The sequence below is a fragment of the Manis javanica genome, chromosome 15 (assembly GCF_040802235.1).
Source record: "Manis javanica isolate MJ-LG chromosome 15, MJ_LKY, whole genome shotgun sequence".
NCBI classification, from domain to species: domain Eukaryota; kingdom Metazoa; phylum Chordata; class Mammalia; order Pholidota; family Manidae; genus Manis; species Manis javanica.
The window spans coordinates 59,755,688-60,044,045 of record NC_133170.1 but is presented as its reverse complement, the minus strand read 5'-3'; the positions used below and the strand labels follow the sequence as shown (position 1 = coordinate 60,044,045).

Here is a 288,358-nt window from a genome sequence, read left to right as displayed (position 1 = left end):
GCGGGACCCGGTACGCATGCGCAACCCGCAGGCGCGAGAGTGTGAGTGCGGCTCGCGCGCGCCCCCAGGCGACCTGCCTGGAATCCCCGGGTCCCGAGCCGGGGGCGCCGCGACGGGTCCCCGTTGTCCCCGCCCTCAGCCGTTTGGGCGCGGCCACCTGAGGGTCCGGGGTGCGGTGGTCCCAGAAGAGGCCCTGCCCGTCGTTGCACCCACGGCAGTGACACAAGCCCTCAGGGCCGAGATTCCAACTCTTGTGCCACGCTGGGTGCCTTCAAGACCACTGGCTTTGAAACCGCAGGGGACACCGGAGTCCCTAGCCCAGGGCGGCGTTCCTGAGGGCGGGCGGTCCCGGGGGGCTCAGGAGCCTGCGCCGCGAGCGGGTGCGCATCTCCCTCCCCACCGGCCACGGACTGTGCTGCGCTTTCCGGGCCTCCGTGTCCTCTTCAAAATGGAAACAGCCACGACAATAACGCCGAGCCTGCCGTGCCCCGATGAAGGGGACGGGCCAGGTGCAGTCTAAGGAAGCACCTGGGCCTGTGCCTAAGTGCTCTGTAACGTCAGCCGTTTTCACTTGGGCATCCCTGCTCACCTGGACAGAATGTGAAAGCTTGCTGGCTGACGTCTGCTGACAGGGAGGGTCTGTGTTTTACACACTCCCACTCACAAATAAGTGGGCCTTACTCATTTTTTTTTCTTTCAGTAACAACACTTTTATTCCTGCCATTTTAAACATTCACGTCTCTTATTTTCTTTTCTCATTGTTCGGCACTGGGCAGACTCACCCAGTACAGTGTTGAACAGGACTGAAGATAGTGGACATCCTTGTCTTACCCTGATCGGAAATGGAACATTTCACCGTGATGTTTACTATACTTTATGTAGATACACTTTATTAGGGTAAAGTCGTTCTCTTCCTAGTTTGCTAAGACTAGTCCATCTTGAATAAATGTTGAATTTCATCAAACAGAGCATTTACTGAGATAAGATTTATTTTCTCAATTAATTGTTAATGTGGTGAATTACATTGGTAAGTTTCTATGTTTAAGCCAACTTTGCATTTGTAAGGTAAATACAATTTGGTCATGATCAATCTGTGCCCTAATAATTTGTTCAGGATTTTTGTGTATGTCCTTATGAGTGACCCTAGCCTATACATTTACGTCATGTACTCTCCTTGTTGGACTTTGGTGTCAAGGTTTTTCTAGCTTCGTAAAATGAGTTGGGGTGTAAAACATCTTTTTCTCTTTTCCTGATACTGCAAGGCTATGAGTAATGGAGGGCTGGGCTTTCCCATGTCCAACTGTTTGTGGATTGCATCTCTTTTAAGATTAGACACTATTTACAGGGCACTGACCAAAAGGGTAGCTCCAGGTTCGCAGCCCTTCAAACTTTGGGAGGCACCCATCTTCCTGCCAGTTACCCCCAATGGTGCTGTCACTCTGAAAGCTACCTGCTCCTGTTGCTATGCTGATATTCTTCTTGAAGCAGGAAATGAGAATTCACAGCTCTGTTAATTGCCTAGATAATGTTGACCTGTGCTGTGTGATCCTGCATGGCTGACCAACCCAGAGCTGTCTATGCTTAGGACAAGAACTCCAGGTATCAAGTTGTTTAATAATAACAGGAATTATAAAAACTCACGCGTACAGGGTGTGTACCATCTGTGAGCCGCTACTTTGTGTTAGGTTCCATAGTTTATGGTCTCATTTAATCCTCACATGAAAGGTAAGTCAAGAGTTTTCACAAAATTGACAACATCTGACTCCATTAAGAAGCAAAACATCCTCAGGTTGTTCGAAGTTTAATGCCCCAAAGAAAAGTCGTGTCAGAGTAAAAGCTTCTGAAAGTGTTGGCTTAAAAGGCTTTGTTCTTTCCTTGAAGGAAGGATTTCCCAGTATGTACCACACAGACCTCCCATGGTTTTCCCACTGGAATCATTGATAAGAAACATTTCAAATTAGTAACATGCTTGTCATGCTACAGAAAAATATAACGAGTACTGAGGCCACTTGGGACAGTTGACTGAGAGCAAAGAACTCAAACCACAAGCCCCATGGTAAAACGCTACAACATTCCCCTGCAAACACGCTGTTCTTCAAAGTCACTCAGAGGAGAAGAGAGAGCCATCACAAGTCTTTTCATCTACAAAACCCTCCCATTGGCCTGACAGTCACAGATCTCACTCAGAAGCCCCTACGGCTATCTGCTGAATTATCCAAATTTTATTGATGAGGTAACTGAGGATAAGAAGTATCTTATTCAAGGTCAAACCTCTAGTTCCTGGTGCAGCTAGTTTTCAACCCACACACAGAGAGAGCCCTTGTGTCCTTCTCATCAGAACCGTCTTTGTGCTTTTAATATTGTCTTCTGTCTTAACTCACGCCCACCACAGATACTTTATCTTGCTCTGCTTGTCCAATGAATGCTTTTTAATTTATTGTAGGTTTTGTTTTTTATAGCTGTAGTGCCAAACAACCAAAATGTGTTGCCACCAGCAGTATATGAAGGTTCCAGTATTCCACAACCTCACAAACACTTGGGATTGTCTTTTTAATTTAGCTATTATAAAAGGTGTGTAGCAGCATCTCCTTGCAGTTTTAATTTGCAAAGCAACATGTTGAACGTTATTTTGTGATCCATATGTGTTTCTTGTCTGTCCAAATTTCCTGTACATGTTCTTTTGAGTTTATCTGCCACCTTTTCTTTTCTTTTTTCTTGCTTTAGGATTTTAACTATTCTCTTTTTGGTATTCTGACATTTTGTAGTAGTTCATTTGCACTGAATACTCATGACCTTCCTTTTTTAGGAGCATTCCTTGTATTATTTTTTGGATAATTACTTGTCTTCTCTGTGTTGCACTGCCTTCCCCATGACCTACCTACATTGTGATTGGGAATTATAGTGCCCCTTAATTCCCTTCTCCCTCCCCAACCCCTCCTCTTTGGTACCCGCCTGCCCCTTCTCAGAGTCTTGTGAGTCTGCTGCTATTTTATTCCTCCAGTTTTGCTTTGTTTTTATACTCCAAAAATGAGTGAAGTCAGTTGGTACTGGGAGAAGGGTGGATGGTGGGCCATGGAGAGGAGGAGGCGAATAACATGGGGCAATTCTCAGTGTTGTTTTTGAGGTAACTGGATCATGGAGGCAGCAGAAATGCCCACAGAGGGCGGTGGGCAGATTTGGGAATCCCTGGAGGGGCCCGTGAGCAGGTGGGGAAGCCCTCCTGGGGCACACTAGGGATGTAGCGCACATGCCCAGTGTGGGACACCCATCAGTCTGTCATTAGTGTGGGACTCCTGCAAAGTGTCGTGGGTGCTGAGCTGCGCCATCTTGAGACCTGGATTCTTTCTATCTGAGACTGAATCGGTAGGTTTTCAGATCAGTTTTCCCAGGATATTAAGTGTGAGTGAAGGTGAGGAGGTATTTTGTGGGCTCTGATCAGGTCGAACAGTGTGGTTCCTGACCTCTGAGGAGGAAGGTTCTGGAGGTGGTCGTCCTTCTCTTTATGGGTAGCGGTGCCGCCAGGTAATTTGTAGTTGACATGGGCTGGGACAGGGAGGATGGTGTGCCCGGGGAGTGAGTGAGTGAGTGAGTGAGTGAGTGAGTGAGTGAGTGTGTGTGTGTGTGCACGCGCGCTTTTGCAGCTCGATCTTCAGCATCCCACTGGGGTTTGGTTCTCCAAGCAGGAGGTCGTTCCCAATACTGAAAAAGCGTAAACGTTGTTTTGCGGCTTTTGTGGCTCCATGACCCTTCCCCAGAAATACCTCCCTAGAAGCCATTTGGTATAAATCCCTGGGCCTCTAACCCTAACTGGTTGAGCTAGGTCAGTCAATCTTTCCAGGGATTTTGGATCTGGGACTCTCTCCAGGTAGCATAGCTGTGACATACAGGATTCTGATTGTCTACATCCTTATTTCCTGTGAAGGAGACAAAGAAACAGACTTGCTCAAATCAGCAATGGAGGAGCAGCTCAGACATTTCCTATGTCTGCGAAGGACTGCAATGCTGTGGTCCCCGGAGCCCAGACACATCCTGCCTTTACCCTATGCTCACACTGGCTGCTTGTCCCAAGAGCCTTCCTTTAAACCCCCGTTTCATGGTTTCTGTCGTTTCCATCTGCATACTGACAAGTAAAATCACATAACCCTGGAATCTGCAGGTTTCAAAACTACTTGGGCAGCTTCTACCACAATTTACTGAATACACATTAGTTCGAGTTTCTCAGGGCCCTTCCCAGTGCAGTGCATTGTGTTGAGCACCAAAGAGAGCTAACTGGAAATGCTTCTTGTCCCGATCCTGTACTTGTCAACAACAGTGAACCCCACACTTAACTCCAAGAGGCCAAAACTTGGAAGGGCTGCCTGACTTTGGGTACCATACTTCCTTCTGGTCCAGTTTGCCCATTTTTAAAATGAAGGAATTGAGCCAGTTGTTTTAAACTGTAATCAGGGAACCCTACTGTTCATAGGGGTCCTGGAGCCTTAGGGGAGGAGTGGGGGGTGGTGGCGGCAGGCTGAGTGGCTCAAGACCTCTCCTTGCCCACCTGGACAAGCCAGCTTCTGTGTTCAGTTCCTTTCAGTGAAAGAACTCCCTTTGCCTGAAGGGCAGGTTTGACAAGATGACTCCTCAGTCCAACGTCCCAGTGCCTCCCTCCCAGGTCCTCATCCAAATACATTAGCCGTTTGTCTTCCTCTCCTTTGCGCTCATTAGGGGCTCTCACTAGTAAAGGTGAACTGCTTCATAAATCTGAAAGAGCAAAATGGACCAAAAACTAGACAAGTGGTCCCTAAACAAAGGACTCCTTCCTCAAAAATTGTTCCCTAAGAGTTCCAAGTCTTTGAAACCTGCAGTTGTTTAATAAAGAATGAATAAAAAGGCATTAACCCCACCAGGATTCAAAACCAGGGTTTCTCCACCTAGGAAATATTTATCACAGGCCAAAAAAATACTTTGTGGATGCAGAAAGCACTGAGGTGATTTCTGAGGCTTTCCTGTTTTCTTTGTAAGGTAGTTTATTATTGCGTAAGTACTTTATTGTACTTACCTCCAATATTGTATTGTACCTCCAAAACATGAGACCTGGCTTGCTAACTCAGACCTGGGGTGATGCCCTTAACTACTTTTCAGTAGCTCAGCAGCTGACCCTGGTACTCAGACAGGTATGAAAACAGCAGGGCTCATATCCTGCAGCAGTCCTGAATTTAACTTATTTTCTAGGCTTCTCTGCCCACTTATGAAAATATCACTCAGGGCTATCCAGAAACAACTGGGGGTAGGCAGGGTTTGTGTGCGGGCATCTTGGAGACTTGAAAAATATACCCCTGTCCTGCAGAACTACCCAAAGGCCAGGAACAGTCTATTTGGGAGAAGCTCACAGTGTCTTCAGCTCTGTCCTGAGCTTCTGAAGGGCAGAAACTAAGACCTGTGTTTAGCTCCACCCCACAGGACAGGAGTAGACGAGGCACACAACCATGAACAGCTGTACATGTGCCAGGCAGGAACACGGAGGGGTGTTGGGAGTCAGCCCCGTAAGTGAGACAGCATTTACTTACTTCTGATTCCCATGAAAAGAAACCTCAATCCCCTACCATGTGATTAAAAGAGACAGCAGGGTTTTATTATTATTATTTTATTTTCATATACAAAAAGATAAAACTTGAAATAGTTCTAGATTTTTCCTCCTATTCAGTTGGGTGTGGCTGCTTCTTCACACAGGGGGAAAAACTACATTCACATCGGTTTATTTGAGGACCCAGTGCAGAGTTCAAGCAGCAACACCCAACTTAGCAGATCTAATTCAAACTTGACACTCATTTCTAAAATTACCACAGTAAAAAGGAACAAAGATCCACTGCAAATGAATGAATATGATACAATGTTCTTCCCAAAATGTCTTCATTTTGCAACTGTATTCATATGAATGTCTGCTTTAGGCCATTTTAGATGTGTGTGTGTATATTATATATATAAATGGGTGTGTGTGTTCCATATATATACATATATATATATATATATATATATGTATATATATATATATGTCAGCACACTTTCAAATCCAGACAGGGTAACAGCAACAAGCTTAACTCTGTAGGTATATATATTTTTTAAACATGATACTTTAGTATAACTTTTGTTAATTCAGTAGTACAAGCTATTTCTGTTCTACAAAATTTTTATTTTATAGCTACAAGGGTGAAAAGTGACCTATTACATTTACATCTCACATATCCTGGTATACAAACAGTACTTACTGAATCTGACCCAAAAACTAGAAATCTTTAGTTTTAGCACTTGAAGAGTTCCTCACTTCTACAGCCTTAAATGATATATAGTCACATTTCCAGAGTTTGCAATTACTCATAGCTTTAAACTGTGAGAAACAGGTGAATCCAAACTTTTAATTACAGTTTTTTATATACAAGTTAGATAACACAGCCCAGTAAGACTTTGCTACCCATCCTAAACCCAACACACACATTCTCCACTAAGTTAGACAAGTCTTAGGGTTTTCCTTCTTTTCCTTACAAATGTAAAAATTTAGAAGTAGCTGGTAAAACTGATATGTAAGATGGCAAATGAGAGGTGACATTTTCTGTTGGTTCCAAAATTGGTCCTGCAAATTGTGTAATCTGCTGTGTTCTTTAACTGTGTGCCTGCTACATGCAGAAGCTCTTTTCACAAGAACTGACATCAAACTCGATGTAAGTTAAATTTACAGTACTATATGAAGTTAATCAGATTCAAGGACAAATGTGGAAAAATATTAACAGGTGAAAAATTCGGCCTTTGACACTATGGTTAAGACCATGGCAAATTCATAAGCAGATTCTTTTGTACAGTTGAAAAATGGTATTGTGTGGATTTGTGTCGTGGAACTGAAATCTAGAAGTGTTTCTAATCTGCGGTAACCCTCACCCTCAATTCTCAAGTACCACTCAGTTTTCTTTGTGTTTTTACAGAATTCTAGAAAAAAATGGTGGGGGGAGCCGCTGGCATTTTAACAATTCCTCACTCAAAGGAGGCCTTAATGCTTTCAGACAAGGTCCCCTCGGAAGCTCTGCGTGATTGCTGGCTCTCAGACAGTCTTCAACAATGACCTGAACACTTTCCAAATCAAAACCCAGAGGCTGCCTAATCTTCCAACTCTCATCTCTGTCATTGCTGGTAAAATTTGGATGAGCCTATTTTTCCCTTATGGAGAAATTATTTGGCTAAACATACACTTACCTTATGGCAGTGCTCTGAGAAAACCCCACTTGGGCTAACACACTTGCAGGACTGAAGTCAACAGTCCGCTGAACAGGGCAGAGACCAAACAGTGAGGGCTGAGCCTTGACCCACTGGGAACACACTGACCTTGGGGTCCCACGGTCAGCAGGGCAGCCAGGCAGGGGGCCCGGGCTGCTCCTCTGGCTGAGTTGTCACTTTCAATCATGGCCTGCCATCTACGCCCCAGAGACAAAATTCAGATGTGGTGACTGCTGGTTAATTAAACTTTTTGAACTGGTAAAAAAGGCTCTTTAAAAAATATATATATATTTATTTAAAATACATCAAAATGACAAATAGCCATGTCTCACAAGGCCTAATTTCACAGCAACATATGCTACAGACATCTTCCCAAGTGCACTGTGGTGGACGGTGGGGTTTTAACTCTGCCATTTAAAGGAATGTTCTACATTTGAGCTTTAGCGACTGGAAATGTGTTACAAAGAGCTCATCTTTGGAACTAGTTTGTGTGCAAAACCAACCAATTGAATTATTTTGCCTATCCAGACATGAGAATACTGAAAATGGCAGAATTCAAAGAACACAGGAAGCACCATTCGATGACACGCTAGACCCATCCCACCACAGTGCCATGAAGAGCTTGCCAGAAGCCCCTTTTCAGTCTTTGGGAAGAGTTTTTACTTTAAAACAGTAAGTGCCCATACTTGGCAGGGTGCCTGCATGTGTGTTACAAGCCTGCAGGATCAAGAGGACCCAGATGGTGGCACTGTTCACATGAGGTCTGAGGTAACTGGTTCTTTAAATACCTGGAGCACAAAACTGCGTCCAGAAATTAACAGCTGGGAAAAGGGAAAGGAGGGGGTTGGGCTAGAAAAGACAGGAGAAAAAAGCTTACAGCAGTTGCTTTTGGGGGTAGGCAGGTGACAAAAACAAAGGCACAACAGAATTACATTCCAAGACACGTGGCTGGAGAGCAGAGAAATGTCCCTTTATGGGGAGCAGGGAGAGGAATGATGGGTCGGCTCCAGGAGTGCTACTAGATCTGCTGAAACGCAGTCGGTTCCAAGAGCAACAGGGGTGAAGTGTAAAACTTGAGGCCAGACTGAATAAAAAGCACAGCTGGTTTTAAATGACACCTTAGGGATTCTCTTGAGGAAACAGCCCCAGGCCGTGCACCTGAGCACAGCAGCCACAGACTCAGTAGGCGGGGCCTGGGGGACAGCCTTCCACAGGGACTCAAGACTGGCAACTACAGATACAATCAGCCTCATTATTCCCTCCCCTGTCCCCATCCACAAAGTTCTTCCAAGAGACCATTCACTTCTTCCCCAAAATAACAAGGCTGACATGAAGACCACCCTCCATCCGTGGCAGAGATGCTGACCTTTGCAGGAAGAGCAGGAAAAACTGTACAGACAGTTGAAAGGCACCTGCTGGCCCTGGGCTCTAAGCTCTCTCAACGAGCTCCTGGCTGACCCCTAGACTGAAGCCACAAGCCCACCCCAACAGCCCCAACCAAAAGGGACAGAGTGTGCCCGGCAGCCCTGTCACTGTGCTCACAGGCCACCCTCCCCCTTGCCGAATAATTCCTCAACTGGAAACTGTCCTGAAAACTGGGTAATTTGGTCCTAGATAACTCAGTTTGGTAATTATTCAAATCACCAAATCCTCATGTCACATGTCCACAGCCTGAATCTGATTCTAGTCCCAACATGCTCCGATCTGTGCCCCCAAGCAAGTTCTGTTCCCCCAAACACCCTCATGCTACTACATCCTAACACAGGAACTTATGAACTAAATTTTAACCTCAGAACCCTTTATTCCAAAGAAATCCCAGGAGGAAGCACAAATGCAGGCTCCTCTTGCCTCTCCCGGGCCCCGCTCCTCCCACTCTGCAAGGAGCTGAGCAAACGCATCACTGTCCCCAACCACAAGTGGAGTTTCGGCCATGCAAGACCCAAAAATGGACTCCAATCTGCCAGTGTATCACGAGAAGCCATGTGAGTGCTAAGTAAAGCTCCACGCCACTCATCCTCCAGTGTAAGTTTATCTTGAAAGGTAAAGCTCATTACTCAGATTACAAAATCATTCTTATTCAAACTCACTAGACTTTATAAAAATAATCTGTGGTATAAAAAAATCTCCACACTATGCAGAAGAATCTGTCAGGTGATATAACTAAATATATATGTAGAGCTATAGAACTTTTAAAGTAAAATTTCAAGGGTTGTATCTCTATGATATAACCTATTCTTTTATTTACAATGCTACCTAACAACATTCTGATGCAGACATGACCCCGAAAGTCGGGGGATGAGCCCATGCCCAACAAACAGCAGAAACTCCCAGGACTTTAGACACAACTCCATTTGCAGAAAACCTTACCTGTCCAACATTGAGTTAATGGATCATATTTTTCATCCTGTGAGCTCAAAAAATGTAAACTTTGCATGCAAATGAATGTAAAACTTTTCTGTAGATGTCCAGAAGAGCCCACATTTGTAGAGCCCACTGCATCCACACAGACCCATGTGTCCATTTCCTTAGTGTCCTGTAGTTGGCTTGTAATAGTTCTCAGAATTGCCTAGGCCCCAGATAATCCCCAAACACTCCTGGAGGAAAGGGCAATACAGGGCCCATCACCACACATGGGCATTTAGGGAATATGAGTTTTAATCCATGAGGAAAACCACTTGCGTTATCTCTACAAGCTGCCATAGGAGCAAATACAGTATCGCTGGTCTTGGCACCATGGGGGGTATGTGGTACCACAATCAAAAGGTCCTGTTTCATCATAGGAAGATACCCTCACAAAAATGTAAATGCTTGGTAGAAATTTAAGTGGTGATAAATCTTTTAAATTCAAAATCTTGTCCAAGCCAAAGTTTACAGTATACCCAAAAAGGGTATAAGACAGGAATATTCAAAATATCCCATTAGATAATTTGAAATTTTATGTGAAGATAGTTTATGAGTCTCTTGGACCCACTAACTTTTTAAAATGCAGCAGAGTAAACGGAATTAGTTTCTCAGGGGAGCATTTTAAACTTCAATTTTTTTTTGCTACAAAACTAAATCATTATCTTAAAAAACTTTTCCAAGCCTTCTAAAGGTTTGGGATACATTCATAGGTGGATTGCTGGTTACAAATCAACTACCAGGAATCTTAAAGAACTATGCATATAACCCTGAATTCATTAAACGTTTACAAGTCAAGACTGAGAAGATAAACAGTTCATCAGTGAATTACTGGGCCTGCTTCTTTATCTAAAACATAATTGTTGACAGAGAATTAAACTCATTATTACTAGCTGAACACGATAGCTGCTGAGTATTTTATTAGTTCAGCTTTTGTAAACATCCATTGACCAAGGAGAATTCATGACATCCAAATGCAGAGAAAAGCCATCTTGCCCTGTTTCCTTCCTGGCTGCTCGCCCTGGATGAGGAGAGTGAAAGAGTAAATTCACTGCGTTCTTGGAAAGGTGCAGTTTACGGCCCCTGAAATGTGAATCAGTTCTCAAACCAGGTCTGGCCGTGATAAGCCATTAAGAACTCAACAAACAACTGCAATATCTGGGACTGAGGATCAAACTGAGTTAACTCCTGGAAATGCTTCCCAATGGAGATATTTTTCTAGTGAGTCAATTTCTCAGGAATAATGCCTGGCTGTTGACTTCTAGTACCAAGTCTAAAAACTTACACACATAAGCTTACTATATAACTAAAAAAACATCAAATCCTTATACAACCAACAGGTGCTGGGAACTTCACACTGCATTGAAAGAAAGGGAAATTTTATCTGCCAAAGGGCCATTCAGTCCTCTCGCCCTGGGTGGGCCAGCCGCCTCCGCCTCCCTGCCCTCGTGGCAAGCTTTCTGGGCCACACGCAACACATGGTGGACATACCATACACAGTCGGGCTTGTCACCCAGGAAACACCACACACGGCCCAAGCACCCAGGGTAGCAGGGAGCAAGACTGTACCAGCTAGAGAGAAGGTGGGAGCAGAACAGCAGGAGCACTTGCTTTGCTGGCTAAAGCATGACGTGACAAACCATAACAAGGCTGGCCTGATCCTGGGGACAGTGGGAGAACTGTCACAGTGGCCTGGAGATGAGAGACCCTTCCCTTGGCTAAGAGTATGTAAGGAGGGCAGGGGTGGGCTTGAGCCTCTAAGATGTGCAAGGCTGGGAGAGGTCCTTTCTTGTTCTGTACACATGCCCCGAAGTCCAGACAGGATGAATCCTAGGTCAGATGCAGCTGGTGCCCCTGGGGAAGCCCTCCCCAGGCAGGACTGATCCCTTTAGACACCCACTGGCAACCAAGAGGCCAGAACAGGAAGGCCAGGCTGAACGACAGGGACTGATGTGCACCAGACCCCTCACAGCCAGGCAGTCCTTTCTCCTAAGAATGGGCCATCTGTAGCCCTCGCCTTGAGTAACTCACCCAAAGAAGGACTCCTGGTAGGACCAATGGTCTCAGGAGAAAGCCTGGCCCCTGCCAGCTGCAGGATACTCCAATGACTATGCCAAGGACTTCCCTGGCCCCTCCACCACTGAGAGTTCTCTGTATGGACCGACACAGTGGCCTCTGCCCTGCTTGCTTCCTCCTTCTCCTGCTCATTCCTAGATTTCTGTGGCTGAGGATGTCTTCCCACAGTGATTAAACAGATCTGAGTTTTCAGAAAGATCACTTTCTCCCCCTAAGCCTTTCACAAGCCAGGGGCCTGCCTGGATGGCAGTGCACTAGAAAACAGGAGCAAGGGTCTATGGCCACGCTTCTGTCCCCTCACTTGGCCACCTTCCACCCCACACGGGGCAGCCTCTTTTCATGGGCATGGAACAGGGTGCCAGACTTCATTCCCACCAGGCTTCCACAGAGCTCAGGGGGACAAAGGGGAAGTTATCTGAGCTCCCCCAAAATGGAAGTACTTTGTGGAGAAGAGCACAGGCAGAGGCCCTAAACCCAATGAACACAAACCAGAGCTGTAGAGGTTCAGGCCCCAAAGAATACATGACGGCAAACAGACCCTTCATCTGAGGTGGCGGCCCCACCCAGGCTCTCAGCCACACAGCATGCCTTGGGAAGCCGCAGCCACAGTGCTGCCTGGGTGTGTTTTCACCACAGCATGAGGGAAAAGGCAGCTGCTGAACTCTCCCCCGTTCACACAGTGCCGTCGCCTGGCACTTCATTCTGGTGCCCAGGCCCCAAAGGGATGGAGCCCACACAGAAAAAAGGCACGCAGGCCACCAGGAAGGCCTTCCCTGTCTGTGCCACGTCCTGACCAGCAGGCCCACCCCAGGGCCGCAGCTCAGCCCTCCACAACCAGGCCAACACCTGTTTTCCCGAGAATCAACTCATTACTCAAAAGAAAAATCACCTAGAGGAAATGTGAGACCACACAGAGAGGCAGGGGGTTAGTGTTCCACATGGGTAGGATCCGTGGTCTGATGGTTCCTGTCCTGAATTAGCTACATCTTATGTCCGCTAGCGGTTCATTTCCTCTGAAGGTGAAGAGTAGAGATGCCCAGCAATGCCTAAGGAGAAAGCTAAAGAAATCAGATGTGGCACTTTTCAATAAATATTTTAAAGCTTCTCAAAGAAATAAGTGGAGAAGAAAAGCAACTGCTGTAAGGCCTGTTTTGCTGTTAAAAATTATTCTGAGGGAAGAAAAACACCACAGCACAAAATACTTTAAAAAAAAGACAGTGACGATGTAGCTTACCAAAACACAGAAACAAAACCTGTCCTTGTAACCACCTTCGCCAGCTGACACCACAACCCATGCAGCACCCACTGAGTTTCCAGAGCAGGGCACACATGCCTCCTGCCACAGCCTGTGCCCAAACTGGCAGAGTGGCACCCGTGGGGAAGCCGGGCACCTGTGAGCCCAGGGACCCCGCCCCACATGCACCAGGCTGCCCAGTTGCAGTGCGGATGGGACTTCAGGTCCCTGGCTATCAATGCTGCTCATTTGCTCACGAAGTTAAGCCTCAGGTAAGGTTACCTCATGTGGTCTAAGGACCACAGTCTGACCGAGTTAAAGTGGAATCACTTGTCATTACGAGCACACACCCCTCAAGCTGAGGGAACATCTCCCAGGAGCTCAGGGTGGGATGTCCCTCTCCTCTTCTCACTGAAGTCAATTTGCCCTCAAGATTAAGAGATCCAGTTTTTGAATAAAATGGTCTGAAGAAACCAGAAGGAAAAGCCTTCACAAACAAGGACAATGAGTGCCCAGCCTGGGACCGACGGCCGACCCACGGCTGATGATGGGTATTTACAGGGGGGCATAATCAAACGAAGATGGCAGCACTCCCTAGAAGATGCAAACCGTTTTTTCTTTTTCTCTATTTCTTTTAAACTTTCCCATCATAAAAACCAACTTACACTAAAATATACTTACTACAAGACAACACAACTAATAAAATATATAATAAAACTTACACAAGTAGAAAAATTCTGAGGTATTTCTGGTTTGAGGTGGTCTGTGGTCGTGAAGTTTTAATTCTTTTACTTTTCAAAATTTAAACCTCGGAAGCCACGTAGCAAAGCATGTATGTATACGTGGATGTATGTGTGTTTTGTCTTAAAAATTTTGCATGTTTCATAAATTAAAAAAAAATTCAAATATTGAAACAGCAGCATCAGGAACATTCACCAACTGACTAGAGCAAGTATGGCATAACAGAGAAACGGGCTTGAGAATATGCACCTCTTCACGGGGTCTGGAGAAAGCTGTGTCCTCGAGCCACAGAAAGGGACAATGCCACCACACAGGGCACAGCCAGCGCTGCCAGGCCCTTGGGGTCTTCACAGAGGCAGGCCATGGCAGGCCCCCCAGAAGGCCCCTCCCCAGCTGTGCAGGGCACCCTGCGGGCACCTCCCTGAACTGCTCCAGGAGGAAGCAATCATTTAACTTTTTCCTCCGTAAAGATATTTACAGCATCATGTCTTTCAGAGAATGTATGTACTCAGTACCACATGATGATCTCCACCCTTACCTAACTTCAAAATAGGGCAGAAAAGATGTTTTGCCCTGTGCCCACGCCCACAGTAGTGGGAAACCTGGCCAGGACCCGCAGGTGGGTCGGAGCCACACCTGCTCTCAGACTTTCTCCAAACGCCGCTGTTGCCAGTAACGCTCAGCCTCCTCACGTCCTCTCCCCTCCACTCCTGGTTACCTGAGAAGTGGCCTCGCTGTGGAGGGTGTCGCGCCGACTGTGTGAATCCAGTGCAGCTCAGTCCCGAACCCCAGCCCAGCCGGTCCTCCCCTTCCCACTGCAGAGTCCAAACCAGCGGCATCCTAGTGCTGCTGGGTCAGGACAATACCACTAATCCGTGAAAGACACATCTGCTGTCTCTTAAGCTCACTGTCACAAAGGGAGAAAACACAGTGGGGGACAAGGGCAGAGGGGATCCTCTCCTGAGGAAGGCGTGTCCTTGTGTAACAGTCTTCAAAGGCTCCTCTAGGCAGAGTTTGCAGCATTAAGTTTCCTAAGACAGGAGATGGGTTTCTTTGTGTCCTTGAGACAACAAACACAGAGAAAGTGGGAAAAGCGGACCGCAGGGCCAGGGGGTGGCCAGGGTCCTTCAGCTCGGCGCTGGTTCTGCATTCCAGCTCAGCACCTCAGCACCTGCTGACGGGCTGCTGTTTCCATACAGTAGAGCAATGTGCTGGTAAAGACTGACCCAATCCAAAAATAATATTAATAATAATAATTATAATAATTATAATAATAATAAAAAGTCAAGGTAAAGTAGCAGCAGCTGCATTTTATGTGTTTGTTGGTGTTACGGGATCCCAAAAAAAAGCACAACTTTTCCTTTCCTCTGCAGATCCGCTGGGTCTGGAGATCCGCTCCAGTCTTGGGCTTAGATGCTCGACTCTTTAGGGGGCAGGTCCACATTGGTGACTGAGGTCACCAGGGAGACAAGACAGTCCGAGGTAGTGCCGTTGACTGACCTCCTGATCAGGGACACCCGCTCCTCCACGCAGCCCGCAGACAGCCGAGCCTCCGCATCATGGTCCCAGCACTCCTCAATGGTCACACAGAGCTGGGCCAGGCCCTGCACAACGGTGGAGGGGAGGAGAAGGATGCCCTTGTAGTGCCCCCAGTGACGGCGAGCACGGGGACAGCAAACCTGATCACGTCCCTGAGGATCAGGCAAAGCCCACGAGTCCTGCCCCCAACAGCAAGCCAAGGAGCAGGGGCATGGAGGAATGCAGGGACTGGGGCCTTTCTTCCCAGCGGTCACCAGCACGCGGCCACCAGCCTCCCCAGCGGCCCCAGCCTCAGCTACGAAGGGAGGTAGGGAGAAACTCAGGTGCACCCTGGGCACACAGAGCTGTCTGCCTTGGAGCAGCGACCCCCCAACAGAATCTCACTTCAAGCTCCAATCAGGTAAGGGCCTGAAGTACAGCGGTGCTGTCCCGGGGGGACCGGAGGAGGGGTCATCCCAGCCCACCCAGCAAAGCCCCCTGGACCCCTCCCTAGAGCCTGTGGAAGGTAGCATGACACTTTGCTGACTCAACTGTGTGGAGCCAGGAAGGCCAAGTGCCCACCTCCAGGAGTGCCCTGGGCTGTTTAGCACCAGGCCCTACCAGGACCTCTTGGACCTTGGGCCCTGCATTAGGGAATTGGACCCCAGCCCTGGGAGACTGAGAAAGTCTGCGGCAGGGGGAGCAGGCATCTGCCCACACCACAGCCTTCTATGTGCAGCCCTGGGGTCCAGGAAGCAGCATGGCAGCGGAACTCGGCCTCAACAGGTTGACCCCTGCTGGTAGGTTACGGTGGAGTGCTAGCCCCCAGGGGACACAGGGCTGTGCTTGTTCTGAATTCACCCTGGGATGGGCAAAGGGAGGGGCTCAGTGGAGCTAAAGGCACGCATCCTTCCAGGAGACAAAAAGTTCGGGGCTGGGGTCTTCTGCACAGTAACCCCAGATTGAAAAAGCCCAGATGCCACGCGGCTCAGCCCATGCCCAGAAAATGATGAAGGAAAAGAACAGACAGTATTTCATCAGAGTTAATCCAGATTAAGCATCTACATGGTGGGTGTCCTGCCAAGAAATTTGCATTTAACTCATTAAATCTATTAGCACGTTGAAGAGGAAAAAGGCTCAGAGAAATAAAGCAGTTTGCCAGAAGTCACTCAGCCATTGATTGGCAGATCTCCGATTCAAACCCAGAGGTTTCAGGCCCAGGGCTAGTGGGCTCCACTGCACAAGTGGAGAAACTGGAGCGACCTGGGGGTGGGATGCAACTCACTGCACACAGGGGCAACCGGGCCCTGATGGGGCCATCCCCAGGGCTACACCCCTAAGCCTCCCCAGACACTTCCCTGGTAGGAGGGAGGCAATGCACTAAGAGGCCACTGACCAGGCTGGGAAAAAGGGGGCTGTCCTGTGGCATGAGGCAAGCTGTCTGCCCCACACTCCCTTGATCTCAGGTTCCTGCTACCCATGGAAGGGCTCCTGAAGTCACCTGCCACCCAGACCCCTCACCGGGTGCTTCAGCCAGTGGTCCTTAATGGCAGGTCGCATCTTCTTGTGCACAACCACCTCCTGCAGCTCTTCCAGTGATGGGTGCTGGCCTATCTCTTCCTCAAAGGGCAGCATGTACTCATCCACAGGTCCTGGGGGTGAGAGCCAGGCGGGCTGTCCAAGGCCCATTGGTCCCCATCCTACCCCCACCCCAGGAGCTCAGGTCCCAACCCATTCACCATCTGAGCCACTTCCATCCCACCTCCAGGATCTTGGGGGCCTCTGCCCACTCACCATTTGGGCCACTCTCCATCCCTCCCCCCAGGATCTGGAGTCCCACCTGCCTTCTCTCCATCCAGAGCCGCTCCCATCCCACCCCCAGGAGCTTGGGACCCTGCCCACTCACCATCTGCAGCCCCGCAGCGGGACACGAGCTCCCACAGCACTAGCCCCATGGCGTACATGTCAATGCGCAGGAAGGCATCCCTCTGGAAGTTGATGGCTCCCTCAAGCACCTCAGGGGCCATGTACCGCCGCGTGCCCACCTAAGCCAGGACAGGAGGTCAAGGTCACTAGCTATATGCAAACACACTCATAGCTGGACACAGGAGCTACATCCTGTGCACCAGACAGAACCAGGACGGCGGGCCTGGGATGCTGAGCAAACCACTGACAACACTGGCAATCCTTGATTTGCCTACTCACAGAAAGGTCATGGGAGGCTGTGGGGCAAAGTGACCCTCAGTGGTAATTTTAAAAATACCACATACTGGAGACAGTCATCTGTCGGTGGAACTGCTGTCTGCTACCTCATCAACACCACAATGGACTATATGCCTGTGTATTTGATTAAGATTAAGACCAAAACTAAAAGGGGGAGAATGCCTAAAAATAGTAACAGCAACTGTTTTTAGGATGATTTGCTTAGGATTAACTTTTGGTTACTTTTTCTATGTTTGGGTTGAACTCTTAGTACACCACTCTGTGTGCCCTTGTTTAAATAATTACAACTGAAAAAGGAAGAGAGAGAGACAGACTGCAAGGACCAGTGGCCAGAACCCCAAGGGCGAGCCTGGCCTGGGAAGCTTCGCTGCCCTCTGGGTCCTGCTTCCCTGGGGTAACAGGACCACATTGTTCCTGGAGATGTCAGACAGCTCTGAGCTCACACGGTGACCCTCACCTTGTGCCATGCCAGCTGAGCACCACTGGGATGCAGAGCAAACCAGAGAAGGCAGTGTCTACCCTGTGCCAGCCCCCTTGCACCTATGAGGTGCATTACCTGCCCGTGAGTGTCCCCCGGGGGCTTCCCTGGCTCAAATCGGACAGCCAGACCAAAGTCAGCTAGAACGGCCGTGAGGTCATTCTTCAGCAACACATTCTTGCTTTTGAAGTCCCTGTGGAGACAAGACATCCCAGAAATGAAGCCAAACATCATGGTCCAGGCTGTCCTGCTCCTGCCTTCCCACCTTGGCTCCTAGATGCTGGAGCCTATGCCTACAGCCCCCAGAGACCCCAGACTAGCCTGTCCCACCCTGTCTGGGAGCAGGGTCTGCACCAGAGTGGGGATCCAGGAACTGCACAAGGAGGCAGCTTTAGAACACCCCCCACACACACTGGTGTGAGAAGCCCTGCAACACTCCGCCAAAGCCGGCAATGCAGCACCGGCTCAGGGGCCGGGCTGATCCCACCCCAGGCTCTACAGGGTCGAAGGCCAGGCCTGCATTCCTAGAGGGCTGGGGCAGGCACAGCAGCCTGGGATGCAAATTTTCTGGGAAGAATTTTTAATGTTTGGATGTGCATGAGAACAGAAGTCTAAAAGAATGTTCCCAGGTTTCTGTGCAGGCCCGAGGGGTGCTGGCTGGCCTGTGCACTCAGCCCCTCCTCTCACTAGCAGAACTCCTTGGGGCCTCCTCCTCCTCAGCCTGGCTCTGCCTTGCTGTGTCGATTAAACTAGGGGATTAATAGGCACAAATGCTTAGAACCACCCAGGCACACTTACTATGCATTACTGTTAGGCTGAACCACACAGCAGAGTCAACATTCAACTACTTTTGACCTATAAAAGTGACAATTGCATATAGTTGAGCTTACACATCATCAACACACTACTCAAAATGTCATCACTCTGATAGTTAATGGAACATGTGTGGGCTGATGCCGCAAATCTCAACAGACGTGACACATACAGAAGTCCTTTCTAAGAGTACAAAGGAATCCTGATCAGAAAGTTCAAAAACTGCTGAACCAGCGCTCTCGAACCCAAACAGGGCCAGCACTTCCTTGTGTGGCCACTGGAGGGCACCAGAAAACTGGTCTGCTGGCCTGCAGAATCCAGGGTGCGGGGCAGGTAGGGAATGGCCAGGTGCCAAGGCTGAGGGCTCAGCCTGACACACACCCGGAAAGCAGCTAAGCTAAGCGCAGCTAAGCACACTTATGAAATTGGGACAGCCCTGTACCGGGCCTGCTCTCACCCTCCAACCCTGCAGCACCTGGCCCAGCACAGGGAGGGCATTGCTGACCCCAGTACCTGTGGGCAATAGACGGCTTATGGCCTTCGCCACGGCACCAGGGCACGTCCTCATGGAGGTACGAGAGGCCTCTTGACATTGTCTCTGCCACGTGACACAGCTCGTTCCACGTGATGATGTTCCCCTTGAGGTGATCCGTGAGGGAGCCCTGAGGAGACACAGAACTTGGGTGTGGGCTCTGCCCAGCCCGGGAGGCTGCAGGGACGAGCCACCCCACCCTCGGAGGGCCACATGGGGACTGGGCCACCCCACGTGGGGGTCCACCACACATGGCTCACCTTGTCGTGAAAAGCCGTGATGAGCCACAGCTCTACCTCAAGGTTGGAACCCCGTTTCTCAGCGGCGATGAACTGCAGCAGATTCTCATGCTTCATGCCAGGTGTGTTGAAGATTTCCCGTTCACTCTGCCACGACTGCTTGTCCTGAGGCAAGAACGCAGCTGACCCCACTGCAGCCACCTGCCGCCCCCCAGCTTCCACTACAGAGAGAGAAGTGGAAGTCCAGACCCTGAGGTCACCAGCACCTAATTTACACCAGGCCACTGAGGGTCGGGGAAGGGAGTGAGTGGCCCAGTATCACCCAACAGAAGAGACAGCTGGGCCTAGCTTTTGCTAAGCATCCCCAAAAACTGCTTGGGTAGCCTAGTGTCCAGGGCCTCTGAGCAGAACCTGATGTCAAACACAAAACCCTGAAAACCAGAGTGGATCAAGGTTTTAGAAAGCCCTACCCTGGTCCTACCATGAAATTTCCCCACCCCAATGGGGCTCACTTCCCGCCCATCCCACCTATATGCTGCCTGGGATTACCCTGGGGTGGGAAAAAACTCAGGCCACAGCAGGGGTGGATGACCTGGAGCCCTTCAAACACGCACCTGGAGCGGGAAGATCTTGACAGCCACAAAGTCATTCATGAGCTGTGCCTTCCAGACACAGCCAAAGCGACCCCGAGCCTTGATCTCCAGCAGCTGCAGCGGTTTCAGGCCCACGAGAGGGGATGGAGGAGGAGGTCCAGGTTCCTGGGGGAGATGAAGGGCTTAACAGGGTCTGGCCTGACCTCCCACCTCTAGCCCTGCCCTGCCCACGCCAGCCGTCTCACCTCGTGGATGTCCACGTGGTCGTAGGGGGGCTTGCGGTGCCGGTATGTCCAGAAAGCCAGCAGGACGATGAGGGACAGGCCCCCAATGGGCAGCAGCGAGTAGGCCAGCACCGTGAGCAGGGTAGGGGCTGTCGGGGGTGGCTCGTACGTGACTGGGGGACACACGGAGCCCTGAGTCACACAGCCCGCCTACCCATGCACCTCCAGGACCAGACCAGAGAGCCCGGCATCCACTCCCAACCCAATCCAGGAGCTCGGAGCTCTGGGGCCAGGAGAGGCCTGTGCCTGGCCCCTGCCCTCACCTTCTGGGCCCCCAGCCTCTGGTAAGTGGGTGAAGCGCTCGTTGCAGAAGTCGCCTTCGCAGCAGCAGAAGTACACCTGGGGGTTCTCCTCGGTGGCCACACACTCCTGCCTAAAGGCACACAGTGTTCCAGACACCCCTCCACTGAGGGATGCAGGACTCTCATAGAACCCTATGGGAAACCACCTGGGGTGAACCACCTCCCCTACAGTGGGACCCAGAATTGGGAGGGGCAGTCATGGGTCAACACTCACCAGGAGCCACGTCAGGACCTGGGCAGGACAGACACAGCTCCAGAAAGGCTGGGACCCCAGCACCACCCCTACGAGTCCAAGCTGTCTCCAGAGCCCCCCACATTTCCCCTCCCTCCCTTAAACGCCAGGCTGGGCCAGTTCCAGGCACCCCGAGACCCACACGGCCCCACGGGCAGGGGCCCAGCAGATGTCACCTGTCGTAACAGTTGAAGTCGTCCAGCCAGCAGCCCTTCTTGACGAGCTCAATGGTGCCCGAGCTGTTGCGCCAGGAGGCATAGCAGTGCAGCCGCTTGTCCTGCTCAGCCTGGCAGCGCTCCAGTCCACTCTGGTTGGTGCGCTCAAGCTCCCAGTTGGCGTTGTAGTAGATACACTCCCGCGTCTCGGCCTCCCCACGCCCAGAGCCTACGCCAAGAGGGAGAGAACGTGAGTGAGCACCGTGCTGCTACCCCCACCCCAGGCCCCAGGCCACCAGAGGGAGCCAGAGGTGGACGCAAACAGCCCTGTGCCCAGAAGGGCCCTGTGCTCCTGCGTGGGAAGCAGTTAGTTCTCCACAGCAGCAGCAGTTACCTGAGGCACCCTGAAAACCCAGGACATCAGCGTCACTGCGTGTAGGGCCAGGGCGTGCTCTGCTGGAAGTACACTTCTGGGCCAGCCCAGACCCACCCCTGGAATGGAGGCACAGCCCGCTTTGGCTGTCTGTCCCAGGGCTTCTCATGCAGCCCCCAGACAACACGGCTGGAAAAGCCAGGAGGGGTGGCTTCCTGCGGCTGTGTCTCTGCCTCGTCCCACACTTGCCAGTCCCAACAGACACCTGGCCAGTATGTCCCCCACACCTTGTCCAGCCTGGATAGGAAGCAAGGGCTCTCCAGTGTCCTTTCTGCACCCAGTGCCACACCTGGTGCTCGGCAGGGCAGAAGGTCACCAAGCAGCAGGTCTGTGAGCTCAGGGTGCAGCCCCCAGGGTCACCATGGGGCATCATGCGCCCCAGGAGGCTTGGCACCCCAGGAGGAGGCTTGGCAGGTGGCTGAGCAGCACAAATGAGCCCGCTGCCGGGCTTGACCCCTGAAGACCCTATGGGTTGCCCGCCCATTGCCCATCCACCCCCATGCTTCTTCTAGCCCCGCACTAGTGCCATGCAGATGTGGGAACACCTATGCCCCCAACCACATCTCCAACAGTTCTCTCCTTCAGATGCCCTCAATGTTCTCCACATCAGACTTTCTCCGCCTCCCTCCCGAGCAGCCCCCAGTCCCAGCCCTGAAATCTGCCCTGTGACAGGAAGGAGGAAGGAGATGCTAGAGGAGGGTCCCGGGAAACAGGTTCTGACTTGCAGACCTGACACCATTTGGGAGTGCCCTGCTGTCGTTCCTGTAGGAGCACAGTGATCACCCTCGCTCCCAACCCCACACAGACACTGACAGGGACCTGGCGCCAAGTACCCAGCTCTCTTCTCCACACTCCTCAGCCTAACTGTGGGCTGGTGACCAGACAACACCCCTGGCTGGTCTCCCCTACACTCATGCCTGCCCCAGCAAGGAAGATGGAGGGGTCAGTCACCCCCACAATGGTTGGCCAGCCCACCAGCAGTAGGAGCCTCTTCACCATCAGCCTGAAAGGCCGCTGGAGCAGGGAGGAGTGAAACACCCCACCCCAGCCCCAGAGGAGGGCACGGCACCCTGAGTCCAGCACACCCAAGGCCTCCCTCACCCTCCACGCCACCCCCAGCAGTGGCCACCAAGATCAAAGAGCCTGCTATCCCACGGTACAGCCACAGGAGGACAACTATCTGTAGGTAGAAGGGGCCCCCCATGGCAGTGGCCATTGTCTGGTCACTCTGCCTTCTGCATCTCCCTGCAGTGATGGGTAGCTCCTAGAGGCCAGAGGCTACTGGAGAGTGTTTATTCTGCACTTGGCACAAATTCTGAAACCCTTATGCCATTTGGTATGAAAGGGCATCAGGTGGGGCTGGCATGAAACGTGTGCATTTACCTCCGCTGTTGCAAAATGGACAGTCAAGACTATGAAGGTTTTGAGTGAGACAGGCCCATCAGGGCTCTGTGAGCTGGATGTCCATGTGACTGAAGATGGCTATGGCTGGGGCCTCTGCAGTGCCTTGAACACTGTGCATTGGCCCAGGTGCATTGGCTAGCAGCACAGCCTGCCCAGGGCAGAAGACAATGTAGACTATAGCCTGTCAGTGGGGCCTACCTTTGACCTTTGAAGAGGTCAGCAGAACTCCATCAGAAGTGCATTGTGTGACTGAGTCCCACAACCTGGAGACTACGTGGCCTTGGACATTTTGACAGGTGGACCGACGATGGCTGGCTCTTCTGGCACCTTGGGAACAAGGCCTGAAAGCTGTTCTCCTGTGTGTTCCTGGTGTAACAGCAGAGGGACCCCCAAAGATGATGGTAGTGTAACCAAAAAGGCAGGAAGGTAAGAGCATCTTACCGGGAAGTTTTGGCTTAGCATTGTGGCCAGCCACGTGCCTCCCACAGCCCTACATATAGACCCATCAGTAACCCCCACAGGAAGAGGAGTTGAAAGTCTTGTATACTAGACCAGGACGAGGTCCCATTCCTGTCACTGTCCTATCACAGGACCACTCTTTTGCATGTATCCTACCTGACAGACAAGATTTGCCTACCCTGGTGCCATTAAAACATGTATCTAACCACCCATAAGGTTTTCTTCTACAGCCCTTGTGGCCTGGATGCACCCCCTGGCTGCAGCTGCCAGCGTGATGATTGCTCTGAACTCCCTGCCTGTTCAGCTACTTTGTGGAATGGGTGAGCTATGGACTTAACCTGCATAGGACTATGAACCTAGCTGAAGCCTCCGGCTTGAGGATTATCATGATTTTACTGCTGTTGCTATTTTGTTATTAGCCTGGTTCCAATGCTCCAGTTTTCTCACACAGGGACCATTGCAAAAGATGGGGAACGTGTACATTGTGAGGCAAGATTTCTGGAGGGGTGAGCTGTGGGTAAAATTGCAATATTTCCAGAATCTCTCTCCTGGCTTTACTGCATCTGCATATCAATAGGCGTTTAAAGGGGTGGAGAAAGGTGGTCCATCTACATATCAACCACAACGTTATGCGAGGGTTTATCTGGACCGGAGAGGTTGAGTGGATCTCTCTTCTGCTGCAGCCTGGTCAGGACAGAGATGGGATGACTACTTGTAAGAAATAAATGGGTTTATTAACTTTATTTCTCCCTTTGGCTGATTTTGGTTTCAAAACTATTTTGCCCCGAGATTTTTCTCCCGGAGTTACAGTGGGCTCCCAACTCTCCAGGCAGGGCCTTGGGATCCACAAAGGGGCTCATGCACGAGTACATGCTGGCTTACCCCAGCCAGGCCCTTCATCAAGGCTTAAGGCTTAGGGGGAGGACATGAGGAGCTGCAGGGCGAGCGCAGGAGGGAGCATGGATGACCAAAGGCTGGGCAAGCACACCAGGGCCCAGGGCCCAGGTTGGCACTGAGTGTCCACAGGCTCCTGGCCACCTGCAGCAGCAGCTGGCAGCCAGATTATGCAAAGCACCCAGTCCAGAGGACACCAAACCTCCTCTCCCAGCCTGGAGGCACCCACAGCAGCAAATATAGTGGGGGGAATCCCTGGAGACTGAGACTGGTGGGGCCAGGACCCCAAGCTGGACTACAGACAGGGTGCTGGGCACCTCCACTTCCCTCCCCCGCTGCAGTCACACCACATGGGCAGGCCCTCGAGTGCACGCAGCCTTCCCGCACATCGCCACCTCCCACCTTTCCCTTTAACTGTCAGCTCTTCTCTCACCTGGGAGACCAGACAAACTTCACTTCCACAGGCACTTGTCCTTCCTCCATCACCTGAATTTCTCACCCTTGACTGTCTGTTGCTGTTTAAATGAATATTTCAGAAATTCAATAAGTGTAAAAAATAACGTCACTCTTCTCAGCAGAAACTCTTCAGGCCAAAAGGGAGTGGCATAATATATTTAATGCACTGAAACAGAAGGACCGCCAACCAAGAATCCTCTACCCAATGAGATTATCATTTAAATTTGAAGCAAGGATTAAACAATTGCCAGATAAACAGAAGTTGAAGGAATTCACCACCACTAAGCCAGTCTTACATGATATGTTAAAGGCATTACTGTATGGAAATGACCCTAAAGCTAAACAGCTTTCACCAGTGAAAATGAACCCGCAGCAAAGGTAGTAGACCAAATAATTACGAAGCAAGTACAAAATTAAAACAAAAGAAGCAAATGAACTATACACAAAACCAGTCAAGGGATAAATTGGTGCAGATAATAAAGTGCAGCTTATGAAAATTAATACAAAAAATGTGGAGGAAAAAGAAGGGGAAAAAAGTACTGTTAGACTGTGTATGAAATGGAGTATTCAGCAATTTAAGATAGATTATTATATAATAAAGAAGCTATCCTTGAACCTCTGGTAACCACAAAACTAAACATTATAATAAATACCCACACAAAAAATTAAATTTTAAAAAGAGAGAGAAATCTAATTACAACACTAAAGAAAACCATCAATAACAAGAGAATATAAGAGAGGAAGAAAGGAACAGAGAGGAGATATTAAAAAAAAGCAAAAAACAATTATTAAAATGGCAATAAGTACATATCTATCAATAAGCACCTTAAATGTAAATGGACTGAATGCACCAATCAAAAGACACAGAGAGGCAGAAGAGATAAAGAAACAAGACCCAACTGTATGCTGCCTACAAGGGACTCCTTTCAGCCCAAAGACATATACACAGACTAGAAGTGAAGAGATGTAAAAGGTATTCCATTCAAATAATAGGGAGAAAAAAGCAGGAGCACCAGTACTTATATCAGACAAAATTAACTACAAAACTAAGAAAGTAATAAGAGGCAAAGGACATTACATAATGATAAAGGGGTCAGTCCAACAAGAGGATATACCCATTATAAATATCTATGCACCCAACACAGAAGCACCTAAATATGTAAAACAAATAGTAACAGATTTAATGGGGGAAACAGATTGCAACACATTCATTTTAGGAGACTTTAACACACCACTCCCATCAATAGACAGATCAAGCAGACAGAAATTAAATAAGGAAACAGAGGTTCTGAACAATAAATGAATACAGATGCAAAAATCCTCAACAAAATATTAGCAAACTGAATCCAGAAATACATCAAAAAGATCATCTATCATGGCCAAGTGGGATTTATTCCAGGGGTGCAACAAGGACGGTACAATATTCGTAATTCCATCGGTATCACAGACCACATTAATAAACCACACGATCATCTCAATAGATGCTGCAAAAGCATTTGACAAAATTCAACATCCAGCAATCTGGATTCAATGTAATCCCTATCAAAATTCCAACAGCATTCTTCAATGAACTAGAAAAATAGTTCTAAAATTCATATGGAGCCACAGAAGACCCTGAAGAGCCAAAGTAATCCTGAGAAAGAAGAACAAAGCTGGGGGTATCACGCTCCCTGACTTCAAGCTCTACTACAAAGCTACATTAATCAAAACAATGTGGTACTGGCACAAGAATAGACCCATAGATCAGTGGAAAGAATAGAGAGCCCAGATGTAAATCCAAGCATAGATGGTCAATTAATATACGATAAAGGAGCCATGTATATACAATGGGGAAAAGAGCCTCTTCAACAAATGGTGTTGGCAAAACTGGACAGCTACACGCAGGAGAATCAAACTAGATTGTCTTAACTCCATACACAAAAGTAAACTCAAAATGGATCAAAGACCTGAATGTAAGTCATGAAATGAAAACACTCCTAGAAGAAAACATAGGCAAAAATCTCTGGGACATAAACATGAGCAACTTTTTCCTGAACACATCTCCTCGGGCAAGGGAAGCAAAATAAAAAATGAACAAGTGAGACTGCATCAAACTAAAAACTTCTGTGCAGCAAGGACACCATAAGCAGAACAAAAAGGCATCCTACAGTATAAGAGAATGTATTGGTAAATTACTCATCCAACAAGGGGTTAACATCCAAAATATATAAAGAACTCACACGCTGCAACACCCAAGAAGCAAATAACCCAATTAAAAAATGGGCAGAGGATCTGAACAGACACTTCTCTACAGAAGAAATTCAGATGGCCAATAGGCACATGAAAAGATGCTCCACATCGCTAATTATCGGGGCAATGCAAATTAAAACCACAATGAGGTATCACCTCACACCAGTTAGGATGGCCAACATCCATAAGGTAAGGAACAACAAATGCTGGCAAAGGTGCAGAGAAATAGGAACCCACCTACACTATTGGTGGGACTGCAAATTGGTGCAACTGCTGTGGAAAACAGTTTGGAGGTTCCTCAAAAAAACTAAAAATAGAAATGCCATTTGACCCAATAATCCCAATCCTAGGAATTTACCCAAAGAAAACAAAATCCCTGATTTGAAAAGATACATGCACCCCTATGTTTATTACCACAGTGTCTGCAATAGCCACAATATGGAAGCAACCAAAGTGTCCATCAATAGATAAACAGATAAAGAAGATGTGGCACATTATATACAATGGAATATTATTCAGCCCTAAAAAGAAAAGAAATCCTGCCATTTGCAGCAACATGGATGGATCTAGAGGATATTATGCCAAATGAAATAAGGCAGGTGGAGAAAGACAAACACCATATGATTTCACTTATTTGTGGAATATAAAAACAAAGCAAAACAGAAAGAACAAAACAGCATTAGACTCAAACATTGAGAAGGGACTAGTAGTTACCAAGCGGGAAGGGAATGGGCTTGGTGGGGATATACTATTCAACCACTGTGATGTACATTTGATAAAATAGGAGAAAAAAAAAAAAGAAACTACAAAAAGATGCCACCAAAGAGAATCCCCAAGAGAAAATAACACAGAGAACACACGTGTGCAAGGGAAGACATTACAAATGTGCCCACTGATGGCTTTGTAAACGTCAGGCTTCTCTCCTCAAGGCTGTAAAGATGATTGGGGCAAAAGCCTGCACTGTGCTCAGTGCTAGAACCAGCTCCCCACACAGTAGTTAGGTGGGGAGAAGGACCAACGACAGACTGAAGGGCATGGTTCCCTCCTGGCCACAGCAGGGTTCTGGAGGAAGGGGACACCAGGAGGGTGACCGCAGCCTGCAGCCCAAGTCCCAGGGTCCTCAGAGGAGTCCCATCTTCATTCAGACCCTAGGCAGCAAGCCCCCTGTGCAAGGCTAGGGGCCTGATTAAAGGAGACCAGCAGACATGGAGAGTAGCCCAGCTTCTCTCTACAGGCCACTGACCAGCCAGGGACCCCTCTGGCCACAACCATGGGCAGGACCCAAGTAGACAGGGCTGGGAACTCCCAATCTCCAGGCTCCAAGCAGGCCCCAAGGATTCAGGATATCACCGGACCCCGTCTGAGCAGATCCTTCTAACAGACAAAAAGGGACCCTTAGGCTGGCCAGACTTCACTCAAATCCTGGCTTGAACACTTCCTGGCTGTATGTCTCTGGGCAAGTTACTGAACCACCCTATGCCTCCATTTCCCTACCTGTGAAAAGGGTAACAGCCACCTACTTCCTAGGGCTGTGAGTTCATGCATTTTAAACATGGTCAGAACAATGCTTGGCAATTAGTTGTTTGCTGTTACCTCAGAGCCATACCCCTCCCTGCTGCCCATGATCATCCTTCACGCTACAAGGTCCACTAGAAGGCCCCAGACCAAGTCATGGGTGCGCACACCCATGCCTGCAAGAGCTTTGCTTTCAGAGCCCAAGGGAGACCTGGGGAGACTGGGGGAATCCATGGCCCTCCTATACCACACCCACCCTCTGCTGCCAGCTGGAAGCCAGGGACTCCCCGCTTCCGCCCTCCTCCCTGTACACTGCTTCTGCACACACTCAGCTATTTATAGCCTCTGGCAACACTCCAAACACAAGGCCGCCTCTGCCTTTTAATAGACACAGGGCTCCTGCCCACGCTCCCATGGCCCAGGCATCCATGCACAGAAGACTCCCCCAACTCCAGCCCACTAGCCCCTCCTGGCAGGAGAGGGAGCTGTGCCCCCTCATACCTGCTGCCTCAGGGCCTGAGGGCAGCTCACCTGATGATACCCAGGCAAGCGGTTCACTGCATCCCTGAGCCACAGCCACCTGCTGGCCTCCAAAGGACCAGGCACACCAGTGGCAGTGCACCTATGTTCCAGAGGGGCCACACCTTGGTGGAAGGAAGTCCCCAAGCCCTCAGTCCAGGCAGGGCAGAGAAACCCCACTCCTGGACACACACCACCACCACCACCAAAGAAATTACATGCAGATTCCACTCTGAACCGACACTTCCAGGGAGATGGACTTAAACAGGTGAGTTGGACGCTACTGTGCAGGTGCTGGCAGGACTGCTTCCCAGTCCCCTGTGCACTGGGGAGGAAAGGGCCAAGTCCTGCTATGGTACTGCCTCTGAGAGACTCCCAGTGCAACGGGAAAGAGGAGTGTGAAGGGTGGAGAAAGCGGGCGACCAGGGCAGAGCCTTGACTGGAGGACTTGGGTGCTAGACTGGCCACGCCTGGCCTGGGCTTCCATGAGCTCTGGGCTCAGCCAACATCTCCTGGAGGACTACGGTCTCCAACAGGGTGGGGGGTGGGGGTGGCCTATGCTCTGCCCTGGGCTCCTGGAAGCCCCCACTGTCCACAGGGAGCAGGTACCCAGCCCACCTATGTGAGTATGGTAGAGAAGGGGATGCCACCCACCACTGCATCAGCACAGCAGGCACTCTCCCAGAAACCTCCATGCCTGAGAGCTGGCTGAGAAAGCCTGCCATGGTCCCCTCTGTTTTCCAGCTTCCAGGTCTGCCCAGGATGGAGAGGCAGCCTTCCGCCCTCGAAGGCCTCCGCATAGGCTCCCCAGCCCTGCCCCTCAGAAGGTGGCCCTGTAGTTAGCTGAGCACCTGCTGCCCCGGCAGGTTCCCCCAAAGGAGCCTAGAAGGGCCCAGAACCCTAAGATGGGGCTCCAGTGCAGACATGGGTGTGTGCATGACTCTCCCCCGGCCCACACAGCAGCATCTTCACCACTCTCCCCATGACCCGAGCACTGATGGGCAGGAAAAGGGCCCCGGGAGTCTTAAGTGGAGGTGGGGGCCGAGCGGAAGGCCGCAGCATGGGACAGCCACACCACACGCCCGAGTGCGCGTGCATCATGGAGTGCCACCTGTACAGCAGGGCAGCAAGAACCCAAATGCACCTACACTTTCTCTCTGAACTTCTTTTACACAAGAGTAACTTGTGATTATGAGTTTCTAGCAACCACACGCAACCTGAGCACTTCCTTTTCCCCCAGCTGTGTATTCGTGAGCCAAACAAGCTGATACGTTTATTTAACACACACATAGCAGGCCCTATGTTAAGCATTTTACAAATAATTTATTTAATCCTCGTGATAACCCTCTGAGGGGCCTTATGTTACAGGTGAGGAAACTTGAGGCACAAAGAGGTGAAGTAACTTACCCAAGTTATTTATCAAGCATCAAAGCCAGGTTTGGACCCGGGCAGCCTGGCCCTGGTGCACACACCCTGGGGCGGCTGCCTGAGTCCCCTGGACAACCTCATGGCGACTTAACTGCCACTGGTTAGCGATATTGCTGATTTAAACACTGCTACCATGAGCCCTCCTGTTCTCTTCTGCTCTCATGGTGCTACTCCAGGAGACCCAGGGGCCATGCCCACAGGCTGGAGAGGCTCTAGGCACAGGCAACACATTAGAAATGGTCCAGCCTTCTCCAAGGTGGATGCGCCACTTCACCCCAGCAGACCAATCAATTCCCCCCTCACCCCCAGCACTTGCTCACCTGGTCATTGTTAAATGGCATGTGACAGTTTGATTCCCATTTGTGAACTGAATCATCCTTTTTGTGTTTATAAGCCTCTCTGAGAACTACCGGTTCACACCCTCTCCCATTTTTCTGGTGGGTTGCTTTTCGTTAGAGTTGTAGAAATTCTTTAAATATTCCTTTTTTTTTCCAACTAATATTTTTTAAATTAAGGTGTCATTGACATACAATCTCATGAAGGTTTCACATGAGCAACATATTTAAATATTCTTGATAACTTTCCTTACTATATAATGTCTTCGTTTATTTGCTCTTTGCCAAGAGGTCTGTTTTATCTGAATCTAACATAGCTATATGACATTTCTATGGTTAATATTTTCCTAATTTATCTCTTGCCAACTTTTATTTTAAATATTTCTGTATCTTTCTTTTTCCAGTTCAATCTATGCTTTGACCTAGAACTAAGTCCCATATATTTATGATTAAAGCTATGTTTAAATTTCTCTACTGTTACCATATCAGGTTACCTTTTAATTCTGCATATGAGCCAGTTCTGGTCTGGAAGTAATACACTCTCTTTCTATTCTATTACAAGCTGACCTGTAAATCTTAATATATACATTTATGCTAAAAGCCTAAAGTTAATCAACATCTCTACCGTCCCTCACAGGAACTGTTCTAACTCCAATTATCTCTTCCCAACTTACATTTAACTAGCTTAACAGATTTGTTTAGTGGTTAATCTGTTATTGTTGTTTTTATCTGCTTCCCAAAGCAGCTATTATTTGTGTTTTATAGTCAGTATTTTATTTATCCGTGCAGCCATCAGCTTGTCTGTACACCCGCCCCTGTTCCTCCTTCTGGGACCACTGTCCGGAAACATCATCCTTCAGCAAACATCTTTTGGTGGAGAAACCTTTTGTTTGCTTTTATGAAAATATTACTTTGCCCTGTTTCCTAATTGACAGTTTAAAAGAACAAAAACTTCCAAGCTGAGTTATTTTCTCTCAAGATTCTGAAAATATTATTCTACTATCTTCTGGCTTCTACTATTTTTGCTGAAAAGGCTGCTCATAGTTTAACTTTGTAGATACTCTGTCTTTTTCCTCTTAACAGTTTTACTACAAGCTAGGTATCTAAGTGTATACTTAAACTTATACTGCTTGAAAGAATATGCTTTAAATCTAATGACTCATGTCTAGGATCAATTCTGAAAAATTATCAATTTGAGATTGCATCTCCCTAGTCTATGATTCTGAAATTCCTATTACAAGTATATTGGATCTTCCCATTCTATCCAGTCCTTAACTCTGCTTTCATATTTTCCAATTCTGTGTCTAAGAATCATTATAGAGAATTCCATATGGACTAACCTTCAATTCACTGATTCTCTTTTGCTGTGTCTAATTTGCTGTTCAGCACTTCTACTTAAATTTACAAATTCAGTAATCATTTTCATTTCTAGTTTCATTTTTGCCAATTTCAATTAATTCTGTTGTCATACTTCCAAATCCTTGTCTTATAATTCCATAATTTAAATTCCATAGTTGTTTCTGCCATTTGTTATTTCTGATTTTCATTCATTGTATCTTACTTTCTCCTGTGTTTTGGAATTTTGGATTCTAAAAAGTTTGAATTCTGTTTTGGATACAGACCTTACGTTCAGTGGAGCCTTTACTGTGGGAACACTAGGAGGTCAAGTTTGAGGGGGCAACCTTCCAAGATAATTTATATTTTTGCTTTTGCCAAATTCTCTAGAACATTATTAATCTGGAATCACCTTAATTTGTCAACTTCCCAGAGAACAGAGATGGTACAAAATCCAATTCTAAGCTCATGTATGCAAAGACCTACAATTATTTATTCTTAGGGGAAACTACCCACCCCCCACCAACCAAGGCCAAGATTTTCAATGTCTATTCCCTTTGTCAGCAAAAGGGTATTCCTCCTAGTCATACAACACTGAGGTATTGTAAGTATTATGGAAATCCTATCATGGGAAAGCCTCAGTCTCAATTCTATACTCTTTCTCCTGTCCCTCACACACCACTGCTGGACCCACATCTCTACACCATGGAGACAGGCCCACACTGCTGCTGGACCCACATGTTTACACCATGGAGACAAGTTCCACTGGGAAGTAGTTTAGCCACGGAGGTATACAACTCTAGTGTTCAGTCCCCTTTTGCTTCTTCCTCATTTTTTATACACACAGCCATGCATAGACATTTAAAAAGGATATTTATTATACTTTTTCCAGCATTTGTATGTATCGTGTATAAGGTTTTTCAGCTGTTTTGTTCACTGTCATTGTCATAAATGGAAGTCCAGTAGCATTTTCCAAAGGTGACAAGAGGAACTGAAGCCCATCTAGGAACAGGAATCAAGCCAGTCACCTCAAGGCATTTCCAGCTTCAACTCTACAAGAAGTCCCTGGCATACCCTTCCACAGAACAAAGCATGAGTCCAGGACAAGTCCCTGGAGAGTCTGCCTTTTTCCAGGCTCACCATTCCTGGAAAGCAAGCTTCCAGGCAAAGGTCAAGGACTATACACAAATATTACTTTTCCCTCTTCTGTAATCTTATTGAACCAAAGTTTTTTAAGGCATAAACCCGTAAGTACCAAGAAAGCAGGAGAGAACTACAAAAATGAAATTCTGAAGTTGCAAACAGTTACTCAGTGTGGTCAAATGACCACAGAGACTCCTAAGTTAGATGTGGAGAAAGCAGAGAAGCAACATGATTTCTACCACAGATCCCTCCAAAACTCAGGAATTAGTGGCACCGGTGTCTCTGGACAAGTGGGGTAAAGGTAAGTCCAAAGACAGAAGCGTTATTGGTAAGAGGCAACCAGATCCTCAAATCTCACTGCCACTCACCATGGCTGAGGGCTCCCCTCACCCCAACCCAACAGAGTAGAAGGCCACCTTCTGAAGAAGATAAAATAGAGAGCCTCTGGACAGGGGGGAATACTTGAGGGCATGGGCACCACACTGAAGCAAGAGTGTATTCCTATGGCCTCCAGGGTATTGGCAGCCAGGCCTGTTACCTCCACCCCCTAAACAGAAAACAGACAATACTTCTCAGGAGGATCTAACAAGGTTCAAAAACAGCCCAACTGGATCATCCTACAGTTAACGAGTCCCACTCATGAGCTCAGAGCTTTCAGTTGGTATTAAGGTCCATCCGTAAATATGAACAGGTCTAAGAAAGCCACTTAGCTGAAAGACAGGGCTAAAAACAGACAAGAAAAAATAAAATAGAGAAAACAGAGATTATGCATGGAGAAAATAACATCAAAACTTTGTATCTTCAGAGATAAAAGGTAATGTACCCATGAAAAATAAATAGGATGGCATTGTTAAAAGACCAGAGGAAAACAGAGCTCTCGGGAATTAAAAAGAAGTATATATGTTGGCAGAAATGAACATGCACAGAAAGATTAGATAATGTTGAAGAAGTCTCACAAAAAAGTAAAGTAAACACACAAAGATACAGAAAGAGGAAAGAAAAGACAAGGAATTTGGAGGCCCAATCCAGGAAGTTCAAAACCTAAATAAGAGTTCCAGAAGTGTGTGTGTGTGTGTGTGTGTGTATATGTATGTATATATATGTCCTGTGGTTTTATATATATATATATATATAAAATTATCAAATCACTGTTGTACATCTGAAACCAATATAATATTGTACATCAACCATATTCCAATTTTTTTTTTAAGTTTCAGAAAGACAAAGGAAAAAAAATCAAAGACCAGTACAATGGATAAAAACAGGCACCCCACCAAGGCACATGACTGTGAAATTTCACAGCAGTGGGCACAAGAAGAGACCCTACAATAAATGTCTAGCCAGACAGAAACATCATCTATGAAAGATGAGGATGAGGAACAGCTTTGAACTTCCAACAGCCAATACTTGGGAGCTGGAATACAATGGGGCAATGTTTCACAATTTGGAGAAAGATTTCCTATTGATGAGCCTATACCCAGTTAACTATCAGTGAAATGTAAAGGCAGAAAAGAGAAATGCTAGATCACAAAAATGTACCTCCACCCTTTCTCAAAAGGTACTAGAGGATATGCTCCACCAAATGAGAGCATAAAAAGAGAAAAGAGGATTCAAAACACAGAATACAAAAACCTAAGGATCCAACACAGGAGTTATGCAATGGGTGTCCTCAAGATGATGAGCAAGAGACACGAGGGGACAGCTGGCCCAGGACGGGAGCCACAGTCTGCCCAAAAATTCTGTTCAAAGTTCTGGCTGACCCATAACTACACAGGCACAGAACACATTCCAGGCAAACAAGTAAGCCAAAAGGAACTAAAGAGATATTTCAGCAGCTGCCCACCAGAGAAGAAAAAGTCAATAAATATAGCCCATGTAACTATCTGCTAACACAAAAGCAACACAAAAAAAAAGCAATAGGTATGAGAAACATAATCACTGAGAGGAACATAATTCAGCATCTCTACAACTATCATTCATAGCATTCAGCTATAATCCGAGATTGTATGAAAAACAGGAAAACATCTCATATTCAAGAGAAAAGACAATCAGTTGAGACTGACTTGATGATCAGATGTTAAAATTAGCAAAGTTTTTTTTAAATCACAATATCAGAAGTAGGCTCAAGGAAGCAAAGGAGAATATGCTCTAAAGAATGCATGGATAGGATATCTCAGCAGAGAAAAAATACCTATAAAAGAGAACCAAGTAGAAATTCTAAAACTGAAAATCTGAAAAACTCACAAAGACAAGCTGAAAATAAATACATAGAAATAAGTGTATCATGCCAATATAAGCTAGGGTGGCTATAAAATGAAATTTTTGTAACACCAAGATACCAAAATGATAACTTATTCCCTTGTTGAGACCCCCATCAGTGAGCACTACTTCCCAGTATTAAAACAACTTCTTGTAACTATGAAGTATCATTTCAAAAAGAATTGAGATGCTTTGACTTCTACTGGAAAAACTGTTCATTTCCCAATTTCCATCTTATTTCTCCTGTCTTCAATTAAGCATCTATCCATACATGGGTATTTCTGGGCTTTCATTCTATTCCACTGTCTATTTAGCTATCTTGCATTGAGAGTTTACCATTGTAATTACTATAGCTTTACAGTGAATCCAGAAATCCAGTAGGCACCCTTGTTCTTTTTTTTCAAGACAGCATTGGCCCTTTTCAGTCCTTTGCATTTCCAAATTGTTTTACTGTGAGGAGTAATTATAAAGTTTAATCCTATATTCTTTTTCTGCATCCAGTGAGATAATCCTTAATTTTTCTTTACTCTGTTAACATGGCAGATTAGATTCGAATTGTTATGTCAACCATGCACTTCTAGAATAAAGAGATGTGCTCTTGATTCTTATTTTTACATATTGCTGGATTCGATTTATAAATGTTTTAAGAACTTTTCTTGCTTATCTTACATTCGTTAGGGATATTAGCTCTATTTCTCTCCTTGCTCTATGCTATGTTACCATATCTTTTATTGCCTTCCTTTCAATTTGAGAATTTTCTCTTTTTCCATTTGTCCCCTTTATTAGCTTGAAAGTTATCTTTCTATCCTTTAGTAGTTACCCTAGAGATTACAGCATGACCTCTTGATTTATCAAAATCTAACATTAATTGGTAGTTTCTGGACAATGTAAGAACTTTCAGATTAAATACCATTTTCACTCTACCACATACAGCAATGTTGTCCTGTGGTTTGTTTTTATATGTATTTCAAAGTCAAGAACACATTTCTCTCATAAATATCTAAATATTTAAATTTTTCATTGTTCTTCCTTTCTGCATATTTTCCTTCTGCCTGAAGAATACCCTCTTTACTTGATACCTCCAATCCTGAAGGAGTCTCACTTGATACACAAGTTTAGGTTGACAAGTCTTTCTTTCGGCACTTAAGGCAATCAATTCTCTTGTCTTCTGGCTGCTATTTTTGAGAAGTTAGCTGTTGATACAACCATTACTCTTTTGATAGTAATGCCTTTTTCTCTGATGCTTACTAAGATGCTGTCTGGTTTTCAGAAGTCTAGCTTCTGATTGGAGCAGGTTTTTTTGATTTTTTTATCTTGAGGTTCACAAGTCTTCTTGAATCTGTGGTTTAATGTCTTGTTTTACAAGGTTTTCAGCTATTGTCTCATCTACCTCATTCTGTCCTTTATTTCTGTGGCTCTGATTACATAAATCTTCGACTTTCTCACTTCACCCTCTATTTGTCTTTCCCTGTCTTCTGTATTATACATCTTTTTCTCTCCTGGGTTTAGTCCATTATCTTCTGATCTACATTTCAGTTTACCATTCTCTCTTCATTTGTACCTAATCTTATAAAATCATTTAATAGTTCTTAATTCCTGTTAGTCTGCAGGTTTTTCATTTGGTTATGTATTTTTCTAGCTCTCTGTTAAAATTCCTGTCATATCCTTGATCACACAGTGAGCACTGCTATTTTTCAGTACGTGTGATAACTCCAGTATGGAGCTCATCCAGGTCTGCTTAAACTATGACGTTTCTGCTGACTATTCATACTAAATGATCAGTCAATTATTGTATGTGCAAAATTGTTTGTAGAAATTATGTGAGGCCTAGAGTGGTTTTATTTCTAGAATGATGTTACATGTGCTTCTGGTAGGCAGCTACAGGAACCACTAATCCCAGAACACCTTAATCCAACTTTAGAGTTTGTCTTCTTTTGGTTCCCCCTCACCCCTATGTCTCTGGGGTCCCAATCCAGGACTTCACTGTACCCCCCTTTTGTTTTGAACTATAATTCCTGTCTTCCTAGCCACAAGGCTATCAAATGCAATGCTCTGCCTTTTAGTTACCCATATGGAAGGACTGAAAACAGACTACAATGTCACAGTCACCCCCTAGGGCCTCAGTTCTCACACAGATCCTGGCCTGCTGGGTCACTATCTTCTTACCTGTACAATGCTCTCAACTAGAGATATTTTCTTAGTTTGTCTGTCTTTTCCAGGTGCTTTCAGAAACAGGTTGTCCTGATTACCAAACAGGAAGCCTTCATACCTACTTTTTACCTAACTTTTAGACATATTTTCAGGACCATGTAACACCTAAAGGGGACACCCTCTACACATACAAAGAAACCAACATCACTGATAGATAAGGCTGCCCAGGAAAAGTGCTAATCAAGAACTCAGAGACCCCAGGGCAGGGTCCTGAGAAAAGTAACTTCCTTTCCAAAGTGCAACTCAAGAGGAAAACAGAATTGATTTTTAGCCAACTTTATTATTTCACACTGTTATGGACTGAGTTGTGTTCCCCCAAAACTCATAATCCCCAATGTGACTATACTGGGAGATAAGGCCTTTAAAGAGGTAATTAAGGTTAAGTTAGGTCATATGGGTGGGGTCCCTACACCTGAAATCAATGTAATGTTGTATATCAACTATACTTGAATTAAAATATAGTTGGAAATATGAAAAGAAAGGGTGGGGCCCTAATGCAATAGGAACGGTATCCTTATTAGACACAGAAGAGATACCACGAGTGTGTACACATACAGAGAAAAGGCCATGTGGGGACACATCAGGAAGGCAGCAATCTGCAAGGCCTCACCAGAAAAACCAACCCTTCCAGCACCTTGACCTTGGACTTCCAGCCTCTAGAACTGTGAGAAAATTAATTTCTGTTACTTTAAGCCATGCAGTCTGTGATATTCTAACACAGCAGCCCCAGCAGCCAAACACACAGACAGCACACATCACAGTACTATGTTGGAAAGCTGACTGGGACACCATTCATACTAGAAGACCACAAATCCACTGGCACCTAAATCCATGAGAAGAGCCTGACAAGTGGGCTTACACAACAATCCTACTAAAAGAGTAGTGAAAGAGTAGAAAGCATGCTGAAGATGACTTGAAAAGCAGAGACTTTGGGGAACCAGTCGTCTCAAACAGTCTCCCTTAATTCTTTAGCCAATCGTGACAGGTTATGCAAGAACAAGGCACACACTCAGCCAAGAACTACATGAAGCTCAGTGAGACCCTTGTACCCTGAGAAGCTTCTCACCAGATTCTAAAATAGTTTGTCTACAGGTTTCTCCCATACCCCCTACTACCATTACCACGACATGTGAAACCAGGATTCTGCCATGCCAAGATCTTGTCCAATGCACTAGTATGCCCCGTTACCTGCAGCTCCTCACAACCTACAGCAAATGCCTCTGTCCCTCTGGTGGGTGGAAGCAGCATGGCGCACTGCTAGTGGGCACACACATGCACATCCACCCCCAAACCCAGACCAGCATCCCCAGCTAGCCCAGTGACCTGCCCTCTGTCAGCACAGAAACCACAAGGCTCAAACACAGGAAGCAGCCTCTCTGGCTCTCCTCAGACACCAGACCAGCAGAAGTGAGCACCCTTCATAAAGTGGCTATTTCCAACCTATATAATCTAGCACTTCTGGAGGGGAAGAGATGCTCACAGCTTTCCACCTAGGGCTACCTGCCATCTCACCCAGCTTCTGCCCCACTGCTGTTATCAGGGAAGCCTCAAATTTTTTTAAAAAAAATTAAAAATCCAGTATGGCCATTTCTTGGTATGTAATAAAATTTTAAAACACTTGTCCTATGACCCAGAAATTCCTCATCAATTCATCCTGAGACACAATCTGCATAAACTGTATATAATCAGAAAGCCCATCAATAAACTATATAAAATGCAGTATATATCCAAACTTCGAAATTACACACAGCTGTTAAAAAGATCAAGGTAGATCCTTACAAATTACAAAGATTGCCACAACATATCTGAGTTTAAAAAGCCATGACATGCAATAAAACGGATGCAAGTCACAAAGATGGTGGGCAAAAAATGGACACAGAACAGTTCATTCTGTAAGATTTCATTCACATAAGGCACATAAACAGGCAAAACTAGCATATGCTGCTATAAGTGAGGATAGCCGTTACCCCTAGGTTCAGGTGTGGAGACTGGAATGGATCAAAAGAGGGCGTGGGGGGGTGCTGGTAAATTTCTGATTCTTGATCTGGAGGCTCATTACATGGGTATACTCAGTTTGTGGAAAGCCATCAAGCTGTCACTTACAATTTCACTGTTCTATATGTATTTTATAATCCAATTAGATGTTTGAAAAAGAGCAATACCAGTAAGGTTGAAAAAAGAAAAACCCTATTTCTCTAGATACTTCCACAGATACAGAGGTAAAATGTCTGGAAGGATAGCTGCCCAACCTAAGAAGGCTCGCTTCTGGAGGAGGACTCAAATAGGGGCAGGAGTGGTAAAGGGCACCCTGTGTTTTTTTTTTATCTATAACATCTTAATTTCAGCAGTTGAATGTATATATTATTTGTGAAAACAAAATTAATAGAATTTGAAATCGTAAAAGACGCCATGACCAAAGTGACGGCTCTCCACCAGCAGCCATATCACAGGGCAGCTAACCAGGAGGCCCCTGGGTGAGGGGAGGTTTGGGAGCAGTTTTTCAGGGTAGGGAAGGCAGGACTGCATTACCTTGGCTTTCTTCCCCCAGGGGGCACTGCAGGACCCCTCTCAGGTTGGGGGTTCACCGGAGGGGCCAAGGCAGGTGGGAAGAAAACAAGAATTCACCTTTCTGCCCCACTATTTTCTAAGCGCCAGAGCAGAAGGACCCTGAGCCCCTGTGTCCTCAGGGCCCAGAGAAGCTGGCCCTCCTCATGAGGCCTGGTCCACAGGGCTCCTCTCTACCCCACCCCCACAGAAGCCAGCAGTTCCAGGGAGGCCCTGGTCCTCCCAGCTGGTGAGCACCTGAAGGGAATGTCGATTCTGGGGTGAAAAGTAAAAGTCCCCGAAGTACACAGAGTACAAGGGTTTCCTAGCCCATGGCTGCCGGCCAGGGCTCTGAGACTCCCCACCTTTCAGAGTCAAGGAGACAGGTGGGACGGCTGTGAAGGACGCCGCACAGCAGAAGGCGCTGTCCCTAGCATCTGACGGCCCTGGGCACCGCTGCACCAGCCAGAAGGGACATCGACGCCAGAGGCAGCGGTTCCGCTCGGGCCGAGAAGGCCGGCCCTCCTCCAGACCGACAGGCGGCAGCTGGCCTGGCCACGCCTTCCAAGAGGCCGCGGAGCCCCGGCCCCAGGGTTCCCATCCGCCTCCCTTTACTTCCAGAGCCAATTTTAGCCTCCCGGGCGTTAGAGCGCAGTTGACACTTCGGCAGAGGGACGTCTGTAAACAGGCGCAGGCGCTCGCCGCACAGGACCGCGGAGAGAAGCCCCAAGAGCGGCCTCCTTCCCGGCGCCCCACCCGCCACCCAGCCCGGCCGGGTGCGGAGCCGCGGGCAGAGGAGAGAGACCCGGGCAGACCTACCGCAGGCAGACCCGCGGAGAAGCCCTGACCCAGGCAGTGCGCGGCAGGCACCTCCAGGCCCCGAGCTGTGGACCCAGCCCGGAGAAAAAGCCCTGGAGGGCGCCAGAACCGGGTCCCCGCCCCAGCCAGGAGCCCGTGGGAACAAGCCTCCCCGCACGGTGTCTAGAGCAGCTCCGGGACTGCTCCTCCCGCCTGAGAGTCCCGGCGGTGGCCAGGTTCCGGCGGCGAGGTGCGTACCCGAGCTCAAGATGAAGGGGGCCCGGCAAACCCTCCCTGGCCGAGTTGGGGACTGCCGCTAGCACGGCCCACCCACGGCCTGTACCTTCGCGGACAGGCAGCCCCGGGGCGCCCGCAGGCCCGGACCCGCGCGCAGGAAAGGCCATGGCCCCCGCCTCCGGCAGCTCCGGGCGAGCGACGCGGCCGACCGGCCTTCCTCTCCTGCAGCGGCCGGGGGGCGGGCACCGAAACCCGAGCCGCCCTGGAAGACTCGTGGGCGCCAGGACTTGGCAGGGGCCAGCGCTCCTCCCGACCGGCGAACCCGAACCAAATTTGCTGCCGGGCAGCTGGCACCGCGGGGACGTCCGGCTGAAGACAGTCCACCCCGACGGGCGGTCGGCCGACCGGCCGGGGCGCACGCACCGCCCCATGCCCCGCTGATGCCACTCCACAAGCTCAGTACCTCCCGTAGATTACAGGTGCTCCACCTGGGGCGATTTTGCACCGGCTCTTCGGAGGACGTTTCGGTTATCACACTAGCGTTTAAGGGGCGGAGGCCGGGATGCTGCTAAACATCCCGTAGAGCCCAAGACAGCTATGCGCCCGCCTCCTACGCGCACACACACAGCGAAGAATCATCGCGTCCGCAGTGCGAAGCGCGGAGGCTGAGAAACTGTTCTAAAATAAGGTCTATCTACCCAGCCAGGACCCTGCCTGAGGGTGCTCCCCAGTCTTTCTCAGAACTTACTCTCAGGCCCAGGTTGCGTCCACAAGAACAGGCCAGTGTCTGCAAGCCCATCTGGCCCTAACCTGATGCTACTGCTCCTCACTTGCATTACCCTGAGCTCCCAGGAAGAGACTGAACGCACTGGCCCTTGAGGGTGGACTTCCTAGAGAAGGGGCAGCCCAGGGCTGTGTAATCACAACAGGCAGAAGAATCATGTCCAGTGGCTAAAACAGGTAAGCGCAGACAGCAATGTGGAAAAACGCCCAGTGTGCCTCTCTCCCAGCACAGCAAGCTGCTGCTCAGGACTGGTAGAGCGGGCATGTGCAGCAGGACAGCCAGAACTTTACGGAGTCCAATCCAGGCGGCCACCAGGTCCTTGTTTCAGTGGGAAAAAGTGGGCATGCACAATAGTGCACACACACAGTCCCTTGGGTTTGTCTGTTCATGGGGGAAGGGTCCACCGCCTTCATCAGATTCTCAGAGGGCCCTGACAGAAAGGACCAGTGTAGAATCAGGGCTTTCACTGGAATCCCTATAGTTGTTGTTCCTCCTGTGAACAGTGCCAGGGGAGAGCCAGGTGCTATTTGGGGACTCTCCATGCCCAAAAAAGATCCTGCAGGGTAGCACCTCCCAAGCTGTGGGAAGCCATGGGGTCTGTAGGGTCTGAGTTTCTTCTCACATCTCCTACCTTAGAAGAGCCTCCAAGAGCAGAGGAGGGTACCCAGTGCTCCCAAAGGGCAGCCCAGGCACACAAGGCAGAGCCTGGAGTGCCCAGCAGGTACAAGGTCAGGTAGGACAGGACACCCTTCCCCGGGCAAGGGTACCAATGGCCCAGGCTCTGTGGTTTGTCCTGCCTGCTGTGCTATCACTGTGCTGGGCCTAAGGATCACTTCACTCATCATACACACCTCTCCCTGAGAAAATGGACATCTCTGGGTAAAAGTAGCCAGCCTTTGAGGGCAGACAGGGGCACATCCTGGCGGGACACTCCAGACTCAGTTCCTCCTCCCAGCCAGCCACTCCTGACATTCCACTCAAAAGACGCTCCACCTCACCCCAATGAGAACCTGATCTGAACCCCAAGTAGAGACAGATGTCAGGAGCCCTTATGGGATACATGGTATGTCAGGGACACCTACCACAAGGCACAAGGGCCACATGACCTGCTCCCAGGGACACTGGGTCAGGCCCAGAACACAAAAGACACAGAACCAACTCAACACTGACTTAACAGTTAACACTGTATACCCTTGTTACAGCATAAATTCTGTCTTTTCTTCTAGGCCTGCACCATTCAATATGGTAGCCACTAGCAAAGTAAGGCTTTTGAGCACCTGAAATATGCAAAGTCTAAACTGAGATGTTTTCTCAGTACAAAATACACACTGGAACTTGGATGACGGTACAAAGTAAAACAAAATGTATCCTTAACTGTAACATTGATTACATGTTGAAATGAGTAATTATTTTGTATATATTAGGTTAAATAAAATATACCATTAATTTCACCTTGTTCAGGATTGAATACGTGTCCCCTCAAAACCAGTATGTTGAAACACACCCAATATGATGGCATGTGGATATGGGCCTTTGGGAGGTAATTTGACTGGTTCCTGATGGTGAACCCCCATGATAGGGTTAGTGGAAAAGGGACAAAGAGCTCCCTCCCACCTCTGTCCCTACAAGCAGGGAAAAAGGCCTCATGAGGACACAGTGAGAAAGCGGCCACCTGCACGGCAGGCAGAGGGCCCTCAGAAGAACCCCACCATGCTGGCAACCCAATTTTGGACTTCCAGCCTCCAAAACTATGAGAAATTCTGTTAGTTTAAGTCACCCAGTCTATGCTACTTTGCTATAGCAGCCACAACAGTCTAAGACACACCTTTTTTCTTTTAAAGACTAATAGAAAATTGTAAGGTATATACTGGTTCACACTATCCTTCCTGTGGCTCCTCCTCCTACAACAGCGTGTGCCATAGGGGGCAGGGTAATTCTAAGCAGCAAGCCACGAGCCTGACAGGACGCCTCCCACGAAGTCAAAGGAGCCAGAGGGCCAGCTCCGCCCTCACCTGGGCTTGGGGAAGAGGAATGATTACGGACCACAGCTCCTCAAAGGTCAGGGCAGTGGCCACCGGAATGCCTGGTTTGACCACGCGAAGCACCCAGTGACCCCCACCTCACTCCCAGGGCAGGACACAGTCCTTTGGACTCATCTCACCCCAGGCTGCCCCACCACGCAGAGTGCAGTGCTCAGCATTGCCCAAGCCAGGAAATGGGAGCCAAGGAAAAATGCAGTCTTTCGAGGGGCGCATCCCACCGTAACAAGCCTAATCAGGGGGGCCGGTGAGACTGCGAGGCCGACCGACACGAATTAGGTAGAGGGCTCCAGGTCTGAGACTGTCCTGCCCTGGAAGGCGGCCCTCCCCCCTCCAAGGCCTTCCCTTCACTGCAGAGCGCTCATTCCCGGGAAAAAGCATCTCAAAACAGCACTTACAAGACAGAGAGAGAAACAAGTTCAATACCACCAGTACTTTGCTTCCACCACAAGAAACGGCTCCAAAAAGAACCATGACGCCCCCTCCCACATTGTGCCCAGGTACTAACAAGGGGGTCTCTGTCCTGCGGTCTCTGCACTCAAGCTACTCAGCTCGAAGTCCCACGCCGAAAACTCACTTGCTTTCGGGTGTAGACCGCTAACGCCCCGCTACACTGCAAAGGAGACGGATACCGCGGGGTACGGATGGGATGGGGACTCCCGGACCCCATCAGCGGCAGCGCGGGGATCACCGGCCCGCCCTTGCGTATCCGACCCCGCCCTCCGCGGGTTTCCCAGACTCTGCGCTTCGACCCCGCGGCGGCGGGGAACCCGCGCTGCATGTGTAATGGGGGCTGGGAACAAAGACGCGCAGCGCCGGCACCGGCCGCCCGGGCTTGGCCCCGCGGCGCTGGCGCACGGCTCCCCACGCTTCTCGTGGCTGCCCGGAGCCCTGCGAACCCGAGCCCACACCGAAGTGGGCGCGCCCGCACGTCAACAAAAAAGCCGGTGTCCCGGTCTTGAGACGACGCCTTCCCGCGGAAGTCCGCGCGCACCAGCACCCGCGCCAACACTCACGCCAGCCGAAAGCCGCCCCGCGAGTCACCCGGCCCCGCCACGTGCTTCTCGGACGCCAGAGCCCGCGCAGACCCGTTGGGTGCTCTTGGGCCCCACCTCCCTCCCAGGCGCCCAAAACAAAGCGGTGCTGTGGGCGGCCGCTCCTCGCGACCTGGAGCCGCCGCAGGAAAGGAAGGGGCGTCTCGGTGGACGCTGGGCAGCCGCTAGTAGGGTGGGACGGAGGGGTCCCCGAGTGTGAAGCAGCCCCCTTCGCTTCGCGCGCGCAGCAGCAAGGGTCGCGCGATCCGGCCCCCAGCCGCCGCTGCACCTACAGTCCGGCCCTCCGAGCCACCTTCCCCACGCTTCGGTCCCCCTCTCACTCCTGGGTCGTCCGCGTAGCCTGAACCTCGGGGTCCCGGCCCCCATCCTGGGGTCGCCGCATAGACGAGACCGCGAGCGGGGCTCCCGGCGCGCCCCCAGCCCCGCCCGGGAGGTGCGAGCCGGCTGCGCGGAGGCCGGGCCCGCCCTGCGTTGGTAAACACCGCCCGCCCCCGCCGCGCCCCGTCCATACCCGCGCACAGCGATCCCCAGAGGAGGGCGAGGGCCGCCCAGGGCGCCGTCATGTTCTGCGACGCCTCCCGCGGACGCCCGGAGCCCGCGCGTAGGGCCCGGCGGCGGCCGCGCTCTCCTTCCCGCCCCTTCCTTCGGCCTCACTCCCCGCGCGCTTCCTGCGCCTCCGTCCGGCAGCTGCAGGCTCCGGCGGCCAGGCTCAGGGTCGCTGCGGGCAGCGCGGGCTGCGGCCCGGGTTCCGAGGCGACGCGGGGGCCGGGGGGCGGCGGCGGGGCGCGGGCCGGGGCGCGCCCGGCTCAGGCATAGCGCGGCGGGGCTGAGCCCGGGCCCCGGGCGCAGGGGCCGAGTCCGGAGGGGCCATGAACGGGGGAGGGGCGGGGGGAGGGGAGCTGAACCGCGTCCAAAATGGCTCCCGAGCGCGGCGCGGAGCGGCCGGCGGGGAAGCCCGGATGTTGGATACAAAGGGGCGGTGAGCTGGGCGGGGGCGGGCCCTCCGGCCGCGTGGTCCGCGCCCCCGGGGGCGGAGCCCCGAAAACAGCAACACCGAGGCTCCGCCCCGCCCAGGGACCGCGCGCCCACTGGCGCTGAAGCGCAAGGAGGGGCGTGCGCGGAATGTTGGCTCAGGCCTTGGACGCCAGGACCTGGGACTACCTGGGTGCCCGGGACCCTGGACCTCGGATACCGGGACTCCCGGGTCCCTGGGCACCCCGACCCGGGACCTTCGGACCTGGCACTCCGGACGCGGGACCCCTGGATTCTCCGTGCAGGAGCCCATGCTCCCGAACGCCTGCTGCCCTGCGGCCCGGACGTGGGCAGTCGACCCGGGACTCTGGCCTGGATTTCCCTTCGTTTCCTTCCCACACCTGTGAGGTGGGGGCCACAATGAACCATAGGAGAGTCGTGTCTTCCTTGATGGGCAAATTAATCAATAGGAAAAGACTGACTTACTCCACCCCAAACAAAGGCGTGACAGGGGACCCATCCAAGTAGGGGGGGCCTGGAGCTCCGCACAGCGAATTGCAGTGGTTATAAAGGGCCTCGGCAGCGTGCTTCCCCACTCTCACCCCAAACGATCCTCAGCACCCCACCAGTCTGCACCTTCAGAATTTTCCCAGTTGCCCCCAGCCCAGCAGCTGGCGATCCTGCTTAGCAATGACTTGCTGTCCGCCTCACCGCCAGCCACCTCCTTGGGCCGATTCTCCATCTCAGATTCCACCTTCCTTATCACCCAACCAGAGTCTGGGGTCAAGATGGGGCTCCCAGCTAAAGCTGGAGAACCCAGCACAGCTCAGGGGCGAGGTGCGGGATCCTTGCATACAGAAAGTGTTCTCTGCAGTCTCCAGACTTGCCACAGCCTTCCTGGCGCAGAGCAGGACAGGAGCAGCGAGAAAGGAGGTGGGACTGGAAGTCTGAGTTATTACACTGCTGTAGCTCAATTTCCTTATACAGAAATGAAGAGGTTAAATTCCTTCTGTGCTTTGCATTTTTTAAATAGCAGAAATCATATTCAAACAAATTTTTATGAACATATTGTCTTGATTGAAGTTGAAATGAGGGTCCCCCACCCCCCATTTCCAAATCAGGAGGAACTCCTCAGGGACCACTCTTAGGAGTCACTACCCAGAAATCTTTCTGGGTCTCTAAAGTTCTCTTCCAGCTCTGGAAAATCCTGTGTTGAAAATTACAGCGCCCCCTTGCCACAACCCCTGTATAGTAACAACTGAATTCTACCATGTGCCAAAGGAGAAGCAGTGCAAACGGGGCACCCTGGCTGTGTATTGGGAGGGCATTTGGCAATCCCACAGGAGTGCACCATTATCAGCCAGGCACACTGTCCTGCTTTCTATTCCTCAGACACATTAAGGTTGTTTCTGCCGTACAGCCCCCAAAATCCCCATTACACTGCTGGAATATTCTTCCCCTGGTCCTCTTGGGAGACTGAAATCCACGTATGGGATCAGCCTCTCTCTGCCAGCGTTTTGTTCATTAGTCTGTTGAGCACATACTAGGTTGGTGGGGAAAGGTGATGATGGATATCTGGAAAGCAAGTTTGGTTTGGGTGTTCTTTTCTTTTGAACTACAGGAATACTAAATACTACATTTGATATCAGACATGGAGTGACTGGAAACTGAAAGGCAAAAAACAAGTGCCCACTATAGAATTTATGGCAGGGAGCTCTGCCATTCAGGCATTCTCTGTGTTGGGACCACTCTTCTCCTAGTCTCTCTCCTCAATAATTAAAGTCAGAACAAGGGAACTAGGAAGAAATATTGAGCTAGTGTTTCTTCAGTATTGAGCTAAATGGAAGAAGATGAAAAACTATAGTACTATATGAGCTGGTATCTGCATCACTATAAAGCATTGCATAGTGAGGGTTTAATGCATTCACTGGGCAAGATAAACTAAAAGTAACCACAGTTTTTGTATTTTCATTTAAAAAAACAGAAGTGGCCCCAGCCTCTCTGTTTCTGAGAGGTCCCGATTAGAGATATATTGTTGTGGGTAATTATGAGAGATATGGGGTAATATATATGTTAGTATATATTAGTGGGTAATTTAGGCACAGTGGTACTGCATTAAACAATGACAGGGGGTACCATTCACACTTTATAATGGGGGTGAGTCCATGGTTTCCTTGGCAATGCAATTCCCCAGATTTAATAAGCTATTTCTAATCTGTTCTGTGTGTCATCAACAGCATCAAAAGTTATTTCCTATGTATTTTTCAAACTGTTTTGTTTCTTTTCTTCCTTGCTGCCATACTTCTTTCCCCATCCTGTCTTAATGTGGCTATCTTGAGGTCAACTAAATTAATAGCCTTTGGTGGAAGGTAACTCTCTAATTCTCAAAATAGATTAGATTTATGCTGTGCTAATGGAAAATCCCAAAATCTCAATGTCTTAGGACAACAAAATGTATTTCTTACATACCCAGCATGTCCACTATGTGTCACCAAGCAAGCTGTATTTGTTGTAATAATTCAGGGACACAGGCTAAGAGATGCTACATTTTGATACATGCTTCTATTGCAGAGAGGGGGGACGGGGCAGGAAAGGAGCATGGTAAATTATATTCCGGCTCTTAAAACGTCTACTGATTCTGGGAAGGTGGTGACTAGGATGGTGGCTGCATAGTTTTTGAATCTTCCAGAATCCTCACGGACTACATGAAAAAAAAAATCTATGTACATTTACAATAAAACTAGGTGACAAAGTTTCCCCATAACACCAAAATACAAGTACATGGCGACAAACTATAAACTACCAACAACAATAAAAGCTTCATGGACTAGCAGCTGTGCAAGAGGAAGCTGAGGAAGACAAGGCGGACGAGGCACCTGGGAACAAGCAATAGAATCCCCAAATAACTAAATGATATTCATTGGAAAACATGGCTCAATAACTTAAGAATAGTGGGTGCAACTGGGAGGGGTTCCCCCAATCCAATAGCAAGTCAATGTGAGGATACTCTGGTAAGAATAGAAGGAGCTGGAACATGGTCGCTGTAAACTCTAAAACTGACCAGCCAGGTCTCCCTTTTAGGTCAGATTCCTACATTGAGGAGAAACTGCTAGAAGTGGAACCAAAACTGAGCTGGGTAAGATTATTTACTTCCAGCCATCATGTAGTAACTGGAATGGTATTTGCACAACTGCCATAACAAGGAAACTGGAAAAAATATAGGGGGCAACCATTTTAGGACATTGGACAATGCTATAATCCTTGAGAAAAATGAAACAAATAAAGTGAGCCTCCTACCGGGCTGCCCCTACTTTCTGTCTGCAGACAAATTCCAGCCCACAATGCAGGAAGCATGTCCCAAGCAGATCCAGGCAACCTCGCAGAGTGGAGGACAGACAGAGACTGGAATCAGAAAGGCTGCAACAAATCTGAGAGGCAGGGTACTGGAAAGGAGAGAGCTGCATAGAGAAAGCTGGAGCTCTGCAGAGGATGCTCCTTGGGTCTTGGGCTGAATTCTGAGTTTCACATACACATAACAAAATTCTATGAGGTGAGGAAAAGAGAGAAGAGCCATAAACTGAATAGCTCTGAGAAATCACAGAGGAAAGAGAAGTTTTTCATTCTAACCAGCCAGAGTGGAAAGTCCTCACCGAACACCCAGGACGCTCAGAGTGGAGAGTCAGGATGATGGTTCCCCCACTTCCATTCAACGTTATCCTGGAGGTTCCAACCATGGCAATAAGGAAAAAGAAAGAAAGATTGGAAAGGGAAAAGTGAAACAGTCTTTTTCTCACAAATGATATGACATACATAGAAAATCCTAAATATCCTACTGGTACAAAATACTATTAGAACTAATAAGTGAATTTAGTAAGGCTGCAAGATATAAGATCAAACAAAAATCACTTTCTATATACTAGCAATGATACCATAGAGTATTTGTTTAAGCTAGCAATAAAAACCGACAAATGGAAAATGAAATACCCTTACATCAGCATCACAAAAAATTAAGTATATACGGTCAATGAGCACATGAAAAGATGCTCAACAGCACTAGTCACTGGGGAAACACAAATCAAACTATTCAGATACCACATCACACCCATAAAGATGGCTATAATCAAAAACAAAACCTCAAACAAAACAAAAACAAAAAATAACAAGTGCTGACAAGGACATGGAGAAATTGGATCCCTTGGGCTTACTGGTATGAATGTAAAATAGTACAGCTGCTGTGGAAAACAGCAGCAGTTTTGAGGAACAAACAGTTCGTCAAAAAGTTAAACACAGAATCACTACATGACCGAGCAGTTCCACTTCTGAGCATGTACCCGAAGGAACTGAACGCAGGGACTCACATGAGTATTTGTATGCCTGGGTTCATAGAAGTATTATTCACAATATTCAGAAGGTGGAAACAACTCAAGTGTCCATCAACAGAAGAATGAATGTGTTCTATATTTACAATTACCACATGGAGGAACCTTGAAAACATCATGTTAAGTGAAATAAACCAGACGCAAGATGATATGTGTTGTATTATTCCACTTATAGAAGGTATCTAGAATGGAAAAATTCATAAAAACAAAGTAGAATAGTGGTCATGCCGGGGAGGTAAAGGGAATGGGAGTGGTGGTTTAATGGGTAAGAAGTTTAGGTTTGGGATGGTAAAAGCACTTCTGGAAATGGATGGTGGTCATGGTGGCACAACACTGTAAATATATTTAACACCCCTGAATTGTATACTTAAAAAATGGTAAATTTTATGTATACCTATTTTACTACAATTAAGAAATGTACTTAAATGACTAGGGAAAGCTTCTGTACAGCAAACGACACCATGAGCAGAACAAAAAGACATCCTACAGTATGGGAGAATATATTTGTAAATGACATATCTGACAAGGAGTTAACATCCAAAGTATATAAAGAACTCACATGCCTCAACACCCAAAAAGCAAATAACCCTATTAAAAAATGGGTGGAGGATCTGAACAGACACTTCTCCAAAGAAGAAATTCAGATGGTCAACAGGCACATGAAAAGATGCTACACATCGCAAATTATCAGGGAAATGCAAATTAAAATCACAATGAGATATCACCTCACACCAGTTAGGAATGGCCAACATAGAAAAGATTAGGAACAACAAGTGTTGGCGAGGATGTGGAGAAAAGGGAACCCTCCTGCACTGCTGGTGGGAATGTAACTAGTTCAACCATTGTGGAAAGCAGTATGGAGGTTCCTCAAAAAACTAAAAATAGAAATACCATTTGACCCAGGAAGTCCACTCCTAGGAATTTACCCTAAGAATGCAGGAGCCCAGTCTCAAAAAGACATATGCACCCCTATGTTTATCACAGCACTATTTACAATAGCCAAGAAATGAAAGCAACCTAAGTGTCCATCCTGTAGATGAATGGATAAAGAAGATATGGTACATATACACAATGGAATATCATTCAGCCATAAGGAGGAAACAAATCCTACCATTTGCAACAACATGGATGGAGCTAGAGGGTATTATGTTCAGTGAAATAAGCCAGGAGGAGAAAGACAAGTATCAAATGATTTTACTCATCTGTGGAGTATAAGAACAAAGCAAAAACTGAAAGAACAAAACAGCAGCAGACTCACAGAACCCAAGAATGGACTGACAGTTACCAAAGGGGAAGGGACTAGGGAGGGTGGGTGGAAAGGGAGGTATAAGGGGGGAAAGGGGGCATTACAATTAGCACACATAATGTGGGAGGGGGGCACAGGGAAGGCAGTGTAGCACAAAGACAAGTAATGACTGTATAGCATCTTACTATGCTGATGGACAGTGACTGTAATGGGGTATGTGGGAGGGACTTGATAATGGGGGGAGTCTAGTAACCACAATGCTGCTCATGTAACTGTATATTAATGATACCAAAAAAAATGACTAGGGATAAGATCAATAAAATGTGTTAGACATGTATGCAAAAAACAAAACTTTGCTGAGGGGATTAAAATAGGGAAATGTCACCTGTTTGTGAAATGCGCCCCACATCAGTACATACAGATCTTCTTCATTCTTTTTTATTATGTAAATGTACCATAGCATTCAACCAGTCCTATAGTAATAATATTTGCTTCTTTCCAAATATTTTGCTGTTACTGGTAACTTCATAATAAATTACCTTCCATGGATGTTGTTTGTAGGTTGGAGTTATGTCTCGATGCAGGTTCCCAGAGGAATTGTTGGGTCACATCCGTGTCTAGTTGTTAGATGCATCACCAGCTTCACAGCCTTAGTGATAGAGCATTTGATCACATGTTAGGATTTTTGTTAATTTGATAGGTGAGAAATGGTGTTATGAGCGAGGCTGAACATTTACAAATATGCTTAAAAGTATCTGCATTTTTTCCGATAACTGTCTGTATTGTGTTGTTGCTTGTTTCTGACCACTTTTCTATTGGGCTTTGGCCTTTTTCTTTGTAATGTCTAAGAGCTTTGTATACATAAGGAGGACTGGATGTCTCCTTTAGAATCTCTCTCGAGGCTGAAATCAAGGTGTTGGCCAGGGCCAGGGTCTCATCTGATGCTAACTGGGGAAGGATTCACTCCAAGTCTCACACTTGTTGGCAGGCTTCAGTTCCTTGTGAGCTGCTGGACTGAGGGCCCCCATAATTTGCTGACTATTGGCCAGAGGCTACCCTTGGTTCCTCGCCACATGGGTCTCTCCACAAAGCAGCTTATTTTATCATGGTCAGCGATGGAGAGAATCATTAGAGTCAGCCAGGAAGATGGAAGCTGTAGTCTGAAACAATCACAAAAGTGATCGTCATATTCACCTTTGTCATATTCTATTTATTAGAAGCAAGTTATGAAGGGCATAAAAAGGCACAAAATATAAATTAGTCACAGAGATGACAGCACAGCATAAAGAATATATTCAGTAGTTCTGTGACACTTTTCTATGTTGACAGATAGTAACTACTTTATTGGGGCTGGGCATTTAACAGTGCAGGTAACTGTCAAATCACTATCTTGTATACTTGGAACCAACAAAATCTTGTTTAACAACTACACTTTAATAAAAATTTTTAAAAAGCAAGTTAGAGGGGGTGGAGCCAAGATGGCGGCATGAGTAGAGCACCAGAAATCTCCTCCCAAAACCACATATATCTATGAAAATATAACAAAGACAACTCTTCCTAAAATAGAGAACAGAGGACACAGGACAACATCCAGACCACATCCACACCTGCAAGATCCTAGCACCTTGCGAAGGGGGTAAGATACAAGCCCCAGCCCTGCGGGACCCGAGCGCCCCTCCCCTCAACTCCCAGGGGGAGGAGAGGAGTCGGAGCGGGGAGGGAGAAGGAGCCCAGGAGTGCTGAACACCCAGCCCCAGCCATCCGCACCAGAGCGCACGCACAGTGCATGTGTGGGGTCCTGGATACTAGGGAAACACGGCAGCAGGAATGGTGAGCGGGTGCCTGAGGCCGACGCCGGAGAACAAAGAAATGGGAGCAGCCATTGTTTTTTTTTCGGCAAGTGATTTTTGGAAGTCTTAAAGGGACAGGGACCCTAATACTAGGGAAACAGGACAGCAAGACCAGTGAGCGGGTGCATGAGGCCAGAGCCTGAGGACAAAGAAAATGGTGTTTTTCTTTTTTTTTTAATTTAATTTTTGTTGTTGTTGTTGTTTTGGTTTGGCGAGTGCTTTTTGGAAGTCTTAAAGGGGCAGGGCGGGACACAGTCCAGAGGCAGGGAATCTGGGGATCTCTGGGCACTCTAACCCCGTGGGCAGCAGGGAACACAGAGGCCCCTTATGGAGATAAATAGCCTCCCAGCCACTCCCCTCTCCAACGGGGCTCCACCATTTTGGAGCAGCCGCCTGAGCCAGGCCATGCCCACAGTAACAGCGGAGATAAACTCCATAGCAGTCAGGCAGGAAGCAGAAGCCCTGTCTGCGCACGGCTGCCGAGCACAAGCCAATAGAGGTCGCTGTTCTCCCAGGACAGGAAGGCCACAAACCAACAAGAAGGAAAGCTCTTCCAGCTGTCACTCGTACCAGCTCTGCAAACTATCTCTATCACCATGAAAAGGCAAAACTACATACAGAAAAAGATCACAGAGTCAACAACTGAGAAGGAAACAGACCTAACCAGTCTTCCTGAAAAAGAATTCACAATAAAAATCATGAACATGCTGACGGAGATGCAGAGAAAAATGCAAGAGCAATGAGATGAAGTCTGGAGGGAGATCACAGATGCCAGGAAGGAGATTACAGAAGTGAAACAAACCATGGAAGGATTTATAAGCAGAATGGATAAGATGCAAGAGGCAATTGAAGGAATAGGAACCAGAGAACAGGAAAGTATGGAAGCAGACATAGAGAGAGTTAAAAGGATCTCCAGGAACGAAACAATACTAAGAGAACTGTGTGACCAATCTAAAAGGAACAATATCCATATTATAGGGGTACCAGAAGAAGAAGAGAGAGGAAAAGGGATAGAAAGTCTCTTTGAAGAAATAATTGCTGAAAACTTCCCCAAACTGGCTGGAGGAAATAATTGAACAGACCACGGAAATACACAGAACCCCCAACAGAAAGGATCCAAGGAGGACAACACCAAGACACATAATAATTAAAATGGCAAGGATCAAGGACAAGGAAAGAGTTTTAAAGGCACCTAGAGAGAAAAAGGTCACCTATAAAGGAAAACCCATCAGGCTATCATCACACTTCTTGACAGAAACCCTACAGGCCAGAAGAGAATGGCATGATATATTTAATACAATGAAACAGAAGGGCCTTGAACCAAGGATACTGTATCCAGCACGACTATCATTTAAATATGATGGCAGGATTAAACAATTCCCAGACAAGCAAAAGCTGAGGGAATTTGCTTCCCACAAACCACCTCTACAAGGCATCTTACAGGGACTACTCTAGATGGGAGCACTCCTAAAAAGAGCACAGAACAAAACACCCAACATATGAAGAAAGGAGGAGGAGGAATAAGAAGGGAGAGAAGAAATGAATCTCCAGACAGCGTATACAACAGCTCAATAAGTGAGCTAAGTTAGGCAGTAAGATACTAAAGAGGCTAACCTTGAACCTTTGGTAACCACGAATTTAAAGCCTGCAATGGCAATAAGTACATATCTCTCAATAGTCACCCTAAATGTAAATGGACTTAATGCACCAATCAAAAGACACAGAGTAACAGAATGGATAAAAAAGCAAGACCCATCTATATGCTGCTTACAAGAAACTCACCTCAAACCCAAAGACAAGCACAGACTAAAAGACAAGGGATGGAAAAACATATTTCAGGCAAACAACAGTGAGAAGAAAGCAGGGGTTGCAGTACTAATATCAGACAAAATAGACTTCAAAACAAAGAAAGTAACAAGAGATAAGGAAGGACACTACATTATGATAAAGGGCTCAGTCCAACAAGAGGATATAACCATTCTAAATATACATGCACCCAACACAAGAGAACCAGCATATGTGAAACAAATACTAACAGAACTGAAGGGGGAAATAGACTGCAATGCATTCATTTTAGGAGTCTTCAACACACCACTCACTCCAAAGGATAGATTCACTGGGCAGAAAATAAGTAAGGACACAGAGGCACTGAACAACACCCTAGAACAGATGGACCTAATAGACATCTATAGAACTCTACATCCAAAAGCAACAGGATATACATTCTTCTCAAGTGCACATGGAACATTCTCCAGAATGGACTACATACTAGCCCACAAAAAGAACCTCAGTAAATTCCAAAATGTTGAAATTCTACCAACCAAATTCTCAGACCACAAAGATATAAAACTAGAAAAAAATTCTACAAAGAAAACAAAAAGGCTCACAAACACATGGAGGCTTAACAACATGCTTCTAAATGATCAGTGGATCAATGAACAAATCAAAATAGAGATCAAGGCATATATAGAAACAAATGACAACAACAACACAAAGCCCCAACTTCTGTGGGACGCAGCAAAAGCAGTCTTAAGAGGAAAGTATATAGTGATTCAGGCACACTTGAAGAAGGAAGAACAATCCCAAATGAATAGTCTAACATCACAATTATCGAAACTGGAAAAAGAAGAACAACTAAGGCCTAAAGTCAGCAGAAGGAGGGACATAATAAAGATCAGAGAAGAAATAAACAAAATTGAGAAGAATAAAACAATAGCAAAAATCAACAAAACCAAGAGCTGGGTTCTTTGAGAAAATAAACAAAATAGATAAGCCTCTAGCCAAACTTATTAAGAGAAAAAGAGAATCAACACAAATCAACAGAATCAGAAATGAGAATGGAAAAATCACGACAGACTCCACAGAAATACAAAGAATTATTAAAGACTACTATGAAAACCTATATGCCAACAAGCTGGAAAACCTAGAAGAAATGGGCAACTTCCTAGAAAAATACAACCTTCCAAGACTGACCAAGGAAGAAACACAAAAGTTAAACGAACCAATTACGAGCAAAGAAATTGAAAGAGTAATCAAAAAGCTACCCAAGAACAAAACCCCCAGGCTGGATGGATTTACCTCGGAATTATATCAGACACACAGAGAAGACATAATACCCATTCTCCTTAAAGTGTTCCAAAAAAATAGAAGAGGAGGGAATACTCCCAAGATCATTCCATGAGGCCAACATCACCCTAATACCAAAACCAGGCAAAGACCCCACCAAAAAAGAAAATTACAGACCAATATCCCTGATGAATGTAGATGCAAAAATACTCAATAAAATATTAGCAAACAGAATTCAACAGTATATCAAAAGGATCATACACCATGACCAAGTGGGATTCATCCCAGGGATTCAAGGATGGTACAACATTCGAAAATCCATCAACATCATCCACCACATCAACAAAAAGAAAGACAAAAACCACATGATCATCTCCATAGATGCTGAAAAAGCATTTGACAAAATTCAACATCCATTCATGATAAAAACTCTCAGCAAAATGGGAATAGAGGGCAAGTACCTCAACATAATAAAGGCCACATATGATAAACCCACAGCCAGCATTATACTGAACAGTGAGAAGCTGAAAGCTTTTCCTCTGAGATCGGGAACTAGACAGGGATGCCCACTCTCTCTACTGTTATTTAACATAGTACTGGAGGTCCTAGCCACGGCAATCAGACAAAACAAAGAAATACAAGGAATCCAGCTTGGTAAAGAAGTTAAACTGTCACTATTTGCAGATGATATGACATTGTAAATAAAAAACCCTAAAGACTCCACTCAAAAACTACTAGAACTGATATCAGAATACAGCAAAGTTGCAGGATACAAAATTAACACACAGAAATCGGTAGCTTTCCTATACACTAATAATGAACCCATAGAAAGAGAAATCAGGAAAACAATTCCATTCACAATTGCATCAAAAAGAATAAAATACCTAGGAATAAAACTGACCAAAGAAGTGAAAGCCCTATACCCTGAAAACTACAAGTCACTCTTAAGAGAAATTAAAGGGGACACTAACAAATGGAAACTCATCCCATGCTCATGGCTAGGAAGAATTAATATCATCAAAATGGCCATCCTGCCCAAAGCAATATACAGATTTGATGCAATCCCTATCAAATTACCAGCAATATTCTTCAATGAACTGGAACAAATAATTCAAAAATTCATATGGAAACACCAAAGACCCCGAATAGCCAAAGCAATCCTGAAAAAGAAGAATAAAGTTGGGGGGATCTCACTCCCCAACTTCAAGCTCTACTACAAAGCCATAGTAATGAAGGCAATTTGGTAATGGCACAAGAACAGAGCCACAGACCAGTGGAACAGATTAGAGACTCCAGACATTAACCCAAACATATATGGTCAATTAATATTTGATAAAGGAGCCATGGACATACAATGGTGAAATGACAGTCTCTTCAACAGATGGTGCTGGCAAAACTGGACAGCTACATGTAGGAGAATGAAACTGGACCATTGTCTAACCCCATACAGAAAAGTAAATTCAAAATGGATCAAAGACCTGAATTTAAGTCATGAAACCATAAAACTCTTAGAAGAAAACATAGGCAAAAACCTTTTGGACATAAGCATGAGTGACCTCTTCTTGAACATATCTCCCCAGGCAAGGAAAACAACAGCAAAAATGAACAAGTGGGATTATATTAAGCTGAAAAGCTTCTGTACAGCAAAAGAAACCATCAATAGAACAAAAAGGAACCCTACAGTATGGGAGAATATATTTGTAAATGACAGATCCAATAAAGGCTTGACGTCCAAAATATATAAAGAGCTCACATGCCTCAACAAACAAAAATTGTATAATCCAATTAAAAAATGGGCAGAGGAACTGAACAGACTGTTGTCCAAAAAAGAAATACAGATGGCCAACAGACACATGAAAAGATGCTCCACATCGCTAATTATCAGAGAAATGCAAATTAAAACTACAATGAGATATCACCTCACACCAGTAAGGATGGCTGCCATCTAAAAGACAAACAACAACAAATGTTGGTGAGGCTGTGGAGAAAGGGGAACCCTCCTACACTGCTGGTGGGAATGTAAATTAGTTCAGCCATTGTAGAAAGCAGTATGGAGGTTCATCAAAATGCTCAAAACAGACCTACCATTTGACCCAGGAATTCCACTCCTAGGAATTTACCCTAAGAACGCAGTAATCAAGTTTGAGAAAGACAGATGCACCCCTATGTTCATTGCAGCACTATTTACAATAGCCAAGAATTGGAAGCAACCTAAATGTCCATCGGTAGGAGAATGTATAAAGAAGATGTGGTACATATACACAATGGAATACTACTCAGCCATAAGAAGAGGGCAAATCCTACCATTTGCAGCAACATAGATGGAGCTGGAGGGTATTATGCTCAGTGAAATAAGCCAAGTGAAGAAAGAGAAATACCAAATGATTTCACTCATCTGTGGAGTATAAGAACAAAGGAAAAACTGAAGAAACAAAACAGCAGCAGAATCACAGAACCGAAGAATGGACTAACAGGTACCAAAGGGAAAGGGACTGGGGAGGATGGGTGGGTAGGGAGGGATAAGGGGGGGGAAGAAGAAGGGGTTATTAAGATTAGCATGGATGGGGGGGAGGGAGAAAGGGGAGGGCTGTACAACACAGAGAAGACAAGTAGTGATTCTACAACATTTTGCTAAGCTGATGGACAGTGACTGTAAAGTGGTTTATAGGGGGTCCTGGTAAAGGAGAGCCTAGTAAACATAATATTCTTCATTTAAGTGTAGATTAATGATAACAAAAAAAAAGCAGTTTCTGTGTGGTGACCTCCAATGAGTTCTACACAATGGTATAAAGGGCATATCAAAGTGTGGGCAAAGGGTCTGTTTGTGTTTATACAGAGGATCAAAGCCTAATTTGGCTACCCAGAAAATGAACTAAGATACAATATGAAGAACTTCCACCATCAGCACTCTCTGGAAGAGTCATACCAGAAGATGATCATCAAAAAACCTGAACGGAGATCCAGGCAATGCTGCAGTTGTAGCTGCATTCATCCCACTGGTTCCTGGACTTGCCATTGGAATGAAGAAGGAGATATCTAAGCTGGCCTGTGCGTACAGTAAAACAACAAATTTGACTGGATCTATACTGTTGGAACTCAACCAAGAATTAGGAGAAGTGCAAGTTGTAGCGCTCCAAAATCTTACGACTACAGACTATCTACTGTTAAAAGAACATATGGGATGTGAACAGTTCCCAGGAATGGGTTATTTTAATTTGTCTGATTTCTCTCAGACTGTTCAAGTTCAGTTGGACAATATCCACCATATCATAGATAAGTTTTCACAAATGCCTAGGGTGCCTAACTGGTTTTCGTGGTTTCACTGGAGATGGCTGGTAATTATAGGTCTGCTTTGGTTATGTAAGTGTATTCCTATTATGTTAATGTGTGTATGCAATTTAATTAGTAGTTTAAAACCTACACATGCTTAAGTTACTCCAGAAGAAGATATGTCAAAGAAATAATTAATCTTCCCATGTTATCTTCCGTCCTATACTCCTATAGCTTTTCTTCTTCCTTCCTAATTACAACCCTTAAATAGAATTCGTGCCTCATATCGAATTTACCGAGTATCATAATTCTTCCAAGTGGTAAAGAAACCTCAATACAAATACTGGGCATAAAAGCCACAGAGCATAAATCTTCAAAGAAGTAAAAAGCTAACCTTTTCAAACAATATTGCCTCTCTCTCACTTACCAACTTTACATTTCCTTGTATGGCCCCAGAAGATAACTGGTTAGCCAGAGACGGGTAAAATTCCTCAAGAGAGGAACAACCTAAGACAGGCACAGTCGCAGGGGGGCCATCAGGTGAGAAATTGGGGATCAACAGAGGTGAGGCTTAGAACCTCACCCCCCATTTTGAGAGAAATCTTCTGCATCTGTGGATGTTTTATTGCCCTTGTCTAGCTTGGATTAACACTTAGTCTACAGGCACACACCTGATCATCTACATTTGCTCTCTTACAACACTAAACTATGTTTTCTACCTTTATCTTGCATCTACCTACCACTTCAGCATTTTATTTAAAAAAATAATAGTAATAAGGGAGAAATGTTTGATTCACATGTAAATCAAGTATAAAAATCAAACGAATATTCATATTTGACCTGATTGTTTATAGTTCATAATATGTGATCAAAACTGAAAGTTTCTGTGATGACTGCCCTTGCACTGTTCACCATCTAAGAACTTGTTCGTTATGCTTCAGAAGACTGACGAGAATTAGGTTTGGGGTGGATTAATGATTGTACATTGAGCATTGAGTCCCCTATACAGAATTTTATTGTTATTAACAACCATTTGATCAATAAATATGAGATGCCCTCTCAAAAAAAAAAAGCAAGTTAGACATCGTACTCACTGCAAGAGGAGAATTACACAAGGGTGTGAATACCAGGTGTCAGAAATCATTACAGGCCATTTCAAAGTTTGCCTGCCTTACTGAAAGTAGCATCCTAGCCCATTGCTCTCTGTGGCTCTGGGCTTCACCCTCTATGACACCTTTCATTTGGCACTGACCTCCTTGAACTTGTGAAGACAGCATTGGACAATAGGCCTTTGAACCACTTCTTCAGCCTGCTTCCTGCCCATAGAAAGTTGGGGGACCAGTCTTTTTACATTTAGTCCCTTTAAATCTAGGATGATGTCACTTTGATTTGTATAGCATCCTAAAAAGTTCTGTGGATTTTGTGTCTGATTTGAATCTATTGTATGCACCAAAAGCCACAGCCACAATTTTTTGAGATCCTTCTCTCTCTCTGGGCTTAATCACTAGTACTTTAGGTTTATCAGACTGCTATGGGACAAGAGTCTAGTGATTTATGAAGTTGTTTAAATCAGTTGGAAGGGTCTATCAACAGTGAATTGATTCCTTCAGAGGTCTTAGCATAGTATCTTTCAGCCTTCATTCTGTTTTGACTTAAAGCCATGTCTTACATTTGATATTTTATTGGCATAAAGGGATGGAAATGAGAAAGTTATTTTTCTGTTCTAGCTCCCCTATATTCCTTCTAAATTATACTTGAAATCTGGCTAGTTCTTTTTGAAGTAAGAGTCAGATGACATTATTTATTTATTTGCTATCATTAATCTACAATTACATGAAGAACACTATGTTTACCAGGCTCTCCCCCCTCACAAAGTCCCACACACACCCCACTACAGTCACTGTCCATCAGCGGAGCAAGATGCTGTATAATCACCACCTGTCTTCTCTGTGTTGTACAGCCCTCACTGTACTCCCCCCTCCCCACAACACTATACATGCTGTCCCCTTTCTTTTTCCCCGCCCTTATCCCTCCCTTCCCACCCAACATCCACAGTCCCTTTCCCTTTGGTAACTGTTAGTCCATTCTTGGGTTCTGTGATTCTGCTGCTATTTTGTTTCTTCAGTTTTTCTTTGTTCTTATACTCCACATATGAGTGAAATCATTTGGTACTTGTCTTTCTCTGCCTGGCTTATTTCACTGAGCATAATACCCTCTAGCTCCATCCATGTTGTTGTAATTGGTAGGATTTGTTTTCTTCTTATGGCTGAATAGTATTCCGTTGTGTATATGAACATCAGATGACATTCTTAACACTCTGACTACAAATTTATTTTTTCAAGCCCAAATATTCAGTTGGTACATTTTATATCTTCCAAGTTATCAGAGGTACTCAGTCTGCCCTAGCAGTTTCTTGCATTTTTTCAGCCTCCTGTAATAATTTTCTTTCTCATTTTCCAGTCTCCACACATACCCCAGTACCAATGTCACACATACTGGTTTTTTGTTTTGGCACCAAATTCTTTATCAGTTTTCTATTACTGTATAATTAATCACTTTAAATTTCAATACCTTAGAATAAAAAAATATTTATTTAGCTCATGACTCTGTAGGCTGGTGACTTATGTTGGACTTAGATGGGCAGTTCTTCAGTCACATCTGGACCCAATTACATGTCTGGGGCAGCCGTTACCCTGTAGGCTAGTGGCTTCGGTCAGGCTAGTATAGGCACAGATTTTTCATGAAAAAGGAAGGGAGCAAAGTGAGGGCAAATCCCAATTGCATAACTGCTTGTGTGTCATGTTTGTGAAAATCAAATTGACCAAACTTGCATGACCGAGCTCAGAGTCAAGAGAGGGAGGACACAACAAAACTCCATGACAAAGTACTGGACACAGGATAAGTGTAGAATCAGGGCTACTTTTGCAAACTGGTATAGCGATCGATGTTATATTTGCTTCATAAAAATAATCTGCAAGTGTTTAATCTTTTCCAGTGTTCTGGAATACATGATGTAACAGAGAGATAACTGGTCAATGGAGGTTTAGTAGAATTCTCCTGTAAAGCCTTCAGACCTAGTGCCTTTTTCTATAATTTTTTTAACTATCTTTTCTTTTTCCTTTATGAATACCAGTCTAAATTTTCTATTTTTACTGGAGTCATTTTAGTAAATTTTATTTTCCAGCTCATTACCATTCATCTAGGCTTTCACATTTATTTTCAGTGAGTTGTACAAAATAGCCCCCAAAATTAAAAATTGTTTTAATGTTAGATTTTCACCATTATTTTTATTTTGTGCATTTCTATAGATGGGTATCAAAGAATAGCATTTAAAGATGACAAGCCAAATAGTTGAGGCTATAACATTCATGCTTAGTATATCTTCATTGTGAATTGTGGCTTTTAGCACTGTGGTGTCCTTTGTCATGTCTATTTTTTCCTGAATTCTACCTTTGTCAGCTATCAATATTACACTCTTTGACTTTTATGATTTGTATTTGCCTGGTGTCCTTTTGCCCATCCTTTTACTTTTTAGCTTTTGTGGATTACTTACCTTAGGCATGTTTCTTCTAAATAACAAACAGTAAGATGTTGGTTTATTAGCCAACCTGAACTTTTCTTTAATACATGAGTTATTTCATTTAATAAGTTGATTCATATGCTTGTTCTTATTGTATTTACTATGTATATAATGATACACTTACTGTATGTTTCTAAGTGACCTACTGCTTTTATTAGTGTTTCTTTGGGCATTGAGATTTCCATTTTTATTCCAGTGATTACCTTTATACTACTTACACTATCCTATTACCTTTATATACTGTTTTTAGTCTTCCTTTTTCCTTATTTAAGCCTCAACTGTGTGGTTTGTCAACTTTAAATATTCTTTGACTTACCCATATTAACTTTGCAGCAAAGAGTTCTTTGTATTGTCCTCTTCCTCTCTCCCTTCTTTATTTACTTAGTTGTGTTATTTCCACATTGTCAAAGTGTATACCATTTGATACTATTCTTTGACCCTATGCCCACTTTTATTTTGGTCTTAGATGTAAAACTCAAGATATTCAATGCTCGCCACTAGTCCTTTTGCTGAAGTTACCCCAATCATTTCCAGGTTGGATGAAGCTTGTCTTTTAGCAGAATTCTAAGGGGTTCAAGTATAGTATTTCCTGAGTTCTGGCATGATTAAAACTTAAAAAAAGAAAAGAAACATTGATACTTACAGTACAGTTTAGCCGGACACAAAACAGTTCATATTGTTTTTTATTTTCTTGAAAATGTTGCTCCATTTCTACTTGCTTTTTGAGAAGCCTGATATCACCTGATTTTTCCATTGGAAGAGGCTAGCTGTTTTGGCCTAAAGAGTTTTTTCCTCACCTTTGAAGTGAAATCGTTTGCTGGGATGTCTCAGTTGACTGTTATGAGTGAATTTTCCAAGGAACTAGACAGGCCTTTCAAGAAACAGATTCAGGTCTTTTGTTTTCAGAAATTGTCTTGGGATAGTTTTAAATATTAACTCTGTACCACTGCCTTATCTTTTGACTTCAAGAGCTCCAATTTTATCTATGTTCATTTTTCCTTGCCTTTCTTCTTATCGGTCATTTTTCTTCCTAGGCCCTTCAGCTTTTTAAAAGTATTGTTTTTTATTATCGTCTTAGCATTTTACATTCCTTTTTTATGCTTTACTGTATTAGCAGTCATTCCTATTTTAATTTTAATTTGCTGCAATTTAGTCTTCACATCTATGATGATTTTATTGTTTTGTTTAAATTATTTCCCTAGTTTGGTTAGTTCTTGCTTTCACATTTGCCTCTTGATTTTTCATTTTTTTGTTCTGAGCTTTTAAATTTCTGATCTGCAGTAGCTTTCATATCCACAGTAGTTTTTAAATTAAAAAATTCATATTGGAAGGATTGTTAGTTTACTGTTTTTTTTTATTTTGGAGTATTTTGTCAGCTTGAGAAGTTGATTCTTTGTTTTCTTCCTCTATTTGCATAGATGGCAAGTTTCTTTTTTTATTTGTGTTGACATGCTTGCAGTAAGAGGCAACTCTATGGGGGCAGGGATAAAATGGGAAGTTAGTTGAGGGTCTATGCTTCTTGGCTCAAGAGAGCCTTTTCTGTTGATCAATAATGTAAATTTTCTTTAGTAAGTAACATGCAGTGGTGTGTGTGGGAGGTCCATTTTCTTCTGAATCTTTGACTTGCTGCTGATAGGCCATCATTTTCAGCTTCTGGCTTCCTTTACCCACTTCATCCACCAAGCTTGCAAGGGGTACCATTCCCTTCCTAGATGACCTCATCCCTCTCAGAGGGATGCTTCTGGTCCCAGTCATTTTCTAAACCCCTTCCTTTTGATTTCCCATTAGCCACTGCTCTGATCCATGGGATGCCGACCTGTTTGTAGCACTTTTCCACTCTGGGTAAGACCACAGGTAGTTTAGCTTAACTGAAGTGCCAACTCAGGCAAGGGCTTGTGGCAGAGGGAAAATGTGGAGGATTATGCAGGAGAAGATCTGAGAGGACTTTCTAGAGAGGCTTTTACAATAATTTGAGCAAGGAATAAAGAGGCCTAAAGTAAAACACGAGGATGGAGAGAAAGGAACTTCTTTAGGAGTTACCAAAGGAAACCAAAATCACTGGGTGACTGATCTGGCGTGGAAAAGAGAGACGATGCCTGAGTTGTGGGTTTGGATTCCTGAAGGAATGGACGGATGGACAGTGGCCCAACTCACTGAAACAGGAACTCTAGACGAGAAGGTTTGGGGAAGAGCTAGGGAAGCTAAGTGGAGGCTGCAGTGCCCCTGGGAGAAGGCTGCAGACTCGAGGTGAGTTCTGGCTGGAAACATAGATCAGGGTGTCACTAGAGTATAAGCAGTACTGAAGCCCAAGAACAGATGAAATCATCCAACAAGTAAGGGCAGAATGGTAGAAAAAGGATGAGGACAGAGATCTGGGGCCCAGAAATAACTAAGGAGTAGACTGAGCGGAAGTATCAGTAAAGAATGACTGAGAGATCAGACAAGCAAAAGAGGTGGATAGAATGGCTATCAAAAAGCAGGCAGGAATTACACGGAGTAAAACACATAAAATATCTTAAATGTATCATACTGATGCTAAAAGTAAAATCAAGTATTTGCTATTAGATGGTGTTTGGGAATCAACTCATTATTGGGAAAATGGTGAATAAAGAGGAAAGAATCTACTCCGCTTCGCCTATATAAAGAGTACCACTGGATAACTGGATAGGGGATGGATGTTTCTCATAGAGAAGAATCCAAGATGACAAGTGAAGAGGAACAATAAAATTGTATTCCTAGGGAACTAATGGAACTAGGCATGCACATCACAGAAAAGAGAGAAAACCAGACATTACGTGCCTCCTGATGGAAGAACACACCATCTTAGGAAGTTGCTTTGCATAATCACAAGTGCATGGGATCAAGTCTTTACGTCAGTGGGTTGTCAACTAAGGAGATTTTGCTTCCTAACCACCATCAGGGGTATTTGGCAATGCCTGGAGACACTTTCAATTGTCATGCCTTGGGGAGGGGGTGATACAGGCATCTAATGTGTAGAATCAACAAAATACACAATTTGGGAAATTCTCCCAGACTACTGACCCAGTTTTATCAGCAAGGGAACTGCAAGAGGAGAGAGGGAGGGAGGAAGGGAGGGAAGGATGCTACGTGGTGCCGCCTGGGAGAGATTCTTCCACATGATCTGTGTACCTGGGAGTTGGCAGCCCATAGGCACAGCTGAAGGGAGGGCATGGGAAGCACATTCACCAGGCCAGCCTAGGGTTTTGGGTGGGAGGTGGTGAGTTACACTGGGTGGGCATAAGGAGGGAAGAAAGATGATCAAGGAGGGGAGGGGACAGAGGCTGAAAGGAGAAAGGTAAGAGCATAAAGGTGAACTTGGAGAAGACCAGAAAGGAAACTGGGAGGGTGCTGAAGAGGGCCAGAGGGAGGGGAAAGCGGCTGGGAAGTCAGCGATGGGAGAGAGGATGGATGGGGCTGGCTGTGGGTCAGGGCTTGGGAGGAGTGGCCAGTCAGGGTTGGAGTAGGGACTGGGCCGGGCTTAGGATGTGGGGGCTATTTGTCTCCCCAATTCTGTGGACTTAGGTCCCTGTATTAGCTTTATTTCTGCCTTTGAAAGGGGAAAAGTCCATTTTTATTGGCTATATTGCAGACTCAGTGTTATCCTACCTCCTGGGATAAAAGACAGGAAGAGATGCTTTCCTGCCCTGACCACAAGGGCACAGAACACAAGCAGCCTGTTTATGTTGAAGACGATGTGTTAAGGGGGCTTTAAGGTGGTGCCAGGCAGGGCTGGGCAGGCAGAGCCCCTGGGAACAGGCAAGAGGACCCCTGCCGTCCAGAGCTGCATCTCCAAGTGCGTCAGTGAGTTCAGGCAGGCAGGGTTAACTCTGGAATTCACGCCACAGGCCCCAGGGTCTGGGACAGGATTCTCTGCTCCAACTTGGCATACTTCGGGAGGAGGGCCTCGTAGACCTGGAGCAGAAAGAGCAGTTTAGAATGGGGAGGGCAAGTGCCTCTTACATCTCTGCAACTTGCAGTTTGAAAATGTTGTATCCCATTTACTTGCAACTTGTTTGTCTGGACAAAAGAAAGGAAGCATCAGTTCACAAAGAGGAGACACTAGTAGTCCTCAAACTCACAGTTTAACACTTTTTTAATGCAAATTATGACAAGAAACTAATTTTTGTTATCAAATTTATGAAATTTAAAAAAAACTCTGGTGAAGGGACTTGGAAGTTGGCTGTGTCATTAACACAGCTGGTGGTGCAACCCGTTTGGAAATCAACCTGTCTTTACATCTGTATGAAGGGGTTCAAATGCCAATTGCCTTTGACCCCGTTATTCTACTTCTACAAAGCTCTCCTAAGGAATAATCCTAAATATAGGGTGCCAGGCCCACCGAGGGACTCGGCACCATACAACATCTGACTCATAAGATACCATGGGCTACATCCTGGCCCTCACAACCACACCCTGGAAAAACGCGTTGGTACAGTGGCTGCAGGAGCCTCTTCAATGGGAGACCATGTAGAGAGCATGTAGTTGTCAGACAGCAGCTTGCACAAGTGTCCAGGAAAGGGTCTCTTTGCCTCCTCACCACCTCCCCTCCCTGCTCCCCAGGTTACAGCTCAGGTGCACAGAGATGGAATCCACATGGCACAGGTGCAAGAACCACGCTGGCTTTGAAACCTCATATCCCACAGGGGTATCTTTTGTAACAACTCCACAGGTAAGAGGCATGCCCATGAGAAGTCATAAACTCAGGGAAGCCCTAAGTATGACTTCCCATCAGGAATCCATGGTTTTCCCATTCCAGATGCAGTTTCCTACTTAAAAGCCATTTTTACATAAGCAATGTTGCTGGTAACATTCCATTTTTATTATGTCACAAAGGAAACAGGGCTAGAAAGTTAACCAAAGGTCAAATTCTCATGCTATCATGAGACAAGTTTTGTTAACCCCTTACCCATGTCTGGTTAATTATAATGAATGAAAAGCTGGGAGGAACTGCTCTAGGACATGGAAAATGCTCAGGTAAATTATGATTCACCAGCCTGACAGAATATTATGCAGTCATTAAAAATAATATGTATGCACATTTTTAAGAACATAAATACTTACACTATAATATAGAATTTAAAAAGAAGTGGGTTATGAAATTGTATGTAGAGCATGCTGTGCAATAAGCCAAACCACAAGACCAACTAAAGAAAAGGACCAGGAAGAAGCCCTCCACTCCTTTTTTTTTTTTGGTATCATTAATGTACTTGAACAACATTATGGTTACCAGACTCCCCCTATTATCAGTCCCCCCCACATACCCCATTACAGTCACTGTCCATCAGTGTAGTAAGATGCTATACAGTCACTACTTATCTTCTCTGTATATACTGCCTTTCCCGTGCCCCCCTCCCACATTATGTGTGCTGATTGTAATGCCCTTTTCCCCTTATCCCTCCCTCCCACCAACCCTCCCCAGTCCCTTTCCCTTTAGTAACTGTTAGTCCATTCTTGGGTTCTGTGAGTCTGTTGCTGTTTTGTTCCTTCAGTTTTTTCTTTGTTCTTATACTTCACAGATGAGTGAAATCATTTGATACCTGTCTTTCTCCACCTGGCTTATTTCACTGAGCATAATACCCTGTAGCTCCATCCATGTTGTTGCAAATGGTAGGATTTGTTTTCTTCTTATGGCTGAATAGTATTCCATTGTGTATATGTACCACATCTTCTTTATACATTCATCTACGATGGACACTGAGGTTGCTTCCATTTCTTGGCTATTGTAAATAGTGCTGTGATAAACATAGGGGTGCATATGTCTTTTTGAGACTGGGCTCCTGCGTTCTTAGGGTAAATTCCTAGGAGTGGAATTCCTGGGTCAAGTGGTATTTCTATTTTTAGTTTTTTGAGGAACCTCTGTACTGCTTTCCACAATGGTTGAACTAGTTTACATTCCCACCAGCAGTGTACCCTTTCTCCACATCCTAGCCAACATTTGTTCTTGTTCATCTTTTGGATGGTGGCCATCCTAACTGGTGTGAGGTGATACCTCATTGTGGTTTTAATTTGCATTTCTCTGATGATTAGCGATGTGGAGCATCTTTTCATGTGCCTGTTGGCCATCTGAATTTCTTCTTTGGAGAAGTATCTGTTCAGGTCCTCTGCCCATTTTTTAATTGGATTATGTGCTTTTTGTTTGTTGAGGTGCATGAGCTCTTTATATAATTTGGATGTCAACCCCTTATTGGATATGTCATTTATGAATATATTCTCCCATACTGTAGGATATCTTTTTGTTCTACTGATGGTGTCCTTTGCTGTACAGGAGCTTTTTAGTTTGATATAGTCCCACTTGTTCATTTTTGCTTTTGTTTTCCTTGCCCAGGGAAATATGTTCATGAAGAAGTTGCTCATGTTTATGTCCAAGAGATTTTTGCCTATTATTTTTTTCTAAGTTTTATGGTTTCATGACTTATATTCAGGTCTTTGATCCATTTTGAGTTTACTTTTGTGTATGGAGTTAGATAATAATTCAGTTTCATTTCTTACATGTAGCTATCCAATTTTTTCAATATCAGCTGTTGAAGAGGCTGTCATTTCCTCATTGTATATCCGGGGCTCCTTTATCATATATTAATTGACCATATATGTGTGAGTTTATATCTGGACTCTCTATTCTGTTCCACTGGTCTGTGGCTCTGTTCTTGTGCCAGTACCAAACTGTCTTGATTACTGTGGCTTTGTGGTAGAGCTTGAAGTCAGGAAGCGTAATTCCCCCTGCTTTATTCTTTCTTCTCAGGATTGCTTTGGCTATTCGAGGTCTTTTGCTGTTCCATATGAATTTTAGAACTATTTGCTCTAGTTCATTGAAGAATGCTGTAGGTATTTTGATAGGGATTGCATTGAATCCATAGATTGCTTTAAGCAGGATAGCCATTTTGACAATATTAATTCTTCCTAGCCAAGAGCAGATGAGTTTCCATTTATTAGTGTCCTCTTTAATTTCTCTTAAGAGTGTCTTGTAGCTTTCAGGTATAGGTCTTTCACTTCCTTGGTTAGGTTTATTTCTAGGTATTTTATTCTTCCTGATGTAATTGTGAATGGAATTGTTTTCCTGATTCTCTTTCTGCTAGTTCATCATTAGTGTATAGGAATGCAACAAATTTCTGTGTATTAATTTTGTATCCTGCAACTTTACTGAATTCAGATATTAGTTCTAGTAGTTTTGGAGTGATTATTTAGGGGTTTTTATGTACAATATCATGTCATCTGCAGACAGTGACAGTTTAACTTCTTCTTTACCAATCTAGATGCCTTTTATTTCTTTGTGTTGTCTGATTGCCATGGCTAGGACCTCTAGAACTATGTTGAATAAAAGTGGGGAGAGTGGGCATCCCTGTCTTATTGCTGATCTTAAAAGGAAAGGCTTTCAGCTTCTCACTGTTAAGTATAATGTTGGCTGTGGGTTTGTCATATATGGTCTTTATTATGTTGAGGTACTTGCCCTCTATACTCATTTTGTTGAGAGTTTTTATCATGAATGGATGTTGAATTTTGTCGAGTGCTTTTTCAGCATCTATGGGATGATCATATGGTTTTTGTCCTTCTCTTTGTTGATGTGGTGGATAATGTTGATAGATTTTTGAATGTTGTACCATCCTCGCATCCCTGGGATGAATCCCACTTGATCATGATGGATGATCTTTTTGATGTATTTTTGACTTTGGTTTGCTAATATTTTGTTGAGTATTTTTGCATGTATGTTCATCAGGGATATTGGTCTGTAATTTTTTTGTGTGTGGTATCTTTGCCTCGTTTTGGTATTAGAGTGATTTGGCCTCATAGAATGAGTTTGGGATTATTCCCTCGTCTTCTACTTTTTGGAAAAGTTTAAGGAGGATAGGTATCAGGTCTTCACTAAATGTTTGATAAAATTCAGCAGTGAAACCACCTGGTCCACAGGTTTTGTTCTTAGGTAGTTTTTTGATTACCAATTCAATTTCTTTGCTGGTAATTGATCTATTCAGATTTTCTGTTTCTTCCTGGGTCAGCCTTGGTAGGGTGTATTTTTTTAGAAATTTGTCCATTTCTTCTAGGTTATCTAGTTTGTTACCATATTATTTTTCATAGTATTCTCTCATAATTCTTTGTATTTCTGTGGTGTCCATAGTGATTTTTCCGTTCTCATTTGTGATTCTGTTTATGTGTGTAGACTCTTTTTTTCTTGATAAGTCTGCATAGGGGTTTATCTATTTTGTCTATTTTCTTGAAGAACCAGCTCCTGCTTTCATTGATTCTTTCTATTGTTTTATTCTTCTCAATTTTATTTATTTCTGCTCTAACCTTTCTTATGTCCCTCCTTCTACTAACTTTGGACCTCATTTGTTCTTCCTTTTCTAGTTTCATTAATTGTGAGTTTAGACTGTTCATTTGGGATTGTTCTTCTTTCCTGAAGTAGGCCTGTATTGTAATATACTTCCCTCTTAGCACAGCCTTTGCTGCGTCCCACAGATTTTGTGGTGTTGAATTATTGTTGTCATTTGTCTCCATATATTTCTTCATCTCTGTTTTTATTTGGTCATTGATCCATTGATTATTTAGGAGCATGTTATTAAGCCTCCATGTGTTTGTGGGCTTTTTTGTTTTCTTTGGGTAATTTATTTCTAGTTTCATACTTTTGTGATCTCAGAAGCTGGTTGGTACAATTTCAATCTTTTGCTTTTTTCTCACTATTAGTTACATGAAATATCTTTTTCCATCCCTTTACTTTTAGTCTGTGTATGTCTTTGGGTTTGAAGTGAGTCTCTTGTAGGCAGCATATAGATGGGTCTTGTTTTTCTATCCATTCAGTAACTCTATGTGTTTTGATTGGTGCATTCAGACCATTTACATTTAGGGTGATTATCAATAGGTATGTACTTATTGCCATTGCAGGCTTTAGATTCATGGGTACCAAAGGTTCAAGGGTAATTCCCTTACTATCTAACAGTCTAATTTATCTCATTTCATATGCTATTACAAACACATCCTAAAGGTTCTTTTTTTTTTCCTCCTTTTTCTTCCTCCTCCATTCTTTGTATGTTATGAATCATATTCTGTACTCTTTGTCTATCCCTTGCATGACATCTATTTAGCCTTAGGAATACTTCCATCTATAGGAGTCCCTCCAAAATGCACTGTGGAGGTGGTTTGTGGGAGGTAAATTCTCTCAACTTTTGCTTATCTGAAAATTGTTTAATCCCTCCTTCAAATTTAAATGATAACCTTGCTGGGTAGAGTATTCTCGGTTCAAGGCCCTTCTGCTTCATTGCATTATATATATCATGCCACTCCCTTCTGGCCTCTCAGACTGCCTGCCTTTCCTCTGACACAGAGCGGCTGGGTGTGGATCCCCTCCTCCACAAACAGCCGGAATCTCAGTCTCTCAAGCACTCTGCCTGTCCGAGCTCCCCAACGTCCAGAGCACCACACAATATAGGTTTCTGCTCCCAGAGCAGATCTCCAGAGCTGGGTGTTCAGCAGTCCCAGGCTTCCACCCCCTTCCCACTCCATTTCTCTTCCTCGTACTGGTGAGATGGGGTGGGGGATGGGCCTGGGTCCTACCAGATTAAGGCTTTCCTATGTTACCCTGTTTCGTGAGGTCTGCTCTGTTCATGAGGTCTGTATGCAGTCTGGTTCAGACTTCTTTCTTCTTGCTGTTTTAGGGTTAGTTGTATTAATTAATTATATTTTTGTACTATTTGTGGTTTTGGGAGGAGTTCTCCATCTCACCTCTCATGCTGCCATCTTGAATCTCTAAAGCTGATTTTTATATAGCCCTCCACTCCTTTTATAAGCTGTTCTCACCTGTGGCTTGGTAACCCCTGCCTCAGAAATGTAGGTGCACTTCAAATGGGCACAGCTTGTCTCACAGACAAGCAACCCTTGAGACCATGGGACCCAGATTCCCTTGGGATTCACACACACACACACACACACACACACACACACACACACACACACCAAGCAGTTCATGCCAATCCCATCCCTTCTTAATCTGGCTTAGTTAGCCTCCAAGTCAAGTACTTTAGTACTGATTATGCAAGTAGGGCCTACTTGTGGTGCAGCTGAAGCCACTCTGTCCCTGCATGCTGTCGGAGAGCCCAGAGGGGCACTGACTTCAATGTTCAGCTGAGCGCAGTAGAAATGTGGTTCCTGTTTTGAGTCTCCACTTGAGCCCAGCGGAGAATGGAGGATGCTGCCCTGCTCTCAAGGAGTTACAATCCAGGCCTCAAACAGGTCACTTAAGCCAATGATTACAGACTGTCACCACATGCGGCCTGGTGTTAAGAAGGATTCTGAGGTTATGCTCAGGTTTGGTTATGAGCTCCATGAGCTTGTAGTGACTTTGCCTGCAGGCAAGCCAGGGAGACTGGCGGCACACACTGAGTACCTGGCACCTGCACGAGGCAGGTGCAGCTACTGGCTTCCCTAAAGCTTTCCCCAACAACCATATTCCTTGCTGGCTTTTTAGAGAGGATGGAAGAGCTGGACCTCACCCAATCCTTTCTTACAGTGAAGGTTGACCAAATGACCAAATGGTAGTCTTCACGGAGTTGAAGGGACCAGACCAGTATGTCTCTCCCTGATAAGCAAGAAGCAAGGGAGGAGGGACTCTACCCAATGCCATACTCTGGCTCCTGCCTGTGAATACACCTGTGGGGGGACAGGATGCTTGGCACAGCTGCAGACATCCTGTAATTACTGGGAGCATGTCTAGGGCTACACCATCAAATATAGTGCCACAAGCCATCAATGCCTTTGAGCCCCTGAATGTGACTGGTGCTAGAATATAAAATGCACACCAGATTTCAAAAGCTTGATACAAAAAAGAATGTAACATATCACATTAGCAATTTTCCTTATTGATCATATGTGGAGATGACAGTATTTTGGACATATTGGATTAAATAAAATGTTATTAAAATTAGTCATTTATTTATTTTTACTTAAAAAAAAAAGACCACTAGAAAATCTAAGATGACGCACATGGTTCTCATGATGTTCCCGCTATCTATGGCTGGTATTATTTGGAGAACAACAGGGAACACGACCTGGAACCCTGATGCTATCAAACCTCTGAACCAATGCTGGCAACTACCTTCAGACTTCTGTTGTATCATAAAGTCATTGTAGTCAAGGGTTCTTTGTAAGCTCTACAATTAGCAGGTTAAAAGTAGGCAGGACAGAAGTCCTCACTTCACAGATGAAGAAACAGAGATTTGGAGATGAGGAATGCTGCTCAAGGTCCTGTGAGGGGCCCATAGTAACGTACAGTCTTCCTACTGCACTGAGCTGCTCTTAAGCATAAGGGCACACATCAGGAAATCACGGAAGCCTGGGCACACCTGTGTGTGGGCTAGCCAGTCCCCCGGAAGCTTCTGCTTCCACCTCTGCTGGGAGACAATCCTCCATACTGCTTCTATACATCGGTGACAGCTTTTGTTCCAGACTACCTTTTCAAGGATGTTTGTATAGCTAATAGCCTTGGGAGACAGAGATAGTGTCACCCTCAGGGCAGAGGGAAAGTTTGTTGCTGACAGGGAGAGTAAAGATGATGTCTCCTTTGGGGGCAAAGGTTGGGCAAGTTTGCTTGTGGCTCCTTTATAAGGCTGGGGGTTTCATAAGCTCGGGGTCTCTCCATTGTGACCCAGATGCATCCACCAAGCATGAAGCTGGTGCTGCCCACTGTTCTGGGGTAATAAAGGCCTCAGTCTGCATTGCCTCTGCTGCTGGCTGCAAGAAACTTCTGCATACAGGAACGGTGGTGTGGGAGGTGCTGAGATGTAGCACCCAGATTGCCCTCTGCTTTGGGGATTGCTTTGGCTGTAGAGAGCTGCCTTACCCCATCCTGGGTGGCCTGCATGCAGTGACTGATTGACATGGAGTACAAAGTTCCGGCCTCCTCACCCCAGTGGGGTAAAACTCTAAAGGGCCACCCCAGCTTCAGAAGGTCCTGTAGCTCCCCTCCTCACTCTGCCCCAGCCCTGCAACCTCCTTTCCCTCCCACAGATGTGGATCCCAAGAGCACCCCCTAATAAACTGCACCCCCTAATAAAACTTTTGCACCCTAATCAACACTGCTTCCCAGGGACCCATTGGTAACCAGTGACCCTGACTTCACAGGGATTTCTGGGTCAGAGTGACTAGACAGAGGTCTTGAATCTAGACTTTAGATTGAGGGCTGAAACCCAGTGCAGCCTATGCTAAAGACAGAGTCTTTCAGGGGCTCCTTGTAACCCCATGAATGAACAGACCCCACTTTGTTATATGGATCAATGAAGATATGCCCCACCTGACACCTGCGGCTGTAAAGTCAGCAGTACCTGTGAATCTCAGTTAATAGCCAGGCTTTTTTGCTCTGCTCCCTTGACAATTAAAAAAGAGGATTTCTCCTTTAGCTGAGCACCTCAACTTTGACGTAGGTGACACAGAAAAACTTACCTTTGGAAAAGAGAACCTAGTTGGTTTTCACAATGCAAAGGCTTTGACTGAATTCTGATAGTCTCTCACCTGAGAAGCTCCTGGGGTGGGGGTTGCAGCCAATCTGGGGTTGGGGGCTAACTTCACAACCTCTGAGAAGGGTACACCCGTCCCAGCTGCAAGGCCTAGAAGAAAAAGCTCATTTCACGACAGTGCACGCTGCAAGTGAAGATAGTAACTGGAAATAGCATTTTATCCCATGGGGATAAAGTGTTTTAAAACTGGATTATGATGGTTGAACAAGTGATTACATTTACTAAAAATCACTGAATTGTGCACTTTTAATTGGGTGATTTTTATGCTATATAAATTGTGCTTCAATAAAACCATTAAAAAAGAGAGACAGAGAAATGTCAAGTGCAGGTGCCCTCCAGCAGGGCCTCATTTGTCTTAGGCATTACAGCACCAACCAGACACCTGACCACACCTGACAGCTGATGGCGGGGTCTCTGCTTGCCTCTCCTCCCTCGCGTGGTTCCACTGTCCCCATGGCTCACAGCATCCAGCCTCCTGGGCTTCTTTCAAATCCTTCTGCCTCAGAGCCTTGCACTGCCTGGAATGTTCCTCCCTCCTCTCTTCGTGTACCTATTCCCTCTCCTCAGAGGAGCTGCAGCTACGACCAACACTGGACCGGGAGGCACGCTAACCCTCCGCCCTCAGTGTCTTCCAGCAGTTCTCACAATTACTGCCCGCAGGGTTGTTTACGGTCCCTCCCTTGCTGAGCCAGAAGCTCTGTGAGGTGAGAGACTGGGGCTCTGGGTCCTAGCACACTGCCCGCATACAGGAGGCACTCAGTAAATGCTCACTAAGCAAATGAATGGTGGGGATGGAAGAGAGGGAAGGTTGCCACAGGTGGGCAAGAAACAGTGAGGGGTTCCTCAGTGACTTAAGGAGCAGTACCAGATTGACAGGAGACGCCACACCAGCAGGAGCGAAAGAGGGCTTTGCTTTCTGACCGGACACTGGGCACCCCAGCTCACAGCTGTGGGGCCGAGGGATGAGTGTGGATGGCTGGCATAGAGGCTAATCAAGTGGTCCAGGACCCCCTGTGTGGGAGATTCACCCCCAGCCCAGCAGGGGAGAACAGATTCCAAATAAAGTGGCTGGTATGCCTTGGGGTGGGTCCTGGTGTGCTAGTACTCAGTGTGGGCCTTGGTTTTGGAGGGCAGAGCAGGGCAGTACCCCAGGTAACCCTTGGCAACTAAAGAGGCAAAAAAAGGGAAAATTTTAAAAAGGGCAGCATAGCTGTGGAGTCTCCAAAGGGTAGCTCCTTTCCTTCCTCGGGAGGGGTAGGAAGCAGACCCCAGGCTTCTCTGGGCAACACTGGAGGCTGGGAGATTACGGAACAGTGTTTCCAAAGTTCTGAGGAAAAGTATTTTGAACTTAGAGTCTTTTGCCCAGCCAGGGAAGCACTCTCTGGGAAGGTCAAGCAAAGCCATGGCTGGACATGGAAGGCCTCAGAAAATCACCACCTACTGAATTTTTCCCTCTGAAAATTTGATTCAGGTTGTATACTCCAAGAAAACTAGCATAGAAATGAAGCAGGAGAAAGATACTGCAGGGAGTTAAAAAGAAATTCATAGGTACGTGTAAATAAAAGCCAATACGCTGTAAAGTTTAATAAAAAATATGACAACCTGTAAATGAATTGCCCAGTGATCTTGACAGGGTAGGTGGCATGACATGGGGTGAGTGGGCAGGGCAGAGCGGAAGGGGAAACAGAGTAAGAGGTTAACTATTAAGGGAAGGGTATGCTCCCTGATTCAGCATCAATGCTGACAGAAAAATGTAAGTTTAAATAGGTGTTAAAAAGTTAAGAGCAAACATGGGAAGGGGGAAGAGGGCAGAGCCCAGCCTAGGAGCAGGCAGAGGACAGGCCAGCTGACCAGCTGGGAGGAAGAATGCCCAGTGGGTAGGCCGGGACCTGCCCAGGTGGGTGGTTCCCTTGGGACTTGGGTTTCAGGAAGGCCCCCTCAGAGCAATGGGCCGTGGAGCTGTCCAGGGTCCTGGACTGCTTGGCTCTGAAGCCTTTGCCTTTGCCTCAGTTTCCTGCTCTTGCTGAAGGTAAGGCTCTGGACTTCATTGCCTCTCCTGCCCACCAGCTGTCCCAACAGTAGTCTGGGCCCTACAGCTGTCCCCATGTCCCTGTGCTGAGCCTGACTCTGACCAGGCCTCATTCACTTAGGACCCTGCCTTCCCTTCCCCTCTTTAAGTAGAGAATCAAGCAATAGGTTTGGGTTGGTTATTGCACACTGGGAGGAAGAAAAAGGACGCCAATGCCCACAAGACACCAATGTCCCTAAAGATTGGGAACATGCCAATCTCCCCTTGCCACCTTCCTGGGTCCGAGCAGCACCCCAACCTCTCCCAGGGGCATCCAGCCTCCATCCATTGGCCTACCGTGGAAGGCGCGGTATGCAGAGCCCACACAGGCTGAGTTGGCAGTGTCTGTGACATACACGGGGGCGCCAAACACATCCGCAAGCACCTGGAAGGACAAAGGGGCTTACTCACTGTGCAGAGGGACAGGCGCTCGGGCGGCACTTCCCAGGCTCTCTTCTCATAGGTTCCCATGACTGCGGCCCCATCCTACAGCCGTACAGGAAGTACACGAGCCATGCCCTCAGGGCCAGACCTGGGGGAAGTCTCTAGCAGAGGACCACAGATATCCAGGTTGTCCCTGCACTGTTTCACTGTTTTATCAAAGACAAGGAGGGAGACTGAGGAAGCTTGCTGAGCAAATGGTCAAGGTGGAGATGGCTAGGTATCAGACTAACATCAACAAGCCCAAACTCACCCAAACTGACAAGGGCATGACTTACAGGGATAAAATAAAGGATCCCATTTGGGTCCCAAAAATAAATTGCACACATTTAGAATGAAGGACGTGTTCTAAAAGGAGCTCACATGGAAAGGCCTTGGGGGTTTTAGCTGACCAGAGATAACGTAATAGATGCTGCTAATGCCCCAGCTGGTTTCCGTTCCTGGACTGGCGTGCTCCCCTCCCTCAGATGCTGTGAGTATTGGCTGCTAATGGCACACAGCTACTGCTCCTGAACGGAGGAAAGCTGATTCTCACAGGAGGCTGTTCTCCCCTCCCACAGGGCAGCACTGGCCCCCTTAACCCAAGGCAGAACCAAGTCTGTGGGTTACATTATAGATCTCCCCATGGGATGGAGCTGAGGCCAGCTCCAGCCGAGCCCACATCCCTGTTCGTCCTTTCCCCTGCACCCCTCACCCCCCTTCACCTGGGAGCACTCTCTCAACAAACCACTTATAGAGGAATTCCCATTTCAGGCTCTTCTAGAAACTCTTACCTAAGATGGGTATAGTACAAATCAACTGCGGCAGTTACTCAAATGGTTAAGGCAGCCTCTACATCTAAAAATGATCAGAGTCCCAATAAGACACTGACAGCCCCATGATTTGACAGCCTAATTGTCAGACATTTGCAGGTTGATTCTACTTTTGTTCATGTATTTCAGGTATAATGGAGGACCGGAAAGGCAGTGTCAAAGTCTGGCAACTGTATTATCAGAGGGGTGGGTGTGAAAATCAGAGATGTTTAAATAGGAAGGGAGAAACCCTGAGGAAGACAAGCATACTGGCACTAGATGTCAGAAAGTTTCCCATGTGGAAGGACAGGAACTTTCTGTGTGACTCCAGAGGCTGTCCATCAGAACCACTCCATCAGAAGTGGAGTAATACAGGGCAGCACAGTTCACCTGAATACAAGACAGAATCTGCTCACAGGTGAGCATGAAGCAGCAGGGCTGGCTTCCTGGGACACCTGCAGGAGGGGCAACGAGCAGTCCTTGTTGCTGAGGGTCTGGCTCTTAGAAGTAACCTTTGAGGAAGAGGCCCTTATGCAGGGCCTGCTACCAGCACTTACCTGTAAGATGTCTCTGTTGTGAGAGGCCCCTCCAGTGGCCAAAATCTTTGTCTTGGGCACTGCAAAGAAAAAGAAAAAAGCAAATGGCTATGACAATTCCCACAAGGCAGAAAAAGAAAAGGCTGTTTTCCAGAGTTCTTCAGCCACAAAGGGCCAATGCCTATTGTTATCACACAGGATTCAGGGAGAGACCCAAAGCTGCCTCTGTCCACACAGGCTTGTCCCATGTAAACTCCTTGTGAGGCTGCTGCCCCACCCACCTCTTACTGTCTTCTTCTCTTTTTTTTTTAAATGATTAAAAAACAGAATCTTTCAACAAACCAGGAATGGAAGGGAACTTAAATTGACAAAGGCCTTTTATCTGAAATTTACAACAAACATAATTCTTCACAGAAACATTTAAAAGCATTCTCTTTAAGACTGATGTGATTTCTAGACCCCCAAAATGGCCTCCAAAGGACCCCTGCCTCCTGATATTTATGCCTTCATATAGTCTGCTCTCATGTCTAATAGGGATGACTCATGTGACTTAGAGGATACTGACGGAGTGTGAATTCTAAGACTAGGTCATAAAAGACATCAGGGCTGTTATCTTGCTCTACCACAGATCACCCTCTCCCGAATCACTAACTTTGGGGGCAGCTAATTGCCATGTCATGAAGACACTCAAGCAGTCCTGTGGAGAGGTCTACATGCTGAGGAACCGAGGCCTCATGCCAACAGCCACGTGAGCCAGCACGCTGGGAGCAGATCCTGCAGCCCCTGATGATATAATGACCTCAATCTCAGGAGAGACTCAGCCAGAACCACTGAGTTACGCTAATCTGAATTCTTGACCCACAGAAACCATGTACAATAATAATTGTTCATTACTCTTTTAAGCTACTAAGTTTAGAGGTAATTTGTTACACAGCAATAGACAACTAATACTAGGAATAAAACAAAGATTCATACTATCCAATACACTGTTACATAGTATTAGTTATAGCAGTCAATGCTATAAGATAAGAAAAATAAATAAAATGTATAAGGACTTAAAGTAGAGATTACTTAGAAAAATAAAAAATAGGCAAACTAATAAAAGCTTAAGGTTATCTGATACAGAACCAACTTATAACCATCATGGCATTTCTAGAAATAATCAACTAGCATATATGATAAAAAATAAACTACCATTCACAATGGCAACCAGAAATGGAATGTAGTCAGGAAATACCTTAGCAAAAAATTCAAAGGTCTCTGAAGAAAAAAACTGAAACTGCTATTAAAGTATACAAAAAAGAATATATAAATATTTGTTTCACATATGTTGGTGCTCCTGTATTGGGTGCATATATATTTATAATGGTTATATCCTCTTGTTGGACTGACCCCTTTATCATTATGTAATGTCCTTCTTTATCTCTTGTTACTTTCTTTGTTTCAAAGTCTATTTTGTCTGATACAAGTACTGCAACACCTGCTTTTTTCTCCCTATTGTTTGCATGAAATATCTTTTTCCATCCCTTGACTTTTAGTCTGTGTATGTCTTTGGGTTTGAGGTGAGTCTCTTGTAAGCAGCATATAGATGGGTCTTGCTTTTTTATCCATTCTGTTACTCTGTGTCTTTTGATTGGTGCATTCAATCCATTTACATTTAGGGTGATTATTGAAAGATATGTACTTATTGCCATTGCAGGCTTTAGATTCGTGGTTACCAAAGGTTCAAGGGTAGCTTCTTTACTATCTAGCCATCTAACTTAACTCTCTTATTAAGCTATTATAAACACAGTCTGATGATTCTTTATTTCTCTCCCTTCTTATTCCTCCTCCTCCATTCTTTATATGTTAGGTGTTTTATTCTGTACTCTTTTGTGTTTCCTTTGACTGCTTTTGTGAGTAGTCGATTTTATTTTTTGCCTTTAGTTAGTATTTGTTTGGTCTGATTTCTTTGGTCTTTATTTTCTCTGTTGACATCTATTTAGCCTTAGGAGTGCTTCCATCTAGAGCAATCCCTTTAAAATACCCTGTAGAGGTGGTTTGTGGGAGGCAAATTCCCTCAATTTCTGTTTGTCTGGGAATTATTTAATCCCTCCTTCATATTTAAATGATAATCATGCTGGATACAGTATTCTTGGTTCAAGGCCCTTCTGTTTCATTGCATTAAATATATCATGCCATTCTCTTCTGGCCTGTAAGGTTTCTGTTGAGAAGTCTGATGATAGCCTGATGGGTTTTCCTTTGTAAGTGACCTTTTTTCTCTCTCTGGCTGCCTTTAATACTCTGTCCTTGTCATTGATCTTTGCCATTTTAATTATTATATGTCTTGGTGTTATCCTCCTTGGGTCCCTTGTGTTGGGAGTTCTGTGGGCTTCCATGGTCTAAGAGACTATTTCCTCCCCCAGTTTGGGGAAGTTTTCAGCAATTATTTCTTCAAAGACACTTTCTATCCCTTTCTCTCTCTCTTCTTCTTCTGGTACTCCTATAATATGAATATTGTTCCTTTTGGATTGGTCACACAGTTCTCTTAATCTTCTTTCATTCCTGGAGATCCTTTTATCTCTCTCTGACTCAGCTTCTCTGTATTCTTGTTCTCTGATTTCTATTCCATTAATGGCCTCTTGCATCTCATCCAGTCTGCTCTGGAGTCCTTCCAGAGATTGTTTTATTTCTGTAATCTCCCTCCTTACTTGCTTCTTTAGCTCTTGCATATTTCTCTGCAGGTCCATCAGCATGGTTATGACCTTTATTTTGAATTCTTTTTCAGGAAGATTGGTTAAACCTATCTCCGCAGGCCCTCTCTCGGGGATTGTCTGGGTAATTCTGGACTGGACCAGATTCTTCTGCCTTTTCATGGTGATAGAGGTAGCTGCAGGCAGGTAGTGTGTGTGTCAGCTGGGAGAACAAAGTCCTTTCCTGTCTGCTGGTTGCCTTGCCCTTCTCTGCTGCCTCTGTCGGGTACCCACACTCCTGGAGCAGCTTCCAGGTTAATCCCCTAAGCTTCCATGGGCAGGGTCACGGTCAGAGTAGCCCAGAGCCCTGCTGGGAGTGGCAGGCGAGCCAGGTGTGCTCTCCTGCAAGAGCGGCACCCCTTTGCACCTTGCCCCAGTTTCTTCTGCCTGTGCCGAGCAGCTGCACACCAGCGGCGGCCTTTGGGTCTGGCCCAGGTGGCTGGGCGCAGGGGGGAGATTCTGGGTGGCTGCTGGGGGTGCGGCCGCTCCCAGGCTGCTCGGCCACCGCAGGGGAAAGAATATCTAAATAATAAAAGATATTATTCCATGGTCTTGGATGGGTTTGAATTAGCATAATTATAAATGTCAACTTTTTCAAATTAATTGATAAATTCAATACAACCTAAGGAAAAATCCCAACTGAATTTTTTAAAGGAAATGAACCAAGTTATTATAAAATGTTGATGGAAAAATAAAGGTGCATAAGTAGCTAAGACAATATTGAAGACACTAAAGAAAAGCAAAGAAGGGGTGAACTGCTACGTAGGTATTAAGACAGTGTTGGGGGCTGAATTATGTCCCCCTGAAAAATTCATATATTTAAGTCCCAACGTCCTGTACCTCAGCAGGTGACTGTATTTGGAGATAGATGCCTCTTTGGAGAGGTGATTGATTAAAATGAGGTCATTAGGGGGAGCTCTAATCCAACACGGCTGCTGTCCTCGTAAGAGAGTATTAGGACACACAAGAGAAAGCCATGTGAAGACACAGGGCAAAGACTGGCATCTATAAGCCAAGGGGGGGGTCCTCAGCAGAAACTAACTCCGCCGACACCTTGATTCAGACTCTAGCCTTCAGCATGGTCTGAAAATAAATTTCTGTTGTTAAATCCATTCAGTCTGCAGTACTTTGTTGTGCAGCCCTACTCAACTAATACAAGCACACTGCAAAGCCATAACAGTTTGTCCCAAGAACAGACAAATAAAGCAATAGACTGAGAAGAGGGTACAGAGAGAGACCCACGTATATATAGGAACTTGATAAATGATAAAAGGGCACCAAAAGTAACAGGGAAAATAGAACTGCGTCACCATGTGGAAAGAAATTAAACTGGATCCCACTTTACACCAGTCACAAAGATGGACTTCGGCTGGATCAGGGTCCTAAATGTGGAAGTTACACTAACAGCAGAAAATGTAAAACAATATTTCTCTTAAACCATATCTCAGACACATAAAATTTAGGATGAAAAATGAGTGGACTTAATTTAATCAGAATTCTGTTCACTTGCTAACACTATAAATAAGGTTCACGGGCCCATGACATAAGATGCTTGCAAACTGGAAAACTGACAAGGATCTAATATTCCAAGTGTACAATAAACTCTTGCAAATCAGTAAGAAAAAGACAGGAAATCCAAAATGGGAAAAATGGGAAAGGATATAAATAGCCAATTCACAGAGGGGAAAAAAAAATGAAAGTTACAAAGGGCTGTTCAAACTCTTTATTCATGAAAGAAACCCAAATTAAACCCACACTGAGATACCAGTTTACATCCATCAGATTAGCACACGACTCAAAGGTGCTTAATGCTAAGTGTTGGCAGGAGTGTTGGAACCCTCAGGCCTGCTGCTGCGAGGAGAGGAATGATATCAGGGTGGCCAGACTCAGCCTCGTCTCCCCAGGCCCCAACCAACCCCTCTTCGTTCCCCCAGGTTGAGCAGCAACTGCATCTGAGCTCAAGATAAAGGGCTGCCCTCCAGCAAAGGAGAGCTACTTTGGGGGAGGCTGATGCGGAGGCTGCCTGGAAGGACTAAGGGGAAGGGAACTTGGCGTAACACTTCCACCAGGGCAGATGGGAGGGATGTGGAAGCTAGCCCAGCAGAGAAAAACGCTGTATTCATCCTCCAATCAGAATGAATTCCGGCTAATTCGGTCATTTGAAACTGTTGAGAGGACTCTAGGTTAAAGCATGCACAGTGCCCAGGATAAATCTGATGTCACCACATCTACCCACACAGCCTCTCCACAGAGCCCCATGCTGGAGTGGGTGGTGGGAGACCCACTGGGAGGAGACTCAGGCTTGCGGTCTACACTGAGAGACTCAGTCACTCATTCAGTGCCACGAACCCACAGAAAAGTATCAATGGGAACAAACAGAACAGCTTAGAAGAAAAAGAGCTCAGGGTACAAAAAGCAAATTTGAAAAAAATTCTAACATTTATCCTAAGAGGTATTGGAGGGGTATAGAATAAATAAAACAAGAATATAAACCATTATGAAAAAGAACCAGGACACAAGAATGAGTTCCAGAAGTTAAAGAACAATATACGATTACAAAAAAATTAAAGGAAGAGTTACAGAAATGAAAAAGCAAAATACAATTACAAAAAAATTAAATGAAAAGGCTACGTAGCAGAATAAACATGGCAAAACCTGATCTGATGTCCTGATTTGAAGACACAATCCAGGAAATTTTCTACAACTGAAAGTGATTTAAACGAAGAGACAGAAAATAAACTTAGAAGACGAAGAATTCACTTATCCTTTTAAGATGTATTCATTCGAAAAATATTTAGGGAGAGCCCAACTATGTCCCAGAAGTGGTTTAAGCAACTGGGAATAGCTGGTTTAACAAGATAGGCGACATTTTCACTCTCAGAGAGCTCCTATTCCAGCTGGAAGCACGGACAATAAACAGCTAGATTAACAAAACAATAGTGATCAGGACAAGTTCTTTGATGAAATAAAGCAGAGTGTGAAAGAAGAGAGAGGATGCGAACTCAACAGTCCAAACAGGTTTATTTCTGAACCTGAGAGGGACCCCTCTGTCCTGGCCAGCAGAAAGTAAACAGGGTCTCTAACAGGTCAAGAGGCTTTTTATGGCCAGGGCTTTGGCAGGCTCTTTTGAGGGGAGGGGTCAGGGGAAAGGTGGGCTTGTGGCTTGCTGACGTGTCCTCTGGAGAATGCTTGTAGCTTAGGTAAGATGACACTTAGGTCTCTCTGAGATGGTGGCTGGGCTTATTCAAAAGGCAGTACTCCGGTCTGGATTCTATCAGAGTGAAATTAGGACCAGAGAGCCACATCTGGTCTAATTCAGGGTTTCTCAACTTTGGCCCTATGAACATTTTGGACTGGATAATTGTGGTGGGGCCACTCCTATGCATTGCAGGGTGTCTGACAGTGTCCTTGCCTCCACCCATAAGATGCCAGTAGCACTCCCCACTAGTGATATCAAAAGTGCCTCCAGATATTGTCAAATCGCCTCTGGGAGGCAAAACTGCCCCTGTTGAAAACAACCACTGGTCTAAGGTGAATTTTAATAAAAAGAACAGAGAAACTTGGAGGGAATGAACTAATGCACTGAACTTCCCCAAGGTAAAGACAACCAGATGCATTCCAGTGAAGGGGCCAGTGAGTGAGTCATTCAGCACAGTGAATGACTAAGGCCTAGACCTAGACACTGAGAAGTTTCAGGAGCCTAAGAAAAAAATAGGCATTTAGATGGGCATCAGGCTTCCCTGATAACACTAAAAGTCAGAAAACAATGGAACATTATTTTCAAAGTTCTGAAATAATACGATTTTTAAACTCAGAATTCCACATATTGTAAAAGTAGCGTTTAAGCGTGAAGGCAGAATAGGGATGTCTTCACAGAGACCACTCCCCCTGCCCCCGTGACCCCCACCCCTACATGAAAGAATTGTCAAGGGCGGCCTGAAGCAAAGATGAAATGTGTGAGATAATAAATGGAGGTGATCAAAGGAGCCAGCCAGATGTATAATTTAAATAATGACTGATTATAATGCACACAAATTAGCAACATTCCAGAACCAGAAAATGGAAGTTGAAAAAAGGAGGGAAGAGAGGGAACGGGGTGTCTTCTTGGGGAAAATACAGCCCCTGAGCAGAATGTAAATTCTAAATGTTGATCAAAAACTATAAACTTTAATATGAATGTTAAAACTTTAAGGGTAATTACTGGGAAAAGAGGGACAGATTTTAGGAAATGGAAATGCCTCCAGGGCCTGGAAGGGTAGTGGAACCATAAGGACTAAGCCAGGGTCTGACGCCGAAGGGCGATGTGCCCTGAGTGAGCAGCCCTCCTAAGAGAATTTGATCTGAAAATTTAAACATTACACTAGCCAAATATGACAAGCTCTAGAGATAGGTTCTGCACTCAGTTGTCAGTGCACCACCCATGCCTGTGAAGAGGAAAAGAGATGAAGTAGTGAAAAATAAGAAAAAGAACTTTCACAAGACTGTTCAGCATTGCTCCTAAAACTGAACTGGAAAGACCAAATGTATATCACAGAAGAAGGGATAAATAAATCGTGGCATAGTCTTGTGATGGACTACTACACTGCAGTAAGAGTTTACCAGGAACAGCTGCACTAATTCACCTGGATGAATTAAAAAATAACGAGTTCTAGAAGCAAGTCACATAAAAGCACTTACAGTATAATTCCATATATCATGAAGTCCAGAAGCAGGCAAAGAAGAAATGTAATTTTAGGGACGCATAGATGGCAAAACCATAAAGGAACCTCACGGGAATGATAACAAAGACAATCAGGATAGAATTACCTGGCAAGGCGGATGGGGATGCAAATGAAAGAGGGTAGACAGGACGGCTCTAAGGGTCTGGCTGTGTTCTATTCCTTAACCAAGTGCTCAATAAACAGGTGTTTATTGGCATGTTTTACAATTAGCTGTGTGATGCTTACACTCCGCTATAAGCACAATATTTTTCACAATAAAAAATAATAAACCTCAGTCTAATATAAGACATATAGTTCCACTTCCAGTTAAAATGGAGATGGTCAAGAAAGAACATCACATGTGTTGTCACAATGAGAGGACACCGAATAAACAGACAAAAACATATTTGCAGTTGTGAATGCAAACAAGGTGACATAAAAGAAATTCTGGAAATCAAATTCCTTAAGTGCTGACTCATCCCGGTGGTACACAACAGGTGCAGCAGGAAGTCTCCAGAAGCAGATAAACTTTGCCAGATAGAACCTGTCGAACATTGGCAGCTGCATGTGGTGGCCAGAGGCACCCTCTTGTAGGCCAGTCCCCCGACAACAACGCCCCAGGCCGTGTGAGCAGTGATGTGGCAGCTGGGGGCAGGGAAGGTAGAGAGGACCTGGATCTCAGTGCTTAGGTCTGTGTGTTCCTATAACGCATGGCTCTTTTACAAATACTCGTTTATTAAATGAGTATTTAAATAGAAATCATTGTTTTAAGGCCCTGCTGCCACCTGCCCTCCTGCCCCACCTTCGGCCCTGGCCACTGAAGTGTCTGGGTTCAGAAAGGCACGCCAGCTTCCTACAGAAACCATCCAGGCTCTGGGAAGATGTGCCATGTGATTCCATGCTGGGAAATCAGAACAACCCCTCATGCCTGACAGCCAGGAAAAATCTGGGGCATAAAGCGCCGTGAAGGTTTCTGACAAATGTTTAGATTTGTATATACAAAGGAAATAGGATGATTGGTGCATACAAACAAGCTCATAAAGGAGATCCGTAGGAACTCCAGGATGCTACGAGTGTTTGGAAAGAGAGTATGGGATCATAAGTAATTTTCTTTTCTTTATTTTCCAAACTTGCTACTATAGTTTTATTGCTTTTACAAATCAACCTAAACAAAGTGAAACATAAGCCTAAAGGGACCACAGCTTTAGCCCTGCTCAGCTGGTGCATATATATGTTTGATGGTGTCTAAATATTATGAGGGCAATCATTCCTTAAATAAAGCAGACAAGCCCAGTGGTTAAGAACCCAGAGTCTGTGGCCAAACTGGCTTGTTCAGAAGCTCTGCTTGGCCTGAGAACATGACTCGACACCCTGAGATTCCAGTCCTACCTCAGGCACATTGTTAATATGGATGAAGTGGTCAGGAGCCAGGCCAGACATACAGTAGGTGCTCAAGTGCTGGTGGCTATTAACGAGCATCATCGGTCCTGCCTTAAGCACCTCTTTCTCCTTCTCAGACACTATTAAAGCAAGATGGAGACTGATGGAGCAGGACATGCCAGGGGTGGGCCCATACAGCAGCCAGGGAGGCTGCCTCACACCGCACAGCCCTCTGGGGTTCCAAGCACGTTCCTTTAGGTGACCTTGCTGAGGGACCCAGCATAGCTGGCAGGCCAGGTGTGCCCTGCTGTCTCGCTTGCTAAGGGGATAAGCAGTGTTACGCTGTTTTGCACAAGAAACATGTTGGAGGCTGGAGTGATCACATCCCCCCTCCTGAGCCCAGGGCCTCCCCTCACACTGGCTGTGGGGATGGTCCCCCCAGAGCGCCCCTCCTGATGGCCAGAGGTCCTCATGCCAGACACTTGGCACCAACCTCAGCACCATCCCTGCCCTGCTCAGGAACTCTGAAGTCTTTGGTGACCCCTAAGGCATTTCCTTTTACACTTTGAGCAGGTGGGTGGAGAGGACTGGGAACGTTTACAACACTCACCTTATCATTTTTACTGAACACACATTCATCCTGAAAAGTGTACATGCACATCCTAAGCCAACAGCCTGACAAAGTTCCATGGGCTAAACACACCCATGTAACCCAGGAAACAGAGCACCCCAGAGACCCTCGCACACCTTTCTGAAAGGTTAACTGCCAGCTGTGCTGACCGCCCACAGCAGCTTTCACTGCCATCTGTTTCTGAATTTGATCCACATGGGATCCTGCCATGCATGCTTTTGCATTTGGGTTCTGTTGCTCCATTAAATTTGTGAGATTCATCTGCTCTGGCGCACGTAGTGAGGCTGGTTTATTTTCATTTCAGTGCAGCGTGGCATTGCATGACGACCCCTGTGCATCTACTCTGTCTGCTATCACTGGGCACTGCGTTGTTTCTGGTGTGGAGTTACTGCACCCGGGGCTGTGCTGCGCATCCATAGGGCACATACGCACACACTCCTGTTAAGCCTTCACAGGACTGAGGAGGTGGGACCACCAGGCAGGAGTGCAGGCAATGTTAACACATGCTGCCCAATGCTTATTTTCAAAGTATCCTTTTACTTGTTGGTTCAAAGACATAAAACATATACTAGTAGACCCTGGATGGCCCATAAAAGGATCACAGGGAGCCCCTCAAGCAAAGAGGCTTTGGGGTTCTTTATCTTCTCCAGTAATGACGGCCACTGCCCAGAAGGACACATACATCTTAGAGGCCTGGACTGCAACCTCCTTGCAGAGCCCCGACCATTCCAGCACCATCCATGAGGGGACCTCCCTGACCTCCTACAGCTCCCATTCCACAGCCCCAGTTCTCAGAAACCCCTCTCCCACCCGGGGCCTCCCCAACCCTGGTTCTGTTTTCCATTCCAGATCTCTCAGTTTTGCAGCAGTTTTGCCTCCCCACTCTCCCTGTCCAAGCTAAAATGCTCAGATCTGTGCCCCACAGGCCAGTGGGGCCTGCCCAGGCCAGAACACAGGGACCAGTCATGGCCCCAGCCCAGACCTTTCCCACCTACATTAACCATGCCCTCAGGGTCCCAGGCCTGGCCTGCAGGTTAGTGGTTAGAGTTGCAGAAAGACCTCCAAGCCCTACAGCTCTGGGCCAGAGATCAGGACCCAGGGAAGGAATGGAGAGGCAGGAGCCTGTGCCTGCCCTCTGTGTCCATCAGCTCAGTCTCACCTCCAGGGCCAGGCTCGTCTCCCTCCTGCTCAGCCATCAGGAGCCTTGACAGATGGTGCCCTGCTAGGCCTGGCCTGAAGGCCAAGAAGAAGGGTGAGACCCCCACCCCAGAGCACAGCCCAGCGGCTCACTTACTGATGCGATAGCCCAGGCCCTCGGCATGGATCCTCTTGGCCATGAACTGTCCTTCCACCAGTGCCCGGATCTCCACATCCTCGGGGAATGCTGAGACCTGTTCCAGGAGAAAGTGGGCAGAGTGAACTCTCACTGCCACCACTGTGGTTGTGTGCATGTGCGTGTGTGTGCGCGCGCGCGCGCGTGTGCATGCCATCTTCTTAGCTCAGATTCAGCACTCGTGACTCAGGCCTCCAGCACAGCTCATGCATAGCCCTGTCACACGAACTAACTCCCTGTCACATACACTCACACATGCTTGTAGCCCCTGTGTGTGACCTGGGGAGCCAGCACATCACTGAGCTCAGTCTTAGGCCACCCAGCGTTCAGGTCTACCTCTGCCCTTTGGCTCCATGACCTTGAATAGCTTAAGCACATCTTGCTGAGCCGCATTTTCTTTCTCAACACAACTGAGGTGACCATGGCACTCGTGTTTTAGGGTGGCTTTATGACCACACGGGCAGCAGTACTGGCTAGGGGAGCTGGGGCACATGCCCTTGGGCGGGGCCAGGGGCAGACCCGCCACCCTCCCAAACACCCAACCTGACTGTCTGTTTTCAGGGCCTTAATGGCCCTCCACCTGTACCCATGCCCTCTGCCCTGGTGGGATCCTCCTCCTCCAGGTCCAACTTCACAGCCACCTCCTCAGAGAGGCACACCTGGTCACCCACCCAGGGCAAGTCCCCAGCCCGGCCCAGCCTTCTCTTGTCCCTTCCTGGCCACGTCACACACCATAATCATGTGTGTCTGCTCACGTTTGCTGCCTAGCTCCCTCCCAGACCATGGGCTCTGTGGGACAGGGGCCATGTCATCTGATGTCCTGTGTGTCCCCAGTGCCTGGCACCAATCATACACATCTGGTGGTGAAATGCCTGAATGAGGAAAACTACCTTCTCCCTGTCAAATCTGGACAGATTCACACAAGAGAATGGCTATGTCCTCCCTGTGAACCACAGACACTGACCTGACCCCCAGAAGGCGAGATGAGAGCCCCACCTTTCCCTTTACAATCCAGGAAGGAACACCTTGCCCACCACATAGTCTGGTGCAAACCGCAGTGTGGCACTGCCAGCCAGACGGCCTACGAGGCTCCCAGATGGCTACTGGGCAGACACGTCTCTCAGGTCAGTGCAAGTGTGGGGGCGCGCTCTGGGAACTGCCTCACAGAAAAGTCAATTCAAAACAGCAAGCATGGACCAAGACCTCCCTGGGAAGGCTGCACAGTGGTGAGGAAATAAATCACGGTCAGAGAGGCCTGGGTTTGCCCCCTCCACCATCCGGGCCCTCGTGACCTGCGTGTTATTCAGCCTCTCTGGGCCCCCGTTTCTCCATCTGTAAAGGGGATGATAGGACCCACCTCACACAGTTGCTCTGAGAAGTAAATGAGGAAGACACAGAAAACCCTAGCACAGTGCCTGGAAGAACACAACATAACCAGTAACTGCCCCAATAAATGCTGGGAAGCGCTAGTGCCTCCCACCCCAGAGGCTCTCCTAGCTCTGGAGATCTGGGAAGTGGACATGAGCTCCCTGGGTAGATGGGCTCTGTGACCGCCAGGGACAGTGTGGCACAGGCTGACTCAGGTAGAACCCCTGGGTGATCTGCACCCCTCTTTGGGTGAAGGGGTACATCTGTCCTAGACCCTGCTGCTTCCCCAACATCTAGAAAGCACCCCAGCCAGTAGAAAATGTTTATCCATAGATGAAGAAATGAAGGAGGTCCTGAAAAGTAGCTCAATTTGGCAGATGATCGTTATAGTCAATACTCAAAAGTGGAGCCAGTGTGGCTCCAACACCAACAGGGCACGCACCTTACAGTTGTCTGCGCTAAACCTGTGACGCCCAGTAATCTCAGGGGTGATCTCCATTACGTCAAAATAAAAGCCTGAAACAAGACCAGGAAGAGATTAGCTGCCTGTGGTCAAAAACAAAACACAAGCTCCTCGAAGACTTCGGAAGAGCAGTGAAAGGGCCTGCGTCCCTGCCCCTGGGCCCAGCAAACTCCTCTTGGGCAAGCAGCCCCGCACACCCTGCACATCAGCTGGGGTTCCATCTGGGGACACGCCCCTCCCCTCCAGCCCAGCACTGGTCCTTCTTCCCAGGGACCCGGAACTGTGTGTCTGGGGCAGAAAGCTACACTGGCAGATGTACTGCCGTGGAGCATCTGTGAGGCAGCCACCTCTGGTGCCGGGGCTCTGAGGGGCCAGAGGACACAGCCACGGCCCGGTCTTCCACTCAAGAGTATGGGGCAGCAGTGCAGACAGACAGGGCTCCCCGCGCCTTCTCCACAGCCCTCCTGCCCCACCCCGACCCTGGCCCGCCCGCCAGCTGCGCTTCCCAGGTGCAGTGTCTCCCAGCAGCCTACCCAGGCTCCCGCCATTCCCCAGCTCCGTGGACCGCAGCGCCCTGGAGAACTCAGTCCAGGAACAGGCAGCGGACTCATCGCGGATCTGCTCTCTCATGAGGGAGCCGTTTTTGAAGCTGTAGAAGTGCACACAGCACTGAGGGGGCACCCAGGGCTGACAGGGCCCATGTGTTTGGGTGAAGAGTCCCAAGAGGGACTGCAGATCAGGCTGAACCACAACCCCTGCCAGTGCATGGCAGGGAGCTAAGGCTTTCCCCCGACAGCAGGCCCAGCACATGTCCCGGGGAGCACGGGGAGATGCCCTTGTCCTGGGCTGTGTATGGAGGAGGCTGCCACAACAGAGGCCCAGGGAGAGACAAGGAGCTGTGGTTTCTATATGCTGTGCCACCTGGACACTGCAGTGAGACTGGCTACACTAACTAGGCTGCCAGATTCCCCAGGGGTGCTGGGGCTTGGACTAGGGCTCAGAAACCTCCCTCAGTAGCTTCTAGCACGTCTCCAGTGCCTGTGGTCAAGATGCAGAGCCACCCCTCCCATGAGAACTGCCAGGAGGCAGGATGTCCTCAGTACCATTTGTTGAAGGTCTACACATGTCAGATGTGTGACAATACAATGAAGCAATCCTCTTATTCTTCCCATTTTATGAGCAAAGTGTGGTTCAGATATGCTGTGGGATCTGCCCCCAGCCATACAGGAAACAGTGTTGGGGTTAGGACTTGATCTGGGTTTGGGGGACGCTAGGTCCTGGATTCTTCCCCTCCCAGCTCTGCTGTCAGCAAGACCCACTGAGTCCCTGGGGCTCTGCTGCCCAAGGAGCCCACATGGTGGATGGACTCTGGGTGCTCCAGAGGGCGCCAGACCTGCCTGCACCGCCTCCCCGCCAGGCCTACCACAGGAGCGCCATGTAGTGCTGGGGGTCCACCGGGTTGCAGAAGATGTGGCCCTCCAAGGCAGGCACGGGCTCCTGCAGCCAGAGAAACAGGGTGTCGCTGGTGCCCAGGCTCACCTGGGGAGAAATGGGCAGAGGTGAGGCGCCGTGGTCTCTGCCTTGACCCCTGCGCTCCGCTCCTCCTGCTGCAGACCTCAGGTTAATGCCACTCCCTTGGAGAAACCTTCTGGCCCTTCCACACCAGGTGAATCCAGAATCCAATCCCCGGGCTCTGGCTCTCATGGATCATGCGGGCCAATTTTCTAGAACTTACTATATTTACATCTACCTAATGGTTTAGGTGATGACTGGTTCCCTGGTCACTTTCCCACTAGACCCAGCAGGACATGAGTAATGCCTTCTTCATTCGTCTGGGGAGATCCCAGTCCTCTGGCCCAAGGTCTGACCCTTCTGCCACTGTGCCCAAGACTGCCCGTCAAGACACGCAAGGGGGACCTGCCGCTCAGCAAAGGCCATGGCCTTCTAAGAGAGATGTAGGTCCTGGGGCCTGGGTCTCCCTACACCCTCCCTCAGCTGCCTCTGGGACCAGCAGACCCTGTGATAGGCAGCAAAGATGCTACCAAGACCCAGCACCCTTGTTCCCAGGGCAGAAAGCACCGGCTCCACCGTGCAGGTCACCTTACCGCAATGTCACCTTCCTCCAGCCTCATGCCTGCCAGTGATGCTAAGGATGGGAGGGGAGCTCTGGTTAGTGGGAGGTCTCATGGGAACCAAGCAAACCACATGCAGCCCCAACATCCCACCCCAATCCGCGTGCCAGGGTAGAGGCAGGGACAGGGTGAGCTGAGGGCTCAGGAGGCCCCAAGGGGAGGTCTGGGGCTTGCAGCCTCTGTGGCCAGGACCTCTGATTAGGGCTGGGAAGCTCTTCTAAAAGGGTGCAAACTCCCCACCTGCTGTCAGGACTCCCAGGAGTGTAGCATGTCAAGGGGGCTGGGTCTGTACACCAGGACACACATGGCAGAGGAAACAAAGCAGGGACAGGAGGGTTGGAAGGGACCAGGACTATGCTGACTTCCACCCTTAGATGCGAGGCCCACAGTGATCCTCCTCTGCTTTGTTCGCTGATGTTCTCTGGAACTGAGATGAGGTCTGGCATGTAGTAAGTGCTCCCTGAACGTCAAGTTAGTGAGCGAGTCGGGAAAAGGAGACTTGGGGAAGAGCAGGTGCACCCAAACCTTGCTGCTGAGGTATATCAGCAGCGTGCCAGCCTCGGATCCAGGAATCCCAGCCCTGAGCACTTATCCTAGAAGGACAAGGGACGAGATGGGATGTGCATCTCAACATTGTTTGTATCACCCAAATGCTGGAAGTCACACCAGCCCTTTCAGTGAAATAAATGCTGGGCCAACTGAACCCCCAGACAGCCATGGAAACGATGTTGCACAAAAATACTGCCAGGGTTAATTAAAGTAATGTGCTTTTTTATGAGCACAGGAAGAAAGGTGGAAGGATACCATTAAATGTTCAACTTTGATTACCTTTAGGCTAAAGGATTATGGATGATTTTCACATCCTTCCTTTGGTTTGTGTACTTAAGGGTTTTTTTCTGCAGTGAAAAGATAGTCTGGGTGCCTGGTACTGTTGTTTTAATACAGAAGTAACTAATGCCTTGTCTAAGGAAGCAGCCATCTGGGGATCAGACTCAAGGAGGGACCAGCTAGGGGCTACCTGCCTGCCCTCCAACAATCAGTATGAAACCAAAGTCCAAGAGAGGATCAGAAAGCTCCTTCTCCATCGTTCCTGCTCAAATACTCCCAGAAGCTCACACTCCTGGTTACAGTGGTTACAAGGCAGGTAGGTTATCCTGCCTGACAATCTTCTGGTTGACAGAGTAGGTCTCAAAATATACATTTTCCTAATGAGACTCAATAAAGTTATTTCCATTTTGAAAGGAAAACAGACATGATGTGTATCAACTGTACTTCAATAAAGAAATAATTTGAAAACTTTTTTCAACAGACGTGGCCCACTGAAGTGCAGAATTTTCCCAATTTGGAACTTATGCACCAACCGTCCTTTCCCGGGCCAGGCTGATCCTCCCCACCTTTGGAGCAGACAGGAACTGGGGCCTGAGCATCCCCTGGGCACGAGAACACGTGCACCTCTCAAGGGCAGGGCCGGGGATGGAGAAGGGGCTTCCTGCGCTGCTGGTGCTGAAACCCGGTCACGGTCCACCAGGCTCCCCTTCAGCTTGGGTCCAGGAGGGCCAGGGTCCTCCTCCCCAGCCTGCTCTGCATTTGCTTTTGTGCTTTGACAACAGGGCTCCATGTGACAGTCTGCAGAAATGGCTCAGGGACCAGCACGACCCTCATCCAGCTCCTGGGGGTTCCTTCCAGGTGCCAGAGCCCAGGCTGTCCCAGGAGGGAGGGGTCACAGCCAGGTCACTGATGCAACCACAAGTGTGGCACAAGTCGGAGCCAAGCCCACGGGTCCAAAAGCAGACGGGGCCAAGGCAGAGCTAGGGACACCTAGCGGTGGCAATAATAATAGCAAGTTAAAGGGTTTTTTTCTGATCACAATAGGATACATAGACATTGCAGAAAACATGGACTATCATAACAAAATGCAGTAATTGCTATTGGGGATGGACTTTAACAAAGACCATCAACTCTATTTCTAGGAATCCAATTCCACTCCAAAACATATGTCTCTCTTTGTGTTTATTTATTTTTGATGTCCGTGTCCTGCTTACATGTACAACCATCAGGAAGTAAGTATGGAGGCTAACTGGGAAATCAGCAAATAACTGAGAATAAATGTTTTTCAAAGGAGGGGGAAATATAAGAAATAGAGGCCCACACTCCTTGACGAGAGAAGCAGGAGTGGTTCTAAGAAGGAAGTCAGCCCCCTGTGCAGCAGACCCTGGCCCCCATCTGCCCAGCAGCCCAAACCCTCCTCCAGGCACCTGGGACTCACTTCCTTGGAGCAGAAATGAATGCCTTGCAGGACGGCGATTTGGGGAAGGGTTGCCAGAGAAAAGGGAGGATGCTCAGCTAAACTTGTATTCCAGAGAAATGATGTTGGGGACATACTTAGATTAGAAAGTTGTATTTATCTGAAATTCAAATATTGTATGGGACACAAACTAAATAGTCATCGTTTCTCTGGAATTCACACATCCCTGGTGTCTTGTATTTGTATGCACTACATCCAGCACCCCTAATGTGGTAGCTCATCAGGAAAGAGGCTGCAGGGGTGGGCTGAGGGGCAGCAGCCTGGTGGCACTCAGGTGAGCCACTGGCCTCTCTTTGGGGACCTGATGACCCCTCTGGGAGCAGCCTCAGGAACCCCTAGAGGAGAGAGCAGGAAGGGACAAGGTGTTCAGATGAAGAGTGAGTCACACCTGCAGGTCAGGTGCCCGGGCAGAGACTCAATCAGGCTCCCAAGTAGGGGCTGGAGGACCTGGGGTGTTTGGTTTGGATCAGGAAAGACAGTGAGGCAGGGACGACCATCCTTCCTTAATGGGGGGATCTCAGTGGCTCCCGAGGGCAGCAGCAGGGCCAGCGTGGGGGCAGGCAGGCAAAAGGAATCAGATTTCAGCCGGGCAGCGGGGTGGCCCACCACAGAGGCTTCTCCAGGTTGCTGGGCTGGAGTTCAGACATGTCCAGCGTGGAACAGTCGGGCTCCTTGGAGACTGGGACCCCCAAGGTACTCACCTGGGTTGTCCCCCGTGAAGGCCACCACTTTGCATCCTGAAGGGAATCCGTAGCGCTGGACGTAGTAGGCAGAAATGGCTCCCTGGGGAGGAACGGCACACCTGCTGAGCACCACCCTCCGCACTCCAGGCCCCGGGAAGGCACCAGCCCGGGGCACTGGGCCTGCAGTCAGACCACTCCCTGTCGCAGAGCAGGGCCACCCCTCCTGCTCACAAAAGCCAGAGGAGGCCAGCATAGGTTTGGAACCATGAACACCAGGTCATCCCACTTGACAGTGAGATTCAAGACAGCTAGAACACACTCATCTCTTCCATGTACCCATTTTGTAAGCTCCAAATTCTGAATATAGCATTAAAAATAAATACATGAATAACAAGAGGACACAAGTAAGCAAACTCATGATGGTAGAAAATGCCTCACACACACATTCCATCAGCTCAGCAAGCAGACACAATGGAGACGTCAATGTTCTAAAGAAAATACATTGAAAAAGGCAGTGCGGAGGAGGGGATTCCTCAGGAGCCACAGGCCTCAGGCCCCTCCAAGGGCAGCTGTGGGAGGGGGCAGGGCACCACCCTCTGTACAGACCCACAGTTCTTGAGAAAACACAGTCATGAAAGGAAACTTTTTTTCCCTTTTTATGACTTTATCCCCTTCACCTCTTTGCCCATTTTTCTGAGGCCAAGAAGTTTATCTCTCAGGAGGTGGCTTATTCCGATGTAAGTCCAGAATTTTGTTGGATGGAGCAAAATTTTCTTCCCAGACACCAGGAAATCCCATCAGATATTTTAAACTTTTGAAACTAAGATAAAGAGGCACAAACTTCCAATTATAAACTAAAGTAGTTATGGGAGAAAAGTGCAGCACAGGGAATCCAGTCAGCAGCGCTGTAATAACTTTGTACGGGGACGGCTGGCGACTCCACTCAGCCTGGTGAGCATTTTGTAATGCCCATAATTGTCGAATCACTGTGTTGTACACCTGAAACCAATATAATATTGTATGTCAACTATACTTTAGTTAAAACATGTTTACAAGAAAAAGAAAAAAGGAAACAGCCTGAGTCAAGGCTGGTGGGCAGGTGGCTCACCTGCAGCAGTGATCCCAGGAAGCAAGAAGGCTCCTGGGAAGGAGGGGAGGCCCACCTGCAGTCGCTGTCGGGCTGGTCACCGCTGTGGACAATGTCTGAGGGGCTGTGTGAAATGGATCTGGGGATGGGGTGTCCCCATGGGGACGGGGTGAGGAACTCTTGCAGGCTCCCTGTTGAAGCCCTGGGGTAGGGGGGCTATTAACACCCTGAATCTCCAGGATAGCACAACACAAACACAGAGTCATAGAAGCGCTGGGCGCAAAGTGGGAATGACATGCAACTCAGGCAGGGTGCTGCCAGGCAACACCTGCGTGAAGCCACAATGGCTGGTGGAAAAGGTGGGCTGGGAGGACACAGCGGGAGCCTCGAGAGGTGCTCGATACAGCACATCACCAAGCACTTCCCCGCAGGAACAAGAAAGCTCTCTGGGCACTACCTTCAAAAACAGAGCAGATGGAAAACAGGGATTTGCTTGTTTTACCCCATCACATGGGCACATATGTTACAAGTGAAAACACACTTTTCAGAACCAGTTCTTTTCTGTTCCTCAAGCTGCTAGTCTCCACACAGCCTCCCTGTTGGAGGCAAGTGTTCTCAGCATAAGGCAAACACAGCCTGCTGCCACGGACAACACACTTCTTCCATCACACATGTAACTAAAACCTGAGCATGGACTACCAGCCCCAGAGGTTCAGCTGCTTTTTCTGCCATGCATCAGTGTGCCTGGGTCCTGAGCTCTCTGCGTTGGTGGGCGGCCCTTCCTCGGGCTGTGCGTCCACCCCAGGCACCCTGGATGGTGGTGGTGTGGCTTTGAGGTTCTGTTCAGGTCACTGTTGATCTTGGAAAAGGGCTTCTGTGGCTGGGCCTCCCGCGGAAGCACCTGCTGTAGCCTGATCCGCCTCCTGCCCCCGCCACAAGCTCCATGCCTCTTCTCAGCCAACACCATCCCTCCCAGGATTTCTGTTGTTCTGGCTGTGCGGCATGTGTGCCCCGCCAAAGCGCCCCGAGGGCAGGGCCCAGGTCTTTCTCTGCTGCAATCTCTCCACAGAACAGCGAGAACTCAGCTGGCCACCTAGAGGAAAGCAGTGTTCACAGCCAGTGTCTGTTCTGAATAAGGGTGCCAACTGATGGTTAAACATTTTTAATTGGATTGCTTAGTGTTTTGTTATGGAGTTCTTCATCTGTTTTGGATGTTAGCCCCTTACCAGATACATGATCTGCAAATATCGTCTCCCATTTGGTGGCTTGCCTTTTCATTTTGTTGACAGTATCTTGTGTTATGCAGAAGCTTTTTAGTTTGAAGGAGTCCCGCTTGTTTCCTTTTACTTTTGTTGCCTTTGGGGTCAAAGCCAAAAAATCATCACCAAGACTGATGTCAAGGAGCTAACCACCTGTTTCCTTCTAAGTTTCTTGGTTTCACATCCTCCGTTCAGGCCTTTCATCTGTTCTGAGTAAGTGTAAGGCAGTGGTCCAGTCTCATTCTTTTGCATGTGTCTGTCCTGAATGTTTTAATATTACTCTTGGGACCAGGCACGCTCTCAAGCACTTCACTGTATCAGCTCATTTATTGTGCACAACAGCCAGATGAGAGAGCAATCATCAGACTTCCCACTGTTCCCGGAACAACGGGGTGATGAGGAGGCTGAAGTGCAGAGGGAAGTGGCAGAGACGGGATTCCGTACCAGGAAGTCTGACACTGGGGCCTGTGCCCCCTGCCCCCCAGCTGCGTCAGATTTCTTTCTGTTTTCTCCAAGCTGCCTGCTTCAAGCTTCAGTGGTGTCCCTAGTCCTGGAATTTCAATGTTTCCCACGGTGTGCAATCACCTGGGGGCTTCTGCCTTCAATTTTCTTTCCTATTCTAATAAATTTCCAGTGGAATCTTCCAAAGTCCCCCACCTGTCTCCGCTGCCCTACCGCAGTAATCTATACATACCCTGAGCACCTACTAAGTGCAAGGCACCGATCCAGACATTCGCTTTGACTCATGTCAAGTACTTGTCTTCCACAGATTGAAAATGTCATTGTGCACACCTATGTGTAAATGAATGAGTGTTGGGGGAGTGAGTGCGCATGCAGGTGTGAGTGTATGTGAGTCTGGGAGTGTGTGGGAGTGTGGGAGTTGTGGTGTGAGAGTGTATGTGTGCTGAGTGTGTGGTATGACTGTGTGTCTGACTTTGAGTGTGTGTGTGTGAGCATGAGTGTGTGAATATGAGAGTAGGTGTGTGTGTGTGTGTGTGTGTGTGTGTGTGTGCATGCGTGCACTGCTCCCCAGGAGCTGCCAGCTCTGAGCGGGCCCACACTGGGGAAGGGGACCTACCACACATGAGCAGGAGGGCACCAGGGGGCCGAGCTTCCCCTCCAGCTGAGGTGCACAGGCACCAAGGCAAGCCTGCGACCAGACTTTGTCCTGAATCTGCAACAGATTCATTCCAGAACCTAAGGAAACAAAAAAAAATATATCTTCATAAAGGGCCTTTAGTAAAAGTGGCCCACCCACAGGGAGTGGGCACCCTCTCACAGCACACTTGCGCCCAAGCCCTTCCCCCAAGGTTTGTATGCTGCACACAGTCATCCTGGACCAGAGAACCAGAGGCCTGCCAACCCCACTTTCTCCAAATAGTCCCCTCAGCCTGGAAATGTGCTGCTGCCAGGCCAACAGGGTATGGGGACTGCCAGCAACGTGTCCCCCAGGGGTCAAGTGCCTGCTGGCACCAGGGTAGGTCCACCCTCAGGGCCTCCCAGTCACGGCCAACCCCAAGACAGCCCTCAGACTCCTCCAAACTTCCTCCACGTCACTGGGATCAGCTCAGTTTTCTAAAACAATCTACTTCTCCCAGGGCTTTCCTGAGGATGGGGAGGGGAGAGAACCCAGAGCCCAGGGGCAGGACTCTCCTGCTCCACTGGCCTGGGCAGCTGGGAGACAGGCGGCTGGGACACTGACGGATGGCTGGGCCCCAGGAGGAGGTGGACAGCCGGTGAACTGGGAGGTAACTTCTAAGGTAAGGGTGAGGGGCGCAGCGAGGACCTGGCTGGGACGCCTCCTGAACAATGGCAATGTGACTCCCCGCGCAGCTCTCCACAGTACCAGGAGGAGTGGACATATGTGGACACAGGTTTAGGGTCTGCTGGGGGGGCTCCAGACAGCTAGTGGTAGAAACTCTTTCTTCTCCAGATTCAAGGGAGGCTTGGGGACCCCCCTTAGTCACCTTACTCTCTCTCCCTACAAACTAGAATAGCCCACACAGTCCTCAACAACTTCAGATGAGTCCCCAGGAGCCTCTGTGCAGCCCAGGTTCTCGTTCTCCGGAAGGCACTTGCATGGGTCAGGGTCTTGCTCGGCTTCTCCCCTCTCCTGTCCATCCTTTAGGCTGGCCCCGTCTATGTGCTCCCTTGCTACCTCCTCCCAGGTTCCTCTCTGCATTGGCATCACCTGCATTATTTTTTCAGGGTTCTGATTCCAGAAGCTCCCCACTCTCATGAGGTCCCCCAACATAAACAACAACTTACATAACTCCTTGTGGGAGCCAGGCTCATCCCCGAGTCCCGGTGTTGACTCCGTGGGGGCCCCTCTACTTGCCCCTGGGGAGGTGTGTGCCGCCAGCAGGACGGGCAGAAGTGCTGTATGTCACTTCCAAGATTTGGGTGTAAAGACTCTACTCGGCCTCTCTCTTCCTCTCAACCCTTGCCTGGGGGACTCCAGCCACAATGGTATTAATCATCCTACAAGAGGCCCACATTGTGGGGAACTCAGGCCTCTGGCCCACGGTCATGTGCGTAGCCCTGGAAGTGATCTAGCTCCAGTCAAGCCTTTAGATGGCTGGGTCCTGGGTGCCCACTCAAACACTGCCACATGAGAGCTCCGGAGCCGAAATCACCCCACTAAGCTGCCCCCAGAAAATTGGCTTTCAGAAACTTTGTGAGATAATAAACATTTGCGGTCTTCAGCTGCTAAGTGCTGGGGTCATTTGCTGCACAGCAAGATGACTGATACACCCCTGGCAATGGGAGAGAGGGCTGAAAGGCTGGGGCCCACCGTAGGGGCTGAGGCTCACACCCGACACCCCCACACCTGCATGCCCCGACGGGCGCTCACCCTGGACCCTGGCAGCTTACCATCGCTGTAGTCAATAGGGGAGTAAGACCCAAGGAATAAGGAAGCAGCAAAACTACTGACCAAAGAAATTCTCTGCAAAAGAAAGGAACAGTGAGATAAAATGCACTTCCCTTAGCAGCTGGGAACTTCTGACACACTCCCAAGAAGAGTCCTAAACTGGGGAGGGAATGCAACTTTGAGCAAGCTGCCCCAGTAATGGTAGCGACTGAGTGCCCCAAATAAGAGCATTTTGAGTAGCTGGGAACCAAGAACAAGCTCCTCAGGTAAGCATCCAACTCTGCAGTTAAAACTGTCAAGTTCAACAAAGACAAAAGACAACATGAAAAAGCCATGCATGCTCCGGAAAGTGGGTTTTCCACCTGGGATCCAGGGAGTGTGGGCCCTGGTTTACAGCCTCCACTTCTGTGGTCTTTGGATCTAGTCACAAGGGAAGCGGGATGTGTGACCACAGGACTCAGAACTGACAAAGACACTTAGGGGTTCAGAGTGAGTGTAAGTGAGAGCTGGACCCTGGGAAGCCACAGACCCCAGCCATGAACCAGAGGGACTGATGCTGGATTTTGGTTTGCGCTTCTATGTGGGCATCACGGGCCCTTGGACCAGGGCAGGGAATGCCAACACCACCTGTCCCCCACCTTTGTTCCACACAGAGAACATGGAGAGGGTTTTGAATCTCCACCCCTTCCCTCCAAAGCCTACAAGCCTTATGCTGCAGAGTAATCTGGAACCTTGAATCATAAAATAATAAACTGGATGTTAACTTCCAAGATTAAAGAAGTACTTAGGCTAAACACAAGCTGATCATTTTCTAATTACTCAGAGATGAAAATCACTAGCCACAGGGTTGAGCTGCTTCTCAGGCAGCATTAAGCACTGGCTTTTAGCAGCTGTGGATTGAGGGAATGGATCTGGGTTCCTGGACACAGGCTCTGGTTGAAGGGCCCAGCTGAGGGCACACTGGTCCAGGCTTACCAATTTCCTAAGAAAACAGTAACCCCATGCCAATTGAGTGCCTGGTGGCCACCCTGTACTAGCCACACTGGAAACTGAGAGGGCAGAACAGAACCTAAAGGGCACCCAGCTCCCCAGCGCTCCCTCCAGTACTCTGATGAGGCCATGACTTCTCTACCCCATGATTCCACTCTTTCCTTCCTCTTTAGAAAGAGCCTGATGATAAGAAGCACACTCATTTGCTGTCATTCATTATTATTTTTAATGTCTATTAATCAATGTTTTTAGCCAGTGCTCAAGAGATATATTTATGCTAAAGGTAAGTATTACAGAAGGAATTCAACTGTGATTTCCAACCTAATAGAAACGTTTGACCAACCTCCGTGTGTGCATAGGCCTCAGGGTTCTGCTGGTAAATCTTTGCAATCTGGTTTCCTGTAAATCGCTGGAAAAAAAGTGCAAATTCATAAAAACTCCAATCTTCTGTGGAATGACGACTCTGTAAAGTGGGGTCAGTGCAGTGTCTCTGAGTATCAGCTAGCACAACAGAAGCTTTGAGAAGGCCGTGAATCCAGGAGGTTTGCTGCCTGCAGGGGCCCCTCGCTCAGCCAGCCTTCCGGCCCCACAGAACTGTGCTGACCAACGGCTTGGGCAGGGGATGCGTGTATTCGGCCCTCCTCATGTTTTTCTTGCTTCAGGTGGGGTGCATGACCCAAGCTGGGAAAACTGCAGCCACCTGGGACTGTGGCTGAAGCCAGTGGGAAGATGCACTCTTTTTAACTTTTTTACTTCTCCAGGAGCTGCACTAAGTGTCTTACATGCACAGACTCCTTTCAGCTTCAAAACTGCCCCAACTGTGAGTGCTAGTTTAATCCCGTCACAGATGCAGGCACCGAGGTGCCACCACCAGCCCTGCACACAGCATTTGACATGAGGAGTATGGCCATGTCACTGTCAGCGGTGACCTGGAACCCAAACAGGAGGCCTGCCCCTGCTCCCAGAAGCAGGTCACCCACTGTCCTCCCAGACACCCAGGGGGAAGGGCCCTGAGCCAGCAGCTGGACCTTCCTCCCAGGACCAGCCCTAGTGCCCAGTGGCTGGCACTGCCCACCTCGTAGGCCCGAGAGCCGGTGAGGCAGCTGAGAGCCTGGGCCCCACCCACGGCAGCCTCCAGCTGGCGGCACTGGGCTGTGGTGCTGGAGTCCATCCACACCGGGCAGTCGCTGATGGAGAAACAGGCCTGGAGAGAAGGGCACACAGCTGGAGCCCCCCACTGACCTGGGCGTACCTGAGCTGGTGGACACACTGCCCCTCACAGCAGGTGGCTGCCTGTCTCCCCCGAGGGTGACCTGGGAGATCTGTGGGCAAGCCCTTCCCGCCCAGACCTCAGCCTGCCTGGGGCGGGGGTCTCCCCTGAAAGTTGGAAGCGGGAGGTTCTGGGGAGCTCTGTGGGCACCATTAGAGAGGGCAGGGAGGGCTCAGGCTATAGTAAGACAGCTTTACCAGGGCACTTGAAGCTGGGAGGCAGGGAGAAGCCAGGCCTCCCTTCCCAGCACCATCAGGAGCCATCATGTCACAGGGGGAGGTGCCTGAGAGGGACGAGCCAGAGCCACGTGGGCTGGAGGGGACCTGTGTGGTGAAGGGGACCTGGCACCTGACCCCCAGTGAAGATACCAGGTGTGGCCATAGCAGGGAGCCAGGGCAGACCATGTCATGGGACTGCTGTCCGAGCCACCTGCCTACACCCGCAACAATGCACAAAAGCCCCAGGCTCAGGGCCCCCTCCCCTCTCCAGAGTTATTCAGACCCCCACAAAATGGCCACATTACCTGCAGCTGCTCGTGTAACGGTAGGTCTGGTGACAGGTTTGTCAGCACCTGGCTGGCCCCAACCTTCCAGTACACACTTCCGTGTTGCTGTGAAGGGAAACCCATTCACACAGCCGCACACCGACCAGCATTTCAGACTCCTGGAGATGCAGAAGGACCCCGGGCCACATGCCGAGGACTGGGCTCCATGCCTGCTCTGCCCCTTAGTCACAGAGCTGCTCACCTTTACAAGATGTGGTTTCCATTTCCATAAAGTGGGGAGGAACTCTGCCCTGTCCACCCCAAAATTTGCAGGGAGGTTCAAGAGAGAATTAGTGGTCTCATTTTTGGTGCCTTTGTAAAACTGTATTTGAATATATTGCTCTTAATATTATCTGAAATTCATTCATTCATTCAACATTTATTGAGCACCTAAATCATGCCAGGATGGGACAGATGGACAGGATAACACTATCCCTCTTCTGCAGGATATTGGAGTTGACTCGGGGAGAAAAACACAAATGTACAACTCCAAAGCCCTATGGAAGTGACGTGGCAGGGAAGTGGACCCACAGAAGGGCACCTGAACAGCTGGTTACAATCGGGTAGAAGTGGACGTGATTATGAGGACAGGACGCCAGGGTTGAGTGTGTGGCTTCTTCATGCAGAATAACCACAGGTGAGAGAGCCTGACGGGTGTGGGGAAGGCAGCCTAAACAGAAGCCGAGCTGGGGTTGCAAGTGGCAGGGCCGGTGGGGAGGAGGCCTGAGCACCAACACCCTGACATCGTGCTTGGGGGTTGGGGTTTATCTTGGAGGTGGGGAGAACCCTGGGTGTATGAGAGCCAGGCTGAATATAAAGAGTTTGTGGGAGTTACGAGGGCAGGGATGCCAAAGCAGAGACCCGGAGAAAAACTGCGGGTATTAGGCCTGGGGCAACAGAGGCAGAGTAGGAGAAGAGGTGGTAGAAGCGAGTTATGTGCTAATCCATAGGACACGGGGACCCCCTGGATGGGGGAGTGGGCAGACGGAGGAGTCAGGCTGCCACTTGGGTGTGGTCTAGCTGGATAAGGAGAACTCCCCAAGAAGGGAACAGGAGGAGGAGGGGCCTGGGGTGCTCCATCCCAGACTTGAGACCTAGGTTTCTGGGACACCCAGCCACGGGGTGGGCCCTGCCTGGGAGGGAGAGGGCCCAGGCCGGCGGGTCAGGCAAGAGAGGGACTAGACCGTAAGGGCGTCTGTCCAGTTTAACAAGGACAGGAGCAGCACATTCCTGTTAGGTCTGCAGGAAGAAGAGGCAGCTGAAGAAGTTAGCCCGTGCTCTCTGCCAAGAACGTGAAAATAAGCCAGTCAGCATGAAACAAGGTGATTCAGAGGATGAAACGGGACCTGCAGCCTGACTCCTCCTGGCAGGTGTGTGACCCTGGGCAAGTCACCTCTCTGCGTCTCAGTTCCCCATGTAAATGTCAATCATAATAAAAACAGTTTCTAAAACTCAAATAGTCTTTGTGCACCGTTCCATGTATTTAACATTCACAGAGACCCTAAGGCAGATGAGAATACGAAGGCAGGAAGCTGGATGTCGTCGTGTGCAAACAGCAGAGCTGGGGACGGGACCAGGCAGAGTGGTCGGGCCCCTGTGCTAACCCTCCAGGATTCCATTGTAAAGTCGCTCTGACGGTCAGCAGACGGCATGTGAATGGCTGGGCAGGGCACCTGCACGCTGTCAGTGCTCTATCGACGGTGTTCTCATTACTACCAGTATCTCTACTCTAAACCTCCTTCGCTAATCTGCATAATTTCCCACTTTGCTTTTATTTCCAACAAAAAGCAATTTTAGTGTCCCTGGACAGTGCTAATAAACTCATGCCAAATGCTTCCTCCAGCTCCCCAGGGGATCCCAATCCAGCTCCTTGTCACCCAGTGTCCTAGTTTATATAATGCTTAATCCTAAGGACTGTCCCAGGTCCTTTAGCAGGAAGCAGGCTGCACTCCTTCCAAGGTAAAACGGCTGTGAAGGCAGTTATTAGCAGCACATGTGCAGTGGCTCTGGGCACTGAGCACATCCCCTTGGGAGCTGTCACCCCACACCACCCAGCAGCCACCACCGCCCGGTGGACAGGGCCTACGGCAAACAAACCTGGCCGGCCCCGGACATGGAGAGGACTTGAGAGAAGTCAAAGCCTGAAGCCTTCATCTTCTCCAAGAGGATGTCCAAGGCCTGAGGAGGAAAGCAGAGTGCATGCGACTGCTCTGAACCACTGAGTCAGCAAGCACAGGCCTCCCAGTAGAGATGGCAGTGCTTGTCACACCGAGGAGATCTGATGACCAGAACACCTTAATTAACAAGGGGGCACCTTAAACTTTAATTTAAGGGGTTAAATCATAAACCACTCAATTTCAAATATTGCTTTTCTGGTTTTTGACTTCCAAGCATTCAGGAATAGCAAAACCAAACTGGCTCAAATTCTGGTTTCTTTTATTTGCATTTTCAACCCACCATGTTAGTAACATGACTTCACTGCAAAGGAGAAATGAAGAGCTGACAGAGGGCTCCCACCAGGACAGGGCTCTGTGCCCAGACCCCCTGTCCAGGAGTGCAATGCTGGGGGAGTAAATGGCCATGGTGGCCATTTGTCCCAATCCCCCATTCCGCCATCCACTGTCTGTTTAGAATCATCCTTCTGGCATGACCCCATTGGTGAGATGGATGGCACAGCCCGGTAGAGCATGACACTTCCCCCAAGATTTCTCAGGAGCAATCAGAGATTCACCCCAGGCTGTGTTTCCCACTGGAGCTTTGGCCTGACCACGCCATCCCCACCCTATGCTGGGAGAGATCCTTTCACAGCACCCCCATGGCTGCTGACTTGGCCCTGCTTGCCAAACCTTGGCAGAGGATGGGGTACAGCTGTAATAGGTCCAGTCTGGGGTGAGGGTGTGTGGTTGGGAGGTATCGCTCAAGATTAGAAGTCACCCTGGCACCAGCCCCAAGCCTAGCCCTCTACCACTGATACACCTCCCCAAGTTAAGGCCGTGCCCATCAGAAGCCCTTGGCTTCATCAGTGGGACCTCACCCACCAACTCCTGCATATCACCCCCACCCCCACTGCTCCTTGGTCTGGCTCAGCCTCTGAAGAACACATCCCTTCAGCCTGTCTGGTGAAAACTCCAGGATGAGTCAGGGTCAGGCTGATAAAAGAAATCACACCAGTTATCTTAACAGAAAGAATTTAGTACAGCGGATTGGTTAAACAGCTATCAGAGAGCTGAAAAAGCTTCTGGCACCTGGCATCCAGTTCAGGGTCTCAAGTCCCCTGGGGTATCAGGCAGCCCCCAGTCCTGTCATGCCTGTCTGTGCTGCCCACAGCCCCAGTTTGGGGGTCCCACAGGCCATCCAGATTTGGCAGCAGGCCTCTTCCTTTCTTGTGGGTCCTGAGCAGGTAGGCTTGGCTTGTGGTTAATCTGATCCTGACTGGTCAGGTCATAAGCCACCATTCTGAGTGCCCCTGCTCTGGGAGCCAAGGGGACTTGGGGCTGAGCCCCAAACCTAAAGGGCTGTGTTTGGTTCTCAGGGTGCAAGGGTGGCCATAGTGCCTGACTGTAGAGTATTTGGGAAAGGTCTGCACTGTGCTATTCTAAAGCTGGTCCCTGCAGGACATCCCAGCACTATGGCTCCAGAACCTGAAAGCCAGCTGTGATTCCTCTCAGCTCAGGAACAATGACACCGGCTGAGGCTGAGTGAGGCCCTAGGAACCATTTCCCCATGAGGACCTGGTGCCAACAGATGCTCTCATAAGCTGCCACCTTTGGACTTCCGAGAAAATTGCCAAGTCTGCCGGTGAGACAGGCTGGGGACAGGAGAGGAACAGGATCCCTGTGCTCACCTGGACCCACATCAGGACTGGAGAAGTCACTGTCAGCCCATCCTCGTGAACATGAACCCCTCCCTGAGTCCTAGAAGGAGAACAGAGAGAATGTGGGACAGAACCTCAGGCAGGACCCAGCAGGAGCAGATCCTGGATACCCCCAGTGGAAAGCCACACACTGCCTCCCCCCACCTCAAGTGGGAACTCTAGACTGAACAGGACTAACAGTGCTGGGCAAGACGGAAAGGACGGCCTGGGCATTGCCCAGAGGTGGCAGTTCTCAGGAAGCCCCAGCAAAAACTACCCTTCCAAACACTCGAGCCCAGCCTGGAGGGCAGGCAGTGGCCCTGAGGGAACTGTGGGAGTGCAGGGCTGCACTGAGAGCCCTCCCAGACCCACTGGGTTTGGACAGGCGGAAAAGGCATGGTTCACAGAAGTGCTATCAGACGAGGATGTCCTTGGATTGCAAGCCTGGAGGGTTACCTGGACCCCTCTCTCTACCCTCCTCACCCTTGTAAGACCCTTGTGCAAACAGCTGATTTGACAAAATCCAACCCTTTCAATTATGAGGTTTAAAAACACAGGCTCAGAATTCACACCAAGATACTACCAGAAAACCATCCAACCATTCTATTCCTAAGTATCCAGCCCAAAGAAATGGACGCACAAGCCCACAGAAGGCTCTGGATGCAAATATCCATAGCAGCCCTATCTGTCATAATAGAAACCTGGAGTCATCCCAGGTGTCCCTAAGCAGGTGAACAGGCAAACTGTGGTATACATGTCATGCAGCGCTACAGAGCACTCTAAGACATAAAGGAACTACTGATGCAGACACCAACACGGCCGTGCCATGTGAGGGAAGCCAGACACAAAAGACCAGATGGTCCTTGATTCCGTTTATCTGACAGGCTAGAAAGCACAAGTCCACCTGCTGTGACAAAGCAGATCTGTAGTTTCCCGAGCCCAGTGGGGAGGACGGGAGGCCCTGCAAAGGGGCACACAATCTTTTGGGGGCGACATCAACACTCTGCATCCTGACTGTGGTGGTAGTTGCACGGGTAGTGATCTGCCTCTGTCGAAATGCACTGAACTGCACATTTTAATGGATGTCTCTTTTTGTACCTGAGTATTGTTACAGTATATTAGAAATTATATTAAAATTAAATTTTAACTAATAAATTATATTAAAATATAATGTTTTACAGTGTATTACATATACTGATTTTTTTTAAAGATACCATTAGGAAAAAGGTGAATAATAACCACCAGCTTTCCTCTAGACAGTAAAAACTCACCAGAAAAAATGTTACATTCACAAAACAGGTGGAAACTGCAACTGTACATTCCACCATGTATTTAACAACTAAAAATTGGCAATTCCTGCTAAGAAGGAAGACTAGAACTACACTGTACTCCTAAAGGTTCCAGGCCCAAATGTTTCACAGAGAAATTCTACCAAACCTTTAAAGGGCAAACATTTTTAATACTATTTAAATTGTTTCCAAGCACCTCAAAGAAGGAAATCTTTTCATGAAGTAAATATAAAATTAACACTAAAACCTAACAAATACTGTACCAAAAGTGCAAGCAACAGAGGAAAAAATAGACTAATCTGACTTTATCCAAATGAAAAACTTTTGTTTCAAAGGATCATCAAGAAATGAAAAGACAACCCACAGAATGGAAGAAATGTTTTGAAATTATATATCTGGTAAGAGACTTAAATACAGAATATATAAAGAAGTTTTGCAGCTCAATAATTGAAAGACCAATAGCACCTTTTAAAAATGGGCAAAGGATCCAAGTAGCCCTTTCTCCCAAGAAGATATACAAATGGCCAAAGATATTCAACATCATTAGTCACTGGAAGGATGCAAATCAAAACCACAATGAAATATCACTTCATGTCTAACAGGAAGGCTATAATCTATAAACAGAAAGACAGTAAAAAACAAATGTTGGCAAGGACTTGGGGAAATGGGAACCTTCACACCACTGGTGGATATATAAAATGGTATAGCTGCTTTGGAAAAGTTTGTCAGTTCCTCAAAATGTTGAACACAGAGTTACCATACTACCCATCAATTCCACTCCTGGGCATAGACCCAATGGGACCACATATGTGATTTTTTAGGGAGACATGTTTCTGTCTATAACACATGTGAATGTTCACAGCAGGATTATTCATAATAGCCAAAAAGTGGAACAACCAAAATATCCATTCCTGATGTGTGGATGAACAGAACGTGGGGTTAGCCATACAACAGATATTACTGAGTTTATTACAAAAAAGAATGAAGTTCTGATACAAGCTATGATATGGATAAACTTTTAAGACATGCAAATGTCAAAAAATACCACATATTACATATATTTATTTATATGAAACTTCCAGAATAGGCAAATTCATGGAGACAGAGTAGACTGGATGCCAGGGCTGGGGCATGGGGAATGGGGAGTGGCTGCTATTGGATACGGGATTTCTTTCTAAGGTGATGAAAATACTATACATTTACATAGTGATGATGGTTACACAAGAGAATATACTAAAAACCACTGACGTGTACTTTCAAAAGAGTAAATTCTTATGGTATGCAAATTATATCTCAATAGAGCTGTTTTTCTTTTTTAAAGATTCAATAGTAGGGGGAAACCCATATTAACTAAGGAAAAGCAAAATTTCCATGGCTCGACACAGTTGAATTTTATTTCTCACTCGTCTAAAGCATAATCAGTAGGGCAGTCGGGACCAGGAATGGGTGTGGGGGGCTCTGCTCCATGGAGATTTTCAGGGGCCCAGGAGGATGGTGGCTCTGTCATCTTCCAAGGGGCTTCCAAGGCTGTTCTGGACACTCACATCGAGCCACAGGACAGAGGAAGAGACAGGGCAAAGGATGGCAAGGAGGTCTGTATGGATGAGGTCTGAAAGAGGTCTGTTCACTTTCTCCCATATTCTGCTGCTTAGAACCCAGTCACATAGTTGAACAAAACCACAAGGAGGACAGCAGTGTGCCCAGGAGGGGAAAGAAATGGGTTTGGAGGACACATGGTTGGTCCCTACTACAAAACCCCCATTTATAGTAGCAAAATGATTTTTTTAAGTTAGAAATAAGCTTAAAAATAATTACATGCACCAGGTAGTTTTTGTCTTGTTACAAACCACTTCAAAACATAGAGACCTGAAATCACTAAGCTCATTTAACTCACAACTCTGTTGGTCAGTCACTGAACTGGGCTCAGCTGAGTGGTTCTTCTAGTCTCAGCCGGGCTCTCATGCATGGTGGTCTAACAGTAGGTAGAGAGCTCTGCTTCTGAGGTCTGTGTCTGCTCTCCTAGGTGGGGATACGCGGGCAAGCAGGCCACATGTCTCTCCTCCAGCAGGCTAACCTGAGGCTGGTCATGTGGTGGCTGTGCAGGGCTCCAAGAATCAGAGCGGAAGCAAGCAAGGCCTCTGGAGGATCAGGTGTAGACCTGACATGATGCTATATCCCCACTTTCTATGGGTTAAAATGAACAGGTCAGAAATGACTCCATCTCTTGATGGAGGGAGCTGCAAAGTCGCTTCGCAAAAGGCATGAGTACAGGGAGGGGTAGAGAATTACAGTCATTTAAAAAATACGCCACAATGTGCAAAATCCGTATGTCAAACATACTAAAATACAAATGTCATTCTCAAAAGAAGACTTGGAACAAATGTAAAAACATAACATATACTTTGACAGGAAGACTAATCTTATAAATTTGTCAATTTTGTCCAAGTTAATTTATAAATGTAATATGATCTCAATTAAAATATTAGCAATTGTGCTTTCTGGAATATTAAAAGCTGATTCTAAAGTACACATTGAAAAAGAACAAGAAAGAAAAAGCCATGGACACTGAAAATGAAGGACAATCAGAGAGGACTGACAATTCCAGATATTAAATCATATTATCAAGCTGGAATAATTAAAACAATGTGTTACTGGTTCATGAACAGACTCGCCAACCAATGGAACAAAAGAGAATGCCCAGAAATAGACCTAAACATACACAGAAATTTAGCATATGATAAAGCTGCCATCTCAAATCAGTGAGGTAGAGATGGACTTCTAAAAAAAATGGTGTTAAAACAATTAGAGAATCATCTGGAAAAAACTAAAGTTGGATATACATGTCATTTGTGTACCTAGGTAAGCTCCAAATATTTTTACATAAGAAATCTGAAATCCTATGAGAACTAGATGAAAACATAAGTAAATTCCTTTATAATCTTGGAGTGAAGAAGTTCCTTTAAACTATGACCCAAAAATCCAGAAGCAATAACACAAGAGACTGAGAAATTCAATGGTATAAAACATAAAACCTACCTGTGGCAACAATCGCCACCCACACACAAGTCAAAAACAAATCAACATGTGAGAAACATATTTGCAATCCATTTAACAACAGAGACAATTCCCCTAATGTATGAAGAGCTCCCAGAAATTGGTAAAAACTTGATAACCAATCCAGAAGAAAAATGGGCAAAGAACATGAAACAAAACTTCACAGAAAAAAAAAAAAAATCTAGTAGCCCTTCAACAAATGAAAAGGTAGTCAAATTTGCTTGTGGTAAGAGAAAGGAAAGTAAAATCTACAGGGAGAACATGGCCAGTGGAAACGGGCACACTCATGTACTGCTGGAGGGTGTAAGCCAACCCAGTGCCCACGGGAGGCAATTTGGCCACATCTTCCAAAATTATAAATCTATTTGCTCTTTGACCCAGCAATCCCATTTCCAAAATCTTATGCTACAGATAAACCAGCATGTGTGTATAATGGCATGGAGAAGGTAATGCACTATGTCATTTTTCATTGCAAAATCCCCTCAATAAGAGATGGTACATCTACACAATGGAATACATAAGGAATATCTAGAAAAAGAACATAGAACTCTATGCTCTGACATGGAAACATAGCCAAGTCATTGTGAAATAAAAAAGCAAAGTACAGAGTGGTGTGTACACTATGTTTTGTGTGCATAAGAAAGGGAGAACATGAGAAAACTCATGTCTGCTTATACTTTGATATAAAACACTGGAAGGATACAGAAAAAAACTAGAAAAGTTATCTGTCAAGGAGGGCAGGAGGGAAGAGATGAGATCACAGAAGGATTAAGACTTCTCACTATATGCCTTTTGTTTCTTTTGAATTATGTACCAAACACATGCAATGGCTATTAACAAAATATTTTTATTAAGGTAACTACTTTGGAAAAGAATTTGGCACTTTCTTTTAAAGTTTAAACATAACTAGCCATACAACTTAGCCATTTCTGGGTATTTCATTTCCAAGAGAAATGAAAGCTTATATCAATACCAAGATTTGTATGTGAATTTCATAGCCTCTTTATTTATCATAATAAAAAATTAGAGACAGCTCAAATGTCCCTCATCAGGTGAATGGATAAACCAACTGTGGTCCACTCACAGAATGGAATACTATTGAATAATAAAAAGAATAAATTCCTGATACATATAACAACATGGATGATTCACAAAATGATTATATCGAGTTTTAAAAAATCAGATAAAAAACAGTATATAATTATGATTCCCTTTATATAAGGTTCTAGGAAGTGTCAACTAATCTCTAATGATAGAAACATTTCAGTAGTTGCCAGAAGTTGTGGCTAGGGAAGAGGGATGCATTGCAAAGTGGCATGAGAAAACTTTTGGGGGATGGAAATGACCATTATATTGATTTTAGATTCATGAAGGAACACATATATCAAAAGTTATCAAGCTGTATACTTTATGTATGTGCAGTTTATTGCACATCAACAATAACCTCAATAAAACAGTAAAAACAAAAACAAAACCCAAACCAGGAAGTGATCTGGTGGTGGGAGAAGAAAGAACTGGATCTGTATGAATCTAGTTTAAAATATTTTTAAAATGTAACTGAGTAAAGAAGCAATACTCATGGTTATGATTATATATCTTTTTCCCAAGATCTCTCCTGGAGAGCACTGACTCACTGAAAGGAACATGGAGAAGGATTTAAAAATTTTTAAAGAACAGAAACCATATGAAATATGGTCTCAGACCACAGTGGAATTAAACCAGAGATCAACAGCAGAAAGATGGCAAGAAGAGCTGGAGATTAAGCAATATACTTCTAAATAACATATGAATCAAAGTTTAAAGAGAAACTGAAAAGTATTTTGAACTAAATGAGAATGAAAATACAACTTATCAAAATGTGTGGGATGCAGCAAAAGCAGTGCATAGAGGCAAACCTATAGCATTAAAATGCATATATTAGAACAGAAGAGCTAAAGTCAATCATCTAAGCTTCTACTTCAGGAAACTAGAGAAAGAGCACTCTAAGCTTAAAGCAAACAGAAGAAAAGAAATAATAAAACTTAGAGCCCATGTCAATGAAAATGACAAGAGGAAAATCAAAAAAATCAACAAAACCAAAAGTTGAAAAGATCAATAAAATTGATAAACCTCTCAACTACAGACCCCACAGATATCAAAGAACAATAAAGAAACGTGAACAACTTTATGCCACAAATTTGATAGCTTAGATGAAATGGACCAATTTCTTGAAAGACACAAACTACAAACCTCACATATGTGGCCTGCATAATATAAAATATGAAAGCAAGATGGCTTCCAACCTCATCTCAAAGGAGGCACATCAGCTAGGGAAAGATGGCAACATGTGATGGGCAGTGAGTGGTGACCAAGTGAAAGCTTCAAGGAGGAAGTGAAATCTAAAACAGACAATGAGGGACACCTGCATCAGGACCTCTAGGAGCCACTCAAAATCAAGAAGCCCACACTTTTATGGACTGAATTGTGTCTCCCCAGATCCATATGCTGAAGCCCACGCCCCAATACTTCAGCAAGTAACTGTTTTTGGAAACAGGGCCTTCAAAGTAGCAATTAGGTTACAACAAGGTCCTTAGTGTAGACCGCAATCCAGTATGACTGGTGTCCTTACCGAAGGAGACTAGGACACAGATAACATGACCAGGGGCACACGCGCACAGAGGGATGAACACATGAGAGGCAGCAGGAAGATGGCCATCCGCAAACCAAGGAGGCCTCAGCAGACACACCCTGCCGGCGGCTTCATCTTGGGCTTCTAGGCCCCAGAACTGGGGAAAAATACAGTCCTGTTGTTTAACTGCCCAGTCCGTGGCATTACTTCTTGCAGCCCTACCAAACTAACACAGCAGCTAAACTCATGATGTTTCTCCCCACAGTCTACCACCCATCCCAAAGGCCAGCCAGAAACCTCACATTCATGTCTTATGTTCAGTTCTGTACCAAGACCTGTCAATTTTACCACCCAGCCATCTCTACTCCAAGACACCGACATTTCTCATTCAGATGATCTTGAAAATCCTCTCCAATGGTTTCCCCACATGCCCTCTGGACAACCCCCATTTACTCTACACCAGGTAGAGTGAAGTTTAAAAACACAAACACAATCATGTCACACTTCACCCCATCCCTATGGCCCATCAGTGGCTGACCACAGCTTTTAGGATGAAGACAAACTCTGCACTATGCTTATGTGGCCCGGCCCAGCCTCTGTCTCTGCTCCTCAGCCACAGTGGCATGCTGCCACTTCCATTCCATGAATGAGCAATGCTCTTTCTTGCCACAGGGCCTTTGCATATGCTATTCCTTCTGCCTGGAAAGTTCCCTCCTTTCCATCACCTGCTAACTCCACTCACTCAGATCTTGGAGAAACTTCCTTAGAGACTCTCCCAGACCCCTCCTTCCAGTTCTGGGTCACATTCCTTTATAATGAGCACTTGGAGAAGTGAGTACCTGTCCTTCAAAGACCTTCCTGAATTTGAGATTCCTTGATTGATATCATTCTCCCCTACCCTCAACAGAAAGCTCTGGGAGAGCAAGGACCACCATGTCTCTGGTTCACCGTCAAAGCTCAGCAGCCAGCACACTGCCTGACACAAAGTAAGTGTCAATTCATACCTCCTGTGTTTATGAAAGGATGGATGGATGGATGGATGGATGGTTGGATGGATGGATGGATGGATAGATGGATGGACAGACAGAAGGAAGGAAGGAACTGGGAAGGAACAGAAGAGAGCTCACTCCAGGCACAGAAAAAAAGATGCTGAGAGCTCTACCAAGACCAGGAGTCCTGCAGTTTGATGAAGCCGGAATAGTGTGATATATGGGTGTAAAAGGTCGAGGGAGGACCCCATGCCCCCAACCCCACCACCCCAGCACGCACGCACACACACACACACACACACACACACACAGGGTACTTACCCAAATTCTGGGAGATCTCTGTCAAAGTGCACACTGTCCTCATAGAAGACAGTCAGCTCTTCATCTACAGCAACAACTTTGACCTGGAAGGCATTTGAAATGATCTTTGACTTGTCTCTGCTTCTACACTGGTCCAGGGGCACAACCATCACAAGAGGAAGCCTGGCATCCTGCAAGGGAGTGGTGCAGCCTGGAAACCTCTGGAAAGGTGGGTGTACATCACTTGAACCATGGCAACAGACACCTCCTCAGGATGTACCCAAAGATTCAGTCAAACGAAGAAGCTGAGGCTAAGAAGAAACAGCCCCTGTAACTCCTGGAAACTTTGTGCCCCAAACAGACAAAGCTAAGACCCTCAAGAAGATACTCACAGGTGACTGGCTCCTGTGCCTGCAAGGAGGCCTGAGAAAGTCCCAGAAGGGAAGGAAGGGGAGGTAGGGTTTCAGATTGCCCAGGGGTGTGGGCAGACCAGGCAAGATTGTTTACAGGGGTGTGGGAGACCAGGTAAGGCCCCCAGCCATTGCCAGAGGCCATGTTCATGGTCCAGTGTGGCACCGGGGCAGACCTCACTCTCAGAATACAGCTCCCTTCATGGACAGAAGGGCAGACTTTGGTCTAGCAAGGCAACTTGATATGTAGGGGTCCCCGAGGACTTTGTGGTCAGGCTTGGCCCAGACTGCCTCCCTGACCCATTTGAGGAGAGGGTTTGACTGTAACTGTGTTGATTTCCCAACTGAAGTAGGAAGCCCTCGGACCCAGGCCCCGGTTTGGAGGCAAGTTTTGACTCTGCTAGTCTCTCTGCGGGGCCCTGGGGGCGGCACAGCTTGTTTTCTGACCAGCAGTGCTGCACTTTGACCCGGTGTGCTGGTGCCAATCCATGGTGGACACATTCAGGGGCGCGCTGCGCCCCTTTCAGTTAAAATCAGTGTCACGTGGGGATCTGGCTCCAGGCCACTGGCTATGCCTGTGTGCTCGGCTCCCGGCGGCTGCCCCCGACCTTCGGGTCTCCAGCACCGCGGCACCTGTGCGTCCAGGACCCGCGGTGGCCCGGCTGGGGGGCGGCGCCCACCGTTTCCGGAGGCGGGACCGGCCGGTCGTGAGCAACCGCTGGCGGTCGGCCCAGCCAGGCACCCCCGGGCAGGCGCGCGAGACCCCGGCGCGCCCGAGAGCAGGCGCCCAGCCCTCCCCGTGTCCCGGGGCGGTGCACGCTGCGCAGCCCGGGCCGTACCTGCTGCGTGCTGAAGTCCCAGCCCAGGCAGCAGTGGCGCGCGCGCTCGGCCATGGCCGCGGCCCCAGCGCCGTCCGTCCTTCCCGCCCCGCCACTGTCGCCGCGCTCCGACGCCCCGGGACGCTGGGCCCGCCCCGCGCCCCGCCCCGCCCCGCCGTTCGCCGGCACCGTCATCGAGGGCTCGCGCTGCGGCGCCGCCTGCCGGGGGCCCGGGCAGGGCGGCGCGGGCCGTGGAAATGGCGCGCCCCTAGGGTCGTGGGCGGGCCTGGGGCGGGCCTGGGGCGGACACCTGGAGGATGGACGGGTGTCCCAGTGTAGCCCTCTTCCAATCCCACTAAAAAATGCCCTCTTCACAGGCCTCGTCCTGGTTTCCCTTGGAAGACTCCTGGGCCAGAGGATTCAACTTGAAGCTGGCTTGTCCCTGCCTGTGTCTCCAGCGGCTCTGGGCCTGGAGATCTCCATGGCTGTCTCTTGGGTACTGGAGCCGCTGTCCACTCATGCTGGTGACTCAGGGGTCTCAGAGAACTGCGCTCTCCAGTGGGGGGGGCACTGGGTTTCAATAGGCCCGATCCTGACCCAACAAATCCAATGGTTCCCCAGCTCTGACTTGTGCCATATCCCACCCCTGTCAGTAAAATCAGAGCTCCTGATGCCCTCAGCAGAGAGGGTGCCAGGCATGGCAAGGGGGAGGGGGATGAGAACCAAAATCAGCCCTGCTCCCTTTCTTTCTGGAGCGAGGATACAGTCTCTTCCCCTCATTCCACCTGGCTGTGTCCTTCCTGTCCCTGCTTCCTGAATGCTTTCCACAACACCCTCCTGGGGTGAGAAGCTATCCCAGGGACATCCCCAGCCCAGCAGAGCCCCTTCACACTTTTGTGATGAATTGATAACCCCTCTCTGACTGAACTTGAGTTGTTTGGAGCCCAGATCCTTCTCTTGGTCCAATGTCCCAAGTTCAGTGGCAAAGCTGGGCCCAAAGCCAGCAAGTCTGACCTGTAACTCTGCCTGTCTAACCACTAAACAAGACAATTTGCTGGGCAGCCTTGTGAGAAGGCACGAGGCAAAATACCAATGTCTTGTGAAGGTCAGGTGGCCAGCACTCTCAGGCTGCCTCACAGGGCGGCCTCGTCCTATAAGGGGGACTTTATGGGCTCTGGCACCAACCCCGTTCTGGTGACATCCTTTCTTTCCATGTAACAGCCTGTTCCCTTTGGCCACAGAGAAGACTGGAGGTCTGAGAGCCCATTTGCTCCGTAAGGAGACAGCACATCCATGACCTGACCTGTTAGGATGAATAAGGGCAGAAATCCTAATTCCAAGTTGTCGATGCCTCCCTCACATTGTCCTCCCTGCTGCAGCACGGAAAGGGCACCCTAGTAGCAGAGGGGGCCTGGGAGCCCAGGGGGAAGTGCTGCTGTGGCCTGATGCTGGTCCTTTGCTGGTAATGCTCCAAGCTTGAAATCTGCCTCCTAAACAGACCTACTAAGGAACCCCTGCACTGACTTGGGGCCAAAGCAGAAACTGCCCTGGAGATGTCTCTTTGCCATGCCCAGGTTGCCCACAGGCCCCAGCAAGACTCTGTCCCCTACCCAGGCCCTAACTGGTTCACCAGCCTGAGGGCAAAGCAGATCCACAGAAAGGAAGGCAAGGGATCAGATATGCATGTTAGGAAGATGATATATGAAGAAGCTGTGTAGAGGATGGGGACAACAGGAAGGGGAAATCAGTTAAAATGTGGCTACAGGAGGCCTGCAGTAGGGCAGAGGTGCAGAGGATGGAGATGAGCAGATGGATTCGGGAGGTGTTTAGGAAGCTCTGGGAATCTCATGGACTGACAGAGGGAAGCGTCAAAGGTAATGCCCAGGTTTCAGGTTTAGGGGAGCTGGTTGCTTAACTGTGGATACAAAACAAAACACCCCCAAATTTGGTGGTTTCAAACATAGTCTTTTCCTGTCCCTCACATGCCAGCAGGTCAGTGGTTAGCTGATCAGGCAAGGTTCAGCTTGCTTTTCCTGCAGTGCCTGCTTCCTACCACAGGTGATGAAAATATAGCTTTGCAAAGATAAGATGTTATATCACAGAAAGGAACATACCATAATCTAATGCTCAATTGTAAACTACCTTAAGTCACAGTTTGCATGGCACCCAGCTGTTGAGTATTACTGTTTTCCTTGAAAAGTAAAAATATCCCACAGCACCCCCAGGGGTGCCCTACTGAATAGAAGTAGGGAGAACAGAGACTTTTCTTGTACCTGATCTCAAATACCTTCAACATTTTTACATTAAGTATAATCTTTGCTGTAAAATTTTATATAAATGCTGTATTAGGGCTCTCCAGAGAAACAGAACTAGCAAGATATATGTGGAGATATATGAAAAGAGATTTATTTCAGGAGTTTGCTCATGAGGTTTCAGAGGCTGGGAAGTCTCACCATATGCTGTCTGCAAACCAGAGAACCAGGAGAGTCAGTGGTGTAATTCAGTCCAAGTCTGAAGGCCTGAGGACTGAGCTGATATACAACCCAATCTGAATCCATAAACTGGAGAGCCCAGTGCCAATGGTAGAGGGCAGGAGAAGATGGATATCTCAGCTCAAGCAGAGAACTGGTTCTGCCTCTGCTTTTTTGTTCCATTCCAGGGCTGGCCGGATTGGCTGGTGTTCATCCTCTTTGGTGAGGGCCTTCTGCTTCACTCGGTTCACCAATTCAAATGCTAATCTCTTCTAGAAACACCCTCACAGACACACTCAGGAATCCTATTCTACCAGTTATCTGTGTATCCTTTAACCTAGTCGTGTTGACACAGGAAATTAACCATCACAGATGCCCTTTATTAGGTTAGCAGAATTCTCTCGCATTCTTGAGGTTTTGTTAAGAGTTTTTTTTAAATTATTTAAAAATCTGTTAATGTGGTCAAATTGATTAATCTCTCTTATAAGTGAAGCCAATCTTGCTTCTCAGGAATAAACTTAACTTGGTCAAAAACGTATTTTTTTTCATGTTTTAAAAATTTCACTGGATTTTCTTTGTAATATGTTGCTTAGTATATTTACATCTATATTCATGAATGAGACTGACATGCAGTTTTCCTTTTTCAAGGTGCCCTAATCTGTGTCTGTGTGTTTTAATCAAGGCTTTACAAGCCTCATACATTAGTGCAGAACTATTTCTCTTTCACTGTCTTCTAGAAAAAATTTGTGTAAGGTTGGATTATATATTCTTTGACTAATGAAATTTTTTTTTTTGTCCTCTTTCCTTGGGAAAAAAAACTCTTTTTATTAATGTTTCTCCTCTTTGGGAATATCTTTAATGTCCCTCTCCACATATAAGCCCCTCACTACCAGGTCCTGCTCTTGGCTTAACTGTGAGTTGCGGCCTTTGGAGTGGGGGTGGGAGGGCTAACTTAGAATAAGAAGCTGGGTCCCACATTTAGGTGGATGCCCAGGCAGTGGGAGACACAGACAAGAAGCAGACGATGTGAGAATCCCACGCCAGCCAGTGGGCAGCGGGCAGGGAGATGAGAGCCCAGCACTCCCTGGCCGCAAGGGACCAGGCTTGTGCGTCTGGCACTTAACGTATTCTATCATAAAAACATCAGATTTGGAGAAGATGGGATTGATTGACAACATCTAACTTCACACAATTTTGGCATTTGATTTTCAACAGCGTGCTTAGAGACCTGTGTGATAGGCAGGATGTGGGAGGTCAATGAAAGGAAGGTTCTAGCCCAGCGCTGCCTGATGGAAATACACTGTGAGCCACAAGCACAAGTCACGTGTGTAGTTTTAAAATTTCGCCCATACTTTTAAAGTTTTAAAAAGCAAGTGGAATTTATCTTAATACTTTATTAACTCTGAATATCCAAAATATTATCATTCTCACACACAACTAACATAAAAACTATGGATGAGATATCTTATGTCTTGTTTTGTTTCTGTACTAAGTCTTTAAATTCTAGTGTGACTTTTACACTCACAGTACATCTCAATTCCGACTACCCACATTTCAAGTCCTTGATAGCTATACCTGGCTAGTGACTGTTGTGTGAGACAGCATGGGTGTCCCATTATAGATTTAACAGCTGTTAAATATGTCTGTTCAAATAGATAATGTCGAACTCTAGGTAATGTTAGTCATTGAATCGATAAACAAACTAAGTAGGTCCTATCTGGAGCTGACTGACAAATCCTGCCCGCCTCAGGAACGTCAGTGGCTGGTAGACATGCTCCGGGCCTCGTCAACAGCGACCCCTGTGGCCAGCAGCTCTGCCCCACCAGTTTCCTGCACTCACTGCCTCTTCCTCCTGTGCCCTGCCCTGCTGGCTGAATCCTTCCAGCAAAGTAACTAGAGGTATGTTCAGATGCGGCTGCGGCCAGTATGCTGGCCTCACAGCTCACAGACAGGCCTTCCCCAGAAAGAGCCTACTGTCACCCTGGGCAGCTACTTTGCAAGGCTTCTTTCTCTGGGCCCTGGGAAACTTGGCAAAGAAAGAGGGACCAGAAAATGCAAAGAAAGGAAGAGGTGTGAGCATTGGCTTCTCACTGCAGGCAGCTCAGAAGTCCATGCCAGGGGCCGAGCTCTCAGCGCATGCTCCAGCCCTGCCCCAGGCCCCTGCTCCATGAGGTGGGACATTCTTGCCTGTGCTTCTCTCAGAAGCTTGGGAGAGTTATCTCCCTGCAAGCTGGTGATCGTAGAGTACACTGAGCAAGAGAAGAGCAGAGCCAGACCCTGCCCTCAGGAAGTCCCCTCCCAGGGGGGCAGCGGTGGGGCCCAGGGCCACCCCAAATGTTTCCAGGTCTGGCTAATGGATGTGGAGTCCTGGGCCTGCCTGGGGAAGGGCAGCTGGAAGGGGCAGCTAATCCTCAGGGCAGCAGAGGCCAGAGTTCCACTGGGCGTGAGCCCTCTGGGAAAGCACCCCCAAGGATAAGGCCATGCTTATTTGGGAGCATCAGAGGAAAACCAGCAAGCAAGCCCTGAGAAAGGGTTCAAACCTGGGAAGTCGTACCTTTATGCTCCAGCCCTGCCATCCAAGCACATTCAGTGGGGCTGGAAAATCAGTCTTCATCCAATGGACACTAGCAATGCCTTGGCTCCAGGACCCTGCCCTTGCCCACCCCTGGCCCTCGCAGACATAGCCTGTCCCTACACCCCTTCCAGAGAGCTCCTCCCTGTCCCTGAGGGCTGGCCAAGGACATCAAGAGCCTTGGGGGGCCTGTCTGACCTACCTTCTTCTGAGCCTGTGTCTCTGGTTTCTCCAGACACAGCCAATTTTGACCCAGCCGACTCAAGTCCAACATGGTACCTTTATGGAAATGAATCACACCCTTGCTCCCTGGCAAGAGGCCATTTTTGGATCCTGAGGGCTCGTCTCAGAGTAGGACTGACCTTCCCACCAAGCTGGACTGGGCCTGAAGTCCATGGCCTCATACCGAGCCCCTCAACTCTAATTCGAGATCATCTGGGGCCTGGCCCTCAGTCCTCCTCTGTGGGCATCCTGTCTGCTTCCTCCTCTCTGGACTCCAAAGACATGCTGGAGAGGATGTCTGAGTTCAGTTTCAGCATCCATGGCATTGAGAATGGTGTTCTTGGCCACCTCGTCAGTCACATCCTCGCAGGATACATCTTCAGTCATCAGCTCCTTGCTCACACTGCTAAAGAAGGCAGTGGAGAACAAGGCATGAGCTGCATCTCTCTGGGAGCTGAGGAAGGCAGAGGCTCTGAAGCAGCTTCCGTCATGCCCAGCTCTGCATTCCTAAGAGGGGGGCTTTCCAGTGCCTCAGGCCCCCAGCCGAGGTTTGCCATGAGCCCAGGAGGGACCCTTGTCTCCCGAAGGAGGCCCATCCCATCCCCCAAGTCTAGCCAGACCCTTAAGTCCTCTGCACCCTGGGGTTCTATCTTCTTCACTAGCATTTACTGAGCATCTGCCCTGCACCAGACACTGCCAACAGCGTCATGTGGGCTAAATCCTCCCTGAAGCCCTGTGAGAGAGAAACGCTAGGCCACATGTCTTCGCCTCTCTGTGCCTCAGGTTCCTTGTCTGTGAAATGGGGATAGTGGCAGGACCTGCCTTGCTCTTGGTGGTGCTTAGGATGAAGTGTGAAAAGGCACGTGCAGAACAGGATCTGACAGAGAGTAAGTGCTCAGTAAATGTCAGCTGCTATCACTACTGTTATCATTCCATGTTGCACATGAAAAACTGAGTCTCAGAGGTACTAGGTAATCTCCCTGTGCATATGCTAGGAAGTGATAACAGAGGTAGAAATTGGGCTCTCTGGAGTCTGTGTTCTTAACTACTATGCTATTAGTCTGCTGCATTGCCCTTCCCCTTGCTATAATGGGGAAGACTCCTATTCATCCTTCAAAGCCCTATTCAAGTGTCACTTCCTCTGTGAAGCCTCCCCCAAATCTCCCAACTAAAGCTCCTTCCCACTAGGGCTCCTAGAGGTCCTATACATGCCTCTGTCAGAGCCCAGCATGGTATCTGTCTCCCCATGAACTAGGGCTTACTTAAGGCTGGAGACCTCTTACCTCTGACAGTCCAGCTTTGGGACAATGCCTAGTACAGGTGGTGCCCATGAGAGTTTTTGGACAGGGGAAAGGAGGAGGAGGATGGTGGGGAGGAGGGCAGGGGAAGCCAGGGGCAGCACCCTGTGGTGTGAGCAGGGGGCCGTCAGGCAGCCTCTGCCCTCACTGTGCTCGGTTCCCCTTGAGTCTGGGCAAGAGCGATGGGCTCTGTTAGCTCAAATCCCATGAGGGTTGGTTCTGCCAATCGTGACAAGTGTTCTCCAGGGAGCCCTCAGGAGATAGAGGCCAGAAGTGCCCATCAAGGGGCTGGGATGGAGCTCAGTTCCAAACAGGGTCCTGGGCTGCTGGGACTAAGAGGCCACAGAAATGAGTCAAGACTGGGTCCTTTCTGGAGGCCTGGGGGTTCAGGAAAAGGGAGGCATTCAGAGAGCTGAGTGGTTCCCAGCCAGACTCTGCCCCCTGGGAGGGGAGGGAGCCCAGGGCATCTCCAAGGGCAGCACCCAGGCCAGAGAGTCAGCCAGGGGCTAAGGAAAGGAGAGGACCCAGCCCAGGCTGGGTCTGGGAAGCCAGGATGGGAGCTGGCAGAGGCGGGGCTGGACAGAGGTGGACGGCAGCAGTGGGGGAGCTGGGGAGACTGTTGTGGACACAGAGTGGCCCTTGTGTCACAGCCTTCCTGGAAAAGGGGCAGAGATGGACCACGCCCGACACCCTCAGTACCCAGAGTGGTGCCAGAGAGCCAGGCCCTGTACTGGGCACAACCCCGGGGAAGGTGGCCCAAGATATCTGTGAGGGGCTGATCTTGTGTTTATGGCAGCAGGGAGCAGAGAGACAAGGACAGGATGGCTGAGAGGAAGCAGAGAAAGACAGGTAGGAGGATAAGGCTCTGGCTGACGAACACCAGGGCCACCATGGCGCCCGCCGCCCAGGCCAGAGACACCAGCCCCAGACCTGTGGCCTTGCAGGAGGAGGGAAAAGCTCCCTGGGGGCCTTGGGGGCCTAGAGGCTGGGCAGGTAGAAGCAGCAGCTCCTCAAAACCCACACACTCCAGCCCCGTCTCCACCCAGCTCACTGTGCTAGGTCTGCCTTTGGGCCAGCACCTTTCCGTCTCTGACCTTGTAGGCTGACAGAGGGGTAACAGGGCATTGGGGGGATGTCTGGGGAGGGTGAAATGGGGCAACCCACATACACCTCTTAGCAGTGTTGCCAAGTGGGTGCCCAGTCTTAATGGCTGTTACTTGTCTTGCCAGTGCTCTGCCCCCACGGCCCCCACCCACCAGGCCCCGTACTGAGGACGGTGGGGAGGAGCTTGGCAGTGTAGATGAACACGGTGACCACAGTGGCCATGCAGAACTCCCTGAATATGACCATTAAGACGAGTAGGGATTTCGACTCTGTGGCCAGACAATGCAGCCACCTGAGTCTCAGGGAGGGTGAGGGAGGCCCACCCGTCAACTCTCCCTTTGTCCCTTTCCAAAGGCATCTGAACAGTCCCACCCTACCACCTGGTCAGCTAGTCAGCAGACGTGGCCACCAGTCAGAGGAGGGTCCATCTGTCAGAGGCTCAGCCAGGCTGGGAGTTAGTGCATCTGCAGTGGGAGGGCTGGTCAGCAGGCAGGAGGTCCTAGCAGGGCCCTGCGGCCACCCAGGCCACCGCCTACCACGCTGGACTCGGCCCCACACCTCTGCCTCACACCCTGGCCCAGAGGCAGCTCCCCTGCCCCACCACGTGCTCCTCAGGCGTCCACTCGGAGCCAGGTCTGCATCCTGTGGGTGGGACTCCTACTCAGGGGCCCTACCTCCCCTTTTACCCTTTGTAAGGCATACAGAGCCAGGGGGCTCTGGTCCTGGGCCCTGAGAGGCTAGACGTTCCAGGATGCCCGACTTTGGGCATCCAGACGTGAGCACTGAAGAAGGAAGAAACTACCTGGGGGAAAATACCTGTCCTCAGGCACGGTGGGCAGGTACCGGCCTTCTCCACTGGCCCCAGCCCCTCTCTGGCCCCAGCCTTTCCTGGCTCTGGGATGAAACTGGAGACCTAGTTTTCTCTATTAGGTTTTTTTTTCCTAGTTTCTCTCATACATTTGAGAATTTTAAACATTTTCTGCTTGACTCAGTTTAAAAACACTTTTTTAAAAACCACCAAGCAATAGAAATTTTTTTTTTTTGAGAGAGCATCTCTTATATTTATTGATCAAATGGTTGTTAACAACAATAAAATTCAGTATAGGGGGGTCAATGCTCAATGTACAATCATTAATCCATCTCAAGCCTAATTCTCATCAGTCTCCAATCTTCTGAAGCATAACGAACAAGTTCTTACATGGTGAACGAATTCTTACATAGTGAATAAATTCTTACATGGTGAACAGTACAAGGGCAGTCATCACAGAAACTTTCGGTTTTGATCACGCATTATGACCTATAAACAATCAGGTCAAATATGAATATTCGTTTGATTTTTGTACTTGATTTATATGTTGATCCCACATTTCTCCCTCTATTATTATTATTATTTTTATTTTTAATAAAATGCTGAAGTGGTAGGTAGATGCAAGATAAAGGTAGAAAACATAGTTTAGTGCTGTAACAGGGCAAATGTAGATGATCAGATGATCAGGTCTGTGCCTATGGACTAAGTATTAATCCAGGCTAGACAAGGGCAGCAAAACATCCACAGATGCAGAAGATTTATCTCAAAGCAGGGGGGGTGAGGTTCTGAGCCTCACCTCTGTTGATCCCCAAATTCTCACCTGATGGCCCCCCTGCGACTGTGCCTGTCTTAGGTTGTTCCTCCCTTGAGGAATCTTACCCGTCTCTGGCTAACCAGTCATCTTCTGGGGCCATACAGGGAAATGTAAAGTTGGTAAGTGAGAGAGAAGCCATATTGTTTGAAAAGGTTAGCTTTTTACTTCTTTGCAGATTTATGCCCTGTGGCTTCTATGCCCAGCACTTGTCTCGAGGTATCTTTACCACCTGGAGGAATTATGATACTTGGTAAATTCGATATGAGGCACGAATTCTATTTAAGGGTTGTAATTAGGAAGGAAGAAGAAAAGCTATAGATGTAGCATATGGAAGGAAACATGGGAGGATTGATTATTTCTTTGACATATCTTCTTGTAGAGTACCTTAAGTATGTATAGGTTTTAAACTACTAACTAATTTGCACACACATATTAACATAATAGGAATATGGTGACATAAACAAAGCAAATCTATAATTACCATCCATCTCCAGTGAAGCCAAGAAAACCATTTAGGCACCGTAGGCATTTGTGAAAATTTATCTATGATATGATGGATATTGTCCAACTGTACTTGAACCATCAGACAAATTAAAGCAGCCCATTTCTGGGATCTGTTCACATCCCATATGTTCTTTTAACATAGATAGTCTATAGTCATGAGATTTTGGAGTGCTACAACTCAAGCAATAGAAATTTAATAATGGGTTTGTTTCCCCATTCTGTTTTCACCAGTCAACACTGCCAACATCTGGAAGAAGAAGGGTCCCAGTCAAGACACACACATTTCTTACCCCCAGAGAGAGGGAGAGATCCACTGGAGGCAGGCCCTGACTGCAGGACCCCCTGCCAACCCCAGCAGTGGGGGGGATGCTGGGCGTTAGCCCTTCTGGTTGTGTGAACACCAACATCTTAATGCCCACTTACTCAGCCCTGCCACTGTCCAGCCCTGTGACGTGGGACACATTCATTGTCTTAGGGCTCTTTAAAATCTTGAAAATATTGCCAGCTCCCCACCTTGCCCACTTCCTCCTCAAGTTCTGAGCCCACAGGGTGTAGGGCACCACCCCATGCGAACACTGTTCCTAGGAGTTTAGTCCAGGGTCACTCAATGTTCAGCAGGCAGGGGACTTTCTCCTAGTGACGGTACCTGTAACAGGCATTTCCCTACCAGAGGCTACGGATGAGGAGCAGGGCCCATGGTAGCCACTGGAGGACCTTTTTTGCTGCACCTGCTCATATTTAGCTCAGATCTGACAGACTGGAAAGGGGCAGGGAAGGCCCCTCTCTCCGCACAAGGGCGTGTCTCTGGATGTCCCTCGGCCTTGCTCCCCCTGCAGCCTGGCCGCCCAGCTCCTCATCAGAGTCCTGGTTTGCAGTCCCTCTGGCCAGTCCAGGACACTCATCACACGCAGCCCATCACCAAGGTCACCTTGTGGAGATGCCTGTTGTTATAGAAGTCCAGAACGGAGGCCTTAGTCCCCTTCTTTCCAGGCAGATGCAACTACAGGACAAGCAGGACCAGCCAGAGGCAGGGCTGAGACACCAGCTTGTTCCCCATCCCCCCAGGACCACAAGGTCTGGCCTTCCCCTGGCAGGGTTCAGAGGGTTCAGTTTTGCTGTCAGCATTCTTCTCAAGCTGTGGACCGGGCACACCCTCTGTCGGGGCCCCAGCTGAAGGAATGAGGAGGAAAGAGGCCCTCACACAGCTCCCGGCCTGGCCCTGCTCCAGGCTGAGGCCTCTTACCTTGTCCAGCAGCTTGAAGGGATTGCCTTTTTGTTCATGCCAGCTGTAGAGCACAGCACTTGCTTGGCCTCCTCCACCTTCCCTTTCATCATCAGCCACCTCAGGACTCCGAAAGGATCCTGCATGGTCCGCCCCTTTCTTATCCACCATTCCAGGTGCCCCAGAGCCCCCCCACCTCTGCTGCGGCCATCCTGCTCCGGCATGGGGCGACTCACATGTCAGAGGCCCTGAAGGTGACCATCAACCTTGAGACTCCCCACCCCCCAACCAGCAGTCAGCCCTTCCCCTGCCCCAGCCACACGCAGCCCCCAATGCTGCTCCGTGTCACCCCGACACTTGCTGCCTCTGCCCTACAGCTCCTTCCCTTTCAGAATCTGTCTTGTCTGTCTCAGTCAGGGGTTGTGCCACCCACCTAAGCGCTCTGAGGTCACTGTCCTCTGTGCCACAGCCTCTGTTAGAGCCCATCCTCCTGGTCAGGATTTATCTGGTCCCCTCTCTATCTCCTAGTGGCCCAGAGAGTTGGGGTGGGGGGCACAGGTCCAGCTGCCTCTGCTGTCCCATCTCTGTCCCCACCACATCACCACCCACTGCCTTTGAATTACACTGGTGGCATAGCTGTGTAAAGAGAGCCTTATGGAGTTCCCCTTGCTCTGTGGGAGCTGACCTCTGTGACCTTGGGCAACCCCTTCCTCCCTGAGACAGGGAATGAAATTGGAGGTAATCATACCAGGTCCAGGGCTGGGCCAGAACTAAACCAGCTGATACATGTATGGCACTGAGCACATTCCTAGCACAGACCTTCCCCCTGGCTGTGGGGAACCCTGGACCCCCAGTCAGGCACAGGACTCAGGTCACTGTGCAGTTTGCACCTGGAGCACAGGGAGGAGGAAGTGAAGCTGCATCAACAGAGGGGCAAGGCTGAGGGTAACCACAGGGATGAGGGGAACTCCAGCTCCCAGCCCCCTCAAGAGCAACCACCTCGCTTGGGGATCCTCAGGAAAAAGGCACTGCCAATTGATCACCCAGTTGTAGTGGTTCTCAAAGTGTGGTCAGGGGACCCACGTCATCAGCGTCACCTGGCAACTTGTTATAAAGGCAGGTTTCTCAGGCCCCACCCCAGACTTCTGATGGAGAAGCTCTGGTGCAGGGCTGTTCCCCCGTTTGAACAAGCCTCCACATGATTCCGATGCTTGCATAGAGAGATCCACTGCCTAGAGGATCACCAGGCAATCAGCGCCTGCTCACACAGCTTCCCATTGCCTCTTAAATAACTTGCTCCTAGATATGAAGGGATGGCCAAGGTCACCAAACATTAAAGAAAACCTCCCAAACAAAAAGGGGTTCAAAATAATTATCAGGGAAAATATGACCGCAGAGGACCAAGGTGATGCAGGAAGCAGGAGAGAAAAAAAGAAACCTCAAACTTGTATCCTCCAAGACACTGGGGAATATTTTGCAACTTTATTTTCATAAAACAAGCTCCAAACACTATTGAGAAGAAAAAGATCAGAGCATAATGAAGAGAAGCATGAATGAATGGAAACGTTTTGCCCTGGAATTTCCACTGAAGCCCCCAAGCTGGTGACAACCTCATTCTCTAAAGAGGGATGTTATCCATTCAGAGTGGGGCTTACCAAAATGCACGAGAGCTCCCCAGCCTTTCCAGGTCAGGGAAGTGAGAGGTGTTGAATCCCTTCCCCTAGCTCATCTCTCTGGCCCACTCAAGCCTGGTGGAAGGGGACTGCCTGGGAGAAGGCGTGCCTGCCCTCCCATTTCAGGCTGGAACGTGCTGATTCAGAAACAGGAGGGCTTGCCTGGTGCTCCAGATGGCACAGGGCTGGGGAGGGTTCAGATGTGCCTCCAGAATGGGGGGTCTACATGAACCTGGAGCCTGAAGCCCCTCCCTCACCCAGTATGATCAGGAAGGGGGTTGGTGGGAGCTGCCCACAATGGCAAGTTGGGGAACAGAGGATGCTGAGTTTTTCAGTCAAGTGGACCCTGCGGTCTTAAAGGCACCCCGTGTGCTAGGCTGAGGAGCCATCAGCAGAGAGAGGCTGTGGGGTGAACTACCAGAGGTAGAGGCCTGGGGAGGCCACAAAGAGAGCACCTGCAGCCCTAGGAAATGCCAGCACTCCCAGGACCCACAGACAGGCCCCTGAGGCCCCGGCATTTGGACTTCTGCCCTACAAGGACTGGATCATCACAACAGCCCTGTCACCCACATCTTGTTATTTCTCACCTCCTGCCTAGCTTGGAAGATCAGAGGAGGGAGACAGAGGGGGAAGAGCAAAGCTGAGAGCAGACCTCAGCCCCTCGGGCCACTCTCGAGCCAACCACAGGGAGAAACCATGCACTGGGTGTAAGATCAGTTTTAAACTGGACTGGACTAGATTTTTTAATGTCTGAAAAGACGTCTTAATCATCAAAACAAGATTTTTTTTTCTTACACTAAGAATGACTAGAAAGAGATGGACCCCTCCTAGGAAATTGTCAAGAGTCAGGGCACAGCCAGCAGGAGGGGCCTGAAGGTGGTGGCTGAAGAAAACGTGCCCCATTCAATAAGCTACCTGCTGGCAGCATGGAGAACAACGCAGGCACCCCCAGAAGAATGGTGCAAGATCCCCCCCGGTGTGCTGGCTTCTGGGCGAGGCCCCAGGTGCAGGGGAGCTGAAAAGGACAACTTACTTTTCATTGAAAACCTTTCAGTGCTACTTAGTTTTTAACCATGTGTACCGATTGGAGCAGTAACATTTTTAAGAAATGTTTTAAGGTGAAACCATGGCACCCTACCTCCCAGCTACATGCTAGAGTCCCACCCCCATCACCTGTCTTGCCTCCAGCCCTGACCACCCCCCATCCTTGAACAACAGTTGCCTTTCAGCACCTAGCTGGCTGGCTGTGTAATGTGGCCCTGAGGGTCTCCTCTGAGGGGCTGAGTGGTGCTCTTTCCCCTCCTCTGCATGCACTTTGTCCCAGGAAAAATGCCAGCCACGCTCCCCGGGACCCTGCAGACCCCCCAGTCTCCAGTCCAGCAGACCCACTCTGGGCATGCCCTATGCAGTTGGCTCACCAGACGTAGGAGGTGAGAGGGAACACGAGGGCCCCGCCCACCAGAAACAGCCGCTGCCAGTGTGGGAGGCTGTAGGTCAGCCCTCTCAGGAACATGGTCCCCACAGCAAAGCAGCGGTGCTCCAGGATGATGGCACAGGCCCGCTGCATGCCCACCAGCCACTTGGTGGCTGTGCCGAGGCCGAGAGGACAAAATCACAGTCAGCTCGGCATCCCCAGGGCAGCCCCTGCACCCAGCCCACTGAGAAGCCCTGACCCTGCTCAGGATGGTTCAGATCAGGCCAAGGTTCTTCCGCCTGCTCGTGGCCTGTTCTAGGGCCCAAGGCAGCCCTTCAAAGCAAGGTGGTGTGCCTGGCCCACTGTGCTTGGCCCTTGCCTGACCTCCCAGTCCCATACGTGGCCTCCTGCCCCTTCTCAAGCTGGTTGCTCCCTCCCAGAGCCTCCTGCCTGATCCTGGTGAAGGCCCGATTCTGGGCACATGGCCTGACACACGGGGGCCAGGAATCGCTTTGGTCTTGGTGCTTCAGGGCCTGGCCACCCAGATGCAGGGCTCTGTGGAGACTCCCACCCGCTCCCGTGAGCACACCAGGTGGGGGCTGCTGTGGGGCCGAGCAGTCAGGTGGGCACCTGGGACTCTCACGTCACTTGGGCCTGCTTAACTGCCATGTGACCCTGAGCAGGCTGGTCAACTTCTTGAGGTCCCAGAGACCTCCTCAGCTAAGGGACATCAGAATTGTGCTTCCGAAGGGTGCGGTGATGAGATGAGACACCGCACATACAGGCCTCGCAGCACCTACTCTTTCTCAGGGGCTTGGTGAGGGGAGGCCATGCGGGTACGCAGGGTAAGTGGAATGTGAGGGGCAAAGATGGAGAGGGAGGCTGCACGGCTGCCCAGGCCCAGGCTGTCTGCACTCCAGGCTGGGCAAAGGTCTTTCCCCAACCTCCCCAGTTGGGCCACAGCCCGTCTTGCAGGCTCCCAGGGGCATGCTCACTGCCTACCCCAGGCCTCATGGCCTGACCTCACCTAGAGACAGGCTGATGATGATGTAGCCCACCACTGCCTGGGACACACTGAAGTGGAAGCTACTGGTGGAAGCTGCTGACAAAGGCTGTCCCAAAGCCGAAGATGGTCAGGCCTAGCAGAGACAGGAAGATGGTGGGGTAGCGGCCCAGCCTGTGGGCAGTCAGGGAGGCTATGCCACGTGCCCCAGCCTGGGGCCGGGTTCTGAGCCATCCATGGGCCTCCAGGGTTCCCATACCCTCACCTCCCCAAGACTGAGACTCTCCTCCCTGAACGCCCACAAACAGGAGGAGGGAAGTCTGGGGATCAGTGGGAACTTGGGGAGACTCACTTGTCACTTAGGAACCCGAAGATAAGGGACCCTATCAGGAGGCCCACCATGAACATGGTCTGCACAGCTTCTGTATTCAGTTCCTTGCCACACACCAGGTCAAACTGAGGGTTACATGCACCTTGGCCACAGGCCTCTGCCAGGTAAGCCTTCTGGCCAAGACCAAGCCTCCCCCCACCAACCATGCAGGCCTTCAGGCAGGAGGGGCCCAGCACAGGGGCAGGTAAGTGTGTGCAGCAGGCCTCTGCTGTGTTTCTCCTGCATCCCATCCCACACCTGGCTGCCTCTGTGAGTGAGGCCTGGAGAGAGGGGCCAGAAGCACAGCCCAAGGTGGGGCAGGTGGTCGGGTAACAGCAAGGCTGGATAGCTGAAGACCCTTCAGATGCAGGGTCTCTGCCTAGGGATTTGGACTGTGCAGCTCTGCTGTGAAGGGCCCAGGCCACAGCTACGGCCCGTAAGAGGTACCTGATCAAAGCTGCTTCTTCCCCTGATTCCCTGTCTTCTGTGAGTTTGAAGGGCAGAGCCATGATTACAGAAGCAATCCCCTGGACAGATGGCAAACGCTGCCAGCTGCCACCTGCCCCCAGTCCCAGATCCACTCTAGCTTCTGACTAAAGACAGTCAAGGCCAGGGCGGGGCAGCAGGAGTCCTGAGTTTTTGCCCTGGCCCTGCCCCTGCTGGGTGGCCTTGGGACAATTAAATTGCTCCTCTGCTCTGAGCCTCAGTTTCCCCACCTGTTCAGTCAAGGTAAAGGGACATCTCTGGGCCCATAGGGAGCTACAGACAACTCAGGACAGGACCCATCTCACTGACCAGTCACTGCTTCTTGGTCTCAGGGTAGATCCACCTGTCTTGGCACAAGTTTGCATAGTTGAGGCCAAACTGGATGATATGATCCAGATCCCAGTCCACAGGCAAGTACATGAGGCACGTCAGGAAACTGCTGTTGGGATCCCTAGGCAGGGTGAGATTCAGCTGCAAGGCCACAGACAAGTTGGGGCCCACAGCCAGGATCCAGCTGGTGTTGCAATAGGGCTTCTGGGCTGTGAACACGAAGACATCAGCAAACATGAAGAAGAAGGCTGACAGGACAATGGGGATGAAGGTGAGGGCCACCAGCCTCTGCTGGAACGCGCTGAACTCTCCCACTGCATCCAGGATGTTGGTGAACTTGTCATCCTGCTCGCCTCCATGGCCCGCAATCTGGGTAGCAGCATCTCCAGCGATCAGGACTGGAGGCATTTTGCCTCCTTATTTTGGTTCAAGATCTTGGAAGGATGCAAGGGTTTGAGCTTAGCTTTGAGGTTGTTTCCCCTTTCCATCTGTTCAAAGAAAGGGTGCAGCTCGGCCTCCACTGACACCACTTTTCAGACATCAGAAATTGGCCTCTCTGGCTTGCAACAGTTAGGACACCAACCTCTATGTTCTCTGCCCCTTCTTTGCTTATGAAGTTTCTTAGATAACATAATCTGTCCCATCCTTCATTTTAGTGCATTTAAGGTTTTTTGATGTTTTAGAAAATGCTATGTTTCTGCTGTTAGGAATGACTACGTTCTGAGAAGCTCTCTCTCCTATAACTTCCCGAAACTGAAGCTTTGTTTAACATACATACTGATGCACTACCAGTCTTGCAAAAGGTAGGAGAGACCCCCAGGGACCAATCCTTCAAAAACAAACAAGCAAACCAAAAAATCTAGATCAGGCGTGGTCAGGAAACCAAGGCCAAGGTAAGTGGCTGCAGGTGCTGGCCACAGAGGTAGGGAGCCAGGCCTGGTACAGTGCAGAACTAAAGCTGTAGGTGACACACAGCAGCATAGAGCCAAACTGGAAAGGTGGGTAAGAGGCACTAGTAAGGCAACCCGTTGTAAGGATATTATGTTGGAACAGCAGCAAGGAAGGGAAACTAATCTTAAAACTGCTTTGAGCAGAAATCCTCAGCAAGGCTGAAGTCCTAGGTTGGGGTACTCTTTGGCTACCAGCAGAAGCAAGACTCATCTGAAGGAAAACGTGTCCAAGTTAGGCCTGCCAGACTCTCACAGATTAAGATCAAGCAAAGGGCTCAAAATAAAGACTATCAGTCACATGAGGAGGCAATCCGTTCTGAGAGTCAACAGAAACAGGAAATGGCAGATCTGACTGCAGAGGCTGGGCCTGTCAGACAGAACAAAGGCAGCTATTCCACAAACTTTTTAGGGAAATCAACATCATAATTACTGAGGCGAACTTACAAGAGTTGGCAATAAGCAGACACAGTTGGAGGAAGACACTGAACTTCTAAAAATAAGAACTTGAATAACAGTTTATAACAGAATAATTTGTCAAAATAGAAACCCTGAAAGGAAGGCTAAGCAGATCCAACACAAGAATTAGTTAACAGGAATACACAGCTGACACGTGACCAAGAAGCAGACCCTTGGAGAATAGAAGATTTAACATGCATCTGTTCAGAGGTCCCGTAGAAGAAACAGAGAAGCGATCATAAAAAAGACAAAAGCAAAAAAAAAAAAAAGATGAAAGCAATACATTTTCTAAAACTTGGAAAACACAAGTTCTTAGGTTCAGGAAACTTCATTTCCCAAGAGGGTAAGGGAAAAAGGGCCACAGCGAGAAACATTGTAAATAAGCTGCAGAACACCAGAAACAAAGGCAAGATCTTCAAGAACATCAAGAGAGAGGACAGACTGCTGACAATGAGCAGTGACCACATTCTTCTGCCAAGAGGCAAAAGTTGATAGGCAGCAAGGAAAACCAGGAGAGAGTGAAAAACATCTACCAAATGTTAATAGAAAATTACAGCCAACTTAGAATTGTTTACCAGAAAAATTTCTAAGATAAAATAAAGACAGTTACAATAAAAAATGAAGGCATATACATGCAAGAGACCTGATGTAATGGATTTATAATGGGTAAGGAGGAACATCCTCTCAGGAGACAGCCTGTGAGGCAGTAAGGAGCAATCAAAATAGCAAACACAGAAGCAAATCCAAATATTTATGGATTGTACCAAATAATAAAAATTCTGTCCAATTATGGAGTTAAAGAGAAAAGGTAAAATGATGGACAACGGTAACACAGGTCAGGAGGTAGATGATCAGAGACAAAGAATCCTAAAATCTTTCTACTGTTGGGGGTATAGGAGAGGGAAACTCAGAGTGCCAAGTTTCACGGGCATGATAAGGCATCAAGGAGAATCACTGCCCTCACTGCCCCAATGGAGCTGGGAAGCAGTGGTGGGAAAGGTGGATGAGGGGGAAAAACAAAAAAACCCTCACCCAGAGAAGTCAAGGAAAGAGCTGAAAAAAAGAAACATGGAAAATGTGGATTGCAATAATTGGGATTGTGGAAATGAGAAAAAGTGTATGATCACTAGTTAGATGGTTGGATTGAATTTTTTAAAAATCAAATTAATATGCTCTTTCTAAAGGGGCTGACCAATATTTCCCAGTTTTCTCAGAACATATACCCAATGTCTGCTGTGCTGGTGGTGTGATTCATAGCATCTATTTCCCCTCTCGTAAGTGTTTTGATTTAGATGACATTCGACCACTCTGTAAGACAGCCCACTTAGAGCATTAAAGATGTGAAAAGGCTGAGAGTAAAAGGGTGGAAACTGTTGATCAGGTGAACAGTAATCAAAAGAAAGCTGACTTAGCTGTACCAAACAAAATAACAAAGATGAACCATCGTTTGGAATATAGAGACTCATTATCTAAAGATGATAGTTCAATACACCAAAAATATTCATTTTAAATATATAAGAACCTAATGTCTTCAAACATATAAAGCAGTAATGGGTATGATTAATTGGAGAAATTGACAACTCCAATGTCAAAATGAAAAAGTCCAGTGCATCTTTTTCAAGGGGTCAAATATACAAAAACAGCAAAGATATAGATTATTTGAATAACACAATTAACTAGTTTTAGCTAATGGCCATTTATAAAGTTCTGCATCTAGCAACTAGAGAATACACATTTTTCTCAAACTGACCTGGAGCATGTGCAAAACTTCACCATGTACTATGCAATAAAGCAAGTCTCAACAAATTTCAAAGGATAGTCGTCCTAGAGACCTGTTAAATGCAGTAAGATTAGAAGTCACTAACAGCTAAATATTGGTTTAAGATTCTTGTATAGTCTTCATCCATTTGTAATAGTCTTCATTCCACCCTGGGACCCCTCGATCCCCTAAATGACTTTTAAAAGACCTGTTTATGTTAAGGTTCCCTCTTTGCGCCATAAAGCCCTATGGGTTTTGGCAAATGTATAGAGGTCATGTAGCCACTGGTAGAGTTTAATACAGACTTTTCACTGCCCTAAAAAAGCTCCTGTGCTCCACCTATTAAAACCTTTCTCTCTCCTCTCAAACCCCTGGAAAGCACTGGTCTTTTTACTGTGTATCTTGACTTTTCCAGAATGCTATATAGCTGGAGTCACAGTGTGGATAGCCTCTTCAGATTGGCATCTTTCTCTTAGCAGTCTGCACCTATAGGTCATCCGTATCTTTTACTGGCTTCTCAGCTTTTTTTGAATCACTGAATAACACTCTACTGTATCCACACCACAGCTGACTTATCCACTCACCTACTGGAGGACATCTTGGTTGCTTCCAGAATTTGGCAATTGTGAATAAAGCTGCTATAAACATTGGCACGCAGGTTTTTGTGTGGACATAGCTTTCAAATTGGTTGAGTAAATACCTAGGCATGCAAATGCTGGATCATATGGTGAAACTATGTTTAGCTTTGTAGGAAACTGCCAGACTGTCTTCCCAAGTGGCTGTACCGTTTTGCACTCCCACCAGCCATGAGTGAAAGTAGTTCTTGCCCCGCACCCTCGGCAGCAAGTGGCATTTCAGTTGAATGGACTTTAGCCATTCTAATAGATGTATTATCACATGTATTTTTCATTCTTTCAAATTGCAGTTCCCTCGTGACAAATAAGGGGCGCCTCTATTCATGTGGTAGTTGCCATCTGCGCACCTTCTTCGGTAAATTCCCCCTCAGATCTTTTGCCTGTTTCTTAATTGGGACGTTTTCATTCTTACTGTTGAGTTTTGAGTTGCTCTGTATATTTCACAAGCCTTACCAGATCTGTGTGTTGCAAATAGTTTCTACACCCCTGGCTTGCCTTTTTATTCTATTAACAGCATCTTTGGCAGAGTCGAAGTTTTTGATTTTAATAAACTCCAACATCTTTCATAGATTTTGCTTTTGGTGTTGTCTCTAAAATTTCATTGCTAAATCCAAGGTCACATAGTCTTTCTCCTATGTTTTCTTCCAGAAGTTTTATTGTTTTTTTGTTTTACATTTAGGCTTGAGCCACTTTGAATTAATTTTTGTAAAAGGTGTAAGATCTATGTTTCGATGAATATATGTATATTTTTACACACGGACCTTCAGCTGTTCTGGCACCATTGTTGAGAATGGCAACCCTTCTCCACTTAATTACCTTTTTTGCTTTGAGAAGCTGACTGTATTTATATGGGTCTATTTCTGGGCCCTCTCTTCTGTTCCACGGCTCCACCTGCAGAACATCTTGCTGTGCATTGGATTCAGACTGTGTTGAATCTATAGCTCAAGTTGGGAAGAACTGACATCTGAATAATACTTAGTCTTCCAATCCATGAATATGGAATATGTACTTTCAAAGTTTATTTTTAAGTTAAAAAAAACTGTGACTACCTTGGAAGTCAGGGAGGAAATCCTACTGGGAATTGAAAAATATTTATAAATGATGGATAATGAAAAAAACAACATATCAAAACTTGTGGATGGTATAAAACTGGGACTGTGAGAAATTTACAGCCTCAACTACTTTATAATAGAAAATCAGAAAGACTGAAAATAAGCTAAATGTCCATCATAAGAAGCAAAAAAAGAGCGATAGGATAAACTGAAGTAAGTAAAGGAAGGAGATAATAAAGTTAAGGGAGAAATAAAAGAAATAGGAAGCAAAAAAAATTAAGAGAATCAACGAAGTCCAAAACAGATTCTTTGACTAGATGAATAAGTTAGACAAACCTTTGGTGAAATTCAATTAAAAAGTGAAAAAGACAGAAAGTCCAAATAAGTCCTTTATGTAAGCAAAAAGGAATACATACAATGGTATAGGAAAATTAAAAATATTAGATACTAACATTAACTTTATGTCAATTAATTTGCAACTTAGATGAATTAAATTCCTAAAACACTAAACCCAAACTATTTATACGAGGTCTACCAAACTGTTAGGGGACAGATTGTTCCAGTTTGTACAAAATTTCTCAGGGAATTGGAAAAGAAATAAACTTTCAATCATTCTGAACTAAAAATTATAAGACAAATTACATTATGTTTCATTCATAAAATTAGATGCAAAAAATCTCAATATAATATTAGTAAATCAAATTTGATATTGCATAATATGAAAAATGTCCCATGGTCAGGTTAGTTTAAATTTAAGAATGCAAAAATCATTTTACTGTTAGAAAAGATATAAATACTTGTAATATTTAATAGATTAAAAGAGAAAAACCATATGATCATGTTTATAGATTCAGAAAATGCATTTGATAAAATTCAACACTGATTGATGATTTTTAAAATGTCCTAGGAGAAATGTGTACTTCTTTGATCTCCTAGAGAACCAAACCCCCCCCCAAAAAAAATTCCTGAGGGGGAAACATCAGAATTATTCCCTTTAATATCAGAGGGAAGATGAAGATTCTCAGAATCCTCTGTCCAACACTGTACTGGTGGCCCTAACCAGTACAGTGAGACAAGGTAAATTAAAAGCGTAAAGATTGGAAAGAAGAGATTTATTCCAGGGATGCAAGGATGGTACAATATTCAAAAATCCATCAACAGCCACCACATCAACAAAAAGAAGGACAAAAACTACATGATCATCTCCATAGATGCTGGAAGAGCATTTGGCAAAATCCAACATCCATGCATGATAAAAACTCTCAACAAAATGGGTATAGAGGGCAAGTACCTCAACATAATAAAGGCCATATATGACAAACCCACAGCTAGCATCACACTTAACAGCAAAAAGCTGAAAGCCTTTCCTTTAAGATCCGGAACAAGACAAGGATGTCCACTCTCTCCACTGTTATTCAACGTAGTTCTGTAGGTCCTAGACACAGCAATCAGACAACACAAAGAAATAAAAGGCATCCAGACAGGTAAAGAAGAAGTTACACTGTCACTGTTTGCAGATGACATGATATTGTACATAGAAAATCCTAAAGAATCCACTCCAAAACTACTAGATCTAATATCTGAATTCAGCAAAGTTGCAGGATACAAAATTAATACACAGAAATCTGTTGCATTCCTGTACACTAACAATGAAGTAGCAGAAAGAGAAATTGGGAAAACAATTCCATTCACAACTGCATCACAAAGAATAAGATACCTAAGAATAAACCTAATGAAGGAAGTGAAAGACCTATACTCTGAAAACAATAAGACACTCATGAGTGAAATTAAAGAAGATACAAATAAATGGAAACACATCCCGTGCTCATGGATAGGAAGAATTAATATTGTCAAAATGGCCATCCTGCCTAAAGCAATCTACAGATTCAATGCAATCCCTATCAAAATACCAATAGCATTCTTCAACAAACTAGAGCAAATAGTTGTAAAATCATATGGAAACACAAAAGACCCCTAATCAATCAAAGCAATCAGTCAAAGCAATCCTGAGAAGGAAGAATAAGCTGGGGGAATTATGTCCCCCGACTTTAAGCACTACTGCAAAGCCATAGTAATGAAGATAATTTGGTACTGGCACAAGAACAGACCCATAGACCAATGGAACAGAATAGAGAGCTCAGATATAAACACAAACATATATAGTCAATTAATATACAATAAAAGAGCCATGGACATACAATGGGGAAATGACAGCCTCTTCAACAACTGGTGTTGGCAAAACTGGACAGCTACATGCAAGAGAATGAAACTGGATTATTGTCTAACTCCATACACAAAAGTAAACTTGAAATGGATCAAAGACCCGAGTATAAGTCATGAAACCATAAAACTCTGAGAAGACAACATAGGCAAAAAAATCTCCTGAATATAAACATGAGCAACTTTCCTGAATGCATCTCCTTGGGCAAGGGAAACAAAAGCAAAAATGAACAAATGGGACTACATCAAGCTAAAAACCTTCTGTACAGCAAAGGACACCATCAACAGAACAAAAAGGCATCCTACAGTATTGGAGAATATATTTCCAAATGACATATCTGACAAAGGGTTAACATCCAAAATATATAAAGAACTCACATGCCTCAACAACCAAAAAGCAAATAATCTGATTAAAAAATAGGCAGAGGATATGAACAGACAATTCTCCAAAGAAGAAATTCAGACAGCAAACAGGCACATGAAAAGACGCTCTACATTGCTAATTATCAGGAAAATGCAAATTAAAACCACAATGAGATATCACCTCACACCAGTTAGGATGGCCAGCATTGAAAAGACTATGAACAACAAATGCTGGCAAGGATCTGGAGAATGGGGAACCCTCCTACACTGCTGGTGGGAATGTAAGCTAGTTCAACCATTGTGGAAAGCAATATGGAGGTTCCTCAAAAAACTAAAAACAGAAATACCATTTGACCCAGGATTTCCACTCCTAGGAATTTACCCAAAGAAAACAACTTCTCAGATTCAAAAAGACATATGCACCCCTGTGTTTATCACAGCACCTTTTACAATAGCCAAGATATGGAAGCAACCCAAGTGTCCATCAGTAGATGAATGGATAAAGAAGATGTGGTACATACACACAATGGATACCGTTCAGCCATAAGAAACAAACAAATCCTACCATTTGCAACAACATGGATGGAGCTAGAGGGTATTATTATGCTCAGTGAAATAAGTCAGGCAGAGAAGGACAAGTACCCAATGATTTCCCTTATTTGTGGAGTATAACAATGAAGCAAAACGGAAGGAACAAAACAGCAGCAGACTCACAGAATCCAAGAATGGACTAATAGTTACCAAAGGGAAAGGGACTGGGGAGGATGGGTGGGAAGGAAGGGACAAGGGGGGAAAACGGGCATTATGATTAGCACACCTAATGTAGGGGGGTGGGCACGGGGAGGGCTGTACAACACAGAGAAGACAAGTAGTGATTCTATAGCATCTTACTTTGCTAATGGACAGTGACTGTAATGGGATATGTGGTGGGGACTTGATGATGGGGGGGGAGTCTAGTAACCATAATGTTGCTCATATAATTGTAGATTAATGATACCAAAAAAACAAAACAAAACAGCAGCAGACTCACAGACTCCAAGAAGGGACTAGCAGTTACCAAAGGGGAGGGGTGGGCGAGGGCAGGTAGGGTGGGAGGGAGAAGGGGATTGAGGGATATTATGATTGGCACACATGGTGTTGGGGGGATCATGGGGAAGACAATGTAGCACAGAGAAGGCAAATAGTGACTCTGTGGCATCTTACTACACTGATGGGAAGTGACTGCAATGGGGTATGGTGGGGGACTAGATAATATGGGTGAATGTAGTTACCACATTGTGTTTAATGTAAAATCTTCATAAGAGTGTATTTCAATAATACTTTAATAAAAAAAAGATTGGAAAAATAAAATGAAACCCCAAAGGGTCTACAAATAATTAGAAACAAAAAGGAGAGCTTAGCAAGGTAGCTGGGTGTAGTGTGCATATAAAAGTCAATTACATGTCTGTATACCCACAGCCATTAAATTTGTGAAAATATACCATTTAGTGGAAAGATATTCAAATTCACTTGAAGTTAGAGAAACTCAAATTGCAGCAATACTGAGAGAACATTTCTTACCTATCAGGTTGGCAAGAGTTAAAAATGATGACAACACATGTTGGGGCAGTGAAAGCATCCCCGTTGCTGAAGGAAGCGCAAACCAGTACAACCGTTTAGAAGGAGAGTTCGGCGATCCCTAAAGAGCAAGACAGCGCTATCCCTGCCACCTGAGCTGCTCAGATCTTGCACATCATCACAGGATGGCTCACGTGACTGCCCCAGCTGGCTTTTAGGAATGTGCCCTGTGCTACTGCCCAATGAATGTCATGCCAGCCTGGAGCACTGAACTCCACTGGGCCAGCCTGTCTACTAGGCATGTGATGTGTGGTGGCCATCTGTCCTGAAAGCTGGCAATTCAGTTGTCAAGTTCTGGGGACTGCAGTTAGTCAAGAAAGGCCTATGTGCCTATGGCCACCCAGTAGTAAAAGCCCTGAAATCTTAGGCTCAAAGAAGGTTCCTAGGCAGAAAAGCTTGGCACCTGTTGGCAGTTTGTTGCTGAGGAAGGGGCCCCCTGTATTAATCTCACTGGCAAAGCATTCTATTGGCAGCTGGCACCCATGTCCTCCAGACCCCATCAGTGCACCCCTTCCCTTTAGGACCTTGCTATAATATGTCCTTCTGCTATAATAAATGTTAGCTGTGAGTATAACAATTTCTGAGGGCCATGAGTGCTTCTTAGAGACCACTGACACACTTGAAAAAACTATATATCCCCTTGCTTTTGACTTGGCAATTACTCTTCTGGGAATTTACCCGGAAGCTACACTTACAACAAGAAAATACATATGCAGCAGATTATTCACTGCAGATTGACTGTATTGCAAAACATCAGGAACAAGCTAATGCCCATACCCAGGAGAGTGGCTGAATAAATGTTGTACATCCACACAAGGAATATTACATAGCTGTAAAAAAGAATGGGGGAATTCTATGAACTGATATGGAATGAGTTCCAGGCTGTAATAGAAAGGGATAAAAGCATGAGGCTTGAGAGTATGTAGAGTGAGCTACCCCCTCACATAACCAAAGGGGTAGAAGAAAGTACAGGAAAAATATGTCACAAACTAGTGAGACTGCTCACCTGTGAGTGGGGGCCAGAGCAGGTGAAGAGAATGGGGGAATGGCATGGGGTGGGACGGATAGGGGGATACTACTCTGAGCATAGCTTTTCATATAATTCTCACTCTTAGGATCTTGGTGATATTTCATGTACAGTCCTCCCCCAAAAACTAATTAAAATCAACCAACATGAGGAGGAAAGCCAAATGGCAAACCTAACTATGTCACAAATAAACACCATAGCCCCACTGAAAGGAGCTAACAGAAGTGACTTTGAAAAAGCAGTAGGTTGACTATATATTATCAAGCTGAAGATAAGAAGAATTGTACAAACACTTTAGTTACTGAATTTGTTTTGCACTAGGATATGAATTTGCTCTTCTGAAACAGCTTTATGTGTATACTGGATTTAAGCCAGCAAGCAACTACATTATTGTGGATAATAAGAGCTCAATTTCCATTAGAGAAGGGAGTCACGACCAAGAACAGGGAAGACGAGGATGGAAGCTGTGCTTTTGGACTGGAATCAAAGGTGTCAGTGTGAGCTCATGATTTTTGACAGTTGGCTGTGTGGACATATATTTTCTACCTCTGTCCACTGAGTTGGCCTAGAAGCATTAACACCTTGGTAGCAATGATCACACTTAGTACTCAGATCTTTGTTTTTAAATAAAAGAACCAGTGTTCTTCAGAGAAATGGTTGATTCCAGGGCTGGGGCAGGGAAAGTATAAGAAGAGTGTGGAATGTCTTGGTGTGGCAGAAAGTCACAAGGTGCCCCAAAAAGATGGGCACAGGAGTCTGACTAGATCTGAGACCATTTTAGCAATGAAACAAATATAATGGTAGATTATAACCCATAGAATAAATATACCTGAGTCCATGCTGATGTCAATAAATAACTGAATAAATAAACAAGAGGTAAGGGGAATCCTTTCCTGTAGAATTCTCCATCAACCTTATGGGAATGACGGTAATGTGGTCACCATTTGGCAAGCACCACAGTTAATAATTGTTGCAGGCAAGAATCACTGATGGATATTGAAATGAGAGGATGAAAACATAAGAAACAGTTATTTGCATAGTTGCAAAGTATCTCCCCATAAGGTATTTATCAATTACAAATAATATAATAACTTTACAATGAAGAAACTTGGCAGACACCACTTCTACCAAGTGATCAAAGTTAAAATCACCAGTGATAGGACATGTTAACATTATGTGCCCCTTGATAATCATGCACTAAGAGGGGCACACCATTACTTCTGAGGTATTCTTGCCAAAAATGCATGATGTTAATATAATCATGAGAAAACATCAAAAAAAAAAACCTTAGAGACAGTCTACTAAAGAACAGGCTAGTACTTGTCAAAAGTATCAAAGCATGAAAGATGAAGCTGGGGGAACTTTTCCAGATGGGAGGCGACTAAGAAGACAAAACTAAATGCAGAGTGGGGTCCTCAACTGGATTCCAGGCCAAGAAAAGAACATCTGTGGGATGATTTGGCAAATTCAAGTAAGCTCTGTAGGATAGTTAATAGTATTGTATCTATGATGACTTCCTGGTTTAGATCAGGGACTGTGGTTATACAAGATGCTTAACACAAGGAGAAGCTGGGTGAAGGATAAATGGAATTCTGGGCACTGTTTTTGCAACTTTTTTATAATTGTACAATTATTTCAAGCTAAAAAGATACTTTAAAACAGGGAAATTGAAAAAAGACACTATATGTAATACTAAGGAAATATAAACTAGGAACAAATTTAACAAAATATGCATAAGACACCAGTTAGGACGGCTATTATTTCAAAAAATAGAAAACAGCAAGTGTTGGTGCAGAAGTGAAGAAATTGGAATCCTTGTGCATTGTTGGTGGGAATGTAAAATGGTGCTGCTACTGCGGAAAACAGTACAGCAATTCCTTGAAAAATTAAAAAGAGTTATCATTCAATCCAGCAATTTTACTTCTGAATATAAACCCAAAATAAATGAAAGGAGGGACTCAAACAGATATTTGTACACCCATGTTCACAGCAGCATGATTCACAATAGACAAAAGGTGGGAGCAACCCAAGTGTCCATCAATGGATGAACAGTAAGCAAAATGTAGTCTATATACATGATGGACTATTATTCAGCCTTAAGAAGGAAGGAAATTCTGATACATGCTACAACAACATGCATGAACCTTGAAGACCTTGCGCACAGTGAAATAAGCCAATCACAAAAGGACAACTGTTCTATGGCTCCATTTATATGAGGCACTCAGAGGAGAGAAACTCATAGAGACAGAAAGTAGAATGGTGGCCACCAGGATCTGGGGGAGGAGAGAATGGGGACAGAGTTTCAGTTGGAGAAGATGAAAAAGTTCTGAAGATGGATGGTCGTGATCACTGCACAACAGGGTGAATGTACTTAATCCCTCTGAACATTTTTATTCTTAAAAATGGTTAAAGTGAAACAACTCATGTAGCTCAAAAGCAAAAACAAAAACACAACCCAGTTTAAAAGAAAATGGGCAAAGGAACTGAATAGACATTTTTCCAAAGACATGCGGATGGCCGAAGGCACATGAAAAGATGCTCAACATCACTAATTATCAGGGAAATGCAAATCCAAACCACAGTGAGGTGTCCCCTCACACCAGTCAGAATGGCTGCTGTCCAAAAGACAAGAGAGAAGTGTTGGCGAGGATGTGGAGGAAAGGGAGCCCTCCTCCAGTGTTGATGGGGATGGAAACTGGTGCAGCTACTATGGGAAACACTATGGAAGTTCTTCCAGAAATTAAACACAGAACTACCATACGATCCAGCAATCCCACTTCTGGGTAGTTATCTAAAGTAAATGAAATCAGGATCTTGAAGAGACACCTGCACCCCCACATTCATTGAAGCATTATTCATGATAGCCAAGATAGGTGTACACACACACTCACACACACACACACACACACACACACACACACTGGAATGAATATTCAGTCATGAGAACGAAGGAAATCCTGCCATTTGTGACAACACAGATGGACCTAGAGGACATTATGCTAAGTGAAGTAAGCCAGACAGAGACAGACAAATACCGTATGGTATCACTATGTGTGGAATCTTTAAAAAAAAGGTAGAAAAGTGGTTGCCAGAGCCTGGTGGGGGTGGATAGGGAAGGTTGGAAATAGTGCAAAGTTTCAGCTGTAAGATGAATAAGGTCGGAGGACGCAGAACATGGTGACTGTAGTTGACAGCACTGTATGGTGCAACTGAAATTTGCTGAGAGTAGTACTTAAATGTTCTTGCAAAAAAAATAATAAATATGTGAGGTGAAGGATCTGTTAATTCACTAGAGGGGGGAATTCTTTCATGATGTATATCAAATCACCACAATGTACATTTTAAATAGCTTACAATTTTATATATGAATTATACCTCAATAAAGCTAAAATGTTTTAAATGGCTAAGATGGTCCATTTTATGTTATATATATTTTACTACAATAAAAACTGGTTTAAAAATATGTACAAAACCTGTATGTAAGAGAACTATGAAACTTAAATATGTTAAGGAAGAAAATAAGTGGCTAGGGATTTCATGGTCATGAATAAAAGTTGTCAGTTCTTCCCCACATTGATCTGGGATTCTGTACAACTCCAGTAGAAATCCAAAAGGCATTTTTCTGTGAAATTTGTCAAGCTGATTCTAAAATTAATATGGAAGAACAAAGAGCATGAATACCTAAGATGATTCGTAAGAATAATAAGGAACAATTTGTCTTGCTAAATGGCAAAATTTATTATAAAGTTACATTCCTTAAAGACAAGGTGATATCAACTTAGGAACAGCTAAGTAAAGCCCAGAAACAGACCCATGCAAATGAAGTTTTGATGAGAGAGCAGCATGACAGAGCAGTAAATGGGAAAAATTTTAACACTGGATTCCTGTCTCACACCATAAACAAAAATTCTAGTCCTAATTATTAAGGGTTGAAATAACTAGAACAAAGCTTTTGGTAGAAAATATGGGAATTTTTGAATGAAATACATATTTCAGTGTGATTTAGAAATCCTTTCTTATCACTCCATCTGAATCACACCAAAGACACAAAAGCTTTGCTATTTTATCCTAACTATAACATTTTTAAATTTGGCCACTTAAAAATGAAGATCTTCAAATTAAAAAACAAAAACAAAAAACAAGCCACAACTGGGAGGACATATTTGCAAACACACAATACTGAAAAAGAGTAAATCAATATGTAAAGAATCCCACGAATCAATAATTAAAAAGTGATAGAAAAGTGGGCAAAAGAACATGGGCATTTCAAGAAGAGGAAATTCCTGTGTTCCACAAACATGAAGAGCTCTTTAATAGTAAGGAAAATGTAAATCACCACCATAATGAAATATTGACACTCATTTGATTGATAAAACGTAACTCTGACAATATCAAGTGTTGGAAAAAGTCTAGCTTTCATATATTTCTGGCAGGATTATTTCTCATTCTACTTTGGAAAACAATTTGGTTTTGTCTTATAAATTTGAATATTCCCATACCTTACAACCAGCATTTCTCCTCCCAGGTATATACTCTGAGGAAACATTTGTACATATGACCCAGGAAATGAATAACAAAATGTTCATGACAACACACTTCAGATATGGGGGTGGGGACCCCAAATGCCCACAGCAGCAGAATGAGCAAACTGTGCCATCTTTATGCAGTGGAATACAACACACCAATGAGGGTAAATACACTACATCCACTAGGATGTGACCAGCCATCACCAGCTCCGAAGATGCAGGGGACCACGAGCCAAGGGATGTGGCAGCCTCTAGAAGCTGGAAAAGGTAAGAAAGTGGATTGCTCCCCAGGCCACCAGAAAGGGCCACAGCCTGCCAACCCTACCTTTCAACCCTGTGATGCCCCCTTTGGACTTCTGACCTCCAGAATTACAAGGTAATGAATGCATGTTGTTTTAAGCCACTAAGTGTGTGGTAATTTGTTACAGCAGCATCATGAGACTAATAGAGTGCGTATGTATGTAAGGTTGTCGGGGGCGGGGAGAGGAGACTCCCAGGCAGGCAGGGAGGGAGGACGCTGGCTCTCCTCGCACACATCAGGCCTCCTGGTTGGGAGCCAGGTGTGCCAGCCTTCCCTTGCTGGGTCCCCTTCAGTGGGCCCCCAGCACCTCCTGAATACCAGGGGGGGACCAACAGTCTGTAGGGCTTGGAGCACTTGCTCTGTCTACTGACCCCAAAGGTCCCCTGCCAGGTGGATAGGCCCCAGGCAATTGTTTCTCAATATATAAAAGAGGAAACTGAGGCCTGGAAAAGGGAGGTTAGCCAAGAGCAGCGAGAGCTCCATCTGAGGGCAGGAAATGGCTAGTGCCACACCTGAGAACTCACGTTTCCCATGAGGGTAGCCTGCTCCTTCCACAGACTCCCCACAGCCGGACAGGCCCTGGCAGACTCCTCTCTGCATCTGTGCTGGGAACGCAGCCCCACAATATCACAGTGTCATCATAACTGCCACCCTCCACACCCTCCCAGTCCCTCCTCCCTGGAGACAGGACCACAAACCATAATCCAGGCCCAGCCAGACCCTTGGAAGCAGAACCCTTGAGTTCCATTGGCCGGAAGTAGTGTCACAGTGGGGCAGGGAGGTCCTGGGGCATGTGGGAATGGTGAGCAAAGCATTCTACTCCAGGCCTAGGGACAGAAGGGGGCGAGGCAGACAGGGGTGTCTGCACCGGAGCTGGCCCCTTGCCTTGTGCAGCTGTCCCAGCACCTGGGGTACCTGTGCCCCCCTGAGGAACCTAGTCTATCGAGGCACACAACTCACCCCCCGACCTCAGCCTCCATGAATAAAGCAGGGGGTAGAGAGGAGAGTCAGAGTAGGGACGGGTCCCCAGACCGCTGCCCCCAGTTCTGGGGCAGAGGTAAGGGTCTGGCCTCAGTGGCTTTACTACCATGAGCAGCAGAGAAGGGAGTTTTGAAGGTTTGGTGGGGGTACATTTGGGGCACTGCCGTGTGGTGGTGCTTCCTTCCTCCCAGAGCCAGGAGGAGGGCCCCAGCAGGACCCGACCTAGGTACTCTCACCCAAGACTCCCAGCCTGCTCCTGAAAGGAGGGCAAGGCTCGTGGGGCCTCCTAGGCAGGTGACGGGGTGGTGGGTCAGCAGGGAGGCAAAGCCCAGGGTGTATGCGCTAGGGCTGAACTCGAGAACTCGGCGCTGCTCAGCGCCTACAATGCCTTGGGGTGTTGGGTAGGGGCAGGGTAGGCCTTAGGCCTTGGGGACAGGTTGCTCATGCCCTAGATGAGAATCCTTGAGGATAAGTGTAAGGGCACCTACGAAATCCATTCCAAATGGGAAGCCTGAGGCCTGGAGTAGGAGGGTTCTGCCACCAGGCCTGAGATGGAAAGCCTGCCTTATTCCACAAAGCTGTCCATAATGGTGTCCCTGCTAGCACGGCACCCCAAATCCAGCTGTTCTACTCCTGAGGGAGGGTCAGGATCAGGCCTGGACATCTCCTCTGAGGCCCCAGGTCTCTGCTGCCGACCTCCCACCAGCAACTACTAAAGGCAAACATCTCCCCTTAACCAGAGCAAGCTGTGGGGCACAGTTTAACAGGTGCAAAAAAACCTCCCCACAATGGCCCACAATCACTGAAAGTCTCCAAAAAAAACACACCTGTCCAAAGGCAGTAGGTGAGTCTGCATTTATTCTGGTACCAAAGGACCTGTTAAGTCTCTTTCCAGGAATGAAGCCCATTCTGCCTCAAAGGGAGGTGAGTGTCCACGCCTCAGAGGACACTGCCTTCAGCTTTGAGATGACAGTTTCCTCACTCCCACCTAAAGTTTTCCCCAAGTGGGAGGTTTCAGCCTGGGTGCCACATCATGTCAAGAAAGACTTTTGAGTGTCCCCAAGCAGTGTTTAGCTTGGGGCTCCATGACTGGGTACACAGTAGGGGGCTAAACAGAACTTTTCCCCATCACTTCAAAGCTGAGACCATGACTAATAGATACCTATGTTTCAAAAGAGGGGCTGAACACATCTACGCTGAATTTACAGACAGTAAAACTGGTGGGGTGCCAGCCTCCCCCACAGGCTCCATCAGAGAAGGTGAGTGTGAGGGGAGGCTCTCAAAGACCACTTCCTGGGGCTGGGGTGCCTGTGAGGAGAGGGTGGGGCCTCACTGTCTGGTAGGAGGTTGGCTGGAGGTGCCACTGAAGACAGGAAAAGGGGAGGCTGAGCCAGCTCTCCCTGCCACTGGCTGGCAGGTCCGGGCTCATTTCGCCAAGTAGCTGCTGGGAAGGTAGGCTGACTCAAGGTGGTTGGATGGGAGCCCTGCTGAGGGCTGCCTTCTGGGAGACATGCAGGGCACTGTGGGGTCCATGAGGGCAGCAGAGAGCACATCACACGTATTAAGGTACAATACAGAGGTCCCAGAGGACCTTGGAGGTGTCACAGACAGGGACTGGGCCAAGTTCCTCCCTCTCCCCACTTCTGGTCTTCGAGCCATGAGTTAGACGACACTGAGGCAGGGGGCAGGAGGTGGGGGAGTCTCTGAAGCTCTGGTTTGACTGCACACACAGTCTTGCTCAGCAAGATCAAGGGCCCCCAGTGGCCCCACCTTAGCCAGAGGGCCTGGCACAGCTACTGGGATGGACCACAGCCTTCCCTTCACCCACCTGCCTGCACATCCTCCACAATCTCCCATTTTTTCTGCAGCTACTTCCCCTATACTTAGAAAGTCCCCACCTAACTGTTCTGGACTTGACTATGTTTTGAGAGTAAGGGACACCAGGTAGAGAGGATCAGAGGAGTTGTACCCCCACAAGACAGTCAGAGAACAAGTTAAACCCAAGACCCTAACCCAGAACAGCATACTGGGCAGGGTCCTGCGGGAGATGCTCCTGGGACTGGATGCCATGAGCCAGGAGGTGGCACCTAGGCCAAGTCACTTCTGCCCGATCAGCGAGGCTGGTTTGCTCACAGGTGCCAGACTTCCCACGGGAATGCTGGGCAGCCCCCTGCCACTGCGGGTCTTGCTTTCAGAGAGACAGTCAGAAGTACGTGCTGCTCACAAAGTCCAGCCTGGGGCCAGAAGGTCTTCCCAAGGCTTCTGCTGCCTTTTCTGAGGGTGCCAACTTCAGGGACCTGGTGGGAGTGGAAGGCCATTGCTGCCTGGCCAGGAACTCGTCCCACGACAGTGGACTTCACCAACCCCTCCCCAGACTAGGGGATCTAACCCAAAGCTGCCCAGATGCCTGTGGTTCCTAAGGGCCCCATATTGGCCTCTGAGCAACAATGGTCAAATGGTGAGGCTCAGGTTCTGGGCTTCAGAGAAAGCAAGCAGCTCACCGTGGGTGGGGCCCCTGCTCCAGGTCCTTGATGGTGTCCTTCAGGGTCTGGCCACGAGTCTCTGGCAGCAGGGCACACAGTAAGCCAGCCCCGATGGGGAGGCTGCCATAGATGAGCATAGGGAGGGCTGCCTGGTACTCGCCCAGCAGGATCACAAGTGGTGTGATGATGCCGCCGATCCTTGAGAAGATGCCCACCAGCCCCATTCCTGTCTGCCTGTGGGAGGGCCAGTGCAAGCTGAGCAGACCCAGCCTCAACCTGGACCACAGCTCCACCCAGCACACTCCTCACAGAGCTTAGACCCCTCATTATGGCACCACAGACCCCAGGGCCTCCAGCCTCATGCCATCTAACCATGCCCAGGCTTCCTGCTCTCTCTCCTATGCATGGAACTCCTTGCAGTTGACTCTGTGCTATGCTTGTCCACCTCAAGGCCTCTCTGCCTGCCTGCTACACTCTGGTTCCCTCACCAAACCTCAGGCCAATGGTTGTACCTTCTGACCACCCTCTACCCCCACATGGGTGTTCCCTCCTCTGAGCCATTCCTTCTGAGATGTACTCCGCAGTCCAGTCCTGACAAGGCCAGGCCATGGCCTGCTTCTGTATCTGTCCTTCACCTGCCTGGGGACAACTTGGGGGCTTGGACTAGATTTCTAGTTGCCCTGGCCACTGCCACCCAGCACTGCTGCTCATGGGCAGCCCTGGAAGCTATCTGTGGAACAGTGTTGAGGGTGGAGAAAGGATGGCCAAAATCAGGGTCCCGGCAGCAGAGAAGCAGGAGCTGCCAGCTCTTACCGGATGATGGTGGGGAAGAGTTCGGCAGAGTACACATAGGAGATGGTAAAGCCGGCAGCCGTGGCAAACTTCCCCACCACGGCCAGCACAGTGACCACCACGGGAAGATCTGGTGGAGGAGGCTAGTCAGCCGCGTGGAGGGTGGGTAGGCAGATAGCTCCATCATCCAGCCCTGCCCCTGCCCTCTCCACCCGTTCTGCACTAGGAAGGCAAGCAATGGGCCTCCGGCCCCAGGTGGTGGGGGATGCCAGCCCAGGTACCTGCTGGGACGAAGATGATGGCAATACACATGAGGCCACCCAGAACCAGCGTCCCCAGTTGGCTCCACTTGCGGCCCAACCACTGCATCATGAAGATGCTGGAGTAGCGAGCAGGCACCTCAACTGCTCCAAAGATTAGCTGTGTCAGGTAGATGTCCAGGCCAAAGTCCCCCACTTGCAGGCTCAGGCCGAAGTAGCCCAGACTGTCCACAAACCTATGAAGCAGCCAAGGGTCCCTGTCACACTCAGAGGGAGAGCCCTGGCTGGAAGTCACAGTGGGGAGAGACGCACGCACGTGCGGCCCATCCCAGACAGGGCCCATCGCATGTCCCACATCCCACCAATGCCAGGGAAGCAGCAACCCTTTGGCTTGGCCTCAGCCTGGGGTCTGGGCCCCAGTGTGCTCACCAGACATAGGAGAGAATCAGCGTCACCTTCCGCAGCTGTGGGTGTCTGATCAGATCCAGGGCATTCCCCAAGGGGCCTGTGTCCTCCCGGACCAGCTGGCAGGAAGATGTAGGGTGAGGGTCACACAAAAAGGTCTGTGGAGGTCAGGTTCCAGGTGGGTGGCGGGCCCACTGGAAGTACCTGGCCCAGGAGCTCTGGGGAGAGTTTCCGCCCGTTGACTGAGGCCGCCTTCTGGATCACTTGTTTAGCCTCCTCCACCCTCCCCCGGGCCAGGAGCCACCGTGCTGATTCTGGCAGGGCCCTGGAAGTGGGGAACCTGTCACTTTGGGGCCTGGATGGGCCTCCCACAGTCACAGGGCACCCGTCCATCCCACAGCAGAGCTGAGCTGGGGGGGCTACTCCCCAAAGAGAACCTTACCAGAAGTAGAAGAAGAGCAGAAGGACTGGTGTGGTGCCGGCGATCTGGAAGGACCTCCAGTTACGGATGCCATAGGCGAGTCCTGCCAGCACCATCTGCCCCAGGGAGAAGGCACAGTGGGCCAGCACCACAGCCCGAGTCCTCCACAAGGGCCCCACCCACTCTGTGACTGGGAACAGAGAGGCTGAGACTGCTGCCCTCCCGCCCCCGCGTTCCCAGGGGCCAGCGGGTGGGCCATGTGTGCAGGCCTGGTGCGGCCCCACCAATGGTCTGCGATGCAGCCGCCCCAGGCCTGCTCCGTGGCTCTGGCTCCAGGGCCCTGATACTCACGTAGGGCGACATTGCTGAAGGTGTACCCTGCAACAGCAGTAGCCACAGCAAAGCGCAGGGCCATGTAGAATGCAAAGCTGGGCACAAAGGCTGTGGCGGGACCGAGGACAGCGAAGAGGAGCAGCTGTGTCAGGACAGTGGCCTTGCGGCCAATCCTGGGGCAACAAAGGGATCCGTCCGAAGCGGAACTCTGACGGGAAGGAAGGGCCAGCCCTGCCCTGGGCTGTCTGTCTAACAGAGGACATGTGGCCCTCCCTGCAAGGAAACCCAGCCTTGTGCCTGGAGACCAAGGGCACGCAAGGTCGGGATGAGCTGACCCAGGCTCTCACCTGTCACAGAGGGGCCCGAAGATGAGGGCGCCGGTGAGGAGCCCAGCCATGTACACCGACTGCGAGGTCTCCTTCAGGCTCTTCTGATCACAAACCAGATTGAACTGAGGCAGACACAGGCAGATGTGAACCCAGGGTACATGAAGAGCGAATTTTTATCTCCTAGCCCACCCACCGCAAACCTCTCAGGGCAGATGCCCACCGTTCCCAAACTGTATGCCAAGGTACCCCAGGGCACAGCACCATATGTAAAGTTTCAAAGGAAAATACAGCAATATTTAATGTCTGTGATATTTTATCAACTGCAGCTCAGGAGAGCTCAGTTTCAATGTGAGATCATGTAATCCAGTGACATATCTACATGATGTTCTGTTTTCCGCAGTTGCTTGGAAATATGCAAGCACACGTAAAAATCAACGTGCAAGAGAAAATAAGGGCGGCAGTGTTCCAGGTTTGAAAAGTCTTGCATTCCCAAGAGGCACATACATTGTTAGTAAGTAACTGTACTTAAGAATGAAATAAAAATGTTTTCTTTTGATTCATGTACATACATATTTTTTTAAACAGCTACTAAATTATTAGGAATCAATTATTTATTAAGTTGTTTTAGATCTGATTACTTAATACATAAAACTATAAGGCCTTTCCTTTGGGCCTGGAGATGCCATGTAAAATTACTGACACGCTGCAGATTCAGAGTAGGAACCTCTGGTGGACCACTAATTGCTGCTTCCTGAAAAATGTGGCCTCCTCCCCACAGCCAGGGCACCCCTGTGGCCCGTGTGGGCCTCTTCAAATTTCCCATCTGGCTGTAAAATCCCCTGGAAACTTATCATTCATAGGCAATTGGAATCCTAAGAAAGCTTCACACACCCTTTGAGGGAGAAGACAGAGGCACATGCAGGCGCATGTACACACACTTGGGGTGGGGTGGGGAACCCATCTGGAGACAGAAAGAGCCTGACAGAAACTGAGAAACCAGGTGGAGAAAACATGTGCATTTGTGTAACTCTGTGCATGCCTACTGCATGTGCACGTACAGTAAGGGTGTGACAGACCCCACCCCACTGATTTGTGGGCCCCTTGGAGATTGATGCTACCCAAACACAGATCAGCACATGGCACGTAAGCCCTCCTGCCAGCTCACAAAACTGGTTCACAAGTAATGCTTTGAGTACTTATTCTGGGTCGAGCACGAATCTAAGTGCTCTACGTGTACCATCTCATCTAACTCCGACAATAATCCAGATTTATTATTATACCCCTCAGAGGAAGGAGAGGTTAGGCAGCTAATCCTGAGTCCCACCACTGGGTGAGTTCAGATATCTCTATTGCCCAGACAGGGACTGGAACGGAGAGGAAGCTGAGGGGTGTCTGCTGAGGAACTGACACCTGCAGTCATCGTCATCAAAGAACCTTTAAGGAAGCTAACCTATCCAGGCAATCCCACTGTGCTCATAATTCTGCTCTCAAGGATGCCTGTTAAATACTAAGAACTTCCACTGTGTGTCAAATGACCAAGGGATTGCCCCCCAAGACAAAGCGGTCTAAACATGGGCTTTGTTGTCCCTGTTGTTGCTCCCAGTCTTATACCCTGTTTGGTTCTTGTTTAGCAACCACAGATCGCCTTTGTAGTTAGATGTTATTTAAAATAAATAATAAAGGCCTGCTGCTGTCAGCCTCAGGAGCCAGAGCTGAGTGGCTGTGTGTGACTTTGAGCCTGTTGATCCATCTGTTGGTGTGTTGGTTTCCTGTGTACAGAATGGGAGTAAAATACATAGTATCACCCAGGATTAAAGAGATGAACACAGGAAGTTCCCAGTAAATGTCAGCTCAGCAAGGTGCACTGGCCTCTGTGCTCCTGAAACTCACAGCTGGTGACAGACACAAGAGGCCGGAGTGCCACCAAGGCATGGGTGCAGACCATGGGGTCTTACACAGCTGGCCCCCTGCTCAGCGGCCACTGCTCACTATAGCTTATACAACCCCATCTCATCAAGTTCTCATTCCAACCCCAGGAAGGCTTAGCATGCTCACCAAGTGGCAGCAGACACCAAGCTTGAATAGGTGCCATGGTGTGGTGGCATCACAGTGCAGGGGCACAGATCTGAAGGGGCTCCAACCTGGGACACCAGTCATTGGCCTCCCCAGCCCTGGAGCCTGCCATGGGGCCCACGGAATGCCACCCCCCTTTCTTGGAGCACACCCCTTCCCATTGTCCTCCCCTCTTCCAAAAGCTTCAGTGGCCCCCTTGGTGTCCAGGAGAAAGCTGCGATTCCTTGGCACTTTACCGAGACCCCAGGAGAGCTGGCTCTTGCCTACTCCCCAACCTTTCCTATGTCAGCTCCGCAAACAGTCTGCACATTCTTGTGCCTCCGCACCCTGGAAATGGCTATTCTCTCTTCTTTCCCTTCCCTCCCATTCCTGCCCCTTCACTGGTCCCAGGATAGAGCACACTGTTGTTATTCATCAAGGTCTAGGTCCCTCCCTAGCTGGAGGTATATGTGGACAGAGCTGAGAGTCAGTTTGTTCTTACTAAAGACAGACATCCAGGAAGCGTTGGCCAGGTACATGAGAAGGAGAAATGCACAGCCTATAAGGCAATGTGCCCCTTTCTTCTCCAGGTGGGACTGCTTGTATTTCAGTTTCAGTATGAAGCTGCCAGTTACAATAAGGCACCTCGGTACGTCAGCTCAGACAGAGTCCTGAGCTGGTGTGGCAGAACCCCTCCTCAAAGATGGGAGACAAGGTCGAGGGTCTCACACACAGGGAGCTCCACTCTGGAATTGAGCTTGGGGTTATCATGTGGGGCAGGGCACCAAGTACCAGAGGTGTACATTCTCTTGAGAACCCAGTCTTCGGGGTGGAGGTGGGAGAGAGCTGGCCAGGAAGGGCAAGAGGTCCAGGGCCAAATACCAGGGCCAGTGCAGCCTAGGTTGACGGTGGAGGACCAAGAGAGAGGCCTGGAGCCCTTGAGAACACCCCCAATTCCTTCCTAGGCCCTGCCCACTCCTCTTCCAGGCCCCCCATGTTCCCACTGCTCCCTGGACCTGCTGCCTGCTCCCTGCAGCTGGCTCTTTCTTTGGCCCATTCCTCTTTTCCTCACCAACGTTCTCCTTACGCCTTGGTGCCCACTCACATACCAACTCCTCCAGGGAGCTGCCTGCCCATTTCCTGACCAGGAAGAAGCAAATTCTGGCCTTGAGCCCACCCAGCCCAGGGTGGGCAGGGGCCTCTGGGCTGTGGGAAGATGCCTGTGACTCTAGGACATGTCCTAACGTTAACTGAGCATTTGCTTTACCTAAGTTCATGTTTTTAGGGAGGGGCCCAGGCAGATAAACAGATTCCCATGCCCTCTGACAGTGTCTGCGCCCACCCTGAAGCTTCCCACTGGTGGGCCTGAGGCAGAGTGTGGCGATCACCTGCCAGGGCAACATGAGAGGCGACTGTGGAGCCCAGGTCCCTGCAAGAGTGGGAAAAAGCACAGCAACTCCAGGAGCCTGACTGCAGGCTCCGGATGGATTCAGGAGGCCAAAGAGTGGACATTCGCTTTTTCCCCTCTGAGTAAAAAAGTATTTCTTTTTTGGAGGCTTCCAGAGGACAATGTTTTAGCCAAAGGCAAATATTCACTTTTCAATATGACCATAAACTTGCCTCCAGAACCCTGGCAGCCTGTCTTCCTCCTGCTCCTCCTCCTCTCTCCTCCCCACAGTGGGTAGTTAGCCCAGGACGGGGCGGCAGCCTCTGGATCTGGCCCAGCCGGGCCCTCACTGACCTCTCCCTCTCTCCCTACATGGCCCCCAGGGCAGGTGCCGGCCCTCACTGGTCCTCAGGCACCCTGAGTGTGCCTGCCTCTGCACATGCTCCTGAACTCTCTGCTCACCTAGCCAAAGAGCATCACTCTGAAGGCCAGGCAAACTTCCAGATTGCTCGGCACCGGCTCTAGCCCTCCATTCCCACCATGTGCTGGGCTGTTCTGCAGTTTTGTTCAGTTAAAGCCCCTGAGTATTAACTGTGCAGGGAACAGTCAGAGGTGGCAGGCAGAGATCTAGAGAGAGAAGCTGAAGGGTAGGAAGCCACATGGAGCAAGCAGGAAGGCAGACGAATGGATGGGAAAAGCTAGAGTATAAGGGAGTCAGGCGAACAGGAGGACAGGGAAGCAGGCAAACTTGCAGGGGCAGACTGAAAGGCAGATGGACAGACAGATGGGAACACTGGAGACAGTCAGAAAGACAGGCAGGCAACTGGGCAGACAGGCAGAGGGACAGACAAAAGGAGAGGCAAATGGATGCACAGGTGGGCAGACAGAAAATGGTTAGAGAGGTAGATGGGCCAGCAGGCAGAGGACAAAGAGAAAAACAGGCAGACGGAAGGTCAGTCCTCCAGGGCTGGTGGTACAGGGGCAGACACAGTGACAGCAATGCCAGTGGCAGGGGCAGAGGGCCGGGCAGACGCCAACGACACAGACCAGGCAGGCAGGCAGAGGCAGTCCTACCTCGTTCTTTAGGGATGGGGGCCTGCCTTCGGGGTAGTCCCAGCCTGCCTGGCAAGTCTGCGTCTCATTGAAGCGGTGACTAAGGATGTCCTCTAGGCTGGCACTGTTGGGGGGCGGCCGGAACATGAGGCAGGGCTCGGGACTGCCCGTGGCATCCAGGGGCACGCCCAGTGCCAGCTGCTCAGCAGCACTCAGGTTCAAAGTGTGGTTCTTGACCCAGGCCACGGAGCAGTGGTGGGCCTCGTCCAGGACCATGAAGACCTGGGCAAACATGTAGAAGGCAGACAGGAAGTTGGGCACACTCAGCAGTATCAGCAGCCGTACCTGGAAGCGACCGAAGTCGCCTATTTCAGCCAGAACCTGGGCAAACTGAGCCATTGGGCGCCTGTCACCACCTGCTCAGCCCGGGGCCACGGAAAGCTCTGTGGCTCCACTGGCTCGGGGGCTCTCACTCCTTTGGGCAGCTGCATTAATGTTTAACCCGGCCTTGCTTGGTTCCACCCATCACACCTTGGCTCCCTAGCTGGGGTCGGGGAAGGGTAGAACATGAAGAAACAGTCCTCTCGGGCTTGCAGACACTGAGGACGTTGTTGGCAGTGGGATGGCACAAGCATCGCAACACCTCTCAGGCCACCACCCAGGAGTGAGCTTTAGGCAGATGTTACGTGCTGTGAGACAGCCCCTGACTGTTACACCCTGGGCCATTCGCACCCAGCTCACACCCAACCTGTTACAAAAGAGCCCAAGTCCTGAGACTAATGGCAACAGAGGCAACTGAAGTCCCTTCTGTGGACAGGCCCACAGTGGGCAGCAGGGAATAAGTCAGAGGACAGCAAGGACCCAGCCTGCATGTTCACTCTGCCAGCAGCCCCATCTGGCCTCTTGACCTGATGACCTGATGATCTGATCTTCCTCCTGCGGGTCTGGCATGTGGTGGTGTGCACCACTAGTCAATCCCAGGGCAACACAAAGGTCTGGAGACCCACCAAGGGCCTAAGCACCTTTCCTGCTCAGCACCAAAGACATTGAAGTATGCACAGCAATTACAGAAGAGCTGAGAGCTGCATTTTGAGCTCTAATCAAGGAAGAAACCATTTTATCACATTCACAAGATAAAAGCAGATGTGAGCTGCCCCAGTGAAGCCCCAGCCACCCTACACAATCTAAGTGGTAACAGAGGACACAGGACAAAGTCTCCACCACAGCCCAGGGGAGAAGCCCAGGTGGGAGCCGCTCCTAAGCTTGCGGGAGTCAAGGCTGGGATGGTGGCTGGCAGGTCAGCATTCTTACTGGACTGGGACAGACAGGAAGGCAGGACCCCAGAGAAGAGGACTCTCCCAAAGCTAAAAGCCCTGTCCTATTACCCTGGGTGGAGTCTTACAGGAGGTAGACCCAGAGAATGGGAAGCATTTATTTTAGTTCAGGACTGGTTGGTGGGGAATGATGGGATTAAAGAGAGCATTTGGGAAAAGTGCATGTGTGAACACATGCATTCACCTGTTTGCTGAATATGCCCAGGAAAGCCTTGTTTTGAATTTTGAGCCCTTTTATAGCTGGGCAGAGGCAGGTGGCACAGAGAATACAAGGAAGCAAGGTTCTACAGGGCTGTTCCGGATAGCATACTAGTGCCGCCGGCCTGGCTGGCATGCTGCTGGCTGCCTGTTAATCAGTCAGCATGTACGCTAGTCACGGCAGGGCAGACGCTGGAGGGCAGGGGTAAGGGCCCAGGGCCCCGCCAAGGGAGAGCACCCACCCCAGAGGCTCAGCTCTAGCTCTTCTTCCTCACCTGATCCCATCCTTAGTATCATCTCCACTGTATTGTCAAGAAAACAGCTACCAGTTGCCCCTGCTCAGTTTGGGGCTCTCATTCTGGGGGTGACCTGGTCATCCTCAGTCCTCAACACCTTCAGGCAGGAAAAGGACTTTGGCTTCTTTTGGCTCTTGGTCTTTGCTACTGATTGTGATCCCCGGTCCGTCCCTTGTCAAAAAACAAAAGGCAGCCAAGTGCATTGGAAGACCTAACTGGCTTTGGTCAGTGATTCATGAATCGGACAGCATCCTACCTGGCAAGGAGAAACAGGCTCCCAGGAGCTGTAAAGAATGGAAGGCTTTCACAGGCAGAAGGGGGCAGAAAAGGGGGATTTCTAGCAGTGGATTGCTTCAGTCAGTCACCTTCCTTTGGGGCAAGGTGGAAGTCTACTGGCAGATACTCACTAGTGCTTACCAGGTAATCCCGGATTGACTGGTTAAAGGTTGTGTTCCTTTAGAATGTGAGGAGGACGGGCTGAAACTGCAGTTAGGTTAGGTTTTAAGTCTTGGTTTGCTGATGTACTGCTTAGCACAAGGAACTCCATTTGAGGCCTGTTGTTATGTTTTTAACCCTTCTATCCCTCTGGGCCTCAGTATCTCCATCTGTGTAAAGGAAGAGCCTGAACTAGATCGTCTCAGGATTCTTCGGTCCTGGTATGCTGTTCTAAACTAGAAAGCACCATGGTGAGGAGACTGACAGATGGTAGCTGGAACTGTTAACCCTAAAATTAAGATAATCTTTTTACCAGCAGTAACAGTTTATGCAGGAGTAGCAGAGGACTGCGATGGGGACAGCACTGCAGCAGAACCATCACATGTCTGGGGAACAAAGGAGAGGGGCACTTTTACACAGGAGAGGGGGCTGTTAGGAGGGATGTTTCTAAGCAGAAGGCCCACTGGAGAAATTGGGAGTCCATGTAGTGCAGCTCCTCACTGGCTGGGCTGTGGCGGGAGGAAGGTGGAAGCTGCGTTCCCCCTACTGGGTGGTAAAGTTGCTGAAACCGTGGAGGCTGAGGAGCTCTGGGCATGAGTGCTTCCCCTGCAGGCCTCCCTGTGCCACGTCATAAGGTTTCCCACCATTACTTTCACAGAACTAATCCCAGAATCTTGGTACTAAGGCACTGCAATCCACTTTACTTGTACATTCCCCAAATCCTCATCTTCTAACTTACTTCTCTAAACCCTGACCCCCATCCCAGCCACCGTGCCAAAGGCTCCCCACAATGCTCAAAGCCCATGCCCAGCTCTCTTCTGTAAGCCCCCAGGAACTTCTCTCTACCTGGTGCTCTTACTGACCTGGGAGGATGAACTCAGCACCAGCATGAGTACTGGTGTCTGTCTTCACCAAGCCGGTGGGCCTCTCCCACTATCCTATGTGGACTGCAGGATAGGTTCGGGTCACTGCTGGTCCCTCAGGGAGCCCACAGGCTGTCGCCCTCTTTATCCTCTCCTTGAACCTGCCTTTATTCAAGGGCACAATTAAGACCAAACAGGGATATATATCAAGAGTTTCCTAACCACCAGAGCTGTCTAAGTAGAATACACTCTCCTTATAGAAATGTTTCGGACAATCATGGCAATCCTCTGGCCATGGGGTAGAGGGTGGTGTTTGTGTGTGTGGTGGGAGGACCTCAAACATGTTTTATAGGGGTGTACTATACATGTCTCAACTCTCTTGCAAATTTGAGAACTAATTATTCTCGTTAGTAAAAACTGTGGAGGTAGGATTTCCAGTTTCTCGTCTAGGTGTAAGGAGCCGCTCTGATATGGAAGTTGCTCTGTTCTCCCGAGTAAAAAGCTCAACAGACTGAAAAAGTCCTCAGCTCTTCCTAGAACTGTCAGAGGAGTGAGTTTCCCCCATCCCCACTGATCCTGTGTATTTCATAGTGGTACCCCCAACTGTGCAGCCCCCAAATTGGAGTGTCCAACAGTCCAAACAGAATTGTGACTGGAGAAGAAATCCACAAACAGAAACTTTCCCAGGAAGCAGTGTCAGCAGGAAAACCTAAACCATAACTGGCATAGCTGGGGGCTCAGTATGGACAAGTCTGAGAGCTAGGGCTCCAGAAGGCGTCCTCACACTTTTGAGTTTACCTTCAGGGCGTCTCCAGGTTCTCACAGTATCACGGAAACCTCCCTGTGCTTCCAGCAGTGGAGACCTCAGGGGGACCACTGTGATTGTGCCAGATTAGGGGAGAGACCAGTGTGAAATATGCCAGAGCATGTTGTTTTTAGCAAGGCCTGCCCTCAAGAGGAATTACTTTACCACGGCCTAACCTGCTAGGGCTTTATCCACCCCTAACTCCCCTGGGGGAAAAGAATATTCAATCCAGCCCCCTGCCACTACCTCCTTCCACTTGCAGGGTGGGGGAGACTGAGAGGCACTGGTGAGTTCCCAGGGGAGGCACCAGCTCACTAGGGGCCAGGGGCCTCATCGTGGGTCTGCAGGCTGCTTATCTCCTCCCCACACCTCACCACTACACTACAAGTCTGTTCCCTGGAAATGCTTTTACCCACTTTATCATATTTGACTTTCAACAAAAAAATGACAAGGCAAACTAAAAGGCAAAAACAGTTTGATAACATAGCACAGGCATCGGAACCATACTCAGATAAGAGAGGGATGTTGGAATGATGAGATTGGGAATTTTAAAAACCTATAAATATGGTAAGGACTGTACTGGAAAAAGTAGACAACATGCAAGAACAGATGGGTATATAAGCAAAGATGGAAATTCTAACAAAGAAAAAGAAATGCTAGAGATCAGAGTGACAGACATGAAGAGAACCTTGGATGGGCTCATTAGCAGACTGGACAAAGCTGAGCAAAGAATCCTTGAGTGTGAAGATACATATGTCAATAGATTAACTTCCAAAACCGAAAAAATCCAAGAGGAAAAAGATGAGGGTTGGGGGAAAAGCGAACAGAATATCCAAGAACTGGAGGACGAGTACAAAAGACATAATGTGGCTTAACGGGAACACTGGGAAAACAGAGAAAGGCACAGAATATTTGAAACAATAATGACTAAAAATTTCCCCCAAATTAATGTCAGACACCAAACCACAGAGAATGCCAAGCAGGACAAATACCAAAAAATGACACTAGCTATATCATACTCAAACTGCTGAAAATCAAGGATAAGGAAGAAATCTTAAAAGAAGCCAGGGGGAGCCCCACCTTCCCTATACAGGAGCAAATATAAGAATTAAATTGAATCCTCAAAAACCATGCAAGCAAAAAGAGAATGGACTGAAATATTTAAAGGGTTGAGAGAAAAAAAACAACAAATCCTGTGAAATTATCCTTCAAAACTGAAGGCCAATTTTTGCCAGTAGACCTGCCATACAAGAAATGTTAAAAGTTCTTCAGAGAAAAGGAAAATAAATGCTATTGAGTCAGAATCTTGGACCTACAGAAAAGAAGGAAGCATATCGGAGAAGGGCTAAGTGAAGGTAAGATAAAAACTTGTATTTTTCCTTTTCTTAGTTGATCTAATACAACAGTTTGTTCCAAATAGTAATAGCAACATTGTATTAGATTGTCTATGCAAATGTGTGAAAGAACAAGGAGAAATTAGGGTGATTTTGTTATTACATAGTATTGGCATACCTGTGATATGGTATTAATATTCTTTGAAAATTGATTTGGATTAGTTGTGAATATATATCGGTAACTCTAAGGCAACCACTAAAAAAAGAAAAAGTGTAACTGATATGCTAAGAATGGAGAGAAAATGGAATCACATAAAATGGTCAGTTAAAACCACAAAGAGGCAGAAAAAAAGAAGATAAAAATAGGAACAAAGAACAAGGGCAAGAGTAGAAACTGGAACAAATATGGTAGATATTAGCAATCACTTTAAATGTTAATGGTCTAAATACATAATGGGGTCCACACTCCAAGAAGACAATGCATATTTGCCAAAAAAAACCACTGGCATCAAAATATGTGAGGCAAAAACTGATGAAACTGCAAGGAGAAATGCATGAGTCCATGACTATATGAGGAGACTTCAACATTCTTCTATCAAAAATGGACAATCCAGGGGGGCAGAGACAGGATGGCGGCGTGAGTAGAGCAATGGAGGTCTCCTACCAAAAACACATAGAGCTATGAAAATATAACAAAGAAAAATCTTCCTAAAATAGAGACCACAGGACACAGGACAACATCCAGACCACATCCACACCTGCAAGAATGCAGCGCCTTGCGAAGGGGGTAAGATACAAGCCCCGGCCTGGTGGGACCCGAGCGCCCCTCCCCCCGGCTCCCGGCAGGTGGAAAGAAACTAGAGCGGCTTTTTTTTTGGCGAGTGCTTTTTGGAAGCCTTAAAGGGACAGGGACCCCGTTGCTAGGGAGGCGGGACCGGTGAGCGGGTGCCTGGGACCGGCGCCTGAGGACAAAGAATGTCCCGCATATTTCCCTGCGGGACCGGTGGGCGGGTGCCTGAGACCGGCGCCTGAGGACGGAGGAAATCGCCCGTTTTTCCCAGTTGTTTTTTTTTTCTCTTTTTGGCGAGTGCTTTTTGGAAGCCTTAAAGGGACAGGGACCCCGGTGCGAGGGAGGCAGGGCGGCGGGACTGGTGAGCTGGTGCCTGGGACTGGCGCCTGAGGACAAAGAATATCTCGCGTTTTTCCCTGCGGGACGGGTGAGCGGGTGCTTTTTGGAAGCGTTGAAGGGACAGGGACCCTGGGGCTAGGGAGACAGGGCAGCAGGACCAGTGAGCGGGTGCCTGGGACCAGCGCCTGAGAACAAAAAAAAAAATCGTGTGTTTTTTCCTTTTTTTTTTTTTTTCTGTTCCCTCTCTCATTGTTGTTGTTGTTGTTTTGGTTTGGAGAGTGCTTTTTGGAAGTCTTACAGGGGCAGGACAGGTCACTTAGACCAGAGGCAGAGAATCTGGGGATCTCTGGGCACTCTAACCCCCTGGGCAGCAGGGAGCACAGAGGCCCCTTACGGAGATAAATAGCCTCCCGGCAGCTCCCCCTCCAACGGGGCTCCAGCATTTTGGAGGAGCAGCCCCAGCCAGGCCACGCCCACAGCAACAGCGGAGATAAACCCCATAGCAACTGGGCAGGTAGCAGAAGCCCTGTCTGCACACAGCTGCCCAGCACAAGCCACTAGAGGTCGCTATTCTCCCAGGAGAGGAAGGCCACAAACCAACAAGAAGGGAAGCTCTTCCAGCGGTCACTTGTACCAGCTCTGCAAACTATCTCTATCACCATGAAAAGGCAAAACTACAGGCAGACAAAGATCACAGAGACAACACCTGAGAAGGAGACAGACCTAACCAGTCCTCCTGAAAAAGAATTCAAAATAAAAATCATGAACATGCTGACAGAGATGCAGAGAAAAATGCAAGAGCAATGGGATGAGATGCAGAGAAAAATGCAAGAGCAGTGGGATGAAGTCCGGAGGGAGATCACAGATGTCAGGAAGGAGATCACAGAAGTGAAACAATCCCTGGAAGGATTTATAAGCAGAATGGATAAGATGCAAGAGGCCATTGAAGAAGTAGAAGCCAGAGAACAGGAACATATAGAAGCTGACAGAGAGAGAGAGAAAAGGATCTCCAGGAATGAAACAACACTAAGAGAACTATGTGACCAAGCCAAAAGGAATAATATTCGTATTATAGGGATACCAGAAGAAGAAGACAGAGGAAAAGGGATAGAAAGTCTCTTTGAAGAAATAATTGCTGAAAACTTCCCCAAACTGGGGGAGGAAATAACAGACCACAGAATTACACAGAACCCCCAACAGAAAGGATCCAAGGAGGACAACACCAAGACACATAGTAATTAAAATAGCAAGGATCAAGGACAAGGAAAGAGTTTTAAAGGCAGCTAGAGAGAAAAAGGTCACCTATAAAGGAAAACCCATCAGGCTAACATCAGACTTCTTGACAGAAACCCTACAGGCCAGAAGAGAATGGCATGATATACTTAATGCAATGAAACAGAAGGGCCTTGAACCAAGGATACTGTATCCACCACGACTATCATTTAAATATGATGGCGGGATTAAACAATTCCCAGACAAGCAACAGCTGAGGGAATTTGCTTCCCACAAACCACCTCTACAGGGCATCCTACAGGGACTGCTCTAGATGGGAGCACCCCTAAAAAGAGCACAGAACAAAACACACAACATATGAAGAATGGAGGAGGAGGAATAAGAAGGGAGAGAATAAAAGAATCTCCAGACAGTGTATATAACAGCTCAATAAGCGAGCTAAGTTAGGCAGTAAGATACTAAAGAAGCTAACCTTGAACCTTTGGTAACCACGAATCTAAAGCCTGCAATGGCAATAAGTACATATCTCTCAATAGTCACCCTAAATGTAAATGGACTTGATGCACCAATCAAAAGACATAGAGTAATAGAATGGATAAAAAAGCAAGACCCATCTATATGCTGCTTACAAGAAACTCACCTTAAACCCAGATAAGCATAGACTAAAAGTCATGGGATGGAAAAACATATTTCAGGCAAACAACAGTGAGAAGAAAGCAGGGGTTGCAGTACTAATATCAGACAAAATAGACTTCAAAACAAGGAAAGTAACAAGAGATAAAGAAGGATACTACATAATGATAAAGGGCTCAGTCCAACAAGAGGATATAACCATTCTAAATATATATGCACCCAATACAGGAGCACCAGCATATGTGAAGCAAATACTAACAGAACTAAAGAGGGAAATAGACTGCAATGCATTCATATTAGGAGACTTCAACACACCACTCACCCCGGAGGATAGATCCACCGGGCAGAAAATAAGTAAGGACACACAGGCACTGAACAACACACTAGAACAGATGGACTTAATAGACATCTATAGAACTCTACATCCAAAAGCAACAGGATATACATTCTTCTCAAGTGCACATGGAACATTCTCCAGAATAGACCACATACTAGCTCACAAAAAGAGCCTCAGTAAACTCAAAAAGATTGAAATTCTACCAACCAACTTTTCAGACCACAAAGGTATAAAACTAGAAATAAATTCTACAAAGAAAACAAAAAGGCTCACAAACACATGGAGGCTTAACAACATGCTCCTAAATAATCAATGGATCAATGAACAAATTAAAATAGAGATCAAGGAATATATAGAAACAAATGACAACAACAACACAAAGCCCCAACTTCTGTGGGACGCAGCGAAAGCAGTCTTACGAGGAGAGTATATAGCAATCCAGGCACACTTGAAGAAGGAAGAACAATCCCAAATGAATAGTCAAACATCACAATTATCAAAACTGGAAAAAGAAGAACAAATGAGGCCTAAAGTCAGCAGAAGGAGGGACATAATAAAGATCAGAGAAGAAATAAACAAAATTGAGAAGAATAAAACAATAGCAAAAATCAATGAAACCAAGAGCTGGTTCTTCGAGAAAATAAACAAAATAGATAAGCCTCCAGCCAAACTTATTAAGAGAAAAAGAGAATCAACACAAATCAACATAATCAGAAATGAGAATGGAAAAATCACGACAGACTCCACAGAAATACAAAGAATTATTAAAGACTACTATGAAAACCTATATGCCAACAAGCTGGAAAACCTAGAAGAAATGGACAACTTCCTAGAAAAATACAACCTCCCAAGACTGACCAAGGAAGAAACACAAAAGTTAAACAAACCAATTACGAGCAAAGAAATTGAAATGGTAATCAAAAAACTACCCAAGAACAAAACCCCGGGGCCGGACGGATTTACCTCGGAATTTTATCAGACACACAGAGAAGACATAATACCCATTCTCCTTAAAGTGTTCCACAAAATAGAAGAAGAGGGAATACTCCCAAACTCATTCTATGAAGCCAACATCACCCTAATACCAAAACCAGGCAAAGACCCCACCAAAAAAGAAAATTACAGACCAATATCCCTGATGAATGTAGATGCAAAAATACTCAATAAAATATTAGTAAACAGAATTCAACAGTATATCAAAAGGATCATACACCATGACCAAGTGGGGTTCATCCCAGGGATGCAAGGATGGTACAACATTCGAAAATCCATCAACATCATCCAAAAACCACATGATCATCTCCATAGATGCTGAAAAAGCATTTGACAAAATTCAACATCCATTCATGATAAAAACTCTCAGCAAAATGGGAATAGAGGGCAAGTACCTCAACATAATAAAGGCCATATATGATAAACCCACAGCCAGCATTATACTGAACAGCGAGAAGCTGAAAGCATTTCCTCTGAGATCGGGAACCAGACAGGGAAGCCCACTCTCCCCACTGTTATTTAACATAGTACTGGAGGTCCTAGCCATGGCAATCAGACAAAACAAAGAAATACAAGGAATCCAGATTGGTAAAGAAGAAGTTAAACTGTCACTATTTGCAGATGATATGATACTGTACATAAAAAACCCTAAAGACTCCACTCCAAAACTACTAGAACTGATATCGAAATACAGCAAAGTTGCAGGATACAAAATTAACACACAGAAATCTGTAGTTTTCCTATACACTAACAATGAACCAAGAGAAAGAGAAATCAGGAAAACAATTCCATTCACCATTGCATCAAAAAGAATAAAATACCTAGGAATAAACCTAACCAAAGAGGTGAAAGACTTATACTCTGAAAACTACAAGTCACTCTTAAGAGAAATTAAAGGGGACACTAATAAATGGAAACTCATCCCATGCTCATGGCTAGGAAGAATTAATATCGTCAAAATGGCCATCCTGCCCAAAGCAATATACAGATTTGATGCAATCCCTCTCAAATTACCAGCAACATTCTTCAATGAATTGGAACAAATAATTCAAAAATTCATATGGAAACACCAAAGACCCCGAATAGCCAAAGCAATCCTGAAAAAGAACAAAGTAGGGGGGATCTCACTCCCCAACTTCAAGCTCTACTACAAAGCCATAGTAATCAAGACAATTTGGTACTGGCACAAGAACAGAGCCACAGACCAGTGGAACAGATTAGAGACTCCACAAATTAACCCAAACAAATATGGTCAATTAATATTTGATAAAGGAGCCATGGACATACAATGGCAAAATGACAGTCTCTTCAACAGATGGTGCTGGCAAAACTGGACAGCTACATGTAGGAGAATGAAACTGGACCATTGTCGAACCCCATATACAAAGGTAAACTCAAAATGGATCAAACACCTGAATGTAAGTCATGAAAACCATTAAACTCTTGGAAAAAAACATAGGCAAAAACCTCTTAGACATAAACATGAGTGACCTCTTATTGAACATATCTCCCCAGGCTAGGAAAACAACAGCAAAAGTGAGCAAGTGGGACTACATTAAGCTGAAAAGCTTCTGTACAGCGAAAGACACCATCAATAGAACAAAAAGGAACCCTACAGTATGGGAGAATATATTTGAAAATGACAGATCCGATAAAGGCTTGACGTCCAGAATATATAAAGAGCTCACACGCCTCAACAAACAAAAAACAAATAACCCAATTAAAAAATGGACAGAGGAACTGAACAGACAGTTCTCTAAAAAAGAAATACAGATGGCCAACAGACACATGAAAAGATGCTCCACACCGCTAATTATCAGAGAAATGCAAATTAAAACTACAATGAGGTATCACCTCACACCAGTAAGGATAGCTGCCATCCAAAAGACAAACAACAACAACTGTTGGCGAGGCTGTGGAGAAAGGGGAACCCTCCTACACTGCTGGTGGGAATGTAAATTAGTTCAACCATTGTGGAAAGCAGTATGGAGGTTCATCAAAATGCTCAAAACAGACCTACCATTTGACCCAGGAATTCCACTCCTAGGAATTTACCCTAAGAACGCAGCAATCAAGTTTGAGAAAGACAGATGCACCCCTATGTTTATCGCAGCACTATTTACAATAGCCAAGAATTGGAAGCAACCTAAATGTCCATCGGTAGATGAATGGATAAAGAAAATGTGGTACATATACACAATGGAATACTACTCAGCCATAAGAAGTGGAAAAATCCAACCATTTGCAGCAACATGGATGGAGCTGGAGAGTATTATGCTCAGTGAAATAAGCCAAGCGGAGAAAGAGAAATACCAAATGATTTCACTCATCTGAGGAGTATACGAACAAAGGAAAAACTGAAGGAACAAAACAGCAGTGGAATTACAGAACCCAAAAATGGACTAACAGGTACCAAAGGGAAAGGAACCGGGGAGGATGGGTGGGCAGAGAGGGATAAGGGTGGGGAAGAAGAAGGGGAGTATTAAGATTAGCATGCATGGGGGGGAGGGAGAAAGGGGAGGGTGGGCTGCACAACACAGAGAGGACAAGTAGTGACTCTACAACATTTTGCTAAGCTGATGGACAGTAACCGTAATGTGGTTGTTGGGGGGGACCTGATATAGGGGAGAGCATAGTAAACATAGTATTCTTCATGTAAGTGTAGATTAAAAATTAAAAAAAAAAAAAAAAAAGAAAGAAAGAAAGAAAGAAAAGGGGGATTACTCCTTGATAGGATAAAATTATTGGTAAATCAAAGATCAACGCATGCTTTAAATATCCTTAATGTTGATCACTTAAAGGGTGTCAGATGATCAGCTATGGAGGTACTCTTTTCTGATAATGTTCCTTTCTCTTAATAAAAAAAAAAAAAAAAAAAGCAGTTACTGTGTGCTGACCTCCAATGAGTTCTGCACAGTGGTATAGAGGGCATGTCAAAGTGTGGGCAAAGGGTCTGTTTGTTTCTATGCAGAAGATCAAGGCCTAGCTTGGATACCCAGAAAATGAACTAAGATACGATATGAGGAGGAGCTTCCGGCATCAGCACTCTCTGGGGGACTTGTGCCGGGGGATGATCATCAAAAAGCCTCCACAGGGATCCGGACGATGCTGCGGTTGTGGCTGCATCCAGCCCACCGTCTCCTGGACTTGCCATAAGAATGAGGAGGGAGATGTCTAGGCTGGCATGTGCATAAGGTGAGACAACGAATTTGACCGGATCTGTACTGTTGGAACTCAACCAGGAGTTGGGAGGGGTGCAAGTTGTAGCACTCCAAAATCTCATGACTATAGACTATCTACGGTTAAAAGAACATATGGGATGTGAACAGATCCCAGAAATGGGCTGCTTTAATTTGTCTGATTTCTCTCAGACTGTTCAAGTACAATTGGACAATATCCATCATATCATAGATAAATTTTCACAAATGCCTAGGGTGCCTAAATGGTTTTCTTGGCTTCACTGGAAATAGATGGTAATTATAGATTTGCTTTGTTTATGTCACCGTATTCCTATTATGTTAATATGTGTGTGCAAATTAGTTAGTAGTTTAAAACCTATACATACTTAAGGTACTCTACAAGAAGATATGTCAAAGAAATAATCAATCCTCCCATGTTTCCTTCCATATGCTACATCTATAGCTTTTCTTCTTCCTTCCTAATTACAACCCTTAAATAGAATTCGTGCCTCATATCGAATTTACCGAGTATCATAATTCCTCCAGGTGGTAAAGATACCTCGAGACAAGTGCTGGGCATAGAAGCCACAGGGCATAAATCTGCAAAGAAGTAAAAAGCTAACCTTTGCAAACAATAAGGCTTCTCTCTCACTTACCAACTTTACATTTCCCTGTATGGCCCCGGAAGATGACTGGTTAGCCAGAGACGGGTAAGATTCCTCAAGGGAGGAACAACCTAAGACAGGCACAGTCGCAGGGGGACCATCAGGTGAGAATTTGGGGATCAACAGAGGTGAGGCTCAGAACCTCACCCCCCTGCTTTGAGAGAAATCTTCTGCATCCGTGGATGTCTTGCTGCCCTTGTCTAGCCTGGATTAATACTTAGTCCATAGGCACACACCTGATCATCTTATCATCTACATTTGCCCTCTTACAGCACTAAACTATGTTTTCTACCTTTATCTTGCATCTACCTACCACTTCAGCATTTTATTAAAAATAAAAATAATAATAATAATAGAGGGAGAAATGTGGGATCAACATATAAATCAAGTACAAAAATCAAACGAATATTCATATTTGACCTGATTGTTTATAGGTCATAATGCGTGATCAAAACCGAAAGTTTCTGTGATGAATGCCCTTGTACTGTTCACCATGTAAGAATTTATTCACTATGTAAGAATTCGTTCACCATGTAAGAACTTGTTCGTTATGCTTCAGAAGATTGGAGACTGACAAGAATTAGGCTTGAGATGGATTAATGATTGTACATTGAGCATTGACCCCCCTATACTGAATTTTATTGTTGTTAACAACCATTTGATCAATAAATATGAGAGATGCCCTCTCAAAAAAAAAATTATATTAAGAATATGTAAAAAAATAATAATAATAATAATAAAAAAAAAGGAGTCAGAAAAAAAAAAAAAAAAAAAAAAGGACAATCCAGCAGGCAGAAATCAGTAAGGACATGGTTTAACTCAATAGCACCACCAATCAATAGGATATAATGGACATTTATAGGCTACTTCATTCAAAAGCAGAATTCTTCTCAAGTTAACGTGGAACATTTATTTACCAAAAGAGACCACATTCTGGGCCATGAAACACACCTTAAAAATTTTAAAGAACAGAAATCATACAATGTCTGCCCTCAGATGACAATTAAATTAAACTAGAAATCTTTAACATAAAGACAGCTGGGAAATCTCAAAATTCTTGGATATTAAACAACACACACTTCTAAATAACACATAGGTCCAAAAAGAAATCTCAAGAGAAAATTTAAAATATTTTGAAGTAAATGAAAATGAAATACAACTTACAAAATTTGTGTGATGCAATGAAAGTTGCTTAGAGAGCACTGAACAATAGCACTGAATGCACGTATTAGAAAGAAGAGAGATCCAAAACTAAGCTGAACTTCCATCTCAGGAAACTAAAAAAGAGCAAAAATCCAAAGGAAGTAGAAGAAAAATGAAAATCAGAGCAGAAATCAGTGAAATTTAAAACAGGATATAGAGAAAAATAAAAAAAAATAAAAGCTGGGTATTTGAAAGATCAATAAAATCAATAAGCTTCAAGAAAGGCTAACTAGGAAAAAAAATTAATTAATAATAAATAAATATAAATATAAATATTAATATAATATATTAATATATATAATAATATATAATATAACATATTAATATAAATATATAATATATTATAAAAATATATAATAATATATAATATAAATATAAATATAAATATATATATTAAATTAAATAATAATATAATAAAATATAATAATAAATATAAATTATAATAAAATATATATTATATAATTAACTAACATCATATATGAAAAAGGGGTATCATTACAGATTCCCTGGACACTAAAAGGATAATAAAGGAATACTATAAACAGTTCTGCCCACAGATTTTTGATAACCTAGATAAGATGTACCAATTCCTTGAAAGAGACAAGCCGCTGAATACACAATCTGAATAGGCCTATATTAGGTAATGAAATTGAACCAATAACTAATAATTTTCTGAAACAGAAAACATCAGGCCTGAATGGGCTCACTGGTGAATGCTACTAAATACTTAATTGTGCCAATCCTCTACAGTCTCTTCCAGAAGATGGAAGCAGAGGGAACACTTCTCATTCTATGAAGCCACCATTACCCTGATACCAACACCAAAGACACGACGAGAAAAATAAGAGCAATACTTCTCGTAAACAAAGATGTAAAAATCCTCAACTAAGTAACAGCAAACTGAATCCAAACAATGTGTAAAAAAGGACTATATATCATGATCAAGCAGGTCTTATCCTAGACTATGTGGCTGGTTTGACATTTGAAAAATCAATGTAACTCATCACCTCAACAAGCTATAAAAGAAAAGTCATGTGACCAAATCAACAGATGCAGAAAAAACATTTGACAAAATCTAATTGGAGGAGACTAAGGAAACATAACCATATCCTATGTAGTAATCCACACTGGATCCTGAACATGTAAATGAAATTACTGGAAAAACTGGTGACATTTGAATAAAGTATGTGATTCAGTTAATAAAAAAAAAAAATCCAACACAATTCATGATAAAAAAAAAACTCTCAGCAAGCTAGGAAGACAAGGTAACTTCCTCAACTTGGTAAAGAACATCTACAAAAAACCTAGAGCTAACATTGTACTTGATGGTGAGAAACCAGACGCTTTCCCCTAAGATCAGGAATTAAATTAAGAATATGTAAAAAATCTTCCTCTCTTACCACTGCTTTGCAGCATCTCACTGGAAATCTCCTAGCTAATGCAATAATGCAAGAAAAGGAAATAAAAGGTATACAGATGGGAGGGAAGGAAGAAAACTGTCTTTGCAAACGACATGATTATGAAGAAAACCCAAAAGAACTGGCAAAAATACTCCTAGACCTAATGATTATAGCAATGTTGAAGGATAAAGGTAAATATAAAAACTAATCATTTTCCTATTACGAACAACAAACAAGTGGAATTTGAAAAAAAACACAATGTCATTTACATTAGCAACCCCCAAAATGAAGTATTTAAGTATAAATCTAACAAAATGTGTACAAGGTCTTCATGAAGAAAACTACAAAACTCTGAAGAAAATCAATGAAATAACTGGAGTCTATGTTCACGAATACGAAGATTCAACATTTCAAGATGTCAATTCTTCCCAACTTTATTGATTCAACACAGTATTAATCAAAATTCCACTAAGTTGTTTCTGAGAAACTGATTCTAAAGTTTACATGGAGGAATAAAACCCAGGTTAACCAACAGGGTATTAAAGGAGAAGAACAACGTGAGAGGACTGACACTGTTTGACTTCAAGACTTAGTATAAAGCCACAGTCATCACAGCAGTGTGGTACTAGCAACAGAATAGATGAACACATCAATGAACAGAACAGAGAGCTAAGAAATAGACTCACATATTCAACTGATCTTTGACAGAAGAGCAAAGGCAATACAATGGAACAGAGATAGTCTTTTCAACAAATGGTGCTGGAGCAACTAGACATTCACAAGCAAAAAAACTAATCTAGACACAAACTTCATACTCTTCACAAAAATTAACTCAAAATGGATCACACACCTCAATGCAAAATGCAAAATTATACAACTCTCAGGAGCTACCACAAGTGAAAATCTCAACAACTTTGGGTATGGCATTAACTTTTTACATATGGCACCAAAGGCATGATCCATGAAAGAAATAACTGATAAACTGGACTTCATTAAAATTAAAGCCTTGTGCTCTGTGAAAGACGCTGTTAAAAGAGTAAGCCATAGAACAAGAGAACATATTTACAAAAGACATCCAGGCACACCTTGGAGATGTTTTTGGTTCCAGACCACCATAATAAAGTGAATATTGCAATCAAGTGAGTCAAATGCATTTTTGGCTTTCCAGTGCATATTAAAGTTTTGTTTACAGTATAATGTGGTCTATTAAGCATGCAATAACATCATGTCTGAAAAAAAGACAATGCACATACCTTAGTTAAAAAATGCTTTGACACAGAGACACTGAGTGAAAAATGCTGGTGGAAAAATGGTGCTGACAGATGTGCCCAACATGGGGCTGCCAGACCTTCAACTTGTGAAAAATACAACATCACTGAAGTACAACACAGTAAAGCACAATAAAAGGAAGTATGCCTGTATCTGTTGAAGGACTTATCCAGAATATATAAAGCATGCTCAAAACTCAACAATTAAGAAAATAAACATGACTGACAATGGCAAAAGACCTGACAGGCACTTCAGCAAAGAACACATGCAAATGGCAAATAAGCATATGAAAAACTGCTCAATATAGTATCACTAGAGTACTGCAAATTAAAATCAGATACCACTACAGACCTGTTGGAAAGGCTAAAATCTACAACACTGACACCACCAAAGGCTGACGAGGATGTGGAGCAACACGGACTCTAACATTCACTGGTGGGAATGCAAACTGGTGCAGCCACTTTGGAAGAGAGTTAGTGGTTTCCTACAAAACCAAACATACTCTTCCCATATAATCACAACTGGGCTCCTTGGTATTTACCCAAATGATCTGAAAACTCATCCTCACAAAAACCTGTACACAGATGTTTGTAGCAGCCTTATTTATAATTTCAAAACATAAAGCAACCAAGTGAATGGATTAATAAACTGTAGCATATCCAGACATGGAATACTGCTCAGCACTAAAAAGAAATGAATCAAGCCACAAAAAGACATGCGGACCTTAAATCCAAATTAAGTGGAAAAAAAACAATCCGAAAAAGGCTACATATTGTGTGATTCTAAATATATGCCACTCTGAAAAAGGCAGAACTATGGAGATGCTAAAAAGAGCAGTGGTTGTCAGGTACTAGAGGCCAGAGAGGGAGGGATGAATAGTTAAAGAGTACAGAGGATTTTAGGGCAGTGATGGACTTCTATATGATATCATAATGATGGATAAATATCATTGCACGTTCGTCCAAACCCACAGAATGTACAACAGTGAGAGTGAACCGGAATGTAAACTATGGACTTTGGGTAATAAGCTGTCAGTGTAGGTTCATTGATCATTAACAAATGATGGTGGATAGTGACAGTGGGAGCGGCTGTGCATATGTTTGGTCAAGGGTTATGTGGGAACTCTGCATACTTTTGCTCAATTTTGCTGTGAAACTAAAACTGCTCTAAAAAACAGTCTATATATATTTAAAAAGAAACCCAAAATAAAAAAGGTGGTGTAGAGGAGCTGACCCGAAGGAGGAATACCCATGAACTGCTGCACTGAACATTGCTATTATGAGACGCAGAGCTAAGGAATTGGACCCATGACAAGATCCTATCTTGCAGGAAATTGGGCAAGTGGAAAGGCCCCATTTACTTTTCCTCCCTACACACCATGGACACTTCTGAGTAACCAGCACCTCCTCTCTCTCTCCACGAGTTAAGAGTCCACTTTTACAACCTGCTTATCTTGAGAGCAAATTCAGTGAATGATAGGATGCTATCATTTCCAAGGCTCTAGAAACTGAGCTCAGAATTACTAGGATCCACAAGCAGTCCTGTCATGGCTCAAAGACCACCTGCTATTGAGAAGGAATTACAGTCAGAGAGGTTACTTACCCAGGAGGTGGAGGAATAAAGAAGGGTCTAGACTCTCACATGAACCCTCACCATTTCGCTAACAAAGCCAAATGGGGACAAGTTCAGCCCTGCTCTGAACTTTCCAAAAAGGACTCCCAAGAGTTTGAACCTGCATCTTCCCCTGCCCAACAGTATGAGTAGAGCAAAGAGTTAGGAAAGATGGATGCAACGAGGTCCACATCCCACCTTATCAAGTTTCCTTAGGCATATCCTCTCTCCTTTTGGGGTTTCAGTTTCCCTGTCTGTACAATGGCTTTAAGCTGTTCTAGATAATGTGTAGATCAATACACACATTTTTACCTGACCTACACTTTGGCCTTTCCCTATCCACATGAAAAATTAAAGTTCATGGTCACTCCCTGATCCACTCCCCACGCCCCCCACCAACAGCCAGTAAAATAAACAATCCTTAAGCCTCCAGACAGTTTACTCTTTATTGATTAAAAATGAAGGAAACATGCAGCAAAATACAAAGTCAAAAAAAGTGGAGAGAAAGTCAAATATTTTACATCTTCCATAATCTAGCATACATCACGAGGAGGAAGCTCCATTTAATGATACATCATTATTTTATCCTCCAGATTTTTAAATAGTATCAGCTGGCTCTAAAATTTGGTTCCAAACTTAAGCAAGAAACCCAAACAAATCCTTTAGCCATTTAGAAAGACCATACACTTCACAAATAGCATTGGCACGTGTTACTTTGTGCTAAGTCATTCCCTAACCCAGGGGACCAGGGAATCCTGGGGACCTAGGGATAGAGGTACTGCCACTCCTGGGAAGGAGCAAGGTCACCCATCAGGTCACATGCTGTCCCACCTGGGAAGTTTCTGTCCATTTATTTTCTCAGCGTCACTGCAAAAGTCAGCAAAGGGAGTCTACCATACATCATGCAGAAGTAACACTGTCCTCGGGCTTGGTGCCTGCCTCCTCATTCCCAGCAGGGCAAAGAACAGACTGAAGAGGAGAAAGCTGCAGCCCACTTCTACGGCATGCCTTCCCCACCATGGTTCAGAGGCAATGGCTGGCTGGAGAAGCTGAATGGGGGTTGGCTGCGGCTTACTCCCAGCCTGGGCTCCTGACACCTCCAGACAAGAGTGCTCAAACAGAGTAGTACCACCTCCCACCACCCCTGGGATTCATGAGCAGATTACAATGGACTTGCTTGAAACCATAACACAGACTCTAAGGTAAACACCACTAGTCCTGAGCCAAAGAGGACACTCGCTTTTTCATACCTCATTCCCATCTCCCTTCCTCATTTCCCCCACTCCTTTCCCAAATAAAGAAAAAGAAAAGCTAAATATTTTTCAGCAAGCTGATCAAATATTCTTTTCTCTCTCTAGGATCCCTCCTCTTACCAATCTTGCTGGGTCCTGGGACTCTGGCATCTGATCCTCTGTATTTTCCCCTAACTCCCATCCCAAACCCACCCCCTCTTCCTCCATCCATCATCCATCCCTTTCCCAACATGCCTTTGCATCCAGGACAGGTGAAGAAAGCCCATGACTAAAACTACAAGCTCAGAACAAAACAAAAACTGTGACAATTCTGTTGTGGAGAAAGCTTTCAGAGATGCTCTGAGAGAACACGAGGTAAAGTGATCATGTTATTCAGAGACTATCAGTGCTGGAAAGGGCTCAAGTAATTCTGTAAGCGCCAACTCTCCCTTTTCCATGGGCCAAACCCCATCTTTGTGTGTCGTTTTAAGGCCAGACTGAGTATCCCTTTCACATACAAAACTTGTTAGGGCTAATTGCAGTTAGACAAAGGCTGACTGTGAAACAGCAGGAAAGAAAATCAACCCACTGGTTATTCACATATTGCATTATGAGTGCTCTTTTTTAAACCTAAAGAATAATTTATATTATTTCTGTAGAAAATCAAATGAACACTGTCTACTCATAAATCCTAAGTCACGGCACATGTGGTTTCACTTCCCACCTTGGGTCAGGTTCAGCACACAGATGTGTGGCCCCCTCCAAAGGGCCAGTGCATGAGAGGGCGGCAGAAGGCAGGCCTCTCCGGCCCAGTGTGAGTCTCCTTTATTGCTGTAGAAATCTCAGCCTTCCATTTCCTCATGGTGTGGAGGCCAGGCAAGTTGGTTTTCATGGGAGGATTGAGGAGCAGTTGTTCTTCAATTTAATTTTTTTAATTTTTTAAGATCTGAAAATAAATACTTCCACAATGCTATGAATTATTATTTTTCTTGTTCAAAAATCACTGCTGAGAAAAGTCACTTTCACAAGTGATAACTTGCTGTATTCTCTAGAGGCAGTCCCGAGTTCCACTCTGAAGGATCCAAGGCTGAAGTTCAACTACTGTCAGACACTGTGCACCAGCTGAAGTTAAGGCTAGTGACCCTTTCTGGAGGGAGTGATGACGAGGGGTGCCTGAGAGCAGCTTCAGCAAAATGCTTAGGAACATGAACAAAACAAGGACACAGTTGAGGCTGCCTCTATCCGAGGCTGTGCTTTTCCTAACAAGGCTGCTAGAATTCACATCAGATTTAAAAAAGTCAAATTATTCAATTAAAGTCTCTGGGCTCCAGGTGAACAATCAACTTTTAATTGCTACTTCATAGCAGAGAGATCCAAGCTGCCCACACCCCGTCAGGGGTAGGGGAACTGCTGGACCGAGGAAGCCTGATGGAGCTGCTGCTTTCCACCCTACACCACCCCAAGGAAGGGGAGATGGGCTGACAAACCTCCCTCCCTGGACTGGGCTGGCCGATTCCCAGAGGAAGGAAGACAGGGACACGCGCAGTAAGTTTACTAACAGGACCGTAGAGGGATGCTGGCTGGCCACTGGTGATCCAAGTTCTTTTTCCCTGTGGGAAAAGGGGGCTGATGGCAGGGAGAACATAAAGACAGACCTCTAAAGCTCCTAGCTGGGAGGTTTGCTGCTGGGTTCTTTGGCAGTAGTGGGTTTAGGCCAACAGAAGCAACAGAGAGATGTGTGTGTGGAATCTCCTTAGGCCGCCTGTCCAGAGCTGTAGTTTAGCTGATGCTGAGCTGGGCAAATCCTATTAGTTTACCGTCATCAGGAATATCTGAGCCTTCGACACCAGATGCCTAAGAACCAAACAGAATGGGAAGCTGTGGCTATTTATAAACAAAACTGCAGGCAGTAATTAAAACTAATACGGGGTCAGTGGGAGACAGCTCCTTGGAATACAAATGGGGAGCACATGAAGGCGTTTCTTCCAAGATGGGGGCTGGGTACAAAGCTGGAGTCCAACTGGCTAACAATCTCTCTGGACAAAGGCAAGGGTCTGGAGTTGGAGGCTTCCTGGGCCAGGAGAGGAGGGGAGGCCACTCAAAGGGAGATAGGAGTACAGGGCCTTGGGGAGGCTCAATGAACACAATGTACCCTATTTTTTAAAATATTCTCATCACTCAGGGTATATGGAAGCTGGTGTGTAAGAGAGAAGGCTTAATAAGGAGAAGGACTGAATACCAGTTTGAAAGTGACGGATCGATTTGACTGAGGTTCTTCCACAATTTTCTGCAAATTAGCTGCCACTGTAATCATAGAAACAGAGAGAATGAGAAGCTAAGTAAATTCACTTTCATTTTTTAAAAAGTTAAATGGTGGTTTAGAATCTTCTGTGTACAATGAAAATGGAAGCAGAAAGATGAATCATTACCCAAAGGAAACTACCTTTTAAACTCAACTCCAAGTAGCACGAACAAGTCTTGAGTGATTGTCAAATTAAGAAAGACTCTCGGGTGAAAGGCATATGATTTGCCTACTCATGGGACAGAAAACCTCAGATGGGCGTCATACACTGTGGCCTGCAGCCATTTTCTATTCTGCTTGTGAGCTTACAATGGTTTAAAAATGACAGAGATGGTGCACGGCCCACAAAGCCTGCACTGCATATCACTGGGCCACTTACGGAAACCTCTGCTGGGCACCCTGGACAGTGGTCTCCTTGTCTAGTAACACACAGCTGTGGCCTGTCTGCACTCCCCTGCCTCCTGCTTTCCTAGGACTAAATCTCTAATAAGCTTTGCTTACCTCTCAGACCCACAAGGGTAGAGTGCATCTTGCAAACCAGATTATATATGGCCAAGCATATGTTAACTTGTGACTTCTGTCACTATTTCTACTACAGTCTCACAGAGACCTGGGGGTGCTTTCAGTTACAGTCATCAGAGCTCCCAAAGCAAACTCAGAGGTAAGATTTTCTTTTCTGTAAGATACTGTCTCCAGTACCTGTTATTTCAGCAAAACCAAGAAAACTTGCTCCATGGAATCAAAGCCCGGAGTTCTAGGTCCTAAGTACAGAAACAAACATGGACACACAAGGGCAGAGTACAAAGTAATTACCTATTACTAAATCCCTTCCATCGACCAGGCCGGCAGAAATGAGTTCCTGAGAGACACCTTCTGCTGTATCTGCAAGGACAGAGAAGCAGGAGCCCCATTGCTTGTGCATGCGTGTCACCATCAACGCTCAGCAGGAGCCACCCTAGCTACTAGAGCCACAGAACCAGGCAGGCAGGGTCCTCCTCTCACAGAGGAATTCCTACTACCAGGTTATCAAGTGAGGGGTTCACATAGGTCTTCTAGAGGGCAGAGTCTCTACCAACCAGATGGCAGATACCAGTTCACTTTCTACACGATGGCGTGAGCTGGCTGGGCTCAGGCCCTTGTCAGGAGAGCACACGTGCCTTCTTAGGGCGACCCTGTCAGCTCTGAGACATGACGGTGAGCATGTAACATCTCCAGGGCTAATAAAACAGAATGACTTATTCTCAATTAAATCTTGAAAAAACAAACTGAAAACTCTTCTCTTTGGGAATTACATTCTCGAGTTTTTTTGCTGAAATCATTTTATTTGTCTGATGGCTTTCCTTCATGTCCTGTTATTCCAGGTGATACAATCTGAGCAACAAGTATAACTAGAAACCAAAAAGACGAGGACAGAGTGTCCCCAATTAACCTCACTTCCAACAGACTCAGTAGCACTGCTTCCCATGGGCTGAAACTTGCGCCCCTCAGAGGGAATGGGGAGGCCCTGGGGAGAGGTTGTCCATGACCAACTGTCTGAATTAATTTCTTAACATGGGACTCTGCCTAGTTTTAAGAAGTGAAATGGCTCTGCCTCTGCATCTGCATTTGGCGTCTTTCACAGTTAGCTGCTGCTGACACTGAGGCAGCACAAGAGCTAGCAAGGTTTCCCAAGGACAGCTGTCTGCAGCCTACTGGCCATTCGCAGATCTGAGCCCCCCGTAATGAAAGCAAGAAAGAAAAAAGGCCTTGTCCCAGGGAGAAACTCACAGCCAGAAACTTGCCTGATAGGGCTTGGCTTCAGCCTGGAGAGAGGAGACTGGAAGCCTCATTTCCTCTTTATCTTCAAGAGGACAGCCATGTTCAGTGGTAAGAACAAGAGCTTTGCACTCTTTTGAGAGATCCAAGTTTGAACTCCAGCGACACCTCTTCCCAGCTACATCTCCTCCCAGCTGTGTGAACTGCAATGGGTTACCTCACCTCTCTCTAAGCCTTGACTTACCATCTGTACAATGGGAATAGCAGTCTTTCCCAAGGGGGCTTTTTGAGAATTTAATGAGATAATGCTTACCACAATGCCTGACCTACAGTAAGCAGTCATTCCCACTCTATTCATGATTGTGTGTATTATACTGTTTGTTAAATGAGGCTACTAGTAAATAAACCATGTTTCTATTTTAGTCATATGCCCCCAAAGCCTTTTACACCAGGAACATTTTAACATCCTTTAAAAGCAAAATATATCTAAAGGGCAAAAGCTTCACTACACATCTCCTTAAATAAGAAAAATTATTGTTTTCGGTGTTTTTGATGCCTCACCTCTCCCAGGAGTAAATTCGAATCGAATATCATTTAGCTCTTTTTTTGAATTCCTATGAAAGAAAACAGAATGTGTAAATAAACTTGTGAATTTATGCATATACTCTGTTAACATGTATCCGGAAAGCTGAGCCTCAGGAAAGATTGTTCTGTCCCCCAAGACCATGTGATTCATCCTAATGAGTTCATACCACAGGGCTCAGAGGGACCACCTAACTGTCCTACATGACAACCCCCTGTACTTCAGTCCCCCTTTGACTGGTGTTAAAATCTCATGCATCTAAGGCAGTTCTCATCCTCATGCCCACTAAGACTGTATGAAACCAAGAGGAAAATCCGCATGTGCACAGGGAGGTGTGAGGAAAACGACACAGGACACCCTGTTCATCCTGAGACGCACTCCCATCCTTGGGCTCCAGCGCCTGCACTGCTCTGCCCACCACTGATCCATCTCAGCAGACTATGAGTAAAACACATGGTGCCCCAAATTCCACAGGCATTCAGAGGAGGAGGATAAAGCATACAAGGTTTGGAATAATGAGGAAGAACTTTAGAAGTACTTTTTAGATAGGACCTAATGGACAGTAGGATCTGGGCAGGCAGAGAAGACAGGGCAAGGAATTGGGCCCTCAGGGGCAGCAGAGTCGATACATGACTCCAGAGATGCCAACATGACTAGTGAGGCACAGGGACAGCCATCACTCACCACACCAGGCCCTGAGATCAACCAGGCTCCCTGGTGGTTCTGGTTAAAAGTGGAGAAATCAGAACATTATGTTTACAGGCAGACATGCCTGATCACTTAGGACCCAAGTCCATTTTACCTAAACAATGCAGAGGACTTTATTTCAGTCTGTTGGACAAATACTTGAGGATACTACTAAAATAGAGCTACCACCTCCAACACAACCTGCCCCAAGTCACTTTTCCCCTTGCACTGCCTTCTCTCTGCATGTGTACACAGCCTATAGTTTCACATGTACACTGCCCGAAGTTCACTTTGAGCTACAGAGGTACATAACACAAATCAACTGCCCACCTGGACCTGATCATCACGTGAGGCATTTCATTTTCTCTCTTCATGGTGTCCTTCCACAACAGCCTATAGTCTGCTTACTACACAACTGTTCAATCTTTCCTCCTGAAAGCTGGATAGAATTAAGATCCAATGTTCAGCATCACTTTAGTGACCTGCTATTCCAAGCACAAGCACCTTCAGAGACAACAGTGTGCTCAACTGAACTAAATGCACTTGTCACCCCTCCTAGTCATTTAACCTCACGGTCTTCATCAGTGAGAATAGGAATCTAGCTTCCTCTTCCATAAACAAGTCTGGAACACAGTCTATTAAGAAACCACCCCCTCAAAAAGCATCACTTACAACATCTCCCCCACCTTTCTGAAGCACACATCAAATAGAATTTTTGCACTGCCTTTTAGCTTCTGTAAGATTTCAAAACACTGTTTTTTAAAGACAAGTGGTATTCTTTCTGTACAATTAAAACAGGGTGAGATTTCCAAGGCATCCTACTAATTCAGAACAAGTACTAAGGATGAGACCAGGTAACTGAGTAGGCTTCTGCAAAGAAAAGGTGACCAAAGCTGCTTTCCTCACACTGATGGCTTAATTTCATTGCTCCTTGCATCAAAACCAAAGCATTCTCAGAACAGCTCTTTCTGCGTTTACCTCTATGATCATAATGAGAAGATGACTAGGAATCCCATGTGGAAGGAGGAAAGAGTTAATGACATTCAGCAGAAAAATGTTAGTAATAGTTACAGAAGGTCTGAGCTGTCTCAGACCATGCTTTTAGAACTACTTTTCTTTCCAATATGTTCATGAATAGAAAAAGTCAGGCTGTACAAAAGCCATAGGAATTCTGATAAGAAAGCTCTGGGACCCCAATGCAAGTCCTTGCAAAAGGAGAGGGTGAAAATGAATTGGTGAACAGACTTGCCCATGGCATGTCCTGTGAGAAATCTGTCAGGGCCTCTCTATGTTCCCTGCCAAGAGCCATCAATTTAGAACACTTGCTGTGGAATAGAGAAATAGACCAAACATATGTTTAGATGTTTTTCCTTTCATGTTTTAAGATGAAGGCCTTTCTATCAACTATCACAATCAGAATGTGCTCCACTTCTGGGTTAGTGATCTTCAAGTCTATGATATTTATCTGATTTCAATCATAAGACTAATCTTCAGATAAGCTGACTAGTGCTGCTCCCCAAAAAGCTGTTTCTCAATCACAGACCATACTCCGAACCTAAACTAGCTCTATTTAAAGTACACAATCAGTGGAGAAACAAGAGAATGTGTGTATCAGCTGTAGGACCTGTTAAGGTTCCAGGCTCTTATTTCTGAGGGAAACAATACACCTGCGGGCAGATACCAACTGACCCTGGGAGGGGACACAATCCAGCTGCAACCCAGGGTCCAGCTACTCTCAGGCACAAACTAGAAAAAGGGATGACTTGCAAAGAGGAAATAGCACATTCAGAGTATTCATAAAACAAAAGGTCTACTTACCTTAATCTTAGTACAAGACTGATTGGGACCCTGGTTTCCTGTGAGCCTGCTTCTGGAAACAGAGCCTAAAAAGCACAGAGGGGTAAAATCATTGCTGCACCATTAAGCGTGGGGCTGATTAACAGTAATCTGCGTGGCAGCAATTTTCTTCATCCCCACGTGAGCCAGCCAAGCCCCTATGACATGCCCCATGTGGAGGACACACACGCCAAGGCAGAAGCAAGAGCACAATGTCAACCTGAGCCAACAGTTAGAAAGCCAATCCTCAAACCCACAGGGAACTCCACACATGGCCACACTTCAGCTTTGAGCTTTTCAGAACCCCATTCCCCTCCACAAGAACACAAAGCTGGGCTCTTCCCTTTAAAACATCTGCCAGGTTATCTATCATGTGGCAGCACACGAGGGAGAGTCTAAACTGGCTGCCCCTTAGGAATCCACCCAAGCTGGAAGCTCCAGATCTTTTATAATGGCTAAACTAATTCTCTCTGAACTCTGCATCTGCCCTTTGCTTACTGGAGGACATACATTGGAAGAAGTTTGTTATAGTGAATCCAATCGTTGCATCAGTTTTCCTAAGACAACTGTATCTTTCCCCATAGGGTGAGCAGAAATAAAGCCTGGGGGGTGAAAGGTTTAATGAAACGAGCACCCTGACTGACAAGAAGCTCTCAGCACTGTGGTCTCCAAAGGCAGACATCACTGGAGTGCAAAAGAAACTGGAACTTTCATATTAATCTCTTTTCACCTAAAATGTTAGGGGAAAAACAAAACCTCTAATATTCAATAAAAGGACAGACTCAAGCCCTCACTGCAGCCATGGGGCAGAAGGCCACATGTGGCATATAGTACCTGAGGGTGCTGGAGGGCGGAATGGGAGTCGTGGCAGGCTCGCAGTGGGGCCCTGCCCACGCCAATGCTTTCCAGGTACTACCACTTAATGATGTTGTGAGCTGATTACGTACATCTATAGGTCACATTACCTGATCTCTCAAAATTGACAAATACCTTAAAAAGAGTAATACAGGAAAATCATGGATTGGAGACAGTATTATACTGCACACATAAGTGAACAAATAGGAAACAGAACTGCTGACAACTTCAGTGTTCGATGAGCTCTGGCTGCCACATTCCGAAGTGAACTACAGTAACGATCTAATAAAAACCTGGGAAGAAATTACCCCACCCTCCACTTATTAGCTTATTTTGTTGCTTAAAAACCTGTGTGAAAAATAAATTTCTAACTTGTTTGACAATCTTCCAAGACATGGCCCCGTCATATTAGGTCATGGGCCTGTCACATTAGGTGGCATTCCACTTGCTTCTGCTTCCTTCATCTGCCATGCAGGCCAGCCACCAGGGTGCACCTGCTTTACCTGAGCTGTCTTTGCTGGCTCTGCGGGGGCTGGGGCAGAGCCTTGGGTCGGCTGTGCAGGCACCTGCCCAGCAGGCTGAGGTAGATGAGCAGAAATCTGTTCTGGAACTTGGAGAAAAGGACCCACGGGATCAGTTGTTGGAAACAGCTGTGACAGAAACACACACACACACAGTGTTGTTTAAATTGAGTGGCAAGGGAGGCAGGTCTACTGACAGGCAAGCAGAGCCTTGAAGGCTGATATTTTTCAAAGTAGTTGCTGGGTAGTATCCTGGTATATCTCTTTATCTCTGAAAATATCTATTTCAAATGAAGTCAAATATTTCTAGGCTTTTTCATTTTTAACAACTTTTTTGAGGTGTTATTTATATCCCACTAAAGTCACCCACTGTAAATATACTATTAGATGATTTTTAGAGAATTTATATTTCTGCAAACATTACTAGAATTCAGCTTCAGAACACTTCCATTGACTCAGAAAGTTGTCCTGTGCCCACCCACATATAATTCCTGCTCCCACACCAAGCCCTAGGCAACCACTGATCTATTTTCTGTCTCTGTCAACTTGCTCTTTCTGGACATTTTCACATGAACAAAAGGGTATGATATTGCCCACTTTAGTGTTTGGCTTAACACAGTTTTCTGAGGTACAGCCAGGCTGTAGTGTCTACCAGCATTCTCTTTTTCCCTTCTTCAGAATAGCAGGTTATTATATCTTATTTCACTACATCTATTCTATCCCCTTTGCCCAGCAAAACAGCACCTCAAAAATATAGATTTAAGTATGTGATACAGAATTACAGAAGCTGTATTTTTCTACATCTGAGACCTTCCATTAGCAACCAGCGGTTCATTAGCATATCTGAAATGTTTTTCAAAATGGATGTGAAGCTTTATAACTAAAGTAGACACTATATACATTTTTTGCATGTTGGAAATATTTCATAAATTTTAATTATGTAACTTGGGGAAAAAAGACTGATACTGAGTTCCAAATAAAGTTAAGCATATTAAAGACTGTAAGATAGTGAAAAAAATGCAATGGTTAAAATTTAGAGTTAAAAGAGAAAAAAATTAAAGGGCAATCAGAGATATCTAATAGCTGATACATAAGCCAATCAAGGAGACAAAGAAGTAAAATTGTGTGTTCACTCAGCTTCATATAGAGGAAATCAAGTTGTTGATCTGTTTCGGATTTTGATAGAGAAAAGGAGAACTTTAAGATTAGTTTTGAAAATGTTAATTATTAACACTATTTCAAAAGGACAGTAAGCTTCAAGTTGCATGTACATATATATGTTCCTATAAAAAGGACAGAAGGGTTACACAAACAGTAATGAGATGATGTAGAGAAACTGGAACCTTGTGCATTGCTGGTGGGAATGTAAAATAGCGCAGCCACTATGGAGAACAGGATGGTGGTTCCTCAAAAAATTAAAAATAGAATTACTGTATGATCTAGCAACTTCCCTTCTGAGTCCAGACCTACACTAACTGAAAGCAGGGACTCAAACAGGTATTTGTACACCCATGTTCAGAGCAGCATTATTTACAACAGCCAAAAAGTGGGGGCAACCCAAGTGTCTGTTGACATATGAATGGATAAACAAACTGATAATATATACACAATGAACTATTAGTCAGCCTTAGAAAGGGGAAAAGGAAGGAAATTCTGGTATATGTTATTTAGATTAATCTTGAGGGCACTGTGCCAAGTTAAATCAGCCAGACAGAAAAGTACAAATCCTGTCTGCTCCTGCTTAAATGAGGCTTACAAAGTAGTACAGCTCAGAAACAGAGTGGGAGGGTGGGCGCAGGGGCTGGGGGACAACGGAGAGTTACTGTTTAAAGGGTACAGAGTTTCAGTTTCACAAGATGAAAAAAATTCTGGAATGGTGGTTGCACAACAGTGTAAATGTACTTAATGTCACTGAACTGCACATTTAAAAAAGGCTTAAAATGCTAAGTTTTATGTGTATTTTACAATTCTAAAAATAACAGCAAAGTAATAAGCATGTGAATATGAATATGAACATGTCAGAGTTCATATGGAGATGCTACTTAGGCAAAGGAACAGGAACCTAAAGAGAAAACCTGGATGGTGTGTGAAATATCCTCGTATTCAATTTTGGAGAAACTAAGAATTAGTCAACACAGGCTAAGTTACAAAGTCACAAATTATCTTGAAATCTCAGTAGGTTACATGAGTAAAAGTTATCTTTGGCACACACTTCCTATTTATCTATCTATGACCAGGAGAGGATAAATTCATTGTCACCCTCATTCAGGGAATGCAGGCCACACTGGCAGGGGCAAGGGAACTTGAAGAATCAGAGTGGCTCTTTCTCTGCTCACAGGTCATTGGTCCAAGTACTTGCCATGGCCATGCATAACTCCAAGGGGCAGGGAAATGCAACTCTACCACACATACCAAGAAGAAAAAGCTAGAAATCTTAGGGAGCAGCGTTGGCAGACATAGGCCTGTTAATATGCTAGGGTACAGTATTTATTTCCAGTCTTAAACAATACAATACTATGTACACAAATCCTATACATAATCATGTAAAAATAAAGTAGAAAAAAAAGCTACTTTCAAGCATAGAGGGGAGAACAAACTGGTTTAAGAGCAAGACATGCATACTATTAAACCAAGTACTTATCTTGGAATGCAGATGTGGTCAGATGAAAAATGAATGACAGAATGCACCAATGAAATGATAATGCTCTCCTGGTAATGAGTATAAGGCAGAGCAGCCTAGGGGGATCCTGTTTTATAGTGTTCCCTATCACAATGAAGCAGTTAACTAAAGGCAATAGACTCTATTTGACAAGAGAAGAGGTTGGGGGGGAAAAAACCCAAAAAGGAAAGGTAGCATATGACAAATTCCTGAACAGATCAATGCAAAAGGACCACTTTGTTTCAAGCAGCCCAAGCCAGAAAAGTAATTCGTAAGGTCAAGCAAGCAAGGAGCATACTGGGTCTCTAAGGCCAACTTTTAAAATGGATACAATGGCACCGATTTACTGCAAAGGTCCATTCAAACTCAGATGTGATACTTGTTAAAATTTGACTGGTGCAAGTTCTCTTTTCCATTTAGGCATATATTAAAAAATGTGCTTAACTTTAAAATAGAACCAAAACAAAAGTATATAAACTATACCAATTCAATACTCACAACTACTTACCTCAGAACTTGATAATGATTCTTTCACTCGGGGAGACTAAAAGAAACACAAAGAAAGGAGGTTTGTTTAACCCAAAACACAGGTTACTCACTTGCAGTCAGTTCAAAACTGCACAGGGTTGAAATGCAAATCAACCCCATTTTGCGCTGATCCACACATTAACTCACTGACAACTCTAGTAAAACTTTTCTGAAAAATGAAAACTGTGATGATACTATTGTATCCAGGTAGACTATAATGCATCAATGTACTTATGTTGTTTTAAGATTTCACAACTTGAGGTTTATGAGTCAATGTAATGAGACTGAATCTTAGGCAGTAGGGAAGTCATAGTCTTCTACGTGAGATTCTTTTTACAGATCATGAACATGTGTGCATAATATCCCAGACCAAATGTTAATACCAGACCAAATGTTAACCTTCAAGTTAATTTTCAACACATTCTCAAAGCAATGTAATTCTGACTATGGGCTTTAATGAGAGAACACTTGAGCCAAAACTGAAAAATCAAGAATATATAACTACTGTATCGCAGCAAGTATGGCCAACCCAAAATCTTTTTTTTTACTTTGTAATTGGAAATAATTTCAAAATTACAGAAACATGGTTAGAATAAGAATACGAAGAACACTGTTTTACCCAGACTCACCCATCACTAACCTTTCTTCCACATCTGTTTTATTTAGATGCTCACTTTCTCTCTTTTAAAACATGCATATTTAATCAGTCTCTGTTTCCACACTACTTAAGAATGGGTTGCAAATATTATAGCTCTTTACCACTGAGAAGTCACTGTATATTTAACAATTGGGCTATTCTCTTACCTAACCTCACACTACTAACCTATAGCATCAGTAAATTTAACAATACAATACTTTCATCTAATTTACTGCCTGTATCCAATTTTTCAACAGACTTGCAATGTCCTTGAAAGACTTTTGTTTCCCTCCCAGTACAGGACACACACCACGACTGTGTACTGCAGTTGTCGGGTCTCTTCAGACTTTTTATATCTGGCTCATGAATTTTTTGAAGCATGTAATTCCCCCCACCCCACACACTTTTATTTAAATAGAATGCTCCTAATCTGTGGTTAGTCTGTTGCTCCCTCATGATTTAGACTTAGGTGCATTTCCAGTTGCAATTGTGCATGTGACATGTCCCTCCTGGGGTACTGTATCTCAACGAATCACATATCCGTCTGCCCTCACTAGTGATGTAAACTTTAATAATTTGTCAAGGCAGTTTCTGAGTTCCCCACTATGTAGTAACTATTTTTTCCCTTGCAACTAATAGGCAATCTGTGAGAGACATTTTAAGGCCATCTAAATTTCCCGCTCACCAAAAGTTTCCCTTATATGTAACATTTGTTCTGATCCTTGCCTGATCTTATCTTTAGATGGCTACAAAATGAGATCCCCTCCATCACTCCTCCACATGTATCTATCAGCACTGGTGGTTTACCATAATGAAAAAAACCCCTTTAACCCAGTATTTATGTCTCTATCTATTATTGGTATGGATTCATAGATTCCTGTTTTGTTAATGATTTATAATTTTTACTACACTCTTATTTTCATGGTCAAATTACCCCTAATTTGGCCAGTGGGAGCTGCTTCCACCTGGTTCTTGTGTTATTGTGCCTTTAATTTAAAAAGTTTTTTCTCTCTCAGGAAAGAAGGTACTTCCAATTCTTGTTATTTTTCCTGTGTAAGACCTGGAATAAGCTGTTTCTTCAAGCAGCCCTCATTCTTTTGTAGGGAGTAACAAAGACCAAGAGCTGGTATAAGGTATGCTCACAGTTACTGTTTTCCTGACTCTTTGCATATCAGCTAATCTTTGATTGGACGCCAGTTGTGAATTTTATGTTATTGCATGCTGATAATTTTGTATTTTTATATTTTCTTGAGTTTTGTTCTGGAATATAGTAAAACAACTTGGAGACAATTTAATCCTTCTGGATCCTGCTTTTTATGAGCCATTAGTTAGGTCTGGAACAGTGTTCAGTTCACAGCTACTTATTTCCCACTACTGAGACAAGACTTTCCCACTTTCTGAGAATTCTACCCAATGTCCCATGAATTGTAAGTTTCTCCAGTCTGGCTGGTGGGAACAGGCACTCTTCCTGGCTCTGTGTGAGTGCTGGGCTATTATCCAGTCTCAAATAGTTTTCTCACAAGCATTCACTGAAAAGTATTCTGCTGAATACTCAAAAGAGAAGCTCTGCAGATCTCTAAGCTTTCACTCTGTGTAGCGTCCTACCTGGCACTCTACCTTACCAAGTTTATCTGCTGTGGTCTCCCTAGACTCTTAGCTGTATTTGCTCAACTCAGGAAAACATTCTTCAAGCCATAATGAAGAAAACAAAGAATCAAACAAAACTACCCAGAACCTATATATATAGATGTTAGACTTTTCAGAGGACAGTAAAATAGTTATTATATATTTCTTCATAAGTTAACTAGAGACACGGAATATAAATAAATAAATATGTAAGCAAGCACCAAATCCAATTTCTACAAAGTTACAATGGTCTGAAATAGAATATAGACTTGATGGGATTAGCAACAGGTGAGACTGCAGAAGAAAAGACTAATGAACCTGAAGGCTAGCAACAGAAACTATGCAAAGTAAGTTAAAAAGGAATTTTTTTTTAATGAAGAGAATCAGTGAACTGTCAGACAATTTTAAGCAGCCTAATATACATGTTATTAGACTCTCCAAAGTGGAAAGGGAACAGAAAAAAATATTTGAAAATATGACAGGTAAGGAGTTTCCAAACTTGATAAAAATCTATAAACTCAGAGATCCAAGAAGCTCAATTAACCCCAAGCACAAAAAACATGAAAAAAAAAATACACCTAGGCATAAAATAAAATAGCTCAACACCCTTCATAAGGAAAAAAAAAAACCTTAAAAGCAGCAGAGTAAGACATATATAAATCAACATAAGTGAAGGGCCCCCACCCATAAGATGGCGAACTTCCTGCTTCTCTTCCGGGTCTTCGGTTCCCGCTGGCGCCACCTGAAGCCCAATCACCTCTCGCCCCCCTCCCAATCCCAGCACCTAGCCAATAGCCACCAGCCCCATAGAAGTGACACCTCAATCAGCTCCTGCCCCTTCCTATATAACCCAGCACCTTTCCCTAATAAAGTGGAATCCTCCGGTGAATTGCTGCTGTGTGTCGCTCCTTCCTTTCATTGGTGCCGAAACCCAGGAGACAGGACACCCCAACTGGGCCCTGTCTTCCCCTGGACACCAGCAGCAGCTTGCCCTCGTCCTCTTTTTCCGGCGCTGGCTCATCACACTCACCACTCCTCTCTAGCCTTTGGGTAAGTTTTCCCCCAGAGCAGGCCGCTCTTCCCCGAGCTATCGCAGCGCCATTGACCGTGATTGTCCGGCAAGGCCCTGACGCTCGGGGATGAGGAGGGAACTCTCCCCACCTCAGGCCGTCATGGCTGTGGCGGACCCTCAGGCCCCTCCTCCAACAGCCATAAACGAGGTGACTCCTTTGTGGATGAGAACGCTCCCTCCCCCCACCTCCTCCTTCCGTTCCTTCCGCCGAAAATTCCTAGTACTAGGTTCCTCGTGACTCCGGCACTCTGCCTTCTTAGAGAAGTCTGGGTGATGACCCACACTTCCTAAGAAATTCCAACTCATATACGAGTTTCCGCAGACCACCAAGGATCATCGGGGACGCCCTTTGTCTCCTTGCGGTCTGCTCCCAGTCCAAGGATCTCCTTTCGTCTTCCCCTGTTTGTCTCCTTCTCTGTCCTTTAGCCATGGGAGCCTCCTCATCCCTCCCTGAAAGTTCACCTCTTGAATGCCTGCTCAAGTATCTAGCCACCCTCTCCCTGACGCCTGATATAAAACCAAAACTTCTCCATAAATACTGCTCCCAAGATTGGCTGACATACCCCCTAGACAATCACAACCAATGACCCGCAGGGGGATCTCTTGATCCTAACATCACTCGCGATCTTTTTAACTGCTGCCAGCACCTGAAAAAATGGAAGGAGATTCCCTATATCAAAGCTTTTTGCCTCCTAGCTCAAAATCCCAGCCTCTGCACCACCTGTTCCCCACCCCAAGTTCTCCTAGCCTGCAAGCCGTCTCCCTCCCCTCCAAATACTCCCAGTCCCTCTTTGATTACCTTTGACCCAGCTGATGAACCTCCGCCATACAAGCTTCCCCCTTCAGCCCCTCCCCCTCCTACAACCCCGCCCTCTTCCGCCTTTGCCGCCGCCTCCACTTCCTCCCCAGCAGAAGCCTCCCTCCACTTCCTTCCCCCTCCTCTCCTACAAAAGCCCCTCCCCCTTCCTCCACCACCATCTCCTCCCCCACCTCACCCCTCCGCCTTCATCCCCCTCACCTCCCCCACCCTGCAGATCGAGCCTGAGCCTTTCAGCCCCCCTCTAAGTCCCAGGAGCCTCCTCCATCTTTGCCCCCATCACCTGTTTCTCCCCCACAGACTGAGCCAGAACCCATCAGTCCCCCTCAGACTCGGTCCCAAGGGCCGCCCAAAATTATCACCCCCCTCTGGGAGGTAGCGAGATCCGAAGGCATCGTGCGTGTTCACGTCCCTTTCTCCTTAGGAGATTTAGCCCAACTTGAGAAACGCCTAGGTTCCTTTTCCACTGCTCTCACGACATACATCAGGGTGTTTCAATAGACCCTCCAGTCTTACAGCCTCACACATCATGACATTTTCATGCTCCTGGCCAATACTCTCCTCCCTGAATAGCGTAGACGAGTTTGGGACTTCGCCCAAACGCACACTACCGAAACCCACAGGACTGACCCCACCTATCCCCCTGGCCCCACCGCTGTCCCCGAACAAGACCCACACTGGGATTATAACACCGCCATGGGTCTCCACTCTCGAGATATCTTCGCCTGCTGCTTAATAGCAGGTCTGAAAAAGATAGCTCGTAAAGTAGTCAATTTTCAAAAGCTCCAAGACATAATTCAAAGGAGGGAGGAAACTCCCTCCGAGTTCTTAGGCTCACTCAAGCCCTATTACAATATACCAGCCTAGACCTAGAAACGCCTGATGGAAGACATGTCCTTATGACATACTTTCCAGCTCAAAGCTACCCCGACATTAAAGCTAAACTCAAAAAGTTAGAACAGGGCCCCGCTACCCCACAGACTGAGATCCTAACAGTGGCCTTTAAAGTCTTCCATAACCAGAAGGAGGAGAAAGAATGCAGTAAACAAAAGGCTGATCAGGCCAACTTCTAAATGTTGGCCCAGCTGATAAAACCACAACCTGGGCACCCCTCTACAAACAAGCCCCGCCCCCAGGAGCTTGTTTTAAGTGTGGAAAAGAAGGACATTGGTCAAGGGCATGCCCCTCCCCCAGATCTCCTACCACCCCATGCCCCAGATGCCACAAAAAGGGCCACTGGGGATCTGATTGCCCAACCACCCGAAGGGGAGGCTGGTCGAACAACCCCCATCCTAAGCCCGCCGTAGTGGGACTGGCAGAAGAAGATTGACGGGGCCCGGGGGCTTCTCGCCCAACCATTTCCATCACCAAACAGGAGCCCAGGGTTACTTTAATAGTAGACGGTTGCCCCATCTCCTTCCTCCTAGACACAGGAGCCACCTTCTCAGTCTTGCAAGAATACCGGGGCCCTACCACGCCTGCCATTACTCCTATAGTCGGGGTAGGAGGTAAACAGATTTTCCCATTAAAACCTCCCCCCTTTTATGCACAATCCAAGACGATCCCATACCTTTCTCCCACTCCTTCCTGGTTATGCCCCAGTGTCCCATCCCTTTACTAGGACAGGACATCCTTTCTCTCCTCCACATTTCCAAAACTATATCCACTCCCACAGCCCCCAGTACTCCCTTTCTGATGGTTCTCATAGCCAACGACCCCCCTCTACCCAATGAAAGCTCCAGTTCCGCCCTCATACATCCTGTAAATCCCAAAATTTGGGACATTACAAGCCCCTTCGTGGCTCTATGTCCTCCTGCCTCTATCAAATTACGTGACCCCTCTCAGTATATCTCTCAGGCCCAATACTCCCTAACCACTTCAGCCCTCATAGGCCTTCAACCCATCATTCAAGAACTTTTAAACAAAAATTACCTCAGACCCACTCACTCCCCGTTTAATACCCCCATATTAGCTGTTAAAAAAAACCAACAGATCTTTCGGCCTTGTCCAAGACCTTCGCCTCATCAACATGGCCGTCGTCCCTATCCATCCCTTAGTTCCAAATCCATACACCCTTTTATCACAGATCCCTGCCTCGGCCTCCCACTTCTCAGTCCTAGATCTCAAGGACGCATTTTTTTTATCCCTCTGGACCCCTCCTCCCAAGATTTTTTCGCCTTCACCTGGATGGACCCATACACAAGACATTCTGAACAACTCACTTGGACGGTTTTGCCACAAGGCTTCCGAGACAGTCCCCATATTTTTGGACAGGTCCTAGCTCAGGACCTCAAACAGTTTCATTATGATCACTCCGAGTCCACCTTATTACCATATGTGGACGATCTTCTACTCTGCAGTCCCTCGTGGGAACAGTCTCAACTTGACACTGCTTCCCTACTTAACCTTCTAGCTTCCAGAGGTTACCGGGTATCCCCCGTCAAAGCTCAAATCTCTTCCCCTTCTGTCACTTACCTCGGATTCCTTCTATCTCAACAAAGAAAGTCCATTACCTTAGACAGAAAATGACTCCTCTCTGACCTGCTCATTCCCAAAACCAAGACAGAAATCCTTCCCTTTCTAGGCCTGGCTGGGTATTTTAGAGCGTGGATCCCTAACTTCTCCCTGTTGGCGAGACCCCTATACACCCTCAGCAAGGGCCCCCCCCTGAAGAACCATTATCCTCCTCACCCCGACACTCCTTCATTAAGCTCTGTCAGTTGGTCATGGAATGCGTAAATAGGATGTTCTTTGTTCTCCATTCCCACCACATCAGCAAGTGGGGAAAGGCAGGCCAGAAGCAGGGTTGGTATTTCCCTAGCCACCTCAGCCACTGAGGCAGGATTTTCAGGGGGAGCCTTGGGTCACTCTCTATGGGCAATTAGAGATCTCAACGCCAAGCTTGAGGGAGCACTGACATCCACTGCCGATTCCCTGGCCTCTCTCCAAAGACAGGTCACTTCGTTAGCTAAGGTCACCCTTCAAAACCAGCAGGCCTTAGATCTGCTTACAGCCGAAAAGGGCGGCACCTGCGTCTTCCTTCGAGAAGAGTGCTGCTATTACATCAACAACTCCGGCATTGTAGAAACTGACATTACCAAACTCACCGATCTTGCCTCCAGCCTCCACTCTGCTTCCAATTCTGAGCCACTCTCTTCAATACTAACAAACCCCCTCCTCACCTGGCTCTGGCCCATTGCAGGCCCCATAATAGTCATTCTTCTCGCCTGTCTCTTCTTGCCTTGTATAGTAAAATTTATCAAATCCCAAGTCAGTAAAATCTCTAATCAAACTTTCAACCAGCTTTTACTCAGGAACTACCAGCTTTTAGCCACAGAAGATCCCTCACCCTAACGTAACCTCCTCACCACACGCTGAGATGGACCCCTCTCCCTCTGGAAACTGTTCCTGGAAACACTAGCTGCAGACGCCTGGCTTCTGGCACCTGTATCCTCTTGGCACCATTGGAATCAACAAGTCCTTGACCTATGGTTACAGGGAACCTTCATTGATTTCCAACCTGAAGAAGTCCACATCTACTCATCCTTATTGTGGGGAGTCCTATCAACCCTTTCCTCCCAATCCTCAAGCCCTCACTCCCTTCTCTGCCCCCGTTCAGCAGGAAGCAGTCAGAGAGAAAGCAACGTCCACAACCCCATAGAGGAGAAAGTGGGGAATGAAGGGCCCCCACCCATAAGATGGCAAACTTCCTCCTTCTCTTCCGGGTCTTCGGTTCCCGCTGGCGCCACCTGAAGCCCAATCACCTCTTGCCCCCCTCCCATCCCAGCACCTAGCCAATAGCCACCAGCCCCGTAGAAGTGACACCTCAATCAGCTCATGCCCCTTCCTATATAACCCAGCATCTTTCCCTAATAAAGTGTAATCCTCCGGTGAATTGCTGCTGTGTGTCACTCCTTCCTTTCAATAAGGGTATCAGATTTCTCACTGGAAACAACGTAAACAAGAATACACCAGAACAATATCTTTAAAATATTGAAAGAAAAAGCCTATCAAGCTAGAATTCTATACCCAACAAACATATCTTTTCAAAACAAAGGTGAAAGAGACATTTTCAGACATAAAACTTTCAAGAAATTATCACCAGCAGACCTACTCTATAAAAAATGTTAAGGGAAGCCCTTTGGTAGAAGGAAAATTATATAAAGATGGAAATCTGAATCTGTGCAAGTCTTTATTAGGAGTATGGAGTGAATTTTGTCAAAGGCTATTTCAGACTATATAAAAATAATTTAATTTTTTTCTCTTAAGGCCTTTAACTATCAAAAAATTTCCTTATGTTGAGGCATCCTTTTATCCCACCTATTTGAGCAGGATGTATTCTTTTAATGTAGTTCAAGTTAGTTTTAAAAGACTCTCTTTTTAAAAAAGAATTCATGGTTTCAAAAAGGGCTACGATAATATGAAAAATACTGGGTAACATGAGAAACACAGAAAGCTGCTTATTCTGGGAACAAAGTATATAATTTGCTATGCTGTTTAGATACCAGTGTACTAGGCTATGAAAAAGCTCCTATCAGTATGTCAGAACTATAATATTTTAACTACTAAATTTCTCTTGTACATAGGTAGGGAATAATGATCAAATATCAAAAAGCTCTAATTTATCTTTCCAAATATTATTTGTTGGCTAAAGGAAAAAAACATTATCATCTCTTTCAAAGGAAGCTAGAACTATAAGGTTTGTGTAGCTCTAGCTTCCTCTGGTCACTTTAACATAAAATTACGAGAGAATATCAATTCAGAGAGGAATCTCATGAAAAGTAAGGAAGAAAGGATGCCCCAGTCTCACATTTATAAAGAAACAAACTCACAATCATATGTAAACAAGTGTTTGCCTTTGTTATCTCTTGAAGAGCTTTTCCAAGATTAGAGCTTAAAAAATTTTTGCTAATTTTCATTGGCAAGGTCTCTTTTAACTTAGCTCTGCAAAAGGACAAAACTCAAAGACCTCATATGATAAACAAGATCAGCCAGTATTCAATGCTGATCAGCAAGAGTCAAAAGTGCTCTTGCAGAGCAGATCTCAGTAACAGGCATAGATATACCACCTCCCTACTGCTTATGCCACAAAAAGGTTTTAAGCAGTCAAGGATGTAATCATCTCAAACACGAATATCTGGTATACATATTTCTATTCTTGGGAATGAGTCTTAACAATCAGCTTGAGGTATTAACTTTAGGCAAGGGTGATGAAACAAAACCAAAACAAGACCCTTGTCCTCACTGCTTCTGGTAAAAACTAACACACACACCAACCAGGATCTACCAACTAGAGAAGAGGTATACTGTTCCTCCTCGGGTACAAGTTTAGCAGATTTCAGGGACAAATTTGCCTGTCAGGCTTTGAAGTTCACTAATCTTTTCTTCTGCAATGTCTAATCAGACATTAATTTCATCTGGCGTCTTTTCATCTGACACTGTAGTTTTCATCTCTACAGATTTATTTTTAGACACCTATTTATAGATTTACTTTTAGACACCCAAAATATCATTTTCAAACAGATGTGCCAGAACACTTTTCCACATAGAACTGGGCTGATGTGACAGAACATTTCTGCACATAAACTGGGCTCTTGTTGTTAATAAGATGTCCAAGGAGATTCTGTCACTAACACTTGTACTTTTTAGGTTTTACCTGGTTAAACTGATCAGAAACAGGTTATGTATTATTTCAGAGGCTTCAGACAAAGAGATCTAGCTAAAGCACATAAGTAACAGAACTTACCCTGAGTTGTGAAATGGCTGCTTTCCCTTCCTCACTTTCCTCATCAAATTCGTCATCACTCCACTCCCAGCCGCCATCTTCTGTCTTATGAAGACGGCCACTGGAGCCTGGCACTCTGCGAACCTGCTCGTTAGGAAGAGAAACATGGACTGTGGCTGTGTCTGACGTTACTGTACAGTTGATCACGTGTCCCTCTCCTGTTACCTTGACAGGGTAAGCAGAGGACCACCCCTTATAAGTAAATTCTCCTTGCCCTCTCACTGTCTGTTCCATCTCCGCCATCTGGCTCTACAGCCACTGACTGCCTACACTCATACTCTGAGCCTGAACATAATTCAAATCCTCCTTATGTGAAGTCACATGTCAAGTCTGATTAATGGTTTTATGTCTTAAGTGTTAAAACAAACAAAAAAGCAGGTTTCAAACCCCAAAAGAAACCCAAGATAAAAAAGATTCTGCCTTTTTCTTTTTCATTTTAATTTTTGAAGTCACAATTATACCTACGTTTTCAAGAGCATAGCTGGGCAAGTTTTGATAAGAAAAACAGCAATCATCTACCTTTCATCCACTTCCCCCAGGGCAACTACTTTCAATTCATTTTAATTATTCTTTTGGAATTTACATTCATTTCTCTAAGTAGTACATTCTTTTTATTACACCTTGATTTTCTGGTTTTAGGCATTAACTATCGGACTTCCCACTATGGAAGATGAGAACTTAGCCTTATTATTAACTCACCAGTCTTTCCTCAAGATATAATGAAAGTTTGATTAAATCAATATTCATTATTTACATGGCATGATATAAATGATACAGCTGAGCCTTATTGTATATTACAATTACTTTCCTGAAAAACTTGTTTCTCCTGGAATTAGTATTTGCTTGTTTGCATATACTCGACACATTTATCCCCCAAATCTCTCCCAGGTGCATAAATCTCTTACCACATTCATATACACTAGGTATTATCAGTTATCATCTTCTTGAGGAAGCCCTCCCCAGAGCCTCTGATCTGCTCCACCCTACACTGGTTTCATACCAGGTCTGATAGTTCAGATTTCACTCCACCATCATCCAGAAGACCATGCTTCCTGGATCACATGACTCCCCTGTTCTTACCTAAGCACTTTCCCCACTATTAACATGGCACATTTATTAAAGCATTTTATTCCATCCCCATATTTCACTTAATAGTTTGCCTGTGTTAGAAATAATTTTTGTTCATAATGTTGAACACAACTGCTCCATTGTGACCTGGCTTCTGGGGCTGCTACTGAGGTCATTATGCCCCTGATGCCATCTGTGACCTGTCCTCCTCCTCTGGAAAGCTGTAGGATATTCTTTTTGCCTCCAGTGTTCTGAGCTGTCATAGTCATGTGCCTTAGTGTTGGTCTATTTTCATTCATTGCACTAGGTATTTGGGCTTTATCAATCTGGAAATTTGTGACTATCAGTTTTGGAAATTTTTCTTCAATGATTTCATTCCTTCAGTTTTTCTGGACATTTCTGAATCAAACAATATGTGGTTTTGTAACTGGCTTTCAATTAGCATGTTTTTAAGGTTCATCCTCTTATGGCATTTATCAGTACTTCATGCCCTTTTATTACCAAATATTATTTCATTCTATAATTGGAACATGACATTTTATATATCCAATCATCAGCAGATGGACACCTTCAGGTTGTTTTCACTTTCAGTTAATATAAATAATGCTGCTATGAACAATAGCATACATATCTTCCTGTATACATGTTTTCAATTCCCTTGAGTATACTGAGGAGTGCAACTGCTGGGTCAGATGGCACTTCTGTTTACTCTTTTAAGGCCCTGCCAGGCTACTTTCTAAAGTAGCTGCACCACTTTGCATTTCTATCAGTAGTGTGTGTGGATTCCAATTTCTCCACATTTTTATCAACACTTCTACTGCCTGTCTTTTTTATTATAGTCACCCTGTAGGTGTCAAGTGGTATCTTCATGTTTTTGTAAGATATGAAGAAAGGGCCCAAGTTCACTACCAACTTCTGATAGTTGCAAATAGCAATTTAATAGAGTTTGAAATTAATTCATATATTGTGCAGCATACTTCTCATTCTAATAGGTAAGAGAGTAATACAAGAGACTAATACCTGCTTAATGAATGTATATAGAATGCTAAAGAAAATGCATAATACTGATATTATCACCCAAGTTAGCCTACACTTAACATATACTATCAAAATGCAAAAGTAAATCTATCCTAAGGAATTTTCCTGGAAAACTGAATTAAATTCCATTTACCTTTTTAGCTCTTTCAGAAATGGTTGGTGCTCTCTGCAATATTTTTTCTTGAAGAAATTCTTTATTCTGGAAGGGAAAAATACATGTTTTCTTCTTACAGAAATTTTAATGAACCCCAAAAACTGACACAGAATATTCACCACAATTAACATGTGATATAGTGATTTTTATAAAGAAGTTTCAGAAAATCTTCCATTCTTTTATTCAGAAGCTCCTCTAGTACATTAATTACGACATGATTTTATACACTGAGACAGAGCTTTAGTGTACTGTGTAAGCCATTATCTATGAAAAGTTTGCTTTACCGTATATCCTTTGGGATCATGGTCCCACATTTCAATCTACAGTAACATCCCATGAGATGTTTACTAATTCAGTAATAAACCCTGAAATGAGAGTTCAGCAGTTTTCACATACTATATTTATAATGGCAAGATTTAATATTCATTGTTGTTACAAATTTAATCTGACATTTAATTTTATGAAATATATTTAATAATTCTAAAGAATGTATCTGAATTACCAAAGTTTGTATAGGTAGTGCCCTTGGCAATTATTTGATCAACCATCATTTTTTACAAATATCATCATCTTCATATAATTCAACTTCTGAGTAGTCAATCTAATTTGGGAAACTGAGGAGGATCATGGGAACAGACAAAATCAAAAGTTAAGACTTCCTACCTTTGCTTTTTGGAAAAATTTGTGCCTTAACAGTTCTGCTGCTGTTGGTCTAAAACCAGAAAAAAAAGTTTTAATGGTTAACTCAAGTGTGATGTGGGTTTCCACCTTCGAAATTCAGAAAATTATTTCTTGAGCAGCAAGATAAAAATTCAGCATACTCCACTTTCCTTACTCTACTGAAAAGCAAAAAGTAGAATAAAACAGGGACAAAACATTGAGTAGAATAAAAAAATCAAATAGAAATTCTCTGGTAACACTTATTGTAGGTTCCCTGGAAAATTCCTCAATGAAATGTTTCTTTTGGAAGCAGGACTCCTAGTGACTCCCCATATATTTACTATTTAGTATTATTTACCAAGAACTAGGCTAGATAATATCTACTTTAATGAGGCATAAAAATAAATTTAAACTCATAAATGAACCAAATCAGGTCTGTGCTTCTTGCCATAAGGCTACCTGGCATCCTTCAGTTTAGATAACTACATATTCTTAAAAATAGACTTCATAACCTCCTTTAAAAATACTGAAGATTCTATAAGTAATGTATATTCCCCAAATCTAAACTCAGTTTCTCATTGAGCTATATAGTCTTACTTTGTCTGAGTGAAGTCTCAGATATGATTGAGAATAAAAAATAATACAACATATAAAAATACTGGACCTGATCGTGCCACACATCTACCAGGTAATCCTGAGCAAATCATGTCTTTAAGAGTCAGGGTTACCTGGCCAACTACCTGAAAGCAGTGACTGAACACTGCTGGGTAAAGTATCAGGGAGTTTTTGAAAAAATCCCAGTGCTCAGGCTCTACTCAACACTAATTAAAACAGAATCTGAAGGGTAAACCCAGGTATCCATAGTTTTTAAACTCCTCTGGTGATTCCAATGTGCACTCCAGCTTGAGAACCAGGGCCTTGACGTTTATCACAAAGATTAAACTAAGAGAATAAGGAAAAGTGATTAAGCAAGATAGCAGCGTGAGAAATGAGGCAGAAACCTCCTCCCCAAACCATATAACAGGAAAATACAGCAACTACAACTAAACCTGAAAGAGCGACCAGAAAAAGACTGCAACAGATGGCCTACATCTGGGGAAAAGAGACCTCATGGAAAAGGCTAAAGTACCAAAGTCTCAATCCAGTGGTATCCATGCCCTCCCACCCCAGTTCACCTGCAGGAGAAAGAGAAATGGAACAAGGAGGGAGTGGAAGCCCAAGACTACTCAATACCCAGCACTGGAGATTTACTCCAGGAACATGAACCCACATTACATGGTGCTCTGGAGATTAGAGGTGTTGGAAAGCAAAGACAGGCAGAACATTCAGGGGGACTGAGATTCCAGTCACTTGTGAAGAATGGTACCCACAACCTGCCCCTCCAGCACAAAAGAAAGGTGGGTACTTTGAAAGCCTTACCAACAGTGAGAGGGCAGCTAAAGTGCCAAGGATTACACAGAGCTTGTTGCTCAGGAAGACAGGTGGACAAAATCATCCCACGACACCCAGCCCAGCAGGTTAGGAACTTCCAGGAGCTTCCGGCAATCAATCCTGTCTGGCAATGCAGTGCCAAGGCTCCCCACCATGATATGCAGCCTGCCGCTCCTCCTTCCCAGTGGGGGCCAGATTGCAAGCCTGATGACCCCACCAAAGGCCAGCCAAAGGGCAGCCCTGCCTATGCCAGCTACAAAGGTATAGCATAGAGGCTTCTCCCTGCACACTTTGCCCACTGGCCCTAGCAGTGGAGGAAGGCACTATTGGGAAGCAGGAAAGAGCTTTTTCCTCCCAGCAGGTACCAGCACCGCTCACCTGTGACCCCCGCCACTGCTCCAGGTACTGACCAGCTCCAGAGAGTGGAGTTTCTGGGCACTTAGAGGGCCCCGACTACACAGTTATTATTCCATAGCAATCATCAGGAATATGAAACGGCAAAAGAACCTAGTACAAACCAAAATCCTACAAACACAAGAAAGAGGACTAAGTGAAACTGAAATCACCAATCTTCCTGATGAAGATTTCAAAATAAAAATCATAAACATGCTCATGGAGCTGCAGAAAAATATTCAAGACCTCAGGGAGGACTTCAAGAAAAATAAACTTTGAAAAATACAGTATCCAAAATGAAACATACAATGCAGGAATTTAAAAAAAGATTAGATGAGGTAGAGGAGATGGTAAATTAAACAGAAATTAGAGAACAGGAATACAAAGAAGCTGAGGCAAAGAGAGAAAAAAGAATCCCTAGGAATGAAAGAATATTAAGAGAACTGCATGACTAATCCAAATGGAACAATATTCGCATTTTAGGGGTATCAGAAGAAAAGAGACAAAAAGGGATAGAAAGTGTCTTTCAGGAAATAATTGCTGAAAACTTCCCCAGTGGGGGAAGGAAAAAGTCTCTCAGGCCATGGAAGTGAACAGATTTCCCAACACAAGAGACCCAAAGAAGATAACACCAAGACATATAATAATTAAAATGGCAAAGATCAAGGACAAGGTAAGAGTATTAAAAGAAGCCAGAGAGAGAAAAAAGATCATATACAAAGGAAAACTCATCAGGCTATCATCAGACTTCTCAGCAGAAACCTTACAGACCAGAAGGGAGTGGCATGATATATTTAATGCAATGAAACAGAGAGGCCTCGAAGTAAGAATATGCTACCTAGCAAGACTATCATTTAAATTTGAAACAGGAATTAAACAATTTGCAGATAAGCAGAAGTTGAAGGAATTTACCTCTCACAAACAATCTCTACAGTATATTTCAGAGGGACTGCTATAGATGGAAGGGCTCCTAAGGTTAAATAGCTGTCATCAGAGAAAATAAAACCACAGTAAAGGAAGTAGACCCATTATTTACTAAGCAAATGCAAAACTGAATAAACTACCCACAAAGTCAGTCAAGGGATACACAAAGAGTACAGAATATGACACCTAATATACAAAGAATGGAGGAAGAACAAAAAGAAGAGAGAAAAACTTTTAGATTGTTTAAAATAGTGTAATAAGCAAGTTAAAACTGTTAGACAGTAAAGAAGCTTCCCTTGAACCTTTGGTAACCACATGGCAATAAGTACATATCTATGAATAATCACCCTAAATGTAAATGGACTGAATGTACCAATCAAAAGACATAGTTACAGAATGGATAAAAAAACATGACCCATCTATATGCTGCCTACAAGAGACAAAGACATACACAGACTGAAAGTGAACGGTTGGAAAAAGATATTACATGCAAACAATAGGGAGAAAAAAGCAGGAGTTGCAGTATTTGTATCAGACAAAATAGACTTCAAAACAAAGAAAGTTACAAGAGACAAAGAAGCACATTACTTAATGATACAGGGATTGGTCCAACAAGAGGATATAACCATTATATAAATATCTATGCACCCAACACAGGAGCACCTACATATGTGAAACAAATACTAACAGAATTAGGGGGGGGGGAAATAGAATGCAATGCATTCATTTTAGGAGACTTCAACACACCACTCACTCCAAAGGACAGATTAACCAGACAGAAAATAAGTAAGGACACAGAGGCACTGAACAACACATTAGAAAAGATGGACCTAACAGACATCTACAGTACACTACACCCAAAGCAGCAGGATACACATTCTTCTCAAGTACACATGGAAGATTTTTGAGAATAGATCACATACTAGGCCACAAAAAGAGCCTCAGTAAATTCAGGATTGAGATTGTACCAACCAGCTTCTAAGACAACAAAAGTAGAAATTAGAAATAAATTATGCAAAGAAAACAAAAACACCCACAAACACATGGAGGCTTAACAACATGCTCCCAAATAATCAATGGGTCAGTGACCAAATAAAAACAAAAATCAAGCAACGTATAGAGAAAAATAAAAACAACAACTCAACACCCCAAAATCTGTGGGATGCAGTGAAGGCAGTTCTAAGAGGAAAGTATACAGCAATACAGGCTTACCTCAAAAAAAAAGAACAATCACAAAAGAACAGTCTAAACTCACAATTAATGAAACCACAAAAAGAAGAAGAAATGAGGCCCAAAGTCAGTAGAAGAAGGGACATAACAAAGATCAGAGCATTAAATAAATAAAATCGAGGTTAACCAAGGAGGTGAAAGACCTATACCCTGAAAACTACAAGAGAGAAATTAAAGAAGATACCAATAAATGGAAACACATCCCGTTCTCATGGACAGGAAGAATATTGTCAAAAAAGCCATCCTGCCTAAAGCAATCTACAGATTCAATGCACTCCCTATCAAAATTCCAAAGACATTCTTTTTTTTTTGAAATTTAACTGTATTTATTTTTAATTATTTAAATTTAAATAATAGGCATGGGTGGCTAATGGCTATCATATAGAAGTTTGAAGTTTTAGGCACTGCAATTTCAAAAGTGAACAAAAAAGACAAGGTTCTTGTTCACAGCTAGCCTTAAATCAAGTAGGATCAATCAGGCATAAGCACGTAAGCAATTAGTAAGTATGTTAGGTGATAAGTGCTCCCTAAAATGTGGACTGTGAAGTTCAGGAAGTGGGAGTGAGTGCAATTTTAAAGAGGATAGATAGGGTGAAATCTGGGCAAAACCTTGATGCATATAAGCAAGTTATGTTGATATATTTGGGAAAAGCATTTAAGGCAGAGGGAATAGAAAGTGTGAAAGTATTAGAATGGAAGTAAATTTTACATATTCAGAAAAGGGCAAAGAGGCCACTCTGGCTTGAGAGAAGGTAGACAGAGAAGATGACAGGCCACATCATTCATAGCCTTATAAACTCTACAAAAAATTTGCTTTTTCCAGGAGGTGAATGTGGAACTGTTTACAGCATAGAAATGTACTAAATATAATTTCAGTAATGTACTAAAAAAAACAAAACAAAATAATTCCTTCCTACAGGACATAGTAAGTTTCCATTTGTCCTTGGTTACCAGAGCAAGGTCTTCCTCTGCTTTCTCAGTATCTCACACACAAAGCAGTGGTTTTCTTTAACCAACTTAATAGTAACTATTTTATTTTTGTGTTGCAGGAAATTTGGAAAATAGAAATAACACAGTAATTTGGAAATCCTATACTCAAGAAAATTATTTGTACTTTTTAAAAAAATTTTTATTAAGATATGATTGATACACACTTATGAAGGTTTCACATGAAAAAACAATGTGGTCACTACATTTACCCATTTTATCAGGTCCCCACCCATACCCCAATGCAGTCACTGTCCATCAGTGCAGCAAGATGCCACAGATCCACTATGTGCCTTCTCTGTGCTACACTGTTCTCCCTGTGATCCCCCACACCATGTGTACTAAACATAATACCCCTCAGTCCCCTTCTCCCTCCCTTACCCACCCACCCTCCCACACCCCTCCCCTTTGGTAACCACTAGTTCATTCTTGGAGTCTCTGAGTCTGCTGTCATTTTGTTCCTTCAGTTTTGCTTCATTGTTATACTCCACAAATGAGGGAAATCATTTGGCATTTGTCTTTCTCTGCCTGGCTTATTTCACTGAGCATAATGTCCTCCAGCTACATCCATGTTGTTGCAAACAGTAGGGTTTCTTTCTTTCTTATGGCTGCATAGTATTCCATTGTATATATGTACTACCTCTTCTTTATCCATTCATCTACAGATGGACACTTAAGTTGCTTCCATATCTTGGCTATTGTAAAAAGTGCTGCGATAAACATAGGGGTGCATACGTCTTTTTGAATCTGAGAACTTGTATTCTTTGGGTATATTCCAAGGAGTGGGATTCCCGGGTCAAATGGTATGTCTATTTTTAGTTTTTTGAGGAACCTCCATATTGCTTTCCACAATGGTTGAACTAGCTTACATTCCCACCAGCAGTGTAGGAGGATTCCCCTTTCTCTGCATCCTTGCCAGCATTTGTTGTTCTTAATCTTTTCGATGCTGGCCATCCTTACTGGTGTGAGGTGGTATCTCATTGTGGTTTTAATTTGCATTTCCCTGATGATGAGTGATGTGGAGCATCTTTTCATGTGTCTGTTGGACATCTGAATTTCTTCTTTGGAGAGCTGTCTCTTCATATCCTCTGCCCATTTGTTAATCGGTTTATTTGCTTTTTGGGTGTTGAGGCATGTAAGTTCTTTATATACTTTGGATGTTAACCCCTTGTCAGATATGTCATTTACAAATATATTCTCCCATACTGTAGGATGCCAAAGGCATTCTTCAACAAACTAGAACAAATAGTTCTAAAATCCATATGGAACCACAAAAGACACCAAATAACCAAAGCAATCCTGAGAAGGAAGAATAAAGCTGGAGGGATTACGCTCCCCAACTTCAAGCTCTACTACAAAGCCACAGTAATCAAAACAATTTGGTACTGGTACAAGAACAAACCCATAGATCAACAGAACAGAACAGAGAGCCTTGATATAAACCCAAACATATATGGCCATTTAATATGCGATAAAGGAGTCACAGATATACAATGGGGAAATGACAACCTTTTCAACAACTGGTGTTGGCAAAACGGGGCAGCTACATGTAAGAGAATGAAACCGGATTACTGTCTAACTCCATACACAAAAGTAAACTCAAAATGGATCAAAGACCTGAATGTAAGTCATGAAACCATAAAACTCTTAGAAGAAAACATAGGTAAAAATCTCTTGAATATAAACAAGAGCATTTTTTTCCTGAACATATCTCCATGGGCAAGGGAAACAAAAGCAAAAATAAATAGATGGGACTACATCAAGCTAAAAAGCTTCTGTACAGCAAAGAACGCCATTAGTAGAACAAAAAGGCATCCTACAGTATGGGAGAATATAATCATAAATGACATCTGACAAGGGGTTAACATCCAAAATAAAGAACTCACATGCCTCAGCATCCAAAAAACAAATAACCTGGTTAAAAAATGGGCAGAGGATATGAACAGACACTTCTCCAAAGAAGAAATTCAGATGGCCAACAGGCACATGAAAAGATGCTCCAAATTGCTAATCATCAGGGAAATGCAAATTAAACCATAATGAGGTATCACTTCACACCAGCTAGGATGGCCAACACTGAAAAGACGAGGAACAACAAATGCTGGTGAGGATGTAGAGAAAGGGGAACCCTCCTACACTGTTGGTGGGAATTTAAATTAGTTCGACCATTGTGGAAAGCAATATGGAGGTCCCTCAACAAACTAAAAATAGAAGTACCATTTGACCCAGGAATTCTACTCCTGGAATTTCCCCAAAGAAAACAAGATCCCAGATTCAAAATACATATGCACTCCTATGTTTATCACAGCACTATTTACAATAGCCAAGATATGGAAGTAGCCTAAGTGGCCATCAGTAGATGAATAAAGATGTAGTACATATACACATGGAATATTATTCAGTCATAATAAGAAAACAAATCTTACCATTTGCAACGACATGGATGGAGCTAGAGGGTATTATGCAAGGTGAAATAAGCCAGGTGGAGAAAGACAAGTGCCATATGATTTCACTCATTTGTAGCGTATTAACAATGAAGCAAAACTGAAGAAACAAAACAGCAGCAGACTCACAGACCCCAAGAAGGGACTAGAAGTTACCAAAGTGAAAGGTGTGGGGAGGGAGGGAAAAGGGGATTAAGGGGCATTATGATTATTAGCACACATAATGTAGGGGGGTCACGAGGAAGGCAGTATAGCACAGAGAAGTCAAGTAGTGACTCTATAACATCTTACTATGCTGATGGATAGTAACTGAAATGGGGTGTGTGGGGAGGGACCTGATAATATGGGTGAAGGTATAACCACAATGTTGCTCATGTGAAACCTTTATAAGACTGTATATCAATGATACCTAAATTAAAAAAAAATTTAGAGAATAAATGTGAAAGTGCCATGCAAACTGAAAGCTGACACCCACACCTATTTTTTCATCCACGATTTCAACATGTTCAACAGGTTATTTGCACAACACTGCTTATGAGACATTCTTTTCTGAGAGGTTCATTTCCATCTCTCTAAACATAGTTTACAGTTCTTTAAGTGATAAGACATGACCAGGAAACTCAATTTTCTGTCTGAAAATATCTTAAGTTCTTGCTTACTCCTATATAATAGTTTGACTAGATGGAGAATTCTAGTCAACACTTATTTTCTCTCATCGCTATTCTAATATATTCTGGCCTTAGCTGTTGTTACTGGGAAGTGGCCATCGGCTCACCTGTTTCTCCTTGGCACGTAATCTGCTCCCTCAAGTTGCAGTTAAGAGCTTCTCTGTCGGTTTGTGTCCAGTAGTTTAACAACAGTGTACACAAGTGGGGAAAGAGGATACTGCTTGGAAATTAGGGGGATGGTTCTTTAATCGGGGAATATAAGCATTTTATCAATTCCAGAAAATTCTCAGCCACTATTTCTTTGAATATTGCTTCTTCCACATTCTGATCTCTCCTAGAAAATATGTATGTGTGTGCATGTCTGCATACACACACACACACACACACTAAACCTTCTGATTCTATCCTCTAATTGTTCACCTTTCATATTTCCATTTTTTATCTTTCTGTGTTTCATACAGAGCAATTTCCTCCTTACAGTATAGTGTGATTAAGAGAAGAAACTCTTAGTCAATTAACTTCACTGTGATTCAGTTTTATTTGTGAAACAGAAAATACTGTGCCATCCTTACAGGGTTACTGTAAACATTAAACGAGCTGTTGATGTAAATTGTTTACAACAGTGCCTGGTAACTTGATTAGTAGACAACTAATTAATAAATAATTATCTTTTTTGTTTTATTGGTTATTTTGTTTAACCAGTCTACTGTGGGTTTGGGTGGTTTTTTTTTTTTACCTTAGAAGTGTTCTAAACAAGGAATAATTTTAGTTTACAAACTGGAATAGATGTTCTATAGCTTCTAGATTTTTTCTTTTTCTAGAACTTTTATTTTGAAATAATTTTAGACTTAGATAAGAGATGAAAAGATTGTACAGAGTTCCTACATACCCTTCACCAGCTTCCTCCAAAGTTAACATGTTACATGACCATGGTATGTATAATTATCAAGAAATTCACTAAAAATACTAACATTGGGATAATACTATTCATATAGACTTCATTCAGATTTGGTCGGATTTTCCACCAACACTCCTTTTTTGTTCCAGTATCTAATCCTGGACACACCACACTTAGTCTTCACGGCTCCTCGAGAACTCTTTCTTTGACACTTTTGGCAAGTACTCGTCAAGTAGTTTGTACCATGTTCCTCAATTCAGGTCTGTCTGAGGTTTCTTCATTATAGACCTAAGGTTACAGATTCGGGAAAAGAATACCTCAGAGGTGAGGTGCCCTTCTCATTGCATCATATCCAGGAGTATATAATGATCAACATGCCATGTTACTGGTGATATTAAACCTGATCACTTGGTGAGGTGACTACCATGTTTCTCTACTCGTAAGTTGCTATTTGTCCATGTTCATACTCTATTCATCAAAGCAAGTCACAGAACCAGCCTACACTCAAGGGAATCCATGAAGTTTTTCATTTAAATTACTGTATTTTTCATCTCTAGCAGTTCTATTTGGTTTTTCGTCATAGTCATTCTTTTCTCACGGTTTTGATTTCTTCTTTAATGATTTTAATTATTTTAAATATATTTATTTCATAGTCTTCTCATGTATCTTTGCAATATCCAAAGTTCTTGAAGCACTAATCCCACTGCTTGTTTTGTCTGTTGACCCTGGTTCACAGTGTAGTGCTTCACAGTGTTTTGTAATTCTGGATTGTCATCTTATCTTCAATGGGGCATTTATGTGCAGGAATATCATGGACCTGGGTTTTGGAATTATCCTAACAGTGCAGTTTTCCAATTGCTTCTGCCAAGAAATAAAATGGGCTTGGCAATAATTTTTTTACTTTCTAACCCAGTGGGTTCGTGGACAATAGGGGTAGTGTAAATTCAGGCTATAAACCTATAGAATAATTGGAGTTCTTAATTATTCAGAAGAGATTTTTGTTGTGTCTTTGTGATGATGGACAGATTTTTTGTTTTCTGGTCTATCCTTTTATGCAGGACACAGGCTTCTGAAGATCCAAGTTGTAAGCAGAGATCTCAGTTCAAAATACCTATAGGGTGGACCCAGTATCTCATCTCCAGTTGCCACATGGAAGACAGAGACCTAACCCTGTAAATTATTGGAATGGAAAGTATCCCACTGTGGGTAGCCACAAGGACTCATTCATGGCATTTCTTCTCTGATTTATGGCTTCCTTGTGATTTCTGGCATCTGACAACCTCTCTTTATTGAAAGCTCATTTCTGGATTTGGTTTCTAAGCTTGATAGATTTATTCAGCATTTCTGAGTGTTTACAAAAAATTCTGTTACTTCAGTCAACTAATTTGGCAAAAGCAAAAGTGTTCCCTGTCTTTTATGCCAAATTAGTCAGGAAAAGAAAACATTCTGAAAATAGGTTTGAACTTCACCACCTGTTTTTTTTTTTTTTAAACCTTTTCCAGTATTTCAAATAGTCAATTCTGGATCCCCATTAAATATACAAAAGACACAACCAAGGACATCAATTAAAATCTTTGACTTTTGCAGAGTTTTAAAGAAATCAAAATTAAAGAACTTTAAGTATTAAGAAACTGAGTGGAACAGATACATGAAATGGGAAATAAGATACAATGGAAAAGAGAGCCCTAGGTTAAGAATCAGGAGTTTTGGATTCAAGTTGTACCTCTATGGCTGGTTGGGCTCAAAGTAAAGGTTGTACTCAATGATCTCCAACATTCTATGATTCTGGTTAATTCATAAAGATACACATTAGATGATCAGGTTTGTTTTTATTTACTTGCATTCCAATCTGTCTAGTGTTAACAAGTAAACCAAAATTTTTGGCATACTTACTAAGATATCCTTCCAAAATGAAGTATGATTAGTTGATATTAAGTATAATGTTTGCTACATATATTTCTTTTGTTATTAAAATTATAAACACCATTGAGATATTTATTTACTTAACAACATGTAAATGCAAAATGGAAACAAGTCATCCCTTGGTATTTTATTAACACAAAATTCACAACATACAAATTTATAAGAATTAACCAGGAAATAGGTGAACTATTAACCATATATTCTATATTAGAAGGGAGAAAGCAATTCATTGATTTCTAATCTAGTGTAATTATCTGTGCATATTTTTTCTAAGTTCATATGAATATGTACAAATAACTCCCCATGTATTATGTATGTGATACTTAGACTTCCCACAATGGTTTACATATTAGATGAAAAGAAAAGAAAGCTTTATCTCATATTCTACCTTTTCTCTGGATCCTTTTGAAGGCACAATGAAATCATTTTTCTAAATGATTTTCCATACTTTTTCAGCATTTCTTTATCTTGAACACCAGTTTCCAAAGAAGGAGGATCATTCTGCAGTGTCAGCATTAAAACCTGTAAGAATTTTCAATGTAATATAAACTTCTGAAGACTCACTAAAATTAAGTACCGTGGCAAAGATTTTTCAATACAGACAACCTCCTTAACATACAAGCGGATTTTATTTTCTAAAAGTTAACATGTAGACCAGTTGTTTGGAACCTAGAATTATTTAGTTGTTTTCCACATAAATAATACCCTATAGATAGCTGGTTTTCCAGACAGTGCACCTGCTAAGAGCTCAACTGTATCAACACTGCAAGTCCTTCAGTGAGAATCGGTTCTTCACATTCTCCATCCTCATTCATATACTGCCAAACCATCTTTAAAGAAAAAAAAATTAAAACCGTAACAAAATGAAGAGTGAGACTTTGCTGACTTCACCTATTCACAGCCCTGCTTCAACTTGACCCCTTATAACCTGGCCATCTCCTCCCACAGCTCTCCAGAAACTTCTATTGCAGAAATCACTGATGATGTCCTCGTTAACAAAGCTATAGCCTTTTGGCTCTCATTCTTCCTACCTTCCCTGCAGTAGCGAGCAATCTTGGTTAATCTGCCAATCTTAAATCTCTTCCTTCTCTTTTCCCACAACTTTCAATCGCTACATACTAGCTTGATGCATAGAGATGAAAATTATGAAGATTATATTTATGTGGAAGGATTTTGGGTGATTTGTGTTTCTCTATAGTGTCTGACATTATTATAAAAGTCAACATTAAAAAATAAAAGGGGGGTACAATCAGAATTACTACTAGATTTCAGATTTATTTACATTTGCTGAAATAGAATTACTAAGGTTAGTTGGATTTCTCATTTTGAGCAAAGAGGTTAACGTGTACATCTAGCTTCAACTGCAGGAGTCACTGCCTACAATGAATAAAAAGTAAACCTTATCCTCCTCCCCTATCTCATTTTTAAGAATAAACAATTTCTCTGGCCTAAAAGTAGCCTCTCGCAAATAAAACTCCATCTTTTTCAAAACCTTGTGAATATCCTGTTATTCCCAAGAGTCTCAACCTTTAGGAAAACAATAGCCCTAACACCCCACTAATCTTCCACACAATCAAGTCTCACCCATCAAACATGTATGCGATATACTCATTTTGAATATGGAGATACAGAGCAGCATTCATAAGCCTCTCTACAGTGTTAGAACCTTAAAGGGGACAGAAAACATCATTTAAAGGTTCTAAAGTATACCAAATGGGTGTGAATAACATCGATATGACAACAGTTCACAATCGTGGTCACCATTTTGAATATTCACAGGTCACCTTGTAAAGTGGGCAAGCAGAACTACAAATACCAGCTACAGAGACAGACAAGAGTCGATCTCATGTGCATACTGTAACTAAGGAGTCACAAGATAAAACACGTCACTAACAGTACTGGCAGTACTATCTTGAAACACAAAAAACTCATTCTGTTACTAATGCTGGGGACAGAATTAACAACTAATTTCAGACAAATACTACATCAGGATTTAACAACAGGCCTTTCTATAAAAGCTGCTAGTGTCCTACCACAACACATTTTGATATGAATGTTTATTCATTAATAATGAGAATGATGCGTTATGTATGGCACATGAGTACTGTATGGATTATCTTACTTAATATATGAAAAGCACTGAAAACAGTGTAAGTGCTCAGTGGATATTAGCCATTATCATTACTAATAGCAACCCTTCCCATGACCTTATGAAAGATATGCCCACCACCCCTTGGGGGCTGATCCACATGGATGATGTGGGCAACATGCCCTAAAATGAGAGGAGCAGACCCTAATGTCAACCTAATTAGAGAGGAGATGGAGGGCCACAGCTAAAGAGGTCAATTACAATGCAAAGTCATCCAGTGTAAACACCAAGCATCTAACAGCAACTTTTAAGTGCCAGAGAAGCTGGAAGGAATGCAAGGCAGAATTCTATGTGTAAGAATGTCACACGAAGAAAGGATGAGCCAGGGTGGTTGCTGGATACAAGCCTCACCTTCATTGGCGGGTACTTATGGTAAGGAGCTGCCCCTGTGGCCAGTTCAATTGCTGTGATCCCAAAACTCCAGATATCAGCTTTGAAATCATAACCACGGACCTGTAAGGAACAGATACACATGATCACTTTTACCACCCTAAAAACACTTTACAAAGGTAGATTCCAGTATGTATCAAGAATCATAAAAGCATTCATAAGTTGCAAACCAATAAAATAATCTAAAGTTGGTAAAACTAACTACATTTGGTAACAGGAAAAAAAAATCCAACCAGAGAGAATGTTCACCAACAACGGGGAAGTTCTTTGGTATAGTATATCCACTTAAAGAAATATTAAATAACCAACTGAAAGCAATGTAAATGAATTCTGTATGAAAAAATGGAAAACCACTTGTGATAATGCACTGAAAAATACAAAATTATCCTAAGTTTTAATACTGTTACAAACAGGTATATAGTCTATTAAAAAGTAGAAGTAGAATTGAATGTCAGGCAGTGAAAGTGAGTCTTCTGTTTTCCAAATTTTCTGTTACGGTATTATTTTATTGCCTTAGTTCTTAGAATGGAAAGAAGAACAGAGTTAAAAGATATTTTTAAAGTTGTTGATATATGTTACCAAATTTCTCTCCTTTTATGTCACCAGCACATTACATAATAAAATATTTAATTTTCTATGCCAAGAAATTACAGGAGAAGAAACAGGTTCTGGGAGTATATGGATTGAGATCTAAAATGAATGCTCTATACTGCCTTGACATCTGGTACAGAGCAGTGCCTCTAATGACACGTACTTTCTGAAAGTTCATGTGATGTCACTCAGCTTTTAAGAAGGACATACATACATTGTTCCCTGTTTCCCTAACTGAAAGAAATCCAAAGAGGATTTTTGCTTTCATGAAGAAAGGAGAGAAGTGAGAATAGAGCTCAGCGTCTGCTCTGGAGCAATCCTAACAGAGGCAGCAGGCCACCCCAAGCCTTGAGGGACCCCCATGCCCTCCCAGGAACCACACTCAGCACTGAGACATTCCAACTGTGTCTGTGAGCCTCTGGGCTTTATCGACTTATTTTGTGCATCTGATAACAAGATGTGCCCTAAGGTATCAGAAAGGCAGAGGGAGGTTATTTCTGGGATCTGGAACACTCAAATTTTTTTCCATATAAATTAATGGTAATTACTTCTTCACTTTATATCACTTTGGCTTAGGAAAAGTATGTGGTAGGACCACTCTATTCTCAGATAGTGGGGGAAACTTGTAAACCAAACAAAAGTAAACACTACTCCAGTTTTTCAGTTTTGTAGCCAAACCCTAAACCATTTCAAAAAGACGAAAGACAAGTACCTGCTCCATAACTTCAGGTGCCATCCAGCAAGGAGTTCCAACGAAGGTCTTTCTCACTTTGTTTCGGGTAATATCACCACCAGTTGCTAAAAATGCACTAACCCCAAAGTCTGAAATAGATACAACGGCAAGGCATTAAAAGCACATTAACTAATATAAATGGATGGAAAAATAGTATACTGTAGTTACAGTCCCAAATACAAATCACATGGCATTTCTCTCTTGCCTGTAGAAATGCTTGACCAAATTAAGACACAGATTAACAGGTCCCTCACTCCATTTCCCTTGACTACCACCCATGATCATCTTCTCAGGTCTCCCTCCTTGATTCAATTCTTTTCTTCTTATCTTCCCAAATTGAAGCCCTGTCCCTATTAACCAGTAACTCCCCATTCCCTCTCCCCCAGCCCCTGGCACTACATCCTACTTTCTCTCTGACTCCTTTAAGTACCTCATGTTAAGTATAGTCATACAGTATTTATTTTTTGCTTATTTCATTCAGCATAACATCCTCAAGCTTCACCCATGTTGCAGCAGGTGTCAGAATTTCCTTCCTTTATGAGCTGAATAATATCCCATTGTACATATATACCATATTTTACATATTCCTTCATCTGTTGACAGACACTTGGGTTGCTTCCAAGTTTTAGCCATTGTGAATAATGCCACTATACAAATAACTGTACAAATACCTGTTTGAGTCCTTGTTTTCAGTTCTTTGGAGTTATATAACCAGAATTGGAATTGCTGGGTCATATAATTTTAATTGAGGAACTGCCATCCCATTTTCTGCAGCAGCTATACCATTTCACATTCCCACCTACAGTAAACAAGGATTCCAATTTCTCCACATCCTTTCTGTTTTGATATCACAGTAATGCTTATATTGTAAAACATGTTTCGAAGAATTCTTTCTTCCTCTATGCTTTAGAAGAGTTTGAGAAGGATTGGTATTAATTCTTCTTTGAATGTTCGGTAGAATTTACAAGCGAAGCCATGCTCCTGGACTTCGCTGGGGGTTCAGCCTCCTTACTAGTAATCAGATTTTCCATTTTTTCATGATTCAATCTTGGAAGATGTATGTTTCTAGGACTTTATCCATTTCTTCTAGATTGATCAATCAGGCAGCATATAACTGCTCACAGTAGTCTCTTACAACTCTTTGTATTTCTGTGGTATCAGCTGTAATATCATCTTTTTAATTTCTGATTTTTCTTTTTTCAAATCCACCTTCTTTTCTCCTCGTCACATACAGACCTTTTCCACACACATTTCTTGCATCTATAAAGTCACTTGATTGTTGGTCAGGTACCATTTACTCTCTAAAGCTTTGCTGGCATCAAAATATGAGTTAACCAGTATTAAACCTATAAAATATTTATATAGCCCAACACATTAAGCTTCAGACACCTGGCAATTGAACCACATAAAAATAAGACAAGACCCCACTCTGCATGTTAACAATCAGGTGTTCATGGTCCCTATCTGGCGACTGTACGCTGATTCAAAAGGCAGCAGAGGCAACAGGCAGTTACTTCAGAGGACACTGAATACTATGATCTGGAAGCACATTATGATGTTATCCTAGTATCGCATACCTCCCCACCTCTCTCCAAGGTGGTCTCATAATTCTAGAATGGCAGGTCCAGCTGATACAAAATGAAGACAGACAACACAACATTTACTCTGACTTATACTATGTACGCACTATGATTCTGAACACAGCTTGTCCTAAAAACTTGTCACAGTCATCCTGTTTTTTTAGGTTGGGCGATCCGTCAATCTTGCACTTGACAGTGCTGTTAGCATCAAAGGTAACTGGACAGCAACTAAGATAGCTCTTAGTTGGCTGCAGATACCTCACATGCAGTTTTTCCCCATAATATGGGAATATTTTAAATCTGTGGTTCCACTGGGAGGATAAGTTGATAGAACTGCTCTGTGTTCATCCTTTGAAATACATTCTATCCTTGGTACTCTTTTAGGCTTGAATCCAATTATTTTGTTCATTTTCACAGGAATACAAAGATTTCCTTTGGAGTAATCAAAATCAGGATCATCCATACCACTGCGTGCTGGAAGGAAGGCAACAATAAACTGACATGCAACATAAATTGGACCCTTCTGTTCGAAAAGTGCTCCATCAGGACAGGCTTGAGATTCTTCTGTTCTTTTAAATCATGACTTCAGAAACTTTCAATGTATCCTTTATAGGACTCTGGATCAGATACAATGAATGAACATTCCGACACAGTCAATGGTTTTGGAAAAACCATAAGCCCTGGACTAGGAATCTGGTCATGGTATTTTAGGACCTTATCGTTCACAGTTTGAAGCATAATCCACACAGTGAACGAGAAGAGTGGACCCAGGAACCCAGCAACAGGTAGAAGAGCAAGATTAAACTCCAGTTTTTGGCGGTGAGCCCCAGAAACTCCCTGGTGGTCCAGCTGTAGAGAAGTGCTTCCACTTGGTCAGGCCCAGGTTGAAGGACCTCCTCTTACGTCGTCATGGTATGTGCAGATGGCAAGGGGATGGGCAGCTGCAACTGGGGTGGAAGCAGGAAGCAACACCGAGGTGTGTCCTAGATAAAGCAGCACAGAAGGTGGGGTGGCCAAGGACACCTTTTTGCTGCAGTGCACACTCTAGCAGACCTAATTTCTGATTTTATTTATTTTCCTGGTGAGTCTAGTTAAAGGTTTGTCCATTTTGTTTATCTTTTCAAAGAACCAGCTCTTAGTTTCACTGGTCTTTTCTACTATCTTTTTAGCCTCTATTTCATTTATTTCTGTTCTAATCTTTATTTCCTTCCTTATTCTGACTCAGGGCTTCATTTGTTCTTCTAGTTCCTTGAGATGAATAGTTAGGTTGTTTAAAACTTTTCTTGTTTCTCGAGGTGGCCAATTATGGCTATGAACTTGCTTCTTAGAACTGCTTTGCTGCATCCCATAAGCTTTGGTATGTTCCATTTCCATTTTCATTTGTCTAAAGGTATTTTTATTTCTCCTTTGACCCACTGGTTGTTCAATCTCCACATATTTGTAAATTTTCCAATTTTCTTCAACTATTTCTAGCTTCAAATAACTGTGGTCTGAAAAAAATGCTTGATATGATTTCAATCCTCTTAAGTTTATTAAGACTTGTTTTGGGGCCTAAGATGATGATCTTGGTAAATGTTCCATGTGCACTTAAGAAGAATGTGTGTTCTGTTGCTTTTGGATGAAGTGTTCTGTAAAATATCAGTTAAGTCCATCTGATCTACGTACATGGAAGGCCAATGTTTCCTTACTGATTTTCTGTATGGATGATCTGTCCATGGATGTTGTGGGGTATCAAAGTCCCCTATTACTTACTGCATTGCTGTGTGTTTCCTTCTTTAGGTCTGTTAATGTCTGCTCTATAGATTTAGGTGCTCCTATGTTGGGTGCATAGATATTTACAAATTGCTGCATCTTTTTATTGGGTTGTGCCTTTCTTTGTCTCATATTACAGTCTCGGTTTTAAAATCCATTTTGTGTGACCTAAGGACAGCTACTTCACTTCTGATTTTTGTTATTTTAGTCTTCTCTCTTTTCTTTAGTTTTTCCAGCTTTAGATCCGTCAATTTTGGTGATCTTTTTGAAGAAACACCTTTTGATTTCATTGATTTTCTTTTTTTTTATTAAGATATCATCGATATACACTCTTATAAAAGTTTCCTAAGAAAAACAATGTGGTTATTACATTCACCCTTATTATCAAGGCCCCCCCACACCCCAATGCAATCACTGTCCATCAATGTAGTAAGATGCCAGAGTCCCTATTTGTCTTCTCTGTGCTACACTGTCTTCCCCATGACCCCCAACACACCATGTGCACCAATCATGATACCCCACAATCCCATTCTCCCTCCTTCCCCACCCGCCCTCCTCCACCCCTCCCCTTTGGTAACTGCTAGTCCCTTCTTGGAGTCTGTGAGTCTACTGCTATTTTGTTCCTTCAGTTTTGCTTGTTATACTCCACAAATGAGGGAAATCATTTGGTATTTGTCTTTCTCTGCCTGACTTATTTCACTGAGTATAATACCCTCTAGCTCCATCCATGTTGTTGCAAATGGTAGGATTTCTTTCTTTCTTATGGCTGAATAGTGTTCCATTTTGTGTATGTACCAAATCTTCTTTAACCATTCATCTACTGATGGACACTTAGGTTCCTTCCATGTCTTGGCTATTATAAATAGTGCTGCAATAAACATAGGGATGCATATGTCTTTTTGAATCTGAGAAGTTCTTTCCTTTGGGTAAATTCCTAGGAGTGGAAATCCTGGGTCAAATGGTATTTCTGTTTTTAGTTTTTTGAGGAACCTCCATATTGCTTTCCACAATGGCTGGACTAGTTTACATTCTCACAGCAGTGTTGGAGGGTTCCCCTTTCTCCAAATCCTCGCCAGCATTTGTTGTTCCTAGTCTTTTCTATGTTGGCCATCCTAACTGGTGTGAGGTGGTATTTCATTGTGGTTTTAATTTGCATTTCCTGATAATTAGCGATGTGGAGCATCTTTTTATATGCCTGTTGGCCATCTGGATTTCTTCTTTGGAGAAGTGTCTGTTCATATCCTCTGCCCATTTTATAACCGGGTTATTTGCTTTTTGGGTGTTAAGGCATGTGACTTCTTTATATATTTTGGATGTTAACCTCTTGTCGGATATGTCATTTATAAATATATTCTCCCATACTGTAGGATACCTTTTTGTTCTGCTGATGGTATCTTCATTGATTTTCTCTACAGCTTTTCTACTCTATTTACTTTATCTGTGGTCTAAACTTTATTTTCCTTCCTGTGGTTAGCTTTGGATTTAGTTTTTCTTCTTTCTATCTCCTTAAGCCATAAAACTAAGCTGTTGGTTTGTTATCTTTTTAAAAATAACACGCCCATAGCTATAAATTTGTACCTCAGCAATGCTTTTCCTGTGATCCCTTCATTTCAACATGTGATTTCATTTCCATTCACTTCAAAGTATTTTCTAACTCCCTGTGACATCCTTCTTTACCCATTGGTTGTTTAAGTATGTTATTTAATTTCCACAAATTTTGAGTTTTCTAGTCTTACCTCTGTAACTGATTTCAAACATTACCCCACTGTGGTTGAAGAAGATACGTTGTATGGGATCTATGTTTTTAAAATCTATTGAGACTTTATTTGTGGCCTAACATACCAACAACCCTGGGAAGTGCCCGATGTGCACTTGAGAAGAATGTGTATATAGACAAGTGTTCCATATGATGGTTAGATCTGGTAGGTCTCTCATGTTGTGTAAGTCCTGTATTTCCTTACCTTCTGTATGTTGTATCCATTATTAAGAATGGAATATTGAGGTCTGAACTATTATTGTTCAGAGCTATTTCAAGAAACTGACTAGAGCTATTTCTCCCTTCAGTTTCTGCTTTGTATATTTTTCTGGTATGCCATTGCACACATGAGTATTTGTAATTGTTATTGTCTTCTTGCTGTATTGAACCTTTTAGTAGGTAATGTCCTTTCTCATCACTTTTTTTTAATTAAAAGTCTATTTTGTCTGACATCAGAATAGCCATTCCTGCTTTCTTTTGATTACTATTGACATGGAGTATCTTTTTACATTTTTCACTTTTAATCTATTTGTTCCTCAGATATTGAGTCCCTTATAGACAGCATAAAGATGAATCATGCATTTTTGACTATTCTGCCAATCTTTGTCTTTTGATTGGATAGCTTTTACATTTAAAGCAATTCCTGATAAAAAGAGACTCACTTCTATCATTGTGCTATTTGTTTTCCACATGTCTGAAAGATTTTTTCCCCTCATTTCCTATATTCTTTTGTATTTAGTTGATTTTCTTGTGAAATGCTTATTTTCCCCTCATTTCATTTTGTTTATATTGTAGAGCTAGTTTCTTTGTGGTTACCACAGAGATTATACTTACCATTGTAAAGTTCTAACACTCTAATTTGAATTTATACTGTTAACTTCTCCTTTGCTGTACTATTCCCACCCCTTTTGATTGTTGGCATCAAAAAAATTACATCTTAATACACTGTATGCTCAAAAACATGAACTAATAATTTTTTTAAATCAACTAGTCTCATAAATTTTGGAGAAAACAAGACCTAGACTTACAAATCCATGTTCCTATAATGCTAACTCCTAAATGAATAGTTGTTTTTAGTAACATATTCTCCTAAGTCATGTAGGAAACAGAAAGTGGAGTTACAAACCATTGTTATAATAATACTAGCTTTTACACTTGCCCTGTGTTTACCTTTACTGAGATCTTATTTCTTTACCCTGCTTTGAGTTATTACCTAATATGCTCTCATTTCACCTTGCAGAAATCCCTTAAGCATTTCTTGCAAGGCAGGTCTACTAGAACAAATTCCCTCAGCTTTTGTTTATCTGGGAATGTCTTAATTTATCCTCACTTTTGAAGGACAGTTTTACCAGATATAGGATTCTTGACAATATTCTTTTAGCAGTATATTCTTTGAATATACTGGCCCACTGCCTTTTGGCCTCCAAAGTTTCTGATGAGAAATCTACTGATCACCTTATTGAGCATCCCTTATTTGTGACTAGATGCTTCTCGCTGCTTTCAAAATTGTCTTCAGCTTTCATAAGCTTGATGATGATGTATCTTTGTGTGGGTCTCTTAGAGTTTGTCTTACTTGAAGATCATTTAGTTTGATGTTTATATTCATGCACTTCATCAAATTTAGTAAGTTTTCGGCTATTATTTCTTTAAATATTCTGTCTTCTCCTGAGACACACACAGTCTGTATACTGGTCGGCCTGATGGTGTCCAACAGGTTCGTTGATCTCCGTTCACTTTTCTTCGATCTTTTCTGTGCCTCAAACTCAGTAAATTCCATATTCCTGTCATCAAGTTCATCCATTCTTTCTTTAGCCAGTTCAAATCTGCATTTAAATCCTTCTAGTGAATTTTCCATTTTGCAGTACAAGTTATACTTTTTGCTCAAGAATTTTTTAGGTTTTTCTCTTTATTGTTACTCTGTTTTGTTCACACATGTTTTCTTGAGTTTCTCCACATCTTCCTTTAGTTTTCTGAGTACCTGTAAGATGGCTGTTTTAATGTTTTTGTCTAGTTCATCTCCGTCAGATTTTTTCAGTGAGTTTCAGTTGATTTGTTTATTTCCTTTCAATGGGCTATACTTTACTTCATTGAATCAAGTGCTTAAAAAAACATGATGATTCTGGGACAATGGTGGAATAGGAAGCATTAAGTAATTTTTATCCTCACCTAGATAACAGCGGACCCTGAAAAATCTGATGTAGCTCTTTTGGCTTGCAAATTCTAGGTGAAAGCTGGGGAGGTAATTCATGTTTTTTCTGTAAAAAAAAAAACTGGACATTTAAATATGATCATGGGCTAATTTTGGTAATAACAGGATTCTCCCTCTTTCCAAGGGTTTTTTTTGGGGGCGGGTTTGGGGGGGTTAGTGGTTGTAGGATGTCTTGTCTGTGTCAAGCCTCAGCCTGAGGTGTACACTTAAGGTATTCTCAGGTCTTTTCTGTACCTTTCCCTGGGCGTGTACACTTTCTGATTTTCCCTGTAAATCTAGTTTTTTTTAAACATCCTAGTTTTTTAATGTCTGGTTGCAAAAAGGGGAAGAAGAGAAAAATGAAGGGAAGAAAAAAAAAGGCACTTGCCCCTGAAGTTTCTTTGGGGGGCCAGGGACTGTGCCATGGTGGCTGTCTTCCTCTTTGTCTGCAATTCTGTGATCAGAAGCAGCCATCAGTGATCAGAGCATAGATCCTTGATATTTGGAAGAGACGGTCCTTTTTGCCTACTGTGGTTCCCGCAAGCTGTGTACAAGCCACTCTAAAAACGTGCATAGCCACCTTACAGAAGGGTGGTGGGTGAGGGATGGATAGCCCTCAAATTAACCATGAATACCTTCCCAGCTTTCACCCAGAATTTGCAAGCCAAAAGAGCTCCATCAGATTGTGCTGAGTCCGCTGTTATCTAGGTGGGGAGAAAAATTCCTTATGCTTCCTACTCCATCGTCCTAGAATCATCCTTTTTTTTAAACCACTTGATGTGTGCCTCTCTAAACAATACAGCATAATTGTGCCTGGTTTTGAACTCATATGAATGGAACCACATGCTATATATTCTGACTGGCTTCTTTCACCCTGTTTTCATAATTTATTAATGCTTTTGAATGTAGTGGTAGTTCTATTCATGTTCATCACTATATAGTATCCCAACATGTGTGTTAGCCACAACTTATTTATCTGTTCTATTAATGAAGGGCATTGGGACTGCTTCAAACTTTCAATGCTTTTGAGCACTATGGCAAACACAAGCATGAGTTTGTCTAGGCTAAAAGTCAGAGTCTTAGGGTATATATATCTTCTACTTAATAAAATGTTTGTACTAACTTACACTTCCACCACCAGAGTATGAGGTTTCTTCCTCTGCTTTACATGCATGCTGATAACTGGTATTATTAGATGTTTCTGCCAGGTCAGTCGGTGTAGTGTTGTATCCCAATGTTATTTTACTTTGCATTTAATTGATTACTAATGAGACAGAACACTTTTATTATATTAATATTTTGATGTCTTTATTTGGGAAGTCTTCTGCCTATTTTTTATCTGATATTTTCTTGAGTTCTTTATGCAGATTTGAGCCTTTTGTCAGTTTATTAATGCTGCAAATATCTTTTTTACTCTATGGTTTGTAGAAGACAGATTTACTTACTAATGGTAATAAACCTTTTGTTCCTCTTTCAATGAATAAAAGTTGCCAATTTTAAATGAGTCCAATTTATCATTTTTCCCTTTGTCTTAGAGCCTTAGGTGGCTTGGCTGAAATATTTTCTTACATTACGACATGAAGATGTATACTTAAATTATCTTCCAAACCTGAAGAAATGATTTAAGGTTTGGGTGGATTTTTCCTCCTGCCAAACATACAACTATTCCAGCAGTGTTGGACCAAGCTGAGGTTCTCTCAGATGATCTACTAATTCAATAATCCTGAGGTCGAGCCCTTCTGGAGTCTCAGCCTACAGGAGGAGTTAATTTCACCAGGATAGCCAGCTTTGGCAGACCCTGGACTCAAACTCATCTCTTTAGCTCTGAATCTGCGAAAAGTGTACTTCCACCTTAGATAATGTTGCCTAATATGCAAATACCCTGTTTCTTCCAGCAAAGCAGCAGCTCTGTATTACCTCTTTAAAGCATATTTATTCTTAAACACAATGAGATTTCTGGACTCTGTCTCCTCTAAAGGAAAACACAAAATTCTATGAGAACTAACAGAGGTAAGGAGTGGAGAACTGGAAGGTAATGAGTAATAGTCAGAAAATGTCTAAGATCAAAAGTGGAATGAAAAGTGGAGGATATCCTGAAGGTCATCAGGTATGTACCAATGTAGGATGGTCCAGGGAACAGGAAAGAAAACTAAGAAAACATAAAAGATATGAAATGTGGTTCTACTGACTGACCATTAAAATCAAAATAACACAAAATGCTAATCATTACCTGCAATCTGTACCGAGCCATCTTCTCCAAGAAGAATGTTTCCAGCTTTCACATCTCTTAAGACAAAAAAAGTTACATTAAAAAACAGCTGTTCCACAATAAAAGGCACAATGCTCTGCACCAGACTGCTGCTCTGTCTCTGTCTCTCTGTCCCCCTGCTCGCCCTCCCTCTCTCTCTCTCTCTCTCTCTGTCCCACTGCTCTCTTTTTCTCTCTCTCTCCCCACCCGCCTCTGGGGCAGCCACTCTCTCATTCAGATAATAAAGTCTCTTGTGTGGGGAAAAAAAAAAACTGTTCCTTGAAGTGACATAATAATTTAAGTAATTGTTTGCTCTAATCACACAACACTGGAAATAGTAAATGATCTATTTTGCACTAAGGGGTATTGAGGCCAATGGTAGAATTTTTAGAAGTTTAGTCATTTGTACTAGAATCCAAACATTATAAACAAAAAGCTACAATAATACATAGCTTGCTACTATGAAACCTAGAAAATCCATGGTAATTAAATATTTGATTGGGATAATAATGGCCAAAGAATATGACCTTCACCTAATTCTACTTTCTGAAATATATTTATTATTTTCTACACCGTAACATATAATAAAAAATTGTAAGTGGTCAGTATGTGGTTGAAATCAGGGACTATTCTATGTGGATAGCATAAAGATGGCTACAAATTATTCAAACTCTATTTTTATTGGTAACTATTTATGACAACTCAAATAATACAGGAATGCATGAATATATTGTTAAAAAAAACCTGAATATCACTGAAAAGGCCAAAGTCCCTTTCACCACCACTGTCAAGTCTGGAGTTCTATCCGAAGTTTTCAGCTGTTATCTGTCTGCTTAATAGATGTTACTGTGACATATCTGGGCTTTTCTTCCAATATAAATGATATTATATACTACCCATTCAAACCTACAACTTGTTTTTCTCATGCAACAGTGTGTCAGTAGTATCTGGCAAAGTTTAAAATCCCTAAATCCTATGAGGTCCCCCAGATATTCATCAAATAGAGGAGACAGCCTGCCTTAAATCCTCTTCTGGAGGTAAGTGGAGTACTATATGAATCCAACCGAACACCAAAATAAAATTTTATTATTTCCCCCACTGCCATCCCAACCCTGTAACTGCCACCTCCTAACCATTCCAAAAGTTAGGGTTATAAACTAATACACTGAAGTCAAATAGGACAACTAAACTATTCATCAATAGGAGACCAGTGTTTACCTGTATAATGAAGTACTATGAATAGTAATGAACATATGTCTTAATATGGAACAATCTCCAAATACATTAAGTGAAATAACAATACTACATGTAATATATTACCAGTTGTTTTAGTTTTTTTAAGCAGGAGGAAGAGGTATCTACACATAAAGTTTATATCAGCATAAAATTTCTCTCCAAAAAATCCCAGGAAAATGGCAAGAAGTGGCTCCCTTTAGACAAGGGTATTATACATTCACGGAAGGAGGAAGGCTTTGTTTTTTATTTTTTAAACTTCATTTTTTAGAACAGTTTTAGATTTACATAAAAATTGAAAAGATGGGGGGCGGAGCCAGGATGGCGGTGTGAGTAGAGCAGTGGAAATCTCCTCCCAAAAACACATAGAGCTATGAAAATATAACAAAGAAAAATCTTCCTAAAATAGAGACCACAGGACACAGGACAACATCCAGACCACATCCACACCTGCAAGGAACCAGCGCCTTGCGAAGGGGGTAAGATACAAGCCCCGGCCCGGCGGGACCCGAGCGCCCCTCCCCCCGGCTCCCGGCGGGTGGAGAGAAACCAGAGCGGTTTTTTTTTTTTTTGGCGAGCGCTTTTTGGAAGCCTTAGAGGGACGGGCCCCCGTTGCTGGGGAGGTAGGGTGGCGGGACCGGTGAGCAGGTGCCTGGGAACGGCGCTGGAGGACAAAGAACACCCCGCGTTTCTCCCTGCGGGACCGGCGGGCGGGTGCCTGAGACCGGTGCCTGAGGACGGAGGAGGTCGCGCGTTTTTCCCCCCCTTTTTTTTTTTTTTTTTTTCTCTTTTTGGCGAGCGCTTTTTGGAAGCCTTGAAGGGACGGGGACCCCAGTGCTAGGGAGGCAGGGTGGCGGGACTGGTGAGCAGGTGCCTGGGACCGGTGCCTGACGACAAAGAATATCCCACGTTTTTCCCTGCGGGACCAGTGGGCGGGTGCCTGAGACCGGCACTTGAGGACAGAGGAAATCGCGCGTTTTTCCCCTTTTTTTTTCTCTTTTCTGCGAGTGCTTTTTGGAAGCCTAAAAGGGACAGGGACCCCGGTGCTAGGGAGGCAGGGCGGCGGGACTGGTGAGCGGGTGCCTGGGACCGGCACCTGAGGACAAAGAATATCCCGCGTTTTTCCCTGTGGGACCGGTGGGTGGGTGCCTGAGACCGGCACCTGAGGACGGAAGAAATCGCGCGTTTTTCCCCTTTTTGTCTCTCTTTTTGGCGAGTGCTTTTTGGAAGCCTTGAAGGGACAGGGACCCCGGTGCTAGGGAGGCAGGGCGGCGGGACTGGTGAGCGGGTGCCTGGGACCAGTGCCTGAGGACAAAGAATATCGAGCGTTCCTTCCCTGTGGGACCGGTGGGTGGGTGCTTTTTGGAAGCCTTGAAAGGACAGGGACCCTGGTGCTAGGGAGACAGGGCAGCAGGACCAGTGAGCGGGTGCCTGGGACCGGCACCTGAGGACAAAAAAAGGACAAAAAAAAAAAAAAAAATCGCTTGTTTTTTCCTTTTTGTTGCTGTTGTTGTTTTGGTTTGGAGAGTGCTTTTTGGAAGTCTTAAAGGGGCAGGACAGGTCACTTAGACCAGAGGCAGGGAATCTGGGGATCTCTGGGCACTCTAACCCCCTGGGCAGCAGGGAGCACAGAGGCCCCTTACGGAGATAAATAGTCTCCTGGCTGCTCCCCCTCCAACGGGGCTTCACCATTTTGGAGGAACAGCCCCAGCCAGGCCAAGCCCACAGCAACAGCGGAGATAAACCCCAAAGCAACTAGGCAGGAAGCAGAAGCCCTGTCTGCGCACAGCTGCCCAGCACAAGCCACTAGAGGTCGCTATTCTCCCAGGAAAAGGCTACAAACCAACAAGAAGGGAAGCTCTTCCAGCGGTCACTTGTACCAGCTCTGCAAACTATCTCTATCACCATGAAAAGGCAAAACTACAGGCAGACAAAGATCACAGAGACAACACCTGAGAAGGAGACAGACCTAACTAGTCCTCCTGAAAAAGAATTCAAAATAAAAGTCATGAACATGCTGACAGAGATGCAGAAAAAAATGCAAGAGCAATGGGATGAGATGCAGAGAAAAATGCAAGAGCAGTGGGATGAAGTCCGGAAGGAGATCACAGATGTCAGGAAAGAGATCACAGAAGTGAAACAATCCCTGGAAGGATTTATAAGCAGAATGGATAAGATGCAAGAGGCCATTGAAGGAATAGAAGCCAGAGAACAGGAACGTATAGAAGCTGACATAGAGAGAGATAAAAGGATCTCCAGGAATGAAACAACACTAAGAGAAATATGTGACCAATACAAAAGGAAAAACATTCGTATTATAGGGATACCAGAAGAGGAAGAAAGAGGAAAAGGGATAGAAAGTGTCTTTGAAGAAATAATTGCTGAAAACTTCCCCAAACTGGGGGAGGAAATAATCGAACAGACCATGGAATTATACAGAACCCCCAACAGAAAGGATCCAAGGAGGACAACACCAAGACACATAATAATTAAAATGGCAAGGATCAAGGACAAGGAAAGAGTTTTAAAGGCAGCTAGAGAGAAAAAGGTCACCTATAAAGGAAAACCAATCAGGCTAACATCAGACTTCTCAACAGAAACCCTACAGGCCAGAAGAGAATGGCATGATATACTTAATGCAATGAAACAGAAGGGCCTTGAACCAAGGATACTGTATCCAGCACGACTATCATTTAAATATGATGGTGGGATCAAACAATTCCCAGACAAGCAAAAGCTGAGGGAATTTGCTTCCCACAAACCACCTCTACAGGGCATCCTACAGGGACTGCTCTAGATGGGAGCACCCCTAAAAAGAGCACAGAACAAAACACACAACATATGAAGAATGGAGGAGGAGGAATAAGAAGGGAGAGAAGAAAAGAATCTCCAGACAGTGTATATAACAGCTCAATAAGCGAGCTAAGTTAGGCAGTAAGATACTAAAGAAGCTAACCTTGAACCTTTGGTAACCACGAATCTAAAGCCTGCAATGGCAATAAGTACATATCTTTCAATAGTCACCCTAAATGTAAATGGACTTAATGCACCAATCAAAAGACATAGAGTAATAGAATGGATAAAAAAGCAAGACCCATCTATATGCTGCTTACAAGAAACTCACCTTAAACCCAAAGATAAGCATAGACTAAAAGTCAAGGGATGGAAAAACATATTTCAGGCAAACAACAGTGAGAAGAAAGCAGGGGTTGCAGTACTAATATCAGACAAAATAGACTTCAAAACAAAGAAAGTAACAAGAGATAAAGAAGGCCACTACATAATGATAAAGGGCTCAGTCCAACAAGAGGATATAACCATTCTAAATATATATGCACCCAATACAGGAGCACCAGCATATGTGAAGCAAATACTAACAGAACTAAAGAGGGAAATAGACTGCAATGCATTCATATTAGGAGACTTCAACACACCACTCACCCCGAAGGATAGATCCACCGGGCAGAAAATAAGTAAGGACACACAGGCACTGAACAACACACTAGAACAGATGGACCTAATAGACATCTATAGAACTTTACATCCAAAAGCAACAGGATATACATTCTTTTCAAGTGCACATGGAACATTCTCCAGAATAGACCACATACTAGCTCACAAAAAGAGCCTCAGTAAATTCCACAATATTGAAATTCTACCAACCAATTTTTCAGACCACAAAGGTATGAAAGTAGAAATAAATTCTACAAAGAAAACAAAAAGGCTCACAAACACATGGAGGCTTAACAACATGCTACTAAATAATCAATGGATCAATGAACAAATCAAAATAGAGATCAAGGAATATATAGAAACAAATGACAACAACAACACTAAGCCCCAACTTCTGTGGGATGCAGCGAAAGCAGTCTTAAGAGGAAAGTATATAGCAATCCAGGCACACTTGAAGAAGGAAGAACAATCCCAAATGAATAGTCTAACATCACAATTATTAAAACTGGAAAAAGAAGAACAAATGAGGCCTAAAGTCAGCAGAAGGAGGGACATAATAAAGATCAGAGAAGAAATAAACAAAATTGAGAAGAATAAAACAATAGCAAAAATCAACGAAACCAAGAGCTGGTTCTTTGAGAAAATAAACAAAATAGATAAGCCTCTAGCCAAACTTATTAAGAGAAAAAGAGAGTCAACACAAATCAACATAATCAGAAATGAGAATGGAAAAATCACGACAGACTCCACAGAAATACAAAGAATTATTAAAGACTACTATGAAAACCTATATGCCAACAAGCTGGAAAACCTAGAAGAAATGGACAACTTCCTAGAAAAATACAACCTCCCAAGACTGACCAAGGAAGAAACACAAAAGTTAAACAAACCAATTACAAGCAAAGAAATTGAAACAGTAATCAAAAAACTACCCAAGAACAAAACCCCGGGGCCGGACGGATTTACCTCGGAATTTTATCAGACACACAGAGAAGACATAATACCCATTCTCCTTAAAGTGTTCCACAAAATAGAAGAAGAGGGAATACTCCCAAACTCATACTATGAAGCCAACATCACCCTAATACCAAAACCAGGAAAAGACCCCACCAAAAAAGAAAATTACAGACCAATATCCCTGATGAATGTAGATGCAAAAATATTCAATAAAATATAAGCAAACAGAATTCAACAGTATATCAAAAGGATCATACACCATGACCAAGTGGGGTTCATCCCAGGGATGCAAGGATGGTACAACATTCGAAAATCCATCAACATCATCCACCACATCAACAAAAAGAAAGACAAAAACCACATGATCATCTCCATAGATGCTGAAAAAGCATTTGACAAAATTCAACATCAATTCATGATAAAAACTCTCAGCAAAATGGGAATAGAGGGCAAGTACCTCAACATAATAAAGGCCATATATGATAAACCCACAGCCAGCATTATACTGAACAGCGAGAAGCTGAAAGCATTTCCACTGAGATCGGGAACCAGACAGGGATGCCCACTCTCCCCACTGTTATTTAACATAGTACTGGAGGTCCTAGCCACGGCAATCAGACAAAACAAAGAAATACAAGGAATCCAGATTGGTAAAGAAGAAGTTAAACTGTCACTATTTGCAGATGATATGATACTGTACATAAAAAACCCTAAAGACTCCACTCCAAAACTACTAGAACTGATATCGAAATACAGCAAAGTTGCAGGATACAAAATCAACACACAGAAATCTGTAGCTTTCCTATACACTAACAACGAATCAATAGAAAGAGAAATCAGGAAAACAATTCCATTCACCATTGCATCAAAAAGAATAAAATACCTAGGAATAAACCTAACCAAGGAAGTGAAAGACTTATACTCTGAAAACTACAAGTCACTCTTAAGAGAAATTAAAGGGGACACTAATAAATGGAAACTCATCCCATGCTCATGGCTAGGAAGAATTAATATCGTCAAAATGGCCATCCTGCCCAAAGCAATATACAGATTTGATGCAATCCCTCTCAAATTACCAGCAACATTCTTCAATGAATTGGAACAAATAATTCAAAAATTCATATGGAAACACCAAAGACCCCGAATAGCCAAAGCAATCCTGAAAAAGAAGAATAAAGTAGGGGGGATCTCACTCCCCAACTTCAAGCTCTACTACAAAGCCATAGTAATCAAGACAATTTGGTACTGGCACAAGAACAGAGCCACAGACCAGTGGAACAGATTAGAGACCCCAGAAATTAACCCAAACATATATGGTCAATTAATATTTGATAAAGGAGCCATGGACATACAATGGCAAAATGACAGTCTCTTCAACAGATGGTGCTGGCAAAACTGGACAGCTACATGTAGGAGAATGAAACTGGACCATTGTCGAACCCCATATACAAAGGTAAACTCAAAATGGATCAAAGACCTGAATGTAAGGCATGAAACCATTAAACTCTTGGAAAAAAACATAGGCAAAAACCTCTTAGACATAAACATGAGTGATCTCTTCTTGAACATATCTCCCCGGGCAAGGAAAACAACAGCAAAAATGAGCAAGTGGGACTACATTAAGCTGAAAAGCTTCTGTACAGTGAAAGACACCATCAATAGAACAAAAAGGAACCCTACAGTATGGGAGAATATATTTGAAAATGACAGATCCGATAAAGGCTTGACGTCCAGAATATATAAAGAGCTCACACGCCTCAACAAACAAAAAACAAATAACCCAATTAAAAAATGGGCAGAGGAACTGAACAGACAGTTCTCCAAAAAAGAAATACAGATGGCCAAGAGACACATGAAAAGATGCTCCACATCGCTAATTATCAGAGAAATGCAAATTAAAACTACAATGAGGTATCACCTCACACCAGTAAGGATAGCTGCCATCCAAAAGACAAACAACAACAAATGTTGGCGAGGCTGTGGAGAAAGGGGAACCCTCCTACACTGCTGGTGGGAATGTAAATTAGTTCAACCATTGTGGAAAGCAGTTTGGAGGTTCATCAAAATGCTCAAAACAGACCTACCTTTTGACCCAGGAATCCCACTCCTAGGAATTTACCCTAAGAACGCAGCAATCAAGTTTGAGAAAGACAGATGCACCCCTATGTTTATCGCAGCACTATTTACAATAGCCAAGAATTGGAAGCAACCTAAATGTCCATCGGTAGATGAATGGATAAAGAAAATGTGGTACATATACACAATGGAATACTACTCAGCCATAAGAAGTGGAAAAATCCAACCATTTGCAGCAACATGGATGGAGCTGGAGAGTATTATGCTCAGTGAAATAAGCCAAGCGGAGAAAGAGAAATACCAAATGATGTCACTCATCTGAGGAGTATAGGAACAAAGGAAAAACTGAAGGAACAAAACAGCAGTGAAGTTACAGAACCCAAAAATGGACTAACAGGTACCAAAGGGAAAGGAACTGGGGAGGATGGGTGGGCAGGGAGGGATAAGGGGGGGGAAGAAAAAGGGGGTTATTAAGATTAGCATGCATGGGGGGGAGGGAGCAAGGGGAGAGTGGGCTGCACAACACAGAGAGGACAAGTAGTGACTCTACAACATTTTGCTAAGCTGATGGACAGTAACCGTAATGTGGTTGTTAGGGGGGACCTGATATAGGGGAGAGCATAGTAAACATAGTATTCTTCATGTAAGTGTAGATTAAAAATTTAAAAAAAAAAAAAAAAAAAAAAGAAAGAAAGAAAGAAAGAAGGAAAAGGGGGATTATTCCTTAACAGGATAAAACTATTGGTAAATCAAAGATCAACGCATGCTTTAAATATCCTTAATGTTGATCACTTAAAGGGTGTCAGATGATCAGCTATGGAGGTACTCTTTTCTGATAATATTCCTTTCTCTTAATTTAAAAAAAAAAAAAAAAGCAGTTACTGTGTGCTGACCTCCAATGAGTTCTGCACAGTGGTATAGAGGGCATGTCAAAGTGTGGGCAAAGGGTCTGTTTGTTTCTATGCAGGAGATCAAGGCCTAGCTTGGATACCCAGAAAATGAACTAAGATACGATATGAGGAGGAGCTTCCGGCATCAGCACTCTCTGGAGGACTTGTGCCGGGGGATGATCATCAAAAAGCCTCCACAGGGATTCGGACGATGCTGCGGTTGTGGCTGCATCCAGCCCACCATCTCCTGGACTTGCCATAAGAATGAGGAGGGAGATGTCTAGGCTGGCATGTGCATACAGTGAGACAACGAATTTGACCGGATCTGTACTGTTGGAACTCAACCAGGAGTTGGGAGGGGTGCAAGTTGTAGCACTCCAAAATCTCATGACTATAGACTATCTATGGTTAAAAGAACATATGGGATGTGAACAGATCCCAGAAATGGGCTGCTTTAATTTGTCTGATGGTTCAAGTACAGTTGGACAATATCCATCATATCATAGATAAATTTTCACAAATGCCTAGGGTGCCTAAATGGTTTTCTTGGCTTCACTGGAGATGGATGGTAATTATAGATTTGCTTTGTTTATGTCACCGTATTCCTATTATGTTAATATATGTGTGCAAATTAGTTAGTAGTTTAAAACCTATACATACTTAAGGTACTATACAAGAAGATATGTCAAAGAAATAATCAATCCTCCCAAGTTTCCTTCGTATGCTACATCTATAGCTTTTCTTCTTCCTTCCTAATTACAACCCTTAAATAGAATTCGTGCCTCATATCGAATTTACCGAGTATCATAATTCCTCCAGGTGGTAAAGATACCTTGAGACAAGTGCTGGGCATAGAAGCCACAGGGCATAAATCTGCAAAGAAGTAAAAAGCTAACCTTTGCAAACAATATGGCTTCTCTCTCACTTACCAACTTTACATTTCCCTGTATGGCCCCGGAAGATGACTGGTTAGCCAGAGACGGGTAAGATTCCTCAAGGGAGGAACAACCTAAGACAGGCACAGTCGCAGGGGGGCCATCAGGTGAGAATTTGGGGATCAACAGAGGTGAGGCTCAGAACCTCACCCCCCCTGCTTTGAGAGAAATCTTCTGCATCCGTGGATGTCTTGATGCCCTTGTCTAGCCTGGATTAATACTTAGTCCATAGGCACACACCTGATCATCTGATCATCTACATTTGCCTTCTTACAGCACTAAACTATGTTTTCTACCTTTATCTTGCATCTACCTACCACTTCAGCATTTTATTAAAAATAAAAATAATAATAATAGTAGGAGAAATGGGGGATCAACATATAGATCAAGTACAAAAATCAAACGAATATTCATATTTGACCTGATTGTTTATAGGTCATATTGCATGATCAAAACCGAAAGTTTCTGTGATGACTGCCCTTGTACTGTTCACCATGTAAGAATTTATTCACTATGTAAGAATTCGTTCACCATGTAAGAACTTGTTCGTTATGCTTCAGAAGATTGGAGACTGACGAGAATTAGGCTTGAGATGGATTAATGATTGTACATTGAGCGTTGACCCCCCTATACTGAATTTTATTGTTGTTAACAACCATTTGATCAATAAATATGAGAGATGCCCTCTCAAAAAAATAAAAAAATAAAAAAATAAAAAATAAATAAAAATAAAATAAAAATTGAAAAGATGGAGCAGAGGATTCCCATATACCCTGCTCACAGTTTCCCACTATTAACATCTCACATTAGTAGGGTACTTTTGCCACATTTAATGAACAAGTACTGATGTGTTATTATTAACTGAAGTCCACAATGTATTCAGATTTCTTTAGTTTTTACCCAGTGTTCTTATATTATCCCAGGATCCCATCCAGGATAACATATTACATTTAGTTGTTATGTCTCTTCTGACTCCTCTTGTCTGTGACCTCTTCCTTGTTTTTGATGACCTTGACAGTTTTGAGGAGGGATGGACAAGTATTCTGTCAGATGCCCCTCTAATGGAATTTGTATATTTTCCTTATGATTAGACTGGTAGTGTTTTTGGAAGGAAAACCAGAGGTGCCACTTTTATCACATCATATTAAAAACACAGAGTATTGACATAATTTAGCACCAGTGATGTTGAGATGACTTTTTTAAAAATCATGTTATCATTTTTGTGCTGCTTTTTAAGACAGGTGTATGAATTTACATTTAAATAATGTTTCATATGATTTTTGTCTTTCATGAGTGAAGAGACAATAAATAATTCATTTTCAGTAAAGCCTGTACTTTTCTGGATCAATTCCTTGGATAATCAAGTCATGTTTTCCTTTTGATATCAAAAGTGTCATCTGTAGGATAGCTTCAGGCAAAAAAGTACAGGAGTATCATGAAGCTAAATGGCTCACTGGACAATCAAATACAAGCAAGAGGAAAACTGACCTTTCAAGGAAAAGATCTGTAACTAAATATATGGGAATCAATACAGTCCTTGATTAAAGAGCCTTTTCTCTTCTGCCAACATCACACCACCAGCAGCCCCAACAGTTAAGCTGTCCACCCTCTCTTAAACAGGCAAAAACAGTGAGTGTTTTCACAGCCTAATGACGTTTCTCAAGTCACTGTTGCACCAAAGTTACAAATTCCTTTTAGAATTAAAAGGAGTATCATAGCCATGCTTCACTTTCTCATTAGTACAAAACTAAAGTTACTGCCCACAGCATCTTTATGACTCACCAATAAACAGTTTATGGAAAACTTGGAAAAGGTCAGGAGAAGCAACAAATCAGCATGAAAACTGGAAAGCACACTCCATTTAGGCATCTTAAACTGACTATCCAACATTTCTGTTAGAGCTAACTTCTTTTATAGGAAAAATATTTGGGTAGATAGATCCAGATAGAAAGCATAAGCCTAATTTAGAGAACCATTCACCCTAGTTAAAACCTCCAAAGCCTAGAGGGTTACGGAGAAAACACAACAGAGACAGGAGGAATATTATTGGCCTGATCCACCAGGCTAACATACAGACTCCCAAAATAACGACTGGACATTAGAGATACAAGAACTAGCAAGACCTACTGCACGTACCCACCTCTGCTTCCAGGTACAACAGTCTTCTCCCAAGCCTGCTGAAGTGCAAGAAGTGGTTTCCCAGTCTTGACTGCACATTAGAATCACTTAGGGACCTTTTCAAAGTCCCAATGCCAAGACCTCATCCCAGACCAGTTAAATTAGTTTCTGGCAGTGGATCTAGGAATCAGTACTTATTATTCCCAGGTGATTCCAACATGTAGCCAAGATTGAGAGGTTGTGATTTTAAGTGCAAGACAGAGAATTTCTACTCCCAATAGCACAGCAGGCTACATATGGCAAACAGACTTTCCACTAATCACCCAGGCCTTTGCCAAAAAAATACACCATTCCCCTGCCACAAACACAAAGAAATGCTGGATAAATGGGGTGGGGTGGGTTGGGGAGGGGTGAGAGTGGGGATGTCACATAGCTGAACATGAAATAATGAAAAGGAACTCTTCAAGCTTCAGACAGTAAAGTGACACTTAAGAACCAGAGCTGGAAGCGCCTCGGAAGACAGAGGAGATACTAGCCCAAATGGCTAGGGAGCTCAGGTTTTAAAACCCATCCCTAAAGAGAACACATGGCGCTGGGCTAGTTTAAGGCTGAGAGAAAACTGAGACCACCTCATAAAGCCAGGACTCTGGGAAGACTGAGCCATGAGGGAAGATACACTTACTGGAAGTAAACTTGTACATCCATATGAAAACACTGATTATCTTGTCTTTAATGCAGAAGTATTTCTAGGAATAAAGAGGGTCATTATGTAATAATAAAAAGAAAGAAGGAAGTAATTCACTGCGAAGATAACAATTCTGAACCTATATGGACCTGTAACACATCTTCAACCACAGGACTGCAGGTCAAAGGGGTGGGTTAGGTGACAGGCTCTTTTTCCTGCTGTCCGTCCTCCATTGTTCTGATGTGAAATCAGCTGTCAATCATACTGATGCTCTTAGTCTGTGCAGGACTAACCCAAAATACCACAGACTGGGTGGCTTAAAAGACAAACCTTTATTTCTCACAATTCTGGAGGTTGCAAGTCCAAGACCAAGGGGTTGGCAGATTTGGTGTCTGGTGAGGGTCCACTTCCTGGATCTCAGGTGAACAGCCTTTTGCTGTGTCTTCAACATGGCAGATGAAGCAAGGAGTCCTCTGGGTCTCTTTTATCTAATCCTTCTTTTATACTAATCTCATTGATGAGGGCTCCACCCTCACTACCTAATCACCTCCTAAAGGCCCACCTCCAAGTACCATCTGGGGATTAGGTTTCAACATGAATTCTGAAGGGACACAAATATTCACTCCATAGCACTTCCCTTACAAGATGAGATGTTTTCCTTTTGCTTTCAAGACACTCCCTTCTTGTTTAGGTTTCAACAGTGTAACTATGATGTGTCTAGGTAGATGTGGGTAAAATTGTAATATTCCAGAATCTCTCACTTGGCTTTAGTGCATATCCGTATCAACAGACGTTCCTAAGGGATGGAGAGTAGTTCATCTTCCTATCAATGGGTAATTACCTGGGCAACCGAGGGCTTATCTGAACCTGAGAGGTATCGCCTGTTTCTGCTGGAGCAGAAGAGAGAAATGGCCCTGGATTGCAGTGTATAAGCAATAAATGGGTTTTAAACTTTATTTCTCCCTTTGACTGATTTTGGTTTTAGAGGTATTTTGCCCCAGGATTTCCTCTCCCCTGAGTTATAGTAGAGATTTTTTATTTTATTTTATTCATGGTTCATCAAACTTTTTAAATCTGTGGATTAATGTTTCCCTTCAAATTTGCAAGTTTGGGGCCCTTATTTCTTCCAATATTTCTTCTCTCCTTTTTACTTATTTAGCTAAATGACAGCTGATATATTTTCAAAGTAGATGTTACAGTTGTACAAAACTGAGCAGAAACAACTTGATGTGAATCAATTCATTGCTTTCTAAAAAGACACTGAACTTAATGTATATTTTGGGTTAACTTTCTATATTAACTATATAAAGCCGGTATATGTAAAGGTTTAAGAAAAATAATATACTTCTGTGTTCTGAAAGTGAAGACTCTTTTAAAATAGAGATATGGATATATTAAGTAAAAGATAACACATAATGCATTTAAAGAATAATCATCCCAGCAGCAGATCTAAATTCTACTGAGTTTATAACTAATAAAATTTTTTCATTGCTATGAATCAGTGAATACCTAAGTTCACTGATTAGCATAATCTTTCTTAGCAGGCTTTGGAAGAAAACTACCTAAATTCAGATCCCAGCTCTGTTACTACCTGGGTGATCTTTGGCAACTTACTTCTCTCTCTTTGCCTTGGTTTCCTTAGCTGTAAAACAGTGTGATAATAATACCTACCTCATAAAGTAACTATGAAGGTTAAATGAGGTAATGCAGACAAGGCATTTAGAGTAGTGGTTAGCACTCAGTTTTGGTGAATGCTAGCTATCATTATTATCTGTACCACAGGTCAACAAACATTTTCTAAAGGGCCAGATAGTAAATATCTTAGGCTTTGTGGGGCAGATGTTCTTCATCACCACTAGTTCGTACTTTGAAATTCTTGCTGCATAGGCCAAGATGGCTTGCCATCACATCCACATTTCAGTGGAAGGAAGGAAAGCGGAAACAGAGGTTGTATCACTTCCTGTTAATAGTGGTTCTCAAGATGTTTGGCAATGTCTGTAGACATTCTGGTTGTCACATGGGTGCGGAGAGGCAGCACTACTAGTCTAACATATGATGGGTAGAAACCAGGGATGCTACTAAACATACCCTACAATGCCCAGGACAGCCCCTGCAATAAAGCATTGTCCAGCCCAAATATCAGTAGTGCTGGGGTTGATAAAACCTGAACAATACAAGTAGTAAACAACACTTCTGTTCTCATCACAGTGGCTAGAAATTAAATCACATCGTCATATCTGGTCTGCATGAGAAATTGCAAAATGTTGCCTTTCTTCTGGATGGTTATTTGCACAGCAAAATTTTTTAAATGTCTTTATTTTTTTTAACTAAAAAAGAAAGGGAGATATATTGGGGGACAATTAGCAGTCTCTGGCACATTTTTTTACCAGAAGCTTACTTAATGAACATATAGAACTGAGCTGTTAACTGAAGCACGTTCATTGCTAGTACCAAGGTATACATCCATAACGTTTCCAGCATCCTAAGGATGGGAACCCAGTTTTTCAGGGCACCTTTTCCTTTGACAGTGCAGGAAATATATCCTCAAATGTTTACTCTTTTGGTCATACCCCTTTTCAGTCATTTGTTAATACCTTATTTTAACTAGGTACAAAACAATTCATTGGGTACAATTTTAGATGAAAAAATTCTATTGTCCTAACATACCTTCATTGTTTCCATGATTTCTAGTTTATGTATTATTCCTTAAAGTCAACCATTCTCCTTATCCCCATAAAAAAGTTTGTTTTTCTTTGTGAGACTTAAGCAGGTTGGAAAATTAAGACAGCTAGAAAGAATTACCCATTTTTTCCTAGAGTGAGATGCTTCTACAGGTGGCTGATTTCACCTATTATATGTTCATTTTCATTTTAAATGTTGCAATTCTCAGAGTAACCTAATCAAAAGTTTGGTTTAGGGGTTTGGGGCTTGCTTTTTTGCCTCCATATTCTGATTACTCCTTAAAACCTCAGTTTTACACTTGGCAATTGCCTAATCTTTGATCAGTTACTCTTCTGGGCCTTTGCTGAGGGATTAGGTTAAGTAGGTGAGTTTTTTGTATAACCAACAAATAAAATTGTTAAGATATTTAAAGTGTGCACTGTGATGGTTTGATACATATACACACTGGGACAGGATTCTCCCCATCAAGTTAATGAACATATCCATCAGCTCACGTACGTTCCTTTCTTTTTGTTGAGAACTTTAAAGTTCAAATCTCTTAGCAGAACTTATTCACCTTATAAGTGAAAGTGGTACCCTTTTCCCAACCTCTTCCTATTTCCCTTACTCTCCAGCCCCTGGCAACCACTTTTCTACTCTCTGTCTCTCTGTTACTATGAGTTCAACTTTTTTTTTTTTTTTTACATTCCACATGTAAGTGATACCAGGCATATTCTCTCTCTCATTTAATTCACTTAGCATAATGTTCTCCAGGTTCATCCATGTTATTGCAAATGGCATTCCTTTTTATGACTGAATAATATTCTGCTGTACATGTATACCACATTGTCTTTATCCATTCATCCACTGAAGAAGACTTAGGTTGTTTCCAAATCTTGGGCTGTTGTGAATAATGCGGCTATGAACATCAGGGTGCAGGTGTCTGAGATCCTGATTTCATTTCCTTTGGGTGTCTACCCAGAAGGGGGTTTGCTGGATCATAGGGTATTTCTGTTTTTAATTTCTTAAGGAACCTCCATATGGTTTCCCATAGTGGCTGCACCAGTTTACATTGTTACCATCAGTGCACAAGGGTTCCCTTTTCTCCAACATCCTCACCAGCATCTGTTATCTCTTGTCTTTTTGATAATAGCCATCCTAACACAGGTGTGAGGTGATGTCTCCTGTGGTTCTGATTTTCATTTCCCTGGTGATTAGTGGAATTGATATCTTTTTATGTGCCTATTGGACATTTTTTATGTCTTCTTTGGAAAATGTCTATTCAGGCCCTGCCCATTTTAAAATTGGGTTATTTGGTTTTTTTGCCTCTAAGTTATGTGAGTTCCTTGTATAATTTGGATATTAGCCCCTTCATAGATACATACTTTGCAAATATTCCCTCACATTCCATAGACTACCTTTTCATTTTGTTGATGGTCTCCTTGGCTATGCAGAAGGTTTTTAGTTTGGTGTAGTCCTGCTTGTTTATTTTTGCTTTTGCTGCCTTTACTATTGGTGTCAAATACAAATAATCATTGATAAGACCAATGTCAAGGAGCTTACCAAGTTTTCTTCTCGGAGTTTGACGATTTCAGGTCCTAAATTCAAATCTTTAATCCATCTTGAGTTGACTTCTGTGTATGGTGTAAGAGGGGTACAAGTTTCATTGTTTTGCATGCAAATACCCAGTTTTCCAAACATTGTTCATGAAGGGACTATCCTTTCCCCAGTGCAAATTCTGGCTTCCCTGTTAAAAATTAATTGACCGTGTATGCATGGGCTTATTTTCTGGGTTCTGTAATCTCTTCTACTGTGTCTGTTTTAATGCAAATACCACACTGTTTTGATTACTACAGCTTGTAATATTGTTTAAGTCAGAAAGTATGATGCTTCCAGCTTTGTTCTTTCCCAAGTTTGCTTTGGCTATGCAGGATCTTTTTGTGGTTCCATGCAAATTTTAGAATTGTTTTTCCATGTCTAAAAAATGCTATTGGAGCTTTATAGGGATTGCACTGAATCTGTAGGTTGCTTTGGGTAGTATGGACATTTGAACAATATTAATTCTTGCAATCCATGAACACAGAGTATCTTCCCATTTATTGTGTCCTCTTCAATTTCTTTCATCAGTGTTTTAGCTTATAGTGCACAGATTTCTCACCTCCTTGGCTAAATTTATTGCTAAGTATTTTATTTTTTGATACAATTGTGTAAGTGGGAATATTTTCTTAATTTCCCTTTCTGATAGTTCATTCTTACTGTACAGGAACACAGCAGATATGTGTATATTGATTTTGTAAGCTGCAAACTTATTGAAATTCTTTATTTGTTCTAACAGTGTTTTGGTGTAGTCTTTAGAGTTTTCTACAGGTTTCATGTCATCTGCAAATAGACTTCTTCTCTTTTCATTTGGATGCCTTCTATTTCTTTTTCATGTCTAATTGCTCTGGCTAGGACTTCCAGTACTAGGTTGAATACAAGTGGCAAGAGTAGGCATCCTTGTCTTATTTTTAATCTTAGAGGAAAAGCTTTCAGCTTTTCATTATCAAGTATGATGTTAGCTGTAGATTTGTCATACAATGGCCTTTATTATGTTAAGGTGTGTACCCTTAAGTTTGTTGAGTTTTTACCACAAAACGACATTGAATTTTGTCAAATGCTTTTTCTGCAACTATTAAGATGATTATACAATTTTTATCCTTCATTTTGTAATATGATGTATCATACTGATGGATATGTGGCTAGTGAACCATCCCTGGAATTAATTCCACTTGATCATGGTGGATGATCCTTTTAATGTACTGATGAATTCAGTTTGCTAATATTTCATTGAGGATTATTTTCCATCTATGTTCATTAGGGATACTGGCCTGTAATTTTCTTTTCTTAAGTGTCCCTGTCTGGCTTTGGTATCAGAGTAATTAATGCTGGTCTTATAAAATGAGTTTGGAAGTGTTCCCTCTCCTTTCATTTTTTGGATGAATTTGAGAAGGACTGGTATTAATTTTTCTTTAAATGTGTGGTAGAATTCACAAGGATGCCATCTGGACCTGGCCTTTCATTTGTGGGGAGGTTTTTGGTTACTGAGTTGATCTCCTTATTAGCAACTGGTATGTTCAGATTTTCCATTTCTTCATGATTCAGTCTTGGTAGGTTATATATTTCTAAGAGTTTATCCATTTCTTCTAGGTTGTCCAACGTTGGAATATAATTGTTCATAGTAGTCTCTTACAACCCTTTTGTGTGTTATCAATTGAAATATCTCCTCTTCCATTTCTGATTTTATTGAGTTCTCCTTTTATTCTTGATGAGTGCAGCTAACAGCTTATCTTTTTTAAATAACAATTCTTCATTTCATTGATCTTTTCTGTTATCTTTTTAGTCTTTATTTCATGTAGTTCAGCTCTGATCCTTTGATTTACTTCTGCTAACTCTGGGTTAGTTCTTCTATATTCTTAAAGGTAGGTGATTTTTAAGATTACATCTTGTTGTGTCTTCCACTCTTTTTTTGCCTTCTTGATTCCATTTGTCTCTCCTTCCTTGGCATATTAATTATTTTTTCTTTTGTTAGTGGTTACCCTAGAGTTTGCTGTATGCATTTACCAACTAATTCAAGTCTACTTTCAAATAACACTATACCATTTCCCTGAGTGTTCTTTTAATCTCATATACTGTGGACTAAACACTAGAGTTCAAGTTTGCTCTCTGTAGCAAAGGAGCAGGAGACTGGCAGCCTGGAACAGACCTGGCAGAGGTGCAGGCTTGCCCACCATGCCACAACCAGAGTTGTGCCACAATATAACAGTAAATGAAAACCGGACAGGAAACTCCATTGTCCACCCCACAGCCAGGGCAGCAGGTAGGCCCATGCTGCTTACACCAGCAGCACCAACTACCCAGTCAGCACCTCAAAACCCATCACCCAGCACTAGAGAGCAACCCTGGCCTGGCCCCTCCTGGTCCAAAATATACTCAGAAAGGACAATCCAAGGCCCAGTGTTCTCTAACTCTCCACCTGGAAGCATAGGGTAGCCAAGAAGAAGACCTTCCGCCTTCACAGACAATACCAACAGACAGTGAATGGGGGCCCCACTGGCACCATGGAGACTGGCCCACAGGATAGGTCAAGGAAGCACTCACAGATCCATGTGCACAGCACCTGTCTCCCACCTTCTACCTAGAAGCACCAGGCCCAGGAAAGTGCATTCTGCTCCCAGTCCCGGTATCAACAGGGACTAAGTGGAGAGAGCCCCAGCAGTTCCAGGTGAACAAAACAAACCAGAACAGCAGTGCCATAGCTCTCTAAGTCAAACTGTCATTGGAACTACAGCCCACAAAAGTAGGCCAAGACCTACACACTAAACCTAAAGAGTAAAATTGCCTGCTAAAATATACTATTTAAATAGGATCAAGAATTTCCTAACATAGTATCTAAAACATCCAGGATACAATAAAACAAAAAATCACTCATCACACCAAGCATCAGGAATAACTTCAGTAAGAAAGATAATTAACTGTTGTCAACACCAAGATGAATCAGATGTTGGAATGATCTGACAGGAACTTTAAAGCAAAATCATAAAAATGCTTCAACATGCAATCTGGAATTATCAGAACAAAGGAAATCTCAGCAAAGAAATAAAAGCTATAAAAAAGAACCAAATTAAGATTATAGAACTAAAACTATAGGAACTGCAATAAAAACTCAATGATGGGTTCTATAGCAGAATGGAGAGGACAAAGGAGAGAATCAGTGAACTTGATAACAAATCAGCAGGATTTATTCAACCTGAGCAGAGGAAAAACAGGCTGACCATAAAATGAACCACACCTTAGGGATTGTGGTACAATAACACAACATCTAACATTTGTATCATCAGAGTCCCAGAACAAGAGGAGAGAAAAACATGAGTTTAAAAAAAGCCCAAAGAAATAATGGCTGAAAACCTCCCAAATTTGGTGAAAGACAAAAACCTACAGATTCAAGAAGTTTCAGGATATACCTGAAGAAATCCAGGCTAAGACATACCATCACTAAACATCTGAAAACCAAACACAAAGAAGCAGTCTTGAAAGTAATCAGAGGAAAACAACATATTACCTGTAGACCACCAATTCAAACAACAGATTTCTCATCTGAAAACACAGAGGCCAGAATTAAGTAGCAGAGCATCTTTCAGGCACTTTAAGAAACACACTGTCAACTGCAAATTCTCAGATCCAAGCAAAACTATCCTTCAGAATGAAGAGAAAACAAAGATGTTCTCTCAAATGAGGAAAAAACAAATCCAGACTAAACAGATTCAGATAACATAAAATCTACCACTATTTCAATTCTTGTCATCTGTACTCAGGGACTGAACAGATATAGATTACCAGAAATACTTGAATAGGATATGTTACACAGCTTTTTAAATGTTATTTTACTTTAAAAAATTAATAAAGTTAGCTATCTTACAAAAAGCTATTAATAATTGGAGAAAATATTCAACATGATATAAAAGAAACCAAAAAAGCATGACAAAATTATATACACAGTTTTAAATATTTTTTAAGCACACAAAAGAAATTGGAAAGGAGTATAATAAAATGTTATCAATAATTGCAGAGATTGCCTCCTGGTAAGAAATTATGTATTGTTCCTGTTTTCATATTTTTCAGCTGGACTAAAATGTAGTTACTTTTTAAATATTTACTAAATGTAATTAAAACCCTAACCACAATGTGCTGAAACTAGTGATACAGTCAGATTATGACTGTGCACAAGATAGGGATTGGCCTCAATGAAATGACACAGCACAACTGCCTCTGCACTTACCAGGAAGAGATGTCACCTTGTACATACCTGTGAATCTGCCCATTTTTGTGCAGATATTCCAACCCTTCCAACACTTCTCTGAGTATTGTAGCAATGGTAGGCTCATCCAGAACTCCACTTTTGTGTTCTCCCTTGGCCACAATGTGTTTAATAATATCCAGAACAGAACCTGGAAACAGAAGACAAAGTTTTCCATAAACTTTAACTCATACAATGTAATTCACAGCCATTTTGAAATCAAAACACATGTAAATTAATTTAATAAATTAATTGTGTATGAAAGAGAAGAAAAAACTAGCAAATATAAGGAAACAGAGAAGTTTAAAATTAATAATTTATTCCCATATCCCAACCCCCCAATCTAAAACAGAAACAGCCTGCTAATATCCAAATAGTAGTTTTGCACCAGCATCTCCTCTAGACTTCTATGAGAATATGGAAGAGCCAGTAGAGGATTTTTAACCATGTCTAAAGATACCTTAGGTATCTTCATAGGTATACCCTAGGTAACCATGCCCATCAATAAAACTTCAGTATAACGTATACACTTTCAATCAATTTAGGCTTCCAGCACCAAATCAGAGTATGCAATGTTGTATGAATAAACAAAAAATATGATTGAAATGCAGGTAAAATTAGAGAAGAAATAGTTGGAAAGGAAAGATCACATGTGCATGCAAACTAATGTAAGGGTTAAAATTATTTTCCAAGTTAATAAGTAACAGAAATAAAATAGAAAAGGCAAAGAAAAATATGAAAAGTATGAGAAAGGCAGTTCTCTTTAAATAACAGCCCAGATGTAACAATCCCATTCTTCCCAGGGAGGGAAATAATCCTCCTACTAAAACTCAAGGGGAGGGAGGGAAAGACTTCTATATAATAATTAAAATCACACAATGCAGACTATCGTAACTATTATCATCAAAAAAAGTTTGCTAAAGATTCAGAAGATTTCTGGCTGTCTGATGGCCTGTAAAAACCACAGAACCAAACAAAAATATCCCCAATGTTAGAAACTGGACTGAGACGTCTGGAACATAACATGAACTGCACAGAAAAGACTGTATGCCCATTTCTTGGTACAAGTCCTCAATGATCAAGACTAAAATTAAAACACACATTCTGTGAAAAACTTGCCCTAGTGGGTGCTTTATTTTACATATTTAAAAAGGGAAACTACTCCTAAATAAACAGAAAAAAGTGGTCTAGGTGGAGTCCTCTAAAACATCAGAGGACTGAACACATTTCCTTTGCTTCCACCCGAGATCCACTAACTTGACAAACTTCACCAAAAAGGGTGTAAAACCAGAATGAAAGAGAAAACAAAGTAGGTAACAAAGAGAGAAAAAAAATTTCCTGGAAGAAGGAAAGCAGAGCAAGTAACAGACTTAAGCTGAGAAGGAAAATTGGAACCGCTGATGCCTGCAGAGAACAGTAGATCCCTTCTAGAGCTCCAGAAAGTCCCTGAAAGCACACACAGAGGAGGATCTGAAGGGAGGGAAGGGAACTGAAAGAAGGGTAAGGCAGGAAAACTGGCTCAAAGTTCACTTATGGGAGGACAAAATCCCAGATCTCTCCCCTCTGGAAGCCAGGCCCCCAGCAGTGAACAACAAGGAAGGCTCCAGGTTCCAAGTAACTGTCCCTAACACATGATCACACTTTCTTCTCTCTATTGCTGGAATTCACAGGACTGTGATCCACAAAGGAGGAGGCCTGAGGGAGCAGCTTTGTTCAGCTTCATCAATCAAAAATTCATCCCCAAAGCAAAGGGAATGCAACAGCAGGCCAGCCACACAAGAAATTGCTTAGTAAGAAGATGACATCTGTATAAATGCCAACTTACTGATATGTTTGTAATGTGAATATCTACAATAAGGAATACAAAGGGAAAAATTCCTAGTAGGAAAACTTAACACAATTTACCCATTCAACAATTAAACTATACTGTATGCAAGATCTAGAACTGGATGCCACAGAATATCAAGATACATAGGGATATGACTGCTGCCTCTCAGGGAGCTTCCAGTCTGGTGGATCAAAGAAATGAAGCAACAAAGACCTAGTGCATATAAAAAGTTATGTATTTTTAAAGCTTTTAAAGCAGATACTTCTTTACAAATTCTTCTAACAATAGTATTAATTTCACATCACCCAATGATCAACAGGGAAATTAAAGCAATGCATATCCCCAATTTATTATGTCCAGAACAGACATTCCAAGCAAGGTTGTATAAGGAGCCCCTTTTCCCTGGCATGACAATGTCTTAGCAGTTTCAGTCTCCCAATAGTATAATCTGTACAGATGGAGGAATGATCATGTCACTAGACCTTCACCCTGAACTGACAAACACAGGCTGTGGAAGGCACCACTTCTCTTCTATGACATCCTCAGTGTCTTCAGCATCTAACGTGATGACTGATGCTTACAATCTTCCCTCCTCAAATATCAAAATTACACAGAATTCTTCACATCAACTAAGAGAAAGAAAGGTGAAGGTAAATACGCTGAGCAAAAGATTATCACTGGATGTTCAAATTAACATCCAAGTAACAGCAGGAATAGTGAAGGAAGGCTATGCTCACAGCACATACAGTGCCGTCCTTGGGCACAACCTGGAAAAAATCCTACAGGCATAACCGGTTCTCAAACTTTACTGTCATTCAAGAGGTCAAAGGGAGGCCCAAGAATATGCATTTCAACAAGTCAGGCTGCCTGATGGACACTGTCCATTGAAATCCAAGCATTTCTCAGGGTAAAAGAGATAAATTAAATAATGGAAAACAGGAGGGATTTGGAACAAATTTTGTAACAAAGCAAAAAGTTGAAATGTAGATCTATTCCCAAAACCCATCTCATGTCTACCTTCACAGCCTGTGGCACAGAAAGTTTAAGAAACAATGCAAAACTTTTAACTGTACAAGAAAATTACTAAATATGAAATATTTAAAAAGCAGTAAAGCAGTTGCTAGTTTAACTCACTTGTTAAATTTGTTAACTATATTTCAAATTAATTATTCAGTCAACATGTTCATTTCCTCAGCTTACTTTTATGAAATAACACCCTTTGAGTCCAAAATTGACTCAGTCATTTTAGTTAGCAGTATTTTACACATCTTTAGGCACTGAGTGTGTGTGTCTTCCTGAGCCACAGAAGTTTTCAAGGGGGCCAAATTGGCTTGGTCTGAGTATCCCATTTCAGACCAAAGAAAGACCCTCCACTGTTACCTAGTCACAATTCATACCAGGTGTTTTACCTGGGTCTTGCTTAGATTGAGTTACATTCCCACACTTTTCATATCTTAGCAGATGAAGAAGTAGGAAGCATCCCTAGGCAACAAAGCAATTCACTAAGACAGTAAATTGAATCAGACCCTCCATGTCTAGAACTCATCCTGCTAAGTCCTTAAAAGCACTCCTTTCTCTCTTCCTTTCAGACGCTTTCTTAATTATTTTGTTTTCTAAAATTCTATATTGCAGTTTGGTGTTAAAAAATTGTAGAAACAGTTATTTAGATCAAAAGTGCTTCTAATTTCTAAAGATTAACTTCCTATACTAACAAATCCCAACATTCAACATCAGAGTTTTAATTAGCAAAACATAATAATAATATTATAGTTATAAGGAAGTATTATGAAATGATTATAATATTGACACACTTAAGTGAACTCATTCTAACCATGATGACCACCTGGCTGATGGGTCTAAGAGTGACAGTTGCAAATCACAATTTAATCAGCTTATTAAGTTCTACAAAAGTACAATGTTGCTAAATCAAATATATGTTTTCCTTTTAAATATTTTGGATGAAAACACTGATGTGAAAGAAGGTAGCCTGTACAGATTTCTGTTAACTCTCATTATTTATATTTCCTAATGATTCAGAGACCTGCTTATCACTCCTTTCACCCTGCTCCAGCTGTGGGACCCCATCAGTTCCCAAAACACAGCACACTCCTCCATTCTGCTCCAGACCTTCCCCTACACAGTGTTCCCCTTCCTGGATCCCTTGTCCCACCCTGCCCTGATACCACCCTACTCCCTTTTCACCTGGCTAACAATCATCAGGTCTCAGCTGATCACCACCTCCTGAGTGAAGTCTTTGATAACCCCACTGCATCGATTCCCCCACAAAAAGGTTACATTCTCCTGGTGCTTGTTCCCATGGCACCTGATACTTCTGCATGGCACCCTACACATTTCTAATTATTTAACGGTAATGTTTCCTTATTAGCCATAAGGCCAATATGAGCAAAGAACTAACTGACAGATTGATTCACTAACATACTTATAATCAGTAAGTACTTGACAAATGGCATTTTCATTGAGCTTTCGATCTTGGCACATTTTACTTCTATTTTAAAAACATTTTGAAGTTGTGCTTAGTTCTGGCTTTTGTGTCCTAAATATTGTGTACTGTATCACTTCACTTTAAATGTTTATTCACTTTATAATTAAAAAACCAAGATTTCATTTTCCTAAAAAGATGTAAACTTTTTAAAGTATTTTAAAAGATTTAGATGGAGATTATGATGACTAAAACATTTAAGGAATTACAAAAAGAGTTAATGACTGAAACATGTTTGAAGATTATTCTACAGTAGATCTGCTGAATGCTAATCTGGAAAAACTGGGCACTGTCCCAGGAAACGTAAAACCAGAAAGGACAGACAGGTACATTTAAAAGACACTCCACCTAGCAACATGTGCTGCTCCTTCTGTGATTAGGACATATACTCACTGCAAGAGAAACAGGGATTCTTAAAAAACAAGAAACAAAAAAAATTCTGCTTACAGAGCAGAATGGGCTGGCACACAGGTACGAGTGAGAGAATTAAGCAGATAATTTATTCCTGTTCATCAGAGCAAAACATTAAAAACTTTGTATCATACAGTTTCGTAAATGACAAATGAAGAAAATTATGCTATAGGTGATCAATAACGAAAGATACAATATTACCTAATATTCCCATATCTGTCCATACTGAAAGAACCATGCTTGACCACCATCTTGACAGGTGGTTGGTGTTAGCAAGGATTCCAACCATCATATGAATAGGGCCTTTAACAAAGCAATCCAGTTTCTCCAGTGTGTCACTAATGGGATTGAAACAAAAAGGTGATTCTGGCTACACTGAAAAGCATCAAATAACAAGGGATTATTATTATTAATGACTAAAATTTCTCATACACCTACCACATGTCAGCACAGTGGTGGATGCTTTGCACATGTCATCACATTACTGCTCCCCAGTACCCTGAAATGCAAAAGGTGTCCCCACAGAACAGAAAAGTAAAGAGGTTCAATGAGTTGAAACAGTTTGCCCAATTGACATACACCTGCTAAGTAGGAAAGCTGGAATTCAACCCTAAAGTCTATGCTCTATACAGCCTTTCTGGTGAAGGGAGGTGTCAGGGAAGTATGGTATTAAAACTGCCAACTAAACACACACAGATTCTCTTTTCTGGAACCCTACAATCTGGAAGGGAAAATCATGCTCCCACACAAAACACATACGCAAACAAAATCCAAGCAGACCAGTAATGGGAAGGGTGGATGGATCCATCACTCACTAGTCCTCCCAATCTTACTACTACTACAAATTCAAATCCACGCCTTGGCAAGATGTCTAACTTACTACATGGCGAGGCCTTCAGGTAACCTAATGAAATGTTCAAGCTATACATGCCAATGGGCTACTCTCTACAATCAGCAATACTTACATTCTAAGGACTCAGGCACAAATAATTATGTATATTTTACAGGATGAAGCACATAATTAATTATGTTGTTAATAATGGAGATCAAGATTTTCTGTGCAAGAGAAAAGAAATTCATGTAGAATTTTTAGAAAGTTCCAGAAGTCCATAATGTTAATCTTGAACTAGAAGTGTTAAATGTCAAATCATGATTTACTTTCAATATGCTATATTCCTGAGCTCTTTCACCTGGAAGCAATGACAACAATAGTAGTAGCAAAAGCATCCAACATCCAAGTTATGCTTCCTGAACACCACTGCCCAGAAGAAAGTCCAGAGCTCCTTACAGTACTGGCTGACTCTGAGTATGGGAAAAGCAATGTAAACATGAGCCTAGGAAATTTTGAACCAGAAAACAAGGAACCAATCAAAGACTGATGGATTCATGTCAAAAGGACACAAGTAAACTTCAAGGGAGTCCCACTGACAAAATTTGGACATCAAAAGAACAGTGTATAATGCCTAAAAGACACTAAATACACAAAAATCCTTGGGATTATATAATACTCAAAAAAATGAAAGCGTCCCACAACTGGCAAAAGGGAGTTAAAAAAAAAAAAACCTCTCGTTTACCACCACTGGAGATGATTATTAAGCCAGCTCTTAACTCTGAAAATTGGTCCTTAAAGAAGAATTATTTCTCCTGCATTTTCAATAAGAACCACAGTACAGATTAATCAGAGCCCCAGTTAATAAAGTTTCTTTACCCAGAAGAATGCCAGTTCATAAATGTAAAAAAAAAAAAGATGCAGTAAGAAAACCACCATTCTGCAACCTCTGACAGAAACACAGGTTGTTAAAGGATGCTGAAACCAGGAGAGGAAAGATTTATGGGTAACTGGATACTCATAGTGCCAAAGTATCACCGCATAGATTACTTGCTAACTACAAAGGGAAAAAAAGTTACCCTTTCCATGGAGAAGCCTGGCTGGCACAACCTTAAGCAATCAAAATTAACATCACTATTAAAAATACAACCAGATAGCAAACTCTTCCTATTGTGATGCAATATGAAATACACAGCACCACCTATAAAATATTCTGCTCCAAAATATCTAACTCCTTTCTAATTGAAGTTAATTAGCCTTTAGGTCTAACTTTCAATTTGCAAGAAATAAAGGAATGTAAATCAAGTTAAACATTACCAAAAAGAAATAACCAGATAAATCCAAAATGTGAAATATTCTACAAGATAGTTATCATCAGACCCTTCAGACCAGAGCCCTCAACTAGTTTATGTCATGGAAGAGAGGAAGAAGGAGGGAACCAGTATAGTTTAAGAGATCTAAGAGGCATGATGACCTCATGTAGTGTGTGAGACCTCTCAGCATCTTGAAAGATACTAACACTATCAAATGCAAATGTCCATGAAAACCAAGCCAGGACAAAAAGGGCACCTTTATTAATTTTCCAACCCATGAATGTTAACACTTCACAGCATTCCACTCACCTCCGCTTAGCAGCCTCATGACTAGCCACAGCTCATCTTTTACCACAAAAGACGTGTAGTAAGACACAATATTGGGATGGTGGCACTGACTCATGGCTTGAATTTCTTTCTACAAAGAAGAGAAAACATGATCATTCATTATGTCAAGTCTAAGACAACACTATGAGTTAGTGAATCATGACTTGGGAATTCCAAGACTATATCACAACCTTTGTGAGATCTCCATGGCCTAGACCTCTGAGTATTTAAACCAAAACCTACCTAGTTTCTCTCAGTTCACTGACTCCTCTTTACACTAGTAATTTCAGAGACTAAAAACATGCTCTACTATCATAGCCTGCACAGCACCACACAGGGCTCCCCTGAGACACACACTTTCACTTCAAGATTCCCTTGAAGAAACATCTTGGAAAATCTGGTTTTACAGGAACAGAGGATAATTACTAATCAACAGAAGGTGGTTTTATGTTTGTGAGTTTTGTTTTCAAAATATTGTTTCATCCCATTTTAGTGCAATGATAAACAATTCTCACTCTAAAGAGAAATATACTGAAATAGGGCAAGATCATAAACTAAATTCAAAGTAGGAACTTGAGTCACAACTCTAAGCTCACTCTATCTCAGTTTGTGAATTTAAATTGGATTTGGGGTAAAAAAAACACCTTGTAAAGCCCTGAATGATCAGGGCCCTGATTGCCTCTCTAGCCTCATCTCCCTCCCTTCACTAGCCCTACCCCAGCACACCCCAGTCCTATGGTGCAGCCATCCTGAACTTCAAGTAAGCCATTCTTCCAACCATGGACACTTAACCCTTTTATTCCCTCTGCCTCAAATACACTTACCTCATTACTTTTGACCTAAAAATACCAATTCTTCCCTCTGATATCAGCAAAATATCATTTCGTCTCAGCCAGCTCAAGTTAGGTGTCTCCTGGCTTCCAAGGTCCCTGAATATCTCATGGCACCTAATGTACTAGGTGCTCATTTGTTTGTTCTTCCTTGCTAGAATGACAGCTCTGTGAAAGCAAGTACTTAAAAGTAGATCCCTAAACACTGTGGAATTTATCATATTATACTGTCACTGCCTGTTTGTTTTTCTGCATCCCTCACACAACTTTAAGTTCAAACAGAGCTAAGACTCCGTATTCCTGGCCCTTACCATTGTGCCTGGTACAGAATACCTTCAATAAATATTTGTTGACTAAATGAATGCTACAACACTTTATGTAGCTTTTTACTTACTCATGTACTTGCCCTATGCCCTTGGTATTTGTTCAGTAAGATAAATCCTGTAAAAGTTGCATATAATTCCTGATTCACAAGTGCTTGATAAACGCTAGTTTTTCTTTTCTCAGCTTCTCTATTTGAACGTAAATTCCTTCACAGCAAGGACCTTGTTGTATGCATTTCTGCTACCCCCAAAGTCACCGGCAGTCTTCTGTACTAAAAGCTCAGGGACTAGGAAGGAAAAGGAAGGAAAGACTAAATAGTGAGCGCCTGCCTACTGACATAGTTACCTGGACTCAAGGAGAGAAGAAAGTGTGTGTGTGTAGAAGAGGGATTACAGGAACACTTATACTGGCCAGATGTAAAGACATTAAATGTGACAAGAATTCATAGGGAAGAACAGTTAAGGTAAGCAGAAAGGCTTCTCAGAGGAGGTGGGAACTAGATTTAGTTCTGCAGGACATGGAGAAATTGGAGCAGTACCAGGTGAGAGGCATATATAATTACCACAACAAGAGACAAAATATGCAAGACATATTTCAGGACATAAAAGTACACCTAGCCTAGAGTAAGTAGGTCATGCTTTTAACAGATATTTACCAAGTGCCTCCTGTGTGCCAGGCACGGTACATGGTGCTTGGCCACAATAGGAAGCCCTCATGAAACTTATAGTCTGCTGAAAACACTAGATGTATACTAATTTACAACACAAATGATCGACAGTTTGACAGGGAAGTAGTAGATGTTACAGGATTTCACTAGAGAGGCACATTATCAAAAAAGAGGAGAGGTAATCAGAGAAGGCTTCCTCTAAGAGGTTTTATTGCACTGCTACTGAAGTAGGAAAGATGAATATAGGTTTTTATGGTTTTTGACTCTTGAATTACCTGGGACCCTATCATAAAGGTCCAGCCATGGAAAGGCATCAAAGGTTATATATATAGTTTCTCAAAAATTACTCTAGCTGCAATGTAGAAAATAAAAAAGAGAAAGCATGACTAAAGGCAATGACCCTGTTTAAGACTGCTACCATGGCCTGGGTGAGGGCAACAGTGGCCTGAAAAATGATGAATTGCTAATTTCTCACTGTCCTATGGTTATAGTACTGCTAGACATTGGGTGAACAGCACATGGGAACTTTCTGTAATGCGTTTGCAACTATTCTGTAACCTTCTCCAAGTAGAAGGCTTTTTTTTAAAAAAGTGGCAATATGAATGAAAAGAAAGGGAAGAGTCAAGAGACAATACTCAAGAGATATAAACAATGGGACTTGGTGCCCAACTGGATGGGGGAGCTGAGAGACTGAAGTCACAGCAGAGAGAGATTAATGCCAGAAGGTGGGGGTCCAATTGTCCTTAAATGTTAAGCTAAGGCTTTTGAACTTCATCCTGGAAAAGGGGGCTCCACAAAGGGTTTCTAATATGAGACTGACAAAGACCTATAAAATTCAAAGATTGAAAGGGCCTGAAATATTCCTTTCCTTCCATCCCTTTAAAAGGAAGAGAGGGACCTTCCTTTACAGTAACTCCACTGGGGCTATCTTTTCCCTTTCCTTTCAGAAAAAAGGCTTGTGTTTAAGTACTTTCCAAGAGTGCTACTTTCATTCTGACTCCCATTTTCCAGCAGCAACCTCAACACATGAAGTGAATGCCACCCTACTGATAAGGGCTTTCTTGGGAGTCATTTTTTCGGACTCCCACCTGGACTCTGCAGCTCTTCACCTGAGGCTTCCTGAGGCCCTCCTCAGAGATGACGTCTCACACTCTCACAACACTCACTGTTGACTTCTAACCTCTCCTTGGTTCTCTGATTGCCCAGATGAAGGCAGTTTCACCCAATTTAGTCATCTCCAAGTGATGTCCAATGATTCATTCATTCATTCATACAGAGTGAATAAAATCAAGGCTCTGACCACACAAAATGCTAACTTTCAAATGAGCAACTTTCCATCTATGAATTCTGAGGGATCTATTTCTTCCTTTCATTTATCATGTCACTGCCTCAGCTTCATTTTGATACTGCTTTGTGTAGCCTGGTGTACCTCCAACTGTGGACATGGGTCATGAGATAAATTTAGTGGATAATGCTTGAAACAAAGAATGAAAAAAAAAAAAAAAAAAAAGAACATCAGACTGCATTCTACATGATATAATGAAGAACTGTTTTATCAAGATTTGTTTCAGCTATGTTAACATTTATGAATATTAATAATGTATAAAAGAACTCTTTCTTGACTCTAACCCCCTGCCTGCCAGGTCTCCATCCCTGTCTATCCAGTCTCCTCCCTGGTGGCTCAGAACACAAACATCTCCACAAAGACCTCCTTGCTGAGAAGGGCTCCTTCTCTTACTTCATCCAAACTTCACAGCTGCCCCAGGCATCTGTCCCGCTTTCTTGTATAGCAAACAAGAGCTTTAGCTCTTCACCTAGATAGTGAGTGTCTAAGGTAGACAGAGAAACATTTTAAGTGTGTTAACATTCCGCTTGAATATCTGTCCAGTGACTCCAGTCCTAGCATCTACCTAGAAAAGAAAAAGCTCAGAACACTGCACAGAGTGCCTGTTTTAGAGAAAAGTCTGTGAGTAAAATCCCTATAAAAAACAAGCATAGTGAATGTAAGAATTTGTTCACCACGTAAGAACTTGTTCGTTATGCTTCAGAAGACTGGAGACTGACGAGAATTAGGCTTGAGATGGATTAATGATTGTGCATTGAGCGTTGACTCCCCTATACAGAATTTTATTGTTGTCAACGACCATTTGATCAATAAATATGAGAGACGCCCTCTCAAAAAAAAAAAAAACAACAAAAAAAACAAGCATAGTGAGACTTGACAGCTGGCGTGCCCATCACACTTAGCAGTGTCAGCCAGGAGAACAGCTGGCAAGAAAGGAGCAACACGCTGCCTCCTCATTCATGTCTGGCACACACGGTATGACCTGTAATCCCATTCATTTCCAGTGCACTCTGTACCTTTTCTAATAATAATAACAGTTTTCAAATAAATTTAAAATTATAACACCAAAAGTTTGGTAGTTGATCTAACAGGCTTTTCTTAGGTAAAATTAAGGGGTCATCTCTCTCAAAAAAGGTGCCATTCATAGTCAGACCCCAGGTCCCGAAACAACAGACACCACAAGTAAATCAGACGTCCTTTACAATCCTGATGTTTTTGCAGGATTTAATGGGATCTTACATGTTTACCTGCTTACCCCCCACACACAAAGAGCCTATTATCTTTAACTTGCTCTACTGAAAGTCACTTCGTCTTTCTCACCTATTGCCAAATATACAAAGACTGTATTTGCAATGTGAAGCTTACTGGACCATATAACCAATTTTTTCTCTTACCAACTTTATAAAGTTCACATTCCTCTGAAAGGAAGGCCCTAGTGTAGTAACATAAACACCACTTTCAAGAATGTCCAATGACATGAGAAGATACGTTGTTTCTATTCTTGAACTAAGATCATAATCATCTTGTTGTTGTTATATGGAGTTGAAAATAACAGACTTGACTCACAAAGATCTGATTTTTAATCCAGACTCTGTCACTTAGCATAAATTTACTTCCCTCATCTATAAAATGGAGCGATGAGCTGTCTCACAGAGCTGTTTACAGGGTCAAGCACACTTAACTGTCTGGCACTGAAAAAATGTTCACTATAAACATCATGTGAACTCAGCCAAGTTATTTAAACTTGGAGCCTCAGTTTCTTTAATCATGAAGTAATAAATAGTAAGACTTACCTTCATCTCTACACTCTCCTGATGGATTAGGTTAAACTAATGCAAATGACATGTGCTGAGCTGCTCAGATTCCAGTCTCAATATATAGGTTGAAAATTTTGTTTTTCTTAAAGAGATTTTGTTTACAATTCAGTTTACATTTGAACAATCACTGCAGTTCAAATGTCCAATTGGTGCCCTAAGGAACCCCTGGCATCTGTAAGTCCCAGATCATCAGAGGGCTTCCAGGGCACCCACCCAGTCAGGTGTGTCCTTTAACCCAGGGTTCAAGATCACTCCAGCAACCACCCCTGAAGCTTCTGCTCCTGTGTTACCAACTCCTAAGAAAATGCATTTTTTGTATCTGCTGAAAGTTCGGTATATAATTCTATTACCTCTTTTCCTTTTATGCCAATAATTTCCTAATATTCAGTACAGACTACACCAAAAATTAAATTCACTCTGGGACAGTGGAAAAACTTCTGGACTGCCAGATCATCCCAGTCCTAGTTTCTGCTCTATCACTGGCTGCACATGATCTCAGAGCAGCTCCTTAATAAAGAAACAGTGTTAGCTCACATTTGTATGGCAGTTTATGGTTTTCAGATACTGTATCATCTGACCCTCAAGAAAAACCTCATGAGGCACACAAAGCGGATATTATTATTTCCACTTTAAACAGAGAAACTGAGAATTTAGAAAGTTAAATGATCTGAAAATCTATCCCACGTCCCTTGCTGAGCACATAGGATATACTTAAAACTACTCTGGGTGTCATGATACAAAAAAGAAGTACAAAATGGTCCCAGTGTGGCTAGACTTTAATACTACAGAATACCTCCTACAGCTACTGATTCGAGGGACTCTCTCCTCGCCTCTGGGGAAGCCAGCGCTGCCTGGGGGTCACTCTATCACTCATCTTGCACCAGTGATCTGGATGCAGACCAGCATCCTGTCCCTTGGAGGCAAAAAGCATTTTAAAGGATGCACCATTTCACCCAGGAATCAAAACTGCACAATCCTACCTTAAGAGTAGAGAGAGGGAGGAGCAGTATTTGTAATGACAAAAAGAGAAAACAAGGTGACCTGTCGAATACAATAATAGGTTGAACAAAGTGCTGTCTGCCTATTCAATGGAATACTATATTCATAATAAAAATAACTTTAACATTTGTAGATACAAAATTCTATGATGTTTTTCAATGAAAAGAGCAATTATATCATTACCATAAAATGCAAAGGTGTTTTCCTCTTCAGTTACCCAATTTTTATAAATTTTACAATACCCATTACTTATTAATATAGAAATTGCACTTTAAAAAAAAATAGAAAACTTCACATTACCTCCCACTCTAATATGAATATTCAAGAGTTTCTCTCTCCATATAAAAAATGAAACATGCATACCAGGAGTTCATCCATGCTAGTTTGACATTTCTCAAGGTTTATCCGTTTGATTGCCACTTTCTCCTTTTTAGGGGCACAATATGCCGCTTGGACCACAGCTGTTGCTCCACTCCCTGAAGATAAATACATAAATGAGCAAATAAATAATCAGATCAAAACATGACATTCCTAATTTTCACCTAATTTACAGGGAAAGAACAACCCTCCTCTTGTTCCCATCCTCAACAACAGATACAGGGAAACACTCTAAAATGTGGGGTATCAGTAAAAGCAAGAGCCTCAGCCCCATCATGGAACTGCCAATGAGTCCCACTGGGGGATCAAGCTCACTAGGGCCCAGTGCTAGAATACCATGGCATAGGCCCACACTTCCCTGCCCCTCTCCTCTAAATACAACTAAATGTCCTAGAAATAATTCAACTGACAAGCATAGAATGACTGAGAGGCACAAAGACGGTAGGCTGGCTAGGGACCTCAGGATGTCAGGAAAGCATCTCTGTGGTTCACGGGGCTGTCCTTTCATCTCCCATCCACCCATAATGGCCACAATAGCCTGCAACCCTGAGCCACCAACAGGGATAGAGACAAATGAGAAACCCTGCTTTTGGGCCATAGGCCTGTGAAAGGGAAGCTCAGAAGAACCCAACAGGGGAGAAAGATTCCTCAAACTCTACCCAGGACAGTGCAGGGTCAAGCCCCACAGCATCAGCACTGACAGGGTTTCCACCGCTACCCAGACAGCAGCAGGCTAGATTCAACTGGGGCAACTGGGTCCCTGTCCCGCACCTGGGGCAATGCCCAGTCATCTGCCCTTGGTAGTAGCAGGGCTGGGGGCCCATAGCCACCAGTCAACCCAGGTCACCAACTGTAGCAATCAAACAGGTATTCCTGTGGTGCCAGAAGAACAAAGCAGAAAAGACCAGCACTGAGAGCTCTGAAATCAAATTACCATAGGAATTACACAGCCCACAACAGCAGGCCAGGAACTATGCACTGAGCCTAAACATGGTAACTGCCTACTGAGAATGAGGCCCCAACGTTAAAGTCCTGAATGTCAAGGATACAAAACAAATTTTTTAAAGCCACATGTCATAAAAAGAACCAGGAAAACACACTTGGATGAGAAAAGACAATCACTGTGCTGCCTATACCAAAATCAATCACATGTTAGAATTATTTGACAAGAGGTTTAAAGTAGCCACCTTAAGAATGCTTCAACAAACAACTAAGAATTCTCTCAAATAAAAAGAAAATCTAAGCAAAGAAAGATGTTATTTTTTAAAATACCAAATCAAAATTATACAACTGAAACATATAATTTCCAAAATAAAAAATGTGCTGGATAGGCTAAACTGTAGAGTAGAGATGACAGGATAAATTTGGTGAACTTGAGGACAAGATCAATTGTTTACTCAATCTAACCAACAGACAGAAAATAGACTGAAAAAAAGAACAAGAGCTTCGGGAGCAGTGTTAGAATAATAACAGATCTGAAGTCCATGTGGCAAGTAGAATAATGGCTTCCCAACCCCAAAGATGTCTGTGTCTTAATCCTAAAAACCTGTGGATTTTACCTTCATGGCAAAGGATTATTTTATGTGTTATACAATTACATCAAGTGTTATATAACTACATTAAGAATGGGAAGACCATCCTGGCTTATCTAGGTGGGCCCAATGTCATTACAAAGGTCTTTAAAAGAAGGAGGCAGGAGAGTCAGAGTCAGAGGAGATGGGCAATGAAAGCAAAGGTCAGTTTGACGGAGCCCTGAGCCAAGAAGCAAGCACTGATGCATGAACAACATGGACGAAAACTTTATCTCCATTACATGAGCCAACCACAACAGACCCTTTATTCTAAGACTCCATCTACATGAACGGTCCAGAGAAGGCAAATTCAGAGACAGAGCATAGATCAGTGGTTGTCAGGGGCTGGGAAAAAAGGAGGATGGAAGTTACTGCCTAATGCGTAGAGGATTTTTTTTCTAGGGTGATGAAAACAATCTGGAATTAGACAGTGGCTGTAAAACACTGTGTATGTACCCCAAAACAATGACTTGTTTTTTAAATGGCAAATTGTATGTTACATGAGTTTCATGTCAAAATTTTTTTAAATTTAAGGGCATAGGGCATACTACAAACAACTTCAGCTCATAATTCAACGATTTAGAAAAAAGGAATAAATTCTTTGAAAAACTCAGCCAAGATGCAGCAGATAACCTGAATAATCCTGTTAACTATTAAAGAAATCAAATTTGTAATTTAAAAGTTCCCCCAAAGAAATCTCCAGGCCCATATGGTTTCACTGGGGAATTTTACAAAACACTGACAGTTTTACAACATCTTCCAGGAATAAAAGCAGCAGGAACAGATCCCAACTCATTTTATGAAGCCAGTATTACCAATATCAAAATCAGACAAAGGTATTATAAGAAAGAAAAAATTACAGACCAATACCTCTCATGACCTTAACAAAATATTAGTAAATCAAATACAGCAACAGCTCATATACCACAACCAAGTAGTATGGAAGCCAGGTATTCAAGGCTGATACAATATTAGAAAAAGTAATAATAAATGCAATGTACTATTATCAACAGGCTGATGAAAAATCATGATCATATCAATTGACACAGAAAAAGATGTTTTAAAAATCCAACATTATTCATGATAAAAGCTCTCAGTAAACCAGGAATACAGGAGAGCTTCTTTAAGTTCATAAAGAACATCTACAGAAAAACTTAACAGACAACATACTTAATGGTGAAAGACTAATGCTTTCTTTCTAAAATTGGGGAAAAGACAAGGATGTCCATTCCCATCACCCTTATTCAACATCATACTACTGGAAGCCCTAGCCACCATAATAAAGGAAGAAGAAATAAAAGGCAATCAGAATGGAAAGAAATGTAACTGTTCCTATTTATAGATGACATGATGTCTATAAGGAAAATCCTAAGGCACCCACAAGAAAAGCTCCTAGTACTAATAAGAAAGTTTAGCAAGGTTCCAAGATACAGATCAACATACAAAAACAAACTGCATTTTTTAATACTAACAACAAATGAAAACCAAAATTTTAAAACAATTATCATTTACAATTGCTCCCCCAAAATGAAGTATTTCGGTATAAACCAGTAAAATATGAACAGGATCTATGCTGAAAATTACAAAATAGTGATGAAAAAAAGCAAGGATGACCACAATAATTGGAGACTTATTACCATATTCAAATATTAGAAAACTCAACATAGTAAAGATGTCATACTCCCCAAGTCAACTATGTATATAGGTTTAATGCAATTCCTACCAAAATACCAGCGAAGTATTTTGTACACACACGTTTGTGCTAAAGTTTATCTGAAAAGGGAAGGCCCTAGAAAAGCCAACATACTAGTACAGAACAAAGTTGAAGGATTTATACTATCCAATTTCAAGACTTATTATAGGTACAAACCTCCAGTTGTAAAATAAGTCATGGGGATGTAATATACAGTATAGGGAATATACTCATTAAAATTGTCATAACTTTATTCAGCCATAAGAAGAAAACAAATCCTACCATTTGCAACAATATGGATACAGCTAGAGGGTATTATGCTCAGTGAAATAAGCCAGGCAGAAAAAGACAAGTACCAAATGATTTCCCTCATTTGTGGAGTATAACAACAAAGCAAAAACTGAAGGAACAAAACAGCAGCAGACTTACAGAACCCAAGAATGGACTAACAGTTACCAAAGGGAAAGGGACTGGGGAGGGTGGGTATGAAGGGAGGGATTCGGGGATTAAGAGGCATTATGATTAGCACACATAATATAAGGGGGGCACAGGGAAGGAAGTATAGCACAGAGAAGACAAGTAGTGACTCTGTAGCATCTTACTATGCTGATGGACAGTGACTGTAATGGGGTACGTGGTGGGGACTTGATAATAGGGGGAATGTAGTAACCACAATGTTGCTCAAGTGAAACCTGAGCATATATTTAAAATATAAACATATATTGTCATAACTTTGTGAAGTGACTAGACTTACCTCAAGGATCACTTTGTAATGTATAAAAATACAGAATCACTATGATGTGCACCCGCAACTCACAAAATACTGTATGTCAATTACACTTCCAAAAAAATACCTTTTACATTCTCAATAAATATTCACTGGTGAATTTTAAAAAAAGACTTATTGCTGTACAGAGTAATCAACAGTATGGTATTGGCAGAGAGAAAGACACACAAAACAGAACAGAGAACACAGAAATCAATTCACACATCTGTGCTCTTTAGACAAAGGTACAAGAGCAATTCAGTGGTGATGGTGATGGATACATATCAGGATGGTTAAAAAGAATTTTTTTTTAAGTGGTAACACCAAGTGTTGGTGAGGATGTGGTGAAACTGGATCACTCATGCATTGCTGGTGGGAATATAAAACAATGGTACACCCATTCTGGAACAAAGTTTGTCCATTCCTTTAAAAACTAAAAACCGGACTTGTACAACTGAGCATTTGTACACTTGGGTATTTATCCCAAAGACACAAAAACCTGTTCACAAACGAACTTGGATATGAATGTTCATAGCAGGTCTATTCATAACAGCCAAAAACTGGAAACTACGAATCCATCAGCATCATACACATCAACAAAAAGGACAAAAATCACATGATCATTTCCATAGATGCTGAAAGAGCATTTGACAAAATTCAATATCCATGCATGATAAAACCTCTTAACAAAATGGGTATAGAGGGCAAGTACCTCTACATAAATAAAAGCCATATATGACAAACCCACAGCCAGCATCATACTTTACAGCAAAAAGCTGAAAGCTTTTCCTTTAAGATTGGGAACAACACAGGGATGCCCACTCTCCCCACTTTCATTCAACATAGTACTAGAGGTCCTAGCCATGGCTATTAGACAACACAAAGAAATAAAAGGTATCCAGACTGGCAAGGAAGAAGTTAAACTATCACTGTTTGCAGATGACATGATACTGTACATAAAAAACCCTAAAGATTCCACCCCAAAACTACTAGAACTAGTAACTGAATTCAGCAAAGTTGCAGGATACAAAATTAATGCACAGAAATCTGTTGCATTCCTATACACTAACGATGAACTAGCAGAAAGAGAAATCAGGAAAACAATTCCATTTACAATTGCATCAAAAAGAATAAATACCTAGGAATAAACCTAACCAAGAAGGGGAAAGACCTATACCCTGAAAACTACAAGACACTCATGACAGAAATTAAAGAAGACACCAATAAATGGAAATACATCCTGTGCTCATGGATAGGAAGAATTAATATTGTCAGAATGGCTATCCTTACTAAAGCAATCTACAGATTCAATGTAATCCCTAACAAAATTCCAAAGGCATCTTTAACAAACTAGAAAAAACAGTTCTGAAATTCATATGGAACTACAAAAGACCCCCAATAGCCAAAGCAACACTGAGAAGTAAGAATAAAGCTGGGGGGAATTATGCTCCCCAACTTCAAGCTCAACTACAAAGCCACAGTACTCAAGACAATTTGGTACTGGCACAAAAACAGACCCATAGATCAATGGAACAGAATAGAGAGCCCCATATAAACCCAAACATACATATAAGGCCAATTAATATATGATAAAAGAGCCATGGATATACAATGGGGAAATGACAGCCTCTTCAACAACTGGTGTTGGGAAAACTGGACAACTACATGGAAGAGAATGAAACTGGATTATTGTCTAACTCCATACACACAAGTAAACTTGAAATGGGTCAAAGACCTGAATGTTAAGTCATGAAACCATAAAACTCTTAGGAGAAAACATAGGCAAAAATCTCTTGAATATAAATATGAGCAACTTTTTCCTTAACGTTATCTCCTCAGGCAAGGGAAACAAAAGCAAAAATGAACAAATGGGACTACATCAATCTAAAAAGCTTCTGCACAGCAAAGGACACCATCAACAGAATAAAAAGGCATCCTACAGTATGGGAGAATATATTCGTAAACTACATATCCATCAAGAGGTCAACATCCAAAATATATAAAGAACTCACAACATGCCTCAACACTGAAAAAGCAAATAACCTGATTGTAAAATGGGCAGAGGATCTGAACAGACACTTCTCCAAAGAAGAAATTCAAATGGCCAACAGATTCATGAGAAGATGGTCCACATCACTAATTATCAGGGAAATACAAATTAAAACCACAATGAAATATCACCTCACACCAGTTAGGATGGCCAACATCAAAAAGACAAGGAACAACAAATGTTGGTGAGGATGTGGATAAAGAGGAACCCTCCTACACTGTTAGTGGGTATGTAAATTAGTTTGACCATTGTGGAAAGCAATATGGAGGTTCCTCAAAAAACTAAAAATAGAAAGGTCATTTGACCCAGGAATTCCACTCCTAGGAATTTACCCAAGGAAACAAGATCCCAGACTCAAAAAGACATATGTACCCCTATGTTTATCACAGCACTATTTATAATAGCCAAGATATGGAAACCACCTACGTGTTCAGCAGTAGATGAATGGATAAAGATGTGATACATATACACAATGGCATATTATTCAGGCATAAGAAGAAAACAAATCCTACCATTTGCAACAACATGGATGGTGCCGGAAGTTATTATGCTCAGTGAAATAAGCCAGGCAGAGAAAGACAAATACCAAATGATTTCACTCATTTGTGGAGTTTAACTACAAAGCAAAGCTGAAAAACAAAACAGCAGCAGACTCACAGACTCCAGGAAGGGAGGAGTGGTTACCAAAGGGGAGATGTTGGGGGAGGGAGGGGGGAGAAGGGGATTGAGGGGCATATGATTGCCATACATGGTGTGGGGGCATTACGGGGAAGATAGTGTAACACAGAGAAGACAAGTAGTGACTCTGTGCCATACTGCTACACTGATGGACAGTGACTGTGGTTGGGTGTGTAGGGCAGACTCAATAATATGGGTGAATGCAGTGACCACAATGTTGCTTATGTGAAATCTTCATAAGACTGTATATCAAAGATACCTTAATAAAAAAAATTTAAAAATATACAACAAAATAAAAATAATAAAAAATAAAAATAAAATGGTGCAGCCGTTAGAAAGGCATTCAGCACTTCCTCAAAATGTTAAACACAGAGTTACCATTATGACCCAGCATTTCCACTCTTAGGTAATACCAAGAGATTAGAAAACAAGACACCTAAATACTTAGACACAGATAGATGTTCATCACAGTGTTATTCACAAGAGCCAAAAAGTGGAATTAACCCATGCTGTATGAACTGATGTATTAACAAAATGAAATATATCCACACAATAGTGCAGTCAGCAATAAAAAGGAATAAAGTTTTGACAGATGCTTAAACACAAATGAACTCTGAAAACATGCTAATAGGCCAGACACAAGAAGCCAGATAGAGTGAGATTCCATTTATGTGGAGTATTTGACAGACCAACCCTTAGAGGCAGAAACTGGCTGCCTGGGGCTGGAGGGCAGGGCAATGGGGGTGCTGTTAATGGATACCGGGAGGGTCTCTTTCTGGGGCTGTGAAATCATTCTGGATTAGTTAGTAGTGATGGTTACTGACTCTGAATATGCTGAATTGCACACTTAAAAAGACCAAGTTTTTAGGTATGTGAATTATTACGTTCATACAACTATAAAAAAAACTCAAGTATACCACTAAATTTCTAACACTAATGTACTACAAACATTAAAAATTGGGAACAATTTACATATGCAACTATATTACCCAACAGAATTTGTGTTTGTTACATTAAATCCATTTGAAAAATCAATGACTAAAGCCACACACACATAACCATAGTCAACACCACATGAATAAACCCAAATCACAATTACAACAAAAATGCTGCACAAAGCTTACATAATGCAAAATACAAAGTAAAATCTAATTTCAACAACACATGTACCAACAGTGTGCCTGACCTAGCTAGACAACAGCTTGGGAACACAACATCTGATAAAAGCAAACCAAGAAGTTACTACTAAAACAGTTTTGTACTTTGTCTGCTTCTTGGCTGAGTCTTTATTCTGCACATGAGTGTGGGGCAGAGTCAGGCAGAAGGGCAGTACCTGCCATTAAGTTTCCTCCCTCTTCAAAGTCCTTCTGCATGGAACCCTGAAGAAAACTTAACAACTACTCTCCCTTATCTTCAGCAAGAGGCCACTGCCCCAACTCTGAGAAATGCCAGAGAGGAAGGATGCTCATCATGCAGGTCACATACGTGTCTGGCTAAGATGAGGCACTCTTAAGCCGCAGAAGACATAATGTGGCCTCTACAGGGTGCCTATGGTCCTAATAACAGACGTCTTCTACTACATACACGGGTTCCCAATTCTTTATCACTGTAACTTCCACATGTGCGCTATCCAGTGGTATTCTTAACCAGTATTACCTCTCAAACCAGTATTCTACCACTGGATAATCAAACACTGATTATTTATCTTATGTACACAACTCTGAAACACTAGCTTTAAAAATACTAAAGGCATGCCCTACATAAACTAAAACTATACTGGGATTAAAACCACAGATATAAGAATATCTCTATAGATACAGGGATATTGAAAGTTAAGCTGTTATTAATTCCTAGTCATCATTAAACAGAATTAATTTCACTAATAATGAAACACTACACCCTAGGTATTATTATCAATAATAACTTCATATATTTATAACTTTTTCATATATTAAAGCATTTTCCTTTCACACAAAGATTCACTCACTAAATAAACAAATCTCCCTAGGAGCAAGATACTTAATTCTGCAGTGATTTAACAAATGGCCAAAAGACAAGCTGCTAACATTTCCCACACCTAATGATAAACAGACTTGCAGGCTCCAGTTCTACTATGCCAACAATCACTTTCATCAATTTTCATATGATCTTCCCAGAACAAATGTCAAAATATTGTTCAGCAATGGAAAAATATTTTAAGGTTCTAATATAACAGATTATAGCAAAATCACTACTTTCAATACCACTAAATGAGAATAGCCAATGATTGTTCTTTCACTAGAAAATACTTCACAGAATATGGCAATTAACAACATAAAAAAGACATCCTACAGTATGAGAGAATATATTCATAAATGACAGATCCGATAAAGCGTTGACATCCAAAATATATAAAGAGCTCACCCACCTCAACAAACAAAAGGTAAATAATCCAATTAAAAAATGGGCAGAAGATCTGAACAGACACTTCTCCAAAGTAGAAATTCAGATGACCAACAGCACATGAAAAGATGTTCCACGTCGCTAATCATCAGGAAAATGCAAATTAAAACCACAATGAGATATCACCTCACATGAGTTATGATGGCCAACATCCAAAAGACAAACAACAACAAATGTTGGCGAGGATGTGGAGAAAGGGGAACCCTCCTACATTACTGGTGAGAATGTAAATTAGTTCAACCATTGTGGAAAGCAGTATGGAGGTTCCTCAAAAAACTAAAAATAGAAATACCATTTGACCCAAGAATTCCACTCCTAGGAATTTACCCTAAGAATGCAGGAGCCCAGTTTGAAAAAGACAGGTGCACCCCTACATTTATCACAGCACTATTTACAATAGCCAAGAAATCGAAGCAACCTAAGTGTCCATCAGTAGATGAATGGATAAAGAAGAGGTGGTACATATACACAATGGAATATTACTCAGCCATAAGAAGAAAACAAATCCTACCATTTGCAACAACATGAATGGAGCTAGAGGGTATTATGCTCAGTGAAATAAGCTAGGTGGAGAAACACAGGTATCAAATAATTTCACTCATTATGTGGAATATAAGAATAAAGAAAAAAACTGAAGGTACAAAACAGCAGCAGACTCACAGAACCCATGAATGGACTAACAGTTACCAAAGGGAAAGGGACTGGGGAGGATGGGTAGGAAGGGAGAGACAAGAGGGAAAAAGGGGCATTATGATTAGCACACATACTGTGGGCGGGGGGGCACAGGGAAGGCAGTACAATACAAAGAAGACAAGTAGTGATTCTATAGCATCTTACTGCGCTGATGGACAGTGACTGTAATGGAGTATGTGGTGGGGACTTGATGATCGGGGGAGTCTAGTAACCAAAATGTTCATGTAACTGTAGATTAAGGATATCAAAATAATAAAAATTAAAAAAAGAAAACCTGAAAACTATTTATAATTATTTTAACCACTAATTTTTTGCAAGAATTTAAAAATGTAGGATGAGAAACAAATTTTTTAAATATTCAACTCTTCTTTAAAGCAGGTTCCTTCATATGAAATTTTTCAAACAAAAAGTCAGTTCACTGGGTCCCAACTACCTTTTTTCTTAGAGTAAATTGAATCACACAGAAAACATCAGTATGCACTGCACACAGTAAAAGTAGTTACTTTGTAAAAATTTTTACTTCAGTGTAAAATATACATGCATATGTGTAAAAGACCTCAGGAACCCTACAGTCATCTAAAAGTTTCCACTATAATACCCTCCACTCAGCACTGGCCTAGTGCGAAGAATAATATAATGGAAAATGTAAAGCATTTCATCAGAACATCCAACGTCAGATTTTCACCATCTTAAGCTGATGTGCATCCTCAATGCACCAATCCTGATGTCCCCCACCTCCACTCTTCTGTCCTCTTCCAGGCAGGTCTTAACCTGCTGTGTTAGTATACACTGTCCACAGGAAGGGATTAATGCACAAACCCATGAATGAGCTTTCCCCTGAAATCCTTCAAATTGGATAACATCATCTCCTGAGACAGAAATGAAGATGCCCAAAGAAATAAGGAAGACTAAAAGTTTTCAATCTTTCACCTCTTTACTAAACCCAGAAATGTAAAAAGGAGTATAAAAATGGAAGCTATTCCTGTGAGGAAAAATAATTCAAATGAACCAAATCATTTGAAGACCTTTTCCCCCAAGTTTTGGCCAGCCATCAATGTAACAGATACATATTCTAAAGATTTTGCTTTTAAGCATTTTTAGGAAGGTTTTGTATTCACGAGATAGCTAACCCAGACTGTTCATTCTGAAGGTGATTAAGGCACTGTCTCCTGAACCATGGAAAATACAGAAATTTAAAATTTTGTAAGCCCTTCTCTAAATAAAGCCTCTTATCAGAATCACGCTGAAAATTAGAGCTCCTGGAACTAGTGAGACAACTGTGAGAATAGTTATCATCATAAAAATTATGCTACCCTCTGAACGCAAAGATGACAAAGATCTAAGAGGCGCGGCTAAATGCACTGAGTGCATTCAGGCAGCTGGAGGGCTCTGCGATGAATCGTCACTCTCCTGCTCACTCGGGTGTCCTCCCACCTCAAAGGATGGGAGCTCCAGCCAAAATCTCGGACTCTTTCACATCTGATCCAAAGGCAAATCTCAAACTTCAAATTAGGTGATATCAGCATCTGACAGCTTCTGGCCACTCCACTAGTCCCTCTCCCTAGATGAACTCTCCTCCCATCCTTGCACCCTTACAAAACCACTCTCCACACAGCAACCTGAGTTACCACTTTAAAAGCTAAATCAGGTCATAGTAATCCTCAGCTTAAACCTTGCCATGATTGTCAATCCCACGTCAGGCGAAGCCAAGTACCAGCAACGTGCCAGCTCCCTCTCCACCTGGCCGGCCTCCCACCTCCGACTTGCTCTGCCCTAGCTGCTCTCACCTCCTCTCCCTTAAGTCACATCATAGGAGCATCCAATCCACTCAGGGCTCCACTCCGCTGCTCCCACTGCCTGGAATAAACTTCAGCACAGCTCTACAAAGTCCACTCCTCAACTCCTCAAAGCTGTCCTCAATGCCACCTCCTCAGAGAGGCTTTCCCTGACCTACTTAAAACCCACCTTTATTGCGGGCAGTCTCCAAACCCTTTCCCTGCTCTATTTATTTTTGTCCTTCATCACCACTGGACTATAAGCCCCCAAAATGCAGTGACTTCTGTCTCCTCCAAGGCTATATTGCTAGCATCCAGAACAGTGCCTGGCACACAAGAGTTTAATAAATATTTGCTGAATGGGCTAATCAATTAAGTAGTAGCATACATTTTTAAGAAAAAGACTCCTCAGGACAGAACACATAAATAGCACAGCCCTCATGGACACTGCCTCAGTGTCACGACCAGGAGCAATTACACTGACTGAACATTCACTCTATGTGCTGAGGACTCTGCTGAGCACCTCCTCTACTCACATTTCTTTCCTTCTCTAATCCCCGCAATGATCTCACGGGTTAGGTTTTATAGATCTTACAAAGCAATTGAAGCAAAGGTAAGACTAGATTGCTAAGAGGCAAAATAGGGCCCAGAAACCAGAACTACAAGGTGATTCAATACCATGCTCTTAACTGCAACTGTCTCCTCAGATTAAAGCCAACATTTATTAACTGATTACTGTGTATCTCATTGAACTGTTTGCTTGCAACACCTTATTTAACCATTTTAATTAACAAATCAACCAACCCCAAGGCCAACATTTTTAGTTGCCTATCCAGTATATAATTTTCCCTTCTTCCTAAAGAACCTTGACCTATTTTGTTTGAAGTAATAATGTGCTCAGCTAAATACCTTCATTGCAGTCTCCCTTGCAAATGACCAAATTACACAGTTCTGACCAATAAATTAGAAATGGAAGCCACTGAGTATGGCTTCCAGGAAAGAAAGCCCTTTGAATGGGAGCCAACTCAGCTGTCACATCCCTTTGTCCTTTTGCCATAGTCTTCTGGCCTGAAACACAAGCATGAGGCTCGGGGTGGAACAATATCTTGCAACTCTGAGAAATGGGAGTCACGTGTCAAGTGTGGTGGAGTGACAAATTAGGAGCCTTGGGTGCCTCATGGCACCTAGGCTGCCACTCCAGTATTTTTGTTACCTAAGGGGAAAAAGGTATTTTATTAAGCTATTGCTATTTGTTTTCCATTATATGCAGCCAAATGCAATCCCTATCACATACAACCCTTTGAGGTTGCTGGTCCAATGCTGGCCTTATTGAAAATGTCATCATACTAAATCTCCCAACTGGGGAGTAAATATACTAACCATTAAGCATGACTCTACTTATGCAGAGGATACAGGTGGGATTCTGGAATCTGTATTTGGAAATCACTACTTTAATCATCAAAATGTGTGACTTGTGAACAATTAATGAAAATAAAAAAGGAGAGGAGAACATAATGTAGGGGGGGCCACAGGGAAGGCAGTATAGCACAGAGAAGACAAGTAGTGACTCTACAGCATCTTACTATGCTGATGGACAGTGACTATAATGGGGTATGTGGTGGGGACTTGATAATGGGGGAATCTAGTAAACACAATGTTGCTCATGTAATTGTATATTAATGATACCAAAATAAAAATGGTAAAAAATATATTTTAAAAAAAGGAGGAGAAAGTACAGAAAAAAGCCAGTGGGTTGCTTTGCCGAAGTGTCAAAGCTAGGTGAATCATACTTTACTAAAAACAGATCCTAAAGAACAATTTTCTAAACCTAGTCTGAGGTAAACAGCAAATACATATTGAGAATTTCCAAGATGCAGAACAATAAAAGCCACATGGCACAGCCCTCATCGGACTGGTTTCCCTCTTTGCCATCATGCTCTACTGTTGGCAATACAATTGGGTGCAGGGTCTCACACAGCTGGACCACACACAGCACTCCTTAAATCCACCTAAACTCAAACAAGACACAGAAGGGAAAAAAGATGCAGTGAGTGATGTTCCAATATACATTATAACAGACTCCAAATATTAAAGTGTTACAAGATTTGAAGTCCAATAGTTTTTTATATTTCACAGCAATACCAAAAATTAGGAAATGTAAGGACAAGAAGAAAGTGATAATGACCACCACTTAATGGAGCACTTAATACAAACTATACACTTGCTACAATTACATTTAATCTGTACAACAGCTCCAATGACAGACATACCACTATCCCATTATAAAAAGCTGACACTAAAACCAGTTACATAAATTGCCCAACATCACATAGGCAGTGAAGAGGTAAAGTCAGAACTCAAATCAAGGTAAATCTAACACCAAATACCATAGTCTTCCAGCCACTTCAACACATGTCAAATATAATGGCTGATCAGAAATCCTAATTCCATTATAAGGGCTGGGAAGCGATTCAAAGCACGGAAAAGACAAATGAGAGTGAAAATAATACTAACATCTTTCACAAATAATCACACATAAAGAACTGCAAATCTTGCCAAAGCATGGTTAAGATGGTAATATTCTTTAAAAGGAAGTCCCCTGAATTCCCAATTTGTATGCCTTTAATATGCTCTAGGAAGGAAATTTTCTTTTCTCCCTGGAATTTTATCAGAAAGAGAACAGAATAGAATGTGAGAAACAACAACCCCACAGATAGTGTGTAATGCCATGCAGCACATATGAAAAAACTGCAGTGCAATTAAGTGTATATGCTTTGATGAGAAAGGAGACATCATTACACCATTTCATTAAAATAAATCCTTTGAAAACAGAAAATTCAAATGATTCCCTAAACCGTTTTTTTCTGGATTCCAATCATGTTTCCTGAAAAAATTGAGCATAATCTGAAGAAATCTCAAAGATTCATTTTGAAGACTAAACCTTATGACAAAATACTGTATTCCAAGCATTTCAGTATGGAATCAAATTGAGAATAAGAATACGCTGCTTTATGGAGACTTGCTCTTTGTGCCAGGGTGTAGTTAAGGAAAAGCTTTTTTTCTCCCTGTTCGAAAGACACAGTGAGAGAGGATGTGTGAGGAGTGGAGTAGAAAGATGTTAGGAACTTGCAGAAACTTCCAAATGAGAGCGAGAACCCTAGATAATTACAAAGTAGGATACACAAAAGAGAACAAATTCCACTACGTCTGAAAGGGTCATATAAAAAATATCTGCTCCTATCAGATTTTTTCATTGTAAGGATATTTCCCCTTAAATCTGTGGGACTACGACTACCATCTCTACATTTATGTCCAAGAACCAACCGAATGCAGATGCAGAACAAGGATCCTGAATTTGGCAACAGGAGAGCTGGACTCCAGACTGGCTCTGCCACTAATCAGTACTATGACTTTAAATTGCCATTTCACTTCTTAGGTCTCAGTATCTCCCTCTATAAAACTAGATGGCTCACCTTGTCTCACACCATATAGGAAAATTAACTCAAAATGTATCAGAGGCCTAAACATAAGTGCTAGAACTGTAACCCTTAGGGAAAAAAGAGAGAAAAACAATCTCTATGATGTTGGGTCAGTAAAGATTTCTTAGATACAACACCAAAAATCAATGAAAGAAATAAGTGATAAATGCCATCAAAACTCTACTTTTTTGCTTTCAAAGACACCATTAAGAAAATGAAAAGGGAAGTGCAGCCTGAGAGAAGATGTTTAAAACCATGTATTAGGTGAAAGACTTATATCCAGAATGAATATACAAAGAAGATACATGAAAAGTTAATAAGCACATACAAAGATGCTCACTGTCATCAGGGAAATGCCAAACAAAAAAACACAGTGAGATACACACTTCAAACACCACATTAGTGTGGCTGTAATCAACAAGACAGACAAAAAATGCTGGCAAGGATGAAGAGAAATAGGAACCCTCAAACATGCTGATGGGAATGCAAAATGGCAGAGTCACTTAGAAAAAGTCTGACAGATTCTTAAAAAGTTCAACATAAAATTACCATATGACCCAGCAACTTCCACTCAAGAAAAATGAAAGCTATTTACATGACGATATCACATGAATGCTAAATGCATTATTCCAAAGAGCCAAAAAGCAGAAACAACCCATGTCCATCAAGTGGTACCCAATAAAAACAAACAATGTGTTGATACAAGCTTCAACATGGATGAGCCTCAGAAAAACATCATGCTAGCAGAAAGGGAAGCCATAGACAGTAATATATTATTACTAATGTGCTGAAAGAAAATAACTTCCAATCTAGAATTCCATATCCAGAGAAAATGTTCTTCAGAAACAAAGGTGAAATAAAGATATACTCAGACAAACCAAAACCAAGAAAGTGAGCCACCCGTAGAGGGGCACTAATTCTCAAGCAGAAGGAATATTATTCTAGATGAATGGTTGGAGATGCATAAAGAGCATTAAAAATGGTAAATCTAAATGACCATTAATTTAATTAATGAACTTCAATGTTTTGTGGGAGCATTTAATTAATAAGCATTAGTGTCTCTTATATTCTGAACACATATACACCTATGCCTACCCAAGAGAAACAAATGCGTATAACCCCAAGAATCTTGCACAAAAATGTTCATGGCAGCTTTATTCATAACGGCACCAAACTGGAAACAACCTAAATGTGTTGAAGTGTGTCCTGGCCAGCTGGAGGTCCTGAACCCATCAGCAGGAGAATGTATAAACAAACTGTGGTATACTTATGCAATGGAATGCTACTTTTTAAAAAAGGAACAAATTGCTTATAAATGCAATTTATCGTTGGAAGAATGTTGTGGAAGAATCTTGAGAAGGGTCAGGCAAAAGAAGCTAGTCAAAAAAAAAGTACATACAGTGTTAAGTCCATTTATATGAAGTTCAGGAACTGACAAAACTAATCTATGATAATAGAAATTGGAATAGTGAATTACCTCTAGGGGCAGGGCAAAGGGGTATGAGGGAACTTTCTGAAATGATATAAGTTCTTTATCTTAGTCTGGGTGGTGGTAACATGGACTGAATACATTATTCAAAATTAATCAGCTGCAGGCCTAAAATCCATCCATTTTGCTGCAGTAAATTATACATCAATAAAGGAAAAAGTTACACACACACCCAAAAAAAAGAAAAACATTATGCCAAGTAAAAGAAACCAAATATGAAGGATAGCCTGTATATGATTATATTCACGACTTAGCAAGAAAAAGCCAATCCATTGAGACAGAAAGCTCTGTGGCTGCCTCAAGTGGGGGTGGGAACAGGGAGTGAGCAAATGGACATGAGGCATCTTTCTGGAATGATGGAAATGTTCTAAAATTGGGCTGTGATGAAGACTGAACAACTGGAAATCTACTAAAAAAAAATCATAGAATTGTACATACACTTAAAACAGGTGGATTTTATGGTATATAATACCTCAATAAAACTGTTTGTAAAATGAAAAAATACTGTGCTAAGTGAAAGAAGCTAAACACAAAAGACCATGTTATATAATCCCATTTATACTAAATGTCCAGAAAAGGCCAATCTATAGAGACAAAAAGTGGATTTGTGGTTGCCTGGGGCTGGGGGTGGGAATGGGGATTAACTGTAAGGGGGCACAAGGGATCTCACTGGGTAATGACTATTCTAAAACTCGATTATGCTGGTGCACAACACAGTAAATTTACAAAAAAAAAAATCAATGAATTTTATACTTAAAAGTGGGTGAATGTTAAGTTACACCTCAGTAAAGTTACTTCAAAAAATAAGGTGGTTAACCTTTATGGATGGGCCACTGTAAGGGTGAGACGAAGGCCTGCCCTACCGAGGGCTGAGACCCCTCATGCCCACTCACAGACACCCAGCTGGCCTGAGGATGCCCAGTCAGTAAGTCTCCAGACCTCCAGAACTCTATGCCACCTTAACAGTAAAGGCATTAACGACACATCCACCCTCCTCTTCTTCCTAGAATGTTTTTGTCATTGCAAAACAATGACAGGGACCCACTTTCTTTACTTTTCAGACATCATTTTGGAATCTCCCACTTAATTCCTTTCCTCAGTATGAAACTCTGAGGGACCCATAGGCAATCAATAAAGATAGAAACCTAGCAGCAGCTGTCTTTAGAACCAACCGGTACACGGTAAAGAACCAGCATGTCACCAGGACACAGGCCCATGAATTGCCTTAAAGAAAAAGATGATGTGATCTCTTTCGGATAAAACTTAGCCCACATTTGTTCTGAAACAAGGGCAAAGTAAAGTGGGGGAAAAAAGTGACAAAGTTTCTCTAAAACACAGACACTGTGCAATAAACACTCACACCCCCAAGGCAACTAAGGAGTTTTCAACCAGTCTTTGTTATAAAACTAATTTTAGGACAGGATGCTGATGCAGCAAAGTAGACAATCTCCTTCCTCCAATAACGGAGGGGTCTGCTCCTGTTAAGTGGAACTGAGCTTCCGTTTAGCTAAACCCACCCCTTTTGATTTATAAAGTGGCTGGATTATTGCTGTCCAACAAATGCTCCTCTCATCCTAAACCCCACCCTTCCCTATCACTGTGCCACTCGAGAACTACAATCCACACTTGTGCAGGTTTTGGTCTTGCCACTGGTATACCTGGGTCCCCTTCGAATACACTCCACACACAGCAGCCAAATCCATTGGACCACGTCACGTCCCTACTTGAGGACCTCCAATAACACTTAAAATTAAATGCCAAAATCCTCACCGGGCCCAGAAGACCCGTAAGATCCGGCCCCTCTCACCTACCCATCCTCGCCAGTCTTCCTTCGGGTCCTAAAACACTCCAATCTCCTTCCCTCCTCAGGGCCTCCGCATTTCCTCATCCCTCAGCAGGGAAAAGCCTCCCCTAGAGTCTCAGGATCCCTTCTCGTCCCTTCAGTGCACAACCGTAAAGTAGGCGCCTCAGAGAAGGAATTTTCCTTTAAGTTACCCTCACTGGGTCTCCAAATTACCCTATCCGAACATTTTGTTACTCCCTTCCCGGCACTAGCCAAAACCTGCCCTCCCTTCCTCTGTGGCCTGCTTCTCCAGTGCCCCTGACCAGAAGCCTCCCTGCCGTGCGCGGCGCGGACCCGCAGCTGCGCCAGACACCCGCAGGCGGCGCGCCGCCCCGCAAGCACTGAAAGCTGGCCCGCGCCCGACCCCGCTCCCAGGGGCGTCGGTCCCCGCGCAGACCCGTCCCGAGCCCTCGAACCCCGACCCCACCACCCCCGCGCCCCGCCGCCCGCGGCCTCCCCTCGCACGCGCCAGGCTCACCGATCACCTCCTGCAGTTCGTAGTCGTCCCGGTTGATGGACCAGGGCAACGCGCTCGAGTCCTCTGACATGACGGCGGCTCCGCGCGCAGTGCTCCTTCAAAGTGCTGCCCGAGCCCAGCTCGCGCGCCTCTCCCCGCCCCCAACCGCCGCGCCCCCAACAGCCTGGGAGCAACCGCGGGCTGCACGGCACCTGGGCCCGGGGTTACCGCGCGGCGGGCGGCAACAGCTCTACACTGAAACCGGTCTCACTTCTGATCCTCCGCTCCCGGCACCGCCCGACCCGGCCTCGGCCTCGGCCTCAGCGGCAGCAGCAACAAAACCTTCGCCTCAGCCCGGCCCCTCCGTCCCGCCCTCCGCTAATCCCCACACACCGGCCAAACTTTCCCTTCTCCCTCCACCTGCCGGCACGCAGCGCGCTGACGTCAACGCGCCGACCCGACCCGACCCTGGCCCGCCTCCGGCCGCCATCCCAGGTGTGGCTGGAAAAGCACCGAGTAGGCAGAAAGCCCGAAAAAGTGGAAATAGGCAGTGGAGGGGAATAAGTACTTAGAAGGAGTTCAGCGCGGGCATAGGAAAATCACAGAAGATCTTAAAGCAGTAAGGGGCGGTAGCCACACTTAGCATGGCGACTAAAAGGCGGCAGAGCGGAGGGGGCGGAGCCACGTCTTGTTGGGGAAGGAGGCACGTTGCCCTCCTCGTCGTCGCACTCATTGGTTTCTTTGAGGAGTCAGAACGGCAATGGATGTACGTGATGTCAGTCATTAGCAAGTCCCGCTTCCGTGCTCTCGTTGTTTCTCGGGGCCAGGGCCCAGGTCTCTCATAGATCGCTAGCACCCTGCCTCCGGCGTGACGTCATGGCGTGGGCGGCTCCCTGGTGTGGGAGGTGGCTGCGCGGGCGGGCGGCCTTGGGTCGCCGACCGCCGCCCTGAGATGGAAGGCCTCGGGCTGATGGACTGGTAGGAACCGGAAGCTTGCCCGCGACCATGCTGTGTCTGGCTAAAGTCTTTCCGGCGGCCTCCTTTGGGCTCCTCTGCGCAGCAGGAATTCGATTCCTTTTCTGCCTAGGGCCCAGAGGCCAATGGAGCGCCTCGCGAAGTCGGCCTTTAAGCGCGGGAGGTTGGCCCCTGCCCTTTGGGCCTTTTTCGTGTGACTTCTCTCAACTTCAGTTTTCTCGGGAAAAGTAACGAGGCGAAAGCTGGCCGCTTGGTTAAACAGTGTCGGCGTGGACCGGCCAGGTGCGGACTTACTGGTGGGACGACTTTCAGACCTGCGGGGGTCCAAGGGGAAGCCACGCAGGGCCGGTTGCCCGAGGCCTGCCGACCCGGAGCTAAAGCGCAGGCCGAGCTGCGGGAACTGAGCAGCTTCCCCGGGTTGGAGCGGTGGGAGCGCGCACCGTGGAAGACTTGGCCTTTGTCCCAGACCCTGCCAGGTTAACATAACTGCGGCAGGTGGGAACTGAGAGGATAGAATATGCCAGTCCCAGCAAAAGTGCCGAGTTCCCGAGTCTGAAAGCATAGCAGGCCTTGCTGCAGAAACTGGTTTTGGTCATTACTACTGACACACGTTGCCTTTTCCTTCTTTTTGCAGGAAGAAGAGGGATGGGAATCAGATATCAGGAAGGAGCAAAATCTGATGGTAAAGATTAGAGATCTCAAGGTTTGTACCAGTAGAACAATCCATAAACCAGGTATTCTTAAACCGGTTTGTTGGCCTATTTGTGTTTTTTTTTAACCCCCTTGAAATTATGTGTGACTAGTGTATATACTTCAGGGAGAGATTTTAGCCACCTTCCTCCTTCCTCACTTCCTTTTCCGCAGTGAAGAGGAGCTCCTAACCTAATAGTGAAAATTCAAGATGCTAACTGACCCACATTCTTGGTGGGCACAGTCCCTGTGCATTCAACCCACCTGGTCTGCACACAGCTTGATGGATGAGTCGAGCCACACCTGCTCTGTAGATCTGGTCATCTTATTTCCCCTGTCTCTTGGACTTTCACCTTGTGCTTTGATAGATGATCTCATGCTTTTAATGCACAAGGAATAGGTGGCTGTTTGAGGCTAGAAGCCCAAATCTGAACTTCTCAGCTTATGGGGTACCTTCCATGTGAGAGAACTGTTATAAAATAAACACTGACAGTACAGTGGTAAACAGAGTGACTTAGTTCCTGTTTTCATGGGGCATGAAACAAACAGCTAAGAATACATAGATAAGTGATTATGTTACAAGGGTCATGCAGAAAAACACCAGTACACATCTTCCTGGACTCAGGATGAGCTTACATGCTGATAAACCCATCATAAGTGGAAAGTAGCACTAAGTCAAAAATTCACTTATACCTACCAGTCATCCTAGCTTAGCCTAGCCTGCCTTAAAACACTGACATTAGCCTACAGTTGGGCAAAATCATCTTAACGCAAAACCCATTTTGTAAGAAAGTGTTGAATATCTTATGTAATTGAATACTGCACTGAAAGTGAAAAACAATCGTTGTAAGTGTACCAGTTGTTAATCCTCATGAGCATGTGGCTGGCTGGGAGCTGGCTCTCTGTCCCAGCCTAGCATGGAGGGAGAAGATTATACCACTTATTGCTAGCCGGAAACATCAAAATGTAAAGTACATTTCTACTGAATGTGTATTGCTTTTGTATTATCCTAAAGTCATAAAATCCTAAGTTGAGCCATCATAAATTGGGGCCCTGTATACTATGATAGAGAATAGTTAGGGAGTTTGGAGAGCACCTCTAGGAGAAAACCGAGAGAAAGCCAGAGTATTTAAACAGTTAAAAAGGGTTTTGGTCACTTTTGAAGCTATTAATAAAGTGACATTTTCATACCTGTTAGGCTGCTGGTCTTTGTTTGTGGCTCTCAGTAATCCTTTGGGGGATAAGGAGAAAAGGGAAGTAAGTGTGATTCTGGAACCTTCGCTCTAATACGAAAATTCCACCACATCCTATGAGGGCTTCTTAAAAGTGTGTATTTTCCTGAGGAGAGGTTTTTCTTCACATTTTCAAAGGAGTCCTTAGCTTAGTTTGGGTTCCTCCCAAAACCAAGCGCTGAAACCAGGACTAAGGTGCAAATAGCTTATTTAATAGTCAACCCCAGTAGACACTGAAGGAGTGGAGAAGTGATGGGGGAAAGGAAGGAGAGTCATTAAGGAGAGGTTCCTGCTGTGGGCTCAGACCACCTGACATACTGGATGCACCTCAGAGTTGTTCCAGGAAGAGTCAAGGAAGCCCACCACTCCTATCCCACTGTAGGGCATTAATGCTTCTGTCCTCTGCCTGGCTCAGTGCAGGGAAAGCGTTCTCCTGAGTCAGAGTGCATTCAGGCAAGAGAGACAGGCAGTCCTCATGCACTAGCATGCTCTGAAAGCAACCTCTGGAGTGGGTCCAAAGGGAACATGCAGGTGTAGACAGCATCTCCTTCAGAGTTGAATCCAGAAATTGAGAATCCCTGGACTGAGAAACAAGAGAAAGTATACTAATGCTTTGCCTATTTCTGGTTGCCTTTAAGCAAATTACCTGCTTTGTGCTTTGCTCTTAGCACCCGCAAGGTAGAGGAAAAAGGACTGATTTCAACACCAATGATGATGCCTTGAAGTGGTAATTACAGCTTGAATGATAATTCAAGCTTATAGGCTCCTTTAATGAAAGAGTTTGAGGTCTAGAAGTTAATGTGCACTATGTGAGAAATCTGTATACAGAGAAAAGCACGGTTTTATGTCTCATCATGAACTGATTTTCTCAGCAGTTTATGTCAATTCCAGGACCAACTACAGTATGCTGGAATCTGCCCCCCACATCTGTCCCTTATCATGTCATATGTAGTATAACATCATCTCTTTATGAGGGGGCTTATACCCATACCTCATAGGTGTGCTTCCTGCCCTGTGCCTGGAATAGTGCCCTGCACAGGCATGTGTTCAGCATTGTGTTAAGTAGATGGAGTGTGAGTAGAGGAGACGTGCACAAGCTGGGCATCTGGAACCTGTCAAGAAGCCTATGTCTCAGCAAGCCCAGGAAATGAATGTCCAAGGTGATAAGCGTTCAGAGCTATAAGAAATAGGTGCAGAGGTTATTATAGGAAAAATACCAGTCCATGCAGGTACCATATGCCTAAAAACCTACTTCATAGGATGTAGCATTATTATGATAGGGAAAAACTGGAAACAACCTATGTGTCCATTAATAGAATATTGGTAATTGCTTGTGTATTTTATGTGGAACATCTCAGTATACATAAGAAACTCATGTGCTGGTGTAATTAATGCTAGCTGAAGTAACAACCCAAAAATCTACCTGGTTTAACATAAAATCCAGTGCATAGGCCCCTGGTCCCTCTCCTCCAAGCAGAGAAACAGGTCTTGCCTCCTTCCATTTTGTGGCTCCACTGTCATCTAGGACCTCCTTGGAGTCCACAGAACTGTCCACGTTCAGCCACGTGGTTAACTGAGGGTGTACCACCAAAGCTGGCCGACACTGGAAGTTGTGTCTGTTACTTCTTAACTGTTGTATTGGTCAGATCCAGATGTCTGACCCCAACCTAAGTCAAGGAACCTGGGACATGGCTTCCTGTGTGCTCAGGAAGAAGAGATGGAATTAGTGAACATCTAGCCAGTCTGCTGAAACTGCCAACTTGGTTGCCTCCAGGCCAGCGCCACTGATTTGTTAAGGATTTGTACATTTTGGATTTTATAAACCTGAATTACACTTTCTCAAAAAATAAGGGAAGTAGTGAATTATGGTTCATCCATACTATGACTTACTGCACTGCAGTTAAAAAGAATGAAGTAGATCTATACATGCTAGAGTGGAATGACTTCTAAGGTAAATAAGAAAGTTGTACATGTTAGATTTCTACACTGACTTAGTTCAAGCTGCTATCACAAACTACTATAGACTGGGTGGCTTAAACAGTGAACTTTTTCTCACAGTTCTGGAGTCTGGGAAGTCCAAGATCAAGGTGCTGGCAGATCTGCTGTCTAGTGAAGGCCTGCTCCCTGTCTTACTGTATTGCAAGGGGCAGAGTGGGAGCAGGCTCTGTGTCTCTGCTCTTAAGGGCACTAAGCCCATTCTTGAGGGCACCACCTCTTAGAGTTATCACATTGGGGGTTAGGGTTTTGACATAGGAATTTGGGGGAGACATATTCAGTCCGTAACATACATGTGTGTAAATATATAGAATAAAGTCTGGGAGATGGATGGCAGTACAATGCACATTTGCTTTATGTGTATTATTTGAACTATAAAGAAAATATTCCCAGGCTAAATTAGGGTAATATAAATTCTTTAAAGCAATTCGTTAAGATCGATTCCACAAAGATACTTTGGGGGCTCATAAATCCCAGGTGCA

General features: G+C 44.3%; 5 protein-coding genes, 1 long non-coding RNA gene and 1 pseudogene across 16 annotated transcripts; 1 reads left to right on the top strand and 6 right to left on the bottom strand.

The window, feature by feature from the left end:
* Positions 1-7,514: 7,514 nt before the first annotated feature.
* Positions 7,515-47,150, bottom strand: ACVR2B (activin A receptor type 2B). 3 transcript variants are annotated; one of them, XM_037014153.2, is made up of 11 exons: positions 45,654-47,150; positions 21,087-21,294; positions 20,640-20,749; positions 20,338-20,489; positions 20,114-20,257; positions 19,521-19,664; positions 19,242-19,390; positions 17,994-18,108; positions 17,121-17,259; positions 16,736-16,866; positions 7,515-15,300 (listed from the first exon to the last, which is right to left on the bottom strand). In XM_037014153.2, exons 1-11 carry the CDS (start codon positions 45,703-45,705, stop codon positions 15,106-15,108), a joined length of 1,539 nt encoding a protein of 512 aa, XP_036870048.2. In that variant the 5' UTR covers positions 45,706-47,150; the 3' UTR covers positions 7,515-15,105. The 3 variants fall into 3 exon arrangements, with proteins under 3 accessions (XP_036870048.2, XP_073080032.1, XP_073080033.1); XM_073223931.1 differs by lacking the exon at positions 45,654-47,150 and adding an exon at positions 41,371-41,705; XM_073223932.1 differs by lacking the exon at positions 45,654-47,150 and adding an exon at positions 41,371-41,705 and having other exon boundaries at positions 20,338-20,465.
* Positions 47,151-64,845: 17,695 nt separating this feature from the next.
* On the bottom strand, positions 64,846-119,096 carry XYLB (xylulokinase). Of its 3 annotated transcripts, XM_037014158.2 has the most exons (19): positions 118,951-119,096; positions 117,723-117,805; positions 109,453-109,522; positions 107,706-107,786; positions 105,588-105,674; positions 104,870-104,998; positions 104,138-104,203; positions 102,807-102,879; positions 101,011-101,129; positions 97,605-97,686; positions 94,572-94,612; positions 93,890-94,005; positions 93,000-93,115; positions 92,446-92,519; positions 90,597-90,693; positions 79,881-79,939; positions 78,389-78,476; positions 76,019-76,113; positions 64,846-67,438 (listed from the first exon to the last, which is right to left on the bottom strand). In XM_037014158.2, exons 1-19 carry the CDS (start codon positions 119,002-119,004, stop codon positions 67,361-67,363), a joined length of 1,608 nt encoding a protein of 535 aa, XP_036870053.2. In that variant the 5' UTR covers positions 119,005-119,096; the 3' UTR covers positions 64,846-67,360. The 3 variants fall into 3 exon arrangements, with proteins under 3 accessions (XP_036870053.2, XP_073078351.1, XP_073078352.1); XM_073222250.1 differs by lacking the exon at positions 104,870-104,998; XM_073222251.1 differs by lacking the exon at positions 109,453-109,522 and having other exon boundaries at positions 118,951-119,029.
* Positions 119,097-128,491: 9,395 nt separating this feature from the next.
* SLC22A14 (solute carrier family 22 member 14) lies at positions 128,492-138,177 on the bottom strand. The gene is given in 9 exon segments (XM_017657098.3): positions 128,492-129,722; positions 129,791-129,857; positions 129,966-130,183; positions 133,035-133,204; positions 134,059-134,120; positions 134,122-134,208; positions 134,387-134,490; positions 135,182-135,570; positions 135,573-138,177. Coding segments are annotated over 9 exon segments (1,332 nt in total). The 5' UTR covers positions 135,709-138,177; the 3' UTR covers positions 128,492-129,623.
* Positions 138,178-151,947: 13,770 nt separating this feature from the next.
* SLC22A13 (solute carrier family 22 member 13) lies at positions 151,948-166,644 on the bottom strand. 6 transcript variants are annotated; one of them, XM_073222662.1, is made up of 11 exons: positions 163,749-166,644; positions 160,644-160,904; positions 156,149-156,252; positions 155,820-155,974; positions 155,490-155,658; positions 155,252-155,372; positions 155,072-155,166; positions 154,664-154,878; positions 154,404-154,512; positions 153,609-153,824; positions 151,948-153,404 (listed from the first exon to the last, which is right to left on the bottom strand). In XM_073222662.1, exons 1-11 carry the CDS (start codon positions 163,773-163,775, stop codon positions 153,311-153,313), a joined length of 1,566 nt encoding a protein of 521 aa, XP_073078763.1. In that variant the 5' UTR covers positions 163,776-166,644; the 3' UTR covers positions 151,948-153,310. The 6 variants fall into 6 exon arrangements, 5 of the variants coding, with proteins under 5 accessions (XP_073078763.1, XP_017512581.3, XP_036870049.1 ...); XM_017657092.3 differs by lacking the exon at positions 163,749-166,644 and having other exon boundaries at positions 160,644-163,684; XM_037014154.2 differs by lacking the exons at positions 160,644-160,904; positions 163,749-166,644 and adding an exon at positions 160,968-163,680.
* Positions 166,645-179,971: 13,327 nt separating this feature from the next.
* OXSR1 (oxidative stress responsive kinase 1) lies at positions 179,972-283,366 on the bottom strand. Of its 2 annotated transcripts, XM_037014160.2 has the most exons (18): positions 283,006-283,364; positions 264,034-264,146; positions 257,671-257,779; positions 250,490-250,631; positions 229,622-229,677; positions 220,095-220,204; positions 218,753-218,854; positions 216,641-216,774; positions 205,358-205,406; positions 204,674-204,739; positions 202,396-202,518; positions 192,478-192,513; positions 189,293-189,439; positions 187,917-187,981; positions 185,390-185,442; positions 183,887-183,955; positions 183,011-183,075; positions 179,972-182,625 (listed from the first exon to the last, which is right to left on the bottom strand). In XM_037014160.2, exons 1-18 carry the CDS (start codon positions 283,073-283,075, stop codon positions 182,551-182,553), a joined length of 1,584 nt encoding a protein of 527 aa, XP_036870055.1. In that variant the 5' UTR covers positions 283,076-283,364; the 3' UTR covers positions 179,972-182,550. The 2 variants fall into 2 exon arrangements, 1 of the variants encoding a protein (XP_036870055.1); XR_012125845.1 differs by lacking the exons at positions 179,972-182,625; positions 183,011-183,075 and adding an exon at positions 186,429-186,537 and having other exon boundaries at positions 283,006-283,366.
* On the bottom strand, positions 220,211-227,004 carry LOC140846581 (sodium/potassium-transporting ATPase subunit beta-3 pseudogene; annotated as a pseudogene).
* Positions 283,367-283,566: 200 nt separating the features above from the next.
* LOC118971660 (uncharacterized) lies at positions 283,567-284,710 on the top strand. The gene is made up of 2 exons (XR_005060212.2): positions 283,567-284,241; positions 284,594-284,710. It is a non-coding gene; the product is annotated as an uncharacterized lncRNA (long non-coding RNA).
* Positions 284,711-288,358: the final 3,648 nt, after the last annotated feature.

Excerpts from the sequence above, each read along its gene's own strand:
- ACVR2B (XM_073223931.1), bottom strand. The coding sequence starts at position 41,695 with ATGGGGCGGTGCGTGCGCCCCGGCCGGTCGGCCGACCGCCCGTCGGGG. Across the intron at positions 20,258-20,337 it reads ACCACGTGGACATCCACGAG|GAACCTGGACCTCCTCCTCC; the intron begins GTGAGACGGCTG and ends CATCTCCCCCAG. Across the intron at positions 17,260-17,993 it reads CGGGGGACACTCACGGGCAG|GTGGGCACGCGGCGGTACAT; the intron begins GTAATGCACCTC and ends GTCCTGGCTTAG.
- XYLB (XM_037014158.2), bottom strand. The coding sequence starts at position 119,004 with ATGGCCGAGCGCGCGCGCCACTGCTGCCTGGGCTGGGACTTCAGCACG. Across the intron at positions 107,787-109,452 it reads CAGTCCTGATGTGGGTCCAG|GCCTTGGACATCCTCTTGGA; the intron begins GTGAGCACAGGG and ends TTTCCTCCTCAG. Across the intron at positions 67,439-76,018 it reads CCACCCCAGGAGCTTCTCAG|GTCTACGAGGCCCTCCTCCC; the intron begins GTGAGAGACTAT and ends TTTCTGCTCCAG.
- SLC22A13 (XM_017657092.3), bottom strand. The coding sequence starts at position 161,021 with ATGGCTCAGTTTGCCCAGGTTCTGGCTGAAATAGGCGACTTCGGTCGC. Across the intron at positions 155,373-155,489 it reads CTGCTCTTCTTCTACTTCTG|GGCCCTGCCAGAATCAGCAC; the intron begins GTAAGGTTCTCT and ends CCCCACTTCCAG. Across the intron at positions 153,405-153,608 it reads GAGCAGGGGCCCCACCCACG|GTCCCTGAAGTTGGCACCCT; the intron begins GTGAGCTGCTTG and ends CACTCCCACCAG.
- OXSR1 (XM_037014160.2), bottom strand. The coding sequence starts at position 283,075 with ATGTCAGAGGACTCGAGCGCGTTGCCCTGGTCCATCAACCGGGACGAC. Across the intron at positions 250,632-257,670 it reads CATGAGGCTGCTAAGCGGAG|GTTCTGTTCTGGATATTATT; the intron begins GTGAGTGGAATG and ends TTCTGTTTCCAG. Across the intron at positions 205,407-216,640 it reads CAAAAGGATCCAGAGAAAAG|ACCAACAGCAGCAGAACTGT; the intron begins GTAGAATATGAG and ends TTCTGGTTTTAG.